General features: G+C 48.8%; 2 protein-coding genes across 4 annotated transcripts; one reads left to right on the forward strand and one right to left on the reverse strand.

Moving 5' to 3' along the window:
• The first annotated feature begins 92757 nt into the window (after positions 1–92757).
• Positions 92758–243586, forward strand: LOC132385373 (serine/threonine-protein phosphatase 2A 65 kDa regulatory subunit A alpha isoform-like). 3 transcript variants are annotated; one of them, XM_059957407.1, is made up of 15 exons: positions 92758–92863; positions 93772–93862; positions 97836–97936; positions 99789–100021; positions 101728–101875; positions 120685–120840; positions 128529–128643; positions 130950–131020; positions 131698–131832; positions 136367–136540; positions 149238–149298; positions 149966–150120; positions 221392–221534; positions 222574–222665; positions 243119–243586. In XM_059957407.1, exons 1-15 carry the CDS (start codon positions 92780–92782, stop codon positions 243133–243135), a joined length of 1776 nt encoding a protein of 591 aa, XP_059813390.1. In that variant the 5' UTR covers positions 92758–92779; the 3' UTR covers positions 243136–243586. The 3 variants fall into 3 exon arrangements, 2 of the variants coding, with proteins under 2 accessions (XP_059813390.1, XP_059813389.1); XR_009509171.1 differs by lacking the exon at positions 221392–221534 and having other exon boundaries at positions 243119–243253; XM_059957406.1 differs by lacking the exon at positions 222574–222665.
• Positions 243587–246772: 3186 nt separating this feature from the next.
• hamp (hepcidin antimicrobial peptide) lies at positions 246773–252242 on the reverse strand. Its single transcript, XM_059957409.1, has 3 exons — positions 252110–252242; positions 250517–250573; positions 246773–248610 (listed from the first exon to the last, which is right to left on the reverse strand). The coding sequence occupies exons 1-3, from the start codon at positions 252197–252199 to the stop codon at positions 248494–248496; spliced, it is 264 nt and encodes an 87-aa protein (XP_059813392.1). The 5' UTR covers positions 252200–252242; the 3' UTR covers positions 246773–248493.
• Positions 252243–261736: the final 9494 nt, after the last annotated feature.

The following is a 261736-nucleotide window of genomic DNA, read 5'->3' on the forward strand; positions in this document are numbered from 1 at the left end:
TAGGGTGGCAGGAACTGTGTTCAGTGACCCGAGGATAGGGTGGCAGGAACTGTGTTCAGTGACCCGGGGATAGGTTGGCAGGAACTGTGTTCATTGTACCCAGTATCAGTGACCCGGGGATAGGGTGGCAGGAACTGTGTTCAGTGTACCCAGTGTCAGAGACCCAGGGATAGGGTGGCAGCAACTGTGTTCAGTGACCCAGGGATAGGGTGGCAGGAAATGTGTTCATTGTACCCAGTGTCAGTGACCCTGGGATAGGGAGGCAGGAACTGTGTTCAGTGACCCGGGTAAAGGGTGGCAGGAACTGTGTTCGGTGACGTAGGGATAGGGTGGCAGGAACTGTGTTCAGTGACCCAGGGATAGGGTGGCATGAACTGTGTTCAGTGACCCGGGTATAGGGTGGCAGGAACTGTGTTCATTGTACCCAGTGTCAGTGACCCAGGGATAGGGTGGCAGGAACTGTGTTCATTGTACCCAGTGTCAGCGACCCAGGGATAGGGTGGCAGGAACTGTGTTCAGTGACCCAGGGATAGGGTGGCAGGAACTGTGTTCATTGTACCCAGTGTCAGTGACCCAGGGATAGCGTGGCAGGAACTGTGTTCATTGTACCCAGTGTCAGTGACCCAGGGATAGCGTGGCAGGAACTGTGTTCATTGTACCCAGCGTCAGTGACCCAGGGATAGGGTGGCAGCAACTGTGTTCATTGTACCCAGGGTCAGTGACCCAGGGATAGGGTGGCAGGGACTGTGTTCATTGTACCCAGTGTCTGTGACCCAGGGATAGGGTGGCAGGAACTGTGTTCAGTGACCCAGGGATAGGGTGGCAGGAACTGTGTTCAGTGACCCAGGGATAGGGTGGCAGGAACTGTGATCAGTGACCCGGGGATAGGGTGGCTGGAACTGTGTTCAGTGACCCAGGGATAGGGTGGCAGGAACTGTGTTCATTGTACCCAGTGTCAGCGACCCAGGGATAGGGTGGCAGGAACTGTGTACAGTGACCCTGGGATAGGGTGGCAGGAACTGTGTTCAGTGACCCCGGGATAGGGTGGCAGGAACTGTGTTCAGTGACCCGGGGATAGGGTGGCAGGAAGTGTGTTCTGTGACCCTGAGATAGGGTGGCAGGAACTGTGTACAGTGACCCAGGGATAGGGTGGCAGGAAGTGTGTTCAGTGACCCTGAGATAGGGTGGCAGGAACTGTGTACAGTGACCCTGGGATAGGGTGGCAGGAACTGTGTTCATTGTACCCAGTGTCAGTGACCCGGGGATAGGGTGGCAGGAACGGTGTTCAGTGACCCAGGGATTGGGTGGCAGGAACTGTGTTCAGTGACCCAGGGATAGGGTGGCAGGAACTGTGTTCAGTGACCCAGGGATAGGGTGGCAGGAACTGTGTTCAGTGACCCAGGGATAGGGTGGCAGGAACTGTGTTCAGTGACCCAGGGATTGGGTGGCAGGAACTGTGTTCAGTGACCCGGGGATAGGGTGGCAGGAACTGTGTTCAGTGACCCGGGGATAGGGTGGCAGGAACTGTGTTCAGTGAGCCTGGGATAGGGTGGCAGGAACTGTGTTCTGTGTACCCAGTATCAGTGACCCAGGGATAGGGTGGCGGGAACTGTGTTCAGTGACCCGGGGATAGGGTGGCAGGAACTGTGTTCAGTGTACCCAGTATCAGTGACCCGGGGATAGTGTGGCAGGAACTGTGTTCTGTGTACCCAGTATCAGTGACCCGGGGATAGGGTGGCAGGAACTGTGTTCAGTGACCCTGGGATAGGGTGGCAGGAACTGTGTTCTGTGTACCCAGTATCAGTGACCCGGGGATAGGGTGGCAGGAACTGTGTTCACTGTACACAGTATCAGTGACCCGGGGATAGGGTGGCAGGAACTGTGTTCAGTGACCCTGGGATAGGGTGGCAGGAACTGTGTTCAGTGACCCGGGGATAGGGTGGCAGGAACTGTGTTCTGTGTACCCAGTGTCAGTGACCCGGGGATAGGGTGGCAGGAACTGTGTTCGGTGACCCAGGGATAGGGTGGCAGGAACTGTGTTCAGTGTACCCAGTATCAGTGACCCGGGGATAGGGTGGCAGGAACTGTGTTCAGTGACCCGGGGATAGGGTGGCAGAAACTGTGTTCAGTGTACCCAGTATCAGTGACCCGGGGATAGGGTGGCAGGAACTGTGTTCAGTGTACCCAGTATCAGTGACCCGGGGATAGGGTGGCAGGAACTGTGTTCATTGTACCCAGTGTCAGCGACCCAGGGATAGGGTTGTAGGAAATGTGTTCAGTGTACCCAGTGTCAGTGACCCGGGGATAGGGTGGCAGGAACTGTGTTCAGTGTACCCAGTATCAGTGACCCGGGGATAGGGTGGCAGGAACTGTGTTCAGTGACCCTGGGATAGGGTGGCAGGAACTGTGTTCAGTGTACCCAGTATCAGTGACCCGGGGATAGGGTGGCAGGAACTGTGTTCAGTGACCCTGGGATAGGGTGGCAGGAACTGTGTTCAGTGACCCGGGGATAGGGTGGCAGGAACTGTGTTCAGTGACCCTGGGATAGGGTGGCAGGAACTGTGTTCAGTGACCCTGGGATAGGGTGGCAGGAACTGTGTTCAGTGACCCTGGGATAGGGTGGCTGGAACTGTGTTCAGTGACCCGGGGATAGGGTGGCAGGAACTGTGTTCAGTGACCCGGGGATAGGGTGGCAGGAACTGTGTTCAGTGACCCAGGGATAGGGTGGCAGGAACTGTGTTCAGTGACCCGGGGATAGGGTGGCAGGAACTGTGTTCAGTGACCCGGGGATAGGGTGGCAGGAACTGTGTTCAGTGACCCGGGGATAGGGTGGCAGGAACTGTGTTCAGTGACCCAGGGATAGGGTGGCTGGAACTGTGTTCAGAGACCCGGGGATAGGGTGGCAGGAACTGTGTTCAGTGACCCTGGGATAGGGTGGCAGGAACTGTGTTCAGTGACCCGGGGATAGGGTGGCAGGAACTGTGTTCAGTGACCCGGGGATAGGGTGGCAGGAACTGTGTTCAGTGACGTAGGGATAGGGTGGCAGGAACTGTGTTCATTGTACCCAGTGTCAGTGACCCAGGGATAGGGTGGCAGGAACTGTGTTCAGTGTACCCAGTGTCAGTGACCCTGGGATAGGGTGGCAGGAACTGTGTTCAGTGACCCGGGGATAGGGTGGCAGGAACTGTGTTCAGTGACCCAGGGATAGGGTGGCAGGAACTGTGTTCAGTGACCCAGGGATAGGGTGGCAGGAACTGTGTTCATTGTACCCAGTATCAGTGACCCGGGGATAGGGTGGCAGGAACTGTGTTCAGTGTACCCAGTGTCAGTGACCCGGGGATAGGGTGGCAGGAACTGTGTTCATTGTACCCAGTGTCAGTGACCCGGGGATAGGGTGGCAGGTACCCAGTATCAGTGACCCGGGGATAGGGTGGCAGGAACTGTGTTCAGTGACCCGGGGATAGGGTGGCAGGAACTGTGTTCAGTGTACCCAGTATCAGTGACCCGGGGATAGGGTGGCAGGTACTGTGTTCAGTGACGTAGGGATAGGGTGGCAGGAACTGTGTTCAGTGACCCAGGGATAGGGTGGCAGGAACTGTGTTCAGTGACCCAGGGATAGGGTGGCAGGAACTGTGTTCAGTGACCCAGGGATAGGGTGGCAGGAACTGTGTTCATTGTACCCAGTGTCAATGACCCAGGGATAGGGTGGCAGGAACTGTGTTCAGTGACCCGGGGATAGGGTGGCAGGAACTGTGTTCATTGTACCCAGTGTCAGCGACCCAGGGATAGGGTGGCAGGAACTGTGTTCAGTGACCCAGGGATTGGGTGTCAGGAACTGTGTTCAGTGACCTAGGGATAGGGTGGCAGGAACTGTGTTCAGTGACCCAGGGATAGGGTGGCAGGAACTGTGATCAGTGACCCGGGGATAGTGTGGCAGGAACTGTGTTCAGTGACCCGGGGATAGGGTGGCAGGAACTGTGTTCAGTGACCCAGGGATAGGGTGGCAGGAACTGTGATCAGTGACCCGGGGATAGGGTGGCAGGAACTGTGTTCTGTGACCCGGGGATAGGGTGGCAGGAACTGTGTTCAGTGACCCAGGGATAGGGTGGCAGGAACTGTGTTCAGTGACCCGGGGATAGGGTGGCAGGAACTGTGTTCAGTGACCCAGGGATAGGGTGGCAGGAACTGTGTTCAGTGACCCGGGGATAGGGTGGCAGGAACTGTGTTCAGTGACCCAGGGATAGGGTGGCAGGAACTGTGTTCAGTGACCCGGGGATAGGGTGGCAGGAACTGTGTTCAGTGACCCTGGTATAGGGTGGCAGGAACTGTGTTCAGTGACCCAGGGATAGGGTGGCAGGAACTGTGTTCATTGTACCCAGAGTCAGTGACCCAGGGATAGGGTGGCAGGAACTGTGTTCAGTGTACCCAGTGTCAGTGACCCAGGGATAGGGTGGCAGGAACTGTGTTCATTGGACCCTGTGTCTGTGACCCAGGGATAGGGTGGCAGGAACTGTGTTCAGTGACCCAGGGATAGGGTGGCAGGAACTGTGTTCAGTGACCCAGGGATAGGGTGGCTGGAACTGTGTTCAGTGACCCGGGGATAGGGTGGCAGGAACTGTGTTCATTGTACCCAGTGTCAGTGACCCAGGGATAGGGTGGCAGGAACTGTGTTCATTGTACCCAGTGTCAGTGACCCAGGGATAGGGTGGCAGGAACTGTGTTCTGTGTACCCAGTATCAGTGACCCAGGGATAGGGTGGCAGGAACTGTGTTCAGTGACCCGGGGATAGGGTGGCAGGAACTGTGTTCAGTGTACCCAGTATCAGTGACCCGGGGATAGGGTGGCAGGAACTGTGTTCAGTGACCCTGGGATAGGGTGGCAGGAACTGTGTTCAGTGACCCAGGGATAGGGTGACAGGAACTGTGTTCAGTGTCCCGGGGATAGGGTGGCTGGAACTGTGTTCTGTGTACCCAGTATCAGTGACCCAGGGATAGGGTGGCAGGAACTGTGTTCAGTGTACCCAGTATCAGTGACCCGGGGATAGGGTGGCAGGAACTGTGTTCAGTGACCCTGGGATAGGGTGGCAGGAACTGTGTTCAGTGACCCAGGGATAGGGTGACAGGAACTGTGTTCAGTGTCCCGGGGATAGGGTGGCTGGAACTGTGTTCTGTGTACCCAGTATCAGTGACCCAGGGATAGGGTGACAGGAACTGTGTTCAGTGTCCCGGGGATAGGGTGGCAGGAACTGTGTTCAGTGACCCGGGGATAGGGTGGCAGGAACTGTGTTCGGTGACCCAGGGATAGGGTGGCAGGAACTGTGTTCAGTGACCCGGGGATAGGGTGGCAGGAACTGTGTTCAGTGACCCAGGGATAGGGTGGCAGCAACTGTGTTCAGTGACCCGGGTATAGGGAGGCAGGAACTGTGTTCAGTGACCCGGGGATAGGGTGGCAGGAACTGTGTTCAGTGACCCAGGGATAGGGTGGCAGGAACTGTGTTCAGTGACCCAGGGATAGGGTGGCAGGAACTGTGTTCAGTGACCCGGGGATAGGGTGGCAGGAACTGTGTTCAGTGACCCGGGGATAGGATGGCAGGAACTGTGTTTAGTGACCCAGGGATAGGGTGGCTGGAACTGTGTTCAGTGACCCGGGGATAGGGTGGCAGGAACTGTGTTCAGTGACCCAGGGATAGGGTGGCAGGAACTGTGTTCAGTGACCCGGGGATAGGGTGGCAGGAACTGTGTTCAGTGACCCGGGGATAGGGTGGCAGGAACTGTGTTCAGTGACCCGGGGATAGGGTGGCAGGAACTGTGTTCAGTGACCCGGGGATAGGGTGGCAGGAACTGTGTTCAGTGACCCGGGGATAGGGTGGCAGGAACTGTGTTCATTGTACCCAGTATCAGTGACCCGGGGATAGGGTGGCAGGAACTGTGTTCAGTGTACCCAGTGTCAGAGACCCAGGGATAGGGTGGCAGGAACTGTGTTCAGTGACCCAGGGATAGGGTGGCAGGAACTGTGTTCATTGTACCCAGTGTCAGTGACCCTGGGATAGGGTGGCAGGAACTGTGTTCAGTGACCCGGGTAAAGGGTGGCAGGAACTGTATTCGGTGACGTAGGGATAGGGTGGCAGGAACTGTGTTCAGTGACCCAGGGATAGGGTGGCATGAACTGTGTTCAGTGACCCGGGTATAGGGTGGCAGGAACTGTGTTCATTGTACCCAGTGTCAGTGACCCAGGGATAGGGTGGCAGGAACTGTGTTCATTGTACCCAGTGTCAGCGACCCAGTGATAGGGTGGCAGGAACTGTTTTCAGTGACCCAGGGATAGGGTGGCAGGAACTGTGTTCATTGTACCCAGTGTCAGTGACCCAGGGATAGCGTGGCAGGAACTGTGTTCATTGTACCCAGTGTCAGTGACCCAGGGATAGCGTGGCAGGAACTGTGTTCATTGTACCCAGTGTCAGTGACCCAGGGATAGGGTGGCAGGAACTGTGTTCATTGTACCCAGTGTCAGTGACCCAGGGATAGGGTGGCAGGGACTGTGTTCATTGTACCCAGTGTCTGTGACCCAGGGATAGGGTGGCAGGAACTGTGTTCAGTGACCCAGGGATAGGGTGGCAGGAACTGTGTTCAGTGACCCAGGGATAGGGTGGCAGGAACTGTGATCAGTGACCCGGGGATAGGGTGGCTGGAATTGTGTTCAGTGACCCAGGGATAGGGTGGCAGGAACTGTGTTCATTGTACCCAGTGTCAGCGACCCAGGGATAGGGTGGCAGGAACTGTGTACAGTGACCCTGGGATAGGGTGGCAGGAACTGTGTTCAGTGACCCCGGGATAGGGTGGCAGGAACTGTGTTCAGTGACCCGGGGATAGGGTGGCAGGAAGTGTGTTCTGTGACCCTGAGATAGGGTGGCAGGAACTGTGTACAGTGACCCAGGGATAGGGTGGCAGGAAGTGTGTTCAGTGACCCTGAGATAGGGTGGCAGGAACTGTGTACAGTGACCCTGGGATAGGGTGGCAGGAACTGTGTTCATTGTACCCAGTGGCAGTGACCCGGGGATAGGGTGGCAGGAACGGTGTTCAGTGACCCAGGGATTGGGTGGCAGGAACTGTGTTCAGTGACCAAGGGATAGGGTGGCAGGAACTGTGTTCAGTGACCCAGGGATAGGGTGGCAGGAACTGTGTTCAGTGACCCAGGGATTGGGTGGCAGGAACTGTGTTCAGTGACCCGGGGATAGGGTGGCAGGAACTGTGTTCAGTGACCCGGGGATAGGGTGGCAGGGACTGTGTTCAGTGAGCCTGGGATAGGGTGGCAGGAACTGTGTTCTGTGTACCCAGTATCAGTGACCCAGGGATAGGGTGGCTGGAACTGTGTTCAGTGACCCGGGGATAGGGTGGCAGGAACTGTGTTCAGTGTACCCAGTATCAGTGACCCGGGGATAGGGTGGCAGGAACTGTGTTCTGTGTACCCAGTATCAGTGACCCGGGGATAGGGTGGCAGGAACTGTGTTCTGTGTACCCAGTATCAGTGACCCGGGGATAGGGTGGCAGGAACTGTGTTCTGTGTACCCAGTATCAGTGACCCGGGGATAGGGTGGCAGGAACTGTGTTCACTGTACACAGTATCAGTGACCCGGGGATAGGGTGGCAGGAACTGTGTTCAGTGACCCTGGGATAGGGTGGCAGGAACTGTGTTCAGTGACCCGGGGATAGGGTGGCAGGAACTGCGTTCTGTGTACCCAGTGTCAGTGACCCGGGGATAGGGTGGCAGGAACTGTGTTCGGTGACCCAGGGATAGGGTGGCAGGAACTGTGTTCAGTGACCCGGGGATAGGGTGGCAGGAACTGTGTTCAGTGACCCTGGGATAGGGTGGCAGGAACTGTGTTCGTTGACCCAGGGATAGGGTGGCAGGAACTGTGTTCAGTGACCCAGGGATAGGGTGACAGGAACTGTGTTCAGTGACCCAGGGATAGGGTGGCAGGAACTGTGTTCAGTGACCCGGGGATAGGGTGGCAGGAACTGTGTTCAGTGACCCGGGGATAGGGTGGCTGGAACTATGTTCATTGTACCCAGTGTCAGTGACCCAGGGATAGGGTGGCAGGAACTGTGTTCATTGTACCCAGTATCAGTGACCCGGGGATAGGGTGGCAGGAACTGTGTTCAGTGACCCAGGGATAGGGTGGCAGGAACTGTGTTCAGTGACCCGGGGATAGGGTGGCAGGAACTGTGTTCAGTGACCCGGGGATAGGATGGCAGGAACTGTGTTTAGTGACCCAGGGATAGGGTGGCTGGAACTGTGTTCAGAGACCCGGGGATAGGGTGGCAGGAACTGTGTTCAGTGACCCTGGGATAGGGTGGCAGGAACTGTGTTTAGTGACCCAGGGATAGGGTGGCTGGAACTGTGTTCAGTGACCCGGGGATAGGGTGGCAGGAACTGTGTTCAGTGACCCGGGGATAGGGTGGCAGGAACTGTGTTCAGTGACCCGGGGATAGGGTGGCAGGAACTGTGTTCAGTGACCCGGGGATAGGGTGGCAGGAACTGTGTTCAGTGACCCAGGGATAGGGTGGCAGGAACTGTGTTCAGTGACCCGGGGATAGGGTGGCAGGAACTGTGTTCAGTGACCCAGGGATAGGGTGGCAGGAACTGTGTTCAGTGACCCGGGGATAGGGTGGCAGGAACTGTGATCAGTGACCCGGGGATAGGGTGGCAGGAACTGTGTTCAGTGACCCGGGGATAGGGTGGCAGGAACTGTGTTCAGTGACCCAGGGATAGGGTGGCAGGAACTGTGTTCAGTGACCCGGGGATAGGGTGGCAGGAACTGTGTTCAGTGACCCGGGGATAGGGTGGCAGGAACTGTGTTCTGTGACCCAGGGATAGGGTGGCAGGAACTGTGTTCAGTGACCCGGGGATAGGGTGGCAGGAACTGTGTTCAGTGACCCAGGGATAGGGTGGCAGGAACTGTGTTCAGTGACCCGGGGATAGGGTGGCAGGAACTGTGTTCAGTGACCCGGGGATAGGGTGGCAGGAACTGTGTTCAGTGACCCGGGGATAGGGTGGCAGGAACTGTGTTCAGTGACCCGGGGATAGGGTGGCAGGAACTGTGTTCATTGTACCCAGTATCAGTGACCCGGGGATAGGGTGGCAGGAACTGTGTTCAGTGTACCCAGTGTCAGAGACCCAGGGATAGGGTGGCAGGAACTGTGTTCAGTGACCCAGGGATAGGGTGGCAGGAACCGTGTTCAGTGACCCAGGGATAGGGTGGCAGGAACTGTGTTCATTGTACCCAGTGTCAGTGTCCCTGGGATAGGGTGGCAGGAACTGTGTTCAGTGACCCGGGTAAAGCGTGGCAGGAACTGTGTTCGGTGACGTAGGGATAGGGTGGCAGGAACTGTGTTCAGTGACCCAGGGATAGGGTGGCATGAACTGTGTTCAGTGACCCGGGTATAGGGTGGCAGGAACTGTGTTCATTGTACCCAGTGTCAGTGAACCAGGGATAGGGTGGCAGGAACTGTGTTCATTGTACCCAGTGTCAGTGACCCAGGGATAGGGTGGCAGGAACTGTGTTCATTGTACCCAGTGTCAGCGACCCAGGGATTGGGTGGCAGGAACTGTGTTCAGTGACCCAGGGATAGTGTGGCAGGAACTGTGTTCAGTGACCCAGGGATAGGGTGGCAGGAACTGTGTTCATTGTACCCAGTGTCAGTGACCCAGGGATAGCGTGGCAGGAACTGTGTTCATTGTACCCAGTGTCAGTGACCCAGGGATAGCGTGGCAGGAACTGTGTTCAGTGACCCGGGGATAGGGTGGCAGGAACTGTGTTCATTGTACCCAGTGTCAGTGACCCAGGGATAGGGTGGCAGGAACTGTGTTCATTGTACCCAGTGTCAGTGACCCAGGGATAGGGTGGCAGGAACTGTGTTCATTGTACCCAGTGTCAGTGACCCAGGGATAGGGTGGCAGGGACTGTGTTCATTGTACCCAGTGTCTGTGACCCAGGGATAGGGTGGCAGGAACTGTGTTCAGTGACCCGGGGATAGGGTGGCAGGAACTGTGTTCAGTGTACCCAGTATCAGTGACCCGGGGATAGGGTGGCAGGAACTGTGTTCTTGTACCCAGTATCAGTGACCCGGGGATAGGGTGGCAGGAACTGTGTTCAGTGTCCCGGGGATAGGGTGGCAGGAACTGTGTTCTGTGTACCCTGTATCAGTGACCCAGGGATAGGGTGGCAGGAACTGTGTTCAGTGTACCCAGTATCAGTGACCCGGGGATAGGGTGGCAGGAACTGTGTTCATTGTACCCAGTGTCAGTGACCCAGGGATAGGGTGGCAGGAACTGTGTTCTGTGTACCCAGTATCAGTGACCCAGGGATAGGGTGGCGGGAACTGTGTTCAGTAACCCGGGGATAGGGTGGCAGGAACTGTGTTCAGTGTACCCAGTATCAGTGACCCGGGGATAGGGTGGCAGGAACTGTGTTCTGTTTACCCAGTATCAGTGACCCGGGGATAGGGTGGCAGGAACTGTGTTCAGTGTCCCGGGGATAGGGTGGCAGGAACTGTTTTCTGTGTACCCAGTATCAGTGACCCAGGGATAGGGTGGCAGGAACTGTGTTCAGTGTACCCAGTATCAGTGACCCGGGGATAGGGTGGCAGGAACTGTGTTCAGTGACCCTGGGATAGGGTGGCAGGAACTGTGTTCAGTGACCCGGGGATAGGGTGGCAGGAACTGTGTTCAGTGACCCAGGGATAGGGTGGCAGGAACTGTGTTCAGTGTCCCGGGGATAGGGTGGCAGGAACTGTGTTCAGTGACCCGGGGATAGGGTGGCAGGAACTGTGTTCGGTGACCCAGGGATAGGGTGGCAGGAACTGTGTTCAGTGACCCAGGGATAGGGTGACAGGAACTGTGTTCAGTGACCCAGGGATAGGGTGGCAGGAACTGTGTTCAGTGACCCGGGGATAGGGTGGCAGGAACTGTGTTCAGTGACCCGGGGATAGGGAGGCAGGAACTGTGTTCAGTGACCCGGGGATAGGGTGGCAGGAACTGTGTTCAGTGACCCAGGGATAGGGTGGCAGGAACTGTGTTCAGTGACCCGGGGATAGGGTGGCAGGAACTGTGTTCAGTGACCCGGGGATAGGGTGGCAGGAACTGTGTTCAGTGACCCTGGGATAGGGTGGCAGGAACTGTGTTTAGTGACCCAGGGATAGGGTGGCTGGAACTGTGTTCAGTGACCCGGGGATAGGGTGGCAGGAACTGTGTTCAGTGACCCAGGGATAGGGTGGCAGGAACTGTGTTCAGTGACCCGGGGATAGGGTGGCAGGAACTGTGTTCAGTGACCCGGGGATAGGGTGGCAGGAACTGTGTTCAGTGACCCAGGGAGTAGGGTGGCAGGAACTGTGTTCAGTGACCCGGGGATAGGGTGGCAGGAACTGTGTTCTGTGACCCAGGGATAGGGTGGCAGGAACTGTGTTCAGTGACCCGGGGATAGGGTGGCAGGAACTGTGTTCAGTGACCCAGGGATAGGGTGGCAGGAACTGTGTTCAGTGACCCGGGGATAGGGTGGCAGGAACTGTGTTCAGTGACCCGGGGATAGGGTGGCAGGAACTGTGTTCAGTGACCCGGGGATAGGGTGGCAGGAACTGTGTTCAGTGACCCGGGGATAGGGTGGCAGGAACTGTGTTCATTGTACCCAGTGTCAGTGACCCGGGGATAGGGTGGCAGGAACTGTGTTCAGTGACCCAGGGATAGGGTGGCAGGAACTGTGTTCATTGTACCCAGTGTCAGTGTCCCTGGGATAGGGTGGCAGGAACTGTGTTCAGTGACCCGGGTAAAGGGTGGCAGGAACTGTGTTCGGTGACGTAGGGATAGGGTGGCAGGAACTGTGTTCAGTGACCCAGGGATAGGGTGGCATGAACTGTGTTCAGTGACCCGGGTATAGGGTGGCAGGAACTGTGTTCATTGTACCCAGTGTCAGTGAACCAGGGATAGGGTGGCAGGAACTGTGTTCATTGTACCCAGTGTCAGTGATCCAGGGATAGGGTGGCAGGAACTGTGTTCATTGTACCCAGTGTCAGCGACCCAGGGATTGGGAGGCAGGAACTGTGTTCAGTGACCCAGGGATAGTGTGGCAGGAACTGTGTTCAGTGACCCAGGGATAGTGTGGCAGGAACTGTGTTCAGTGACCCAGGGATAGGGTGGCAGGAACTGTGTTCATTGTACCCAGTGTCAGTGACCCAGGGATAGCGTGGCAGGAACTGTGTTCATTGTACCCAGTGTCAGTGACCCAGGGATAGCGTGGCAGGAACTGTGTTCAGTGACCCGGGGATAGGGTGGCAGGAACTGTGTTCATTGTACCCAGTGTCAGTGACCCAGGGATAGGGTGGCAGGAACTGTGTTCATTGTACCCTGTGTCAGTGACCCAGGGATAGGGTGGCAGGAACTGTGTTCATTGTACCCAGTGTCAGTGACCCAGGGATAGGGTGGCAGGGACTGTGTTCATTGTACCCAGTGTCTGTGACCCAGGGATAGGGTGGCAGGAACTGTGTTCAGTGACCCAGGGATAGGGTGGCAGGAACTGTGTTCAGTGACCCAGGGATAGGGTGGCAGGAACTGTGATCAGTGACCCGGGGATAGGGTGGCTGGAACTGTGTTCAGTGACCCAGGGATAGGGTGGCAGGAACTGTGTTCATTGTACCCAGTGTCAGCGACCCAGGGATAGGGTGGCAGGAACTGTGTACAGTGACCCTGGGATAGGGTGGCAGGAACTGTGTTCAGTGAACCCGGGATAGGGTGGCAGGAACTGTGTTCAGTGACCCTGGGATAGGGTGGCAGGAAGTGTGTTCAGTGACCCTGAGATAGGGTGGCAGGAACTGTGTACAGTGACCCAGGGATAGGGTGGCAGGAAGTGTGTTCAGTGACCCTGAGATAGGGTGGCAGGAACTGTGTACAGTGACCCTGGGATAGGGTGGCAGGAACTGTGTTCATTGTACCCAGTGTCAGTGACCCGGGGATAGGGTGGCAGGAACTGTGTTCAGTGTACCCAGTGTCAGTGACCCAGAGATAGGGTGGCAGGAACTGTGTTCATTGTACCCAGTGTCAGTGACCCGGGGATAGGGTGGCAGGAACTGTGTTCAGTGTACCCAGTGTCAGTGACCCAGAGATAGGGTGGCAGGAACTGTGTTCAGTGACCCAGGGATAGGGTGGCAGGAACGGTGTTCAGTGACCCAGGGATTGGGTGGCAGGAACTGTGTTCAGTGACCCAGGGATAGGGTGGCAGGAACTGTGTTCAGTGACCCAGGGATTGGGTGGCAGGAACTGTGTTCAGTGACCCGGGGATAGGGTGGCAGGAACTGTGTTCAGTGTCCCGGGGATAGGGTGGCAGGAACTGTGTTCTGTGTACCCTGTATCAGTGACCCAGGGATAGGGTGGCAGGAACTGTGTTCAGTGTACCCAGTATCAGTGACCCGGGGATAGGGTGGCAGGAACTGTGTTCATTGTACCCAGTGTCAGTGACCCAGGGATAGGGTGGCAGGAACTGTGTTCTGTGTACCCAGTATCAGTGACCCAGGGATAGGGTGGCGGGAACTGTGTTCAGTAAACCGGGGATAGGGTGGCAGGAACTGTGTTCAGTGTACCCAGTATCAGTGACCCGGGGATAGGGTGGCAGGAACTGTGTTCTGTTTACCCAGTATCAGTGACCCGGGGATAGGGTGGCAGGAACTGTGTTCAGTGTCCCGGGGATAGGGTGGCAGGAACTGTTTTCTGTGTACCCAGTATCAGTGACCCAGGGATAGGGTGGCAGGAACTGTGTTCAGTGTACCCAGTATCAGTGACCCGGGGATAGGGTGGCAGGAACTGTGTTCAGTGACCCTGGGATAGGGTGGCAGGAACTGTGTTCAGTGACCCGGGGATAGGGTGGCAGGAACTGTGTTCAGTGACCCAGGGATAGGGTGGCAGGAACTGTGTTCAGTGTCCCGGGGATAGGGTGGCAGGAACTGTGTTCAGTGACCCGGGGATAGGGTGGCAGGAACTGTGTTCGGTGACCCAGGGATAGGGTGGCAGGAACTGTGTTCAGTGACCCAGGGATAGGGTGACAGGAACTGTGTTCAGTGACCCAGGGATAGGGTGGCAGGAACTGTGTTCAGTGACCCGGGGATAGGGTGGCAGGAACTGTGTTCAGTGACCCGGGGATAGGGAGGCAGGAACTGTGTTCAGTGACCCGGGGATAGGGTGGCAGGAACTGTGTTCAGTGACCCAGGGATAGGGTGGCAGGAACTGTGTTCAGTGACCCGGGGATAGGGTGGCAGGAACTGTGTTCAGTGACCCGGAGATAGAATGGCAGGAACTGTGTTTAGTGACCCAGGGATAGGGTGGCTGGAACTGTGTTCAGAGACCCGGGGATAGGGTGGCAGGAACTGTGTTCAGTGACCCTGGGATAGGGTGGCAGGAACTGTGTTTAGTGACCCAGGGATAGGGTGGCTGGAACTGTGTTCAGTGACCCGGGGATAGGGTGGCAGGAACTGTGTTCAGTGACCCAGGGATAGGGTGGCAGGAACTGTGTTCAGTGACCCGGGGATAGGGTGGCAGGAACTGTGTTCAGTGACCCGGGGATAGGGTGGCAGGAACTGTGTTCAGTGACCCAGGGATAGGGTGGCAGGAACTGTGTTCAGTGACCCGGGGATAGGGTGGCAGGAACTGTGTTCTGTGACCCAGGGATAGGGTGGCAGGAACTGTGTTCAGTGACCCGGGGATAGGGTGGCAGGAACTGTGTTCAGTGACCCTGGGATAGGGTGGCAGGAACTGTGTTCAGTGACCCGGGGATAGGGTGGCAGGAACTGTGTTCAGTGACCCGGGGATAGGGTGGCAGGAACTGTGTTCAGTGACCCGGGGATAGGGTGGCAGGAACTGTGTTCAGTGACCCGGGGATAGGGTGGCAGGAACTGTGTTCATTGTACCCAGTATCAGTGACCCGGGGATAGGGTGGCAGGAACTGTGTTCAGTGACCCAGGGATAGGGTGGCAGGAACTGTGTTCATTGTACCCAGTGTCAGTGTCCCTGGGATAGGGTGGCAGGAACTGTGTTCAGTGACCCGGGTAAAGGGTGGCAGGAACTGTGTTCGGTGACGTAGGGATAGGGTGGCAGGAACTGTGTTCAGTGACCCAGGGATAGGGTGGCATGAACTGTGTTCAGTGACCCGGGTATAGGGTGGCAGGAACTGTGTTCATTGTACCCAGTGTCAGTGAACCAGGGATAGGGTGGCAGGAACTGTGTTCATTGTACCCAGTGTCAGTGATCCAGGGATAGGGTGGCAGGAACTGTGTTCATTGTACCCAGTGTCAGCGACCCAGGGATTGGGTGGCAGGAACTGTGTTCAGTGACCCAGGGATAGTGTGGCAGGAACTGTGTTCAGTGACCCAGGGATAGTGTGGCAGGAACTGTGTTCAGTGACCCAGGGATAGGGTGGCAGGAACTGTGTTCATTGTACCCAGTGTCAGTGACCCAGGGATAGCGTGGCAGGAACTGTGTTCATTGTACCCAGTGTCAGTGACCCAGGGATAGCGTGGCAGGAACTGTGTTCAGTGACCCGGGGATAGGGTGGCAGGAACTGTGTTCATTGTACCCAGTGTCAGTGACCCAGGGATAGGGTGGCAGGAACTGTGTTCATTGTACCCAGTGTCAGTGACCCAGGGATAGGGTGGCAGGAACTGTGTTCATTGTACCCAGTGTCAGTGACCCAGGGATAGGGTGGCAGGGACTGTGTTCATTGTACCCAGTGTCTGTGACCCAGGGATAGGGTGGCAGGAACTGTTTTCAGTGACCCAGGGATAGGGTGGCAGGAACTGTGTTCAGTGACCCAGGGATAGGGTGGCAGGAACTGTGATCAGTGACCCGGGGATAGGGTGGCTGGAACTGTGTTCAGTGACCCAGGGATAGGGTGGCAGGAACTGTGTTCATTGTACCCAGTGTCAGCGACCCAGGGATAGGGTGGCAGGAACTGTGTACAGTGACCCTGGGATAGGGTGGCAGGAACTGTGATCAGTGAACCCGGGATAGGGTGGCAGGAACTGTGTTCAGTGACCCTGGGATAGGGTGGCAGGAAGTGTGTTCAGTGACCCTGAGATAGGGTGGCAGGAACTGTGTACAGTGACCCAGGGATAGGGTGGCAGGAAGTGTGTTCAGTGACCCTGAGATAGGGTGGCAGGAACTGTGTATAGTGACCCTGGGATAGGGTGGCAGGAACTGTGTTTATTGTACCCAGTGTCAGTGACCCGGGGATAGGGTGGCAGGAACTGTGTTCAGTGTACCCAGTGTCAGTGACCCAGAGATAGGGTGGCAGGAACTGTGTTCATTGTACCCAGTGTCAGTGACCCGGGGATAGGGTGGCAGGAACTGTGTTCAGTGTACCCAGTGTCAGTGACCCAGAGATGGGGTGGCAGGAACTGTGTTCAGTGACCCAGGGATAGGGTGGCAGGAACGGTGTTCAGTGACCCAGGGATTGGGTGGCAGGAACTGTGTTCAGTGACCCAGGGATAGGGTGGCAGGAACTGTGTTCAGTGACCCAGGGATAGGGTGGCAGGAACTGTGTTCAGTGACCCAGGGATTGGGTGGCAGGAACTGTGTTCAGTGACCCGGGGATAGGGTGGCAGGAACTGTGTTCAGTGACCCGGGGATAGGGTGGCAGGAACTGTGTTCAGTGAGCCTGGGATAGGGTGGCAGGAACTGTGTTCTGTGTACCCAGTATCAGTGACCCAGGGATAGGGTGGCGGGAACTGTGTTCAGTGACCCGGGGATAGGGTGGTAGGAACTGTGTTCAGTGTACCCAGTATCAGTGACCCGGGGATAGGGTGGCAGGAACTGTGTTCTGTGTACCCAGTATCAGTGACCCGGGGATAGGGTGGCAGGAACTGTGTTCATTGTACCCAGTGTCAGTGACCCGGGGATAGGGTGGCAGGTACTGTGTTCAGTGACGTAGGGATAGGGTGGCAGGAACTGTGTTCAGTGTACACAGTATCAGTGACCCGGGGATAGGGTGGCAGGAAATGTGTTCAGTGACCCTGGGATAGGGTGGCAGGAACTGTGTTCAGTGACCCGGGGATAGGGTGGCAGGAACTGTGTTCTGTGTACCCAGTGTCAGTGACCCGGGGATAGGGTGGCAGGAACTGTGTTCGGTGACCCAGGGATAGGGTGGCAGGAACTGTGTTCAGTGACCCGGGGATAGGGTGGCAGGAACTGTGTTCAGTGACCCTGGGATAGGGTGGCAGGAACTGTGTTCAGTGACTCAGGGATAGGGTGGCAGGAACTGTGTTCAGTGACCCAGGGATAGGGTGGCTGGAACTGTGTTCAGTGACCCGGGGATAGGGTGGCAGGAACTGTGTTCAGTGACCCGGGGATAGGGTGGCAGGAACTGTGTTCAGTGACCCGGGGATAGGGTGGCAGGAACTGTGTTCAGTGACCCGGGGATAGGGTGGCAGGAACTGTGTTCAGTGACCCGGGGATAGGGTGGCAGGAACTGTGTTCAGTGACCCGGGTATAGGGTGGCAAGAACTGTGTTCAGTGACCCGGGGATAGGGTGGCAGGAACTGTGTTCATTGTACCCAGTATCAGTGACCCGGGGATAGGGTGGCAGGAACTGTGTTCATTGTACCCAGTGTCTGTGACCCAGGGATTGGGTGGCAGGAACTGTGTTCATTGTACCCAGTATCAGTGACCCGGGGATAGGGTGGCAGGAACTGTGTTCAGTGTACCCAGTGTCAGTGACCCAGGGATAGGGTGGCAGGAACTGGGTTCAGTGTACCCAGTATCAGTGACCCGTGGATAGGGTGGCAGGAACTGTGTTCAGTGTACCCAGTGTCAGTGACCCGGGGATAGGGTGGCAGGAACTGGGTTCAGTGTACCCAGTATCAGTGACCCGGGGATAGGGTGGCAGGAACTGTGTTCAGTGACCCGGGGATAGGGTGGCAGGAACTGTGTTCAGTGACCCAGGGATAGGGTGTCAGGAGCTGTGTTCAGTGACCCTGTGATAGGGTGGCAGGAACTGTGTTCATTGTACCCAGTGTCAGTGACCCAGGGATAGGGTGGCAGGAACTGTGTTCATTGTACCCGGGGATAGGGTGGCAGGAACTGTGATCAGTGACCCGGGGATAGGGTGGCAGGAACTGTGTTCATTGTACCCAGTGTCAGTGACCCAGGGATAGGGTGGCAGGAACTGTGTTCATTGTACCCAGTGTCAGTGACCCAGGGATAGGGTGGCAGGAACTGTGTTCAGTGACCCAGGGATAGGGTGGCAGGAACTGTGTTCAGTGTACCCAGTGTCAGAGACCCAGGGATAGGGTGGCAGGAACTGTGTTCAGTGACCCGGGGATAGGGTGGCAGGAACTGTGTTCAGAGACCCAGAGATAGGGTGGCAGGAACTGTGTTCAGTGACCCAGGGATTGGGTGGCAGGAACTGTGTTTATTGTACCCAGTGTCAATGACCCAGGGATAGGGTGGCAGGAACTGTGTTCAGTGACCCAGGGATAGGGTGGCAGGAACTGTGTTCAGTGACCCGGGATAGGGTGGCAGGAACTGTGTTCAGTGATCCAGGGATAGGGTGGCAGGAACTGTGTTCAGTGACCCAGGGATAGGGTGGCAGGAACTGTGTTCATTGTACCCAGTGTCAATGACCCAGGGATAGGGTGGCAGGAACTGTGTTCAGTGACCCGGGGATAGGGTGGCAGGAACTGTGTTCATTGTACCCAGTGTCAGCGACCCAGGGATAAGGTGGCAGGAACTGTGTTCAGTGACCCAGGGATTTGGTGTCAGGAACTGTGTTCAGTGACCCTGGGATAGGGTGGCAGGAACTGTGTTCAGTGACCCGGGGATAGGGTGGCAGGAACTGTGTTCAGTGACCCAGGGATAGGGTGGCAGGAACTGTGTTCAGTGACCCGGGGATAGGGTGGCAGGAACTGTGTTCAGTGACCCAGGGATAGGGTGGCAGGAACTGTGTTCAGTGACCCAGGGATAGGGTGGCAGGAACTGTGTTCAGTGACCCTGGTATAGGGTGGCAGGAACTGTGTTCAGTGACCCAGGGATAGGGTGGCAGGAACTGTGTTCAGTGACCCGGGGATAGGGTGGCAGGAACTGTGTTCAGTGTACCCAGTGTCAGAGACCCAGGGATAGGGTGGCAGGAACTGTGTTCAGTGACCCAGGGATAGGGTGGCAGGAACTGTGTTCAGTGACCTAGGGATAGGGTGGCAGGAACTGTGTTCAGTGACCCAGGGATAGGGTGGCAGGAACTGTGTTCAGTGACCCAGGGATAGGGTGGCAGGAACTGTGTTCAGTGTCCCGTGTATAGGGTGGCAGGAACTGTGTTCATTGTACCCAATGTCAGTGACACAGGGATAGGGTGGCAGGAACTGTGTTCATTGTACCCAGTGTCAGTGACCCAGGGATAGGGTGGCAGGAACTGTGTTCATTGTACCCAGTGTCAGTGACCCAGGGATAGGGTGGCAGGAACTGGGTTCATTGTACCCAGTGTCAGTGACCCAGGGATAGGGTGGCAGGAACTGTGTTCATTGTACCCAGTGTCAGTGACCCAGGGATAGCGTGGCAGGAACTGTGTTCAGTGACCCAGGGATAGGGTGGCAGGAACTGTGTTCAGTGACCCGTGTATAGGGTGGCAGGAACTGTGTTCATTGTACCCAGTGTCAGTGACACAGGGATAGGGTGGCAGGAACTGTGTTCATTGTACCCAGTGTCAGTGACCCAGGGATAGGGTGGCAGGAACTGTGTTCATTGTACCCAGTGTCAGTGACCCAGGGATAGGGTGGCAGGAACTGTGTTCATTGTACCCAGTGTCAGTGACCCAGGGATAGGGTGGCAGGAACTGTGTTCATTGTACCCAGTGTCAGTGACCCAGGGATAGCGTGGCAGGAACTGTGTTCATTGTACCCAGTGTCAGTGACCCAGGGATAGCGTGGCAGGAACAGTGTTCGTTGTACCCAGCGTCATTGACCCAGGGATAGGGTGGCAGGAACTGTGTTCATTGTACCCAGTATCAGTGACCCAGGGATAGTGTGGCAGGAACTGTGTTCATTGTACCCAGTGTCAGTGACCCAGGGATAGGGTGGCAGGAACTGTGTTCAGTCTACCCAGTATCAGTGACCCGGGGATAGGGTGGCAGGAACTGTGTTCTGTGTACCCAGTATCAGTGACCCAGGGATAGGTTGGCGGGAACTGTGTTCCGTGACCCGGGGATAGGGTGGCAGGAACTGTGTTCAGTGTACCCAGTATCAGTGACCCGGGGATCGGGTGGCAGGAACTGTGTTCTGTGTACCCAGTATCAGTGACCCGGGGATAGGGTGGCAGGAACTGTGTTCAGTGACCGTGGGATAGGGTGGCAGGAACTGTGTTCTGTGTACCCAGTATCAGTGACCCGGGGATAGGGTGGCAGGAACTGTGTTCAGTGTACCCAGTATCAGTGACCCGGGGATAGGGTGGCAGGAACTGTGTTCACTGTACACAGTATCAGTGACCCGGGGATAGGGTGGCAGGAACTGTGTTCAGTGACCCTGGGATAGGGTGGCAGGAACTGTGTTCAGTGACCCGGGGATAGGGTGGCAGGAACTGTGTTCGGTGACCCAGGGATAGGGTGGCAGGAACTGTGTTCAGTGACCCGGGGATAGGGTGGCAGGAACTGTGTTCAGTGACCCGGGGATAGGGTGGCAGGAACTGTGTTCAGTGACCCGGGGATAGGGTGGCAGGAACTGTGTTCAGTGACCCGGGGATAGGGTGGCAGGAACTGTGTTCAGTGACCCGGGGATAGGGTGGCAGGAACTGTGTTCAGTGTACCCAGTGTCAGAGACCCAGGGATAGGGTGGCTGGAACTGTGTTCAGTGACCCAGGGATAGGGTGGCAGGAACTGTGTTCAGTGACCCGGGGATAGGGTGGCAGGAACTGTGTTCAGTGACCCGGGGATAGGGTGGCAGGAACTGTGTTCAGTGTACCCTGTGTCAGAGACCCAGGGATAGGGTGGCTGGAACTGTGTTCAGTGACCCAGGGATAGGGTGGCAGGAACTGTGTTCAGTGACCCGGGGATAGGGTGGCAGGAACTGTGTTCATTGTACCCAGTGTCAGTGACCCAGGGATAGGGTGGCAGGAACTGTGTTCATTGTACCCAGTATCAGTGACCCGGGGATAGGGTGGCAGGAACTGTGTTCATTGTACCCAGTGTCTGTGACCCAGGGATTGGGTGGCAGGAACTGTGTTCAGTGTACCCAGTATCAGTGACCCGGGGATAGGGTGGCAGGAACTGTGTTCAGTGTACCCAGTGTCAGTGACCCTGGGATAGGGTGGCAGGAACTGTGTTCAGTGACCCACGGATAGGGTGGCAGGAACTGTGTTCAGTGACCCTGGGATAGGGTGGCAGGAACTGTGTTCAGTGTACCCAGTATCAGTGACCCGGGGATAGGGTGGCAGGAACTGTGTTCAGTGTACCCAGTGTCAGTGACCCGGGGATAGGGTGGCAGGAACTGGGTTCAGTGTACCCAGTATCAGTGACCCGGGGATAGGGTGGCAGGAACTGTGTTCAGTGACCCTTGGATAGGGTGGCAGGAACTGTGTTCAGTGTACCCAGTGTCAGTGACCCGGGGATAGGGTGGCAGGAACTGGGTTCAGTGTACCCAGTATCAGTGACCCGGGGATAGGGTGGCAGGAACTGTGTTCAGTGACCCGGGGATAGGGTGGCAGGAACTGTGTTCAGTGACCCAGGGATAGGGTGGCAGGAGCTGTGTTCAGTGACCCTGTGATAGGGTGGCAGGAACTGTGTTCATTGTACCCAGTGTCAGTGACCCAGGGATAGGGTGGCAGGAACTGTGTTCATTGTACCCGGGGATAGGGTGGCAGGAACTGTGATCAGTGACCCGGGGATAGGGTGGCAGGATCTGTGTTCAGTGACCCAGGGATAGGGAGGCTGGAACTGTGTTCAGTGACCCAGGGATAGGGTGGCAGGAACTGTGTTCAGTGACCCGGGGATAGGGTGGAAGGAACTGTGTTCAGTGACCCGGGGATAGGGTGGCAGGAACTGTGTTCATTGTACCCAGTGTCAGTGACCCAGGGATAGGGTGGCAGGAACTGTGTTCATTGTACCCAGTGTCAGTGACCCAGGGATAGGGTGGCAGGAACTGTGTTCATTGTACCCAGTGTCAGTGACCCAGGGATAGCGTGGCAGGACCCAGTGTCAGTGACCCAGGGATAGGTTGGCAGGAACTGTGTTCATTGTACCCAGTGTCAGTGACCCAGGGATAGCGTGGCAGGAACTGTGTTCATTGTACCCAGTGTCAGTGACCCAGGGATAGGGTGGCAGGAACTGTGTTCATTGTACCCAGTATCAGTGACCCAGGGATAGGGTGGCAGGAACTGTGTTCATTGTACCCAGTGTCAGTGACCCAGGGATAGGGTGGCAGGAACTGTGTTCAGTCTACCCAGTATCAGTGACCCGGGGATAGGGTGGCAGGAACTGTGTTCAGTGACCCTGGGATAGGGTGGCAGGAACTGTGTTCAGTGACCCTGGGATAAGGTGACAGGAACTGTGTTCAGTGACCCGGGGATAGGGTGGCAGGAACTGTGTTCAGTGACCCTGGGATAGGGTGGCAGGAACTGTGTTCAGTGACCCGGGGATAGGGTGGCAGGAACTGTGTTCAGTGACCCGGGGATAGGGTGGCAGGAACTGTGTTCAGTGACCCAGGAATAGGGTGGCAGGAACTGTGTTCAGTGACCCAGGGATAGGGTGGCACGAACTGTGTTCAGTGACCCAGGAATTGGGTGGCAGGAACTGTGATCAGTGACGTAGGGATAGGGTGGCAGGAACTGTGTTCAGTGACCCAGGGATAGGGTGGCAGGAACTGTGTTCAGTGACCCAGGGATAGGGTGGCAGGAACTGTGTTCAGTGACCCGGGTATAGTGTGGCAGGAACTGTGTTCATTGTACCCAGTGTCAGTGACACAGGGATAGGGTGGCAGGAACTGTGTTCATTGTACCCAGCGTCATTGACCCAGGGATAGGGTGGCAGGAACTGTGTTCATTGTACCCAGTGTCAGTGACCCAGGGATAGGGTGGCAGGAACTGTGTTCATTGTACCCAGTCAGTGACCCAGGGATAGGGTGGCAGGAAGACTGTGTTCAGTCTACCCAGTATCAGTGACCCAGGGATAGGGTTGCAGGAACTGTGTTCAGTGACCAGGGGTGTAGGTGGCAGGATCTGTGTTCAGTCACCCAGGTATCAGGACCAGGTTGCGGATGGTTAGGTGCATGGTAGGTGGTCAGGAACTGTGTTCAGTGACCCAGGGATAGGGTGGCTGGAACTGTGTTCAGGTGACCAGGGATAGGTTGGCAGGAACTGTGTTCAGTGACCCAGGGATAGGGTGGCAGGAGCTGTGTTCAGTGACCCTGTGATAGGGTGGCAGGATCTGTGTTCAGTGACCCTGTGATAGGGTGGCAGGAACTGTGTTCATTGTACCCAGTGTCAGGGACCCAGGGATAGGGTGGCAGGAGGAACTGTGTTCATTGTACCCGGGGATAGGGTGGCAGGAACTGTGATCAGTGACCGGGGATAGGGTGGCAGGATCTGTGTTCAGTGACCCGGGGATAGGGTGGCAGGAACTGTGTTCAGTGACCCAGGGATAGGGTGGCAGGAACTGTGTTCAGTGATCGGGGATAGGGTGGCAGGAACTGTGTTCAGTGCACAGGACTGGGCAGGGATAGGGTGGTCAGGAACTGGTGTTCAGGGATAGGGTGGCAGGAATGTGTTCATTGTACACTGTGTCATTGACCCAGGGATAGGGTGGCAGGAACTGTGTTCAGTGACCGGGGATAGGGGGCAGGAACTGTGTTCATTGTACCAGTGTCAGAGGACCCAGGGATAGGGTGGCAGGACTGTGTTCAGTGACCAGGGATTGGGGTGTCAGGAACTGTGTTCAGTGACCCAGGGATTGGGGTGGCAGGAACTGTGTTCAGGTGACCCAGGGATAGGGTGGGGCTGTGTTCAGTGACCCGGGAGGGTGGCAGGAACTGTGTTCAGTGACCCAGGGGGTGCTGAACTGGGTGGTGAACAGGGTCTGAGTGAACAGGGTGGGGGAAGGGTATGTGGGAATGTGTCAGTGACCCGGGGATAGGGTGGCAGGTACTGTGTTCAGTGACCCAGGGGATAGGGTGGCAGGAACTGTGTTCAGTGTACCCAGTGTCAGAGACCCGGGATAGGGTGGCAGGAACTGTGTTCAGTGACCCAGGGATAGGGTGGCAGGAACTGTGTTCAGTGACGTAGGGATAGGGGTGGCAGGAACTGTGTTCAGTGACCCAGGGATAGGGTGGCAGGAACTGTGTTCAGTGACGTAGGGATAGGGGTGGCAGGAACTGTGTTCAGTGACCAGGGATAGGGTGGCAGGAACTGTGTTCAGTGACCCAGGGATAGGGTGGCAGGAACTGTGTTCAGTGACGTAGGGATAGGGGTGGCAGGAACTGTGTTCATTGTACCCAATGTCAGTGACACAGGGATAGGGTGGCAGGAACTGTGTTCATTGTACCCAGTGTCAGTGACCCAGGGATAGGGTGGCAGGAACTGTGTTCATTGTACCCAGTGTCAGTGACCCAGGGATAGGGTGGCAGGAACTGTGTTCAGTGACCCGGGGATAGGGTGGCAGGAACTGTGTTCAGTGACCCAGGGATAGGGTGGCAGGAACTGTGTTCAGTGACCCGTGTATAGGGTGGCAGGAACTGTGTTCATTGTACCCAGTGTCAGTGACACAGGGATAGCGTGGCAGGAACTGTGTTCATTGTACCCAGTGTCAGTGACCCAGGGATAGGGTGGCAGGAACTGTGTTCATTGTACCCAGTGTCAGTGACCCAGGGATAGGGTGGCAGGAACTGTGTTCAGTGACCCGGGGATAGGGTGGCAGGAACTGTGTTCAGTGACCCGGTGATAGGGTGGCAGGAACTGTGTTCAGTGACCCGGGGATAGGGTGGCAGGAACTGTGTTCAGTGACCCGGGGATAGGGTGGCAGGAACTGTGTTCAGTGACCCAGGGAGAGGGTGGCAGGAACTGTGTTCAGTGACCCGGGGATAGGGTGGCAGGAACTGTGTTCAGTGACCCAGGGATAGGGTGGCAGGAACTGTGTTCAGTGACCCAGGGATAGGGTGGCAGGAACTGTGTTCAGTGACCCGGGGATAGGGTGGCAGGAACTGTGTTCAGTGACCCTGGTATAGGGTGGCAGGAACTGTGTTCAGTGACCCAGGGATAGGGTGGCAGGAACTGTGTTCAGTGACCCGGGGATAGGGTGGCAGGAACTGTGTTCAGTGTACCCAGTGTCAGAGACCCAGGGATAGGGTGGCAGGAACTGTGTTCAGTGACCCAGGGATAGGGTGGCAGGATCTGTGTTCAGTGACGTAGGGATAGGGTGGCAGGAACTGTGTTCAGTGACCCGGGGATAGGGTGGCAGGAACTGTGTTCAGTGACCCGGGGATAGGGTGGCAGGAACTGTGTTCAGTGACCCAGGGATAGGGTGGCAGGAACTGTGTTCAGTTACCCAGGGATAGGGTGGCAGGAACTGTGTTCAGTGACCCGGGGATAGGGTGGCAGGAACTGTGTTCAGTGAACCGGGGATAGGGTGGCAGGAACTGTGTTCAGTGACCCAGGGATAGGGTGGCAGGAACTGTGTTCAGTGACCTGGGGATAGGGTGGCAGGAACTGTGTTCAGTGACCCAGGGATAGGGTGGCAGGAACTGTGTTCAGTGACGCAGGGATAGGGTGGCAGGAACTGTGTTCAGTGACCCGTGTATAGGGTGGCAGGAACTGTGTTCATTGTACCCAATGTCAGCGACACAGGGATAGGGTGGCAGGAACTGTGTTCATTGTACCCAGTGTCAGTGACCCAGGGATAGGGTGGCAGGAACTGTGTTCATTGTACCCAGTGTCAGTGACCCAGGGATAGGGTGGCAGGAACTGTGTTCATTGTACCCTGTGTCAGCGACCCAGGGATAGGGAGGCAGGAACTGTGTTCATTGTACCCAGTGTCAGTGACCCTGGGATAGGGTGGCAGGAACTGTGTTCAGTGACCCGGGGATAGGGTGGCAGGAACTGTGTTCAGTGACCCAGGGATAGGGTGGCAGGAACTGTGTTCAGTGACCCAGGGATAGGGTGGCAGGAACTGTGTTCATTGTACCCAGTGTCAGTGACCCAGGGATAGGGTGGCAGGAACTGTGTTCAGTGACCCAGGGATAGGGTGGCAGGAACTGTGTTCATTGAACCCAGTGTCAGTGACCCAGGGATAGGGTGGCAGGAACTGTGTTCATTGTACCCAGTGTCAGTGACCCAGGGATAGGGTGCCAGGAACTGTGTTCATTGTACCCAGTGTCAGTGACCCAGGGATAGGGTGGCAGGAACTGTGTTCATTGTACTCAGTGTCAGCGACCCGGGGATAGGGTGGCAGGAACTGTGTTCATTGTACCCAGTGTCAGTGACCCGGGGATAGGTTGGCAGGAACTGTGTTCAGTGACCCAGGGATAGGGTGGCAGGAACTGTGTTCAGTGACCCAGGGATAGGGTGGCAGGAACTGTGTTCAGTGACCCAGGGATAGGGTGGCAGGAACTGTGTTCAGTGACCCAGGGATAGGGTGGCAGGAACTGTGTTCAGTGACCCGGGGATAGGGTGGCAGGAACTGTGTTCAGTGACCCAGGGATAGGGTGGCAGGAACTGTGTTCAGTGACCCAGGGATAGGGTGGCAGGAACTGTGTTCATTGTACCCAGTGTCAGTGACCCAGGGATAGGGTGGCAGGAACTGTGTTCATTGTACCCAGTGTCAGTGACCCAGGGGTAGGGAGGCAGGAACTGTGTTCATTGTACCCAGTGTCATTGACCCTGGGATAGGGTGGCAGGAACTGTGTTCAGTGACCCGGGGATAGGGTGGCAGGAACTGTGTTCAGTGACCCAGGGATAGGGTGGCAGGAACTGTGTTCAGTGACCCAGGGATAGGGTGGCAGGAACTGTGTTCAGTGTACCCAGTGTCAGTGACCCAGGGATAGGGTGGCAGGAACTGTGTTCATTGTACCCAGTGTCAGTGACCCAGGGATAGGGTGCCAGGAACTGTGTTCATTGTACCCAGTGTCAGTGACCCAGGGATAGGGTGGCAGGAACTGTGTTCATTGTACCCAGTGTCAGTGACCCAGGGATAGGGTGGCAGGAACTGTGTTCATTGTACCCAGTATCAGTGACCCGGGGATAGGGTGGCAGGAACTGTGTTCAGTGACCCAGGGATAGGGTGGCAGAAACTGTGTTCAGTGACCCAGGGATAGGGTGGCAGGAACTGTGTTCAGTGACCCAGGGATAGGGTGGCAGGAACTGTGTTCATTGTACCCAGTGTCAGCGACCCGGGGATAGGGTGTCAGGAACTGTGTTCAGTGACCCGGGGATAGGGTGGCAGGAACTGTGTTCAGTGACCCAGGGATAGGGTGGCAGGAACTGTGTTCAGTGACCTAGGGATAGGGTGGCAGGAACTGTGTTCAGTGACCCGGGGATAGGGTGGCTGGAACTGTGTTCAGTGACCCAGGGATAGGGTGGCAGGAACTGTGTTCATTGTACCCAGTGTCAGTGACCCGGGGATAGGGTGGCAGGAACTGTGTTCAGTGTACCCAGTGTCAGTGACCCAGGGATAGGGTGGCAGGAACTGTGTTCAGTGTACCCAGTGTCAGAGACCCAGGCATAGGGTGGCAGGAACTGTGTTCAGTGATCCGGGGATAGGGTGGCAGGAACTGTGTTCAGTGACCCGGTGTCAGTGACCCAGGGATAGGGTGGTAGTAACTGTGTCAGTGACCCGGGGATAGGGTGACAGGAACTGTGTTCAGTGAACCAGGGATAGGGTGGCAGGAACTGTGTTCAGTGACCCAGGGATAGGGTGGCAGGAACTGTGTTCATTGTACCCAGTGTCAGTGACCCAGGGATAGCGTGGCAGGAACTGTGTTCAGTGACCCAGTGATAGGGTGGCAGGAACTGTGTTCATTGTACCCAGTGTCAGTGACCCAGGGATAGGGTGGCAGGAACTGTGTTCATTGTACCCAGTGTCAGTGACCCAGGGATAAGGTGGCAGGAACTGTGTTCATTGTACCCAGTGTCAGTGACCCAGGGATAGGGTGGCAGGAACTGTGTTCAGTGACCCAGGGATAGGGTGGCAGGAACTGTGTTCAGTGACCCAGGGATAGGGTGGCAGGAACTGTGTTCAGTGACCCGGGGATAGGGTGGCAGGAACTGTGTTCAGTGACCCAGGGATACGGTGTCAGGAACTGTGTTCAGTGTACCCAGTGTCAGTGACCCAGGGATAGGTTGGCAGGAACTGTGTTCAGTGACGCAGGGATAGGGTGGCAGGAACAGTGTTCAGTGACCCAGGGATAGGGTGGCAGGAACTGTGTTCAGTGACCCGGGGATAGGGTGGCAGGAACTGTGTTCAGTGTACCCAGTGTCAGTGACCCAGGGATAGGGTGGCAGGAACTGTGTTCAGTGACCCAGGGATACGGTGTCAGGAACTGTGTTCAGTGTACCCAGAGTCAGTGACCCAGGGATAGGTTGGCAGGAACTGTGTTCAGTGACGCAGGGATAGGGTGGCAGGAACAGTGTTCAGTGACCCAGGGATAGGGTGGCAGGAACTGTGTTCAGTGACCCGGGGATAGGGTGGCAGGAACTGTGTTCAGTGTACCCAGTGTCAGTGACCCAGGGATAGGGTGGCAGGAACTGTGTTCAGTGTACCCAGTGTCAGAGACCCAGGGATAGGGTGGCAGGAACTGGGTTCAGTGATCCGGGGATAGGGTGGCAGGAACTGTGTTCAGTGATACGGGGATAGGGTGGCAGGAACTGTGTTCATTGTACCCAGTGTCAGTGACCCAGGGATAGCGTGGCAGGAACTGTGTTCAGTGACCCAGGGATAGGGTGGCAGGAACTGTGTTCATTGTACCCAGTGTCAGTGACCCAGGGATAGGGTGGCAGGAACTGTGTTCATTGTACCCAGTGTCAGTGACCCAGGGATAAGGTGGCAGGAACTGTGTTCATTGTACCCAGTGTCAGTGACCCAGGGATAGGGTGGCAGGAACTGTGTTCATTGTACCCAGTGTCAGCGACCCGGGGATAGGGTGTCAGGAACTGTGTTCAGTGACCCGGGGATAGGGTGGCAGGAACTGTGTTCAGTGACCCAGGGATAGGGTGGCAGGAACTGTGTTCAGTGACCCGGGGATAGGGTGGCTGGAACTGTGTTCAGTGACCCAGGGATAGGGTGGCAGGAACTGTGTTCAGTGACCCAGGGATACGGTGTCAGGAACTGTGTTCAGTGTACCCAGTGTCAGTAACCCAGGGATAGGTTGGCAGGAACTGTGTTCAGTGACGCAGGGATAGGGTGGCAGGAACAGTGTTCAGTGACCCAGGGATAGGGTGGCAGGAACTGTGTTCAGTGACCCGGGGATAGGGTGGCAGGAACTGTGTTCAGTGTACCCAGTGTCAGTGACCCAGGGATAGGGTGGCAGGAACTGTGTTCAGTGTACCCAGTGTCAGAGACCCAGGGATAGGGTGGCAGGAACTGGGTTCAGTGATCCGGGGATAGGGTGGCAGGAACTGTGTTCAGTGATCCGGGGATAGGGTGGCAGGAACTGTGTTCAGTGACCCGGTGTCAGTGACCCAGGAATAGGGTGGTAGGAACTGTGTCAGTGACCCGGGGATAGGGTGACAGGAACTGTGTTCAGTGACCCAGGTATAGGGTGGCAGAAACTGTATTCAGAGACCCGGGCGTAGGTTGGCAGGAACTGTGTTCAGTGTCCCAGGGATAGGGTGGCAGGAACTGTGTTCAGTGACCCAGGGATAGGGTGGCAGGAACTGTGATCAGAGACCCAGAGATAGGGTGGCAGGAACTGTGTTCATTGTACCCAGTGTCAGTGACCCGGGGATAGGGCGGCAGGAACTGTGTTCAGAGTACCCAGTGTCAGTGACCCAGGGATAGGGTGGCAGGAACTGTGTTCAGTGACAAAGGGATAGGGTGGCAGGAACTGTGTTCTGTGTACCATGTGTCAGTGACCCGGAGATAGGGTGGCAGGAACTGTGTTCAGTGTACCCAGTGTCAGTGACCCAGGGATAGGGTGGCAGGAACTGTGTTCAGTGTACCCAGTGTCAGTGACCCAGGGATAGGGTGGCAGGAACTGTGTTCAGTGACCCGGGGATAGGGTGGCAGGAACTGTGATCATTGTACCCAGTGTAAGTGACCCAGTGATAGCGTGGCCGGAACTGTGTTCAGTGACCCAGGGATAGGGTGGCAGGAAAAGTGTTCAGTGACCCAGAAATAGGGTGGCAGGAACTGTGTTCAGTGACCCGGGGATAGGGTGGCAGGAACTGTGTTCAGTGAACCCAGTGTCAGAGACCTAGGGATAGGGTGGGAGGAACTGTGTTCAGTGTACCCAGTGTCAGTGACCCAGTGATAGCGTGGCCGGAACTGTGTTCAGTGACCCAGGGATAGGGTGGCAGGAACTGTGTTCAGTGACCCAGGGATAGGGTGGCAAGAACTGTGTTCAGTGACCCGGGGATAGGGTGGCAGGAACTGTGTTCAGTGACCGAGGGATAGGGTGGCAGGAGCTGTGTTCAGTGACCCGGAGATAGGGTGGCATGAGCTGTGTTCAGTGACGCGGGGATAGGGTGCCAGGAACTGTGTTCAGTGACCCAGGGATAGGGTGGCAGGAACTGTGTTCAGTGACCCGGGGATAGGGTGGCAGGAACTGTGTTCAGTGACCCGGGGATAGGGTGGCAGGAACTGTGTACAGTGACACTGGGATAGGGTGGCAGGAACTGTGTTCAGTGACCCGTGCATAGGGTGGCAGGAACTGTGTTCAGTGACCCAGGGATAGGGTGGCAGGAACTGTGTTCTGTGACCCGTGCATAGGGTGGCAGGAACTGTGTACAGTGACCCAGGGATAGGGTGGCAGGAACTGTGTACAGTGACCCTGGGATAGGGTGGCAGGAACTGTGTTCAGTGACCCGTGCATAGGGTGGCAGGAACTGTGCACAGTGACCCGGAGATAGGGTGGCAGGAACTGTGTTCATTGTACCCAGTGTCAGAGACCCAGGGATAGGGTGGCAGGAACCGTGTTCATTGTACCCAGTGTCAGTGACCCGGGGATAGGGTGGCAGGAACTGTGTTCATTGTACCCAGTGTCAGTGACTCAGGGATAGGGTGGCAGGAACTGTGTACAGTGACCCTGGGATAGGGTGGCAGGAACTGTGTTCATTGTACCCAGTGTCAGAGACCCGGGGATAGGGTGGCAGGAACTGTGTTCAGTGACCCGGGGATAGGGTGGCAGGAACTGTGTACAGTGACCCAGAGATAGGGTGGCAGGAACTGTGTTCATTGTACCCAGTGTCAGTGACCCAGGGATAGGGTGGCAGGAACTGTGTTCAGTGACCCAGGGATAGGGTGGCAGGAACAGTGTTCAGTGACCCAGGGATAGGGTGGCAGGAACTGTGTTCATTGTACCCAGTGTCAGTGACCCAGGGATAGGGTGGCAGGAACTGTGTTCATTGTACCCAGTGTCAGCGACCCAGGGATAGGGTGGCAGGAACTGTGTTCATTGTACCCAGTGTCAGTGACCCAGGGATAGGGTGACAGGAACTGTGTTCATTGTACCCAGTGTCAGTGACCCAGGGATAGGGTGGCAGGAACTGTGTTCATTGTACCCAGTGTCAGTGACCCAGGGATAGGGTGGCAGGAACTGTGTTCATTGTACCCAGTGTCAGCGACCCAGGGATAGGGTGGCTGGAACTGTGTTCAGTGACCCGGGGATAGGGTGGCAGGAACTGTGTTCAGTGACCCAGTGTCAGTGACCCAGGGATAGGGTGGCTGGAACTGTGTTCAGTGACCTGGGGATAGGGTGGCAGGAACTGTGTTCAGTGACCCAGGGATAGGGTGGCAGGAAATGTGTTCTGCGACCCAGGGATAGGGTGGCAGGAACTGTGTTCAGTGACCCGGGTATAGGGTGGCAGGAACTGTGTTCAGTGACCCGGGGATAGGGTGGCAGGAACTGTGTTCAGTGACCCGGGGATAGGGTGGCAGGAACTGTGTTCGGTGTACCCAGTGTCAGTGACCCAGGGATAGGGTGGCAGGAACTGTGTTCAGTGACCCAGGGATAGGGTGGCAGGAACTGTGTTCAGTGACCCAGGGATAGGGTGGCAGGAACTGTGTTCATTGTACCCAGTGTCAGTGACCCGGGGATAGGTTGGCAGGAACTGTGTTCAGTGACCCAGGGATAGAGTGGCAGGAACTGTGTTCAGTGACCCAGGGATAGGGTGGCAGGAACTGTGTTCAGTGACGCAGGGATAGGGTGGCAGGAACTGTGTTCAGTGACCCGGGGATAGGGTGGCAGGAACTGTGTTCATTGTACCCAGTGTCAGTGACCCAGGGATAGGGAGGCAGGAACTGTGTTCAGTGACCCGGGGATAGGGTGGCAGGAACTGTGTTCACTGACCCGGGGATAGGGTGGCAGGAACTGTGTTCAGTGACCCAGGGATAGGGTGGCAGGAACTGTGTTCAGTGACCCAGGGATAGGGTGGCAGGAACTGTGTTCAGTGACCCGGGGATAGGGAGGCTGGAACTGTGTTCAGTGACCCGGGGATAGGGTGGCAGGAACTGTGTTCAGTGACCCAGTGTCAGTGACCCAGGGATAGGGTGGCAGGAACTGTGTTCTGCGACCCAGGGATAGGGTGGCAGTAACTGTGTTCACTGACCCGGGTATAGGGTGGCAGGAACTGTGTTCAGTGACCCGGGGATAGGGTGGCAGGAACAGTGTTCAGTGACCCAGGGACAGGGTGGCAGGAACTGTGTTCTGCGACCCAGGGATAGGGGGGCAGGAACTGTGTTCAGTGACCCAGTGTCATTGACCCAGGGATAGGGTGGCAGGAACTGTGTTCTGCGACCCAGGGATAGGGTGGCAGTAACTGTGTTCAGTGACCCGGGTATAGGGTGGCAGGAACTGTGTTCAGTGACCCAGGGATAGGGTGGCAGTAACTGTGTTCAGTGACCCAGGGATAGGGTGGCAGGAACTGTGTTCAGTGAACCGGGGATAGGGTGGCAGTAACTGTGTTCATTGTACCCAGTGTCAGTGACCCAGGGATAGGGTGGCAGGAACTGTGTTCAGTGACCCAGGGATAGGGTGGCAGGAACTGTGTTCAGTGACCCAGGGATAGGGTGGCAGGAACTGTGTTCATTGTACCCAGTGTCAGTGACCCGGGGCTAGGTTGGCAGGAACTGTGTTCAGTGACCCAGGGATAGGGTGGCAGGAACTGTGTTCAGTGACCCAGGGATAGGGTGGCAGGAACTGTGTTCAGTGACCCAGGGATAGGGTGGCAGGAACTGTGTTCATTGTACCCAGTGTCAGCGACCCAGGGATAGGGTGGCAGGAACTGTGTTCAGTGACCCAGGGATAGGGTGGCAGGAACTGTGTTCAGTGACCCGGGGATAGGGTGGCTGGAACTGTGTTCAGTGACCCAGGGATAGGGTGGCAGGAACTGTGTTCAGTGACCCGGGGATAGGGTGGCTGGAACTGTGTTCAGTGACCCAGGGATACGGTGTCAGGAACTGTGTTCAGTGACGCAGGGATAGGGTGGCAGGAACAGTGTTCAGTGACCCAGGGATAGGGTGGCAGGAACTGTGTTCATTGTACCCAGAGTCAGTGACCCGGGGATAGGGTGGCAGGAACTGTGTTCAGTGACCCGGGGATAGGGTGGCAGGAACTGTGTTCAGTGTACCCAGTGTCAGTGACCCAGGGATAGGGTGGCAGGAACTGTGTTCAGTGTACCCAGTGTCAGAGACCCAGGGATAAGGTGGCAGGAACTGTGTTCAGTGATCCGGGGATAGGGTGGCAGGAACTGTGTTCAGTGATCCGGGGATAGGGTGGCAGGAACTGTGTTCTGTGACCCGGTGTCAGTGACCCAGGGATAGGGTGGCAGGAACTGTGTTCAGTGACCCAGGTATAGGGTGGCAGGAACTGTGATCAGAGACCCAGAGATAGGGTGGCAGGAACTATGTTCATTGTACCCAGTGTCAGTGACCCGGGGATAGGGCGGCAGGAACTGTGTTCAGAGTACCCAGAGTCAGTGACCCAGGGATAGGGTGGCAGGAACTGTGTTCAGTGACAAAGGGATAGGGTGGCAGGAACTGTGTTCTGTGTACCATGTGTCAGTGACCCGGAGATAGGGCGGCAGGAACTGTGTTCAGAGTACCCAGTGTCAGTGACCCAGGGATAGGGTGGCAGGAACTGTGTTCAGTGACCCAGGGATAGGGTGGCAGGAACTGTGTTCAGTGTACCCAGTGTCAGTGACCCAGGGATAGGGTGGCAGGAACTGTGTTCAGTTACCCAGGGATAGGGTGGCAGGAACTCTGTTCAGTGACCCAGGGATAGGGTGGCAGGAACTGTGTTCTGTGTACCCAGTGTCAGTGACCCGGGGATAGGGCGGCAGGAACTGTGTTCTGTGACCCAGGGAAAAGGTGGCAGGGACTGTGTTCTGTGTACCCAGTGTCAGTGACCCAGGGATAGGGTGGAAGGAACTGTGTTCAGTGTACCCAGTGTCAGTGACCCGGGGATAGGGTGGCAGGAACTGTGTTCAGTGACCCGGGGATAGGGTGGCAGGAACTGTGATCATTGTACCCAGTGTCAGTGACCCAGTGATAGCGTGGCCGGAACTGTGTTCAGTGACCCAGGGATAGGGTGGCAGGAACTGTGTTCAGTGACCCAGAAATAGGGTGGCAGGAACTGTGTTCAGTGACCCGGGGATAGGGTGGCAGGAACTGTGTTCAGTGAACCCAGTGTCAGTGACCCAGGGATAGGGTGGCAGGAACTGTGTTCAGTGACCCGGGGATAGGGTGGCAGGAACTGTGTTCAGTGAACCCAGTGTCAGAGACCCAGGGATAGGGTGGGAGGAACTGTGATCATTGTACCCAGTGTCAGTGACCCAGTGATAGCGTGGCCGGAACTGTGTTCAGTGACCCAGGGATAGGGTGGCAGGAACTGTGTTCAGTGACCCAGGGATAGGGTGGCAGGAACTGTGTTCAGTGACCCGGGGATAGGGTGGCAGGAACTGTGTTCAGTGACCGAGGGATAGGGTGGCAGGAGCTGTGTTCAGTGACCCGGAGATAGGGTGGCATGAGCTGTGTTCAGTGACGCGGGGATAGGGTGGCAGGAACTGTGTTCAGTGACCCAGGGATAGGGTGGCAGGAACTGTGTTCAGTGACCCGGGGATAGGGTGGCAGGAACTGTGTTCAGTGACCCGGGGATAGGGTGGCAGGAACTGTGTACAGTGACACTGGGATAGGGTGGCAGGAACTGTGTTCAGTGACCCGTGCATAGGGTGGCAGGAACTGTGTTCAGTGACCCAGGAATAGGGTGGCAGGAACTGTGTTCTGTGACCCGTGCATAGGGTGGCAGGAACTGTGTACAGTGACCCAGGGATAGGGTGGCAGGAACTGTGTACAGTGACCCTGGGATAGGGTGGCAGGAACTGTGTTCAGTGACCCGTGCATAGGGTGGCAGTAACTGTGCACAGTGACCCGGAGATAGGGTGGCAGGAACTGTGTTCATTGTACCCAGTGTCAGTGACTCAGGGATAGGGTGGCAGGAACTGTGTTCATTGTACCCAGTGTCAGTGACTCAGGGATAGGGTGGCAGGAACTGTGTACAGTGACCCTGGGATAGGGTGGCAGGAACTGTGTTCATTGTACCCAGTGTCAGTGACCCGGGGATAGGGTGGCAGGAACTGTGTTCAGTGACCCAGGGATAGGGTGGCAGGAACTGTGTTCAGTGACCCGGGGATAGGGTGGCAGGAACTGTGTACAGTGACCCAGAGATAGGGTGGCAGGAACTGTGTTCATTGTACCCAGTGTCAGTGACCCAGGGATAGGGTGGCAGGAACTGTGTTCAGTGACCCAGGGATAGGGTGGCAGGAACAGTATTCAGTGACCCAGGGATAGGGTGGCAGGAACTGTGTTCATTGTACCCAGTGTCAGCGACCCAGGGATAGGGTGGCAGGAACTGTGTTCATTGTACCCAGTGTCAGTGACCCAGGGATAGGGTGGCAGGAACTGTGTTCATTGTACCCAGTGTCAGTGACCCAGGGATAGGGTGGCAGGAACTGTGTTCATTGTACCCAGTGTCAGTGACCCAGGGATAGGGTGGCAGGAACTGTGTTCATTGTACCCAGTGTCAGTGACCCAGGGATAGGGTGCCAGGAACTGTGTTCATTGTACCCAGTGTCAGTGACCCAGGGATAGGGTGGCAGGAACTGTGTTCATTGTACCCAGTGTCAGCGACCCGGGGATAGGGTGTCAGGAACTGTGTTCAGTGACCCGGGGATAGGGTGGCAGGAACTGTGTTCAGTGACCCAGGGATAGGGTGGCAGGAACTGTGTTCAGTGACCCGGGGATAGGGTGGCTGGAACTGTGTTCAGTGACCCAGGGATAGGGTGGCAGGAACTGTGTTCAGTGACCCAGGGATACGGTGTCAGGAGCTGTGTTCAGTGACGCAGGGATAGGGTGGCAGGAACAGTGTTCAGTGACCCAGGGATAGGGTGGCAGGAACTGTGTTCATTGTACCCAGTGTCAGTGACCCGGGGATAGGGTGGCAGGAACTGTGTTCAGTGACCCGGGGATAGGGTGGCAGGAACTGTGTTCAGTGTACCCAGTGTCAGTGACCCAGGGATAGGGTGGCAGGAACTGTGTTCAGTGTACCCAGTGTCAGAGACCCAGGGATAGGGTGGCAGGAACTGTGTTCAGTGACCCGGGGATAGGGTGGCAGGAACTGTGTTCAGTGACCCAGTGTCAGTGACCCAGGGATAGGGTGGCTGGAACTGTGTTCAGTGACCTGGGGATAGGGTGGCAGGAACTGTGTTCAGTGACCCAGGGATAGGGTGGCAGGAAATGTGTTCTGCGACCCAGGGATAGGGTGGCAGGAACTGTGTTCAGTGACCCAGGGATAGGGTGGCAGGAACTGTGTTCAGTGACCCGGGTATAGGGTGGCAGGAACTGTGTTCTGTGACCCGGGGATAGGGTGGCAGGAACTGTGTTCAGTGTACCCAGTGTCAGTGACCCAGGGATAGGGTGGCAGGAACTGTGTTCAGTGACCCAGGGATAGGGTAGCAGGAACTGTGTTCAGTGACCCAGGGATAGGGTGGCAGGAACTGTGTTCATTGTACCCAGTGTCAGTGACCCGGGGATAGGTTGGCAGGAACTGTGTTCAGTGACCCAGGGATAGAGTGGCAGGAACTGTGTTCAGTGACCCAGGGATAGGGTGGCAGGAACTGTGTTCAGTGACCCGGGGATAGGGTGGCAGGAACTGTGTTCAGTGACCCGGGGATAGGGTGGCAGGAACTGTGTTCAGTGACCCGGGGATAGGGTGGCAGGAACTGTGTTCATTGTACCCAGTGTCAGTGACCCGGGGATAGGGTGGCAGGAACTGTGTTCAGTGACCCGGGGATAGGGTGGCAGGAACTGTGTTCATTGTACCCAGTGTCAGTGACCCAGGGATAGGGAGGCAGGAACTGTGTTCAGTGACCCAGGGATAGGGTGGCAGGAACTGTGTTCAGTGACCCAGGGATAGGGTGGCAGGAACTGTGTTCTGCGACCCAGGGATAGGGTGGCAGTAACTGTGTTCAGTGACCCGGGTATAGGGTGGCAGGAACTGTGTTCAGTGACCCGGGGATAGGGTGGCAGGAACAGTGTTCAGTGTACCCAGTGTCAGTGACCCAGGGATAGGGTGGCAGGAACTGTGTTCTGTGACCCGGGGATAGGGTGGCTGGAACTGTGTTCAGTGACCCGGGGATAGGGTGGCTGGAACTGTGTTCAGTGACCCAGGGATACGGTGTCAGGAACTGTGTTCAGTGACGCAGGGATAGGGTGGCAGGAACAGTGTTCAGTGACCCAGGGATAGGGTGGCAGGAACTGTGTTCATTGTACCCAGTGTCAGTGACCCGGGGATAGGGTGGCAGGAACTGTGTTCAGTGACCCGGGGATAGGGTGGCAGGAACTGTGTTCAGTGTACCCAGTGTCAGTGACCCAGGGATAGGGTGGCAGGAACTGTGTTCAGTGTACCCAGTGTCAGAGACCCAGGGATAAGGTGGCAGGAACTGTGTTCAGTGATCCGGGGATAGGGTGGCAGGAACTGTGTTCAGTGATCCGGGGATAGGGTGGCAGGAACTGTGTTCTGTGACCCGGTGTCAGTGACCCAGGGATAGGGTGGCAGGAACTGTGTTCAGTGACCCAGGGATAGGGTGGCAGGAAATGTGTTCTGCGACCCAGGGATAGGGTGGCAGGAACTGTGTTCAGTGACCCAGGGATAGGGTGGCAGGAACTGTGTTCAGTGACCCGTGCATAGGGTGGCAGGAACTGTGTTCAGTGACCCAGGGATAGGGTGGCAGGAACTGTGTTCTGTGACCCGTGCATAGGGTGGCAGGAACTGTGTACAGTGACCCAGGGATAGGGTGGCAGGAACTGTGTACAGTGACCCTGGGATAGGGTGGCAGGAACTGTGTTCAGTGACCCGTGCATAGGGTGGCAGTAACTGTGCACAGTGACCCGGAGATAGGGTGGCAGGAACTGTGTTCTGTGACCCGGTGTCAGTGACCCAGGGATAGGGTGGCAGGAACTGTGTTCAGTGACCCAGGGATAGGGTGGCAGGAACTGTGATCAGAGACCCAGAGATAGGGTGGCAGGAACTATGTTCATTGTACCCAGTGTCAGTGACCCGGGCATAGGGCGGCAGGAACTGTGTTCAGAGTACCCAGTGTCAGTGACCCAGGGATAGGGTGGCAGGAACTGTGTTCAGTGACCCAGGGATAGGGTGGCAGGAACTGTGTTCAGTGTACCCAGTGTCAGTGACCCAGGGATAGGGTGGCAGGAACTGTGTTCAGTTACCCAGGGATAGGGTGGCAGGAACTCTGTTCAGTGACCCAGGGATAGGGTGGCAGGAACTGTGTTCTGTGTACCCAGTGTCAGTGACCCGGGGATAGGGCGGCAGGAACTGTGTTCTGTGACCCAGGGAAAGGGTGGCAGGGACTGTGTTCTGTGTACCCAGTGTCAGTGACCCAGGGATAGGGTGGAAGGAACTGTGTTCAGTGTACCCAGTGTCAGTGACCCGGGGATAGGGTGGCAGGAACTGTGTTCAGTGACCCGGGGATAGGGTGGCAGGAACTGTGATCATTGTACCCAGTGTCAGTGACCCAGTGATAGCGTGGCCGGAACTGTGTTCAGTGACCCAGGGATAGGGTGGCAGGAACTGTGTTCAGTGACCCAGAAATAGGGTGGCAGGAACTGTGTTCAGTGACCCGGGGATAGGGTGGCAGGAACAGTGTTCAGTGTACCCAGTGTCAGTGACCCAGGGATAGGGTGGCAGGAACTGTGTTCAGTGACCCAGGGATAGGGTGGCAGGAACTGTGTTCAGTGACCCAGGGATAGGGTGGCAGGAACTGTGTTCATTGTACCCAGTGTCAGTGACCCGGGGATAGGGCGGCAGGAACTGTGTTCAGAGTACCCAGTGTCAGTGACCCAGGGATAGGGTGGCAGGAACTGTGTTCAGTGACCCAGGGATAGGGTGGCAGGAACTGTGTTCAGTGTACCCAGTGTCAGTGACCCAGGGATAGGGTGGCAGGAACTGTGTTCAGTTACCCAGGGATAGGGTGGCAGGAACTCTGTTCAGTGACCCAGGGATAGGGTGGCAGGAACTGTGTTCTGTGTACCCAGTGTCAGTGACCCGGGGATAGGGCGGCAGGAACTGTGTTCTGTGACCCAGGGAAAGGGTGGCAGGGACTGTGTTCTGTGTACCCAGTGTCAGTGACCCAGGGATAGGGTGGAAGGAACTGTGTTCAGTGTACCCAGTGTCAGTGACCCGGGGATAGGGTGGCAGGAACTGTGTTCAGTGACCCGGGGATAGGGTGGCAGGAACTGTGATCATTGTACCCAGTGTCAGTGACCCAGTGATAGCGTGGCCGGAACTGTGTTCAGTGACCCAGGGATAGGGTGGCAGGAACTGTGTTCAGTGACCCAGAAATAGGGTGGCAGGAACTGTGTTCAGTGACCCGGGGATAGGGTGGCAGGAACAGTGTTCAGTGTACCCAGTGTCAGTGACCCAGGGATAGGGTGGCAGGAACTGTGTTCAGTGACCCAGGGATAGGGTGGCAGGAACTGTGTTCAGTGACCCAGGGATAGGGTGGCAGGAACTGTGTTCATTGTACCCAGTGTCAGTGACCCGGGGATAGGTTGGCAGGAACTGTGTTCAGTGACCCAGGGATAGGGTGGCAGGAACTGTGTTCAGTGACCTGGGGATAGGGTGGCAGGAACTGTGTACAGTGACACTGGGATAGGGTGGCAGGAACTGTGTTCAGTGACCCGTGCATAGGGTGGCAGGAACTGTGTTCAGTGACCCAGGGATAGGGTGGCAGGAACTGTGTTCTGTGACCCGTGCATAGGGTGGCAGGAACTGTGTACAGTGACCCAGGGATAGGGTGGCAGGAACTGTGTACAGTGACCCTGGGATAGGGTGGCAGGAACTGTGTTCAGTGACCCGTGCATAGGGTGGCAGTAACTGTGCACAGTGACCCGGAGATAGGGTGGCAGGAACTGTGTTCATTGTACCCAGTGTCAGTGACTCAGGGATAGGGTGGCAGGAACTGTGTTCATTGTACCCAGTGTCAGTGACTCAGGGATAGGGTGGCAGGAACTGTGTACAGTGACCCTGGGATAGGGTGGCAGGAACTGTGTTCATTGTACCCAGTGTCAGTGACCCGGGGATAGGGTGGCAGGAACTGTGTTCAGTGACCCAGGGATAGGGTGGCAGGAACTGTGTTCAGTGACCCGGGGATAGGGTGGCAGGAACTGTGTACAGTGACCCAGAGATAGGGTGGCAGGAACTGTGTTCATTGTACCCAGTGTCAGCGACCCGGGGATAGGGTGTCAGGAACTGTGTTCAGTGACCCGGGGATAGGGTGGCAGGAACTGTGTTCAGTGACCCAGGGATAGGGTGGCAGGAACTGTGTTCAGTGACCCGGGGATAGGGTGGCTGGAACTGTGTTCAGTGACCCAGGGATAGGGTGGCAGGAACTGTGTTCAGTGACCCAGGGATACGGTGTCAGGAGCTGTGTTCAGTGACGCAGGGATAGGGTGGCAGGAACAGTGTTCAGTGACCCAGGGATAGGGTGGCAGGAACTGTGTTCATTGTACCCAGTGTCAGTGACCCGGGGATAGGGTGGCAGGAACTGTGTTCAGTGACCCGGGGATAGGGTGGCAGGAACTGTGTTCAGTGTACCCAGTGTCAGTGACCCAGGGATAGGGTGGCAGGAACTGTGTTCAGTGTACCCAGTGTCAGAGACCCAGGGATAGGGTGGCAGGAACTGTGTTCAGTGACCCGGGGATAGGGTGGCAGGAACTGTGTTCAGTGACCCAGTGTCAGTGACCCAGGGATAGGGTGGCTGGAACTGTGTTCAGTGACCTGGGGATAGGGTGGCAGGAACTGTGTTCAGTGACCCAGGGATAGGGTGGCAGGAAATGTGTTCTGCGACCCAGGGATAGGGTGGCAGGAACTGTGTTCAGTGACCCAGGGATAGGGTGGCAGGAACTGTGTTCAGTGACCCGGGTATAGGGTGGCAGGAACTGTGTTCAGTGACCCGGGGATAGGGTGGCAGGAACTGTGTTCAGTGTACCCAGTGTCAGTGACCCAGGGATAGGGTGGCAGGAACTGTGTTCAGTGACCCAGGGATAGGGTAGCAGGAACTGTGTTCAGTGACCCAGGGATAGGGTGGCAGGAACTGTGTTCATTGTACCCAGTGTCAGTGACCCGGGGATAGGTTGGCAGGAACTGTGTTCAGTGACCCAGGGATAGAGTGGCAGGAACTGTGTTCAGTGACCCAGGGATAGGGTGGCAGGAACTGTGTTCAGTGACCCGGGGATAGGGTGGCAGGAACTGTGTTCAGTGACCCGGGGATAGGGTGGCAGGAACTGTGTTCAGTGACCCGGGGATAGGGTGGCAGGAACTGTGTTCATTGTACCCAGTGTCAGTGACCCGGGGATAGGGTGGCAGGAACTGTGTTCAGTGACCCGGGGATAGGGTGGCAGGAACTGTGTTCATTGTACCCAGTGTCAGTGACCCAGGGATAGGGAGGCAGGAACTGTGTTCAGTGACCCAGGGATAGGGTGGCAGGAACTGTGTTCAGTGACCCAGGGATAGGGTGGCAGGAACTGTGTTCTGCGACCCAGGGATAGGGTGGCAGTAACTGTGTTCAGGGACCCGGGTATAGGGTGGCAGGAACTGTGTTCAGTGACCCGGGGATAGGGTGGCAGGAACAGTGTTCAGTGTACCCAGTGTCAGTGACCCAGGGATAGGGTGGCAGGAACTGTGTTCTGTGACCCGGGGATAGGGTGGCTGGAACTGTGTTCAGTGACCCGGGGATAGGGTGGCTGGAACTGTGTTCAGTGACCCAGGGATACGGTGTCAGGAACTGTGTTCAGTGACGCAGGGATAGGGTGGCAGGAACAGTGTTCAGTGACCCAGGGATAGGGTGGCAGGAACTGTGTTCATTGTACCCAGTGTCAGTGACCCGGGGATAGGGTGGCAGGAACTGTATTCAGTGACCCGGGGATAGGGTGGCAGGAACTGTGTTCAGTGTACCCAGTGTCAGTGACCCAGGGATAGGGTGGCAGGAACTGTGTTCAGTGTACCCAGTGTCAGAGACCCAGGGATAAGGTGGCAGGAACTGTGTTCAGTGATCCGGGGATAGGGTGGCAGGAACTGTGTTCTGTGACCCGGTGTCAGTGACCCAGGGATAGGGTGGCAGGAACTGTGTTCAGTGACCCAGGGATAGGGTGGCAGGAAATGTGTTCTGCGACCCAGGGATAGGGTGGCAGGAACTGTGTTCAGTGACCCAGGGATAGGGTGGCAGGAACTGTGTTCAGTGACCAGTGCATAGGGTGGCAGGAACTGTGTTCAGTGACCCAGGGATAGGGTGGCAGGAACTGTGTTCTGTGACCCGTGCATAGGGTGGCAGGAACTGTGTACAGTGACCCAGGGATAGGGTGGCAGGAACTGTGTACAGTGACCCTGGGATAGGGTGGCAGGAACTGTGTTCAGTGACCCGTGCATAGGGTGGCAGTAACTGTGCACAGTGACCCGGAGATAGGGTGGCAGGAACTGTGTTCTGTGACCCGGTGTCAGTGACCCAGGGATAGGGTGGCAGGAACTGTGTTCAGTGACCCAGGGATAGGGTGGCAGGAACTGTGATCAGAGACCCAGAGATAGGGTGGCAGGAACTATGTTCATTGTACCCAGTGTCAGTGACCCGGGCATAGGGCGGCAGGAACTGTGTTCAGAGTACCCAGTGTCATTGACCCAGGGATAGGGTGGCAGGAACTGTGTTCAGTGACAAAGGGATAGGGTGGCAGGAACTGTGTTCTGTGTACCATGTGTCAGTGACCCGGAGATAGGGCGGCAGGAACTGTGTTCAGAGTACCCAGTGTCAGTGACCCAGGGATAGGGTGGCAGGAACTGTGTTCAGTGACCCAGGGATAGGGTGGCAGGAACTGTGTTCAGTGTACCCAGTGTCAGTGACCCAGGGATAGGGTGGCAGGAACTGTGTTCAGTTACCCAGGGATAGGGTGGCAGGAACTCTGTTCAGTGACCCAGGGATAGGGTGGCAGGAACTGTGTTCTGTGTACCCAGAGTCAGTGACCCGGGGATAGGGCGGCAGGAACTGTGTTCTGTGACCCAGGGAAAGGGTGGCAGGGACTGTGTTCTGTGTACCCAGTGTCAGTGACCCAGGGATAGGGTGGAAGGAACTGTGTTCAGTGTACCCAGTGTCAGTGACCCGGGGATAGGGTGGCAGGAACTGTGTTCAGTGACCCGGGGATAGGGTGGCAGGAACTGTGATCATTGTACCCAGTGTCAGTGACCCAGTGATAGCGTGGCCGGAACTGTGTTCAGTGACCCAGGGATAGGGTGGCAGGAACTGTGTTCAGTGACCCAGAAATAGGGTGGCAGGAACTGTGTTCAGTGACCCGGGGATAGGGTGGCAGGAACAGTGTTCAGTGTACCCAGTGTCAGTGACCCAGGGATAGGGTGGCAGGAACTGTGTTCAGTGACCCAGGGATAGGGTGGCAGGAACTGTGTTCAGTGACCCAGGGATAGGGTGGCAGGAACTGTGTTCATTGTACCCAGTGTCAGTGACCCGGGGATAGGTTGGCAGGAACTGTGTTCAGTGACCCAGGGATAGGGTGGCAGGAACTGTGTTCAGTGACCTGGGGATAGGGTGGCAGGAACTGTGTACAGTGACACTGGGATCGGGTGGCAGGAACTGTGTTCAGTGACCCGTGCATAGGGTGGCAGGAACTGTGTTCAGTGACCCAGGGATAGGGTGGCAGGAACTGTGTTCTGTGACCCGTGCATAGGGTGGCAGGAACTGTGTACAGTGACCCAGGGATAGGGTGGCAGGAACTGTGTACAGTGACCCTGGGATAGGGTGGCAGGAACTGTGTTCAGTGACCCGTGCATAGGGTGGCAGTAACTGTGCACAGTGACCCGGAGATAGGGTGGCAGGAACTGTGTTCATTGTACCCAGTGTCAGTGACTCAGGGATAGGGTGGCAGGAACTGTGTTCATTGTACCCAGTGTCAGTGACTCAGGGATAGGGTGGCAGGAACTGTGTACAGTGACCCTGGGATAGGGTGGCAGGAACTGTGTTCATTGTACCCAGTGTCAGTGACCCGGGGATAGGGTGGCAGGAACTGTGTTCAGTGACCCAGGGATAGGGTGGCAGGAACTGTGTTCAGTGACCCGGGGATAGGGTGGCAGGAACTGTGTACAGTGACCCAGAGATAGGGTGGCAGGAACTGGGTTCATTGTACCCAGTGTCAGTGACCCAGGGATAGGGTGGCAGGAACTGTGTTCAGTGACCCAGGGATAGGGTGGCAGGAACAGTATTCAGTGACCCAGGGATAGGGTGGCAGGAACTGTGTTCATTGTACCCAGTGTCAGTGACCCGGGGATAGGGTGGCAGGAACTGTGTTCAGTGACCCGGGGATAGGGTGGCAGGAACTGTGTTCATTGTACCCAGTGTCAGTGACCCAGGGATAGGGAGGCAGGAACTGTGTTCAGTGACCCAGGGATAGGGTGGCAGGAACTGTATTCAGTGACCCAGGGATAGGGTGGCAGGAACTGTGTTCTGCGACCCAGGGATAGGGTGGCAGTAACTGTGTTCAGTGACCCGGGTATAGGGTGGCAGGAACTGTGTTCAGTGACCCGGGGATAGGGTGGCAGGAACAGTGTTCAGTGTACCCAGTGTCAGTGACCCAGGGATAGGGTGGCAGGAACTGTGTTCTGTGACCCGGGGATAGGGTGGCTGGAACTGTGTTCAGTGACCCGGGGATAATGTGGCTGGAACTGTGTTCAGTGACCCAGGGATACGGTGTCAGGAACTGTGTTCAGTGACGCAGGGATAGGGTGGCAGGAACAGTGTTCAGTGACCCAGGGATAGGGTGGCAGGAACTGTGTTCATTGTACCCAGTGTCAGTGACCCGGGGATAGGGTGGCAGGAACTGTGTTCAGTGACCCGGGGATAGGGTGGCAGGAACTGTGTTCAGTGTACCCAGTGTCAGTGACCCAGGGATAGGGTGGCAGGAACTGTGTTCAGTGTACCCAGTGTCAGAGACCCAGGGATAAGGTGGCAGGAACTGTGTTCAGTGATCCGGGGATAGGGTGGCAGGAACTCTGTTCAGTGATCCGGGGATAGGGTGGCAGGAACTGTGTTCTGTGATCCGGTGTCAGTGACCCAGGGATAGGGTGGCAGGAACTGTGTTCAGTGACCCAGGGATAGGGTGGCAGGAACTGTGATCAGAGACCCAGAGATAGGGTGGCAGGAACTATGTTCATTGTACCCAGTGTCAGTGACCCGGGCATAGGGCGGCAGGAACTGTGTTCAGAGTACCCAGTGTCAGTGACCCAGGGATAGGGTGGCAGGAACTGTGTTCAGTGACAAAGGGATAGGGTGGCAGGAACTGTGTTCTGTGTACCATGTGTCAGTGACCCGGAGATAGGGCGGCAGGAACTGTGTTCAGAGTACCCAGTGTCAGTGACCCAGGGATAGGGTGGCAGGAACTGTGTTCAGTGACCCAGGGATAGGGTGGCAGGAACTGTGTTCAGTGTACCCAGTGTCAGTGACCCAGGGATAGGGTGGCAGGAACTGTGTTCAGTTACCCAGGGATAGGGTGGCAGGAACTCTGTTCAGTGACCCAGGGATAGGGTGGCAGGAACTGTGTTCTGTGTACCCAGTGTCAGTGACCCGGGGATAGGGCGGCAGGAACTGTGTTCTGTGACCCAGGGAAAGGGTGGCAGGGACTGTGTTCTGTGTACCCAGTGTCAGTGACCCAGGGATAGGGTGGAAGGAACTGTGTTCAGTGTACCCAGTGTCAGTGACCCGGGGATAGGGTGGCAGGAACTGTGTTCAGTGACCCGGGGATAGGGTGGCAGGAACTGTGATCATTGTACCCAGTGTCAGTGACCCAGTGATAGCGTTGCCGGAACTGTGTTCAGTGACCCAGGGATAGGGTGGCAGGAACTGTGTTCAGTGACCCAGAAATAGGGTGGCAGGAACTGTGTTCAGTGACCCGGGGATAGGGTGGCAGGAACAGTGTTCAGTGTACCCAGTGTCAGTGACCCAGGGATAGGGTGGCAGGAACTGTGTTCAGTGACCCAGGGATAGGGTGGCAGGAACTGTGTTCAGTGACCCAGGGATAGGGTGGCAGGAACTGTGTTCATTGTACCCAGTGTCAGTGACCCGGGGATAGGTTGGCAGGAACTGTGTTCAGTGACCCAGGGATAGGGTGGCAGGAACTGTGTTCAGTGACCTGGGGATAGGGTGGCAGGAACTGTGTACAGTGACACTGGGATAGGGTGGCAGGAACTGTGTTCAGTGACCCGTGCATAGGGTGGCAGGAACTGTGTTCAGTGACCCAGGGATAGGGTGGCAGGAAATGTGTTCTGTGACCCGTGCATAGGGTGGCAGGAACTGTGTACAGTGACCCAGGGATAGGGTGGCAGGAACTGTGTACAGTGACCCTGGGATAGGGTGGCAGGAACTGTGTTCAGTGACCCGTGCATAGGGTGGCAGTAACTGTGCACAGTGACCCGGAGATAGGGTGGCAGGAACTGTGTTCATTGTACCCAGTGTCAGTGACTCAGGGATAGCGTGGCAGGAACTGTGTTCATTGTACCCAGTGTCAGTGACTCAGGGATAGGGTGGCAGGAACTGTGTACAGTGACCCTGGGATAGGGTGGCAGGAACTGTGTTCATTGTACCCAGTGTCAGTGACCCGGGGATAGGGTGGCAGGAACTGTGTTCAGTGACCCAGGGATAGGGTGGCAGGAACTGTGTTCAGTGACCCGGGGATAGGGTGGCAGGAACTGTGTACAGTGACCCAGAGATAGGGTGGCAGGAACTGTGTTCATTGTACCCAGTGTCAGTGACCCAGGGATAGGGTGGCAGGAACTGTGTTCAGTGACCCAGGGATAGGGTGGCAGGAACAGTATTCAGTGACCCAGGGATAGGGTGGCAGGAACTGTGTTCATTGTACCCAGTGTCAGCGACCCAGGGATAGGGTGGCAGGAACTGTGTTCATTGTACCCAGTGTCAGTGACCCAGGGATAGGGTGGCAGGAACTGTGTTCATTGTACCCAGTGTCAGTGACCCAGGGATAGGGTGGCAGGAACTGTGTTCATTGTACCCAGTGTCAGTGACCCAGGGATAGGGTGGCAGGAACTGTGTTCATTGTACCCAGTGTCAGTGACCCAGGGATAGGGTGCCAGGAACTGTGTTCATTGTACCCAGTGTCAGTGACCCAGGGATAGGGTGGCAGGAACTGTGTTCATTGTACCCAGTGTCAGCGACCCGGGGATAGGGTGTCAGGAACTGTGTTCAGTGACCCGGGGATAGGGTGGCAGGAACTGTGTTCAGTGACCCAGGGATAGGGTGGCAGGAACTGTGTTCAGTGACCCGGGGATAGGGTGGCTGGAACTGTGTTCAGTGACCCAGGGATAGGGTGGCAGGAACTTTGTTCAGTGACCCAGGGATACGGTGTCAGGAGCTGTGTTCAGTGACGCAGGGATAGGGTGGCAGGAACAGTGTTCAGTGACCCAGGGATAGGATGGCAGGAACTGTGTTCATTGTACCCAGTGTCAGTGACCCGGGGATAGGGTGGCAGGAACTGTGTTCAGTGACCCGGGGATAGGGTGGCAGGAACTGTGTTCAGTGTACCCAGTGTCAGTGACCCAGGGATAGGGTGGCAGGAACTGTGTTCAGTGTACCCAGTGTCAGAGACCCAGGGATAGGGTGGCAGGAACTGTGTTCAGTGACCCGGGGATAGGGTGGCAGGAACTGTGTTCAGTGACCCAGTGTCAGTGACCCAGGGATAGGGTGGCTGGAACTGTGTTCAGTGACCTGGGGATAGGGTGGCAGGAACTGTGTTCAGTGACCCAGGGATAGGGTGGCAGGAAATGTGTTCTGCGACCCAGGGATAGGGTGGCAGGAACTGTGTTCAGTGACCCAGGGATAGGGTGGCAGGAACTGTGTTCAGTGACCCGGGTATAGGGTGGCAGGAACTGTGTTCAGTGTACCCAGTGTCAGTGACCCAGGGATAGGGTGGCAGGAACTGTGTTCAGTGACCCAGGGATAGGGTAGCAGGAACTGTGTTCAGTGACCCAGGGATAGGGTGGCAGGAACTGTGTTCATTGTACCCAGTGTCAGTGACCCGGGGATAGGTTGGCAGGAACTGTGTTCAGTGACCCATTGATAGAGTGGCAGGAACTGTGTTCAGTGACCCAGGGATAGGGTGGCAGGAACTGTGTTCAGTGACCCGGGGATAGGGTGGCAGGAACTGTGTTCAGTGACCCGGGGATAGGGTGGCAGGAACTGTGTTCAGTGACCCGGGGATAGGGTGGCAGGAACTGTGTTCATTGTACCCACTGTCAGTGACCCGGGGATAGGGTGGCAGGAACTGTGTTCAGTGACCCGGGGATAGGGTGGCAGGAACTGTGTTCATTGTACCCAGTGTCAGTGACCCAGGGATAGGGAGGCAGGAACTGTGTTCAGTGACCCAGGGATAGGGTGGCAGGAACTGTGTTCAGTGACCCAGGGATAGGGTGGCAGGAACTGTGTTCTGCGACCCAGGGATAGGGTGGCAGTAACTGTGTTCAGTGACCCGGGTATAGGGTGGCAGGAACTGTGTTCAGTGACCCGGGGATAGGGTGGCAGGAACAGTGTTCAGTGTACCCAGTGTCAGTGACCCAGGGATAGGGTGGCAGGAACTGTGTTCAGTGACCCAGGGATAGGGTGGCAGGAACTGTGTTCAGTGACCCAGGGATAGGGTGGCAGGACCTGTGTTCATTGTACCCAGTGTCAGTGACCCGGGGATAGGTTGGCAGGAACTGTGTTCTGTGACCCAGGGATAGGGTGTCAGGAACTGTGTTCAGTGACCCAGGGATAGGGTGGCAGGAACTGTGTTCAGTGGCCCGGGGATAGGGTGGCAGGAACTGTGTTCAGTGTACCCAGTGTCAGAGACCCAGGGATAGGGTGGCAGGAACTGTGTTCAGTGACCCAGGGATAGGGTGGCAGGAACTGTGTTCATTGTACCCAGTGTCAGTGACCCAGGGATAGGGTGGCAGGAACTGTGTTCAGTGACCCAGGGATAGGTTGGCAGGAACTGTGTTCAGTGACCCAGGGATAGGGTGGCAGGAACTGTGTTCAGTGACCCGGGGATAGGGTGGCAGGAACTGTGTTCAGTGACCCGGGGATAGGGTGGCAGGAACTGTGTTCAGTGACCCAGGGATAGGGTGGCAGGAACTGTGTTCAGTGACCCAGGGATAGGGTGGCAGGAACTGTGTTCATTGTACCCAGTGTCAGCGACCCAGGGATAGGGTGGCAGGAACTGTGTTCAGTGACCCAGGGATAGGGTGGCAGGAACTGTGTTCATTGTACCCAGTGTCAGTGACCCAGGGATAGGGTGGCAGGAACTGTGTTCATTGTACCCAGTGTCAGTGACCCAGGGGTAGGGAGGCAGGAACTGTGTTCATTGTACCCAGTGTCAGTGACCCTGGGATAGGGTGGCAGGAACTGTGTTCAGTGACCCGGGGATAGGGTGGCAGGAACTGTTTTCAGTGACCCAGGGATAGGGTGGCAGGAACTGTGTTCAGTGACCCAGGGATAGGGTGGCAGGAACTGTGTTCATTGTACCCAGTGTCAGTGACCCAGGGATAGGGTGGCAGGAACTGTGTTCAGTGACCCAGGGATAGGGTGGCAGGAACTGTGTTCATTGTACCCTGTGTCATTGACCCAGGGATAGGGTGGCAGGAACTGTGTTCATTGTACCCAGTGTCAGTGACCCAGGGATAGGGTGCCAGGAACTGTGTTCATTGTACCCAGTGTCAGTGACCCAGGGATAGGGTGGCAGGAACTGTGTTCATTGTACCCAGTGTCAGCGACCCGGGGATAGGGTGGCAGGAACTGTGTTCAGTGACCCAGGGATAGGATGTCAGGAACTGTGTTCAGTGACCCGGGGATAGGGTGGCAGGAACTGTGTTCAGTGACCCAGGGATAGGGTGGCAGGAACTGTGTTCAGTGACCCGGGGATAGGGTGGCTGGAACTGTGTTCAGTGACCCAGGGATAGGGTGGCAGGAACTGTGTTCAGTGACCCAGGGATACGGTGTCAGGAACTGTGTTCAGTGACGCAGGGATAGGGTGGCAGGAACTGTGTTCAGTGACCCAGGGATAGGGTGGCAGGAACAGTGTTCAGTGACCCAGGGATAGGGTGGCAGGAACTGTGTTCATTGTACCCAGTGTCAGTGACCCGGGGATAGGGTGGCAGGAACTGTGTTCAGTGACCCGGGGATAGGGTGGCAGGAACTGTGTTCAGTGTACCCAGTGTCAGTGACCCAGGGATAGGGTGGCAGGAACTGTGTTCAGTGTACCCAGTGTCAGAGACCCAGGGATAGGGTGGCAGGAACTGTGTTCAGTGATCCGGGGATAGGGTGGCAGGAACTGTGTTCAGTGTACCCAGTGTCAGTGACCCAGGGATAGGGTGGCAGGAACTGTGTTCAGTGACCCGGTGTCAGCTACCCAGGGATAGGGTGGTAGGAACTGTGTCAGTGACCCGGGGATAGGGTGGCAGAAACAGTATTCAGAGACCCGGGCGTAGGTTGGCAGGAACTGTGTTCAGTGTCCCAGGGATAGGGTGGCAGGAACTGTGTTCAGTGACCCAGGGATAGGGTGGCAGGAACTGTGATCAGTGACCCAGAGATAGGGTGGCAGGAACTGTGTTCATTGTACCCAGTGTCAGTGACCCGGGGATAGGGTGACAGGAACTGTGTTCAGTGACCCAGGTATAGGGTGGCAGAAACTGTATTCAGAGACCCGGGCGTAGGTTGGCAGGAACTGTGTTCAGTGTCCCAGGGATAGGGTGGCAGGAACAGTGTTCAGTGACCCAGGGATAGGGTGGCAGGAACTGTGTTCATTGTACCCAGTGTCAGTGACCCAGGGATAGGGTGGCAGGAACTGTGTTCAGTGACCCGGGGATAGGGTGGCAGGAACTGTGTTCAGAGACCCAGAGATAGGGTGGCAGGAACTGTGTTCATTGTACCCAGTGTCAGTGACCCAGGGATAGGGTGGCAGGAACTGTGTTCAGTGACCCAGAGTTAGGGTGGCAGGAACTGTGTTCAGAGACCCAGAGTTAGGGTGGCAGGAACTGTGTTCATTGTAACCAGTGTCGGTGACCCAGGGATAGGGTGGCAGGAACTGTGTTCAGTGACCCAGGGATAGGGTGGCAGGAACTGTGTTCAGTGACCCGGGGGTATGGTGGCAGGAACTGTGTTCAGTGACCCAGGGATAGGGTGGCAGGAACTGTGTTCAGTGACCGGGGATAGGGTGGCAGGAACTGTGTTCAGTGACCCGGGGGTATGGTGGCAGGAACTGTGTTCAGTGACCCAGGGATAGGGTGGCAGGAACTGTGTTCAGTGACCCAGGGATAGGGAGGCTGGAACTGTGTTCAGTGACCCGGGGATAGGGTGGCAGGAACTGTGTTCAGTGACCCAGTGTCAGTGACCCGGGGATAGGGTGGCAGGAACTGTGTTCAGTGACCAAGGGATAGGGTGGCAGGAACTGTGTTCTGCGACCCAGGGATAGGGTGGCAGTAACTGTGTTCAGTGACCCGGGTATAGGGTGGCAGGAACTGTGTTCAGTGACCCGGGGATAGGGTGGCAGGAACAGTGTTCAGTGTACACAGTGTCAGTGACCCAGGGATAGGGTGGCAGGAACTGTGTTCAGTGACCCAGGGATAGGGTGGCAGGAACTGTGTTCAGTGACCCAGGGATAGGGTGGCAGGAACTGTGTTCATTGTACCCAGTGTCAGTGACCCGGGGATAGGTTGGCAGGAACTGTGTTCAGTGACCCAGGGATAGGGTGGCAGGAACTGTGTTCAGTGACCTGGGGATAGGGTGGCAGGAACTGTGTTCACTGTACCCAGTGTCAGAGACCCAGGGATAGGGTGGCAGGAACTGTGTTCAGTGACCCAGGGCTAGGGTGGCAGGAACTGTGTTCAGTGACCTGGGGATAGGGTGGCAGGAACTGTGTTCAGTGACCCAGGGATAGGGTGGCAGGAACTGTGTTCAGTGACCCAGGGATAGGGTGGCAGGAACTGTGTTCATTGTACCCAGTGTCAGCGACCCAGGGATAGGGTGGCAGGAACTGTGTTCAGTGACCCAGGGATAGGGTGGCAGGAACTGTGTTCATTGTACCCAGTGTCAGTGACCCAGGGATAGGGTGGCAAGAACAGTGTTCATTGTACCCAGTGTCAGAGACCCAGGGGTAGGGAGGCAGGAACTGTGTTCATTGTACCCAGGGATAGTGTGGCAGGAACTGTGTTCAGTGACCCGGGGATAGGGTGGCAGGAACTGTGTTCAGTGACCCGGGGATAGGGTGGCAGGAACTGTGTTCAGTGACCCAGGGATAGGGTGGCAGGAACTGTGTTCATTGTACCCAGTGTCAGTGACCCAGGGATAGGGTGGCAGGAACTATGTTCAGTGACCCAGGGATAGGGTGGCAGGAACTGTGTTCAGTGATCCGGGGATAGGGTGGCAGGAACTGTGTTCAGTGACCCAGCGATAGGGTGGCTGGAACTGTGTTCAGTGACCCGTGGATAGGGTGGCAGGAACTCTGTTCAGTGACCCAGGGATAGGGTGGCAGGAACTGTGTTCAGTGACCCGGGGATAGGGTGGCAGGAACTGTGTTCCGTGACCCAGCGATAGGGTGGCTGGAACTGTGTTCAGTGACCCGGGGATAGGGTGGCAGGAACAGTGTTCAGTGTACCTAGTGTCAGTGACCCAGGGATAGGGTGGCAGGAACTGTGTTCTGCGACCCAGGGATAGGGTGGCAGGAACTGTGTTCAGTGACACGGGTATAGGGTGGCAGGAACTGTGTTCAGTGACCCAGGGATAGGGTGGCAGGAACTGTGTTCAGTGACCCAGGGATAGGGTGGCAGAAACTGTGTTCAGTGACCCAGGGATAGGGTGGCAGGAACTGTGTTCAGTGACCCTGGGATAGGGTGGCAGGAACTGTGTTCAGTGACCCAGGGATAGGGTGGCAGGAACTGTGTTCAGTGACCCAGGGATAGGGTGGCAGGAACAGTGTTCAGTGACCCAGGGATAGGGTGGCAGGAACTGTGTTCAGTGACCCAGGGATAGGGTGGCAGGAACTGTGTTCATTGTACCCAGTGTCAGTGACCCAGGGATAGGGTGGCAGGAACTATGTTCAGTGTACCCAGTGTCAGAGACCCAGGGATAGGGTGGCAGGAACTGTTTTCAGTGACCCAGGGATAGGGTGGCAGGAACTGTGTTCAGTGACCCGGGGATAGGGTGTCAGGAACTGTGTTCAGAAACCCGGAGATAGGGGGGCAGGAAATGTGTTCAGTGACCCAGGGATAGGGTGGCAGGAACTGTGTTCAGTGACCCAGGGATAGGGTGGCAGGAAATGTGTTCATTGTACCCAGTGTCAGTGACCCAGGGATAGGGTGGCAGGAACTGTGTTCAGTGACCCAGGGATAGGGTGGCAGGAAATGTGTTCATTGTACCCAGTGTCAGAGACCCAGTGTTAGGGTGGCAGGAACTGTGTTCAGTGACCCGGGATAGGGTGGCAGGAACTGTGTTCAGTGACCTAGGGATAGGGTGGCAGGAACTGTGTTCAGTGACCCAGGGATAGGGTGGCAGGAACTGTGTTCTGTGACCCAGGGATAGGGTGGCAGGAAATGTGTTCAGTGACCCAGGGATAGGGTAGCAGGAACTGTGTTCATTGTACCCAGTGACAGCGACCCAGGGATAGGGTGGCAGGAACTGTGTTCAGTGACCCAGGGATAGGGTGGCAGGAACTGTGTTCAGTGACCCGGGATAGGTTGGCAGGAAATGTGTTCAGTGACCCAGGGATAGGGTGGCAGGAACTGTGTTCAGTGACCCAGGGATAGGGTGGCAGGAACTGAGTTCAGTGACCCGGGGATAGGGTGGCAGGAACTGTGTTCAGTGACCTGGGGATAGGGTGGCAGGAACTGTGTTCAGTGACCCAGGGATAGGGTGGCAGGAACTGTGTTCAGTGACCCGGGGATAGGGTGGCAGGAACTGTGTTCATTGTACCCAGTGTCAGCGACCCAGGGATAGGGAGGCAGGAACTGTGTTCATTGTACCCAGTGTCAGTGACCCAGGGATAGGGTGGCAGGAACTGTGTTCATTGACCCAGGGATAGGGTGGCAGGAACTGTGTTCAGTGACCCGGGGATAGGGTGGCAGGAACTGTGTTCATTGTACCCAGTGTCAGCGACCCAGGGATAGGGTGGCAGGAACTGTGTTCATTGTACCCAGTGTCAGTGACCCAGGGATAGGGGGGAAGGAACTGTGTTCAGTGACCCGGGGATAGGGTGGCAGGAACTGTGTTCAGTGACCCGGGGATTGGGTGGCAGGAACTGTGTTCAGTGACCCAGGTATAGGGTGGCAGGAACTGTGTTCAGTGACCCAGGGATAGGGTGGCAGGAACTGTGTTCAGTGACCCAGGGATAGGGTGGCAGGAACTGTGTTCAGTGACCCGGGGCTAGGGTGGCAGGAACTGTGTTCAGTGACCCATGGATAGGGTGGCAGGAACTGTGTTCATTGTACCCAGTGTCGGTGACCCAGGGATAGGGTGGCAGGAACTGTGTTCAGTGACCCGGGGCTAGGGTGGCAGAAACTGTGTTCAGTGACCCAGGGATAGGCTGGCAGGAACTGTGTTCAGTGACCCAGCGATAGGGTGGCTGGAACTGTGTTCAGTGACCCGTGGATAGGGTGGCAGGAACTGTGTTCAGTGACCCAGGGATAGGGTGGCAGGAACTGTGTTCTGCGACCCAGGGATAGGGTGGCAGGAACTGTGTTCAGTGACACGGGTATAGGGTGGCAGGAACTGTGTTCAGTGACCCAGGGATAGTGTGGCAGGAACTGTGTTCATTGTACCCAGTGTCAGTGACCCAGGGATAGGGTGGCAGGAACTGTGTTCAGTGACCCAGGGATAGGGTGGCAGGAACTGTGTTCAGTGACCCAGGGATAGGGTGGCAGGAACTGTGTTCTGTGACCCAGGGATAGGGTGGCAGGAACTGTGTTCAGTGACCCAGGGATAGGGTGGCAGGAACTGTGTTCAGTGACCCGGGGATAGGGGGGCAGGAAATGTGTTCAGTGACCCAGGGATAGGGTGGCAGGAACTGTGTTCAGTGACCCAGGGATAGGGTGGCAGGAAATGTGTTCATTGTACCCAGTGTCAGTGACCCAGGGATAGGGTGGCAGGAACTGTGTTCAGTGACCCAGGGATAGGGTGGAAGGAACTGTGTTCAGTGACCCAGGGATAGGGTGGCAGGAACTGTGTTCATTGTACCCAGTGTCAGTGACCCAGGGATAGGGTGGCAGGAAATGTGTTCATTGTACCCAGTGTCAGTGACCCAGTGTTAGGGTGGCAGGAACTGTGTTCAGTGACCCGGGATAGGGTGGCAGGAACTGTGTTCAGTGACCCAGGGATACGGTAGCAGGAACTGTGTTCATTGTACCCAGTGTCAGCGACCCAGGGATAGGGTGGCAGGAACTGTGTTCAGTGACACAGGGATAGGGTGGCAGGAACTGTGTTCAGTGACCCAGGGATAGGGTGGCTGGAACTGTGTTCAGTGACCCGGGGATAGGGTGGCAGGAACTGTGTTCAGTGACCCAGGGATAGGGTGGCAGGAACTGTGTTCAGTGACCCGGGGATAGGGTGGCAGGAACTGTGTTCAGTGACCCAGGGATAGGGTGGCAGGAACTGTGTTCAGTGACCCGGGGATATGGTGGCAGGAACTGTGTTCAGTGACCCAGGGATAGGGTGGCAGGAACTGTGTTCAGTGACCCAGGGATAGGGTGGCAGGAACTGTGTTCAGTGACCCGGGGATAGGGTGGTAGGAAATGTGTTCAGTGACCCGGGGATAGGGTGGCAGGAACTGTGTTCAGTGACCCAGGGATAGGGTGGCAGGAACTGTGTTCAGTGACCCAGGGATAGGGTGGCAGGAACTGTGTTCAGTGACCCGGGGATAGGGTGGTAGGAAATGTGTTCAGTGACCCAGGGATAGGGTGGCAGGAACTGTGTTCATTGTACCCAGTGTCAGTGACCCAGGGATAGGGTGGCAGGAACTGTGTTCAGTGACCCGGGGATAGGGTGGTAGGAAATGTGTTCATTGTACCCAGTGTCAGTGACCCAGGGATAGGGTGGCAGGAACTGTGTTCAGTGACCCGGGGATAGGGTGGTAGGAAATGTGTTCATTGTACCCAGTGTCAGTGACCCAGGGATAGGGTGGCAGGAACTGTGTTCAGTGACCCAGGGATAGGGTGGCAGGAACTGTGTTCAGTGACCCAGGGATAGGGTGGCAGGAACTGTGTTCATTGTACCCAGTGTCAGAGACCCAGGGATAGGGTGGCAGGAACTGTGTTCAGTGACCCAGGGATAGGGTGGCAGGAACTGTGTTCAGTGACCCGGGGATAGGGTGTCAGGAACTGTGTTCAGTGACCCGGGGATAGGGGGGCAGGAAATGTGTTCAGTGACCCAGGGATAGGGTGGCAGGAACTGTGTTCAGTGACCCAGGGATAGGGTGGCAGGAAATGTGTTCATTGTACCCAGTGTCAGTGACCCAGGGACAGGGTGGCAGGAACTGTGTTCAGTGACCCAGGGATAGGGTGGCAGGAACTGTGTTCATTGTACCCAGTGTCAGAGACCCAGGGATAGGGTGGCAGGAACTGTGTTCAGTGACCCGGGATAGGGTGGCAGGAACTGTGTTCAGTGACCCAGGGATAGGGTGGCAGGAAATGTGTTCATTGTACCCAGTGTCAGAGACCCAGGGATAGGGTGGCAGGAACTGTGTTCAGTGACCCGGGATAGGGTGGCAGGAACTGTGTTCAGTGACCCAGGGATAGGGTGGCAGGAACTGTGTTCAGTGACCCGGGGATAGGGTGGCAGGAACTGTGTTCAGTGACCTGGGGATAGGGTGGCAGGAACTGTGTTCAGCGACCCAGGGATAGGGTGGCAGGAACTGTGTTCATTGTACCCAGTGTCAGCGACCCAGGGATAGGGAGGCAGGAACTGTGTTCAGTGTACCCAGTGTCAGTGACCCAGGGATAGGGTGGCAGGAACTGTGTTCAGTGTACCCAGTGTCAGTGACCCAGGGATAGTGTGGCAGGAACTGTGTTCATTGTACCCAGTATCAGTGACCCGGGGATAGGGTGGCAGGAACTGTGTTCATTGTACCCAGTGTCAGTGACCCGGGGATAGGGTGGCAGGAACTGTGTTCAGTGACCCGGGGATTGGGTGGCAGGAACTGTGTTCAGTGACCCAGGTATAGGGTGGCAGGAACTGTGTTCAGTGACCCAGGGATAGGGTGGAAGGAACTGTGTTCAGTGACCCAGGGATAGGGTGGCAGGAACTGTGTTCAGTGACCCGGGGCTAGGGTGGCAGAAACTGTGTTCAGTGACCCAGGGATAGGGTGGCAGGAACTGTGTTCAGTGACCCGGGGCTAGGGTGGCAGAAACTGTGTTCAGTGACCCCGGTATAGGGTGGAAGGAACTGTGTTCAGTGACCCAGGGATAGGCTGGCAGGAACTGTGTTCAGTGACCCAGCGATAGGGTGGCTGGAACTGTGTTCAGTGACCCGTGGATAGGGTGGCAGGAACTGTGTTCAGTGACCCAGGGATAGGGTGGCAGGAACTGTGTTCAGTGACCCAGGGATAGGGTGGCAGGAACTGTGTTCAGTGACCCAGGGATAGGGTGGCAGGAACAGTGTTCAGTGACCCGGGGATAGGGTGGCAGGAACTATGTTCAGTGACCGAGGGATAGGGTGGCAGGAACTGTGTTCAGTGACCCAGGGATAGGGTGGCAGGAACTGTGTTCAGTGACCCAGGGATAGGGTGGCAGGAACTGTGTTCAGTGACCCGGGGATAGGGGGGCAGGAAATGTGTTCAGTGACCCAGGGATAGGGTGGCAGGAACTGTGTTCAGTGACCCAGGGATAGGGTGGCAGGAAATGTGTTCATTGTACCCAGTGTCAGTGACCCAGGGATAGGGTGGCAGGAACTGTGTTCAGTGACCCAGGGATAGGGTGGCAGGAAATGTGTTCATTGTACCCAGTGTCAGTGACCCAGGGATAGGGTGGCAGGAACTGTGTTCAGTGACCCAGGGATAGGGTGGAAGGAACTGTGTTCAGTGACCCAGGGATAGGGTGGCAGGAACTGTGTTCATTGTACCCAGTGTCAGTGACCCAGGGATAGGGTGGCAGGAAAAGTGTTCATTGTACCCAGTGTCAGATACCCAGTGTTAGGGTGGCAGGAACTGTGTTCAGTGACCCGGGATAGGGTGGCAGGAACTGTGTTCAGTGACCCAGGGATACGGTAGCAGGAACTGTGTTCATTGTACCCAGTGTCAGTGACCCAGGGATAGGGTGGCAGGAACTGTGTTCAGTGACACAGGGATAGGGTGGCAGGAACTGTGTTCAGTGACCCAGGGATAGGGTGGCTGGAACTGTGTTCAGTGACCCGGGGATAGGGTGGCAGGAACTGTGTTCAGTGACCCAGGGATAGGGTGGCAGGAACTGTGTTCAGTGACCCAGGGATAGGGTGGCAGGAACTGTGTTCAGTGACCCGGGGATAGGGTGGTAGGAAATGTGTTCAGTGACCCAGGGATAGGGTGGCAGGAAATGTGTTCATTGTACCCAGTGTCAGAGACCCAGTGTTAGGGTGGCAGGTACTGTGTTCAGTGACCCGGGATAGGGTGGCAGGAACTGTGTTCAGTGACCCAGGGATAGGGTGGCAGGAACTGTGTTCAGTGACCCAGGGATACGGTAGCAGGAACTGTGTTCATTGTACCCAGTGTCAGTGACCCAGGGATAGGGTGGCAGGAACTGTGTTCAGTGACACAGGGATAGGGTGGCAGGAACTGTGTTCAGTGACACAGGGATAGGGTGGCTGGAACTGTGTTCAGTGACCCGGGGATAGGGTGGCAGGAACTGTGTTCAGTGACCCAGGGATAGGGTGGCTGGAACTGTGTTCAGTGACCCGGGGATAGGGTGGCAGGAACTGTGTTCTGTGACCCAGGGATAGGGTGGCAGGAACTGTGTTCAGTGACCCAGGGATAGGGTGGCAGGAACTGTGTTCAGTGACCCGGGGATAGGGTGGTAGGAAATGTGTTCAGTGACCCAGGGATAGGGTGGCAGGAAATGTGTTCATTGTACCCAGTGTCAGTGACCCAGGGATAGGGTGGCAGGAACTGTGTTCAGTGACCCGGGGATAGGGTGTCAGGAACTGTGTTCAGTGACCCGGGGATAGGGGGGCAGGAAATGTGTTCAGTGACCCAGGGATAGGGTGGCAGGAACTGTGTTCAGTGACCCAGGGATAGGGTGGCAGGAAATGTGTTCATTGTACCCAGTGTCAGTGACCCAGGGATAGGGTGGCACGAACTGTGTTCAGTGACCCAGGGATAGGGTGGCAGGAAATGTGTTCATTGTACCCAGTGTCAGAGACCCAGGGATAGGGTGGCAGGAACTGTGTTCAGTGACCCGGGATAGGGTGGCAGGAACTGTGTTCAGTGACCCAGGGATAGGGTGGCAGGAACTGTGTTCAGTGACCCGGGGATAGGGTGGCAGGAACTGTGTTCAGTGACCTGGGGATAGGGTGGCAGGAACTGTGTTCAGTGACCCGGGGATAGGGTGGCAGGAACTGTGTTCATTGTACCCAGTGTCAGCGACCCAGGGATAGGGAGGCAGGAACTGTGTTCATTGTACCCAGTGTCAGTGACCCAGGGATAGGGTGGCAGGAACTGTGTTCATTGACCCAGGGATAGGGTGGCAGGAACTGTGTTCATTGTACCCAGTGTCAGCGACCCAGGGATAGGGAGGCAGGAACTGTGTTCATTGACCCAGGGATAGGGTGGCAGGAACTGTGTTCAGTGACCCGGGGATAGGGTGGCAGGAACTGTGTTCATTGTACCCAGTGTCAGTGACCCAGGGATAGGGTGGCAGGAACTGTGTTCAGTGTACCCAGTGTCAGTGACCCAGGGATAGTGTGGCAGGAACTGTGTTCAGTGACCCAGGGATAGGGTGGCAGGAACTGTGTTCAGTGACCCAGGGATAGGGTGGCAGGAACAGTGTTCAGTGACCCGGGGATAGGGTGGCAGGAACTATGTTCAGTGACCGAGGGATAGGGTGGCAGGAACTGTGTTCAGTGACCCAGGGATAGGGTGGCAGGAACTGTGTTCAGTGACCCAGGGATAGGGTGGCAGGAACTGTGTTCAGTGACCCGGGGATAGGGGGGCAGGAAATGTGTTCAGTGACCCAGGGATAGGGTGGCAGGAACTGTGTTCAGTGACCCAGGGATAGGGTGGCAGGAAATGTGTTCATTGTACCCAGTGTCAGTGACCCAGGGATAGGGTGGCAGGAACTGTGTTCAGTGACCCAGGGATAGGGTGGCAGGAAATGTGTTCATTGTACCCAGTGTCAGTGACCCAGGGATAGGGTGGCAGGAACTGTGTTCAGTGACCCAGGGATAGGGTGGAAGGAACTGTGTTCAGTGACCCAGGGATAGGGTGGCAGGAACTGTGTTCATTGTACCCAGTGTCAGTGACCCAGGGATAGGGTGGCAGGAAATGTGTTCATTGTACCCAGTGTCAGAGACCCAGTGTTAGGGTGGCAGGAACTGTGTTCAGTGACCCGGGATAGGGTGGCAGGAACTGTGTTCAGTGACCCAGGGATACGGTAGCAGGAACTGTGTTCATTGTACCCAGTGTCAGTGACCCAGGGATAGGGTGGCAGGAACTGTGTTCAGTGACACAGGGATAGGGTGGCAGGAACTGTGTTCAGTGACCCAGGGATAGGGTGGCTGGAACTGTGTTCAGTGACCCGGGGATAGGGTGGCAGGAACTGTGTTCAGTGACCCAGGGATAGGGTGGCAGGAACTGTGTTCAGTGACCCAGGGATAGGGTGGCAGGAACTGTGTTCAGTGACCCGGGGATAGGGTGGTAGGAAATGTGTTCAGTGACCCAGGGATAGGGTGGCAGGAACTGTGTTCAGTGACCCAGGGATAGGGTGGCAGGAACTGTGTTCAGTGACCCGGGGATAGGGTGGTAGGAAATGTGTTAATTGTACCCAGTGTCAGTGACCCAGGGATAGGGTGGCAGGAACTGTGTTCAGTGACCCAGGGATAGGGTGGCAGGAACTGTGTTCAGTGACCCGGGGATAGGGTGGCAGGAACTGTGTTCATTGTACCCAGTGTCAGCGACCCAGGGATAGGGTGGCAGGAACTGTGTTCATTGACCCAGGGATAGGGTGGCAGGAACTGTGTTCAGTGACCCGGGGATAGGGTGGCAGGAACTGTGTTCATTGTACCCAGTGTCAGCGACCCAGGGATAGGGTGGCAGGAACTGTGTTCAGTGACCCGGGGATTGGGTGGCAGGAAATGTGTTCAGTGACCCAGGGATAGGGTGGCAGGAACTGTGTTCATTGTACCCAGTGTCAGCGACCCAGGGATAGGGTGGCAGGATCTGTGTTCAGTGACCCAAGGATAGGGTGGCAGGAACTGTGTTCAGTGATCCAGGAATATGGTGGCAGGAACTGTGTTCAGTGACCCAGGGATAGGGTGGCAGGAACTTTTTTCAGTGACCCAGGGATGGGGTGTCAGGAACTGTGTTCAGTGACCCGTGGATAGGGTGGCAGGAACTGTGTTCATTGTACCCAGTGTCAGCGACCCAGGGATAGGGTGTCAGGAACTGTGTTCAGTGACCCGGGGATAGGGTGGCAGGAACTGTGTTCAGTGACCCGGGGATAGGGGGGCAGGAAATGTGTTCAGTGACCCAGGGATAGGGTGGCAGGAACTGTGTTCAGTGACCCGGGGATAGGGTGGCAGGAACTGTGTTCAGTGACCCAGGGATAGGGTGACAGGAACTGTGTTCAGTGACCCAGGGATAGGGTGGCAGGAACTGTGTTCAGTGACCCGGGGATAGGGTGGCAGGAACTGTGTTCAGTGACCCGGGGATAGGGTGGCAGGAACAGTGTTCAGTGACCCGGGGATAGGGTGGCAGGAACTATGTTCAGTGACCCGGGGATAGGGTGGCATGAACTGTGTTCAGTGACCCAGGGATAGGGTGGCAGGAACTGTGTTCATTGTACCCAGTGTCAGCGACCCAGGGATAGGGTGGCAGGAACTGTGTTCATTGTACCCAGTGTCAGCGACCCAGGGATAGGGTGGCAGGAACTGTGTTCATTGTACCCTGTGTCAGTGACCCAGGGATAGGGTGGCAGGAACTGTGTTCATTGTACCCAGTGTCAGTGACCCAGGGATAGGGTGGCAGGAACTGTGTTCATTGTACCCAGTGTCAGTGACCCAGGGATAGGGTGGCAGGAACTGTGTTCAGTGACCCAGGGATAGGGTGGCAGGAACTGTGTTCAGTGACCCAGGGATAGGGTGGCAGGAACTGTGTTCATTGTACCCAGTGTCAGAGACCCAGGGATAGGGTGGCAGGAACTGTGTTCAGTGACCCAGGGATAGGGTGGCAGGAACTGTGTTCAGTGACCCGGGGATAGGGTGGCAGGAACTGTGTTCAGTGACCCGGGGATAGGGGGGCAGGAAATGTGTTCAGTGACCCAGGGATAGGGTGGCAGGAACTGTGTTCAGTGACCCAGGGATAGGGTGGCAGGAAATGTGTTCATTGTACCCAGTGTCAGTGACCCAGGGATAGGGTGGCAGGAGCTGTGTTCAGTGACCCAGGGATAGGGTGGCAGGAAATGTGTTCATTGTACCCAGTGTCAGAGACCCAGGGATAGGGTGGCAGGAACTGTGTTCAGTGACCCGTGATAGGGTGGCAGTTACTGTGTTCAGTGACCCAGGGATAGGGTGGCAGGAACTGTGTTCAGTGACCCAGGGATAGGGTGGCAGGAAATGTGTTCAGTGACCCGGGGATAGGGTGGCAGGAACTGTGTTCATTGTACCCAGTGTCAGTGACCCAGGGATAGGGTGGCAGGAACTGTGTTCATTGTACCCAGTGTCAGCGATCCAGGGATAGGGTGGCAGGAACTGTGTTCAGTGACCAAGGGATAGGGTGGCAGGAACTGTGTTCATTGTACCCAGTGTCAGCGACCCAGGGATAGGGTGGCAGGAACTGTGTTCATTGTACCCAGTGTCAGCGACCCAGGGATAGGGTGGCAGGAACTGTGTTCATTGACCCAGGGATAGGGTGGCAGGAACTGTGTTCAGTGACCCGGGGATAGGGTGGCAGGAACTGTGTTCATTGTACCCAGTGTCAGCGACCCAGGGATAGGGTGGCAGGAACTGTGTTCATTGTACCCAGTGTCAGTGACCCAAGGGATAGTGTGGCAGGAACTGTGTTCAGTGACCCGGGGATAGGGTGGCAGGAACTGTGTTCAGTGACCCAGGGATAGGGTGGCAGGAACTGTGTTCATTGTACCCAGTGTCAGTGACCCGGGGATAGGGTGGCAGGAACTGTGTTCAGTGACCCAGGGATAGGGTGGCAGGAACTGTGTTCAGTGTCCCAGGGATAGGGTGGCAGGAACTGTGTTCAGTGATCCGGGGATAGGGTGGCAGGAACTGTGTTCAGTGACCCAGGGATAGGGTGGCAGGAACTGTGTTCAGTGACCCAGGGATAGGGTGGCAGGAACTGTGTTCATTGTACCCAGTGTCAGCGACCCAGGGATAGGGTGGCAGGATCTGTGTTCAGTGACCCAGGGATAGGGTGGCAGGAACTGTGTTCAGTGACCCGGGGATAGGGTGGCAGGAACTGTGTTCAGTGACCCAGGGATAGGGTGGCAGGAACTGTGTTCAGTGACCCAGGGATAGGGAGGCAGGAACTGTGTTCATTGTACCCAGTGTCAGTGACCCAGGGATAGGGTGGCAGGAACTGTGTTCAGTGACCCAGGGATAGGATGGCAGGAACTGTGTTCAGTGACCCAGGGATAGGGTGGCAGGAACTGTGTTCAGTGACCCGGGGATAGGGTGGCAGGAACTGTGTTCAGTGACCCAGGGATAGGGTGGCAGGAACTGTGTTCAGTGACCCGGGGATAGGGTGGCAGGAACTGTGTTCAGTGACCAGGGGATAGGGTGTCAGGAACTGTGTTCAGTGACCCGGGGATAGGTTGGCAGGAACTGTGTTCAGCGTACCAGGGATAGGGTGGCAGGAACTGTGTTCATTGTACCCAGTGTCAGTGACCCAGGGATAGGGTGGCAGGAACTGTGTTCAGTTTACCCATTGTCAGTGACCCAGGGATAGGGTGGCAGGAACTGTGTTCATTGTACCCAGTGTCATTGACCCAGGGATAGGGTAGCAGGAACTGTGTTCATTTTACCCAGTGTCAGTGACCCGGGGATAGGGTCGCAGGAACTGTGTTCATTGTACCCAGTGTCAGTGACCCAGGGATAGGGTGGCAGGAACTGTGTTCAGTGACCCAGGGATAGGGTGGCAGGAACTGTGTTCTGTGACCCAGGGATAGGGTGTCAGGAACTGTGTTCAGTGACCCGGGGATAGGTTGGCAGGAACTGTGTTCAGTGACCCAGGGATAGGGTGGCAGGAACTGCGTTCAGTGACCCGGGGATAGGGTGGCAGGAACTGTGTTCAGTGACCCGGGGATAGGGTGGCCGTAACAGTGTTTAGTGACCCGGGGATAGGGTGGCAGGAACTGTGTTCAGTGACCCAGGGATAGGGTGGCAGGAACTGTGTTCATTGTACCCAGTGTCAGTGACCCAGGGATAGCGTGGCAGGAACTGTGTTCATTGTACCCAGTGTCAGTGACCCGGGGATAGGGTGGCAGGAACTGTGTTCAGTGACCCGGGGATAGGGGGGCAGGAAATGTGTTCAGTGACCTGGGGATAGGGTGGCAGGAACTGTGTTCAGTGACCCAGGGATAGGGTGGCAGTAACTGTGTTCAGTGACCCGGGGATAGGGGGGCAGGAAATGTGTTCAGTGACCTGGGGATAGGGTGGCAGGAACTGTGTTCAGTGACCCAGGGATAGGGTGGCAGGAACTGTGTTCAGTGACCCGGGGATAGGGTGTCAGGAACTGTGTTCAGTGACCCGGGGATAGGGGGGCAGGAAATGTGTTCAGTGACCCAGGGATAGGGTGGCAGGAACTGTGTTCAGTGACCCAGGGATAGGGTGGCAGGAAATGTGTTCATTGTACCCAGTGTCAGTGACCCAGGGATAGGGTGGCAGGAACTGTGTTCATTGTACCCAGTGTCAGTGACCCGGGGATAGGGTGGCAGGAAATGTGTTCATTGTACCCAGTGTCAGAGACCCAGGGATAGTGTGGCAGGAACTGTGTTCAGTGACCCTGGATAGGGTGGCAGGAACTGTGTTCAGTGACCCAGGGATAGGGTGGCAGGAACTGTGTTCAGTGACCCAGGGATAGGGTGGCAGGAACTGTGTTCATTGTACCCAGTGTCAGCGACCCAGGGATCGGTTGGCAGGAACTGTGTTCAGTGACCCAGGGATAGGGTGGCAGGAACTGTGTTCATTGTACCCAGTGTCAGTGACCCAGGGATAGGGAGGCAGGAACTGTGTTCATTGTACCCAGTGTCAGTGACCCAGGTATAGGGTGGCAGGAACTGTGTTCATTGACCCAGGGATAGGGTGGCAGGAACTGTGTTCAGTGACCCGGGGATAGGGTGGCAGGAACTGTGTTCATTGTTCCCAGTGTCAGCGACCCAGGGATAGGGTGGCAGGAACTGTGTTCATTGTACCTAGTGTCAGTGACCCGGGGATAGGGTGGCAGGAACTGTGTTCAGTGACCCGGGGATAGGGTGGCAGGAACTGTGTTCATTGTACCCAGTGTCAGCGACCCAGGGATAGGGTGGCAGGAAATGTGTTCAGTGACCCGGGGATAGGGTGGCTGGAACTGTGTTCATTGTACCCAGTGTCAGTGACCCAGGGATAGGGTGGCAGGAAATGTGTTCAGTGACCCGGGGATAGGGTGGCTGGAACTGTGTTCATTGTACCCAGTGTCAGTGACCCAGGGATAGGGTGGCAGGAACTGTGTTCATTGTACCCAGTGTCAGTGACCCAGGGATGGGGTGTCAAGAACTGTGTTCAGTGACCCGGGGATAGGGTGTCAGGAACTGTGTTCAGTGACCCGGGGATAGGGTGGCAGGAACTGTGTTCAGTGAGCAGGGATAGGGTGGCAGGAACTGTGTTCAGTGACCCGGGGATAGGGTGGATGGAACTGTGTTCAGTGACCCAGGGATAGGGTGGCAGGAACTGTGTTCAGTGACCCAGGGATAGGGTGGCAGGAACTGTGTTCAGTGTACCCAGTGTCAGTGACCCAGGGATAGGGTGGCAGGAACTGTGTTCAGTGACCCAGGGATAGGGTGGCAGGAACTGTGTTCAGTGACCCAGGGATAGGGTGGCAGGAACTGTGTTCATTGTACCCAGTGTCAGCGACCCAGGGATCGGGTGGCAGGAACTGTGTTCAGTGACCCAGGGATAGGGTGGCAGGAACTGTGTTCATTGTACCCAGTGTCAGTGACCCAGGGATAGGGAGGCAGGAACTGTGTTCATTGTACCCAGTGTCAGTGACCCAGGGATAGGGTGGCAGGAACTGTGTTCATTGACCCAGGGATAGGGTGGCAGGAACTGTGTTCAGTGACCCGGGGATAGGGTGGCAGGAACTGTGTTCATTGTTCCCAGTGTCAGCGACCCAGGGATAGGGTGGCAGGAACTGTGTTCATTGTACCTAGTGTCAGTGACCCGGGGATAGGGTGGCAGGAACTGTGTTCAGTGACCCGGGGATAGGGTGGGAGGAACTGTGTTCATTGTACCCAGTGTCAGCGACCCAGGGATAGGGTGGCAGGAAATGTGTTCAGTGACCCGGGGATAGGGTGGCTGGAACTGTGTTCATTGTACCCAGTGTCAGTGACCCAGGGATAGGGTGGCAGGAAATGTGTTCAGTGACCCGGGGATAGGGTGGCTGGAACTGTGTTCATTGTACCCAGTGTCAGTGACCCAGGGATAGGGTGGCAGGAACTGTGTTCATTGTACCCAGTGTCAGTGACCCAGGGATGGTGTGTCAAGAACTGTGTTCAGTGACCCGGGGATAGGGTGTCAGGAACTGTGTTCAGTGACCCGGGGATAGGGTGGCAGGAACTGTGTTCAGTGACCCAGGGATAGGGTGGCAGGAACTGTGTTCATTGTACCCAGTGTCAGTGACCCGGGGATAGGGTGGCAGGAACTGTGTTCAGTGACCCAGGGATAGGGTGGCAGGAACTGTGTTCAGTGTCCCAGGGATAGGGTGGCAGGAACTGTGTTCAGTGATCCGGGGATAGGGTGGCAGGAACTGTGTTCAGTGACCCAGGGATAGGGTGGCAGGAACTGTGTTCAGTGACCCAGGGATAGGGTGGCAGGAACTGTGTTCATTGTACCCAGTGTCAGCGACCCAGGGATAGGGTGGCAGGATCTGTGTTCAGTGACCCAGGGATAGGGTGGCAGGAACTGTGTTCAGTGACCCGGGGATAGGGTGGCAGGAACTGTGTTCAGTGACCCAGGGATAGGGTGGCAGGAACTGTGTTCAGTGACCCAGGGATAGGGAGGCAGGAACTGTGTTCATTGTACCCAGTGTCAGTGACCCAGGGATAGGGTGGCAGGAACTGTGTTCAGTGACCCAGGGATAGGATGGCAGGAACTGTGTTCAGTGACCCAGGGATAGGGTGGCAGGAACTGTGTTCAGTGACCCGGGGATAGGGTGGCAGGAACTGTGTTCAGTGACCCAGGGATAGGGTGGCAGGAACTGTGTTCAGTGACCCGGGGATAGGGTGGCAGGAACTGTGTTCAGTGACCAGGGGATAGGGTGTCAGGAACTGTGTTCAGTGACCCGGGGATAGGTTGGCAGGAACTGTGTTCAGCGTACCAGGGATAGGGTGGCAGGAACTGTGTTCATTGTACCCAGTGTCAGTGACCCAGGGATAGGGTGGCAGGAACTGTGTTCAGTGTACCCATTGTCAGTGACCCAGGGATAGGGTGGCAGGAACTGTGTTCATTGTACCCAGTGTCATTGACCCAGGGATAGGGTAGCAGGAACTGTGTTCATTTTACCCAGTGTCAGTGACCCGGGGATAGGGTCGCAGGAACTGTGTTCATTGTACCCAGTGTCAGTGACCCAGGGATAGGGTGGCAGGAACTGTGTTCAGTGACCCAGGGATAGGGTGGCAGGAACTGTGTTCTGTGACCCAGGGATAGGGTGTCAGGAACTGTGTTCAGTGACCCGGGGATAGGTTGGCAGGAACTGTGTTCAGTGACCCAGGGATAGGGTGACAGGAACTGTGTTCAGTGACCCAGGGATAGGGTGGCAGGAACTGCGTTCAGTGACCCGGGGATAGGGTGGCAGGAACTGTGTTCAGTGACCCGGGGATAGGGTGGCAGTAACAGTGTTTAGTGACCCGGGGATAGGGTGGCAGGAACTGTGTTCAGTGACCCAGGGATAGGGTGGCAGGAACTGTGTTCATTGTACCCAGTGTCAGTGACCCAGGGATAGCGTGGCAGGAACTGTGTTCATTGTACCCAGTGTCAGTGACCCGGGGATAGGGTGGCAGGAACTGTGTTCAGTGACCCGGGGATAGGGGGGCAGGAAATGTGTTCAGTGACCTGGGGATAGGGTGGCAGGAACTGTGTTCAGTGACCCAGGGATAGGGTGGCAGTAACTGTGTTCAGTGACCCGGGGATAGGGGGGCAGGAAATGTGTTCAGTGACCTGGGGATAGGGTGGCAGGAACTGTGTTCAGTGACCCAGGGATAGGGTGGCAGGAACTGTGTTCAGTGACCCGGGGATAGGGTGTCAGGAACTGTGTTCAGTGACCCGGGGATAGGGGGGCAGGAAATGTGTTCAGTGACCCAGGGATAGGGTGGCAGGAACTGTGTTCAGTGACCCAGGGATAGGGTGGCAGGAAATGTGTTCATTGTACCCAGTGTCAGTGACCCAGGGATAGGGTGGCAGGAACTGTGTTCATTGTACCCAGTGTCAGTGACCCGGGGATAGGGTGGCAGGAAATGTGTTCATTGTACCCAGTGTCAGAGACCCAGGGATAGTGTGGCAGGAACTGTGTTCAGTGACCCTGGATAGGGTGGCAGGAACTGTGTTCAGTGACCCAGGGATAGGGTGGCAGGAACTGTGTTCAGTGACCCAGGGATAGGGTGGCAGGAACTGTGTTCATTGTACCCAGTGTCAGCGACCCAGGGATCGGGTGGCAGGAACTGTGTTCAGTGACCCAGGGATAGGGTGGCAGGAACTGTGTTCATTGTACCCAGTGTCAGTGACCCAGGGATAGGGAGGCAGGAACTGTGTTCATTGTACCCAGTGTCAGTGACCCAGGTATAGGGTGGCAGGAACTGTGTTCATTGACCCAGGGATAGGGTGGCAGGAACTGTGTTCAGTGACCCGGGGATAGGGTGGCAGGAACTGTGTTCATTGTTCCCAGTGTCAGCGACCCAGGGATAGGGTGGCAGGAACTGTGTTCATTGTACCTAGTGTCAGTGACCCGGGGATAGGGTGGCAGGAACTGTGTTCAGTGACCCGGGGATAGGGTGGCAGGAACTGTGTTCATTGTACCCAGTGTCAGCGACCCAGGGATAGGGTGGCAGGAAATGTGTTCAGTGACCCGGGGATAGGGTGGCTGGAACTGTGTTCATTGTACCCAGTGTCAGTGACCCAGGGATAGGGTGGCAGGAAATGTGTTCAGTGACCCGGGGATAGGGTGGCTGGAACTGTGTTCATTGTACCCAGTGTCAGTGACCCAGGGATAGGGTGGCAGGAACTGTGTTCATTGTACCCAGTGTCAGTGACCCAGGGATGGGGTGTCAAGAACTGTGTTCAGTGACCCGGGGATAGGGTGTCAGGAACTGTGTTCAGTGACCCGGGGATAGGGTGGCAGGAACTGTGTTCAGTGACCCAGGGATAGGGTGGCTGGAACTGTGTTCAGTGACCCGGGGATAGGGTGGATGGAACTGTGTTCAGTGACCCAGGGATAGGGTGGCAGGAACTGTGTTCAGTGACCCAGGGATAGGGTGGCAGGAACTGTGTTCAGTGACCCAGGGATAGGGTGGCAGGAACTGTGTTCAGTGACCCGGGGATAGGGTGGCAGGAACTGTGTTCAGTGACCCAGGGATAGGGTGGCAGGAACTGTGTTCAGTGACCCGGGGATAGGGTGGATGGAACTGTGTTCAGTGACCCAGGGATAGGGTGGCAGGAACTGTGTTCAGTGACCCAGGGATAGGGTGGCAGGAACTGTGTTCATTGTACCCAGTGTCCGTGAACCGGGGATATGGTGGCAGGAACTGTGTTCAGTGACCCGGGGATAGGGTGGCAGGAACTGTGTTCAGTGACCCAGGGATAGGGTGGCAGGAACTGTGTTCATTGTACCCAGTGTCAGCGACCCAGGGATCGGGTGGCAGGAACTGTGTTCAGTGACCCAGGGATAGGGTGGCAGGAACTGTGTTCATTGTACCCAGTGTCAGTGACCCAGGGATAGGGAGGCAGGAACTGTGTTCATTGTACCCAGTGTCAGTGACCCAGGGATAGGGTGGCAGGAACTGTGTTCATTGACCCAGGGATAGGGTGGCAGGAACTGTGTTCAGTGACCCGGGGATAGGGTGGCAGGAACTGTGTTCATTGTTCCCAGTGTCAGCGACCCAGGGATAGGGTGGCAGGAACTGTGTTCATTGTACCTAGTGTCAGTGACCCGGGGATAGGGTGGCAGGAACTGTGTTCAGTGACCCGGGGATAGGGTGGCAGGAACTGTGTTCATTGTACCCAGTGTCAGCGACCCAGGGATAGGGTGGCAGGAAATGTGTTCAGTGACCCGGGGATAGGGTGGCTGGAACTGTGTTCATTGTACCCAGTGTCAGTGACCCAGGGATAGGGTGGCAGGAAATGTGTTCAGTGACCCGGGGATAGGGTGGCTGGAACTGTGTTCATTGTACCCAGTGTCAGTGACCCAGGGTTAGGGTGGCAGGAACTGTGTTCATTGTACCCAGTGTCAGTGACCCAGGGATGGGGTGTCAAGAACTGTGTTCAGTGACCCGGGGATAGGGTGTCAGGAACTGTGTTCAGTGACCCGGGGATAGGGTGGCAGGAACTGTGTTCAGTGACCCAGGGATAGGGTGGCAGGAACTGTGTTCAGTGACCCGGGGATAGGGTGGATGGAACTGTGTTCAGTGACCCAGGGATAGGGTGGCAGGAACTGTGTTCAGTGACCCAGGGATAGGGTGGCAGGAACTGTGTTCAGTGTACCCAGTGTCAGTGACCCAGGGATAGGGTGGCAGGAACTGTGTTCAGTGACCCAGGGATAGGGTGGCAGGAACTGTGTTCAGTGACCCAGGGATAGGGTGGCAGGAACTGTGTTCAGTGACCCAGGGATAGGGTGGCAGGAACTGTGTTCAGTGACCCGGGGATAGGGTGGCAGGAACTGTGTTCAGTGACCCAGGGATAGGGTGGCAGGAACTGTGTTCAGTGACCCGGGGATAGGGTGGATGGAACTGTGTTCAGTGACCCAGGGATAGGGTGGCAGGAACTGTGTTCAGTGACCCAGGGATAGGGTGGCAGGAACTGTGTTCATTGTACCCAGTGTCCGTGAACCGGGGATATGGTGGCAGGAACTGTGTTCAGTGACCCGGGGATAGGGTGGCAGGAACTGTGTTCAGTGATCCGGGGATAGGGTGGCAGGAACTGTGTTCAGTGACCCGGTGTCAGTGACCCAGGGATAGGGTGGTAGGAACTGTGTTCATTGTACCCAGTGTCAGTGACCCAGGGATAGGGTGGCAGGAACTGTGATCAGAGACCCAGAGATAGGGTGGCAGGAACTGTGTTCATTGTACCCAGTGTCAGTGACCCAGGGATAGGGTGGCAGGAACTGTGTTCATTGTACCGAGTGTCAGTGACCCGGGAATAGGGTGGCAGGAACTGTGTTCAGTGACGCAGGGATAGGGTGGCAGGAACTGTGTTCAGTGACCCAGGGATAGGGTGGCAGGAACTGTGTTCATTGTACCCAGTGTCAGTGACCCAGGGATAGGGTGGCAGGAACTGTGTTCAGTGACCTGGGGATAGGGTGGCAGGAACTGTGTTCATTGTACCCAGTGTCAGTGACCCAGGGATAGGGTGGCAGGAATTGTCTTCAGTGACCCGGGGATAGGGTGGCAGGAACTGTGTTCAGTGACCCGGGGATAGGGTGGCAGGAACTGTGTTCAGTGACCCGGGGATAGGGTGGCAGGAACTGTGTTCAGTGACCCAGGGATAGGGTGGCAGGAACTGTGTTCAGTGACCCAGGGATAGCGTGGCAGGAACTGTGTTCATTGTACCCAGTGTCAGTGACCCAGGGATAGGGTGGCAGGAACTGTGTTCATTGTACCCAGTGTCAGTGACCCAGGGATTGGGTGGCAGGAACTGTGTTCATTGTACCCAGTGTCAGTGACCCAGGGATATGGTGGCAGGAACTGTGTTCAGTGTACCCAGTGTCAGTGACCCGGGGATAGGGTGGCAGGAACTGTGTTCAGTGACCCAGGGATAGGGTGGCAGGAACTGTGTTCAGTGACCCAGGGATAGCGTGGCAGGAACTGTGTTCATTGTACCCAGTGTCAGTGACCCAGGGATTGGGTGGCAGGAACTGTGTTCATTGTACCCAGTGTCAGCGAACCAGGGAAAGGGTGGCAGGAACTGTGTTCATTGTACCCAGTGTCAGTGACCCAGGGATAGGGTGGCAGGAACTGTGTTCAGTGACCCGGGGATAGGGTGGCAGGAACTGTGTTCAGTGACCCGGGGATAGGGTGGCAGGAACTGTGTTCAGTGACCCAGGGATAGGGTGGCAGGAACTGTGTTCATTGTACCCAGTGTCAGTGACCCAGGGATAGGGTGGCAGGAACTGTGATCAGAGACCCAGAAATAGGGTGGCAGGAACTGTGTTCATTGTACCCAGTGTCAGTGACCCAGGGATAGGGTGGCAGGAACTGTGATCAGAGACCCAGAAATAGGGTGGCAGGAACTGTGTTCATTGTACCCAGTGTCAGTGACCCGGGGATAGGGTGGCAGGAACTGTGATCAGAGACCCAGAAATAGGGTGGCAGGAACTGTGTTCATTGTACCCAGTGTCAGTGACCCAGGGATAGGGTGGCAGGAACTGTGTACAGTGACCCGGGGATAGGGTGGCAGGAACTGGGTTCAGTGACCCAGGGATAGGGTGGCAGGAACTGTGTTCAGTGACCCAGGGATAGGGTGGCAGGAACTGTGTTCAGTGACCCGGTGTCAGTGACCCAGGGATAGGGTGGTAGGAACTGTGTCAGTGACCCGGGGATAGGGTGGCAGGAACTGTGTTCATTGTACCCAGTGTCAGTGACCCAGGGATAGGGTGGCAGGAACTGTGATCAGAGACCCAGAAATAGGGTGGCAGGAACTGTGTTCATTGTACCCAGTGTCAGTGACCCAGGGATAGGGTGGCAGGAACTGTGTTCATTGTACCGAGTGTCAGTGACCCGGGGATAGGGTGGCAGGAACTGTGTTCAGTGACCCGGGGATAGGGTGGCAGGAACTGTGTTCAGTGTCCCAGGGATAGGGTGGCAGGAACTGTGTTCAGTGACCCGGGGATAGGGTGGCAGGAACTGTGATCATTGTACCCAGTGTCAGTGACACAGGGATAGGGAGGCAGGAACTGTGTTCATTGTACCCATTGTCAGTGACCCAGGGATAGGGTGGCAGGAACTGTGTTCAGTGACCCAGTGTCAGTGACCCGGGGATAGGGTGGCAGGAACTGTGTTCAGTGACCCAGGGATAGGGTGGCAGGAACTGTGTTCAGTGACCCGGGGATAGGGTGGCAGGAACTGTGTTCAGTGACCCGGGGATAGGGTGGCAGGAACTGTGTTCAGTGACCCAGGGATAGGGTGGCAGGAACTGTGTTCAGTGACCCAGGGATAGGGTGGCTGGAACTGTGTTCAGTGACCCGGGGATAGGGTGGCAGGAACTGTGTTCAGTGACCCGGGGATAGGGTGGCAGGAACTGTGTCTGCGACCCAGGGATAGGGTGGCAGGAACTGTGTTCATTGTACCCAGTGTCAGTGACCCAGGGATAGGGAGGCAGGAACTGTGTTCATTGTACCCAGTGTCAGTGACCCAGGGATAGTGTGGCAGGAACTGTGTTCATTGTACCCAGGGTCAGCGACCCAGGGATAGGGTGGCAGGAACTGTGTTCATTGTACCCAGTGTCAGTGACCCAGGGATAGGGTGGCAGGAACTGTGATCAGAGACCCAGAAATAGGGTGGCAGGAACTGTGTTCATTGTACCCAGTGTCAGTGACCCAGGGATAGGGTGGCAGGAACTGTGATCAGAGACCCAGAAATAGGGTGGCAGGAACTGTGTTCATTGTACCCAGTGTCAGTGACCCGGGGATAGGGTGGCAGGAACTGTGATCAGAGACCCAGAAATAGGGTGGCAGGAACTGTGTTCATTGTACCCAGTGTCAGTGACCCAGGGATAGGGTGGCAGGAACTGTGTACAGTGACCCGGGGATAGGGTGGCAGGAACTGGGTTCAGTGACCCAGGGATAGGGTGGCAGGAACTGGGTTCAGTGACCCAGGGATAGGGTGGCAGGAACTGTGTTCAGTGACCCAGGGATAGGGTGGCAGGAACTGTGTACAGTGACCCAGGGATACGGTGGCAGGAACTGTGTTCAGTGACCCAGGGATAGGGTGGCAGGAACTGTGTTCAGTGACCCAGGGATAGGGTGGCAGGAACTGTGTTCAGTGACCCGGTGTCAGTGACCCAGGGATAGGGTGGTAGGAACTGTGTCAGTGACCCGGGGATAGGGTGGCAGGAACTGTGTTCAGTGACCCAGGGATAGGGTGGCAGGAACTGTGTTCATTGTACCCAGTGTCAGTGACCCAGGGATAGGGTGGCAGGAACTGTGATCAGAGACCCAGAAATAGGGTGGCAGGAACTGTGTTCATTGTACCCAGTGTCAGTGACCCAGGGATAGGGTGGCAGGAACTGTGTTCATTGTACCGAGTGTCAGTGACCCGGGGATAGGGTGGCAGGAACTGTGTTCAGTGACCCGGGGATAGGGTGGCAGGAACTGTGTTCAGTGTCCCAGGGATAGGGTGGCAGGAACTGTGTTCAGTGACCCGGGGATAGGGTGGCAGGAACTGTGATCATTGTACCCAGTGTCAGTGACACAGGGATAGGGAGGCAGGAACTGTGTTCATTGTACCCATTGTCAGTGACCCAGGGATAGGGTGGCAGGAACTGTGTTCAGTGACCCAGTGTCAGTGACCCGGGGATAGGGTGGCAGGAACTGTGTTCAGTGACCCAGGGATAGGGTGGCAGGAACTGTGTTCAGTGACCCGGGGATAGGGTGGCAGGAACTGTGTTCAGTGACCCGGGGATAGGGTGGCAGGAACTGTGTTCAGTGACCCAGGGATAGGGTGGCAGGAACTGTGTTCAGTGACCCAGGGATAGGGTGGCTGGAACTGTGTTCAGTGACCCGGGGATAGGGTGGCAGGAACTGTGTTCAGTGACCCGGGGATAGGGTGGCAGGAACTGTGTCTGCGACCCAGGGATAGGGTGGCAGGAACTGTGTTCATTGTACCCAGTGTCAGTGACCCAGGGATAGGGAGGCAGGAACTGTGTTCATTGTACCCAGTGTCAGTGACCCAGGGATAGGGTGGCAGGAACTGTGTTCATTGTACCCAGGGTCAGCGACCCAGGGATAGGGTGGCAGGAACTGTGTTCATTGTACCCAGTGTCAGTGACCCAGGGATAGGGTGGCAGGAACTGTGATCAGAGACCCAGAAATAGGGTGGCAGGAACTGTGTTCATTGTACCCAGTGTCAGTGACCCAGGGATAGGGTGGCAGGAACTGTGATCAGAGACCCAGAAATAGGGTGGCAGGAACTGTGTTCATTGTACCCAGTGTCAGTGACCCGGGGATAGGGTGGCAGGAACTGTGATCAGAGACCCAGAAATAGGGTGGCAGGAACTGTGTTCATTGTACCCAGTGTCAGTGACCCAGGGATAGGGTGGCAGGAACTGTGTACAGTGACCCGGGGATAGGGTGGCAGGAACTGGGTTCAGTGACCCAGGGATAGGGTGGTAGGAACTGGGTTCAGTGACCCAGGGATAGGGTGGCAGGAACTGTGTTCAGTGACCCAGGGATAGGGTGGCAGGAACTGTGTACAGTGACCCAGGGATACGGTGGCAGGAACTGTGTTCAGTGACCCAGGGATAGGGTGGCAGGAACTGTGTTCAGTGACCCAGGGATAGGGTGGCAGGAACTGTGTTCAGTGACCCGGTGTCAGTGACCCAGGGATAGGGTGGTAGGAACTGTGTCAGTGACCCGGGGATAGGGTGGCAGGAACTGTGTTCAGTGACCCAGGGATAGGGTGGCAGGAACTGTGTTCATTGTACCCAGTGTCAGTGACCCAGGGATAGGGTGGCAGGAACTGTGATCAGAGACCCAGAAATAGGGTGGCAGGAACTGTGTTCATTGTACCCAGTGTCAGTGACCCAGGGATAGGGTGGCAGGAACTGTGTTCATTGTACCGAGTGTCAGTGACCCGGGGATAGGGTGGCAGGAACTGTGTTCAGTGACCCGGGGATAGGGTGGCAGGAACTGTGTTCAGTGTCCCAGGGATAGGGTGGCAGGAACTGTGTTCAGTGACACAGGGATAGGGAGGCAGGAACTGTGTTCATTGTACCCATTGTCAGTGACCCAGGGATAGGGTGGCAGGAACTGTGTTCAGTGACCCAGTGTCAGTGACCCGGTGATAGGGTGGCAGGAACTGTGTTCAGTGACCCAGGGATAGGGTGGCAGGAACTGTGTTCAGTGACCCGGGGATAGGGTGGCAGGAACTGTGTTCAGTGACCCGGGGATAGGGTGGCAGGAACTGTGTTCAGTGACCCAGGGATAGGGTGGCAGGAACTGTGTTCAGTGACCCAGGGATAGGGTGGCTGGAACTGTGTTCAGTGACCCGGGGATAGGGTGGCAGGAACTGTGTTCAGTGACCCGGGGATAGGGTGGCAGGAACTGTGTCTGCGACCCAGGGATAGGGTGGCAGGAACTGTGTTCATTGTACCCAGTGTCAGTGACCCAGGGATAGGGAGGCAGGAACTGTGTTCATTGTACCCAGTGTCAGTGACCCAGGGATAGGGTGGCAGGAACTGTGTTCATTGTACCCAGGGTCAGCGACCCAGGGATAGGGTGGCAGGAACTGTGTTCAGTGACCCAGGGATAGGGTGGCAGGAACTGTGTTCATTGTACCCAGTGTCAGTGACCCAGGGATAGGGTGGCAGGAACTGTGTTCAGTGACCCAGGGATAGGGTGGCTGGAACTGTGTTCAGTGACCCGGTGATAGGGTGGCAGGAACTGTGTTCAGTGACCCAGGGATAGGGTGGCAGGAACTGTGTTCATTGTACCCAGTGTCAGTGACCCGGGGATAGGTTGGCAGGAACAGTGTTCAGTGACCCAGGGATAGGGTGGCAGGAACTGTGTTCAGTGTACCTAGTGTCAGAGACCCAGGGATAGGGTGGCAGGAACTGTGTTCAGTGACCCGGGGATAGGGTGGCAGGAACTGTGTTCAGTGTACCCAGTGTCAGAGACCCAGGGATAGGGTGGCAGGAACTGTGTTCAGTGACCCGGGGATAGCGTGGCAGGAACTGTGTTCAGTGTACCCAGTGTCAGAGACCCAGGGATAGGGTGGCAGGAACTGTGTTCAGTGACCCAGGGATAGGGTGGCAGGAACTGTGTTCAGTGACCCAGGGATAGGCTGGCAGGAACCGTGTTCAGTGACCCGGGGATAGGGTGGCAGGAACTGTGTTCAGTGACCTGGGGATAGGGTGGCAGGATCTGTGTTCAGTGACCCGGGTATAGGGTGGCAGGAACTGTGTTCAGTGACCTGGGGATAGGGTGGCAGGAACTGTGTTCAGTGACCCAGGGATAGGGTGGCAGGAAATGTGTTCATTGTACCCAGTGTCAGTGACCCAGGGATAGGGTGGCAGGAACTGTGTTCATTGTACCCAGTGTCAGCGACCCGGGGATTGGGTGGCAGGAACTGTGTTCAGTGACCCAGGGATAGGGTGGCAGGAACTGTGTACAGTGACCCAGGGATAGGGTGGCAGGAACTGTGTTCAGTGACCCAGGGATAGGGTGGCAGGAAATGTGTTCAGTGACCCAGGGATAGGGTGGCAGGAACTGTGTTCAGTGACCCAGGGATAGGGAGGCAGGAGCTGTGTTCATTGTACCCAGTGTCAGCGACCCAGGGATAGGGTGGCAGGAACTGTGTTCATTGTACCCAGTGTCAGCGACCCGGGGATTGGGTGGCAGGAACTGTGTTCAGTGACCCAGGAATAGGGTGGCAGGAACTGTGTTCAGTGACCCAGGGATAGCGTGGCAGGAACTGTGTTCATTGTACCCAGTGTCAGTGACTCAGGGACAGGGTGGCAGGAACTGTGTTCATTGACCCAGGGATAGGGTGGCAGGAAATGTGTTCAGTGACCCAGGGATAGGGTGGCAGGAACAGTGTTCAGTGACCTGGGGATAGGGTGGCAGGAACTGTGTTCAGTGACCCAGGGATAGGATGGCAGGAAATGTGTTCAGTGACCCAGGGATAGGGTGGCAGGAACTGTGTTCAGTGACCCAGGGATAGGGAGGCAGGAGCTGTGTTCATTGTACCCAGTGTCAGCGACCCAGGGATAGGGTGGCAGGAACTGTGTTCATTGTACCCAGTGTCAGTGACCCAGGGATAGGGTGGCAGGAACTGTGTTCATTGTACCCAGTGTCAGTGACCCAGGGATGGGGTGTCAGGAACTGTGTTCAGTGACCCGGGGATAGGGTGGCAGGAACTGTGTTCATTGTAAGCAGTGTCAGTGACCCGGGGATAGGGTCGCAGGAACTGTGTTCATTGTACCCAGTGTCAGTGACCCAGGGATGGGGTGTCAGGAACTGTGTTCAGTGACCACAGGGAGGGTGAGGAGCCAGAGGTCGTAGTACATGTAGGTACCAATGACATAGACAGGAAAAGGGAAGAGGTCCTGAAAGGAGAGTATAGGGAGTTAGGAAGGAAGTTGAAAAGAAGGACCTTAATCTCGGGATTACCGCCTGTGCCACACGACAGTGAGAGTAGGAATGGAATGAGGTGGAGATTAAATGCAAGGCTGAAGGATTGGAGCAGGAAGCAGTGATTTAAGTTCCTGGATCATTGGGACCTCTTTTGGGGCAGGTGTGACCTGTACAAAAAGGACAGATTACACTTGAGTCCCGGGGGGACCAATATCCTGGCAGGGAGATTTGCTAAAGCTACTGGGGAGACTTTAAACTAGAATGGTAGGGGGGGTGGGAATCAAGTTAAAGAGACTAGGGGAGAAGAGGTTAGTTCACAAGTAGAGAAAGCTAGTAGACAGTGTGTGAGGGAGGATAGGCAGGTGATAGAGAAGGGGAGCGCTCAGACCGAAGATGTAGGGGAGAAGGAAGAAAAAGATAATAAAGTTGATTGCATCGTTAGGGATAAACAGAGAGGAAGAAGTGGAAAGATTCTTAAATGCATCTATTTTAATGCTAGGAGCATTGTAAGAAAGGTGGATGATCAGAGCATGGATTGATACCTAGAAATATGACGTTGTAGCTATTAGTGAAACATGCCTGCAGGAGGGGTGTGATTGGCAACTAAATATTCTCGGATTTTGTTGCTTCAGGTGTGATAGAATCAGAGGGACAAGAGGGGGAGGTGTTGTGTTGCTTGTCCGAGAAAATATTACAGCAGTGCTCTGGCAGGATAGATTAGAGGGCTCATCTAGGAAGGATATTTGGGTGGAATTGAGGAATGGGAAAGGTGTAGTAACACTTACAGGGGTGTATTATAAACCAACTAATGGGGAGTGAGAATTGGAGGAGCAAATTTCTAAGGAGATAGCAGATATTTGTAGTAAGCGCAGGGTTGTGATTGTGGGAGATTTTAATTTTCCACACATAGATTGGGAAGCCCATACTGTAAAAGGGCTGGATGGTTCGGAGTTTGTAACATGTGTGCAGGGTAGATTTTTGCAGCAATACATAGAGGTACCGACTAGAGAAAGGGCAGTGTTGGATCTTCTGTTAGAGAATGAAATAGGTCGGGTGACGGAGGTATGTGTTGGGGAGCACTTCGGGTCCAGTGATCACAATACCATTAGATTCAATATAATTATGGAGAAGGATAGGACTGGACCCAGGGTTGAGATTTTTGATTGGAGAAAGGCTAACTTTGAGGAGATGCGAAAGGACTTAGCAGGAGTGGATGGGGACAATTTGTTTTATGGGAAGGATGTAATAGAGAAATGGAGGTCATTTAAAGGTGAAATTTTGAGGGTACAGAATCTTTTTGTTCCTGTTAGGTTGAAAGGAAAGGTTAAAAGTTTGAGAGAGCCATGGTTTTCAAGGGATATTGGAAACTTGGTTCAGAAAAAGAGAGAGATCTACAATAAATATAGGCAGCATGGAGTAAATGAGGTACTCGAGAAACATAAAGAATGTAAAAAGAATCTTAAGAAAGAAATTTGAAAAGCTAAAAGATACAAGGTTGCTTCGGCAAGTAAGGTGAAAATAAATCCGAAGGGTTTCTACAGTTATATTAATAGCAAAAGGATAGTGAGGGATAAAATTGGTCCCTTAGAGAATCAGAGTGGACAGCTATGTGTGGAGCCAAAAGAGATGGGGGAGATTTTGAACAATTTCTTTTCTTCGGTATTCACTAAGGAGAAGGATATAGAATTGTATAAGGTAAGGGAAACTATGACGATTAAAGAGGAGGAAGTACTGGCACTTTTAAGGAATATAAGAGTGGATAAATCTCCGGGTCCTGACAGAATACTCCCTAGGACCTTAAGGGAAATAGCAGGGGCTCTGACAGAAATATTTCAAATGTCATTAGAAACGGGGATGGTGCTGGAGGATTGGCCTATTGCTCATGTGGTTCCATTGTTTAAAAAGGGTTCTAAGAGTAAACCTAGCAATTATAGGCCTGTCTGTTTGACGTCAGTGGTGGGTAAATTAATGGAAAGTATTCTTAGAGATGGTGTATATATAATTATCTGGATAGACAGGGTCTGATTAGGAATAGTCAACATGGATTTGTGCATGGAAAGTCATGTTTGACAAATCTTTTTGAGTTTTTGAAGAGGTTACGAGGAAAGTTGACAAGGGTAAAGCAGTGTATGTTGTCTATATGGACTTCAGTAAGGCCTTTGACAAGATTCCACACAGAAGGTTAGTTAGGAAGGTTCAATCATTAGGTATTAATATTGAAGTAGTAAAATGGATTCAACAGTGGCTGGATGGGAGATGCCAGAGAGTAGTGGTGGATAACTGTTTGTCAGGTTGGAGGCCGGTGACTAGTGGTGTGCCTCAGGGATCTGTACTTGGTCCAATGTTGTTTGTCATATACATTAATGATCTGGATGATGGGGTGGTAAATTGGATTAGTACGTATGCAGATGATACTAAGGTAGGTGGCATTGTGGATAATGAAGTAGGTTTTCAAAGCTTGCAGAGAGATTTAGGCCAGTTAGAAGAGTGGGCTGAACGATGGCAGATGGAGTTTAATGCTGATAAGTGTGAGTTGCTACATTTATTGGTAGGAATAATCCAAATAGGACATACATGGTAAATGGTAGGGCATTGAAAAATGCAGTAGAACAGAGTGATCTAGGAATAATGGTGCATAGTTCCCTGAAGGTGGAATCTCATGTGGATAGGGTGGTGAAGAAAGCTTTTGGTATGTTGGCCTTTATAAATCAGAGCATTGAGTATAGGAGTTGGGATGTAATGTTAAAATTGTACAAGGTATTGGTAAGGCTGAACTTGGAGTATTATGTACAATTCTGGTTACAGAATTAAAGGAAAGATGTCAACAAAATAGAGAGAGTACAGAGAAGATTTAGCCCAATGTTACCTGGGTTTCAGCACCTAAGTTACAGGGAAAGGCTGAACAAGTTAGGTCTTTATTCTTTGGAGCGTAGAAGGTTGAGGGGGGGACTTGATAGAAGTACTTAAAGTTATGAGGGGGATAGATAGAGTTGATGTGGATAGGCTTTTTCCATTGAGAGTAGGGGAGATTCAAACCAGAGGACATGATTTGAGAGTTAGGGGGCAAAAGTTTAAGGGTAACACGAGGGGGAATTTCTTTACTCAGAGAGTGGTAGCTGAGTGGAACGAGCTTCCAGTAGAAGTGGTAGAGGCAAGTTTGGTATTGTCATTTAAAGTAAAATTGGATAGGTATATGGACAGGAAAGGAATGGAGGGTTATGGGCTGAGTGCGGGTCAGTGGGACTAGGTGAGAGTAAGCATTCGGCACGGACTAGAAGGGCCGAGATGGTCTGTTTCCGTGCTGTAATTGTTATTTGGTTAATAACTCCTCTATGATTAAGTGATGGAGCAGATCAGATAGACCAAATGGCGTAATTGTGCTCCAGTGCCTTGTGGTTTTATGGTAATACTGATTCATCTGATTTTATCTTCTCCCTCTCAAACTGCAGGGTGAATTCTATCATACTATGCTCACTGACACATACGTGTCACCTCTTTCTAATGATTTGATTTCATTTTTCACCAACTGACCACACCACAGCCTCTGTCTGTCTGCCTGCCCTTTCGTACCATACCAGCTGGGTTTCTCTATCACATCTACAGAATCTCGGGCCTACTCTTCTAACTATGGAATTCCCCATCACTGCTGTAGTCCTCTTCTCCCCCCTTCCCTGCTGACCAATGGCATCAGGGACCTGATTGCTGTTGCTTACCCCTATTAGGTCATCTCCCTCAACAGGATCCAAAATGGTATATTTATTAGCGAGGGGAAAGCCACAAGTGTATTCTGTACTGACTGCCCTTTCCTTTCAATCTCCTGACCATCATCCAGGTACTTGCCTCCTTCAACTTAGGGGTGCCTGCATTGCTGTAGCTCCTGTCTATCACCTCAGTTTCCAGTATGAGCCAAGAGGAGGTCATGGACCACGTCAAAATGGGAATGAGAATCGGAATTAAAATGTTTGGCCACTGGTAAGTTCTGTTTTTGACAGATATGGCAAAGGTGCTCAATGAAGTGGTCCCCTAATTTATGACCGGTCTGACTAATGTAGAGAAGGCCACACAGGGCACAGCGGACACAAAGGTGAAGAGTTGCCTCACCTGGATGACTGTTTGGGGCCCTGAATGGAGGTGAGGGAGGAGGTGAATGGGCAGGTGCAGCACTTGGGCTGTTCGCAGGGATTAGTGCCTGGAGAGGGATTAGCGGAGAGGGATGAATGGACGAGGAAATCTTGGAGGGAGCTGTACCTGTGGAAAGCATGGGGGAGGCGAAGACATGTTTGGTTGTAAGATCATTTGGAGATGACGGAAGCTGCGAAAAATGATGTGATTGATGCGGAGACTCATGGGGAGGTAGATAAGGACAAGAGGAGCTGTAAAGCTGGCGGGAAGGTGTGGTGAGCATGAATGTTCAGGGAGTGGAGAGATGTGGGTGAGGGCAGCAGCAGGGGTGGAGGAAGAAGGAACTGAGAAAAGGAAATAGCATTGATACAGAAAAAAGGAGACAGGGTGGGAAGAGCTGTAGTCGAGGTAACTGTGGGAATAAGTAGGTTTATAAAAGATGTCATTGACAGTTTGTCTCCAGAGATGGAGAAGGGTGAGGGAGGTGTCAGGACGACTGTGAATTTAAGGGCAGGGCGGTAGTTGGAGACAAAATTGGTGAAATTAACAAGCTCAGCATGGGTGCATGAAACAGCGCCAATGCAGTCGTTAATGTCATGGATGAAGAGTTATGGAGCACTACTGTGAAAGTCTTGGTCCATGGACTGTTCTGTGTAGCCAATGATTGCAGGCATAGCTGGGGCCTATGGCTACCCCTCGAGGCTGGACAAAGTGGGAGGAGTCAAAGGAAAAATTGAGGATGAGGACCAGTCCTGCCAAATGGAGGAGTGTGGTACTACAGCGAAACTGGTTGGCTCTTTTATTGAGAAAGAAGCAACGAGCTTTAAGGGCTTCTTGATGGAGGATCAAGGTGAACATGGACTGGGCATCCATGGTGAAAATAAGGCAGTTCGGGCTAGGGAATTGATCTCCTCACTAACTGTGAGGAATAGGAACAGGAAGTATGTCTGTGAGGCCTGTGTTCTGAACTGGGTGTCAGATGTGGGATGTCTGGGAGACTCCCAGCCTCCCAGACGGCCACATCTACACAGGATGTGTTGAGCTGCAGCTCTTTAGGGAACTGGACAGATAAATGGGTCACAGTCAGGAGAAGGAAGAGCATGAGTCAGATACTAGAGATACCACCCCTGTGGCTGGCCTCTTAACAATGAGTACTCCTGTTTCAGTACTGTTGGGGGCGGACGACCTACCTGGGGGAAGCGACAGTGGCTGTGTCTCTGGCACAGAGTCCGGCCCTGTGGCTCAGAAGGGTAGGGAAAGGAAGAGGAAGGCAGTTGTGATAGGGGACTCTATAGTCAGGGGGTCTGACAGGTGATTCTGTGGACGCAGGAAAGAAACACGGATGGTAGTTTGCCTCCCAGGTGCCAGTGTTCGGAATGTTTCTGATTGCGTCCACGATATCCTGAAATGGGAAGGAGGACAGCCAGAGGTCGTGGTACATATTGGTACCAACAACATAGGTAGGAAAAGGGAGGAGGTCCTGAAAAAAGACTACAGGGAGTTAGGAAGGAAATTGAGAAGCAGGACCTCAAAGGTAGTAATCTCGGGATTACTGCCTGTGCCACGCGACAGTGAGTATAGGAATAGAATGAGGTGGAGGATAAATGCGTGGCTGAGGGATTGGAGCAGGGGGCAGGAATTCGGATTTCTGGATCATTGGGGCAGGAGTGATCTGTACAAAAAGGACGGGTTGCATTTGAATCTGAGGGGGACCAAAATCCTGGCGGGGAGGCTCTTGGGGAGAGTTTAAACTATAATTGCTTGGGAGGTGGGGGGGAACTGAACTGAAGAGATGGAGGAAGAGGGGGTTGGCTCACAAATAGAGAAAGCTTGGAGACAGTGCGAGAGGGAGGATAGGCAGGTGATAGAGAAGGGATGAGCTCAGACCGATGGTTTGAGATGTGTCTATTTTAATGCAAGAAACATCATGAACAAAGCAGATGAGCTTAGAGCGTGGATCAGCACTTGGGACTTTGATGTTGTGGCCATTACAGAGACTTGGATGGCTCAGGGGCAGGAATGGTTACTTCGAGTGCCAGGCTTTAGATGTTTCTGAAAGGACAGGGATGGAGGAAAAAGAGGTGGGGGCATGGCACTGCTGATCAGAGATAGTGTCACGGCTGCAGAAAAGCAGGAAGACATGAAGGGATTGTCTACGGAGTCTCTGTGGGTGGAGGCTAGGAAGGTGTCAATAACTCTACTGGGTGTTTTTTATAGACCACCCAATAGTAACAGGGATACCAAGGAACAGATAGGGAGACAGATTCTGGAAAGGTGTAATAACAGGGTTATCGTGGTAGGAGAGTTTAATTTCCCAAATACTGATTGGCATCTCCCAAGAGCAAAGGGTTTAAATGGGGTGGAGTTTGATAGGTGTGTTCAAGAAGGATTTAGGGATGCTGTGGATAGTGTGGAGGGCTGACAGAGGTTACAGCCGGACATCAATAGGATGCAAAATTGGGCAGAGAATTGGCAGATGGGGTTCAACCCAATAGGTTCAGTTGTTTTGGTCGGTCAAATATGACGGCAGAATATAGTATCTTGGTGGTGGAGGAGGAGCGCCACCAAGAAGAAGCGGCCAAATGTGCCAAAGCAATATTCCAAGCCAAGCAAGGCTGCTGGACGAGGTGGGAGGGTGTTGAGAGGAAATTCACATGGAGTGAGCTGTGGAGCATGGAGTCAAGCAGATTGAGCTTCATCATCGAGGCAGATACACCTGGCAGCACAACAAAGTGCTGAGGTGTAGAGATCGTTAAGAGCACCAAACTTCTTGGAGTTCACGTGGTCCCTCAACACCAGCTCCATAGCAAGGAAAGCCCAGCAGCATCTCTACTTTTTGCGAAGGCTGAGGAAAGTCCATCTCCCACCCCCCATCCTCATCACATTCTACAGGGGTTGTATTGAGAGCATCCTGAGCAGCTGCATCACTGCCTGGTTCGGGAATTGCACCATCTCGGATCGCAAGACCCTGCAGCGGATAGTGAGGTCAGCTGAGAAGATTATCGGGGTCTCTCTTCCCACCATTACAAACATTTACACTACACGCTGCATCCGCAAAGCAAACAGCATTATGAAGGACTCCACGCAACCCTCATACAAACTCTTCTCCCTCCTGCCGTCTGGGAAAAGGCACCAAAGCATTTGGGTCTCACGACCAGACTATGTAACAGTTTCTTCCCCCAAGCCATCAGACTCCTTAATACACAGAGCTTGGGCTGACACCAACTTACTGCCCTCTACTGTGACTATTGTCCTGCTATTATTTATTGTAATGCCTGCACTGTTTTGTGCACTTTATGCAGTCCTCGGTAGGTCTGTGGTCTAGTGTAGTTTTTTTCTGTATTGTTTTCATGTAGTTCAGTGTAGTTTTTGTACTGTTTGATATAGCACCATGGTCCTGAAAAACGTTGTCTCGTTTTTACTGTGCCCTGTACCAGCAGTTATGGTCAAAATGACAATAAAAAGTGACTTGACTTCGCTTGGTTTGGCAGCTGAACTTGAGGGTAAGCGAGTAACCACCAACGCCAGGCCTCTCAATACCCACAACTACCAACCTTCACCCGGGAAGGAGAGAATCCGGGGGCTAACCCCTTGCCTCATGACTCATGCCCACTGAGTAGAGCCAGGGTCTGGGAAATGTGTGTCGATTTAGGCCAGAAACTTACCTTTCCATCTGAAATTGCAACAACCAACCTGAGGCCTGACCCGGTCCTTTGGTCCATCTCCTGTCTTTATCATTGAGCCGACAGTCCCCTGGGAGGATGCTGTGGAGGAGGCTTGCGAACGGAAAAGGCTGCGATATGCCAGCCTTGCAGTTGAAGCAGAGGAGTGAGGCTGGAAGGTAAAAATGCGCCCGGTTGAGGTGGGGTGCAGGGGCTTTGTAGCCAGTTTCTCCGTAAGGCTGCTGAGGGCAGGCCCATAGGAGGGCAATCAAAGCACTTGCTAATGCCGCCAAAATGAGTTGTGGCTGAAAAGAAGGGATGCTGTCTGGGCATCTAGAGACTAATCATGTGACACACACCCAGGTTTGATCAGCCTGTGGTGGGGCTGCCTCGGCTGAGGGTGTCTTGTGATGAAAGGCCGAAACACCCAGTGATGTCCAGGTTCACAACTGAAGACGTGTCAGAATGGTAGTAGCACCATCCTGTGGTCATCTTTAGGAACTACTCCCACTCAACCTGTAACATCCAGTCCTATTAATCAAAAAATTAATGGTAGGACTCTCGGCAGTGTGCAGGAGCTGAAGGATTTGGGGTCCGAGTCCATAGGACACTCAAAGCTGCTACGCAGGTTGACTCCGTGGTTAAGAAGGCATCGGGTGCATTAGTCTTCATCAACCATGGGATTGAGTTTAGGAGTTGAGAGGTAATGTTGCAGCTATATAGGACCCTGATCAGACCCCACTTGGAGTACTGTGCTCAGTTCTGGTCACCTCACTACAGGAAGGATGTGGAAACCATAGAAAGGGTACAGAGGAGATTTACAAGGATGTTGCCCAGATTGAGGAGTATGCTTTATGAGAATAGGTTGAGTGAGCTCTGCTTTTTCTCCTTGGAGTGACGGAGGATGAGAGGTGACCTGATAGAGGTGTATAAGATGATGAGAGGCACTGTTCATGTGGATAGTCAGAGGCTTTTTCCCAGGGCTGAAATGGCTAGCATGAGAGGCCACAATTTTAAGGTGCTTGGAAGTAGGTACAGAGGAGATGTCGGGGGTAATTTTTTTTTTTTTTTTGCAGAGAGTGGTGAGTGCGTGGAATGGGCTGCCAGTGACGGTGGTGGAGGCGGATACAATAGGATCGTTTAAGTGACTCCTGGACAGGTACATGGGGCTTAGAAAAATAGAGAGCTAGGGTAATCCTAGGTAATTTCTAAAATAAGTACATGTTCATCACAGCTTGTGGGCTGAAGGGCCTGTATTGTGCTGTAGGTTTTCTATGGTTCCATGGCCATGACTACCACATTTTTGCCTTGGATGTTTAGTGCCTATACATTTCTATTCCCCCATCAAGAAGGCCTTAAAGCTCTTCACCTCTTTCTAAATAAAGGGACCAACCTGCTTCCCCCTACTGCCAACCTTCTGCATTTGACAGAACAATTTCTCCTTTGGCTTCTCCCATTTTTTCCATAATCAAGGTTCAAAGTAAATTGATTATCAAAGTACATATTTTAGCATATACAACCCTGACATTCAATTTCTTGCAGGCAAGCTGAATAAATCCATAATAGAATCAATGAAAGACTGCATCCGTTTGGGCATCGGGCAAGTGTGCAAAGACAACAAACTGTGAAAATACCAGATGACGAGGTCTTGAAAGTGAGTCTGTAGATTATGGGAACAGCTCAGTGATGGGGCAAGTGAAGCTATCCCTTCTGGTTCAAGAAGCTGATGGTTGAGGAGTAATAGCTGCTCCTAAACCTGGTGGTGTGAGTCCTGAGGCCTTCATCCTGATGGTGGCAGTGAGAAGAGAGCATGTGCTTGGGGTGTGGGAGGGTCTCTGATGTTGGATGCTGCTTTCTTGTGGCAGCGTTTCATGTAGATGTGTGCTCAGGGGTGGGAAGGGCTAAACCTGTTATGGACTGATTTCACCACATTTGTAGGATTTTCTGTTCCAGAGTATTAGTGTTCCCATACCAGGCTGTGATGCTATGCACCACAAATCTATAGAAGATAGTCAAAGCTTTGGACACCATGCCAAATCTTCACAAACTCCTTAGGGTGTAGAGGTACTGCTATGCTTTCTTTGTAACTGCACTTACCTGCTGGGCACAGGACAGGTCCTCAGAGATAATGACACCCAGGAATTTGCTGACCATCTCGATCTCTGATCCTACATTGAGGACTGGCTAATGGACCCCTGGTTTCCTCTTCCTGAAGTCAGTAATCAGCTCCTTGGTCTTGCTGACGTTGAGTAAGAGGTTTTTGTTATGCTGCCACTCAGCCAGATTTCAATCTCCCTCCTACATGCTGATTCATCACCCCCTTTGATTCAGCCCATGACAGTGGTGTCATCAGCAAACTTGAATATCACATTGAGGTTCTGCTTAGCCACACAGTCATACGTGTGAAGTGAGTAGAGCAGGGAGCTAAGCACACACCCTTGTGCTCCACCTGTGCTGATGGAAAAAGTGGAGGAGATGTTGCCAATCTGAACTGACTGTGGTCTGCAAGTGAAGAAATCAAGGATCCAATTGCACAAGAATGTAATGAGGCCAAGGTCCTGAAGCTTATTGATTACCTTTGAGGGGATGATAGCATTGAATGCCGAACGGTAGTCAATAAAGCGCATCTCGATGTATGCATCTCTGGCTGTCCAGATGCTCAGAATCAGAATCAGGTTTATCATCACCGGCACGTGACGTGAAATGTGTTAACTTAGCAGTTCAATGCAATGCGTAATATAGAAGAGAAAAATAATAAATGAAATAAAAATAATAATAATAAACAAGTAAATCGATTACAGTATACATATATTGAATAAATTGAACAACGTGCAAAAATCAGAAATACTGTATATTCAATGTCCATTTCAGAATCATATGGCAGAGGGGAAGGAGCTGTTCCTGAATCACTGAATGAGTGCCTTCAGGCTTCTGTATCTCCTTCCTGATGGCCCCCTAGGCCTGAGTCGACATAGTAGTAGTACTAGTACCTGATGGTAACAGTGAGAAAAGGACACGCCCTGGGAGCTGGAGGTAGTTGAAGTTGTCCTGGGTACTTTGTAGGCTAGTACCCAAGATGGAATTGACTACACTAACAACCCTCTGCAGCTTCTTTCAGTCCTGTGCAGTAACCCCTCCCCCATACCTGATGGTGATGCAGCCTGTCAGAATGCTCTCCATGGTACATCTATAGAAGTTTCTGAATGTATTTGTTGACATGCCAAATCTCATCAAACTCCTAATGAAGTACAGCCGCTGAACATTGTGCTCATTTGGAAGCTAAGCCCCGTTGACAGCAATGTTGCTCGATTTAATTTTATGATAGTATTCAAACCTTGCCACAACTGCCAAGCATTCTTCATTGATTCACCTGTGAGATGGCTTTTCAGAGATTGTAACTTTCTGATTACTCGACATGAACGACTCTGACCGGGTCCTCAGCGGATTGTGGATCTCCAGGTTCATCCAGGGCTTCTGGTTGGGGAAGACTGAATGATTTTGTGGGGACACACTTGTCTGTAACTGTTTTAATAAAGACCATGATGGCATTGGTGCATTCACTCAGATAGAAGGATGAGTCCTTGAACACACACCAGTTCACCAACTCAAAAGCAATCCCATAACCGTACCTCCTTGCTGTCCTAATCCGTGGAGCTTTGCTCTTAGCTTCTGCCTGTATGCAGGTCGGAGGACAGCCAAGTGATCCAACTTCCCATAATACAGAATGGTCGGCATTCCTTATCTTAATATAACAGTGGTCAAGTGTGTTGGGACATCTGGTGATACAGGCTGACAGTATTTGGGCAGGGTTTTCTCCAAACAAACCTGGTTGAAATCCCTGAATATGATTTGAAATGCATCAGGATGGACTGTTTCTTGTTTGGAGACAGCATCATACAGTATCTCAAGCACTTGATTATAATTGGCCGCAGATGATATGTAAAATATGGTCAGGATTATGGAGGAGAACTCACTAGGAAAATGGAACAGACAGCATTTGATCATTCGGTGTTCAAGGTCGGGGGATCATGAATTCAACTATCACATCGGAGCACCAGCAAGAGTTTATCCTGAAACACACACCTCTGTCTTCTGCCTTTTTTGAAACAGCAGTTCATCCATTCTGTGAATGGAGAAACCTTTGTGTCTGATCACTGTACCTGGCGTGCTGGAAATAAGCAAATCTCATTCAAACATCTCTCAACTCCCTCTAATACAGCAATTACATCCTCAGTTGTGTTCTCCAGTGACTGCACATTTGCTAACAAGATGGTGGGTAGAGGTGGCCTCAGCCCTCTGTGTCTCAGCCTGGCTTTGATTCCCCCTCCCCCCACCTGCCTCTCTCCCAGCGATGGCAACAAACTTTCAGGTACAAACAAGCTGGAGGAACTCAGCAGGTCGGGCAGCATCTGTTGAAATGAACAGTCAACTTTTCGGGCCGAGACCCTTCGCCAGGACCTGCTGAGTTCATCCAGCTTGTTTGTACGCGTTGATCTGACCACAGCATCTGCAGGGTACTTTGTGAATGAACTTTCATCTGCTTAAAGATGCGTACCTTCTTGCTTAAGGTGCTTAAGGTGCTTAAGTGCTTAAGTACCTTCATAAGACCATGAAACCTGTAGACCATTAAGTTGGTTTGGAAGTACAGTACATTACTTAAAAGGAAATTACATGCTCCAGGTTGCAGTGCGAGTAATTCAAAGGAGGTATTGTCTGTGCACTGCAGAAAGTTGCCATGGTTCCCTAGCACCATCTCGGATCATACTAAACTGTACATCTTTGGGATCGGGAGGAAACTGGAACCCCTGGAGGAAACCACACTTTTACTGGAAGAGCATACAGACCCAATTTCCCTCGGGATCAATAAAGTATGGCTGTCTGTCTGACTTCTTACAGACAGTGGTGGGAATTATGCGACCTTGCTGCCTCCGATTTTCAATGGTATCTTGTACTATGCCAAGCATTGATTGTAATTCCATAGTTATGACCATTTAGAAAATATTCTATTGTCTTTCCTGAAATGCCCAGCGTCTCATTGCCACATACTAAACTGTGTCTGCCCTTTTTCATTTCACTCTTTCTCCCAGAAGTAAAGGATGATTTTGCACTCTCCGGTCAATGCTGCAGAAGGCAGCATATAGACATCTTTAACATCCTGGAGTTGGTCACTCAGCGACAGCACAATGCGCATGCGGCTCTCGCCGGACCACCGTTGGCCGGCAGTGACGGCTTCCGGCGAGGTGCGCGTGCGCGGGTTCTGCGGGCGGCCGGTACCCAGCGCGAGGTGCGCGTGCGCGGTGGGGAGATGGCGGCGACGTCTGGGGACGGGGACGATTCTCTGTACCCGATCGCGGTGCTGATCGACGAGCTGAGGAATGAGGACGTGCAGGTGGGGGAGGCAGGAGAGGGAGAGGGAAAGAAGGTCTGAGGGGAGGGAGGGACAGAGGGAAGGGAGGAGAGGGAAAGAAGGTCTGAGGGGAGGGAGAGGGAATGGAGGGACAGAGGGATGGGAGGAGAGGGAAAGAAGGTTTGAGGGGAGGGAGGAGGGAGAGAGAATGGAGGGACAGAGGGAAGGGAGGAGAGGGAAAGGTCTGAGGGGAGGGAGGAGGGAGAGGGAATGGAGGGACAGAGGGATGGGAGGAGAGGGAAAGAAGGTTTGAGGGGAGGGAGGAGGGAGAGGGAATGGAGGGACAGAGGGATGGGAGGAGAGGGAAAGAAGGTTTGAGGGGAGGGAGGAGGGAGAGAGAATGGAGGGACAGAGGGAAGGGAGAGAAAGTGAAGGAAGATCTGAGGTGGAAAGTGAGGTGGAGGGTCTAAGGGTTGAGGGAGGAGGAGTGTCTGATGTAGTGTGGAGATGCCCGAGGTGAGGGTAGGAGGTGTGGAGGGAGAAGGGGGTGGGGAGCCTGGTGTGAGGGTCCAAGGGGGGAGGAGGAAGGAGGTCTAAGAGGGATCCTGAGGTGAGGGTCGAGATTGCCCATCCTGATTGGGTTAGCTGCAGGGACCAACTCACTAGGAACAGTCTGGTCTGACCTGGTGCTGGACTGTGGCATCAGGCTGATTTCCAGCTTGCTCAGACACGGTGAGCCAAATAACCCTTAAAACCATGTTCAGTTGAAGTCCTTCATTCTCTAGGACCAGCTGCATGGGCCAAGAGATAATTCCTGTTATCTTCACTGTGTCGCCTTCCCTTGATACCAAATCCAGTTTAACATAACACTGGATTTGTTCACATTTGGAATCAGGCAGATCCATTGCAGCAAACGTTCAGTTCCATCACGCTACTCTCCTCTCTTCCAGCTCCGTCTCAATAGCATCAAAAAGCTGTCCACCATTGCGCTGGCTCTAGGTGTGGAGAGAACGCGAAATGAACTGCTGCCATTTTTAACAGGTGAGAGTGAAGGCAGACAGGGAGTTTGGCCTGAGGCGTCCTTTAGCCCAGCAGTTTCCCACCATTGGTACATTAGGCCACAGGGAAACAGAGGCAGAATATAATGAGCAGCAGCTCATATTCAGGTTAGTTTATAAATCACATGAACATGGAAACCCACAGTGAAATGTGTCATTTGCATCAAGTGGCAAACAAGGATGTGCTGGAGGACAGCCTGCAGGTGTCACCACACATTCTGGCACCAAAATAGCATACCACACTGTTCAGCAAAACAGCACAAGCAACAATGGGGGGGGGGGGTAACCAGCCCTTGTCCATGGGGCCCGTTGACTCGGCATTTGTCCACGGGAATTACTGGCAAAACACTTTGACCTAGATTCCAGCTCCAGTCCCTGATTTGGTTCAACTCCACTCATCACTCTTCTTAAACTCTACCCAGTTCTCTAACATCCTTCACTGCTCCCAAAACCATCTCTACAAACGGATACAGAACCATAGAACATTACATTACAGCACAGAAATAGGCCTTTTGGCCCTTCTTGGCTGTGCTGAACCATTTTTCTGTCTAGTCCCACTGACCTGCACCTAGGCCAAATCCCTCCAAACCCCTCTCATCTTCTCACCTGTCCAAGTTTTTCTTAAATGTCAAAAGTTCACCACTTCATCTGGCAGCTCATTCCACACTCCCACCACTCTCCATGTGAAGAAACCCCCCCCCCATGTTCCCTTTAAACTTTTCCCCCTTCGCCCTTAACCCATGACCTCTGTTTTTTTTTTCCTCCCCTAGCCTCAGTGGAAAAAGCCTGCTTGCATTCACTCATCATAATTTTATATACCTCAATCAAATCACCCCTCATTCTCCTGCGCTCCAGGGAATAAAGTCCTAAGCTATTCAACCTTTCTCTGTAACTCAGTTTCTCAAGTCACTGCAACATCCTTGTAAACCTTCTCTGCACTCTTTCAACCTTATTAATATCCTTCCTGTAAATAGGTGACCAAAACTGCACACAATACTCCAAATTCAGTCTCACCAATGTCTTTTACAACCTCACCATAACATTCCAACTCTTATACTCAATATTTTGATTTATAAAGGCCCGAGACTGGAACTGTGCACAGTGCTCCCGGTGTGGGTCTGACCCAGGGACACGGAGACTGGAACTGTGCACGGTGCTCCCGGTGTGGGCCTGACCCAGGGACACGGAGACTGGAACTGTGCACGGTGCTCCCGGTGTGGGTCTGACCCACTGTTATGGACACTGGAACTGTGCACGGTGCTCCCGGTGTGGGTCTGACCCAGGGACATGGAGACTGGAACTGTGCACGGTGCTCCCGGTGTGGGTCTGACCCAGGGGTACAGAGACTGGAACTGTGCATGGTGCTCCCAGTGTGGGTCTGACCCACTGTTATGGACACTGGAACTGTGCACGGTGCTCCCGGTGTGGGTCTGACCCAGGGATACGGAGACTGGAACTGTGCATGGTGCTCCCAGTGTGGGTCTGATCCAGGGACACGGAGACTGGAACTGTGTACGGTGCTCCCAGTGTGGGTCTGACCCACTGTTATGGACACTGGAACTGTGCATGGTGCTCCCGGTGTGGGTCTGACCCAGGGACACGGAGACTGGAACTGTGAACGGTGCTCCCGGTGTGGGTCTGACCCAGGGACATGGAGACTGGAACTGTGCACGGTGTTCCCGGTGTGGGTCTGACCCAGGGATACAGAGACTTGAACTGTGCATGGTGCTCCCGGTGTGGGTCTGACCCAGGGACACAGAGACTGGAACTGTGCACGGTGCTCCCAGTGTGGGTCTGACCCAGGGATACGGAGACTTGAGCTGTGTACGGTGCTCCTGGTGTGGGTCTGACCCAGGGACACGGAGACTGGAACTGTGCACGGTGCTCCCGGTGTGGGTCTGACCCAGGGACACAGAGACTGGAACTGTGTACAGTGCTCCCAGTGTGGGTCTGACCCAGGGACACAGAGACTGGAACTGTGTACAGTGCTCCCAGTGTGGGTCTGACCCAGGGACACGGAGACTGGAACTGTGTACGGTGCTCCCGGTGTGGGTCTGACCCAGGGATAAGGAGACTGGAACTGTGCACGGTGCTCCCGGTGTGGGTCTGACCCAGAGACGTGGAGACTGGAACTGTGTACAGTGCTCCCAGTGTGGGTCTGACCCAGGGAAACGGAGACTGGAACTGTGCACGGTGCTCCCAGTGTGGGTCTGACCCAGGGATACGGAGACTGGAACTGTGCACGGTGCTCCCGGTGTGGGTCTGACCCAGGGATACGGAGACTGGAACTGTGCACGGTGCTCTCAGTGTGGGTCTGACCCAGGGACACGGAGACTGGAACTGTGTACGGTGCTCCCGGTGTGGGTCTGACCCAGGGATACAGAGACTGAAACTGTGTACGGTGCTCCCAGTGTGGGTCTGACCCACTGTTATGGACACTGGAACTGTGCACGGTGCTCCCGGTGTGGGTCTGACCCAGGGGTACAGAGACTGGAACTGTGCACAGTGCTCCCAGTGTGGGTCTGACCCACTGTTATGGACACTAGAACTGTGCACGGTGCTCCCAGTGTGGGTCTGATCCAGGGACACGGAGACTGGAACTGTGTACGGTGCTCCTGGTGTGGGTCTGACCCAGGGACACGGAGACTGGAACTGTGCACGGTGCTCCCGGTGTGGGTCTGACCCAGGGATACGGAGACTGGAACTGTGCACGGTGCTCTCAGTGTGGGTCTGACCCAGGGACACGGTGACTGGAACTGTGTACGGTGCTCCCGGTGTGGGTCTGACCCAGGGATACAGAGACTGAAACTGTGTACGGTGCTCCCAGTGTGGGTCTGACCCACTGTTATGGACACTGGAACTGTGCACGGTGCTCCCGGTGTGGGTCTGACCCAGGGACATGGAGACTGGAACTGTGCACGGTGCTCCCGGTGTGGGTCTGACCCAGGGGTACAGAGACTGGAACTGTGCACAGTGCTCCCAGTGTGGGTCTGACCCACTGTTATGGACACTGGAACTGTGCACGGTGCTCCCGGTGTGGGTCTGACCCAGGGATACGAAGACTGGAACTGTGCATGGTGCTCCCAGTGTGGGTCTGATCCAGGGACACGGAGACTGGAACTGTGTACGGTGCTCCTGGTGTGGGTCTGACCCAGGGACACGGAGACTGGAACTGTGCACGGTGCTCCCGGTGTGGGTCTGACCCAGGGATACGGAGACTGGAACTGTGCACGGTGCTCCCGGTGTGGGTCTGACCCAGGGATACAGAGACTGGAACTGTGCACGGTGCTCTCAGTGTGGGTCTGACCCAGGGACACGGAGACTGGAACTGTGTACGGTGCTCCCGGTGTGGGTCTGACCCAGGGATACAGAGACTGAAACTGTGTACGGTGCTCCCAGTGTGGGTCTGACCCAGGGATACAGAGACTGGAACTGTGCACGGTGCTCCCAGTGTGGGTCTGACCCAGGGATACAGAGACTGGAACTGTGCACGGTGCTCCCGGTGTGGGTCTGACACAGGGACACGGAGACTGGAACTGTGCACGGTGCTCCCGGTGTGGGTCTGACACAGGGACACGGACACTGGAACTGTGCACGGTGCTCCCGGTGTGGGTCTGACCCAGGGACACGGAGACTGGAACTGTGTACGGTGCTCCCAGTGTGGGTCTGACCCACTGTTATGGACACTGGAACTGTGCATGGTGCTTCCTGTGTGCTTTTTAAACTGTGATTTTGTACATGTTTGCTCTTATTCCCTTGAATTCCTCTGGAAACAAATGCATTCTATTTATTGTTTATTTATTTTATCTTGTTTTATAGCATTGAGTACGAGAGTTGCAAATTCATTTTTGCTGTATTGGTGCATGACAAATTGTACTATGCAATGATAATAAAGATATTTCAATTTCGATTTCATTACAAATAACAAACAAAAACTAACTTCTGTTGTGTTTCAGATACGATTTATGATGAGGATGAAGTACTGCTTGCTTTAGCTGAGCAGCTGGGATCATTCACTGCCCTGGTGGGAGGCCCAGCACATGTCCATTGCCTGCTGGTATGTGCTATTGAGCTGCATTTCCATGGGATCCACTCTCATGTACGCACTCAGCCGAGCTTCTGTAACCTCAGGCATCATTATTCAAAGTTTGTATATAACCCTGGGATTCATTTTCTTGTGGACATACTCAATAAATCTACAGAATAATAATCATTTAACTGAATCAATGAAAGACTGCCCAACTATGGCATTCAGACAGTGCAAAAGACAACAGACAGCAAATAGAATAAGCAATAATTATTAAATAAGTAATAAATATCAAGAACATGAGATGAGGAGTCCTTGAGAGTGAGTCCGTTGGTTGTGGGAATATTTCAATAATGTGGTGAATGAAGTTATCCCCTTTGATTCAAAAGCCTGATGGTTGAGGGGCAATAGCTATTCCTGAACTTAGTGACGTGAGTTCTGATGCTCCTGTACCTTCTCCCTGATGGCAGCAGTGATGAAAGCATGTCTTGGTTGTGTGTGACCTAGGTGATGGATGCTGCTTTTCTGTGACAGCATTTCATGTAGATATGCTCAATGGTTGGGAGGGTTTTACCCTTGATGGACTGGGCGAATTCCTCTACTTTTTGTAGGATTTTCTGTTTGGGGGCGTTGGTGTTGAGCAGGCTGTGATACAGACAGACAATACACTCAGCACTAGACATCTAAGAACTCTGCCCTCTGGTCCTAATTCTTCGACTATAGGAAACATCCTCTCCATATCCACTCCAGATAGAAGGATGTCTCTTTAGAACAGAGATGAGGAATTTCTTTAGCCAGAGTGTGGAATTCATTGCCATAAATTGCTGTAGAGGCCAAGCTGTTGGGTATATTTAAAGCAGAGGTTGATAAGTTGTTGATTAGTCAGGGTGTCAAAGGTTATGGGGAGAAGGAAGTATGGGGTGGGATAATAAATCAGCCATGATGGAATGGAGGAATACATTTGATGCACCAAATGGCCTAATTCTGCTCCTATGTCTTGTGGCTTCTGGTCTTACGCCAGACGTAATTAAGAGGCTCTTAGATAAACACACAACAATAGCAGGATATCAACCATGTACAGATTGGATGTTACATTAGCTATGCTTAGATCAGTTCAATACAAACATGAAGGTCTGAAACACCTGTTCCAGTGCTGTGCTTTTTTCAATTCTGTGACTGACATGAGAGAGTTCCCAGTTCAGAGGGGTGTGAATCTTTGGAATGCTTATGCCCTGAATGGCTAAGGTGAGAAACTTGAGATGAGGATCATCAGATTTATAGATCCTGAGGGATCAGAGGAGAAAAGAAGTGGACAAAGATCAGCTTCGTCATAATCACAGAAGATTCTGCAGATGCTGGACATCTTGAACAGCACACACAATGCTGGAGAAACTCAAAGTCAGGCAGCATTAATGGAGGGGGATAAACGGTCGATGTTATGTGCCGAGACTCTTCATCAGGACTGCCAACTGTCATCAGAGATGAGGAAGAATTTGTTTAACCAGAGGATGATGAATCTGTGGACAGACATCTTTCTCCCTCTCTTCACCCTCCTCCCCATCAGCCCCTGCTGGAGAGCCTGGCCGCAGTGGAGGATATGGTAGTGCGGAAAGAGGCTGTGGAATCACTGTGCACCATCTCCAATGAATATCACGTCATTAGGTATATTTAAAACAGAGATTAATGGATTATTGATTAGTCAGGCTTCAAAGCTCCTCTGTTTTATGGGGTGATCATAGCAACAACCTAAGTAATCTCCATACCATATTAGCTCATTAACTCATGCACCATGTTTTAACATATTATTTGCAGATGTTACGAAGTTTTAAGAAGCTTCCAATTTATGACATCTTTTTCCCTCTCTCCTCCCCCTCCCTGTCAGCCCCCGCTAGAGAGCCTGGCCACAGTGGAGGAGACGGTGGTGCGGGAAAAGGCCGTGGAATCGCTGCGCACCATCTCCAAGGAGCACTCTCCCTCGGACCTGGAGCGCCACTTTGTACCCCTTGTCAAGCGTCTCTCTAGCGGCGACTGGTTCACATCCCGCACGTCAGCCTGTGGCCTCTTCAGTGTTTGCTATCCTCGTGTCTCCAGCACTGTCAAGTCGGATCTCCGGCAGTAAGTATCGTCAGAACCCCCGGGGAGCAGAGGGTACGTGAAGCATATTTGTGACTCTGGAGTCACCAAGGCATAAGGATCCATGAGGTCAGAGTCCCACAGCATGCAGAGCAGTCACATGACTTAATGGGTCTTTGAACAAGCTCTTACCACGCTCCCATTTCCATAGGAGTATAGTACATGGGAGCAGAATTAGGTCATTTGGCCCATCAACTCGGCCATTATGGCTGATTTATTTTTCCTCTCCAGCCCATTCTGCCTTCTTCATGTAACTGTGACACTCATACTTATTAAGTACTTATCAACCTATGCTTTAAATATGGTAGGTTGTTCATTGTATCCATTAATGACAGAAGACCTGTGCAGGAGAGCTTGTAAACTGGAAAAGCTGTTCACTGGGGCAGTTACACTCTCTGGACCTCGGAGGTCTAGGTCCAGTAGCCGTCAGACCAAGTAGCCTTGGTTGCAGCAGATGACTCACTTTTTTAGTGCCTTGTCGTGCCCTTCGCACTCCGCAAAGTGTTGCAGAGCCACCTTCTTGGCCATTGGATCTCATTGGCCCAGTCTGTCGGTGAGTGAGCTCCCCAGAATGGATGAGACAAGCCCCTTCACAGAGATGCTATTGGAAACCCCATACATCCCGCTTGAAATATACAGTACCCAATGCTTTAAAAGCAATGGACTAAGTGTAAAAGATTCACTGGTTACAAGGTGCTGATACTATCAAGGAGTTTAATCAGACTCTCCTCTTTTTCCAGGAAGGAAAAGGTTGAGTGAGTGAATAGTTAGAAATCTCTGAAATGAGGAAATAGTTTGTTGGAGAAAATAATTCCATTTGTGGGTGGTATAAGAGCTTGGGTCTAATGATAGGAGAGAGTCTTTGGTAAATCCAATCAGGGTTTCATGAGAAACTTTTTTTATACCCAGGAAGCAGAAAGACTGTGGAATTAGCTCCCACAGCAAGTAATCAAGTGAGGAGAGGTGTCAGGGAACCTGTAGCAGAGAGTGTAATCAGAAGTGTTGTTGGGAGGCTGGTGTGGGGTAGGAACTTTGGCATGGACGAGGAGCTCAGTGACTTTTCACTTGCAACAAATGACTCTCATTAGGTATACTTGAAGCAGAGGTTGAAAGGTGCTTGATTAGTAAGGGTGTCAGTGGTTATGGGGAGAAGACAGGAGAATGGGGTTGATAGGGATAATAAATCAGCCATGAGCTGAAAAGATATAATACATCACATACTGTTCTGTGTTCCCTCTCAATCTTGCACTAATGTTATTTTTTTTAATTTGGAGATGCATCTTGGTTACATGCTCTTCCAGCTCAGTGTGCCTGTGCTCCCCGATTACACCCACATGACCAATTAACCTACTGATCCATACATGTTTGGAATGTGGATGGACCCACAGCACCCAGAGGAGGGCCATGCAGTCACAAGGAAAATGTACAAACTCTTTACAGACAGCAACAGAATCAGCAGACTTGATGGGCCAAATGGCCTAATTCTGGTCCTAATCCAATGGTCTTACAGCTTGTTACTGTGCTATTAACAATTTAATTCAGGTTAACTGTTTGTTAGTTCTGCATTTACAAAGTTTTATTTCCTCGTTTACCCCACCCCCCTCCCGGTTTTACATTTCTGTTCTGAAACATCTGTTGGTGGCCTACCCCTGTCCTGCTTCCCTTCCCCTTCACTCCTCCACCCACAGGTACTTCAAGCAGCTCTGCACAGATGATACCCCCATGGTGAGGCGAGCAGCCGCTTCCAAACTAGGTGAGCTTGCAAAAGTTCTTGAGCCGGAGAACATCAAGTCTGAGATCCTGCCCATGTTCACCAACCTGGCCACAGACGAACAGGTACAGTAGCATATCATTGCTTAATCTTCCAGCATGTCTGTGTCCGAGACTTGCAATGTTAGCACTACAGCCACCTGTAGAACCAGGCTAGGTGAAGGACAGCAAGAGGCTACAGGAAATCGTAGGATTCAGTGTAATGCTGAAGCAGTTTCACAGGTTTGGTATATGAGACAGAAAACACTAACTGTGGATAAGTATATAATCATTTACTTACAAACAGTAAAATTTTGACCAAACATTAAGTTTTCCCAAGTTACGCAAACTACAACTAAATATTCAGCAATCAGATACTTAGTTAAAAGTGTGTGCAGAACATACCTTCTAAATGGTTTTATGCAGCATGCCTTAGGCAAACGGGAGAGTGAGCTAGCCTCCTGCATGTGCTATTTTATACCCCTCAAGGCACCCAGAAATAGAAATAGGCATTGTGGCACAAAAACCAACTAATGGGAAAAGAGCATCACAACTTTAAATGAACCAATCACTATCAACACGATGGAAGCAGCTTTTGACGGAAATAAAACACTCCCCCACAGGACACTCCACCCTTGAAAGTCTTTCTTTTCAAATCTTATTATTATTATTCAAAAATAGCACAAGTACATCGAGGTGACAACACTTACAAAGCCTCAAAAAAGAGAAATTATCTTAAGGATTGAAAATTTTTGTGAATAAAAGAAACCCTACTAAGCAAGAAGACAGACAGACATACTTTATTGATCCCAAGGGAAACTGGGTTTTGTTACAGCTGCACCAACCAAGAATAGTGTAGAAATATAGCAATATAAAACCATAAATAATTAAATAATAATAAGTTCATCATGCCAAGTGGAAATAAGTCCAGGACCAGCCTATTGGCTCAGGGTGTCTGACACTCTGAGGGAGAAGTTGTAAAGTTTGATGGTCACAGGCAGGAATGACTTCCTGTGACGCTCAGTGTTACATCTCGGTGGAATGAGTCTCTGGCTGAATGTACTCCTGTGCCTAACCAGTACATTATGGAGTGGATGGGAGTCATTGTCCAAGATGGCATGCAACTTGGACAGCATCCTCTTTTCAGACACCACCATCAGAGAGTCCAGTTCCACCCCCACAACAGCACTGGCCTTACGAATGAGTTTGTTGATTCTGTTGGTGTCATTTTTCATTTTTCAATTTTTTTTATTGTTGTCCAAATAAAGAATATACAAATTGGAAGAGGAGTTTAACAAATAGATAATATAAAAGACTTATAAACAGCAATAGTAAAAATAATAAGTATATAATATCAAAATCAAATAAGTAAATATTATGCTGTTATATATACAATGGTCAAAAAAAACTACAACTCCTCATAACAATCATAAAAAAAAGATCGGAAATTTTATTGATAAGGAAAAATACCCACTAACTAAACTGAAACAAAAAACAAAAAAAAGAGAAAAAAAGGAAAGAAAAAGAAAGATTGGGCAGTCCAATTGAGGATAAAATTAGAAAAGAAAGAGAGAGAGAGAAAAAACACATCCTTCCAGTCATCTCTGAACCTTCATGGATAAGGATTTTCCCCAAAGAGAATAAAGAAAAATAAATAAATAAAAATAAATTAAATCATGTGAAAATACTGAATAAAAGGTCACCAGACTTGTTCAAAATTAAAGGATGTATCAAATGTCTGGCTTTTAATTTTCTCCAAGCTTAGACATGACATGATGGAGGAGAGCCAATAGAAAACAGTAGGCGAGTTTGATTCTTTCCAATGTAGCAAAATAGCTCCCCTAGCTAGTAAAGTTGAAAAAACTATTACATGTTGGGTGGAAGCAGACACTTTGCTTGCTTCCTCTGGAATAATCCCAAAAATTGCTGTAAGTGGATTAGGTTGAACATCCATATCTATAACTTCAGATAATATTCCAAACACATCCCTCCAAAAATTATTTAAACTTACACATGACCAAAACGTATGAGTTAGAGTAGCCATTTCTGCGTTACATCTTTCACAAATAGGGCTTATATTCGGAAAAATATGTGCCAATTTATCTTTGGACCTATGGGCCCTCTGTACTATCTTAAACTGAATTAAGATATGGCGCAGATAGATGAATTATTGACTAAATAATAAATTTTACTCCATTGATTATCTGAAAGTGAATGTTGAAGTTCCACTTCGCAGGTACGTTGAACCCTATCATTAGGCGATATGCGAGCATTCATTAACTGTTTATAAATGATAGCTATTAATCGTTTTTGAAGAGCAGATCAAGGGGTAATTCGGTAAAAAATCACGTAAGAAATTCCTAACCTGTAAATACCTGAAAAAATGTGTATTAGTGATATCATATTTATCCATTAACTGTGAAAAAGACATTAAACAGTCTTGTAAAAACAAGTCTAAAAAAGTTTTTATTCCTTTAATTTCCAGTGTTAAAAAAAGCCTTATCCAAAGTTGATGGTTTAAAAAAGAAATTAGAATAAATATTACTAGAAAGTAAAAAATCATTTAATTCAAAAAATCTACGAAATTGAAACCAAATTTTTAAAGTATGTTTAACAATAGGGTTAAGAGCTTGTCTACCTATTCTGGAGAGCGAAAATGGAAGAGAAGCTCCTAATAAAAAAGCTAACGAAAACCCCTTTACTGAATTTTCCTCTTGGTCATCTATATCATAAATCCAAAAAGTAATATAATAAATATTAATTGCCCAATAATAAAATCTAAAGTTTGGTAAAGCCAGTCCTCCATCTTTTTTGGATTTTTGCAATAAAAATTTATTCACTCTAGAACTTTTATTATTCCAAACATAAGGTAAAATCAAAGAAGCTATTTTATCAAAAAATGTTTTTGGGACAAAAGAGGGAACTGCTTGACACATATATAAAAATTTCAGTAGAATAACCATTTTTATAGCATTTATTCAACCTATCAATGACATCGACATAGGTGACCATTTAGAAAGCGCCTGTTGAGTATATTCAACTAAAGGGAAGAAATTATATAGGTCTTTAACATTTTTTGTAATTTTGATACCAAGGTAAATAAAATGTTTTTTGGCAATATTAAAAGGTATTTGATCATAATAATCAGAATAATTATTAATAGGAAATAATTCACTTTAATGTAAATTAAGTTTATATCCAGAAAAAGTACCAAATTCCATAAATATAGATAACATAGAAGGAATAGATTTCTTAGGATTTGAAATGTAAACTAATAAATCGTCCGCGTATAACGAAACCTTATGTAATTTATCCCCTCTCCTAATACCCTGCATAGAATTAGAATCCCTAAGAGCAGTAGCAAGTGGTTCTAAAGCCAAATTAAATAATAAAGGACTAAGGGGACAACCCTGATGGGTACCTCTATATAATCTAAAGTAAGGAGACTTTTGATTATTAGTTAAAACTGCAGCTACCGGGGCATGATGAATCAATTTAATCCAGGAAATAAATCTTGGACCAAAATTGAACCATTTCAAAACCTGAAATAGATAAGGCCACTCCACCCTATCAAAGGCTTTCTCTGCATCCAAAGATACAATACATTCCGATTCTTTGTCTGAAGGGGAATAAATGATATTTAACAATCTTCAAATATTAAAATGTGAGTACCTATTTTTAATAAATCCTGTTTGATCGTTTGAGATAACATTAGGCAAGATAGTCTCAAGCCTATTTGCTAGAATTTTAGAGAGAATTTTAATATCTATAGGATACACATTCCAATGGGTCTTTTCCTTTTTTTGGAATCAATGAAATTAGTGCTTCATAAAAAGTTTTAGGAAGGTTCCCAGAGGATGTAGAATTGGTGAAGATGTGGTATAAGCATTTCATGAAAGGTCTTATAAAATTCTACCGTATAACCATCAGGTCCCGGAGCGTTACCTAATTGCATAGAGGATATAACCTTGGCTATTTCCTCTTGTTTAATAGGTGCATCTAACATATCGGCATCTTGAATCGAAATTTGGGGTATGTTTAACCTTTGCAAAAATTTATTCATAGTCATAGTACTATTAGAGAATTCAGATTAATAAAGATTAGAATAAAAGTCCATAAATATCTTATTAATTTCATAAGGATCTAAAGTTTCTGTTCTATCTGGTCAGCAAATTTTTAAAATCTGTCTTCTGACCATCTCAGCCTTTAACTGACCCGCTAAAAGTTTAGCAGATTTTTCCCCATGTATATAAAATAAACTTTTAGATTTAAAAATTTGCTGTTCAATGGGAAAGGTCAGAAGTAAATCATATTGTGATTGAAGTTCGACCCTTTCTTTATATAGGTCTTTAGTAAGTTTAACTGAATATGCTTTATCTGTTTAATTTTATTAGTAATCTCTTACAATTCCGCTTGAGTTTTCTTTCTCAAGGCTGCTGAATATGAGATTATCTGTCCCCTAAGAAAAGATTTCAAGGTGTCCCATGTAACCAGATTTGACATTCCTTTAGTTGTGTTAAATTCAAAAAATATAGAAATTTGCTCCTTAATAAAATTAACAAAAGCTGGATCCTGTAACAATACGGGGTTCAATCTCCACTGTGAGATTTTCAAAAATCTATCCGAAAGCTTAAGGGTTAACTTTAAAGGCGCGTGATCTGAGAGCGCAATGATGTCATACGCACATTCAACAACGGAGTTTAACAGATGTGTATCTTTAAAAAAAGTAATCAATTGGAGAATATTTATGATGGACGTGTGAGAAAAAAGAGAAATCTTTATCATTGGGGTGTTTATACAAATATCGACAAGGCCATATTCTAATAAAAAAAGAGTTAATACAAGCTGGCGCTTTATTTGGAAGTGACGGATTGGTTGATGACCTGTCAATCGCCGGATTTAAACAACAATTAAAGTCACCACCCATGATCAGCTTATATTCATTGAGATTCGGTAACTCTGAAAAAAGTTTCTTAAAAAAATCAGAATTATCTACATTAGGTGCGTATACACACACCAGAGCTACCTTTTGCTCGCATAATAAACCTGTATCAATTAAATATCTTACGATCAAATCAGTAATAGTATTAAGGTGTACAAAAGGGATTTTGGGACTAAAAAATATAGAAACACCTCTAGTTTTACTATCCAACAGTAAGTGAAATAAAGGCCCTTTCCAAAAGTGGAAAAACCTGTCCTCATCCTGTTTTCGTATATGATTTTCTTACGCAAAAATAATATCAGCATTAAGTGTTTTTAATTTCTTAAAAATCTTTTTACGCTTAATGGGATGATTGACACCGTTCCAATTCCAAGATATTATATTGATTTTATTAACATCCATGTTTAAAATTGAGTTTAATATTATATAAAAGAAATGTTACGCAAGTACAGATTAAACCAAAAGGCGCGGGTACAACCAGAAGGAGTGACGCGTTTACGAAAGAGAAATCCATCAAAAGAACTGCCCAATCAAGAAAAGAACCTACTCCCCCTCCCCCCACCCAATAGATAGAAATGAAGGAACCGATAGGCTGGTCCCATGCTAACTAATAACCTTTGACCCTGTTCTCCAACTTGCAGCTCCGTATAATAAAAAAAGCAAAAATCCCATGGAAAATAGCCATAATAAAAGACACAAACAGAATTCAACTACTATAATGTTGTGTCTAACATTAATAAAAACATAATCAACAACGGCCATCTTAGAATCAGCTGAAGTAGCTTAAACATATATTCAAAAGAAGGAATAAATCCGGGCAAATAATGTTATAAACAATATTCTTTCTCTCGAAAAAGGAAAATAAATGAGTGTGTGTGTGTATAGATATATATATATAAAACAGACCAAAAACTATAAGTGTTGAAGCAAATAAAAGAAATAAGAAGATTAATACACAACAGGTCCTACACGGACCACTAAAGTACAAAGTACTAAATGTTCCCTACAAGACAGTTATATATGTACTAATTATTAATAAGATAAAAAAATTAAATCGACCATGTCCCATACCAGAGAATGAAAAGGTATAACATGTACTTAAAAGCTCCATAAACAACTCATACAGTAGATACTTCAAAATTGCCTATTGAGTAATCAGAGTAACTTTAATATTTTATTCAGTAGGCTTAACTTTAAAGTTTTTGATATACTCCCATCCGTCCTGAGGAGAGTACATTCTCAATGATTGAGATTTTTCAGGAAAAATTATCTGCTTTGCTGGAAAGCAAAGGGAGTGATTTAAATTTAATTTATACATTTCACTCATAACCTCGATATTTCTTCCTTTCGGCAAAGATTTCGGGTGGATAATCTTCGACTATACGAATTTGTGTTGAATTGAAGAATAATTTCCGTTTCTTTCTGGCTTCTCGAATAATAGCTTCTTTAGTCGTATAATAATGCAAAGAAAGAACAACTGCTTGAGGACGTAATTCGGCTGAACGCCGAAAAAATGGAATTCTGTGAGCTCTGTCAATTAAGGGGCTAGTTTCGAGGGTCTCATTGAAAAGTGAGTACTGCATATCTGAAAAGAATTTTAACAGATTGCTAGCTTCAGTATTTTGAGGCAGTCCCAGAAAATGCAGATTCCTCCAAAGCCCTCTACTATCTAAATCAACCATTCTTTTCTTCGTTTTAGATAGTTCTGAGGTAATTTCACTGATTTTCTTTTCCATTGAAGATATCTTCATTCCTTGATCTTTAATAGTTTGCTTGAATCGATCATGCTCACCCTCGATTCGGGTTGTAGTCTGCTGAAGTGTTTGAACTTGAGAGTCCAAGTTTTCCAGAGAGTCTTGAATCGTAGAAATAGCTTTCTCAAGCTTCGCGTTTGAACCGGCCAGCTTATTAATTTTAATATTAAGCAATCCAAATTCCGATTTCATGTCTTGTATTGAAGAAAATATTCCCGTTAGTGTAACAGGTTCCTCTGTTTTCTTGGTTTGTTCCGTTTGCTCCATTTCAGGGAGAGTCTTGCCGCTATGCAATTCAATACCAGAACGACTTTTTCCGGCCATTGTAATTAAGTCGTAATTCCTTCAGTAGAAGTAGTAAATCATCAAAACTAAAGGGGATCTGTTAATGGGATATAAGATATATTAAAAGAGAGTGAGCCGCTAGGAATGCGACCTATTCCATGTGCTACAAGGTGGAGAATCCCTCTGTTGGTGTCTGCTACGCTCAGCCTGCTGCCCCAGCACACAACAGCAAACATGACAGCACAGACCACCACAGACTTGTAGAACGTCCTCAGCATCGTCCGGCAGATGTTAAAGGACCTCAGTCTCCTCAGGGAATAGAGATGGCTCTGACCCTTCTTGTAGACAGCCTTAGTGTTCTTTGACCAGTCCAGTTTATTGTCCATTTGTATCCCCAGGTATTTGTAATCCTCCAGCATGTCCACACTGACCCTTGGATGGAAACGGGTCACCGGTGCCTTAGTCCTCCTCAGGTCCACCACCAGCTCCTTAGTCTTTTTCACATTAAGCTGCAGATGATTCTGCTCGCACCATGTGACAAAGTTGCCCACTGTAGCCCTGTACTCAGCCTCATCTCCCTTGCTGATGCATCCAACTATGGCAGAGTCATCAGAAAACTTCTGAAGATGGCAAGACTGTGCAGTAGTTGAAGTCTGAGGTGTAGATGGTGAAGAGAAAGGGAGACAGGACAGTCCCCTGTGGAGACCCAGTGCTGCTGACCACTCTGTCTGACACACAGTGTTGCAAGTGCATGTACTGTGGTCTGCCAGTCAGGTAATCAATAATCCATGACACCAGCATCGACCTGCATCACTGTCAGCTTCTCACCCAGCAGAGCAGGGCAGATGGTGTTGAACGCACTGGAGAAGTCAAAAAACATGACCTCACAGTGCTCATCGGCTTGTCCAGGTGGGCGTAGACACGGTTCAGCAGGTAGACGATGGTATCCTCAACTCCTAGTCGGGGCTGATAGGCGAACTGGAGGGGGTCTAAGTGTGGCCTAACCATAGGCCAGAGCTGCTCTAGAACAAGTCTCCCCAGGGTCTTCATGATGTGGGAGGTCAATGCCACCGTTCTGTAGTCATTGGAGCCACTGGGGCACGGCGTCTTCGGTACAGGAATGAGGCAGGACGTCTTCCACAGCACAGGAACCCTCTGGAGACATGCTCAGGTTGAAGACATGGTAAAGTACTCCACATTGCTGGGGGGCACAGGCTTTGAGCACCCTGGGGCTGACACCATCCAGGCCTGCAGCCTTGCTTGGGTGGAGATGTTTCAGCTGTCTTCTCACCTGTTCAGCTGTGAAGCCCACTGTGGTGGTTTTAGGTGTGGGAGGGGTGTAGTCACGAGAGCAGGGTGGGGGGCTGTGAGGAGGGGTAAGAGGGGAGAGTGGAGTATGTGTTGGTTGGGGGCCGACAACAGATGAATCATGTGGGGGATGGCCACAGTGTCAAATCTGTTGAAGAACAGGTTAAGTTGGTTGGCCCTGTCCACACTGCCTTCAGCTCCTCTGTTGCTAGTTTGCCGGAACCCGGTGATGGTCCTCATCCCACTCCAGACCTCTCTCATGTTGTTCTGCTGGAGTTTCCACTCAAGCTTCCTCCTAGCCTCCCTGATCTTGGTTTTCAGGTCCCTCTGTATTGTCCTCAGGTCATCCCTATTTCCATCTCTAAACGCCCTCTTTTTAGCGTTCAGGATGTCCTTAATGTCCTTTGTTACCCATGGCTTGTTATTTGAATAACAAAAGATAGTTCATGCCGGAACATTGCAGTCCACACAGAAGTTGATGTAACCAGTGATGCACTCTGTGAGCCCATCAATGTCCTCTCCATGTGGCTCACAGAGGGCCTGCCAGTCTGTGGCCTCAAAACAATCCTGGAGTGCCTCATAAGCCGCCCCCGACCATTTTCTCACTGACCTCGAGGTTGCAGGTTTACTCTTCACCAGAGCAGGGTTTGAAAAGCACCAGGTTGTGATCTGACCTTCCCAGTGGGGGGAAGGGGGAGGAGCTGTAAGCATCTTTAACGTTAGCATACATCAAGTCCAGGGTCCTCTCCCCTCTCATACTGCGTGAAGTTGGGCAGCCACGGTAACATGGTTGAAGTCACCCGAGATGGTACTGAGGGCACTCAGGTCATGGGTTTGTAGTCTGGCTATGACGGTGTGAATGAAGTTACACGCCGACGTCGGGTTGGCAGAGGGAGGGATGTACACAGCAACCACAATTGCATGTGAGATTTCCCTTGGCAAATAATATGGCAGTTTTTTTCAGCTATCACAGGGGACAAGATAAAGTTGTCCATTCAGTCCTTTGTTATTTAACTTAATATTAGAACCCCTTGCTATTGCTCTTCGTGAAGCCAAAAATATTCATGGGATTTTTGTGAATGAGACCATGCACAAGATCTCTCTTTACACTGATGATTTATTGGTTTACATATCTAAACCTGAAGAATCTATTCCTGCTTTGCTAAAATTATTTGACAAATTTGGAGACTTTTCAGGATACAAAATAAATTTTAGTAAAAGTGAATTACTTCCTTTAAATGAATCTTTCTCTATATATGATAATATTCCTTTTAAAGTTAGATTCTTTTAGATATTTAGGTGTTATAATTACTAAAAAATATAAAGCCAATTTTCCTCCTTTAGTGGACTCTATGAAGTATTCATTTAGTAGATGGAGCCCACTTACATTTTCACTTGTTGGTCGTATTCATGTAGTTAAAATGATGATTTTACCAAAATTTTTATATTTATTTCAGAATATTCCTGTTTTTTTGACTAAGAAGTTTTTTGATCGGATTGATTCTATTATTCTATCTTTTATTTGGGATAATAAAAGACCAAGAATTGGTAAATGTCATTTGCAAAAGTTGAAAAAGGACTGAGGTCTCGCTTTGCCTAATCCACTTACAGTTATTAGTGACAACAGTAGCAATAGGAGCTTTATATATCATTTTAATCCAATTATTAAAATTAATACCAAAACCAATTTTTCTAAAACATTAAATATAATATTTCCTTTTGACTCGATCAAATGCTTTTTCAGCATCCAAAGATATAACGTATTGTGGAGCTTAAGAAGGTGAATATGTAATGTTAAATAATCTCCGAACATTTGAAAAAGAATAACGACCCTTTATAAAGCCTGTTTGATCTTTAAAAATGATTTCACCCAAAATACTCTCCAACCGATTGGCCATTATCTTTGAGAGAATCTTAGCATCAACATTCAATAATAACCATATAACCATATAACAATCACAGCACGGAAACAGGCCATCTCGGCCCTCCTAGTCCGTGCCGAACTCTTAATCTCACCTAGTCCCACCTACCCGCACTCAGCCCATAACCCTCCTCTTTGGCTAAGTGGGCTTCGGTAAGCTTGTGTGATTGCTCGCTGAGGGGAAGAAGGTAAGGTCGCTAGGTGCTTTTTAGACTTATTCTATTAATCCAGTTCAGGTATGGGGGAGACAGTCAGAGCAGTGGTGTGCTCCGTATGCAGTATGTATGAGGTCAGGGTCAACACAGTTGTCCCTGATGACCACACCTGCAAAAGGTGCGTCCAGTTGCAGCTCCTATCAGACCGAGTTAGGGAGTTGGAGCAGGAGCTGGATGAACTACGGATCATTCGGGAGGTGGAGGCAGAGATAGATAGGAGTTATCAGGAGGTAGTCACACCAAAAAACCAAGAAGTAGGCAGATGGGTGACGGTCCAGAGAGGCAGGGGGAGCAGGCAGAGAGAGCAGAGCACCCCTGCGGCCATTCCCATTAACAATATGTATACCGTACTGGATACTGTTGATGGGGATGACCTACCAGGAATGAGTTGTAGTGGTCCTGCCTCTGGCACAGAGGTTGAACCCTCAACTAGAAAGGGGAGGAGGGAAGAGAAGAGAGCGATAGTTTTAGGGGACTCTATAGTTAGGGGGGCAGATAGGAGATTTTGTGGGGCAGATCGGGAGTCTCGGATGGTATGTTGCCTCCCTGGTGCCAGGGTCCGGGACATCTCAGATCGGGTGCAGGCTATTCTTGAGAGTGAGGGCATGAACCCAGATGTAGTGGTCCATGTAGGGACCAATGATGTAGGTAAGGTGAGTGAGGGGGTCCTGCTTAGAGAGTTCAGGGAGTTAGGAGTGAAGCTGAAAGGCAGGACCTCCAGGGTGACAATCTTGGGATTGCTACCTGTGCCACGTGCGAGTGAGGCGAAGAATAAAATGATTATGCACATTAATACGAGGCTGAGAGCATGGTGCAGGAAGGAAGGGTTCAGGTTTTTGGATAATTGGTCTTTGTTCCAGGGACATTGGGATCTGTTTCGAAGGGATGGTCTACATCTGAACCGGAGGGGTACTAACATTCTTGCAGGAGTATTTGCCAGTGCTGCTCGGGGGGGGTGTAACGTTCTCCTTCGCGTGTCACGAACGTCGAATTTAACGTCGAGATAAACCACAGTTAATAAGAACCAGATCGCAGCAAGATTAACCATTTACTGTTCACTCTTCACATTAACATATGGTGAAAACTGTTGATAAAACAATACAAGATTGATACAGGATTTGTTCCTTCCTTAATATCACATTTCAAGTGTAAATACTTGCAAAGGTGACTATAACTACATTACACTAAGGTGCAGTATACAGGGAGAGTTTACCTGCTCCATTGACTACTTTAAATACACTTCCATGCAAACTATCCGCGACTCTTTAACTAACGAAAGCATAAACATTATCTACCGTCGTTACTTCTAACAGGATCGGCATTAACATCTTAGTTCAATATATCGATTATCTATTAACTTACAGCGTTGCTCTCACTGTGATTTCTCATGCCTGCAAAACAACTTCTGCTCAGGTGAGCCTCGTGGTGAGCCCCCACCCTCGCGCTAATTTCAAACCGGTATTTTCCCACAAGACGCGGCGAAACCGGATGTGGCGTCATCGCATGCCGATATATTTTACATGCAATGAATATACTTTAAACACTTCTAATTCTAACTAGAAAATACTATTGAATGAATTACTAAGCGAAAATATTATAAACTAAATAGCTGTCGTAAAGACAGCACAGGGGGGTTTAAACTAGATGTGCAGGGGGCAGGGATCCAGATCCAGAGGGTTGGTCAGAAGGTGCATGGGGTTAAATGTGTACAAGGTTTGGGTGATCTTGAGAAGGTCATCAAAATTCAGGGTGCAATTTGCCCAATAGAAGTTCAAGGAGCTGGGTTAGGTACAGAAAAACAGTGTTTTAAGCAAAGAGAGGAGGAATGGGCTAAGAATTCTATACTTGAATGTGCGTAGTGTCAGAAATAAGACAGATGAGCTTGAAGCTCAGATGAAAATAGGGAACTACGATATTGTTGGGATAACGGAGACATGGCTGCAAGGGGATCAGGCCTGGGAATTGAGTGTACCAGGGTATACGTGCTATCGTAGAGACAGAAATATGGGAAGAGGGGGTGGGGTGGCCCTGTTGGTGAGGAATGAGATTCAGTCCTTAGCAAGAGGTGACTTGGGAACAGGGGAAGTAGAGTCTGTGTGGATTGAGCTGAGGAACAGTAAGGGTAAAAAGACCCTAATGGGTGTTGTGTACAGGCCCCCAAACAGTAGCGTGGATATTGGGTACAAGTTGATTAGGGAGTTAACATTGGCATGTGCTAAAGGTAATGCAGTCGTTATGGGAGATTTCAACATGCAGGTGGACTGGGAGAATCAGGTAGGTGCTGGACCCCAGGATAGGGAGTTTGTGGAGTGTCTAAGGGATGTATTTTTGGAACAGCTTGTGCTTGAGCCAACCAGGAACGAGGCTATTTTGGACCTGGTGATGTGTAATGAACAGGAATTGATAAGTGATCTTGAAGTAAAGGAGCCATTAGGAAGTAGTGATCATAACATGATGTTTTTATCTACAATTTGAGAGGGATAGGGGCAGATCAGAGGTGTCAGTGTTGCAATTAAATAAAGGAGACTACGGAGCCATGAGGGATGAGCTGGCCAAAGTTAAATGGGCAGATGCCCTGGCAGGAAAGACAGTGGATCAGCAGTGGCAGATATTCTTGGGCATAATACAAAAGATGCAAATGCAGTTCATTCCAATGAGAAGGAAAGATTCAAAGAGGGGGAAGGGGCCACAGTGGTTGACAAAGGAAGTCAGAGATTGTATAGCATTAAAGAAAAAGAAGTATGACAGGGCTAAGATGAGTGGGAATACAGATGATTGGGAAAGTTTTAAGGAACAGCAGATCTTAACTAAAAAAGCAATACGGAGAGAAAAAATCAGGTATGAGCTCAGTCTAGCCAGGAATATAAAAGGGGATAGCAAAAGCTTTTTTAGCTATGTGAAGAGAAAGAAGATAGTTAAGAACAATGTTGGCCCTTTGAAGAATGAATTGGGAGAAATTGTTATGGGAAACCGGGAAATGGCAACAGAATTTAATGCATACTTTAGATCTGTCTTCACCAGGGAGGACACAAGCAATCTCCCAGATGTATGGATGGGCCAGGGTCATAAGATATCAGAGGAATTGAGACAGATTGACATTAGGAAAGAAACTGTGATGAGTAGACTGGTAGGACTGAAGGCTAATAAATCCCCGGGTCCAGATGGTCTGCATCCGAGGGTTCTAAAAGAGGTGGCTCAGGAAATTGCAGATGCATTGGTAATCATTTTCCAATGTTCCTTAGATTCAGGATCAGTTCCTGAAGATTGGAGAGTGGCTAATGTTGTCCCACTTTTCAAGAAGGGAGGGAAGGAGAAAACGGAGAACTATCGCCCTGTTAGCCTAACGTCAGTCATGGGGAAGATGCTTGAGTCCATTATTAAGGACGAAATAGTGGCACATCTAGATGGCAGAAATAGGATTAGGCCGAGCCAGCATGGATTTACCAAGGGCAAATCATGCTTGACTAATCTGTTGGAGTTTTTTGAGGGTGTAACAAGGATGTTAGATGAGGGTAAGCCAGTAGATGTTGTGTACCTAGATTTTCAGAAGGCATTCGATAAGGTGCCACATAGGAGATTGGTGAGTAAAATCAGAGCTCATGGCATTGGGGGCAGGGTTTCAACATGGATAGAAAACTGGTTGGCAGATAGAAAGCAAAGGGTAGCAGTGAATGGGTGTTTCTCAGACTGGCTGGAGGTGACTAGTGGGGTACCACAGGGCTCTGTATTGGGACCACAGCTCTTTACGATTTATGTCAATGATTTAGATGAGGGCATTGAAAACTATATCAGCAAGTTTGCTGACGATACTAAACTGGGTGGCAGTGTGACATGCGAAGAGGACGTTAGGAGAATACAGAGAGACTTGGATAGGCTGAGTGAGTGGGCAGATACTTGGCAGATGTCATTCAATGTGAATAAATGTGAAGTTATCCACTTTGGAAGCTGGAACAAGAGGGCAGGGTATTGTCTGAACGGTGTCGAGTTAGGTAAGGGAGAAATGCAAAGAGACCTAGGAGTCCTAGTTCACCAGTCAATGAAGGTGAATGAGCAAGTGCAACAGGCAGTGAAGAGGGCAAATGGAATGTTGGCCTTTGTTACAAGGGGAATTGAATACAAGAGCAAGGATGTTCTTTTGCATTTGTACAGGGCCCTGGTGAGACCACACCTGGAATATTGTGTACAGTTTTGGTCTCCAGGTTTAAGGAAGGACATTCTGGCAATTGAGGAAGTGCAGCGTAGATTCACTAGGTTGATTCCTGGGATGGCAGGGCTGTCTTACGCAGAGAGATTGGAGAGATTGGGCTTGTACATGCTGGAATTGAGGAGATTGAGAGGGGATCTGATTGAAACGTTTAAGATAATTAAATGATTTGATAGGATTGAGGCAGGAAATATGTTCCAGATGTTGGGAGAGTCCAGTACCAGAGGGCATGGATTGAGAATAAGAGGTCAGTTATTTAAAACAGAGTTGTGGAAAAGCTTCTTCTCCCAGAGAGTTGTGGAGGTGTTGAATGCACTGCCTCAGAAGACGGTGGAGGCCAATTCTCTGGAAGCTTTCAAGAAGGAGCTGGATAGATATCTGATGGATAGGGGAATCAAGGGATATGGGGACAAGGCAGGGACTGGGTATTGATAGTGAATGATCAGTCATGATCTCAGAATGGCGGTGCAGACTCGAGGGGCCGAATGGTCTACTTCTGCACCTATTGTCTATTGTCTATTAACTCCTTTCCTGTCCATATACCTATCCAATTTTACCTTAAATGACACAACTGAACTGGCCTCTACTACTTCTATAGGAAGCTCATTCCACACAGCTATCACTCTCTGAGTAAAGAAATACCCCCTCGCGTTTTCCTTAAACTTCTGCCCTCTCAAATCATGTCCTCTCATTTGAATCTCCCCTACTCTCAATGGAAACAGCCTATTCACGTCAACTCTATCTATCCCTCTCAAAATTTTAAATACCTCGATCAAATCTCCCCTCAACCTTCTACGCTCCAATGAATAGAGACCTAACTTATTCAACCTTTCTCTGTAACTTAAGTGCTGAAACCCAGGTAACATCCTAGTAAATCGTCTCTGCACTCTCTCTAATTTATTGATATCTTTCCTATTATTCGGTGACCAGAACTGCACACAATATTCCAAATTTGGCCTCACCAATGCCTTGTACAATTTTAACATTACATCCCAACTTCTGTACTCAATGCTTTGACTTATAAAGGCCAGCGTTCCAAAAGCCTTCTTCACCACCCTATCCACATGAGATTCCACCTTAAGGGAACTATGCACTGTTATTCCTAGATCTCTCTGTTCCTCTGCATTCCTCAATGCCCTACCATTTATCCTGTATGTTCTATTTGGATTATTCCTGCCAAAATGTAGAACCTCACACTTCTCAGCATTAAACTCCATCTGCCAACATTCAGCCCATTCTTCTAACCGGCATAAATCTCCCTGCAAGCTTTGAAAACCCACCTCATTATCCACAACACCTCCTACCTTAGTATCATCGGCATACTTACTAATCCAATTTACCACCCCATCATCCAGATCATTTATGTATATTACAAACAACATCGGGCCCAAAACAGATCCCTGAGGCACCCTGCTAGTCACTGGCCTCCATCCCGATAAACAATTATCCACCACTACTCTCTGGCATCTCCCATCTAGCCACTGTTGAATCCATTTTATTACTTCAGCATTAATACCTAACGACTGAACCTTCTTAACTAACCTTCCATGTGGAAGGTAATGAAATAGGTCTGTATGAGGCACAATCAGTAGGATCTTTATCCTTTTTGAGAATTAAAGAAATAGAAGCTTCATAAAAAGTAGAGGGTAAATCACTTTTCACAAAAGAATCTTAAACATCTCCAACATATATGGAGAAAGTAATTTTCCAAATTTTTTATAAAATTCTACGGGATAACCATCAAGTCCCGGGGCCTTACCAGATTGCATTGAAAAAATAGCTTTATGAATTTCGTTTCTTTCTTTTTCAATCTTTTTATTAATATCAACATAGTAAGATTGATACATAGTTATTGGGATTTCAAAATTGCAAAATTAAAATGAGCATAAAAGGGTACATAAGCAAATAAGAACAATATAGTTAAGTCTTCCCAAATCATACGTGATACAAATATAATATAGACAAGACAAAAAAAAACTAGGTATATCCATATGAAAAAAAGAACAAAAAAAGAAGAAAAAGAGAAAAAAAACCCAAAAAACAAGAACTAATCTAACAATCAGCTTTATGAATTTCGGATTCAGTAATTTGGGCATCAAGAATTTTTTGATCCTCAGCAGAAATTATAGGAAAAGCAATTTTTCGTAAAAAAAAATTCATTTCAGAAGAGTCTACTGGACATTGAGATTTATAAAGCTCAGTATAAAAATCTTGAAAAATCTTATTAATTTCTTCATATTCCCGAGCCAGGGTACCATCTTTTCTACAAAGTTTCAAAATTTCCTCTTGGCTCCGGCTGATTTTAATTGAGATGCAAGTAGTTTATTATTTTTATCTCCAAACATATAAAATTGTCTCTTTAACTTAAGCAGATAACCTTCAATTGGATGAGTTAATAATAGGTTATATTATGATTGAAGTTCCACCCTTTTTTTAAATAAGTCAATATTAGGGAAAGTCGCATAGATATTATCTAAATCTTTAATTTGTTTTGAAATTTTATCTAATTCTGTTTTAGTCTGTTCTTTAAGTTTAGCTGAATAAGAAATAATCTGACCACGTAAAAATGCTTTGAATGTATCCCATATAATTAATTTAGACATACGTCCTATATCATTAAAAAGAAAAGAATTCGATAAAAATGATGAAGTCTGAGACATGCCATGGTGGATGGCCAAAAACGACATCATCAAATTCAAAGGACAAACTCAAAGGCGCATGATCAGATATAGCAATAGCGTCATATTCACCTTGATAGTGTCAAAAAACATTAGGCAAAAGGCGGGGATCAACTATAATATAATCAATCCTTGAATATTTTTTATAAACATGTGAAAAAAAGGAATATTCTCTATTATTAAGGTGTAAATTCCTCCATAATTCGATCAGCCCAAAATCGGTCAAAACTGACGCAGAATAATTTGGAAGTTGCTGATTAGTTGAGCTCTTGTCATTCATGGGATTTAAACAACAGTTAAAATCTCCACCCATTATCAATATATACTCATTTAAATCTGGCAGTAAAGCAAATTTTTTTTTTAAAAAAGGATTGTCTAAATTAGGACCATACAAATTAACCAAAACAACCTATCTATTACAAATCACTCCTTTAACAATTAAAAATCTACCATTAGAATCTGATTCGATATCCTCTTGAGTAAATATATTGGATTTATATAAAGATAGACACGCCCTTAGTTTTGCTCTGAGAAGTAGCATGGAGCTGTATTCTATTCCACCAGCGAAAAAATTTATTTTGATCTCCCGCCCTGATATGCGTCTCCTGAGCAAAAATTATATCAGGTTGGAATCGATTAATAATTTTAAAAGTCCTTTTTCGTTTAATAGGATGATTCCAACCATGTACATTCCAACTTATTACATTAATCCGTTTAGCTGCCATACTATAATTTTATTCCAATTTACTTTATACATGCGCAGAACACATTCATTTCCTCCCACGTTCCAACCACATGCAGGATCAGTGAGTTCATCAGCTGTGCTGTAAATTTTCTTCCTGATGTGTGTGGGTGAGAGATAAAATCAGGGTATGTGGGAGCATTTGTGTAAATGGGTTGGCATTAGCTAGTTGGGTTGAAGAACCAACTAGGAATTGGCTAGTTAGTGTGACATTATTACAGCTCGGGCCGTCAGAGGTTGGAGTTCAATCCCAATGTCACCTGTAGAGTGTCTGTATGTCTTACCCCTGGATTGCATGGGTTCTCTCCAGGTGCTCCAGTTTCTTCCCACAGTCCAAAGAACATACTGGTTAGTAAGTTAATTGGATATTGTATATTGTCCCATGATTAGGTTAGGGTTAAATTGAGTTTGCTGGATGGTATGGTTTAAAGGGCCAGAAGGGCCTATCTGCACTGTGTTATTTATATAAATAGGTAGATTTCTACTTCTACTTGTGACAAGGTGCTAATAAATCCAGGGGTGTATGTAGGAGGAATTTATTTAGAGAGTAACAGGCTCTTCTGACCCAATGAGCCTGCATTGCCCAATTGCACCCAAGTGAACAATAACCTCCTAACCTGTATGTCTTTGAAGTGTGGGAGGAATCCAGAGCACATGGAGGAAACCCACGCGGTCATGGGGAGAACGTAGAAACTCCTTACAGATAGGGAATTGAATCTACATTGCTAACAATGTAATAGCTGCTACACGACCAATCAAAAAACAGGTGAGTGTAAGATGGACTGAATGATGTCGGTAAGCCAGAATTTGTCTGCTCCTCGCTGACTATTCTGCACTGTCCTTGTAGGATTCTGTACGGCTGCTGGCGGTTGAGGCCTGCGTCTGCATTGCACAGCTGCTGAAGCACGAGGAGCTGGAGAAGATGGTGATGCCCACGCTTCGCCAGGCCATGGAGGACAAATCGTGGCGTGTACGCTACATGGTGGCAGACAAGTTCACTGTGGTATGCTGGTGGAGGGAGCCATGCTTCAATGGGAGGGAAGGGAAAAAGTGACCTGTGATTAATGGGAGTAAATCTTACTCAACAGGCTGCATCTACAGCTGTTAAGACTGTGACATCCCTTAAGGACAGAGGTTGAGAGATGCTGGAGATCCAGAGTATCACGCTCAAAATGCTTGAGGACCTCAGCTGGTCAGGCAGCATCTACGGAGGAGTATAAAGTTGACATTACAGGCTAAGACCTTTCATCAGACTGCTTATTCCCCTCCATAGGTGCTGCCATACTTGCTGACTTCTTCCACTGGCAGATCTCATCCCTCTCTCCTCTCCCCAGTCCACTTCTCTTTCTCTCCCTAGCATTCAGAATCAGGTTTATTATCAAAGACATATATTATGAAATTTGTTATTTTGTGGCAACTGCAGTGCAATACAAAAATTACATTAAGTTACAATATAGAAATCCAATAAATAAAAGTTATTTCTCACCATTCCACAAAAGATCAATAGAGAGGAATAACATTCAGACAACACATCCTCCCTTAGGTGTTACAGAGTTCACAAATTGCAACCCTGGAATGTGGGATATAGAATAGAATACACTTTCAATGAACTTATCCAGAAATCTATGTGCCTTCATTGTTCAATCATCCTTCCCCATTGATCACCCGCCTGGCTTTTATCCCTGCAAACAGGACAAGTGCTACACCTGCCCATTCACATCCTCCCTCACCACCATTCAGGGCCATTTCTAGGTGTGGATCAATTGCCCTGTGATTATATCCAGTGCTCTGAATGTTCTTCCTCGATATCGGTGAGACCAAAGGCAGATTGGGGGACTGCTTTGTTGAACACCTTCTCTCCATCCACTACAAAAGGCCTGAGTTTCGTTTCAGTTCTGTTTCCCATTTCCTTTCTGACTTGTCTGTCCTTGGCTGTCTCTACTGCCATGATGATGCCAAACTCAGGCTGGAGGAGCAACACTTCACTCTATCTGGGTAGCCTCCAACCTGACAGTATGAACGTTGATTCTCCAACTTCCAGTAGTTTCTGTACCCTCCCCCCATGTCCTACCTTCTCATTCTGGCTTCTGCCCTCTTCCTTTTCAGTCTTCATAAATAGAAACATAGAAAATCTACAGCACAATACAGGCCCTTCAGTCCACAAAGCTGTGCCGAACATGTCCTTACCTTAGAAATTGCCTAAGGTTACCTATAGTCCTCTATTTTTCTAAGCTCCATGTACCTATCCAAGTGACTCTTAAAAGACCCTATTGTATCTGCCTCCATCACCGTTATCAGCAGCCCATTCCATGCTCTCACCACTCTGTGTTAAAATCTTGCCCCTGACATCTCCTCTGTACCCGCTTCCAAGTGCCTTAAAACTATGCCATCTTGTGCTAGCCATTTCAGCCCTGACCAAAAGCCTCTGACTATCCACATGATCAATGCCTCTCATCATCTTGTACACCTCTATCAGGTCACCTCTCATCCTCTGTCACTCTAAGGAGAAAAGGCCGAGTTCACTCAGCCTATTCTCATAAGGCCTGCTCCCCAAACCAGGCAACATAGAACAATACAGCACAGTACAGGCCCTTCTGCCCAGTGTTGTGCCAACCCTTAAACCCTGCCTCCCATATAACCCTCCACCTTAAATTCTTCCATATACCTTGTAAATTACATCCTTGTAAATCTCCTCTGCAGCCTTCCTATGGTTTCCACATCCTTCCTGTAGTAAGGTGACCAGAACTGAGCACGATATTCCAAGTGGGGTGTGACATGGGTCCTATATAGCTGCAACATTACCTCTCAGCTCTTAAACTCAATCCCACGATTGATGAAGGCCAATGCACTGTATGCCTTCTTAACCACAGAGTCAACCTGTGCAGCAGCTTTGAGTGTCCTATGGATTCGGACCCCAGGATCCCTCTGATCCGCCACACTGTCAAGTGTCTTACCATTAATACTATATTCTGCCATCATATTTAACCAACCAAAATGAACCACCTCACACTTCTTTGGATTGAACTTCATCTGCCACTTCTCAGCCCAGTTTTGCATCCTATCAATGTCCTGCTGTAACCTCTGACATCCCTCCACACTATCTACAAAACCCCCGACCTTTATGTCATCAGCAAACTTACTAACCCATCCCTCCACTTCCTCATCCAGGTCATTTATAAAAATCACAAAGAGTAGGGGTCCCAGAGCACATCCCTGAGGCACCCCACTGGTGACTGACCTTCATGCAGAATATGACCCATCTACAACGACTCTTTGCCTTCAAGCCAGTTGTGGACCCACAAAACAATGTCCCCTTGGATCCCATGCCTCCTTACTTTCTCAATAAGCCTCGCAAAGGGTAACTTCTCAAATGCCTTGCTGAAATCCATATATACTACATCTACTGCTCTACCTTCATCAGTGTGTTTATTCACATCCTCATGAAGTTCAGACAAGCTCGTAAGGCATGACCTGCATTTGACAAAGCCATGCTGACTATTCCTAAAGATATGCCTCTCCAAATGTTCATAAATTCTGCCTCTCAGGATCTTCTCCATCAACTTACTAACCATTGAAGTAAGACTCACTTGTGTATAATTTCCTGGACTATCTCTACACCTTTTCTTGAATAAGGGAACAACATCCACAACCCTCCAATCATCCGGAACTTCTCCCGTCCCTATTGATATGCAGAGATCATTGCCAGAGGCTCAGCAATCTCCTCCCTCACCTCCCACTGAAGCCTGGGGTACATCTCATCCGGTCCCGGTGACTTATCCAACTTGATGTGTTCCAAAAGCTCTTCTTCTTGACTAGATTTACGGCAGCCTTTGTACCCCACAGTTCCTGTACCCTACCATCCTTTCGGTCTCATCGGAACATACCTATGCAGAACCCCACACAAATACCCCTGATCATTTGCCACATTTCTTCAGTACCTTCCCTGAGAACATCTGTTTCCAATTTGTGCTTCCAAGTTCCTGCCTGATAGCCTCATATTTCCCCTTACTCTAATTAAACACTTTCCTAACTTGTCTGTTCCTATCCCTCTCCAATGCAATTGTAAAGGAAATAGAATTGTGATCACTGTATCCAAAATGCTCTCCCACTGAGAGATCTGACACCTGACCAGATTCGTTTCCTAATACAAGATCAACTATAGCCTCTCGTAGGCTTATCTACATATTGTGTCAAGCAACCTTCTTGAACACACCTATCTAAACCCCTCCCTCTAGGGAGATGCCAATTGATATTTGGGAAATTAAAATCTCCCACCACAGCAACCCTGTTATTATTGCACCTTTCTGGAACCTGTCTTCCTATTTGCTCCTCAATGTCCCTGTTACTATTGGGTGGTCTTTAAAAAATACCCAGTAGAGTTATTGACCCCTTCCTGTTCCTAACTTCCACCCAGAGAGATTCCGTAGACACCCCTCCACAACTTGCTCCTTTTCTGCAGCCATGACACTATCTCTGATCAACAGTGCCACACCCCCACCTCTTTTACCTCCCTCCCTGTCCTTTTTGAAACATCTAAAGCCTGGTACTCGAAGTAACCATTCCTGTCCCTGAGCCATCCAAGTCTCTGTAATGGTCACAACATCATAGTTCCAAGTACTGATCCACACTCTAAGCTCATCCGCTTTGTTCATGATACTCCTTGCGTTAAAATACACATCTCAAACCATCGGTCTGAGCGTGTCCCTTCTGTATCAGCTGCTTATCCTCCCTCTCACACTGTCTCCAAGCTTTCTCTATTTGTGAGCCAACCCCCTCTTCCTCCATCCCTTCAATTTTGTTCCCACACCCCAGCAATTCTAGCTTAAACTGTACCCAGTAGCCTTAGCAAATGTCCCCGCCAGGATATTGGTGTTCCTGGGATTCAATTGCAACCCATCCTTTTTGTACAGGTCACACCTGCCCCAAAAGAGGTCCTAATGATCTAGAAATCTGAATATTTGCTGTCTGCTCCAATCCCTCAGCCACACATTTATTCTCCACCTCATTCTATTCCTATTCTCACTATCACGTGGCACAGGCAGTAATCCCAAGATTACTGCTTCTCAACTTCTTTCCTAACTCCCTGTAGTCTGCTTTCAGGACCTTCTCCCTTTTCCTACCTATGTCATTGGTACCAATATGTACCACGACCTTTGGCTGTTCTCCTTCCCATTTCAGGATATCATGGACGCGATCAGAAACATCCTGGACCCTGGCACCTGGGAGGCAAACTCCCATCTGTGTTTCTTTTCTGCATCCACAGAATCGCCTGTGTGACCCCCTAACTATAGAGTCCCCTATCATCTTCATCTTCCTTTCCCTACCCTTCTGAACCACAGAGCCAGACTCTGTGCCAGAGGCACGAGCACTGTCACTTCCCCCAGTAGGCCATCTCCCTCAACAGTACTCAAACAGGAGTGCTTATTGTTAAAGGGGACAAACACTGGAGTACTCTCCAGTACCTGACGCCTGCCCTTCCCTGTCCTGACTTACTGTCTCCCGAGGCCCCGATGTAACTACCTGCCTGTATCTCCTCTCTATCACCTCCTCACTATCCCTGACCAGAGGAAGGTCATTGAGCTGCATCTCCAGTTCTTTAACACGGTCCCGAAGGAGCTGCAGCTCGACCAGAAACTTTGTTTATTCCCCTCCATGAATGCTGCAGAATCTGCTCAGTTCCTCCAGCATTTTGTGTATGTTGTTCTAAGTTTCCAACATCTGCAGAATCTCTTGATTTTATGAGCATGATTTACTATATAAATCATGTTGGGGCATCACAGAAGACAGAAAATCTTGATACATCTGCTTTCATAAACTGCAAACCCCTGCAATGTGAGGGTCACCTGTGTCACAAAGAAGAGATGATTTATAGATGTTGGAATCCACCCAAAATGCTGGACGAACTCAAAGGGCAGGCAGCATCTATGGAAAGGAGCCAACTGTTGTAGTTTCAGGCCAAGACCTTTCATCAGAACGAGAGAAAAAAGATGAGAAGTCAGAGTAAGAGAGTGGGGAAGGGGAGGAAGCAATACAAGATAGTAGGTGTTAGGTGAAGGCTGAGGGGGGATGGGGTGAAGTAAAGAGCTGGGAAGTCAATTAGTGAAAGTGATAAAGGGCTGGAGAAGGGGGAATCTGATAGAGGACAGAAGGCCATGGTTGGAAGGAAAAGAAGAGAGGTGACGGACAGGTAAGGAGATAAGGTGAGAGAGGTAGATGGGAGTGGGAATGATCAGTAATTTCTGCCATCTCCAATGGGGTCCCACCAAGCTCGTCTTTCCCTCCCATCCCCCCTACGTTCTGCTTTCTACAGGGATCGCTCCCTGCATGCCTTGTCCATTCGTCCCTCCCCACTCATTTCCCTCCTGGCACTTATCCTTGCAAGCGGAACAAGTGCTACACCTGCCCCTACATCTCCTCCCTCACTAACATTCAGGGCCCCAAACAGTCCTTCCAGGTGAGGCGACACTTCACCTATGAGACTATCGGGTCATCTACTGTATCCGGTGCTCCTGGTGTGGCCTCCTGGTTATCAGTGAGACCCGACGTAGATTGGGAGACCACTTAGCCGAGCACCTACATTCTGTATGCCAGAAAAAGCGGGATCGTCCAGTGGCCATCCATTTTATTTCCACTTCCCATTCCCATTCTGACATGTCTATTCATAGCCTCCTCTACTGCCGCGATAAGGCCACCCTCAAGTAGGAGGAACAGCACCTTACATTCCTTATAGATAGCCTCCAACCCAATGGCATGAACGTGGATTTCTTGAACTTCCGGCACTGCCCCCACCCCCCCCCCCCCCCCGACCATTTTCCTCTCACTTTATCTTCTTACCTGGCCATCAGTGCTCTCTGCTGCTGCTCCTCCATTTTTCCATGGCCTTCTGTCCTCTCCTCTTCTCTAGCCCTTTAGCTCTTTCACCATTCAATTTCCCAGCTCTTTACTTCAGCTCTCCCCCATCCCAGTTTCACCTATCACCTGCTACCTTGTATTTCTTCCTGCCCTCCCTCCCACTCACGAGCAGATCCCCCATTACCTCTGGGTGCCCTGTCCAGTTCTCAGCACTGCGCTCATCCAAAACACACCTCGCTGTACTTCTCCTGCTATGACTTGCTCTCCTTTTACGTATTGCACAGATGTTACTTCAAGGCCAGCCCTTCCTTCCCAACCACTGCAGCCTCCTTCAGACTTACTCAGTCTCTGCATGCCTCCAGTCTAACCCACCCTCACCTCCTCCCACCACTCAAGCCTTTTCGAGCCATGCTGCCAGCAACCTACAATTTAACATCAGCTTAATCACGGGACAATTTACAGTGACCAATTAACCTACTAACCAGTACATCTTTGGAATGTGGGTGGAAATCGGAGCATCCAGGGAAAGCCTACATGTTCATGAACGCCTTACAGTGAACTCCAATGCCCCAAGCTGTAATAGCATCGCTCTAAGCACTACACTACTCTGTCTGTGTCGGCTGGTTTCCTCACATCAGAGACACCTGCCAAGCCACAGCTTTGCAGCCTTTGATCATGGGGCTTGCTATCTCTTTGTGGTATCTGATCTTGGTTTGATAGAAGCCAAAGCTGCTTGTCATGTTAGAGATGCTATACGATGGATGTTGTTTATTGTCATCGCTTGTGGGTAAACTCATTAATTTTATTCTTTCAACAGTCAACTCATTTGAGCAGCTCGCTTGGCAACATTCAACTGTTGCTGGGTAATACAAACAGCACAAACTTCCAAGTGAGGCTAACAGTCCTCGATTTAGCTCAAAGATTGCAGCTCTGTGTGCCACACTCTCTGCTCCCCACCACACACTTCCAAATTCTCATTCATTCTCTCTCTCTCTCTCTCTCTCTCTCTCTCTCTCTCTCTCTCTCGCTCTCTCGCTCTCTCTCGCTCTCTCTCTCTCTCTCTCGCTCTCTCTCTCTCTCTCTCTCTCTCTCTCTCTCTCTCTCTCTCTCGCTCTCTCGCTCTCTCTCGCTCTCTCTCTCTCTCTCTCTCTCTCTCTCTCTCTCGCTCTCTCGCTCTCTCGCTCTCTCTCTCGCTCTCTCTCTCTCTCTCTCTCTCGCTCTCTCGCTCTCTCTCTCTCTCTCTCTCTCTCTCTCTCTCTCTCTCTCTCTCTCTCTCTCTCTCTCTCTCTCTCTCTCTCTCTCTCCTCCTTTTGCCTCTTCCTCACACTTGGTTTGCCACTCCAACCCCCAAGCTTTCCGTTTTTTTGGGCACCTTTGCTGCCTGGTGACCACTCCTCCCTCTCGTCAGTGCTGTGCCGTTGCCCTCAGTCGCAGTGTTTGTGCTCACTATGGATGGAGTCTGGTGAGGGACTGTGGGTCTTATTAATGGCATAATTTGATGCTCAGAGCTCTGCTAATGATGATAAGTGATGCTTCACTGTTTAAAGTGCTCTATTTCTCTTGTCTCCCCACACTATCTGATCCAAACCCTTCTTCCCCCCACCTCCTTATCCTTCTTCTACTCTCTCTTCCCCCTCCTTCCTCTACCGACCTCCTCTTCCCTCCCACATATCCCTTCCTTTTCTGATGTGAATTCCCTCTCATCCCTCCTATCCCACCCACCCATTCTGCTCATTGCTTCTCCCCCATGGCCTCTTCTCCTTGGTTGGCTTCACCTCCCTCCCTGTTTCCCAACCCTCCCCACCAACCTCCATCTCTCCCTGGTGTTGTGCTGGACAGCTGCAGAAAGCCGTAGGCCCTGAGATCACCAAGAAAGACCTGTTGCCAGTCTTCCAGAACCTCCTGAAGGACTGTGAAGCTGAAGTCCGTACTGCCGCTGCCCAGAAGCTCAAAGGTCAGGGTCTACATTGTCACTCCCCCTACCACACATACACACACGGCCAGTGGTGCTGCTAAAGGGTAATTGTTGGAAAGCACAGCATGATGCCACATGCGGTACCCTGGTGTGAGTTCTCAGAGAACTGTGCTGCCCCTCTGCATGTAGGTGTGAGGGGTTGAGGCTTGGCTTAATACCCAGCCTGAGAGGGGACATTCAGACTGAGAGTCTTGCCTTAGTGCTGCCCTCCAATGGTCCAATCAGTCATCTTTACTCTGCATGAATGTGCAGCACTCCCTCAGAAAACCACCTAAATGCAGCTTCACGCTAAAGCTTGTTCATAAATGCTGCACTTCTCTCATTACTACCCCTTCAGCAGTTCAGCTGCCCTACACTCCTGGGCCCTTGGTACTGCCCCTTCAACAAACTACTGCACCAACTCTGTCCTGACAAAAGGTCTCAGCCTGTAACATCAACTCTATTCTTTTCCATACAAGTTGCCTGACCTGCTGAGTTCCTCCAGCATTTTGTGTGTATTACTGTGGATTTTCAGCATCTGCAGAATCTCTTGTGTTTCAGATTTGCTGCCGAACTCTCCTGTGTCTCTGCAACACTCCCTCAGTACACCTCTTCCTCTTGTACACTCAGTCAATGCTGTATTAGGTAGTTCCTGTATCTAATAAAGTAGTCACTGAGTGTATGTTCGTCGTCTTCTGCTGCTACATCCACTTAAAAGTTCGATGTTTTATGTGTTCAGAGAGTTCTCCTGCACAGCACTGTTGTAATGTGTGGTTATTTGAGTTACCAGCACTCTCCTGTCAGCTTGAATCAGTCTGGCCATTCTCCTCTGACCTCTCTCATTAACAAGGTGTTTTTTCCTACGGAACAACCAGCTTACTCACTGGATTTTTAAATTTCTCGTGCCATCCTCTGTAAACTCTAGAGACTGCTGTGCATAAAAAATCTCAGGAAATCAGTGGTTTCTGAGATACTGAAACCATCCTGTCTGGCACCAGCAATCATTTCACAGTCAAAGTCACTTGGATCACATTTTTTCCCTATTCTACTGTTTGGTCTGAACAATCATGAGCATAACTGAATGCTTTTACACATTGAGTTACTGCCACATGATTGTCTAAATAAACATTTGCATTACAAGCAGGTGCATCTAATAACATGCCCATTGAGTGTACAATGCCCCCTCAGTGCTGCTCCTCACAGTGAAACTGCTCGCTGTATGTCGGACTGCCATTGGCCCTCTCCCGAGCTGTCAATTTGCACCGCTCCTTTCTGCTCTTTGCAGTCCAGAGTCTCACTATGAGGAACCAGGTACGTCAGGCACAGCACCTGAAAACCTGACCTTGTTCTATCTCTTCACCTCAGTTACTGTGGGTGGCAGGGACTGTGTCTCAGTGTCCAACACCAGCTGCCTCTAAGCATAATGCAAGTGTCCTGCAATGATAATCATTTATCTGGTGAGGCCCACTGCACAGAATTTAGATAAGCCCACCTTCCCCTTACAAATACCCTCTTTCCTCCCAGAGTCCCCCCCCCCTTTGGATAGCCTCCCACCCCTTCCCTCTCCCATGTTGTATAGCCTCAGCTAGTTTTCATTGCAATTGGAGGAAGTCATTTGCCACCTCCCCCGCCCCCCCGCCATTCTCACTTATGTCGGTTAATTTTTAAGCTTGCCACACTTGGGAAGATGCACCTCCAGCATTCAGCACTTTAATGATAATTTATTTACAAAAATCATTATAAATTCCAACAACTACAGTGCTCTTGTACAATCACATCACAAACATAAACTAGACAAATCATGACTAACGTAGACTAAACTAACACATTCCCATTCTCATCAAGGATGACATTCCCCCACTGTGCCTGAAGGTCCAGAAACACCTCTGATACTCGTGAATGGCACGTGTTCTTTTTCCACAGCTATACTGTCACAATGCTTTCCTCCTCTGTGACAGTGCAGAGATATCTCATTGCTGCAAGTAGTGAAGCTCTTATCCTTCAGTACCACAATCAAGAGTGCCTTGCTTCCTGTATGCTCTCATAAATGTGCTATTCTCTCAGTTTTGATTCAGCATCGTCCCTCCGGCACCCCGGTGTCCCCTTGTCACTGTCCCTGCACTCCACCACCTCTGTTCTGTAGTTTTACTTATTGGGCTTTGGTTCATGGCTTTTTCTGGTTCATTTCACTAGTCATGTAAAGCAATTTCATGCAATCTCCTTAAGTTCTTGTTCTTGTCTGTGATTGGATTAAAGTGTCCACAGGATAATCGGTGAACCTGTATATCCATTTGCTGTCTCCACAGAGTTCTGTGAGAACCTGCCCAAGGATGTTCGGCAACAGATCATTCTGAACCAGGTCCTGCCCTGTGTCAAAGTAAGCTTTCTTCTGTTGCAGCTTATTTATTTAGAGATACAGAGTGGAATAGGCTTTTCCAGCCTTTCAACCTGTGCTGCCCAGCAACCCTAAATAACACTGATTTAACCCTAATTTAATCATGGGACAATTAACCTATCCATCTTTGGACTGTGGGAGGAGACCAGAGGACCCAGAGAAAACCCACACATTTTACAGGGAGACATCTCACAGAGGACACCACAATTGAACCCCAAACTGTAACAGCATCATGCTAACCGTTAGCGACCATGGTGGCCTAGTTGTGTATAACCCGCACTGCCATGCTCTTCGAAGTTTGACATTATAGTGTAAATGGAGCTTCACTCTGTCTGACCCTGATGGTGTGTGACGGGATGGTGTGGATGGAGCTTTACTCAGACTCCAGGAGTGTGTGGAGGGAACGTCACTCTGTCTCTGATCCTAGGGGTGTATGATGGGACAGTGTGGAGGGAGCTTCACTCTGTGTCTGACTTTAGGAGTGTGATGGGACGGTGTGGAGGGAGATTCACTCTGTGTCTGACCCCGGGAGTGTGCGATGGGACGTGGGACAAGGGCTTTACTCTTTTGCTTGCCAAGTGCAATCACCAATGTGAAGTTGAAGTTTTGTACTGTGTAGGAAGTTTTTGTTCCTGACTTTTCCCTTGGTCCTTGTCCAGGAGCTGGTCTCAGATGGTAATGAACACGTGAAATCAGCAATAGCTTCGGTCATCATGGGCCTCTCCCCCATCTTGGGGATGGACAGCACCGTGGAACATCTCTTGCCTCTCTTTTTGGTGCAGCTGAAAGATGAGGTGAGTGGGTCCCAGGAACCCCCTCCCCTTGCAAACCATCTGAGCCTGTGATGGAGGAACTCTGCTGGAGAAACTCGGAGGGTCAAACAGCATCTTTTGCTTTGATATGGGGAAAGGAAATTATTTTATTCATTTTCAGATACAGCACATTAACAAACCCTACTGACCCAACAAGCCTGTGCCACTAAATTACACCCTTGTGACCAATTAACCTACTAACCTGTACGTCTTTGGAATGTGAGAGGAAAGCAGCACACCCAGACGAGATCCACAGGCTCATGGGGAGAATGAACACAGGTCACTAATGCTGTAATCGCAGTGCTTCTGCAGCACCCATTGAAATGTTGATGTTTTGAGTTGAAACCCTGCATCAGATAGAACCCTGAAGGTTCAAGGGCCAGTGCGGAGGCCTGACTCTGACGAGGCAAGGGACAGATGTGTCAGTGTCAGAAGCCAATCCTAGAGGTGACACAAGGATGATTACTGAAAAGAAAATGTGCAAATATCAAGGAAGGAAGAATAGGCTGGACTTCAGGGGGAAGAATGAGGATGAACTCAGATAATGTTATAAAGGATTGATACAGCAGACGCCATTGGATGTTTCAACTTGAGTCTGTGAATATTAGATGGTCTTTAAGGGATATAGGTAGGCTGAATGCTTGTAGGGGTTTTTCCCTTGGGGTGGCTGAGACTAGAACTAGAAGTCACAGGTTAAGGGTGAAAGGTTAAATATTAAAAAGGAATCTAGGGGAAGAGTGGTGCAAGTGTTGAATAAACTGGCAGTGGAAATGGTAGATGCAGGTTCAATTGCAACATTTAAGAACTTGGATGGGAGGTCCATGCTCTGAATGCAGGTAGTTGGGACTAGGCAGAAAACCAGCCCAGCACAGACTAAATGGTTCAAGGGGCCTGTTTCAGTGATGTTGTCCTTTGTGACTCAATCCTGGATCAAACTGTGAGGAAGAGCAGCAGGCAGGTGTCACTATGGTGGGACTGTGTGGAACACAAGTTTCTTATTTCCCCACAATCTGCTGATGACTGAGTTGGTTGAAACCCAAGGACGTCAGGCCGACCTCATCCTTGCAGCCTTGGGACATGAGGAAGCAGATGAGATCTTGGTTTCACATCTCATCTATAAAGCTTGTGGTATGCTAGCAAAATCTAACAAGGTTATCTCTCTCATGTTCCTCCAGCTGCTGTTTTTTTTTCCACTGTTACATAAGTTTCAAACAGACCTCATGTTTGATAAAGAGCTCTGATCTCTTGTCTACCTTGTGGTGGCAGTTTCACCTTATTCATCTTGCTGCACTGCACTTTCTCTGTAACTGTAATAGTATATTCTGCACTCTGTGTTCTTTATTGCTGCCTCAATGTACTCAAGTATGGATTGATCAGTCTGGACAGTACACAAAAATTTTCACTGTATCTGGGTACATGTGGCAATTATAAACTGATTGGGACTTCAGTGATTAGCATGTTACCAAGTGATATGCTGAACCCATGTCAGCACTTGAGAAAGGCTCAGAATTAGAATCAGGTTTATTAACACTGACAAATGTCATGAAATTTCTTGTTTTATGGCAAAAGTATAGTGCACAACATAAAATGTACTATAAATTACTACACTCACTCACTCACTCACTCTGGTTTATTAGGACACACGGGGATGAGTACATTTTGGCCTAATTAGCCGAAGTTTCATGGGAATAGTCAAAAAGGAATAAAAAAGATCAATGAATAACAAATTAAATGTTAAATACAGAATAAATTAGAACACTACCGATAGTACTACAGCACTGTAAAACTATGTATTAGTTCCTAATTTTTATCAAAGGAGGAAATGTATGTTCCTAATTGTTATCAAAGGATGCACATCAACTTTGGCAGGGTTTTTCAATCCATTACTTCTACTACTACTACTTATACTTTACTACTTCAAGGCAGAACCCAACCTCATGGATGGCAGTGATGCTTCACTCTCAGACAAGCTTAATGACTTTTATGCTCACTGAGAAAGAGAGAATAAAACTCTAGCTATGAGGATCCCTGCAACACTTGCTGACCCTGTGATCTCTGTCTTGGAGACTGATGTCAGGCTGTCTTTCAGGAGGGTGAACCCTCACAAGATGGCAGGCCCCAAAGAAGTAACTGATAAGGCTCTAAGAACTTGTGCCAACCAGCTGGCAGGGGTGTTCAAAGACATTTTCAATCTCTCATTGCTACAGTCAGAAGTTCCCATCTGCTTCAAAAGGGCATCAATTATACCAGTGCCCAAGAAGAGCAGTGGAGCTGCCTTAACAACTATCATATAGTAGCACTCATATCTACAATGATGAATTGTTTTGAAAGGATGGTTATGGCTAGAGTCAACTCTTGCCCAAACAAGGACCTGGACCCACTGCAATTTGCCTATCGCCACTATAGATCTACGGCAGACACGATTTCATTGGCTGTCCTCGTGGCCTTGGATCACCTGGACATTTCAAAGACCTATGTCAGGATGGTGTTTATTGACTATAATTCAGTGTTTAACACATCATTCCTACAGTCATGATTGAAAAGCTACAGAAGCTGGGCCTCTGTATATCCATCTGTAACCGGATCCTCAACTTTGTAACAGGAAAACCACGATCTGTGCGGATTGGTGATAACATCTTCAACTTGCTGACAATTAACATTGGCACACCTTGGGGACGTGGACTTTGCCCACTGCTCTACTCTATCTACACTCTCTATGACTGTGACTAGGCATAGCTCAAATGCCATCTATAAATTTGCTGACGATACAGCCATTGTTGGCAGAATCTCAGATGGTAACAAGAGGGCATACAGGAGTAAGATATACCAACTAGTTGAATGATGTCACACACACAACAATTTTACCTGTGTGCTGTGGAAGAGCATTCTGACTGGCTGTATCACTGTCTGATATGGTGGTGGTGGGGGTTATGGGGACTACTGCACAGGATTGAAGCAAGCTGCAGGGTTGCAAAATTAGTCAGCTCCATCATGGGTACTAGCCTCTGTAGTATCCAAAACATCTTCAGGGAGCGATACCTCAAAAAGGCATCACCTAGTCATGCCTTGTTCTCATTGCTACCATCAGGAAAGAGGTACAGAAGCCTGAAGGCATGTGCTCAGTGATTCAGGAACAGCTTCTTCCCCTCTGCCATCCAATTTCTGAATGGACATTGAACCCATGAACCCTACCTCACTACTGTTTTTGTACTACTTAATTAATTTAACTATTTAATATACATATACTTACTGTAATTTAGTTTTTTCTTTATTGTCATGTACTGCTGCTGCAAAGAACAAATTTTACAACATATGCTGATGATGTTAAACCTGATCTGATTGAGAGACAGACAGAAAGACACACACACTCTCACACTCACACTATATATATATAGGTTCTCTTTTTGCACTACTTTATATATGTAGTCCCCTCACCAAGCTCGTATGCAAACTGGCTCATTAGCTGGCTCTGCCAACAGCCAGGTGACTCAGTGGTGAGAAGGCCAGCTTTCATAAACAAAATGCGTCTAGGTAGGGTCGGTATGATCTGGGCTTCAACCAAACATGAGACCTCATGATTTTCGGATTAGAGAAACCTTGATTTGTGCAAACGCTGAGCAAATACAGCCCATACACAATTGTCGGTCGGCAAGAAATTACAGATTGTACACAGCATAAAATTAAAGAAAATATACTTATAAATTTCAGCTTAGTAGGACAAAGAAAAAGGAAAGTAAAGGGCTCATTACAGTTAAACCAGTCCAAATGTGCACATACAGTTGGAGCTCATGTTGGAGTTGTTGTTTTACCCACAGTCTATGTGAAAGCACGTACCACATTCTGAACTTCACTGGAAATAAACAAATGGGTTCTCTCTCGCTCAGGAGTAATGGCCCTTTCTCCTTGGAGCCATTCATCTGCACAAAGCATTTCTGACAACAGGACTCTCCTTCCCTCTGCATTCTCAGCCATTTTCCTTCCTGTCCTCTCTGCAACTCCTGTCAAAAAAAAATTCTCTGAACCAGACTACTGTCTGTCACAAATCTCTCAAAAAGAGAGTGAACATAGTGGAATAGTGTTCATGGGTTCATTGTCTGTTCAGGATAATGGTAGAGGGGAAGAGCTGCTCATAAAACATTGAGTATGTGTGTACTCAGTCAACTCTTCCCCCCACCCCCATTCCTGCTCATGTTTATTCTTCAAGTTACTTGTCAGATTTTTCCTACTGAATCCTGTTTCGCTGCAAGGAGTGTCGTGTTTATGCTGGGTTGTGATGGGTGGTTTCAGTGTCCCATTTGTGCACACAAAGTAATCTCTATGTCTCACCTCCCCCCACCTCAACCCTGTCCCTTCCTCTCCTCAACCTATCCTACCCAAACCACCCATTAAATCCCCTCATCATACCTTTGTTCCTCTCTCTTCATTTCTTTTGCACCTTTTTTCATTCTTCTCCCTCCATCCCCTTCTTCTCCTTCACCTCTTGCCCACATCCCATTCCCACTACCCCCTCCTGCAGTGCCCAGAGGTCCGTCTGAACATCATTTCCAACCTGGAGTGTGTGAACGAGGTGATTGGTATCAAACAGTTGTCGCAATCACTGCTGCCTGCAATCGTGGAGTTGGCAGAAGATGCCAAGTGGAGGGTGCGCCTCGCCATCATCGAGTATATGCCCCTGTTGGCAGGGCAACTGGTGAGAATTCGACTTGCCTCCACTGAAATGTATTAAATATTGACAGGTCTGAAAAGAGTGGACATATAACCATATAACAATTACAGAACGAAAACAGGCCATCTCGGCCCTTCTAGTCCGTGCCGAATGCTTACTCTCACCTAGTCCCACTGACCCGCACTCAGCCCATAACCCTCCATTCCTTTCCTGTCCATATACCTATCCAATTTTGCTCTAAATAACAATACCAAACCTGCCTGTACCACTTCTATTGGAAGCTCATTCCACACAGTTACCACTCTCTGAGTAAAGAAATTCCCCCTCATGTTACCCTTAAACTTTTGCCCCCTAAGTTCCAACTCATGTCCTCTTGTTTGAATCTCCCCTACTCTCAATGGAAAAAGCCTATCCACGTCAACTCTATCTATCCTCCTCATAATTTTAAATACCTCTATCAAGCCCCCCTCAACCTTCTACGCTCCAAAGAATAAAGACCTAACTTGTTCAATCTTTCCCTGTAACTTAGGTGCTGAAACCCAGGTAACATTCTAGTAAATCTTCTCTGTACTCTCTCTATTTTGTTGACATCTTTCCTATAATTCGGTGACCAGAACTGTACACAATACTCCAAATTTGGCCTTACCAATGCCTTGTACAATTTTAACATTACATCCCAACTCCTATACTCAATGCTCTGATTTATAAAGGCCAGCAGACCAAAAGCTTTCTTCACCACCCTATCCACATGAGATTCCACCTTCCGAGAACGATACACCATTATTCCTAGATCACTCTGTTCTACTGCATTCCTCAATGCCCTACCATTTACCATGTATGTCCTATTTGGATTATTCCTACCAATAAATGTAGCACATCACACTTATCAGCATTAAACTCCATCTGCCATCTTTCAGCCCACTCTTCTAACTGGCCTAAATCTCTCTGCAAGCTTTGAAAACCTACTTCATCATCCACAATGCCACCTACCTTAGTATCATCTGCATACTTACTAATCCAATTTATCACCCCATCATCCAGATCATTAATGTATATGACAAACAACATTGGACCCAGTACAGATCCCTGAGGTACGCCACTAGTCACCGGCCTCCAACCTGACAAGTAGTTATCCACCAATACTCTCTGGTATCTCCCATCCAGCCACTGTTGAATCCATTTTACTACTTCAATATTAATACCTTACAATTGAACCTTCCTAACTAACTTTCTGTGCGGAACCTTGTCAAAGGCCTTACTGAAGTCCATATAGACAACATCCACTGCTTTACCCTCATCAACTTTCCTCGTAGCCTCTTCAAAAAATTCAATAAAATTTGTCAAACATGACTTTCCACACACACATCCATGTTGACTGTTCTTAATCCAGATAATTATATATACCATTTCTAAGAATACTTTCTATTAATTTACCCACCACTGATGTCAAACTGACAGGCCTATAATCCCTGCTGTGTTCTACCAGCATTTTGTGTGTGTTGTTGTTTGAATTTCCAGCATCTGCATATTTCCTCGTGTAGGCCTATAATTGCTAGATTTACTCTTAGAACCCTTTTTAAACAATGGAACCACATGAGCAATACGCCAATCCTCCAACACCATCCCCGTTTCTAATGACATTTGAAATATTTCTGTCAGATCCCCTGCTATTTCTACACTTAACTTCCTTCGAGGTCCTAGGGAAGATCCTGTCAGGACTTGGAGATTTATCCACTTTTATATTCCTTAAAAGTGACAGTACTTCCTCCTCATTAATCGTCATAGTTTCCATAACTTCCCTACTTGTTTCCCTTACCTTACACAATTCAATATCCTTCTCCTTAGTGAATACCGAAGAAAAGAAATTGTTCAAAATCTCCCTGATCTCTTTTGGCTCCATACATAGCTGTCCACTCTGATTCTCTAAGGGACCAATTTTATCCCTCACTACCCTTTTGCTATTAATATAACTGTAGAAACCCTTTGGATTTATTTTCACCTTACTTGCCAAAGCAACCTTGTATCTTCTTTTAGCTTTTCTAATTTCTTTCTTAAGATTCTTCTTACATTCTTTATATTCCTCGAGCTCCTCATTTACTCCATGCTGCCTATATTTATTGTAGATCTCCCTCTTTTTCCTAACCAAGTTTCCAATATTCCTTGAAAACCATGGCTCTCTCAAACTTTTAACCTTTCTTTTCAACCTAACAGGAACATAAAGATTCTGTACCCTCAAAATTTCACCTTTAAATGATCTCCATTTCTCTATTACATCCTTCCCATAAAACAAATTGTCCCAATTCACTCCTTCTAAATCCTTTCCCATCTTCTCAAAGTTAGCCTTTCTCCAATCAAAAATCTCAACCCTGGGTCCAGTCCTATCCTTCTCCATAATTATATTGAAACTAATGGCATTGTGATCACTGGACCCGAAGTGCTCCCCAACACATACCTCCGTCACCTGACCTATCTCATTCCCTAACAGAAGATCCAACACTGCCCCTTCTCCAGTCGGTACCCCTAAGTATTGCTGCAAAAAACTATCCTGCACACATTTTACAAACTCCAAACAGTATGGGCTTCCCAGTCTATGTGTGGAAAATTAAAATCTCCCACAATCACAACCCTGTGCTTACTACAAATATCTGCTATCTCCTGACAAATTTGCTCTTCCAATTCTTGCTCACCATTAGGTGGTCTATAATACACCGATATAAGTGTTACTACACCTTTCCCATTCCTCAATTCCACCCAAATATCCTTCCTAGATGAGCCCTCTAATCTATCCTGCCAGAGCACCGCTGTAATATTTTCTCTGACAAGCAACGCAACACCTCCCACCTTGGCTCTCCGATTCTATCACACCTGAAGCAACGAAATCCATGAATATTTATCACACCCCTCCTGCAACCATGTTTCACTAATAGCTACAACATCACATTTCCAGGTATGAATCCATGCTCTAAGCTCATCCACATTTCTTTCCACCTCTTCCTCTCTATTTATCTCTAACAGTACAAAGAACTTTACTGTCTTCTTTTTCTTCCTTCTCCCATACATCTGTTCCTACATTCTGGTTCCCCTCCCCCCCGTATCTAGTTTAAATCCACTGGAGCCTCTCTAGCAAGCCTACTTGCAAGAATATTTGTCCTCCTCCAGTTCAGATGTAAACTGTCCCGCTGGAACAGGTCCCCCCTTCCCTGGAAAACTGCCCAATTATCTATAAATCTGAAGCCCTCCCTCCTGCACCATGTCTTCAGCCACGTGTTCATCTGCACTATCTTACTATTTCTAAACCCACCCGCACGTGGCACTGGTAGCAATCCTGAGATTGCTATCCTGGATGTCCTGTCCTTTAACTTAGCACCTAGCTCCCTAAACTCACCTTTCATGACCTCCTCACTCTTCCTACCCATGTCATTGGTCCCGACATGGTCCATGACATCTGGCTGCTCATCCTCCCTCTTAAGAATACTGAGAACTCGATCTGAGATATCACGGACCCTGGCACCAGGGAGGCAACAGACCATCTGGGATTCTTGATCTCTTCCACAGAACCTCCTATCTGTCCTCCTAACTATCGAATCCCCTCTCACTACTGCTCTACACTTTTCCCTCCTTCCCTTCTGAACTGAGAGGCCAGTTTCGGTGCCAGAGACGCAACCACTACAACTTGTCCCTGGTAGGTCATCTTCATCAACAGTATCCAAAACGGTATGCTTATTGTTGATGGGAACAGCCACAGGGGTGCTCTGCTCTTCCTGTCTATTCCCCTTCCCTCTCCTGACAGCCACCCAACTACTTGTCTCTTGACGCCTAGGGGTGACTGTCTCCCTGAAACTCCTGTCTATTTCTGCCTCTGCCTCCGGAATGATCCGAAGTTCATCCAGCTTTTGCTCCAGTTCCCTAACATGATTTGTCAGGAGCTGCAGCTGGATGCAACTTTTGCAGGTGTAGTCATCAGGACCAGCTGTGCTCGCCTTGACTTCCCACATAAGAGAGAATGTTTCAAGTAGTGGGAATGTTTCCAGTAGTGGGAGAGTCCAGGACCAGAGGCCACAGTCTCAGAATAGAAGGTTAATGGGGGTGGCATGGAAGTGTAGCAGCTAACGTAACGCTTTATAGTGCCAGCAATCAGGGTTTAATTCCCACCACTGTCTACAGAGTTTGTACATTCTCCCTGTAACCATGAGGGTTTCCTCCGTGTCTCTGGTTTCCTGCTACGTAGCAAAGATGTACAGTATAGTAAGTTGTGGGCATGCTGTGTTGACATGAGAAACATTGCAACATTTGTGGCCTGCCTCCAGCACGTCTTCAGACTGTGCTCATTGACACAGATGATACATTTTACTGTCTGCTTCAATGCACGTGACAAATAAAGCTAATCTTAAAAAAAAAATTTCAGAACAGAGATGCAGCGGAATTTCTTAACCCAGAGGGTGGTAAATCTGGAATTCATTGGCATAGGCAGCTGTGGATGCCAAGTATTTTTTATTTACCCTGTGCTAGATCCCTGCTTGACATCATTTTCACCATAAGATTTGCCTACAGATTTTAGAACTGGTTCATTTATAACATTTTTATTAATGAAATTATTCAGTGCGCACACGTTGTCACTGGGCAAAAAAGTTGCACAGCACAGGATTTTTGTGCACACAAATTAGAGGGAACATTTCTTCCTGAGATAGATGCATAAAGGACATCAGACCCTGGGGTTATCTCCCTACTGGACATTTCCCTGGGCAGGATCCTACCGGACACTAGACACTGGGGTATCTCCCTGGGGCAGATCCCTATTGGATGTCAGATTTCATAAGACCATAAGATGTAGGCACATCGAGGCTGCTCTGCCATTTCATCAAGGCTAATCCAATTCTCCTCTCGGCCCGATTCTCCTACCTTCTCCTTGAAAGTCTTCATGCTCCAACTGATCAAGAATCTATCGACCTCTGCCTTAAATATGCATAAGATTTGGTTCCACAGTTGTCTGTGGCAAAAAATTCCACCAATCTCTGGCTAAAAATTTGTCCTCAACTCCACTCTAAAAGGATGCCCCTCTATTCTGAGGCCGTGTCCTCTGGTCTTAGATTCTCCCACCATAAGAAGCATCCTCTCCACATCCATTCTATCAAGGCCTTTTACCATTCAATAGGCTTCAGTGATGTCACCCCTCATTGTTCTGAACTCCAGTGAGTATAGGCCCAGAGCCACCAAACGTTCATATGACAAGCCATTCAATCATTTTTGTGAACTTCCTTTGAACCCTCTCTAGTTTCAGCACATCCTTTCTAAGATAAGGAGCCCAAAACTGCTCAGTGCTCCAAGTGAGGCCTCACCAGTGCTTCATAGTCTCAACATTACATCAGTGCATTGCATTTGCGCTCCTCACCACAGACTCAGCTTGCAAAGTAACCTGTAGGGAATCCTGCACAAGGATTCCCAAGTTCCTTTGTACCTCAGATTTTTTAATTTTCTCTCCATTTAGAAAATAGTCTACCCTTTCATTTCTTCTACCAAAGTGCATGACCATACACTTCCCAACACTGTATTCCATCTGCCATTTCTTTGCCCGTTCTCCTAATCTGTCTAAATCCTTCTGTAGTCTTTCATGACCTCCTCACTCTTCCTACCCACATCATTGGTCCCGACATGGTCCATGACATCTGGCTGCTCATCCTCCCTCTTAAGAATACTGAGAACTCGATCTGAGATATCGCGGACCCTGGCACCAGGGAGGCAACAGACCATCCGGGATTCTTGATCTCTTCCACAGAACCTCCTATCTGTCCCCCTAACTATCGAATCACCTCTCACTACTGCTCTACACTTTTCCCTCCTTCCCTTCTGAGCTGAGAGGCCAGTTTCGGTGCCAGAGACGCAACCACTACAACTTGTCCCTGGTAGGTCGTCTCCATCAACAGTATCCAAAACGGTATACTTATTGTTGATGGGAACAGCCACAGGGGTGCTCTGCTCTTCCTGTCTATTCCCCTTCCCTCTCCTGACAGTCTCCTTTGTCTATCCTCCTTGTTATTTCTTAAAATTCCAACAGATTTGCCAGGCAAGGTTTTCCCTTGCGGAAACCATACTGACTTGGGCCTATTTTATGATGTGCCTCCAAGTACCCTGAGACTTCGTCCTTAATAATTGACTCCAACATCTTCCCAACCACTGAGGCCAGGCTAACTGGCCTATAGTTTCCTTTCTTCTGCCTCTGTCCCTTCTTGAATGGTGTGAGTTTCTGGGAAAAATGAGGAAGATCCGGGATAGATGTATTCCAGAAATGAAGAAATACTCAAATGGCACAATAGTACAACTGTGACTGACAAGGCCAGTCAAAGCTCATGTAAAGGCAAAAGAGAGGGCATACAACAGAGCAAAAATTAGTGGGAAGACAGAGGATTGGGAAGCTTTTAAAAACCTCCAGAGAGCAACTAAAAGAATCTTTAGGATGGAAAAGATGAAATATGAAAGCAAACTAGCTAACAATAGCAAAGTGGATAGTAAAAAGCCTTTTCATGTAAGTGAAAAAAAAAAAGGAGAAGTGAGTGGATATAGGATCATTGGAAATGTGGCCAGAGAAATAATAACGGGGAACAAGGAGATAGCCAATGACCTGAATGAGTATTTTGCGTTAGTCTTCACTGTAGAGGACACTAGCAACGTGCCAGAGTTAAAGGGTGTGAGGTAAGGGAAGTGAGTGCAGTTACTATTACAAGGGAGAAGGTGCTCAAAAAGTTGAAAGACCTAAGGGTCCATAATCACCAGGACCAGATGAACTGTACCCTAGGGTTCTGAAAGAGGCGGTGGTAGAGATTGTAGAGGCATTAGAAATGATATTTCAAAAACCATTGGACTCTGGCATGGTGGCAGAGGATTGGAAAATTGCAGATGTTACTCCACTCTTTAAGAAAGGAGGAAGGCAGCAGAAAGAAAATTATCGACCAGTTAGCTTGACCTCAGTGGTTCAGAAGATATTGGAGTCAGTTGTTAAGGATGAGGTTATGAAGTACTTAGTGACACAAGACAAGATAGGACAAAGTCAGCATGGTTTCCTTAAGGGAAAATCTTGCCTAATGAACCTGTTGGATTCTCTGAGGAGATTACACATACGTTAGATAAAAGAGATGCAGTAGATGTTGTATATTTGGACTTTCAGAAGGCCTTTGACAAAGTGCCACATGTGAGGCTGCTTATCAAGTTAAGAGCCCATAGTATGATAGGAAAGTTACTGGCATAGTTAGAGCATTGGCTGATTGGTAGGAGGCAGCGAGTGAGAATAAAAGGATCCTTTTCTGGTTGGCTGTCAGTGACTGGTGGTGTTCCGCAGGGGTCGAAGTTGGGACTACTTTTTATATTCTATATCAATGATTTAGATAATGGAATAGATGGCTTTGTTGCCACTTTTGCAGATGAAGTGAAGTTTGGCAGAAGGGCAGGTAAAAAAGCTATAAGAAGATATGAGGTTACTTTGGCAAATAAGGTGAAAGTAAATCCAAAGGGTTTCTGCAGTGATATTAATATCAAAAGGATAGTGAGGGATAAAATTGGTCCCTTAGAGAATCAAAGTGGACAGCGATGTGTGGAGCCAAAAGAGATGGGGGAGATTTTGAACAATTTCTTTTCTTCAGTATTCACTAAGGAGAAGGATACTGAATTGTGTAAAGTAAGGGAAACAAGTAGGGTAGTTATGGAAACCATGATGATTAAAGAAGAGGAAGTACCGGTGGTTTTAAAGAATATAAAAGTGGATAAACCTCCGAGTCCTGACAGGATATTCCCTAGGACCTTGAGGGAGGTGAGTGTAGAAATAGCAGGGGCTCTGACAGAAATATTTCAAATGTCATTAGAAACGGGGATGGTGCCGGAGGATTGACGTATTACTCATGTGGTTCCGTTGTTTAAAAAGGGTTCTAAGTAAGTCTAGCAATTATAGGCCTGTCAGTTTGACGTCAGTGGTGGGTAAATTAATGGAAAGTATTCTTAGAAATGGTATATATGATTATCTGGATTAGGAACAGTCAACATGGATTTGTGCGTGGAAGGTCATGTTTGACAAACCTTATTGAATTTTTTGAAGAAGTTACAAGGAAAGTTGACGAGGGTAAAGCAGTGGATGTTTTCTATAAGGACTTCAGAAAGGCCTTTGACAAGGTTCCACACAGAAGGTTAGTTAGGAAGGTTCAATCGTTAGGTATTAATATTGAAGTTGTGAAATGGATTCAACAGTGGCTGGATGTGAAATGCCAGAGAGTAGTGGTGGATAACTGTTTGTCAGGTTGGAGGCCGGTGACTAGTGGTGTGCCTCAGGGATCTGCACTGGGTCCAATGCTGTTTGTCATGTACATTAATGATCTGTATGATGGGGTGGTAAATTGGATTAGTAATTATGCAGATGATACTAAGATAGGTGGCGTTGTGGAAAATGAAGTAGGTTTTCAGAGCTTGCAGAGAGATTTAGGCCAGTTAGAAGAGTGGGCTGAAAGATGGCAGATGGAGTTAAATGCTGTAAGTTTGAAGTGCTTCATTTTGGTAGGACTAATTAAAATAGGATATACATGGTAAATGGTAGGGCATTGAGGAATGCAGTAGAACAGAGTGATCTAGGAATAATGGTGCATAGTTCCCTGAAGGTGGAATCTCATGTGTATAGGGCAGGGGTCAGCAACCTTTACCACTGAAAGAGCCACTTGGACCCGTTTCCCACAGAAAAGAAAACATTGGGAGCCGCAAAACCCGTTTGACATTTAAAATGAAATAACACTGCATACAACGTTTTGTTTTGCCTTTATGCTATGTATAAACAAACTATAATGTGTTGCATTTATGAAATTGATGAACTCCTGCAGAGAAAACGAAATTACATTTCTGCATGCAACAAAAACATTTTGAACTCCGAAAAAAAGATGTTGGGTTGAAGGTTACTTTTAAGTAAAATACTCAACGTCTATTTGAGTCCTTCTTGTATTTATGAAAAACGCCAAACTTAAATTTGCCGCCAGCAGCAAACCAAAAATAACGTCAGCCAGCTGTCAACCTGAAAAATAAAAGGACTATTTCACTGAACAATGAAAACATATGAATATACGTAAAATAATAGGCAATTAAAATATTTATCATACTTGGTCAGGTTGACTCACACCTGACAATGCAGTCGTATTCAGTAGGGATGGATCGATGCTTAGGGGAGTGACCGGGAAGGATAATGTGTTTTTTTCCTCTCTGAACTCACAGAAGCGTTTCCCAAACGATGTTTGCATTGCGATGATTGCAGAATGTAAATACTCCGAATTTATCATGTCGTGACCTTGTTTGAATTCTCTCAAATTGGGGAAGTGAGACAATGTCCCTTTCTGTAAATCTCTGGCAAGCACTGTCAACTTGCGCTCGAATGCCAAAACATCCTCCAACGTGCAGGGCTGTACGTCCTTACCCCTGAAGAGCTGTGTTCAGGTGCGCTGTCATGTCTACCATGAAGTGTAGCTTTTCCAGCCACTCTGGCTGTTCCAGCTCAGGAAAGGTGAGCCCTTTGCTGCCCAGGAAAGTTTTCACTTCTTCCAGACACGCGACAAAGCGTTTCAGCACCTCCCCTCTGGACAGCCAGCGATAAAAACACGTTGTAGCAGTGTGCTACACGCAGTCAGTAAACTGCAGTCAAAGATAGCTTTATTCGAACTAAACAGCCTTGCTTTTAAGCCTCCCTCAACCCGCCCCCCCATGGGCGCGGATGCTGCAAAAGACACGTACTCACAAACCCCCGTAGGCTATCTACCTTAGCCTGAACGCTGGCTAATTGTGAGCCGGTTCGGATGTGTCAGGAAATGGGCCGCCACAACATCTTATTTAGATTGTACAAGATCACCATAATCTTCAAATTTAGAATTACATTTCAAAAACTAACAAACTAACATAAAATACATTTTAATTAAATACTGACCAATTATTTCCCAAAGCAACAGGGAGCCGCAGCACAGACGTAAAAGAGCCACATGTGGCTCCAGAGCCGCTGGTTGCCGACCCCCGGTATAGGGTGGTGAAGAAGGCTTTTGGTATGCTGGCCTTTATAAATCAGAGCATTGAGTATAGGAGTTGGGATGTAATGTTAAAATTGTACAAGGCATTGGTAAGGCCAAATTTGGAGAATTGTGTACAGTTCTGGTCACCGAATTATAGGAAAGATGTCAACAAAATAGAGAGAGTACAGAGAAGATTTACTAGAATGTTACCTGGGTTTCAGCACCTAAGTTACAGGGAAAGATTGAACAAGTTAGGTCTTTATTCTTTGGAGCATAGAAGGTTGAGGGGGGACTTGATAAAGGTATTTAAAATAATGAGGGGGATAGATAGAGTTGATGTGGACAGGCTTTTTCCATTGAGAGTAGGGGAGATTCAAACAAGAGGACATGAGTTGAGAGTTAAGGGGCAAAAGTTCAGCGATAACACGAGAGGAGAACTTCTCTACTCAGAGAGTGGTAGCTGTGTGGAACGAGCTTCCAGTAGAAGTGGTCGAGGCAGGTTTGATCTTGTCATTTAAAAAAAATTGGATAGCTTTTTGGAATACCGGAAGCCTGGACTGACATCTTGCCCTACTGTCCTTTTTATTATTTATTGTAATGCCTGCACTGTTTTTGTGCACTTTATGCAGTCCAGTGTAGGTCTGTAGTCTAGTGTAGCTTTCTCTGTGTTGTTTTTTTTTATTACATAGTTCAGTGTAGTTTTTTGTACTGTGTCGTAACACCATGGTCCTGAAAAATGTTGTCTCATTTTTACTATGCACTGTACCAGCAGTTATGGTCGAAATGACAATAAAAGTTGACTTGACTTGACAGGAAAGGAATGGAGGGTTGTGGGCTGAGTGCAGGTCAGTAGGACTAGGTGAGAGTAAGCATTTGGCATGGACTAGAAGGGAAGAGATGGTCTGTTTCCATCCTGTAATTGTTACATGGTTATATGTTATATGGTTATAATGTTGAGGAAACAGGTAGGCTGCAGAAGGACTTAGACAGATTAAGAGAATGGGCAAGGAAGTGGCAAATGAAATACAATGTTGGAAAATGCATGGTCATTGCATTTTGGTAGTAAAAATAAATGTGCAGACTTTTTTCTAAATGGGGAGAAAATCCAGAAATCTGAGATGCAAAGGGACTTAGGTGTCCTTGTGCAGAACACCTTAAAGGTTAACTTGTAGGTAGCGTTGGTGGTAAGGAAAGCAAATGCAATGTTAGCATTCTTTTCAAGAGGTCTAGAATACAAGAGCAGAGATGTGTTGCTGAGGCTTCATAATGCAGTGATGAGGCCTCACCTTGTGTATCATGAACTGTTTTGGGCTGAGAACAGTTCTGAGAAAAGAAGTGCTGGCATTGGAGAGAGTACAGAGGATATTCACAGAACATCTGTTAGCTCTGGATATGTACTCGCTGGAATGTAGAAGGATGAGGGTGATCTCATTGAAAACGTTTGAATGTTGAAAGGCCTGGGAGTATATATGGAAAGGATGTTTCCCATGTTGGGGGAATCTAGGACAAGAGGGCACAGCCTCAAGATAGAGGGGTGTCCATTTAGAATAGAGATGTAGGGAAATTTCTTTAGCCAGAGGGTGGTGAATTTGTGGAATGTATTACCACAGCCGGATGTGGAGGCCAGGTCATTGGTGTATTTAAGGCAGAGCTTGATAGGCTCTTGATTGGACATCAGTGGTTATGGGGAGAAGGTTGCTAGTGAGGCTGAGGAAGAGTAGAAAAGGATCAGCCATGATTGAATGGTGGAACAAAACTGGTGGGCCAAATGGCCTAATTCTCATGGTCTTGAAGATTGGAGTGACATTTGCAATTTTCCAGTCTTCTGGAACCTTTGCAGAATCTAGTGATTTTTGAAAGATCATTAAAAGATTATTACTAATTACTAATTTCCAATTAATACTGGCTAACTCCTCTGTCATGTCTCTGTAATTCCCTTTATCCCACTCTGGAGACATCTTCCCAGGATAGGTCTTTACTGGACATCAGACACTGGGAACATCTCCCTGCGGTAGATCCCAAATGAACAGCAGACTCCTGGGCAGGTTCCTAATGGACAACAGACCTCAGGAATATCTCCTTGGGATAGATCTTTACTGGACATCAGACCCTGGAGACGTCTCTCTGGGCAGGTACCTACTGGACATCAGACCCTGGAGACGTCTCTCTGGGCAGGTACCTACTGGACATCAGACCCTGGAGACGTCTCTCTGGGCAGGTACCTACTGGACATCAGACCCTGGAATGTCTCTTAGGGTAGATCCTTACTGAACATCAGATCCTGGAGACATCTCCCTGCATAGATCCCAACTGGACATCAGACCCTAGAACATCTCCCTGGGGTAGATTCATAATGAACATTAACCCCAGTGTATTTCCGTAGCTTAGATCTCTACTCCCTAGAGACATTCTCCCTAGGCAGGTTCCTACTGGTCATCAGATCCCTGGGTAGAACCCTACTGGACATCATTTTCTGGAGATATCACCTTGGGATATCCCTACTTGGACTTCAGACCCTGGGAACATTTCCCAGGCCTTGACACGATGCCAGACTGTGGAATCTGACACAGGCAGAGTGCTGTGGCTTGGGGGACGTGGTACTAGTGACCCTCCGTCACTATTCTGACTGTGGTATGTCTGTCGAAAGGCTTATGTGGTAGGCAGCCAATGTCCACCTTAAACACGCTCTCCATTTATCTCTGCAGGGTATGGAGTTCTTCAACGAGAAGCTGAACTCTCTCTGTATGGCCTGGCTAGTGGATCACGGTGAGGATCACAGCTCATATCTTTACTTGTCATTGTGCAGACACCGTACGTTGGGAAGCACAATGGCTCAGAGGGTAAACTCACAGACTCCCAGTCCCTGAGTCAGGTTCAGTCCTAGTCTCTGGCACTCACTGTAGAGTTTGCCATGTTCTCTCTGTGACTGTTTGGGTTTCCCATGGATACTGTATTTCCCTCCCACCTCGTAATGAGCTGTGGGTTTGTGGTTTAATTAGTCACTGTTAACAAACACTGGTGTGTGAGTGAGTGTTAGAATCAGGGGGCAGCTGATGGAGATGTGTAGAGCATAAAAATACTGTAAATGGAGGGCAATGGTCAGCATGGAGTTGAAGAGCCGAAAGGCCTGTTGGCACTCCGTCTCTCCGCCTCACTCTCTCACACACACACGTGGAGTGGGTGGGTCAGGAGGGTGTTCATTCCTGTCCCCACCATCTCGGGAGGAGGAAGGCGAGACTTGATCATGGGACGGGTGAAGGAGGTAGGAGGCCACACGCAGGGTTGCTGTCCCTGTTGACGATCAGTGTAATAGATGCACCCACCTCTGGTGCACAGGGCTCCATTGGCAAGTAGATTTCAGAGCAGGAGAATATGAATAATGTGAGGAATAGTTGCCTGGATCTGAGACTGAGACACATGGCTTCTCTTTCAGTTTATGCCATCCGAGAAGCAGCCACCAACAACCTGAAGAAGCTGACCCAGAAATTCGGAAAGGCCTGGGCCCAGAACATCATTATCCCTAAAGTGTTGGCCATGTCTAACGACCCCAACTACCTTCACAGGATGACCACCCTGTTCTGTGTCAATGTAAGTGCCTTGGTGACTTCAACTTCCCTGCATTGCACTGTCATGTCTTCAAAGCCTAGCTCCAGCCACCCAGTCTGGGATTTCTGAACAGACTGGCAACTTGTACCTTAGCGACTCACCAGGAAGTGTGCCCAGTGCTGTAATGCAGAAAACCAGGCAAGTGTTTCAGTATATGGCTCCCAGAAACCATAATGCTGAAAACACAAAATGGTTTAACATTGAACAGGGAACTTTATGCCTATCTACAGAAGATTAAATAAAATTCCGAATATCGAAAGGCCTAGATAGAGTGAATGTGGAGAGCAACATTCACAAAATGCTGGAGGAACTCAGCAGGTCAGGCGGCATCTATGAAGAGGAATAAACAGTCATTTTGGGCCAAGACCCTTCATCAGGACTGGATGTGGAGAGGATGTTTTCTTTAGTGGGAGAGTTGAGGACCATAGGGTATGTCCTTGGGATACAGGAAAGTCAATTGGAAGTCAATTTAGCAGTGAATCTGTGGAATTCATTGTCACAGATGGATGTAGAAGCAAAGTTATTGAGAATATTTAAAGCGAATGTTGATAGGTTCTTGATCAGAATCAGATCTATTATCACCGGCGTGTGACATGAAATTTGTTAACTTTGCAGCAGTTCAAGGCAATACATAATGTAGATGAGGAAAAAAATAATAAAATAATAATAAATAAACAAGTGAATCAATTACAGTATATGTGTATTGAATAGATTTCTTAAAAGTGCAAAAAACAGAAATACTGTATATTAAAAAAGTGAGGTAGTGTCCAAGGATTCATTTAGGAATTGGATGATAGGGGGAAGCAGCTGTTCCTGAATCACTGAGTGTGTGCCTTCAGGCTTCTGTACCTCCTACCTAATGGTAACAGTGAGAAAAGGGTATGTACTAGGTGATGGAGGCCCTTAATAATGGATGCTGCCTTTCTGAGACACTGCTCCCTGAAGGTGTCCTGAGTACTCTGTAGGCTAGTACCCAAGATGGAGCTGACTAGATGTACAACCCTCTGCAGCTTCTTTTGGTCCTGTGCAGTAGCTCCCCTCCCCCATACCATGCAGTGATGCAGCCTGTCAGAATGCTCTCCACGGTACAACTAAAGAAGTTTTTGAGTGTATTTGTTGACATGCCAGATCTCTTCAAACTCCTAATGAAGTATAGCCACTATCTTGCCTTCTTTATAACTATATCAATATGTTGGGACCAGGTTAGATCCTCAGAGATCTTGACACCCAGGAACTTGAAACTGCTCATTCTCTCCACTTCTGATCCCTCTATGAGGATTGGTATGTGTTCCCTCATCTTACCCTACCTGAAGTCCTCTTACTGATGTTGGGTGCATGGTTATTGCTGCGGCACCATTCTAGTAGTTAGCATATCTCACTCCTGTACGCCCTGTCATCACCACCTGAGATTCTGTCAACAGTTGTATAGATAGCAAATTTATAGATGGTATTTGATCTATGCCTAGCCACACAGTCGTGTATATAGAGTAGAGCAATGGGCTAAGCACACACCCCTGAGGTTCTCCAGTATTGATAGTCAGCGAGGAGGAGATGTTATAAATAACAAATAAATAGAGGGTTACCTCAAGCGGAGTGGCCTGTAGAAAGCCGCCAGTGAGTGAGTGGGCCAGTGAAGGAGTGGAGATTTGAGGCTTCGACGAGAAAAGGCGGAGGACGAGCTTGTTCCCAGTTAGTCTTTACAATGCCTCCTGAGACGGTGATGTGCCTCTCCTGTGAGATGTGGCAGTCTTGGGGGAGCTCCCCTCTCCCGCAGAGTCACATCTGCCAGAAGTGCTTGCGGCTGGGCGATCTGGAAGACTGTGTGAGGAATCTGGAGCAGCAGCTGGATGACCTTCGACTCATAAGGGAGAATGAAGCAGTCAGAGATGAGAGCTACAAGGAGGTAGTCACACCTAGGCTGCCGGAAGCAGGTCACTGGGTGACAGTCCGAGGGGGGAAAGCGAAGGAGAGTAGACAGGTAGTGCAGAGCACCCCTGTAGCCATTCCCCTGGATAATAAGTTTACCGTCCTGGATGCTGTTGGTGAGGACGACCGACCAGGTGTGAGCCACGGTGGCAGAGCCTCTGGCCCTGAGTCTGACCCTGTGGTGCAGAAGGATGGAATGGAGAAGAGGAGAGCTGTCGTCATTGGAGACTCTATAGTCAGAGGAGCAGTCAGTGGACGTGAGAAGGAAACCCACATGGTTTGTTGCCTCCCGGGTGCCAGGGTCCAGGGTGTCTCTGACAAGGTGCATGACATCCTGGTTTGAGAGGGAAAGCAACCAGAAGTCCTGATACATGTTGGGACCAACGACATAGGCAGGAAGAGGGATGAGGTCCTGAAGTGTGAGTTTCGGGAACTAGGCAGAAGGCTGAAGAACAGGACCTCAAGGGTGGCGTTCTCAGGATTGCTGCCAGTGCTATGTGATAGTGATGGTAAGAATTGGAGGAGATGGCAGTTGAATGCGTGGCTGAGGAGTTGGTGCAGGGGGCTGGGTTTTAGATTTTTGGACCATTGGGATCTCTTCTGGGGAAGGTGGAACCTGTACAGATTGGATGGGTTGCACCTGAACTCAAGGGGGAACAATATCCTTGCTGGTAGGTTTGCTAGCATGGTTCAGAAAGGTTTAAACTAATTTCCAAGGGGGATGGGACCCGGAGCGATAGAACAGTGAAAGAAGTGCATGGAGTAAAACCAGATCTAACATATAGAGAGGCTTTGAGGAAAGAGCAGCAGAATAAAGGGTATAAAGGTAGTAAGGCAGAAGGGCTAAAGTGTGTGTACTTCAATGCAAGAAGCATCAGGAACAAAGGTGATGAGCTGAGAACTTGGATACATCCATGGAATTATGATGTAGTGGCCATTCCTGTACTAAGGCAGGAATGGATTCTCAATATTCCTGGATTTCAGTGCTTTAAAAGGGATAGAGAGGGGGGAAAAAGGGAGGAGGGGTGGCATTACTGGTCAGGAATACTATTACAGCTGCAGAAAGGGTGGGTAACGTAGCAAGATCCTCTTTTGAGTCAGTATGGGTGGAAGTCAGGAACAGGAAGGGAGCAGTTACTCTACTGGGGGTATTCTATAGGCCCCCTGGTAGTAGCAGAGATACGAGGAGCAGATTGGGAGGCAAATTTTGGAAAGGTGAAAAAATAACAGGGTTGTTACCATGGGTGACTTTAACTTCCGTAATATTGATTGGCACTTAATTAGTTCCAAGGGTTTAGATGGGGCAGAGTTTGTTAAGTGTGTCCAGGATGGATTCCTGTCACAGTACGTTGACAGGTCGACTAGGGGGAATGCCATACTAGATCTAGTATTAGGTAACGAACCGGGTCAGGTCACAGATTTGTCAGTGAGTGAGCATCTGGGGGACAGTGATCACCGCTCCCTGACCTTTAGCATTATCATGGAAAAGGATAGAATCAGAGAGGACAGGAAATTTTTTAATTGGGGAAGGGCAAATTATGAGGCTATAAGGCTAAAACTAGCGGGTGTGAATTGGGATGATGTTTTTGCAGGGAAATGTACTACGGACATGTGGTCGATGTTTAAGGATCTCTTGCAGGATGTTGGGGATAAATTTGTCCCGGTGAGGAAGATAAAGAATGGTAGGGTGAAGGAACCATGGGTGACAAGTGAAGTGGAAAATCTAGTCAGGTGGAAGAAGGCAGCATACATGAGGTTTAGGAAGCAAGGATCAGATGGGTCTATTGAGGAATATAGGGTAGCAAGGAAGGAGCTTAAGAAGGGGCTGAGAAGAGCAAGAAGGGGGCATGAGAAGGCCTTGGTGAGTAGGGTAAAGGAAAACCCCAAGGCATTCTTCAATTATGTGAAGAACAGAAGGATGACAGGATTGAAGGTAGGACCAATTAGAGATAAAAGTGGGAAGATGTGCCTGGAGGCTGTGGAAGTGAGCGAGGTCCTCAATGAATACTTCTCTTCGGTATTCACCACTGAGAGGGAACTTGATGACGGTGAGGACAATATGAGTGAGGTTGATGTTCTGGAGCATGTTGATATTAAGGGAGAGGAGGTGTTGGAGTTGTTAAAATACATTAGAACGGATAAGTCCCCGGGGCCTGACGGAATATTCCCCAGGCTGCTCCACGAGGAGAGAGAAGAGATTGCTGAGTCTCTGGCTAGGATCTTTATGTCCTCGTTGTCCACGGGAATGGTACCGGAGGATTGGAGGGAGGCAAGTGTTGTCCCCTTCTTCAAAAAAGGTAGTAGGGATAGTCCAGGTAATTATAGACCAGTGAGCCTTACGTCCGTGGTGGGAAAGCTGTTGGAAAAGATTCTTAGAGATAGGATCTATGAGCATTTAGAGAATCATGGTCTGATCAGGGACAGTGAGCATGGCTTTGTGAAGGGCAGATCGTGCCTAACAAGCCTGATTTATTAACGACCTGGATGTGGGGATAGAAGGGTGGGTTGGCAAGTTTGCGGACGACACAAAGGTTGGTGGTGTTGTAGGTAGTGTAGAGGATTGTCGAAGATTGCAGAGAGACATTGATAGGATGCAGAAGTGGGCTGAGAAGTGGCAGATGGAGTTCAGCCCGGAGAAGTGTGAGATGGTACACTTTGGAAGGATAAACTCCAAGGCAGAGTACAAAGTAAATGGCAGGATACTTGGTAGTGTGGAGGAGCAGAGGGATCTGGGGTACATGGCCACAGATCCCTGAAAGTTGCCTCACAGGTAGATAGGGTAGTTAAGAAAGCTTATGGGGTGTTAGCTTTAATAAGTCGAGGGATAGAGTTTAAGAGACGTGATGTAATGATGCAGCTCTATAAAACTCTAGTTAGGCCACACTTGGAGTACTGTGTCCAGTTCTGGTCGCCTCACTATAGGAAGGATGTGGAAGCATTGGAAAGGGTACAGAGGAGATTTACCAGGATGCTGCCTGGTTTAGAGAGTATGGATTATGATCAGAGATTAAGGGAACCAGAGCTTTACTCTTTGGAGAGAAGGAGGATGAGAGGAGACATGATAGAGGTGTACAAGATATTAAGAGGAATAGACAGAGTGGACGGCCAGCGCCTCTTCCCCAGGGCACCACTGCTCAATACAAGAGGACATGACTTTAAGGTAAGGGGAGGGAAGTTCAAGGGGGATATTAGAGGGAGAATTTTTACTCAGAGAGTGGTTGGTGCGTGGAATGCACTGTCTGAGTCTATGGTGGAGGCAGATACACTAGTGAAGTTTAAGAGACTACTAGACAGGTATATGGAGGAATTTAAGATGGGGGGTTATATGGGAGGCAGGGTTTGAGGATCGGCACAACATTGTGGGCCGAAGGGCCTGTAATGTGCTGTACTATTCTATGTTCTATGTTATCAATCCACACAGATTGTGCTCTTCCAGTGAGGAAGTTGAGGCAAAGTAGGTTTAGGTTTCAGTTTTTCCTGTTATAGACAATAGACAGTAGTCAGGTACTAGAGAGTACTCCTGTGGCTATACTCCTTGACAGTAAGTACTCCTGTTTGAGTACTGTTGGGGGGAACAGCTGACCTGGGGGAAGCAACAATGGCCGTGCCTCCGGCACAGAGTCCGGTCCTGTAGCTCAGAAGGGTAGGGAAAGGAAGAGGAAGGCAGCAGTAATAGGGAGCTTGATAGTTAGGGGGTCAGAGAGGCGATTCTGCGATGGGATCAGGAGACCCGGATGGTAGTTTGCCTCCCTGGTGCCAGGGTTCCGGATGTTTCTGATCGCATCCAAGATATCCTGAAGTGGGAGGGTGAGGAGCCAGATGTCGTGGTACATATAGGTACCAATGACATAGACAGGAAAAGGGAAAAGGGCCTGAAAGGAGAATATAGGGAGTTAGGAAGGAAGTTGAGAAGAAGGACCGCAAAGGTAGTAATCTCGGGATTACTGCCTATGCCACGTGACAGTGAGTATAGGAATAGAATGAGGTGGAGGATAAATGCATGGCTGAAGGATTGGAGCAGGGGGCAGGGATTCAAGTTTCTGGATCATTGGGACCTCTTTTGGGGCAGGTGTGACCTGTACAAAAAGGACGGGTTACACTTGAATCCCGGGGGGACCAATATCCTGGCAGGGAGATTTGCTAAGGCTACTGGGGAGACTTTAAACTACAATTGTTGGGTGGGAATCAATTTGAAGAGGCCAGGGGAGAGGAGGTTAGCTCACAAATAGAGACAGTGAGGTAGGGGAGTCTAGTACGAGAGGACATGACTTGAGGATTGCAGGGCGCCCATTCAGAACTGAGATGCTAAAAAAAATATATGCCAGAGGGTGGTGAATCTATGGAATTTGTTGCCACAAGCAGCAGCAGATTCCAGGTCATTGGGTGCAGAGATTGATAGGTATCTGAGTAGTCAGGGCATCAAAGGCTATGGTGAGAAGGCCGGGGAATGGGACTAAAGGGGAGATTGGATCAGCTCCTGATGAAATGGCGGAGCAGACTTGATGGGCCGAATGGCTGTCTTTTGCTTCTTTGGCTTATGGTCTTATGGATAGGCAGGTGATAGAGAAGGGGAGCGCTCAGACCGAAGATGTAGGGGAGAAGGTAGAAAAAGATAATAAAGTTGTTTGCACCGTTAGGGATAAACAGAGGAAGAGGTGGAGAGTTTCTTAAGTGCATCTGTTTTAATGCTAGGAGCATTGTAAGAAAAGTGGATGAGCTTAGAGCATGGATTGATACCTGGAAATATGATGTTGTAGCTATTAGTGAAACATGGTTGCAGGAGGGGTGTGATTGGCAACCAAATATTCCTGGATTTCGTTGCTTCAGGTGTGATAGAATCAGAGGGACAAGAGGAGGAGGTGTTGCATTGCTTGTCCGAGAAAATATTACAGCGGTGCTCTGGCACGATAGATTAGCGGGCTCGTCTCGGGAGACTATTTGGGTGAAATTGAGGAATAGGAAAGGTGTAGTAACACTTATAAGGGTGTATTATAGACCATCTAATGGGGCGTGAGAATTGGAGGAGCAAATTTGTCAGGAGATAGCAGATACTTGTAGTAAGCACAGGGTTGTGATTGTGGGAGATTTTAATTGTCCACACATAGACTGGGAAGCCCATACTGTAAAAGGGATGGATGGTTTGGAGTTTGTAAAATGTGTGCAGGATAGTTTTTTGCAGCTATACATAGAGGTACCAACGAGAGAAGGGGCAGTGTTGGATCTTCTGTTAGGGAATGAGACAGGTCAGGTGACGGAGGTATGTGTTGGGGAGCACTTCGGGTCCAGTGATCACAATGCCATTAGTTTCAATATAATTACAGAGAAGGATAGGACTGGACCCAGGGTTGAGATTTTTGATTGGACAAAGGCTAACTTTGAGGAGATGCGAAAGCATTTAGAAGGAGTGAATTGGGACAATTTTATGGGAAGGATGTAATAGAGAAATGGAGGTCATTTAAAGGTGAAATTTTGAAGGTACAGAATTGTTATGTTTCTGTTAGGTTGAAAAGAAAGGTTAAAAGTTTGAGAGAGCCATGGTTTTCAAGGGATATTGGAAACTTGGTTCAGAAAAAGAGAGAGATCTACGATAAATATAGGCAGCATGGAGTAAATGAGGTGCTCGAGGAATATAAAGAATGTAAGAAGAATCTTAAGAAAGAAATTAGAAAAGCTAAAAGAAGATATGAGGTTGCTTTGGCAAGTAAGGTGAAAATAAATCCAAAAGGTTTCTACAGTTATATTAATAGCAAAAGGATAGTGAGGGATAAAATTGGTCCCTTAGAGAATCAGAGTGGACAGCTATGTGTGGAGCCAAAAGAGATGGGGGAGATTTTGAACAATTTCTTTTCTTCAGTATTCACTAAGGAGAAGGATATTGAATTGTGTAAGGTAAGGGAAACAAGTAGGGTAGTTATGGAAACTATGATGATTAAAGAAGAGGAAGTACTGGCGCTTTTAAGGAATATAAAAGTGGATAAGTCTCCAGGTCCTGACAGGATTTCCCTAGGACCTTGAGGGAGGTTAGTGTAGAAATAGCAGGGGCTCTGACAGAAATATTTCAAAAGTCATTAGAAATGGGGATGGTGTTGGAGGATTGGCGTATTGCTCATGTGGTTCCATTGTTTAAAAAGAGTTCTAAGAGTAAACCTAGCAATTACCAGCCTGTAAGTTTGATGTCAGTGGTGGGTAAATTAATGACAAGTATTCTTAGAGATGGTATATACAATTATCTGGATAGACAGGGTCTGATTAGGAGTAGTCAACATGGATTTGTGCGTGGAAGGTCATGTTTGACAAATCTTATTGAATTTTTTGAAGAGGTTACAAGGAAAGTTGACGAGGGTAAAGCAGTGGATGTTATCTATAAGGACTTCAGTAAGGCCTTTGACAAGGTTCCACACGGAAGGTTAGTTCAATCGTTAGGTAGTAAAATGGATTCAACAGTGGCTGGATGTGAAATGCCAGAGAGTAGTGGTGGATAACTGTTTGTCAGATTGGAGGCTGGTGACTAGTGGTGTGCCTCAGGGATCTGTACTGGGTCCAATGTTGTTTGTCATGTACATAAATGATCTGGATGATGGGATGGTAAATTGGATTAGTAAGTATGCAGATGATACTAAGGTAGATGGCATTGTGGATAATGAAGTAGGTTTTCAAAGCTTGCAGAGAGATTTAGGCCAGTTAGAAGAGTGGGCTGAACGATGGCAGATGGAGTTTAATGCTGATAAGTGTGAGGTGCTACATTTTGGTAGGAATAATCCAAATAAGACATACATGGTAAATGGTAGGGCATTGAGGAATGCAGTAGAACAGAGTGATCTAGGAATAATGGTGCATAGTTCCCTGAAGGTGGAATCTCATGTGGATAGGGTGGTGAAGAAAGCTCTTGGTTTGTTGGCCTTTATAAATCAGAGCAGTATAGGGGTTGCGATGTAATGTTAAAATTGTACAAAGCATTGGTAAGGCCAAATTTGGAGTATTGTGTACAGTTCTGGTCACCGAATTATAGGAAAGATGTCAACAAAATAGAGAGAGTACAGAGAAGATTTATTAGAATGTCACCTGGGTTTCGGCACCTAAGTTACAGGGAAAGGTTGAACAAGTTAGGTCTTTATTCTTTGGAGCGTAGAAGGTTGAGGAGGGATTTGATCGAGGTATTTAAAATTATGAGGGGGATAGATAGAGTTGACGTGGATAGGCTTTTTCCTTTGAGAGTAGGGGAGATTCAAACAAGAGGACATGAGTTGAGAGTTAGGGGTCAAAAGTTTAGTAATATAAGGGGAAACTTCTTTACTCAGAGAGTGATAGCTGTGTGGAACGAGCTTCCAGTAGAAGTGGTAGAGCCAGGTTCGATTTTGTCATTTTAAAAAACAACTGGATAGCTATATGGACAGGAATGGACTGGAGGGTTATGGGCTGAGAGCAGGTTGGTGGGACTAGGTGAGAGTAAGTGTTCGGCACGGACTAGAAGGGCTGAGATGGCCTGTTTCCATCCTGTAATTGTTATATGGTTTATATGGTTAAATCAGCCATGATGGAATGGCAGAGCAGACTTGATGGGCTGAATGGCCTGATTCTGCGCTTATGTTTTCTGATGTTATGGTCTATAGATTAATTTATTAATCACATATACATTAAAGCTTATAGTGAAATGCATTGTTTGCATTGACCAGCAACACAACCTCGGGATATGCTGAGTGCAGCTGGCAAGCGTCACCACACATTCCTATACAACATTCGCGTGTCGAATTATGGAGCAGATTCGATGTGCCAAATTGTCTAATTCTGCATTATAATCTTAAACCACCATTCTCTGTGGAAATACCTACACCTCAGATTTCCTCCCACGGACTTAAATCTGTGTTTTCTCATCTCAACTCTCCTGTCCCAGAGGGGAAAAAAATATCTATGCTTCTGCAACACACACAAAATGCTGGAGGAACTCAACAAGCTAGGCTATGGAAGAAAGTATAGTCGACATTTCGAGCCGAGACGCTTCATCAGGACTGGAGAAAATGTTCTCATCATCTTATGCCCTTCAAAACTTTATAAACTTCTGTCAAGTCATCCCTCAGCCTAACATTCCAATAACAATAACCACAGCCTCTCCTTATAACAACAGGTAATATGCTGGTGAATGTTTCCTGCCCTCTCTACTCCCAGTTACTCCTTCCTGCAGTGTGGGGCCAGAACTATACAACAATGCTCTAAGTATGGTTTAACCAGTGTTTTGTACTGTTGGATCCTGGTGTTTTTGCAATCCAGTGATTCAGAAGACAAACATGATACTTGTTACTTGTGTCTGTTACAAGAACAAAGAGTGAACAAAAAGAAGAGCAGTGAACTAAAGTAATTGTGGTTGCCTCATATAGTAAACTAGTTCAGACTGAAAAGATTACAGCATTCCAGTAATAACAATTAAACTATCAAACAGATTCAGGTGGCATGACATCTGCTGCAGAAAAACTAAGAAAAATGCAGAAGTAGTGGTGCTAAAGTTACTGGAAAATTGACTGAACAATTCCACCTAGATAAGTGATTATAAAAAAAAGTACAAGCAAACTTGGGCAAGTTAAACTGCAAGAAAAATAACACTGCTCTAAACCAGAAGGACTGAACCACTTCTGCTTAGTTTTAAAGTGATGTTAGTTGACTAAACAAACACCTTAGTTTAAAAAATCCCATTCCAGACGAACAAAGGTGAGTGGCTAGAGGAACTCGAAAGGTAAAATGGACAGCCAGAGTTTCGGGTTGAGGCACCTCATCTAGACCAAAGTCTGAATTCCTCCATTAGATTGTTTCTTGCTCCAGATTTCAGCATCAATAGTCCCTTGTGTGCCGTGTCCCAAACTTCTCTTAACAGCTGTTGCAGAAATACAGGCCTGTTCTTCCCTTTTTCTCAACTGTCTCCTCTAATGAGGTCAATGGTTGCCCTTTTTGAGGAATCGTTCCAGTTGGAAACCCTTCAGCCCATTGAGCCACAGCTGTCCTATGGCCAGCACAGTGTCTACTCTCCATTCCCTGCAGACCTCTATTCCATGTCATTTTCCAGGACGGGCTTGGGTTTCTCTGTTGTTTTACATTGCATTGGGTGCTGAGGAGATTTACCAGAATGTTGGTGGGTCCAGAGAGTATGTCTTATCAGGATTGGCTTTTCTCTTTGGACCAAAGAAGGATTAGTGGTGTCTTGATAGAGGTGCACAAGATCATAAGAGGCAGAGATCAAATGGGCAGCCAGAAACTTTTTCCCAGGTGGAAATACCAGGGGACATAACTTGAAGTCAATTGGAGGAAAGTACATGGGGATGTCAAAGGTAAACACTTTACATAGTGAGTGGTGAGTGCATGGAACACGCTGCCAGGATGTGGTGGTAGAGACAGATATGTTAGGGACATTTAAGTGACCTTTATGTAAGAATATGGATGAAAAAAAAATGGAGAGCTATGTGGGAGTGAAGGAATGGTTGGATCTTGGAGTAGATTAAAGGGTTGGCACAATATTGTGGGCCAAAGGGTCTGTACATGCTACACTGTTCTGTGATTCCTCTGAATAAGGATGTGTTTCCTCACCTCTTTACTGCACTTACAGCCATTCACCTTGGATATGGCTCTCCGTCCTTCTGCCTTTGGGAACCTCTATCTGGACCCTATGTAGTAAGAACACATTTTTTCACATTTTACACAAGCTTTGTCAGTTTCCCTCTTGCCAACTTCATGATCAATCTGCTCCTATCACCCACTGTGTTCTAGATCATAGAAATGGAGTATATTAGGACTTGTCCTCCTCCTGCCTCCCTCTCCCCCACCACAAAAAAAACTGTTAGGTCTTCTGCTATTTGCATTCAATCACTGTTCTTCCTGCAACCAGCCCTCCACGTCTAAAGTCAGTGTGCCACAATGCATAACTCAGTCTATGTCGCTTTAACCTGCACAATCCATAACTCAGTCTATGTCCCTTTAACCTGCACAATGCACAACTCAGTCTGTGTCCCTTTAACCTGCACAATGCACAACTCAGTCTGTCCCTTTAACCTGCACAGTGCACAACTCAGTCTGTGTCCCTTTAACCAACACAATGCACAACTCAATGTCCCTTTAACCTGCACAGTGCACAACTCATGCTATGTTCTTTTAACCTGCACATTGCACAAATCAGTCTGTCAGTCTATGTCCCTTTAACCTGCACAATGCACAACTCAGTCTATGTCCCTTTAACCTGCACAATGCACAACTCAGTCTATGTCCCTTTAACCTGCACAATGCAGAACTCAGTCTATGTTCCTTTAACCTGCAGAATGCACAACTCAGTCTATGTCCCTTTAACCAGCACAATGCATAACTCAGTCTGTCAGGCTATGTCCCTTTAACTTGCACAATGCACAACTCAGTGTATGTCCCTTTAACCTGCACATTGCACTACTCAGTCTGTGTCCCTTTAACCAACACAATGCACAACTCAATGTCCCTTTAACCAACACAGTGCACAACTCATGCTATGTTCTTTTAACCTGCACATTGCACAAATCAGTCTGACAGTCTATGTCCCTTTAACCTGCACAATGCACAACTCAGTCTGTGTTCCTTTCACTTGCGCAGTGCACAACTCAGTCTATGTCCCTTTAACCTGCACAATGCACAACTCAGTCTGTGTCTTTTTAACCTGCACAGTGCACAACTCAGTCTATGTCCCTTTAACCTGCACAGTGCATAACTCAGTCTATGTCCCTTTAACCTGCACAGTGCACAACTCAGTCTGTCAGTCTATGTCCCTTTAACCTGCACAGTGCACAACTCAGTCTATGTCCCTTTAACCTGCACAATGCAGAACTCAGTCTAGGTCCCTTTAACCTGCACAGTGCACAACTCAGTCTACGTCCCTTTAACCTGCACAATGCACAACTCAGTCTATGTCCCTTTAACCTGCACAATGCAGAACTCAGTCTAAGTCCCTTTAACCTGCACAATGCACAACTCAGTCTATGTCCCTTTAACCTGCATAGTGCACAACTCAGTCTACGTCCCTTTAACCTGCACAGTGCACAACTCAGTCTACGTCCCTTTAACCTGCACACTGCACAACTCAGTCTACGTCCCTTTAACCTGCACACTGCACAACTCAGTCTACGTCCCTTTAACCTGCACATTGCACAACTCAGTCTACGTCCCTTTAACCTGCACACTGCACAACTCGGTCTATGTCCCTTTAACCTGCACAATGCACAACTCAGTCTATGTCCCTTTAACCTGCACAGTGCACAACTCAGTCAATGTCCCTTTAACCTACACAGTGCACAACTCAGTCTATGTTCTTTTAACCTGCACAATGCACAAATCAGTCTGTCAGTCTATGTCCCTTTAACCTGCACAGTGCACAACTCAGTCTGTCCCTTTAACCTACACAGTGCATAACTCAGTCCATGTCCCTTTAACCTGCAGAATGCACAACTCAGTCTGTGTCCCTTTAACCTGCACAATGCACAACTCAGTCTATGTCCCTTCAACCTGCACAATACACAACTCAGTCTATGTCCCTTTAACCTGCACAATGCAGAACTCAGTCTGTGTCCCTTTAACCTGCACAATGCACAACTCACTCTGTGTCCCTTTAACCTGCACAATGCACAACTCAGTCTATGTCTCTTTAACCTGCACAATGCACAACACAGTCTATGTCCCTTTAACCTGCACAATGCACAACTCAGTCTATGTCCCTTTAACCTGCACAATGCACAACTCAGTCTATGTCCCTTTAACCTGCACAATGCATAACTCAGTCTGTCAGTCTATGTCCCTTTAACTTGCACACTGCACAACTCAGTCTATGTCCCTTTAACCTGCACAATGCACAACTCAGTCTATGTCCCTTTAACCTGCACAATGCACAACTCAGTCTATGTCCCTTTAACCTGCACAATGCACAACTCAGTCTATGTCCCTTTAACCAGCACAATGCATAACTCAGTCTGTCAGTCTATGTTCCTTTAACCTGCACAATACACAACTCAGTCTGTGTCCCTTTAACCTGCACATTGCACTACTCAATCTGTGTCCCTTTAACCTGCTCAATGCACAACTCAGTCTATGTCCGTTTAACCTGCACAATGCATAACTCAGTCTGTCAGGCTATGTCCCTTTAACTTGCACAATGCACAACTCAGTCTACGTCCCTTTAACCTGCACAGTGCACAACTCAGTCTACGTCCCTTTAACCTGCACACTGCACAACTCAGTCTACGTCCCTTTAACCTGCACACTGCACAACTCAGTCTACGTCCCTTTAACCTGCACATTGCACAACTCAGTCTACGTCCCTTTAACCTGCACACTGCACAACTCGGTCTATGTCCCTTTAACCTGCACAATGCACAACTCAGTCTATGTCCCTTTAACCTGCACAGTGCACAACTCAGTCAATGTCCCTTTAACCTACACAGTGCACAACTCAGTCTATGTTCTTTTAACCTGCACAATGCACAAATCAGTCTGTCAGTCTATGTCCCTTTAACCTGCACAGTGCACAACTCAGTCTGTCCCTTTAACCTACACAGTGCATAACTCAGTCCATGTCCCTTTAACCTGCAGAATGCACAACTCAGTCTGTGTCCCTTTAACCTGCACAATGCACAACTCAGTCTATGTCCCTTCAACCTGCACAATACACAACTCAGTCTATGTCCCTTTAACCTGCACAATGCAGAACTCAGTCTGTGTCCCTTTAACCTGCACAATGCACAACTCACTCTGTGTCCCTTTAACCTGCACAATGCACAACTCAGTCTATGTCTCTTTAACCTGCACAATGCACAACCCAGTCTATGTCCCTTTAACCTGCACAATGCACAACTCAGTCTATGTCCCTTTAACCTGCACAATGCACAACTCAGTCTATGTCCCTTTAACCTGCACAATGCATAACTCAGTCTGTCAGTCTATGTCCCTTTAACTTGCACACTGCACAACTCAGTCTATGTCCCTTTAACCTGCACAATGCACAACTCAGTCTATGTCCCTTTAACCTGCACAATGCACAACTCAGTCTATGTCCCTTTAACCAGCACAATGCATAACTCAGTCTGTCAGTCTATGTTCCTTTAACCTGCACAATACACAACTCAGTCTGTGTCCCTTTAACCTGCACAGTGCACAACTCAGTCTATGTCCGTTTAACCTGCACAATGCATAACTCAGTCTGTCAGGCTATGTCCCTTTAACTTGCACAATGCACAACTCAGTGTATGTCCCTTTAACCTGCACATTGCACTACTCAGTCTGTGTCCCTTTAACCAACACAATGCACAACTCAATGTCCCTTTAACCTGCACAGTGCACAACTCATGCTATGTTCTTTTAACCTGCACATTGCACAAATCAGTCTGTCAGTCTATGTCCCTTTAACCTGCACAGTGCACAACTCAGTCTATGTCCCTTTAACCTGCACAATGCACAACTCAGTCTATGTCCCTTTAACCTGCACAGTGCACAACTCAGTCTATGTCCCTTTAACCTGCACAATGCACAACTCAGTCTATGTCCCTTTAACCTGCACAATGCAGAACTCAGTCTAGGTCCCTTTAACCTGCACAGTGCACAACTCAGTCTACGTCCCTTTAACCTGCACAATGCACAACTCAGTCTATGTCCCTTTAACCTGCACAATGCAGAACTCAGTCTAAGTCCCTTTAACCTGCACAATGCACAACTCAGTCTATGTCCCTTTAACCTGCATAGTGCACAACTCAGTCTACGTCCCTTTAACCTGCACAGTGCACAACTCAGTCTACGTCCCTTTAACCTGCACACTGCACAACTCAGTCTACGTCCCTTTAACGTGCACACTGCACAACTCAGTCTACGTCCCTTTAACCTGCACATTGCACAACTCAGTCTACGTCCCTTTAACCTGCACACTGCACAACTCGGTCTATGTCCCTTTAACCTGCACAATGCACAACTCAGTCTATGTCCCTTTAACCTGCACAGTGCACAACTCAGTCAATGTCCCTTTAACCTACACAGTGCACAACTCAGTCTATGTTCTTTTAACCTGCACAATGCACAAATCAGTCTGTCAGTCTATGTCCCTTTAACCTGCACAGTGCACAACTCAGTCTGTCCCTTTAACCTACACAGTGCATAACTCAGTCCATGTCCCTTTAACCTGCAGAATGCACAACTCAGTCTGTGTCCCTTTAACCTGCACAATGCACAACTCAGTCTATGTCCCTTCAACCTGCACAATACACAACTCAGTCTATGTCCCTTTAACCTGCACAATGCAGAACTCAGTCTGTGTCCCTTTAACCTGCACAATGCACAACTCACTCTGTGTCCCTTTAACCTGCACAATGCACAACTCAGTCTATGTCTCTTTAACCTGCACAATGCACAACCCAGTCTATGTCCCTTTAACCTGCACAATGCACAACTCAGTCTATGTCCCTTTAACCTGCACAATGCACAACTCAGTCTATGTCCCTTTAACCTGCACAATGCACAACTCAGTCTATGTCCCTTTAACCTGCACAATGCACAACTCAGTCTATGTCCCTTTAACCTGCACAATGCACAACTCAGTCTATGTCCCTTTAACCAGCACAATGCATAACTCAGTCTGTCAGTCTATGTTCCTTTAACCTGCACAATACACAACTCAGTCTGTGTCCCTTTAACCTGCACATTGCACTACTCAATCTGTGTCCCTTTAACCTGCTCAATGCACAACTCAGTCTATGTCCGTTTAACCTGCACAATGCATAACTCAGTCTGTCAGGCTATGTCCCTTTAACTTGCACAATGCACAACTCAGTCTACGTCCCTTTAACCTGCACAGTGCACAACTCAGTCTACGTCCCTTTAACCTGCACACTGCACAACTCAGTCTACGTCCCTTTAACCTGCACACTGCACAACTCAGTCTACGTCTCCTTAACCTGCACATTGCACAACTCAGTCTACGTCCCTTTAACCTGCACACTGCACAACTCGGTCTATGTCCCTTTAACCTGCACAATGCACAACTCAGTCTATGTCCCTTTAAACTGCACAGTGCACAACTCAGTCAATGTCCCTTTAACCTACACAGTGCACAACTCAGTCTATGTTCTTTTAACCTGCACAATGCACAAATCAGTCTGTCAGTCTATGTCCCTTTAACCTGCACAGTGCACAACTCAGTCTGTCCCTTTAACCTACACAGTGCATAACTCAGTCCATGTCCCTTTAACCTGCAGAATGCACAACTCAGTCTGTGTCCCTTTAACCTGCACAATGCACAACTCAGTCTATGTCCCTTCAACCTGCACAATACACAACTCAGTCTATGTCCCTTTAACCTGCACAATGCAGAACTCAGTCTGTGTCCCTTTAACCTGCACAATGCACAACTCACTCTGTGTCCCTTTAACCTGCACAATGCACAACTCAGTCTATGTCTCTTTAACCTGCACAATGCACAACCCAGTCTATGTCCCTTTAACCTGCACAATGCACAACTCAGTCTATGTCCCTTTAACCTGCACAATGCACAACTCAGTCTATGTCCCTTTAACCTGCACAATGCATAACTCAGTCTGTCAGTCTATGTCCCTTTAACTTGCACACTGCACAACTCAGTCTATGTCCCTTTAACCTGCACAATGCACATCTCAGTCTATGTCCCTTTAACCTGCACAATGCACAACTCAGTCTATGTCCCTTTAACCTGCACAATGCACAACTCAGTCTATGTCCCTTTAACCAGCACAATGCATAACTCAGTCTGTCAGTCTATGTTCCTTTAACCTGCACAATGCACAACTCAGTCTACGTCCCTTTAACCTGCACAATGCACAACTCAGTCTATGTCCGTTTAACCTGCACATTGCACAAATCAGTCTGTCAGTCTATGTCCCTTTAACCTGCACAATGCACAACTCAGTCTGTGTCTTTTTTAACCTGCACAATGCACAACTCAGTCTATGTCCCTTTAACCTGCACAATGCACAACTCAGTCTATGTCCCTTTAACCTGCACAATGCACAACTCAGTCTGTGTCTTTTTAACCTGCACAGTGCACAACTCAGTCTATGTCCCTTTAACCTGCACAGTGCACAACTCAGTCTTTGTCCCTTTAACCTGCACAGTGCACAACTCAGTCTGTCCCTTTAACCTGCACAATGCACAACTCAGTCTATGTCCCTTTAACTTGCACAATGCACAACTCAGTCTGTGTTCCTTTAACCTGCACATTGCACTACTCAGTCTGTGTCCCTTTAACCTGCACAATGCACAACTCAATGTCCCTTTAACCTGGACAGTGCACAACTCAGTCTATGTTCTTTTAACCTGCACATTGCACAAATCAGTCTGTCAGTCTATGTCCCTTTAACCTGCACAGTGCACAACTCAGTCTATGTCCCTTTAACCTGCACAATGCACAACTCAGTCTATGTCCGTTTAACCTGCGCAGTGCACAACTCAGTCTATGTCCCTTTAACCTGCACAATGCACAACTCAGTCTATGTCCCTTTAACCTGCACAATGCAGAACTCAGTCTAGGTCCCTTTAACCTGCACAGTGCACAACTCAGTCTACGTCCCTTTAACCTGCACAATGCACAACTCAGTCTATGTCCCTTTAACCTGCACAATGCAGAACTCAGTCTAAGTCCCTTTAACCTGCACAATGCACAACTCAGTCTATGTCCCTTTAACCTGCATAGTGCACAACTCAGTCTACGTCCCTTTAACCTGCACAGTGCACAACTCAGTCTACGTCCCTTTAACCTGCACACTGCTCAACTCAGTCTACGTCCCTTTAACCTGCACACTGCACAACTCAGTCTACGTCCCTTTAACCTGCACATTGCACAACTCAGTCTACGTCCCTTTAACCTGCACACTGCACAACTCGGTCTATGTCCCTTTAACCTGCACAATGCACAACTCAGTCTATGTCCCTTTAACCTGCACAGTGCACAACTCAGTCAATGTCCCTTTAACCTACACAGTGCACAACTCAGTCTATGTTCTTTTAACCTGCACAATGCACAAATCAGTCTGTCAGTCTATGTCCCTTTAACCTGCACAGTGCACAACTCAGTCTGTCCCTTTAACCTACAATGTGCATAACTCAGTCTATGTCCCTTTAACCTGCAGAATGCACAACTCAGTCTGTGTCCCTTTAACCTGCACAATGCACAACTCAGTCTATGTCCCTTCAACCTGCACAATGCAGAACTCAGTCTATGTTCCTTTAACCTGCAGAATGCACAACTCAGTCTGTGTCCCTTTAACCTGCACAATGCACAACTCACTCTATGTCCCTTTAACCTGCACAATGCACAACTCAGTCTATGTCTCTTTAACCTGCACAATGCACAACCCAGTCTATGTCCCTTTAACCTGCACAATGCACAACTCAATGTCCCTTTAACCTGGACAGTGCACAACTCAGTCTATGTTCTTTTAACCTGCACATTGCACAAATCAGTCTGTCAGTCTATGTCCCTTTAACCTGCACAGTGCACAACTCAGTCTATGTCCCTTTAACCTGCACAATGCACAACTCAGTCTATGTCCGTTTAACCTGCGCAGTGCACAACTCAGTCTATGTCCCTTTAACCTGCACAATGCACAACTCAGTCTATGTCCCTTTAACCTGCACAATGCAGAACTCAGTCTAGGTCCCTTTAACCTGCACAGTGCACAACTCAGTCTACGTCCCTTTAACCTGCACAATGCACAACTCAGTCTATGTCCCTTTAACCTGCACAATGCAGAACTCAGTCTAAGTCCCTTTAACCTGCACAATGCACAACTCAGTCTATGTCCCTTTAACCTGCATAGTGCACAACTCAGTCTACGTCCCTTTAACCTGCACAGTGCACAACTCAGTCTACGTCCCTTTAACCTGCACACTGCACAACTCAGTCTACGTCCCTTTAACCTGCACACTGCACAACTCAGTCTACGTCCCTTTAACCTGCACATTGCACAACTCAGTCTACGTCCCTTTAACCTGCACACTGCACAACTCGGTCTATGTCCCTTTAACCTGCACAATGCACAACTCAGTCTATGTCCCTTTAACCTGCACAGTGCACAACTCAGTCAATGTCCCTTTAACCTACACAGTGCACAACTCAGTCTATGTTCTTTTAACCTGCTCAATGCACAAATCAGTCTGTCAGTCTATGTCCCTTTAACCTGCAGAATGCACAACTCAGTCTGTGTCCCTTTAACCTGCACAATGCACAACTCAGTCTATGTCCCTTCAACCTGCACAATGCAGAACTCAGTCTATGTTCCTTTAACCTGCAGAATGCACAACTCAGTCTGTGTCCCTTTAACCTGCACAATGCACAACTCACTCTATGTCCCTTTAACCTGCACAATGCACAACTCAGTCTATGTCCCTTTAACCTGCACAATGCATAACTCAGTCTGTCAGGCTATGTCCCTTTTACCTGCACAATGCACAACTCAGTCAATGTCCCTTTAACCTACACAGTGCACAACTCAGTCTATGTTCTTTTAACCTGCACAATGCACAAATCAGTCTGTCAGTCTATGTCCCTTTAACCTGCACAGTGCACAACTCAGTCTGTCCCTTTAACCTACACAGTGCATACCTCAGTCTATGTCCCTTTAACCTGCAGAATGCACAACTCAGTCTGTGTCCCTTTAACCTGCACAATGCACAACTCAGTCTATGTCCCTTCAACCTGCACAATACACAACTCAGTCTATGTCCCTTTAACCTGCACAATGCAGAACTCAGTCTGTGTCCCTTTAACCTGCACAATGCACAACTCACTCTATGTCCCTTTAACCTGCACAATGCACAACTCAGTCTATGTCTCTTTAACCTGCACAATGCACAACTCAGTCTATGTCCCTTTAACCTGCACAATGCACAACTCAGTCTATGTCCCTTTAACCTGCACAATGCATAACTCAGTCTGTCAGTCTATGTCCCTTTAACTTGCACACTGCACAACTCAGTCTATGTCCCTTTAACCTGCACAATGCACAACTCAGTCTATGTCCCTTTAACCTGCACAATGCACAACTCAGTCTATGTCCCTTTAACCTGCACAATGCACAACTCAGTCTATGTCCCTTTAACCAGCACAATGCATAACTCAGTCTGTCAGTCTATGTTCCTTTAACCTGCACAATACACAACTCAGTCTGTGTCCCTTTAACCTGCACATTGCACTACTCAATCTGTGTCCCTTTAACCTGCTCAATGCACAACTCAGTCTATGTCCGTTTAACCTGCACAATGCATAACTCAGTCTGTCAGGCTATGTCCCTTTAACTTGCACAATGCACAACTCAGTGTATGTCCCTTTAACCTGCACATTGCACTACGCAGTCTGTGTCCCTTTAACCAACACAATGCACAACTCAATGTCCCTTTAACCTGCACAGTGCACAACTCATGCTATGTTCTTTTAACCTGCACATTGCACAAATCAGTCTGTCAGTCTATGTCCCTTTAACCTGCACAATGCACAACTCAGTCTATGTCCCTTTAACCTGCACAATGCACAACTCAGTCTATGTCCCTTTAACCTGCACAATGCACAACTCAGTCTATGTCCGTTTAACCTGCGCAGTGCACAACTCAGTCTATGTCCCTTTAACCTGCACATTGCACAACTCAGTCTATGTCCCTTTAACCTGCACAATGCAGAACTCAGTCTAGGTCCCTTTAACCTGCACAGTGCACAACTCAGTCTACGTCCCTTTAACCTGCACAGTGCACAACTCAGTCTATGACCCTTTAACCTGCACAATGCACAACTCAGTCTACGTCCCTTTAACCTGCACAATGCACAACTCACTCTATGTCCCTTTAACCTGCACAATGCACAACTCAGTCTATGTTCCTTTAACCTGCAGTATGCACAACTCAGTCTGTGTCCCTTTAACCTGCACAATGCACAACTCACTCTATGTCCCTTTAACCTCCACAATGCACAACTCAGTCTATGTCCGTTTAACCTGCACATTGCACAAATCAGTCTGTCAGTCTATGTCCCTTTAACCTGCACAGTGCACAACTCAGTCTATGTCCCTTTAACCTGCACAATGCACAACTCAGTCTGTGTCTTTTTAACCTGCACAGTGCACAACTCAGTCTATGTCCCTTTAACCTGCACAGTGCATAACTCAGTCTATGTCCCTTTAACCTGCACAGTGCACAACTCAGTCTATGTCCCTTTAACCTGCACAGTGCACAACTCAGTCTTTGTCCCTTTAACCTGCACAGTGCACAACTCAGTCTGTCCCTTTAACCTGTACAATGCACAACTCAGTCTATGTCCCTTTAACCTGCACAATGCATAACTCAGTCTGTCAGTCTATGTCCCTTTAACTTGCACAATGCACAACTCAGTCTGTGTTCCTTTAACCTGCACAATGCATAACTCAGTCTGTCAGTCTGTGTCCCTTTAACCTGCACAATGCACAACTCAATGTCCCTTTAACCTGGACAGTGCACAACTCAGTCTATGTTCTTTTAACCTGCACATTGCACAAATCAGTCTGTCAGACTATGTCCCTTTAACCTGCACAGTGCACAACTCAGTCTATGTCCCTTTAACCTGCACAATGCACAACTCAGTCTATGTCCGTTTAACCTGCGCAGTGCACAACTCAGTCTATGTCCCTTTAACCTGCACAATGCACAACTCAGTCTATGTCCCTTTAACCTGCACAATGCAGAACTCAGTCTAGGTCCCTTTAACCTGCACAGTGCACAACTCAGTCTACGTCCCTTTAACCTGCACAATGCACAACTCAGTCTATGTCCCTTTAACCTGCACAATGCAGAACTCAGTCTAAGTCCCTTTAACCTGCACAATGCACAACTCAGTCTATGTCCCTTTAACCTACATAGTGCACAACTCAGTCTACGTCCCTTTAACCTGCACAGTGCACAACTCAGTCTACGTCCCTTTAACCTGCACACTGCACAACTCAGTCTACGTCCCTTTAACCTGCACACTGCACAACTCGGTCTATGTCCCTTTAACCTGCACAGTGCACAACTCAGTCAATGTCCCTTTAACCTACACAGTGCACAACTCAGTCTATGTTCTTTTAACGTGCACAATGCATAACTCAGTCTGTCAGTCTATGTCCCTTTAACTTGCACACTGCACAACTCAGTCTATGTCCCTTTAACCTGCACAATGCACAACTCAGTCTATGTCCCTTTAACCTGCACAATGCACAACTCAGTCTATGTCCCTTTAACCTGCACAATGCACAACTCAGTCTATGTCCCTTTAACCAGCACAATGCATAACTCAGTCTGTCAGTCTATGTTCCTTTAACCTGCACAATACACAACTCAGTCTGTGTCCCTTTAACCTGCACATTGCACTACTCAGTCTGTGTCCCTTTAACCTGCTCAATGCACAACTCAGTCTATGTCCGTTTAACCTGCACAATGCATAACTCAGTCTGTCAGGCTATGTCCCTTTAACTTGCACAATGCACAACTCAGTGTATGTCCCTTTAACCTGCACATTGCACTACTCAGTCTGTGTCCCTTTAACCAACACAATGCACAACTCAATGTCCCTTTAACCTGCACAGTGCACAAATCAATCTGTCAGTCTATGTCCCTTTAACCTGCACAATGCACAACTCAGTCTATGTCCCTTTAACCTGCACAATGCAGAACTCAGTCTATGTTCCTTTAACCTGCAGAATGCACAACTCAGTCTGTGTCCCTTTAACCTGCACAATGCACAACTCAGTCTATGTCCCTTTAACCTACACAGTGCATAACTCAGTCTATGTCCCTTTAACCTGCAGAATGCACAACTCAGTCTGTGTCCCTTTAACCTGCACAATGCACAACTCAGTCTATGTCCCTTTAACCTGCACAGTGCACAACTCAGTCTATGTCCCTTTAACCTGCACAATGCACAACTCAGTCTATGTCCGTTTAACCTGCGCAGTGCACAACTCAGTCTATCTCCCTTTAACCTGCACATTGCACAACTCAGTCTATGTCCCTTTAACCTGCACAATGCACAACTCAGTCTATGTCCCTTTAACCTGCACAATGCAGAACTCAGTCTAGGTCCCTTTAACCTGCACAGTGCACAACTCAGTCTACGTCCCTTTAACCTGCACAATGCACAACTCAGTCTACGTCCCTTTAACCTGCACAGTGCTCAACTCAGTCTACGTCCCTTTAACCTGCACACTGCACAACTCAGTCTACTTCCCTTTAACCTGCACACTGCACAACTCAGTCTATGTCCCTTTAACCTGCACAATGCACAACTCAGTCTATGTCCCTTTAACCTGCACAATGCACAACTCAGTCTGTGTCCCTTTAACCTGCACATTGCACTACTCAGTCTGTGTCCCTTTAACCTGCTCAATGCACAACTCAGTCTATGTCCGTTTAACCTGCACAATGCATAACTCAGTCTGTCAGGCTATGTCCCTTTAACTTGCACAATGCACAACTCAGTGTATGTCCCTTTAACCTGCACATTGCACTACTCAGTCTGTGTCCCTTTAACCAACACAATGCACAACTCAATGTCCCTTTAACCTGCACAGTGCACAAATCAATCTGTCAGTCTATGTCCCTTTAACCTGCACAATGCACAACTCAGTCTGTGTCCCTTTAACCTGCACAATGCACAACTCAGTCTATGTCCCTTTAACCTACACAGTGCATAACTCAGTCTATGTCCCTTTAACCTGCAGAATGCACAACTCAGTCTGTGTCCCTTTAACCTGCACAATGCACAACTCAGTCTATGTCCCTTTAACCTGCACAGTGCACAACTCAGTCTATGTCCCTTTAACCTGCACAATGCACAACTCAGTCTATGTCCGTTTAACCTGCGCAGTGCACAACTCAGTCTATCTCCCTTTAACCTGCACATTGCACAACTCAGTCTATGTCCCTTTAACCTGCACAATGCACAACTCAGTCTATGTCCCTTTAACCTGCACAATGCAGAACTCAGTCTAGGTCCCTTTAACCTGCACAGTGCACAACTCAGTCTACGTCCCTTTAACCTGCACAATGCACAACTCAGTCTACGTCCCTTTAACCTGCACAGTGCTCAACTCAGTCTACGTCCCTTTAACCTGCACACTGCACAACTCAGTCTACTTCCCTTTAACCTGCACACTGCACAACTCAGTCTATGTCCCTTTAACCTGCACAATGCACAACTCAGTCTATGTCCCTTTAACCTGCACAATGCACAACTCAGTCTACTTCCCTTTAACCTGCACAATGCACAACTCAGTCTATGTCCCTTTAACCTGCACAATGCACAACTCAGTCTACTTCCCTTTAACCTGCACAATGCACAACTCAGTCTACGTCCCTTTAACCTGCACAATGCACAACTCGGTCTATGTCCCTTTAACCTGCACAATGCACAACTCACTCTATGTCCCTTTAACCTGCACAATGCACAACTCAGTCTATGTTCCTTTAACCTGCAGTATGCACAACTCAGTGTGTGTCCCTTTAACCTGCACAATGCACAACTCACTCTATGTCCCTTTAACCTGCACAATGCACAACTCACTCTATGTCCCTTTAACCTGCGCAGTGCACAACTCAGTCTATGTCCCTTTAACCTGCACAATGCACAACTCAGTCTATGTCCCTTTAACCTGCACAATGCAGAACTCAGTCTAGGTCCCTTTAACCTGCACAGTGCACAACTCAGTCTACGTCCCTTTAACCTGCACACTGCACAACTCGGTCTATGTCCCTTTAACCTGCACAATGCACAACTCAGTCTATGTCCCTTTAACCTGCACAGTGCACAACTCAGTCAATGTCCCTTTAACCTACACAGTGCACAACTCAGTCTATGTTCTTTTAACCTGCACAATGCACAAATCAGTCTGTCAGTCTATGTCCCTTTAACCTGCAGAATGCACAACTCAGTCTGTGTCCCTTTAACCTGCACAATGCACAACTCAGTCTATGTCCCTTCAACCTGCACAATGCAGAACTCAGTCTATGTTCCTTTAACCTGCAGAATGCACAACTCAGTCTGTGTCCCTTTAACCTGCACAATGCACAACTCACTCTATGTCCCTTTAACCTGCACAATGCACAACTCAGTCTATGTCCCTTTAACCTGCACAATGCATAACTCAGTCTGTCAGGCTATGTCCCTTTTACCTGCACAATGCACAACTCAGTCAATGTCCCTTTAACCTACACAGTGCACAACTCAGTCTATGTTCTTTTAACCTGCACAATGCACAAATCAGTCTGTCAGTCTATGTCCCTTTAACCTGCACAGTGCACAACTCAGTCTGTCCCTTTAACCTACACAGTGCATAACTCAGTCTATGTCCCTTTAACCTGCAGAATGCACAACTCAGTCTGTGTCCCTTTAACCTGCACAATGCACAACTCAGTCTATGTCCCTTCAACCTGCACAATACACAACTCAGTCTATGTCCCTTTAACCTGCACAATGCAGAACTCAGTCTGTGTCCCTTTAACCTGCACAATGCACAACTCACTCTATGTCCCGTTAACCTGCACAATGCACAACTCAGTCTATGTCTCTTTAACCTGCACAATGCACAACTCAGTCTATGTCCCTTTAACCTGCACAATGCACAACTCAGTCTATGTCCCTTTAACCTGCACAATGCATAACTCAGTCTGTCAGTCTATGTCCCTTTAACTTGCACACTGCACAACTCAGTCTATGTCCCTTTAACCTGCACAATGCACAACTCAGTCTATGTCCCTTTAACCTGCACAATGCACAACTCAGTCTATGTCCCTTTAACCTGCACAATGCACAACTCAGTCTATGTCCCTTTAACCAGCACAATGCATAACTCAGTCTGTCAGTCTATGTTCCTTTAACCTGCACAATACACAACTCAGTCTGTGTCCCTTTAACCTGCACATTGCACTACTCAATCTGTGTCCCTTTAACCTGCTCAATGCACAACTCAGTCTATGTCCGTTTAACCTGCACAATGCATAACTCAGTCTGTCAGGCTATGTCCCTTTAACTTGCACAATGCACAACTCAGTGTATGTCCCTTTAACCTGCACATTGCACTACTCAGTCTGTGTCCCTTTAACCAACACAATGCACAACTCAATGTCCCTTTAACCTGCACAGTGCACAACTCATGCTATGTTCTTTTAACCTGCACATTGCACAAATCAGTCTGTCAGTCTATGTCCCTTTAACCTGCACAATGCACAACTCAGTCTATGTCCCTTTAACCTGCACAATGCACAACTCAGTCTATGTCCCTTTAACCTGCACAATGCACAACTCAGTCTATGTCCGTTTAACCTGCGCAGTGCACAACTCAGTCTATGTCCCTTTAACCTGCACATTGCACAACTCAGTCTATGTCCCTTTAACCTGCACAATGCAGAACTCAGTCTAGGTCCCTTTAACCTGCACAGTGCACAACTCAGTCTACGTCCCTTTAACCTGCACAGTGCACAACTCAGTCTATGACCCTTTAACCTGCACAATGCACAACTCAGTCTACGTCCCTTTAACCTGCACAATGCACAACTCACTCTATGTCCCTTTAACCTGCACAATGCACAACTCAGTCTATGTTCCTTTAACCTGCAGTATGCACAACTCAGTCTGTGTCCCTTTAACCTGCACAATGCACAACTCACTCTATGTCCCTTTAACCTCCACAATGCACAACTCAGTCTATGTCCGTTTAACCTGCACATTGCACAAATCAGTCTGTCAGTCTATGTCCCTTTAACCTGCACAGTGCACAACTCAGTCTATGTCCCTTTAACCTGCACAATGCACAACTCAGTCTGTGTCTTTTTAACCTGCACAGTGCACAACTCAGTCTATGTCCCTTTAACCTGCACAGTGCATAACTCAGTCTATGTCCCTTTAACCTGCACAGTGCACAACTCAGTCTATGTCCCTTTAACCTGCACAGTGCACAACTCAGTCTTTGTCCCTTTAACCTGCACAGTGCACAACTCAGTCTGTCCCTTTAACCTGCACAATGCACAACTCAGTCTATGTCCCTTTAACCTGCACAATGCATAACTCAGTCTGTCAGTCTATGTCCCTTTAACTTGCACAATGCACAACTCAGTCTGTGTTCCTTTAACCTGCACAATGCATAACTCAGTCTGTCAGTCTGTTTCCCTTTAACCTGCACAATGCACAACTCAATGTCCCTTTAACCTGGACAGTGCACAACTCAGTCTATGTTCTTTTAACCTGCACATTGCACAAATCAGTCTGTCAGACTATGTCCCTTTAACCTGCACAGTGCACAACTCAGTCTATGTCCCTTTAACCTGCACAATGCACAACTCAGTCTATGTCCGTTTAACCTGCGCAGTGCACAACTCAGTCTATGTCCCTTTAACCTGCACAATGCACAACTCAGTCTATGTCCCTTTAACCTGCACAATGCATAACTCAGTCTAGGTCCCTTTAACCTGCAGAATGCACAACTCAGTCTGTGTCCCTTTAACCTGCACAATGCACAACTCAGTCTATGTCCCTTCAACCTGCACAATACACAACTCAGTCTATGTCCCTTTAACCTGCACAATGCAGAACTCAGTCTGTGTCCCTTTAACCTGCACAATGCACAACTCACTCTGTGTCCCTTTAACCTGCACAATGCACAACTCAGTCTATGTCTCTTTAACCTGCACAATGCACAACCCAGTCTATGTCCCTTTAACCTGCACAATGCACAACTCAGTCTATGTCCCTTTAACCTGCACAATGCACAACTCAGTCTATGTCCCTTTAACCTGCACAATGCACAACTCAGTCTATGTCCCTTTAACCTGCACAATGCACAACTCAGTCTATGTCCCTTTAACCTGCACAATGCACAACTCAGTCTATGTCCCTTTAACCAGCACAATGCATAACTCAGTCTGTCAGTCTATGTTCCTTTAACCTGCACAATACACAACTCAGTCTGTGTCCCTTTAACCTGCACATTGCACTACTCAATCTGTGTCCCTTTAACCTGCTCAATGCACAACTCAGTCTATGTCCGTTTAACCTGCACAATGCATAACTCAGTCTGTCAGGCTATGTCCCTTTAACTTGCACAATGCACAACTCAGTCTACGTCCCTTTAACCTGCACAGTGCACAACTCAGTCTACGTCCCTTTAACCTGCACACTGCACAACTCAGTCTACGTCCCTTTAACCTGCACACTGCACAACTCAGTCTACGTCTCCTTAACCTGCACATTGCACAACTCAGTCTACGTCCCTTTAACCTGCACACTGCACAACTCGGTCTATGTCCCTTTAACCTGCACAATGCACAACTCAGTCTATGTCCCTTTAACCTGCACAGTGCACAACTCAGTCAATGTCCCTTTAACCTACACAGTGCACAACTCAGTCTATGTTCTTTTAACCTGCACAATGCACAAATCAGTCTGTCAGTCTATGTCCCTTTAACCTGCACAGTGCACAACTCAGTCTGTCCCTTTAACCTACACAGTGCATAACTCAGTCCATGTCCCTTTAACCTGCAGAATGCACAACTCAGTCTATGTCCCTTCAACCTGCACAATACACAACTCAGTCTGTGTCCCTTTAACCTGCACAATGCACAACTCAGTCTATGTCCCTTCAACCTGCACAATACACAACTCAGTCTATGTCCCTTTAACCTGCACAATGCAGAACTCAGTCTGTGTCCCTTTAACCTGCACAATGCACAACTCACTCTGTGTCCCTTTAACCTGCACAATGCACAACTCAGTCTATGTCTCTTTAACCTGCACAATGCACAACCCAGTCTATGTCCCTTTAACCTGCACAATGCATAACTCAGTCTAGGTCCCTTTAACCTGCAGAATGCACAACTCAGTCTGTGTCCCTTTAACCTGCACAATGCACAACTCAGTCTATGTCCCTTCAACCTGCACAATACACAACTCAGTCTATGTCCCTTTAACCTGCACAATGCAGAACTCAGTCTGTGTCCCTTTAACCTGCACAATGCACAACTCACTCTGTGTCCCTTTAACCTGCACAATGCATAACTCAGTCTGTCAGGCTATGTCCCTTTAACTTGCACAATGCACAACTCAGTGTATGTCCCTTTAACCTGCACATTGCACTACTCAGTCTGTGTCCCTTTAACCAACACAATGCACAACTCAATGTCCCTTTAACCTGCACAGTGCACAACTCATGCTATGTTCTTTTAACCTGCACATTGCACAAATCAGTCTGTCAGTCTATGTCCCTTTAACCTGCACAATGCACAACTCAGTCTATGTCCCTTTAACCTGCACAATGCACAACTCAGTCTATGTCCCTTTAACCTGCACAATGCACAACTCAGTCTATGTCCGTTTAACCTGCGCAGTGCACAACTCAGTCTATGTCCCTTTAACCTGCACATTGCACAACTCAGTCTATGTCCCTTTAACCTGCAGAATGCACAACTCAGTCTGTGTCCCTTTAACCTGCACAATGCACAACTCAGTCTATGTCCCTTCAACCTGCACAATACACAACTCAGTCTATGTCCCTTTAACCTGCACAATGCAGAACTCAGTCTACTTCCCTTTAACCTGCACAATGCACAACTCAGTCTATGTCCCTTTAACCTGCACAATGCACAACTCAGTCTACTTCCCTTTAACCTGCACAATGCACAACTCAGTCTACGTCCCTTTAACCTGCACAATGCACAACTCACTCTGTGTCCCTTTAACCTGCACAATGCACAACTCAGTCTATGTCTCTTTAACCTGCACAATGCACAACTCAGTCTATGTTCCTTTAACCTGCAGTATGCACAACTCAGTGTGTGTCCCTTTAACCTGCACAGTGCACAACTCATGCTATGTTCTTTTAACCTGCACATTGCACAAATCAGTCTGTCAGTCTATGTCCCTTTAACCTGCACAATGCACAACTCAGTCTATGTCCCTTTAACCTGCACAATGCACAACTCAGTCTATGTCCCTTTAACCTGCACAATGCACAACTCAGTCTATGTCCCTTTAACCTGCACAATGCACAACTCAGTCTATGTCCCTTCAACCTGCACAATACACAACTCAGTCTATGTCCCTTTAACCTGCACAATGCAGAACTCAGTCTATGTTCTTTTAACCTGCACAATGCACAAATCAGTCTGTCAGTCTATGTCCCTTTAACCTGCAGAATGCACAACTCAGTCTGTGTCCCTTTAACCTGCACAATGCACAACTCAGTCTATGTCCCTTCAACCTGCACAATGCAGAACTCAGTCTATGTTCCTTTAACCTGCAGAATGCACAACTCAGTCTGTGTCCCTTTAACCTGCACAATGCACAACTCACTCTATGTCCCTTTAACCTGCACAATGCACAACTCAGTCTATGTTCTTTTAACCTGCACAATGCACAAATCAGTCTGTCAGTCTATGTCCCTTTAACCTGCACAGTGCACAACTCAGTCTATGTCCCTTTAACCTGCACAATGCACAACTCAGTCTATGTCCGTTTAACCTGCGCAGTGCACAACTCAGTCTATGTCCCTTTAACCTGCACAATGCACAACTCAGTCTATGTCCCTTTAACCTGCACAATGCATAACTCAGTCTAGGTCCCTTTAACCTGCAGAATGCACAACTCAGTCTGTGTCCCTTTAACCTGCACAATGCACAACTCAGTCTATGTCCCTTCAACCTGCACAATACACAACTCAGTCTATGTCCCTTTAACCTGCACAATGCAGAACTCAGTCTGTGTCCCTTTAACCTGCACAATGCACAACTCACTCTGTGTCCCTTTAACCTGCACAATGCACAACTCAGTCTATGTCTCTTTAACCTGCACAATGCACAACCCAGTCTATGTCCCTTTAACCTGCACAATGCACAACTCAGTCTATGTCCCTTTAACCTGCACAATGCACAACTCAGTCTATGTCCCTTTAACCTGCACAATGCACAACTCAGTCTATGTCCCTTTAACCTGCACAATGCACAACTCAGTCTATGTCCCTTTAACCTGCACAATGCACAACTCAGTCTATGTCCCTTTAACCAGCACAATGCATAACTCAGTCTGTCAGTCTATGTTCCTTTAACCTGCACAATACACAACTCAGTCTGTGTCCCTTTAACCTGCACATTGCACTACTCAATCTGTGTCCCTTTAACCTGCTCAATGCACAACTCAGTCTATGTCCGTTTAACCTGCACAATGCATAACTCAGTCTGTCAGGCTATGTCCCTTTAACTTGCACAATGCACAACTCAGTCTACGTCCCTTTAACCTGCACAGTGCACAACTCAGTCTACGTCCCTTTAACCTGCACACTGCACAACTCAGTCTACGTCCCTTTAACCTGCACACTGCACAACTCAGTCTACGTCTCCTTAACCTGCACATTGCACAACTCAGTCTACGTCCCTTTAACCTGCACACTGCACAACTCGGTCTATGTCCCTTTAACCTGCACAATGCACAACTCAGTCTATGTCCCTTTAACCTGCACAGTGCACAACTCAGTCAATGTCCCTTTAACCTACACAGTGCACAACTCAGTCTATGTTCTTTTAACCTGCACAATGCACAAATCAGTCTGTCAGTCTATGTCCCTTTAACCTGCACAGTGCACAACTCAGTCTGTCCCTTTAACCTACACAGTGCATAACTCAGTCCATGTCCCTTTAACCTGCAGAATGCACAACTCAGTCTATGTCCCTTCAACCTGCACAATACACAACTCAGTCTGTGTCCCTTTAACCTGCACAATGCACAACTCAGTCTATGTCCCTTCAACCTGCACAATACACAACTCAGTCTATGTCCCTTCAACCTGCACAATGCATAACTCAGTCTAGGTCCCTTTAACCTGCACAATGCAGAACTCAGTCTGTGTCCCTTTAACCTGCACAATGCACAACTCAGTCTATGTCCCTTCAACCTGCACAATACACAACTCAGTCTATGTCCCTTTAACCTGCACAATGCAGAACTCAGTCTGTGTCCCTTTAACCTGCACAATGCACAACTCACTCTGTGTCCCTTTAACCTGCACAATGCATAACTCAGTCTGTCAGGCTATGTCCCTTTAACTTGCACAATGCACAACTCAGTGTATGTCCCTTTAACCTGCACATTGCACTACTCAGTCTGTGTCCCTTTAACCAACACAATGCACAACTCAATGTCCCTTTAACCTGCACAGTGCACAACTCATGCTATGTTCTTTTAACCTGCACATTGCACAAATCAGTCTGTCAGTCTATGTCCCTTTAACCTGCACAATGCACAACTCAGTCTATGTCCCTTTAACCTGCACAATGCACAACTCAGTCTATGTCCCTTTAACCTGCACAATGCACAACTCAGTCTATGTCCGTTTAACCTGCGCAGTGCACAACTCAGTCTATGTCCCTTTAACCTGCACATTGCACAACTCAGTCTATGTCCCTTTAACCTGCAGAATGCACAACTCAGTCTGTGTCCCTTTAACCTGCACAATGCACAACTCAGTCTATGTCCCTTCAACCTGCACAATACACAACTCAGTCTATGTCCCTTTAACCTGCACAATGCAGAACTCAGTCTACTTCCCTTTAACCTGCACAATGCACAACTCAGTCTATGTCCCTTTAACCTGCACAGTGCACAACTCAGTCTGTGTCCCTTTAACCTGCACAATGCACAACTCAGTCTATGTCCCTTTAACCTGCACAGTGCACAACTCAGTCTATGTCCCTTTAACCTGCACATTGCACAACTCAGTCTATGTCCCTTTAACCTGCACAATGCACAACTCAGTCTATGTCCCTTTAACCTGCACAATGCAGAACTCAGTCTAGGTCCCTTTAACCTGCACAGTGCACAACTCAGTCTACGTCCCTTTAACCTGCACAATGCACAACTCAGTCTACGTCCCTTTAACCTGCACAGTGCACAACTCAGTCTATGATCCTTTAACCTGCACAATGCACAACTCAGTCTACGTCCCTTTAACCTGCACAATGCACAACTCAGTCTATGTCCGTTTAACCTGCACATTGCACAAATCAGTCTGTCAGTCTATGTCCCTTTAACCTGCACAATGCACAACTCAGTCTGTGTCTTTTTTAACCTGCACAATGCACAACTCAGTCTATGTCCCTTTAACCTGCACAATGCACAACTCAGTCTATGTCCCTTTAACCTGCACAATGCACAACTCAGTCTGTGTCTTTTTAACCTGCACAGTGCACAACTCAGTCTATGTCCCTTTAACCTGCACAGTGCACAACTCAGTCTTTGTCCCTTTAACCTGCACAGTGCACAACTCAGTCTGTCCCTTTAACCTGCACAATGCACAACTCAGTCTATGTCCCTTTAACTTGCACAATGCACAACTCAGTCTGTGTTCCTTTAACCTGCACATTGCACTACTCAGTCTGTGTCCCTTTAACCTGCACAATGCACAACTCAATGTCCCTTTAACCTGGACAGTGCACAACTCAGTCTATGTTCTTTTAACCTGCACATTGCACAAATCAGTCTGTCAGTCTATGTCCCTTTAACCTGCACAGTGCACAACTCAGTCTATGTCCCTTTAACCTGCACAATGCACAACTCAGTCTATGTCCGTTTAACCTGCGCAGTGCACAACTCAGTCTAGGTCCCTTTAACCTGCAGAATGCACAACTCAGTCTGTGTCCCTTTAACCTGCACAATGCACAACTCAGTCTATGTCCCTTCAACCTGCACAATACACAACTCAGTCTATGTCCCTTTAACCTGCACAATGCAGAACTCAGTCTGTGTCCCTTTAACCTGCACAATGCACAACTCACTCTGTGTCCCTTTAACCTGCACAATGCACAACTCAGTCTATGTCTCTTTAACCTGCACAATGCACAACCCAGTCTATGTCCCTTTAACCTGCACAATGCACAACTCAGTCTATGTCCCTTTAACCTGCACAATGCACAACTCAGTCTATGTCCCTTTAACCTGCACAATGCACAACTCAGTCTATGTCCCTTTAACCTGCACAATGCACAACTCAGTCTATGTCCCTTTAACCTGCACAATGCACAACTCAGTCTATGTCCCTTTAACCAGCACAATGCATAACTCAGTCTGTCAGTCTATGTTCCTTTAACCTGCACAATACACAACTCAGTCTGTGTCCCTTTAACCTGCACATTGCACTACTCAATCTGTGTCCCTTTAACCTGCTCAATGCACAACTCAGTCTATGTCCGTTTAACCTGCACAATGCATAACTCAGTCTGTCAGGCTATGTCCCTTTAACTTGCACAATGCACAACTCAGTCTACGTCCCTTTAACCTGCACAGTGCACAACTCAGTCTACGTCCCTTTAACCTGCACACTGCACAACTCAGTCTACGTCCCTTTAACCTGCACACTGCACAACTCAGTCTACGTCTCCTTAACCTGCACATTGCACAACTCAGTCTACGTCCCTTTAACCTGCACACTGCACAACTCGGTCTATGTCCCTTTAACCTGCACAATGCACAACTCAGTCTATGTCCCTTTAACCTGCACAGTGCACAACTCAGTCAATGTCCCTTTAACCTACACAGTGCACAACTCAGTCTATGTTCTTTTAACCTGCACAATGCACAAATCAGTCTGTCAGTCTATGTCCCTTTAACCTGCACAGTGCACAACTCAGTCTGTCCCTTTAACCTACACAGTGCATAACTCAGTCCATGTCCCTTTAACCTGCAGAATGCACAACTCAGTCTATGTCCCTTCAACCTGCACAATACACAACTCAGTCTGTGTCCCTTTAACCTGCACAATGCACAACTCAGTCTATGTCCCTTCAACCTGCACAATACACAACTCAGTCTATGTCCCTTTAACCTGCACAATGCAGAACTCAGTCTGTGTCCCTTTAACCTGCACAATGCACAACTCACTCTGTGTCCCTTTAACCTGCACAATGCACAACTCAGTCTATGTCTCTTTAACCTGCACAATGCACAACCCAGTCTATGTCCCTTTAACCTGCACAATGCATAACTCAGTCTAGGTCCCTTTAACCTGCAGAATGCACAACTCAGTCTGTGTCCCTTTAACCTGCACAATGCACAACTCAGTCTATGTCCCTTCAACCTGCACAATACACAACTCAGTCTATGTCCCTTTAACCTGCACAATGCAGAACTCAGTCTGTGTCCCTTTAACCTGCACAATGCACAACTCACTCTGTGTCCCTTTAACCTGCACAATGCATAACTCAGTCTGTCAGGCTATGTCCCTTTAACTTGCACAATGCACAACTCAGTGTATGTCCCTTTAACCTGCACATTGCACTACTCAGTCTGTGTCCCTTTAACCAACACAATGCACAACTCAATGTCCCTTTAACCTGCACAGTGCACAACTCATGCTATGTTCTTTTAACCTGCACATTGCACAAATCAGTCTGTCAGTCTATGTCCCTTTAACCTGCACAATGCACAACTCAGTCTATGTCCCTTTAACCTGCACAATGCACAACTCAGTCTATGTCCCTTTAACCTGCACAATGCACAACTCAGTCTATGTCCGTTTAACCTGCGCAGTGCACAACTCAGTCTATGTCCCTTTAACCTGCACATTGCACAACTCAGTCTATGTCCCTTTAACCTGCAGAATGCACAACTCAGTCTGTGTCCCTTTAACCTGCACAATGCACAACTCAGTCTATGTCCCTTCAACCTGCACAATACACAACTCAGTCTATGTCCCTTTAACCTGCACAATGCAGAACTCAGTCTACTTCCCTTTAACCTGCACAATGCACAACTCAGTCTATGTCCCTTTAACCTGCACAATGCACAACTCAGTCTACTTCCCTTTAACCTGCACAATGCACAACTCAGTCTACGTCCCTTTAACCTGCACAATGCACAACTCACTCTGTGTCCCTTTAACCTGCACAATGCACAACTCAGTCTATGTCTCTTTAACCTGCACAATGCACAACTCAGTCTATGTTCCTTTAACCTGCAGTATGCACAACTCAGTGTGTGTCCCTTTAACCTGCACAGTGCACAACTCATGCTATGTTCTTTTAACCTGCACATTGCACAAATCAGTCTGTCAGTCTATGTCCCTTTAACCTGCACAATGCACAACTCAGTCTATGTCCCTTTAACCTGCACAATGCACAACTCAGTCTATGTCCCTTTAACCTGCACAATGCACAACTCAGTCTATGTCCCTTTAACCTGCACAATGCACAACTCAGTCTATGTCCCTTCAACCTGCACAATACACAACTCAGTCTATGTCCCTTTAACCTGCACAATGCAGAACTCAGTCTATGTTCTTTTAACCTGCACAATGCACAAATCAGTCTGTCAGTCTATGTCCCTTTAACCTGCAGAATGCACAACTCAGTCTGTGTCCCTTTAACCTGCACAATGCACAACTCAGTCTATGTCCCTTCAACCTGCACAATGCAGAACTCAGTCTATGTTCCTTTAACCTGCAGAATGCACAACTCAGTCTGTGTCCCTTTAACCTGCACAATGCACAACTCACTCTATGTCCCTTTAACCTGCACAATGCACAACTCAGTCTATGTTCTTTTAACCTGCACAATGCACAAATCAGTCTGTCAGTCTATGTCCCTTTAACCTGCACAGTGCACAACTCAGTCTATGTCCCTTTAACCTGCACAATGCACAACTCAGTCTATGTCCGTTTAACCTGCGCAGTGCACAACTCAGTCTATGTCCCTTTAACCTGCACAATGCACAACTCAGTCTATGTCCCTTTAACCTGCACAATGCATAACTCAGTCTAGGTCCCTTTAACCTGCAGAATGCACAACTCAGTCTGTGTCCCTTTAACCTGCACAATGCACAACTCAGTCTATGTCCCTTCAACCTGCACAATACACAACTCAGTCTATGTCCCTTTAACCTGCACAATGCAGAACTCAGTCTGTGTCCCTTTAACCTGCACAATGCACAACTCACTCTGTGTCCCTTTAACCTGCACAATGCACAACTCAGTCTATGTCTCTTTAACCTGCACAATGCACAACCCAGTCTATGTCCCTTTAACCTGCACAATGCACAACTCAGTCTATGTCCCTTTAACCTGCACAATGCACAACTCAGTCTATGTCCCTTTAACCTGCACAATGCACAACTCAGTCTATGTCCCTTTAACCTGCACAATGCACAACTCAGTCTATGTCCCTTTAACCTGCACAATGCACAACTCAGTCTATGTCCCTTTAACCAGCACAATGCATAACTCAGTCTGTCAGTCTATGTTCCTTTAACCTGCACAATACACAACTCAGTCTGTGTCCCTTTAACCTGCACATTGCACTACTCAATCTGTGTCCCTTTAACCTGCTCAATGCACAACTCAGTCTATGTCCGTTTAACCTGCACAATGCATAACTCAGTCTGTCAGGCTATGTCCCTTTAACTTGCACAATGCACAACTCAGTCTACGTCCCTTTAACCTGCACAGTGCACAACTCAGTCTACGTCCCTTTAACCTGCACACTGCACAACTCAGTCTACGTCCCTTTAACCTGCACACTGCACAACTCAGTCTACGTCTCCTTAACCTGCACATTGCACAACTCAGTCTACGTCCCTTTAACCTGCACACTGCACAACTCGGTCTATGTCCCTTTAACCTGCACAATGCACAACTCAGTCTATGTCCCTTTAACCTGCACAGTGCACAACTCAGTCAATGTCCCTTTAACCTACACAGTGCACAACTCAGTCTATGTTCTTTTAACCTGCACAATGCACAAATCAGTCTGTCAGTCTATGTCCCTTTAACCTGCACAGTGCACAACTCAGTCTGTCCCTTTAACCTACACAGTGCATAACTCAGTCCATGTCCCTTTAACCTGCAGAATGCACAACTCAGTCTATGTCCCTTCAACCTGCACAATACACAACTCAGTCTGTGTCCCTTTAACCTGCACAATGCACAACTCAGTCTATGTCCCTTCAACCTGCACAATACACAACTCAGTCTATGTCCCTTCAACCTGCACAATGCATAACTCAGTCTAGGTCCCTTTAACCTGCACAATGCAGAACTCAGTCTGTGTCCCTTTAACCTGCACAATGCACAACTCAGTCTATGTCCCTTCAACCTGCACAATACACAACTCAGTCTATGTCCCTTTAACCTGCACAATGCAGAACTCAGTCTGTGTCCCTTTAACCTGCACAATGCACAACTCACTCTGTGTCCCTTTAACCTGCACAATGCATAACTCAGTCTGTCAGGCTATGTCCCTTTAACTTGCACAATGCACAACTCAGTGTATGTCCCTTTAACCTGCACATTGCACTACTCAGTCTGTGTCCCTTTAACCAACACAATGCACAACTCAATGTCCCTTTAACCTGCACAGTGCACAACTCATGCTATGTTCTTTTAACCTGCACATTGCACAAATCAGTCTGTCAGTCTATGTCCCTTTAACCTGCACAATGCACAACTCAGTCTATGTCCCTTTAACCTGCACAATGCACAACTCAGTCTATGTCCCTTTAACCTGCACAATGCACAACTCAGTCTATGTCCGTTTAACCTGCGCAGTGCACAACTCAGTCTATGTCCCTTTAACCTGCACATTGCACAACTCAGTCTATGTCCCTTTAACCTGCAGAATGCACAACTCAGTCTGTGTCCCTTTAACCTGCACAATGCACAACTCAGTCTATGTCCCTTCAACCTGCACAATACACAACTCAGTCTATGTCCCTTTAACCTGCACAATGCAGAACTCAGTCTACTTCCCTTTAACCTGCACAATGCACAACTCAGTCTATGTCCCTTTAACCTGCACAGTGCACAACTCAGTCTGTGTCCCTTTAACCTGCACAATGCACAACTCAGTCTATGTCCCTTTAACCTGCACAGTGCACAACTCAGTCTATGTCCCTTTAACCTGCACATTGCACAACTCAGTCTATGTCCCTTTAACCTGCACAATGCACAACTCAGTCTATGTCCCTTTAACCTGCACAATGCAGAACTCAGTCTAGGTCCCTTTAACCTGCACAGTGCACAACTCAGTCTACGTCCCTTTAACCTGCACAATGCACAACTCAGTCTACGTCCCTTTAACCTGCACAGTGCACAACTCAGTCTATGATCCTTTAACCTGCACAATGCACAACTCAGTCTACGTCCCTTTAACCTGCACAATGCACAACTCAGTCTATGTCCGTTTAACCTGCACATTGCACAAATCAGTCTGTCAGTCTATGTCCCTTTAACCTGCACAATGCACAACTCAGTCTGTGTCTTTTTTAACCTGCACAATGCACAACTCAGTCTATGTCCCTTTAACCTGCACAATGCACAACTCAGTCTATGTCCCTTTAACCTGCACAATGCACAACTCAGTCTGTGTCTTTTTAACCTGCACAGTGCACAACTCAGTCTATGTCCCTTTAACCTGCACAGTGCACAACTCAGTCTTTGTCCCTTTAACCTGCACAGTGCACAACTCAGTCTGTCCCTTTAACCTGCACAATGCACAACTCAGTCTATGTCCCTTTAACTTGCACAATGCACAACTCAGTCTGTGTTCCTTTAACCTGCACATTGCACTACTCAGTCTGTGTCCCTTTAACCTGCACAATGCACAACTCAATGTCCCTTTAACCTGGACAGTGCACAACTCAGTCTATGTTCTTTTAACCTGCACATTGCACAAATCAGTCTGTCAGTCTATGTCCCTTTAACCTGCACAGTGCACAACTCAGTCTATGTCCCTTTAACCTGCACAATGCACAACTCAGTCTATGTCCGTTTAACCTGCGCAGTGCACAACTCAGTCTATGTCCCTTTAACCTGCACAATGCACAACTCAGTCTATGTCCCTTTAACCTGCACAATGCAGAACTCAGTCTAGGTCCCTTTAACCTGCACAGTGCACAACTCAGTCTACGTCCCTTTAACCTGCACAATGCACAACTCAGTCTATGTCCCTTTAACCTGCACAATGCAGAACTCAGTCTAAGTCCCTTTAACCTGCACAATGCACAACTCAGTCTATGTCCCTTTAACCTGCATAGTGCACAACTCAGTCTACGTCCCTTTAACCTGCACAGTGCACAACTCAGTCTACGTCCCTTTAACCTGCACACTGCTCAACTCAGTCTACGTCCCTTTAACCTGCACACTGCACAACTCAGTCTACGTCCCTTTAACCTGCACATTGCACAACTCAGTCTACGTCCCTTTAACCTGCACACTGCACAACTCGGTCTATGTCCCTTTAACCTGCACAATGCACAACTCAGTCTATGTCCCTTTAACCTGCACAGTGCACAACTCAGTCAATGTCCCTTTAACCTACACAGTGCACAACTCAGTCTATGTTCTTTTAACCTGCACAATGCACAAATCAGTCTGTCAGTCTATGTCCCTTTAACCTGCACAGTGCACAACTCAGTCTGTCCCTTTAACCTACAATGTGCATAACTCAGTCTATGTCCCTTTAACCTGCAGAATGCACAACTCAGTCTGTGTCCCTTTAACCTGCACAATGCACAACTCAGTCTATGTCCCTTCAACCTGCACAATGCAGAACTCAGTCTATGTTCCTTTAACCTGCAGAATGCACAACTCAGTCTGTGTCCCTTTAACCTGCACAATGCACAACTCACTCTATGTCCCTTTAACCTGCACAATGCACAACTCAGTCTATGTCTCTTTAACCTGCACAATGCACAACCCAGTCTATGTCCCTTTAACCTGCACAATGCACAACTCAATGTCCCTTTAACCTGGACAGTGCACAACTCAGTCTATGTTCTTTTAACCTGCACATTGCACAAATCAGTCTGTCAGTCTATGTCCCTTTAACCTGCACAATGCAGAACTCAGTCTAAGTCCCTTTAACCTGCACAATGCACAACTCAGTCTATGTCCCTTTAACCTGCATAGTGCACAACTCAGTCTACGTCCCTTTAACCTGCACAGTGCACAACTCAGTCTACGTCCCTTTAACCTGCACACTGCTCAACTCAGTCTACGTCCCTTTAACCTGCACACTGCACAACTCAGTCTACGTCCCTTTAACCTGCACATTGCACAACTCAGTCTACGTCCCTTTAACCTGCACACTGCACAACTCGGTCTATGTCCCTTTAACCTGCACAATGCACAACTCAGTCTATGTCCCTTTAACCTGCACAGTGCACAACTCAGTCAATGTCCCTTTAACCTACACAGTGCACAACTCAGTCTATGTTCTTTTAACCTGCACAATGCACAAATCAGTCTGTCAGTCTATGTCCCTTTAACCTGCACAGTGCACAACTCAGTCTGTCCCTTTAACCTACAATGTGCATAACTCAGTCTATGTCCCTTTAACCTGCAGAATGCACAACTCAGTCTGTGTCCCTTTAACCTGCACAATGCACAACTCAGTCTATGTCCCTTCAACCTGCACAATGCAGAACTCAGTCTATGTTCCTTTAACCTGCAGAATGCACAACTCAGTCTGTGTCCCTTTAACCTGCACAATGCACAACTCACTCTATGTCCCTTTAACCTGCACAATGCACAACTCAGTCTATGTCTCTTTAACCTGCACAATGCACAACCCAGTCTATGTCCCTTTAACCTGCACAATGCACAACTCAATGTCCCTTTAACCTGGACAGTGCACAACTCAGTCTATGTTCTTTTAACCTGCACATTGCACAAATCAGTCTGTCAGTCTATGTCCCTTTAACCTGCACAGTGCACAACTCAGTCTATGTCCCTTTAACCTGCACAATGCACAACTCAGTCTATGTCCGTTTAACCTGCGCAGTGCACAACTCAGTCTATGTCCCTTTAACCTGCACAATGCACAACTCAGTCTATGTCCCTTTAACCTGCACAATGCAGAACTCAGTCTAGGTCCCTTTAACCTGCACAGTGCACAACTCAGTCTACGTCCCTTTAACCTGCACAATGCACAACTCAGTCTATGTCCCTTTAACCTGCACAATGCAGAACTCAGTCTAAGTCCCTTTAACCTGCACAATGCACAACTCAGTCTATGTCCCTTTAACCTGCATAGTGCACAACTCAGTCTACGTCCCTTTAACCTGCACAGTGCACAACTCAGTCTACGTCCCTTTAACCTGCACACTGCACAACTCAGTCTACGTCCCTTTAACCTGCACACTGCACAACTCAGTCTACGTCCCTTTAACCTGCACATTGCACAACTCAGTCTACGTCCCTTTAACCTGCACACTGCACAACTCGGTCTATGTCCCTTTAACCTGCACAATGCACAACTCAGTCTATGTCCCTTTAACCTGCACAGTGCACAACTCAGTCAATGTCCCTTTAACCTACACAGTGCACAACTCAGTCTATGTTCTTTTAACCTGCACAATGCACAAATCAGTCTGTCAGTCTATGTCCCTTTAACCTGCAGAATGCACAACTCAGTCTGTGTCCCTTTAACCTGCACAATGCACAACTCAGTCTATGTCCCTTCAACCTGCACAATGCAGAACTCAGTCTATGTTCCTTTAACCTGCAGAATGCACAACTCAGTCTGTGTCCCTTTAACCTGCACAATGCACAACTCACTCTATGTCCCTTTAACCTGCACAATGCACAACTCAGTCTATGTCCCTTTAACCTGCACAATGCATAACTCAGTCTGTCAGGCTATGTCCCTTTTACCTGCACAATGCACAACTCAGTCTATGTTCTTTTAACCTGCACAATGCACAAATCAGTCTGTCAGTCTATGTCCCTTTAACCTGCACAATGCACAAATCAGTCTGTCAGTCTATGTCCCTTTAACCTGCACAGTGCACAACTCAGTCTGTCCCTTTAACCTACACAGTGCATAACTCAGTCTATGTCCCTTTAACCTGCAGAATGCACAACTCAGTCTGTGTCCCTTTAACCTGCACAATGCACAACTCAGTCTATGTCCCTTCAACCTGCACAATACACAACTCAGTCTATGTCCCTTTAACCTGCACAATGCAGAACTCAGTCTGTGTCCCTTTAACCTGCACAATGCACAACTCACTCTATGTCCCTTTAACCTGCACAATGCACAACTCAGTCTATGTCTCTTTAACCTGCACAATGCACAACTCAGTCTATGTCCCTTTAACCTGCACAATGCACAACTCAGTCTATGTCCCTTTAACCTGCACAATGCATAACTCAGTCTGTCAGTCTATGTCCCTTTAACTTGCACACTGCACAACTCAGTCTATGTCCCTTTAACCTGCACAATGCACAACTCAGTCTATGTCCCTTTAACCTGCACAATGCACAACTCAGTCTATGTCCCTTTAACCTGCACAATGCACAACTCAGTCTATGTCCCTTTAACCAGCACAATGCATAACTCAGTCTGTCAGTCTATGTTCCTTTAACCTGCACAATACACAACTCAGTCTGTGTCCCTTTAACCTGCACATTGCACTACTCAATCTGTGTCCCTTTAACCTGCTCAATGCACAACTCAGTCTATGTCCTTTTAACCTGCACAATGCATAACTCAGTCTGTCAGGCTATGTCCCTTTAACTTGCACAATGCACAACTCAGTGTATGTCCCTTTAACCTGCACATTGCACTACTCAGTCTGTGTCCCTTTAACCAACACAATGCACAACTCAATGTCCCTTTAACCTGCACAGTGCACAACTCATGCTATGTTCTTTTAACCTGCACATTGCACAAATCAGTCTGTCAGTCTATGTCCCTTTAACCTGCACAATGCACAACTCAGTCTATGTCCCTTTAACCTGCACAATGCACAACTCAGTCTATGTCCCTTTAACCTGCACAATGCACAACTCAGTCTATGTCCGTTTAACCTGCGCAGTGCACAACTCAGTCTATGTCCCTTTAACCTGCACATTGCACAACTCAGTCTATGTCCCTTTAACCTGCACAATGCAGAACTCAGTCTAGGTCCCTTTAACCTGCACAGTGCACAACTCAGTCTACGTCCCTTTAACCTGCACAGTGCACAACTCAGTCTATGACCCTTTAACCTGCACAATGCACAACTCAGTCTACGTCCCTTTAACCTGCACAATGCACAACTCACTCTATGTCCCTTTAACCTGCACAATGCACAACTCAGTCTATGTTCCTTTAACCTGCAGTATGCACAACTCAGTCTGTGTCCCTTTAACCTGCACAATGCACAACTCACTCTATGTCCCTTTAACCTCCACAATGCACAACTCAGTCTATGTCCGTTTAACCTGCACATTGCACAAATCAGTCTGTCAGTCTATGTCCCTTTAACCTGCACAGTGCACAACTCAGTCTATGTCCCTTTAACCTGCACAATGCACAACTCAGTCTGTGTCTTTTTAACCTGCACAGTGCACAACTCAGTCTATGTCCCTTTAACCTGCACAGTGCATAACTCAGTCTATGTCCCTTTAACCTGCACAGTGCACAACTCAGTCTATGTCCCTTTAACCTGCACAGTGCACAACTCAGTCTTTGTCCCTTTAACCTGCACAGTGCACAACTCAGTCTGTCCCTTTAACCTGCACAATGCACAACTCAGTCTATGTCCCTTTAACCTGCACAATGCATAACTCAGTCTGTCAGTCTATGTCCCTTTAACTTGCACAATGCACAACTCAGTCTGTGTTCCTTTAACCTGCACAATGCATAACTCAGTCTGTCAGTCTGTGTCCCTTTAACCTGCACAATGCACAACTCAATGTCCCTTTAACCTGGACAGTGCACAACTCAGTCTATGTTCTTTTAACCTGCACATTGCACAAATCAGTCTGTCAGACTATGTCCCTTTAACCTGCACAGTGCACAACTCAGTCTATGTCCCTTTAACCTGCACAATGCACAACTCAGTCTATGTCCGTTTAACCTGCGCAGTGCACAACTCAGTCTATGTCCCTTTAACCTGCACAATGCACAACTCAGTCTATGTCCCTTTAACCTGCACAATGCAGAACTCAGTCTAGGTCCCTTTAACCTGCACAGTGCACAACTCAGTCTACGTCCCTTTAACCTGCACAATGCACAACTCAGTCTAAGTCCCTTTAACCTGCACAATGCACAACTCAGTCTATGTCCCTTTAACCTGCATAGTGCACAACTCAGTCTACGTCCCTTTAACCTGCACAGTGCACAACTCAGTCTACGTCCCTTTAACCTGCACACTGCACAACTCAGTCTACGTCCCTTTAACCTGCACACTGCACAACTCGGTCTATGTCCCTTTAACCTGCACAGTGCACAACTCAGTCAATGTCCCTTTAACCTACACAGTGCACAACTCAGTCTATGTTCTTTTAACCTGCACAATGCATAACTCAGTCTGTCAGTCTATGTCCCTTTAACTTGCACACTGCACAACTCAGTCTATGTCCCTTTAACCTGCACAATGCACAACTCAGTCTATGTCCCTTTAACCTGCACAATGCACAACTCAGTCTATGTCCCTTTAACCTGCACAATGCACAACTCAGTCTATGTCCCTTTAACCAGCACAATGCATAACTCAGTCTGTCAGTCTATGTTCCTTTAACCTGCACAATACACAACTCAGTCTGTGTCCCTTTAACCTGCACATTGCACTACTCAGTCTGTGTCCCTTTAACCTGCTCAATGCACAACTCAGTCTATGTCCGTTTAACCTGCACAATGCATAACTCAGTCTGTCAGGCTATGTCCCTTTAACTTGCACAATGCACAACTCAGTCTGTGTCCCTTTAACCTGCACATTGCACTACTCAGTCTGTGTCCCTTTAACCAACACAATGCACAACTCAATGTCCCTTTAACCTGCACAGTGCACAAATCAACCTGTCAGTCTATGTCCCTTTAACCTGCACAATGCACAACTCAGTCTATGTCCCTTTAACCTGCACAATGCAGAACTCAGTCTATGTTCCTTTAACCTGCAGAATGCACAACTCAGTCTGTGTCCCTTTAACCTGCACAATGCACAACTCAGTCTATGTCCCTTTAACCTACACAGTGCATAACTCAGTCTATGTCCCTTTAACCTGCAGAATGCACAACTCAGTCTGTGTCCCTTTAACCTGCACAATGCACAACTCAGTCTATGTCCCTTTAACCTGCACAGTGCACAACTCAGTCTATGTCCCTTTAACCTGCACAATGCACAACTCAGTCTATGTCCGTTTAACCTGCGCAGTGCACAACTCAGTCTATCTCCCTTTAACCTGCACATTGCACAACTCAGTCTATGTCCCTTTAACCTGCACAATGCACAACTCAGTCTATGTCCCTTTAACCTGCACAATGCAGAACTCAGTCTAGGTCCCTTTAACCTGCACAGTGCACAACTCAGTCTACGTCCCTTTAACCTGCACAATGCACAACTCAGTCTACGTCCCTTTAACCTGCACAGTGCTCAACTCAGTCTACGTCCCTTTAACCTGCACACTGCACAACTCAGTCTACTTCCCTTTAACCTGCACACTGCACAACTCAGTCTATGTCCCTTTAACCTGCACAATGCACAACTCAGTCTATGTCCCTTTAACCTGCACAATGCACAACTCAGTCTACTTCCCTTTAACCTGCACAATGCACAACTCAGTCTATGTCCCTTTAACCTGCACAATGCACAACTCAGTCTACTTCCCTTTAACCTGCACAATGCACAACTCAGTCTACGTCCCTTTAACCTGCACAATGCACAACTCGGTCTATGTCCCTTTAACCTGCACAATGCACAACTCACTCTATGTCCCTTTAACCTGCACAATGCACAACTCAGTCTATGTTCCTTTAACCTGCAGTATGCACAACTCAGTGTGTGTCCCTTTAACCTGCACAATGCACAACTCACTCTATGTCCCTTTAACCTGCACAATGCACAACTCACTCTATGTCCCTTTAACCTGCGCAGTGCACAACTCAGTCTATGTCCCTTTAACCTGCACAATGCACAACTCAGTCTATGTCCCTTTAACCTGCACAATGCAGAACTCAGTCTAGGTCCCTTTAACCTGCACAGTGCACAACTCAGTCTACGTCCCTTTAACCTGCACACTGCACAACTCGGTCTATGTCCCTTTAACCTGCACAATGCACAACTCAGTCTATGTCCCTTTAACCTGCACAGTGCACAACTCAGTCAATGTCCCTTTAACCTACACAGTGCACAACTCAGTCTATGTTCTTTTAACCTGCACAATGCACAAATCAGTCTGTCAGTCTATGTCCCTTTAACCTGCAGAATGCACAACTCAGTCTGTGTCCCTTTAACCTGCACAATGCACAACTCAGTCTATGTCCCTTCAACCTGCACAATGCAGAACTCAGTCTATGTTCCTTTAACCTGCAGAATGCACAACTCAGTCTGTGTCCCTTTAACCTGCACAATGCACAACTCACTCTATGTCCCTTTAACCTGCACAATGCACAACTCAGTCTATGTCCCTTTAACCTGCACAATGCATAACTCAGTCTGTCAGGCTATGTCCCTTTTACCTGCACAATGCACAACTCAGTCAATGTCCCTTTAACCTACACAGTGCACAACTCAGTCTATGTTCTTTTAACCTGCACAATGCACAAATCAGTCTGTCAGTCTATGTCCCTTTAACCTGCACAGTGCACAACTCAGTCTGTCCCTTTAACCTACACAGTGCATAACTCAGTCTATGTCCCTTTAACCTGCAGAATGCACAACTCAGTCTGTGTCCCTTTAACCTGCACAATGCACAACTCAGTCTATGTCCCTTCAACCTGCACAATACACAACTCAGTCTATGTCCCTTTAACCTGCACAATGCAGAACTCAGTCTGTGTCCCTTTAACCTGCACAATGCACAACTCACTCTATGTCCCTTTAACCTGCACAATGCACAACTCAGTCTATGTCTCTTTAACCTGCACAATGCACAACTCAGTCTATGTCCCTTTAACCTGCACAATGCACAACTCAGTCTATGTCCCTTTAACCTGCACAATGCATAACTCAGTCTGTCAGTCTATGTCCCTTTAACTTGCACACTGCACAACTCAGTCTATGTCCCTTTAACCTGCACAATGCACAACTCAGTCTATGTCCCTTTAACCTGCACAATGCACAACTCAGTCTATGTCCCTTTAACCTGCACAATGCACAACTCAGTCTATGTCCCTTTAACCAGCACAATGCATAACTCAGTCTGTCAGTCTATGTTCCTTTAACCTGCACAATACACAACTCAGTCTGTGTCCCTTTAACCTGCACATTGCACTACTCAATCTGTGTCCCTTTAACCTGCTCAATGCACAACTCAGTCTATGTCCGTTTAACCTGCACAATGCATAACTCAGTCTGTCAGGCTATGTCCCTTTAACTTGCACAATGCACAACTCAGTGTATGTCCCTTTAACCTGCACATTGCACTACTCAGTCTGTGTCCCTTTAACCAACACAATGCACAACTCAATGTCCCTTTAACCTGCACAGTGCACAACTCATGCTATGTTCTTTTAACCTGCACATTGCACAAATCAGTCTGTCAGTCTATGTCCCTTTAACCTGCACAATGCACAACTCAGTCTATGTCCCTTTAACCTGCACAATGCACAACTCAGTCTATGTCCCTTTAACCTGCACAATGCACAACTCAGTCTATGTCCGTTTAACCTGCGCAGTGCACAACTCAGTCTATGTCCCTTTAACCTGCACATTGCACAACTCAGTCTATGTCCCTTTAACCTGCACAATGCAGAACTCAGTCTAGGTCCCTTTAACCTGCACAGTGCACAACTCAGTCTACGTCCCTTTAACCTGCACAGTGCACAACTCAGTCTATGACCCTTTAACCTGCACAATGCACAACTCAGTCTACGTCCCTTTAACCTGCACAATGCACAACTCACTCTATGTCCCTTTAACCTGCACAATGCACAACTCAGTCTATGTTCCTTTAACCTGCAGTATGCACAACTCAGTCTGTGTCCCTTTAACCTGCACAATGCACAACTCACTCTATGTCCCTTTAACCTCCACAATGCACAACTCAGTCTATGTCCGTTTAACCTGCACATTGCACAAATCAGTCTGTCAGTCTATGTCCCTTTAACCGGCACAGTGCACAACTCAGTCTATGTCCCTTTAACCTGCACAATGCACAACTCAGTCTGTGTCTTTTTAACCTGCACAGTGCACAACTCAGTCTATGTCCCTTTAACCTGCACAGTGCATAACTCAGTCTATGTCCCTTTAACCTGCACAGTGCACAACTCAGTCTATGTCCCTTTAACCTGCACAGTGCACAACTCAGTCTTTGTCCCTTTAACCTGCACAGTGCACAACTCAGTCTGTCCCTTTAACCTGCACAATGCACAACTCAGTCTATGTCCCTTTAACCTGCACAATGCAGAACTCAGTCTAGGTCCCTTTAACCTGCACAGTGCACAACTCAGTCTACGTCCCTTTAACCTGCACAATGCACAACTCAGTCTATGTCCCTTTAACCTGCACAATGCAGAACTCAGTCTAAGTCCCTTTAACCTGCACAATGCACAACTCAGTCTATGTCCCTTTAACCTGCATAGTGCACAACTCAGTCTACGTCCCTTTAACCTGCACAGTGCACAACTCAGTCTACGTCCCTTTAACCTGCACACTGCTCAACTCAGTCTACGTCCCTTTAACCTGCACACTGCACAACTCAGTCTACGTCCCTTTAACCTGCACATTGCACAACTCAGTCTACGTCCCTTTAACCTGCACACTGCACAACTCGGTCTATGTCCCTTTAACCTGCACAATGCACAACTCAGTCTATGTCCCTTTAACCTGCACAGTGCACAACTCAGTCAATGTCCCTTTAACCTACACAGTGCACAACTCAGTCTATGTTCTTTTAACCTGCACAATGCACAAATCAGTCTGTCAGTCTATGTCCCTTTAACCTGCACAGTGCACAACTCAGTCTGTCCCTTTAACCTACAATGTGCATAACTCAGTCTATGTCCCTTTAACCTGCAGAATGCACAACTCAGTCTGTGTCCCTTTAACCTGCACAATGCACAACTCAGTCTATGTCCCTTCAACCTGCACAATGCAGAACTCAGTCTATGTTCCTTTAACCTGCAGAATGCACAACTCAGTCTGTGTCCCTTTAACCTGCACAATGCACAACTCACTCTATGTCCCTTTAACCTGCACAATGCACAACTCAGTCTATGTCTCTTTAACCTGCACAATGCACAACCCAGTCTATGTCCCTTTAACCTGCACAATGCACAACTCAATGTCCCTTTAACCTGGACAGTGCACAACTCAGTCTATGTTCTTTTAACCTGCACATTGCACAAATCAGTCTGTCAGTCTATGTCCCTTTAACCTGCACAGTGCACAACTCAGTCTATGTCCCTTTAACCTGCACAATGCACAACTCAGTCTATGTCCGTTTAACCTGCGCAGTGCACAACTCAGTCTATGTCCCTTTAACCTGCACAATGCACAACTCAGTCTATGTCCCTTTAACCTGCACAATGCAGAACTCAGTCTAGGTCCCTTTAACCTGCACAGTGCACAACTCAGTCTACGTCCCTTTAACCTGCACAATGCACAACTCAGTCTATGTCCCTTTAACCTGCACAATGCAGAACTCAGTCTAAGTCCCTTTAACCTGCACAATGCACAACTCAGTCTATGTCCCTTTAACCTGCATAGTGCACAACTCAGTCTACGTCCCTTTAACCTGCACAGTGCACAACTCAGTCTACGTCCCTTTAACCTGCACACTGCACAACTCAGTCTACGTCCCTTTAACCTGCACACTGCACAACTCAGTCTACGTCCCTTTAACCTGCACATTGCACAACTCAGTCTACGTCCCTTTAACCTGCACACTGCACAACTCGGTCTATGTCCCTTTAACCTGCACAATGCACAACTCAGTCTATGTCCCTTTAACCTGCACAGTGCACAACTCAGTCAATGTCCCTTTAACCTACACAGTGCACAACTCAGTCTATGTTCTTTTAACCTGCACAATGCACAAATCAGTCTGTCAGTCTATGTCCCTTTAACCTGCAGAATGCACAACTCAGTCTGTGTCCCTTTAACCTGCACAATACACAACTCAGTCTATGTCCCTTTAACCTGCACAATGCAGAACTCAGTCTAGGTCCCTTTAACCTGCACAGTGCACAACTCAGTCTATGTTCTTTTAACCTGCACAATGCACAAATCAGTCTGTCAGTCTATGTCCCTTTAACCTGCACAATGCAGAACTCAGTCTAAGTCCCTTTAACCTGCACAATGCACAACTCAGTCTATGTCCCTTTAACCTGCATAGTGCACAACTCAGTCTACGTCCCTTTAACCTGCACAGTGCACAACTCAGTCTACGTCCCTTTAACCTGCACACTGCACAACTCAGTCTACGTCCCTTTAACCTGCACACTGCACAACTCAGTCTACGTCCCTTTAACCTGCACATTGCACAACTCAGTCTTTGTCCCTTTAACCTGCACAGTGCACAACTCAGTCTGTCCCTTTAACCTGCACAATGCACAACTCAGTCTATGTCCCTTTAACCTGCACAATGCAGAACTCAGTCTAGGTCCCTTTAACCTGCACAGTGCACAACTCAGTCTACGTCCCTTTAACCTGCACAATGCACAACTCAGTCTATGTCCCTTCAACCTGCACAATACACAACTCAGTCTATGTCCCTTTAACCTGCACAATGCAGAACTCAGTCTGTGTCCCTTTAACCTGCACAATGCACAACTCACTCTATGTCCCTTTAACCTGCACAATGCACAACTCAGTCTATGTCTCTTTAACCTGCACAATGCACAACTCAGTCTATGTCCCTTTAACCTGCACAATGCACAACTCAGTCTATGTCCCTTTAACCTGCACAATGCATAACTCAGTCTGTCAGTCTATGTCCCTTTAACTTGCACACTGCACAACTCAGTCTATGTCCCTTTAACCTGCACAATGCACAACTCAGTCTATGTCCCTTTAACCTGCACAATGCACAACTCAGTCTATGTCCCTTTAACCTGCACAATGCACAACTCAGTCTATGTCCCTTTAACCAGCACAATGCATAACTCAGTCTGTCAGTCTATGTTCCTTTAACCTGCACAATACACAACTCAGTCTGTGTCCCTTTAACCTGCACATTGCACTACTCAATCTGTGTCCCTTTAACCTGCTCAATGCACAACTCAGTCTATGTCCGTTTAACCTGCACAATGCATAACTCAGTCTGTCAGGCTATGTCCCTTTAACTTGCACAATGCACAACTCAGTGTATGTCCCTTTAACCTGCACATTGCACTACTCAGTCTGTGTCCCTTTAACCAACACAATGCACAACTCAATGTCCCTTTAACCTGCACAGTGCACAACTCATGCTATGTTCTTTTAACCTGCACATTGCACAAATCAGTCTGTCAGTCTATGTCCCTTTAACCTGCACAATGCACAACTCAGTCTATGTCCCTTTAACCTGCACAATGCACAACTCAGTCTATGTCCCTTTAACCTGCACAATGCACAACTCAGTCTATGTCCGTTTAACCTGCGCAGTGCACAACTCAGTCTATGTCCCTTTAACCTGCACATTGCACAACTCAGTCTATGTCCCTTTAACCTGCACAATGCAGAACTCAGTCTAGGTCCCTTTAACCTGCACAGTGCACAACTCAGTCTACGTCCCTTTAACCTGCACAGTGCACAACTCAGTCTATGACCCTTTAACCTGCACAATGCACAACTCAGTCTACGTCCCTTTAACCTGCACAATGCACAACTCACTCTATGTCCCTTTAACCTGCACAATGCACAACTCAGTCTATGTTCCTTTAACCTGCAGTATGCACAACTCAGTCTGTGTCCCTTTAACCTGCACAATGCACAACTCACTCTATGTCCCTTTAACCTCCACAATGCACAACTCAGTCTATGTCCGTTTAACCTGCACATTGCACAAATCAGTCTGTCAGTCTATGTCCCTTTAACCTGCACAGTGCACAACTCAGTCTATGTCCCTTTAACCTGCACAATGCACAACTCAGTCTGTGTCTTTTTAACCTGCACAGTGCACAACTCAGTCTATGTCCCTTTAACCTGCACAGTGCATAACTCAGTCTATGTCCCTTTAACCTGCACAGTGCACAACTCAGTCTATGTCCCTTTAACCTGCACAGTGCACAACTCAGTCTTTGTCCCTTTAACCTGCACAGTGCACAACTCAGTCTGTCCCTTTAACCTGCACAATGCACAACTCAGTCTATGTCCCTTTAACCTGCACAATGCAGAACTCAGTCTAGGTCCCTTTAACCTGCACAGTGCACAACTCAGTCTACGTCCCTTTAACCTGCACAATGCACAACTCAGTCTATGTCCCTTTAACCTGCACAATGCAGAACTCAGTCTAAGTCCCTTTAACCTGCACAATGCACAACTCAGTCTATGTCCCTTTAACCTGCATAGTGCACAACTCAGTCTACGTCCCTTTAACCTGCACAGTGCACAACTCAGTCTACGTCCCTTTAACCTGCACACTGCTCAACTCAGTCTACGTCCCTTTAACCTGCACACTGCACAACTCAGTCTACGTCCCTTTAACCTGCACATTGCACAACTCAGTCTACGTCCCTTTAACCTGCACACTGCACAACTCGGTCTATGTCCCTTTAACCTGCACAATGCACAACTCAGTCTATGTCCCTTTAACCTGCACAGTGCACAACTCAGTCAATGTCCCTTTAACCTACACAGTGCACAACTCAGTCTATGTTCTTTTAACCTGCACAATGCACAAATCAGTCTGTCAGTCTATGTCCCTTTAACCTGCACAGTGCACAACTCAGTCTGTCCCTTTAACCTACAATGTGCATAACTCAGTCTATGTCCCTTTAACCTGCAGAATGCACAACTCAGTCTGTGTCCCTTTAACCTGCACAATGCACAACTCAGTCTATGTCCCTTCAACCTGCACAATGCAGAACTCAGTCTATGTTCCTTTAACCTGCAGAATGCACAACTCAGTCTGTGTCCCTTTAACCTGCACAATGCACAACTCACTCTATGTCCCTTTAACCTGCACAATGCACAACTCAGTCTATGTCTCTTTAACCTGCACAATGCACAACCCAGTCTATGTCCCTTTAACCTGCACAATGCACAACTCAATGTCCCTTTAACCTGGACAGTGCACAACTCAGTCTATGTTCTTTTAACCTGCACATTGCACAAATCAGTCTGTCAGTCTATGTCCCTTTAACCTGCACAGTGCACAACTCAGTCTATGTCCCTTTAACCTGCACAATGCACAACTCAGTCTATGTCCGTTTAACCTGCGCAGTGCACAACTCAGTCTATGTCCCTTTAACCTGCACAATGCACAACTCAGTCTATGTCCCTTTAACCTGCACAATGCAGAACTCAGTCTAGGTCCCTTTAACCTGCACAGTGCACAACTCAGTCTACGTCCCTTTAACCTGCACAATGCACAACTCAGTCTATGTCCCTTTAACCTGCACAATGCAGAACTCAGTCTAAGTCCCTTTAACCTGCACAATGCACAACTCAGTCTATGTCCCTTTAACCTGCATAGTGCACAACTCAGTCTACGTCCCTTTAACCTGCACAGTGCACAACTCAGTCTACGTCCCTTTAACCTGCACACTGCACAACTCAGTCTACGTCCCTTTAACCTGCACACTGCACAACTCAGTCTACGTCCCTTTAACCTGCACATTGCACAACTCAGTCTACGTCCCTTTAACCTGCACACTGCACAACTCGGTCTATGTCCCTTTAACCTGCACAATGCACAACTCAGTCTATGTCCCTTTAACCTGCACAGTGCACAACTCAGTCAATGTCCCTTTAACCTACACAGTGCACAACTCAGTCTATGTTCTTTTAACCTGCACAATGCACAAATCAGTCTGTCAGTCTATGTCCCTTTAACCTGCAGAATGCACAACTCAGTCTGTGTCCCTTTAACCTGCACAATGCACAACTCAGTCTATGTCCCTTCAACCTGCACAATGCAGAACTCAGTCTATGTTCCTTTAACCTGCAGAATGCACAACTCAGTCTGTGTCCCTTTAACCTGCACAATGCACAACTCACTCTATGTCCCTTTAACCTGCACAATGCACAACTCAGTCTATGTCCCTTTAACCTGCACAATGCATAACTCAGTCTGTCAGGCTATGTCCCTTTTACCTGCACAATGCACAACTCAGTCAATGTCCCTTTAACCTACACAGTGCACAACTCAGTCTATGTTCTTTTAACCTGCACAATGCACAAATCAGTCTGTCAGTCTATGTCCCTTTAACCTGCACAGTGCACAACTCAGTCTGTCCCTTTAACCTACACAGTGCATAACTCAGTCTATGTCCCTTTAACCTGCAGAATGCACAACTCAGTCTGTGTCCCTTTAACCTGCACAATGCACAACTCAGTCTATGTCCCTTCAACCTGCACAATACACAACTCAGTCTATGTCCCTTTAACCTGCACAATGCAGAACTCAGTCTGTGTCCCTTTAACCTGCACAATGCACAACTCACTCTATGTCCCTTTAACCTGCACAATGCACAACTCAGTCTATGTCTCTTTAACCTGCACAATGCACAACTCAGTCTATGTCCCTTTAACCTGCACAATGCACAACTCAGTCTATGTCCCTTTAACCTGCACAATGCATAACTCAGTCTGTCAGTCTATGTCCCTTTAACTTGCACACTGCACAACTCAGTCTATGTCCCTTTAACCTGCACAATGCACAACTCAGTCTATGTCCCTTTAACCTGCACAATGCACAACTCAGTCTATGTCCCTTTAACCTGCACAATGCACAACTCAGTCTATGTCCCTTTAACCAGCACAATGCATAACTCAGTCTGTCAGTCTATGTTCCTTTAACCTGCACAATACACAACTCAGTCTGTGTCCCTTTAACCTGCACATTGCACTACTCAATCTGTGTCCCTTTAACCTGCTCAATGCACAACTCAGTCTATGTCCGTTTAACCTGCACAATGCATAACTCAGTCTGTCAGGCTATGTCCCTTTAACTTGCACAATGCACAACTCAGTGTATGTCCCTTTAACCTGCACATTGCACTACTCAGTCTGTGTCCCTTTAACCAACACAATGCACAACTCAATGTCCCTTTAACCTGCACAGTGCACAACTCATGCTATGTTCTTTTAACCTGCACATTGCACAAATCAGTCTGTCAGTCTATGTCCCTTTAACCTGCACAATGCACAACTCAGTCTATGTCCCTTTAACCTGCACAATGCACAACTCAGTCTATGTCCCTTTAACCTGCACAATGCACAACTCAGTCTATGTCCGTTTAACCTGCGCAGTGCACAACTCAGTCTATGTCCCTTTAACCTGCACATTGCACAACTCAGTCTATGTCCCTTTAACCTGCACAATGCAGAACTCAGTCTAGGTCCCTTTAACCTGCACAGTGCACAACTCAGTCTACGTCCCTTTAACCTGCACAGTGCACAACTCAGTCTATGACCCTTTAACCTGCACAATGCACAACTCAGTCTACGTCCCTTTAACCTGCACAATGCACAACTCACTCTATGTCCCTTTAACCTGCACAATGCACAACTCAGTCTATGTTCCTTTAACCTGCAGTATGCACAACTCAGTCTGTGTCCCTTTAACCTGCACAATGCACAACTCACTCTATGTCCCTTTAACCTCCACAATGCACAACTCAGTCTATGTCCGTTTAACCTGCACATTGCACAAATCAGTCTGTCAGTCTATGTCCCTTTAACCTGCACAGTGCACAACTCAGTCTGTCCCTTTAACCTGCACAATGCACAACTCAGTCTATGTCCCTTTAACCTGCACAATGCATAACTCAGTCTGTCAGTCTATGTCCCTTTAACTTGCACAATGCACAACTCAGTCTGTGTTCCTTTAACCTGCACAATGCATAACTCAGTCTGTCAGTCTGTGTCCCTTTAACCTGCACAATGCACAACTCAATGTCCCTTTAACCTGGACAGTGCACAACTCAGTCTATGTTCTTTTAACCTGCACATTGCACAAATCAGTCTGTCAGACTATGTCCCTTTAACCTGCACAGTGCACAACTCAGTCTATGTCCCTTTAACCTGCACAATGCACAACTCAGTCTATGTCCGTTTAACCTGCGCAGTGCACAACTCAGTCTATGTCCCTTTAACCTGCACAATGCACAACTCAGTCTATGTCCCTTTAACCTGCACAATGCAGAACTCAGTCTAGGTCCCTTTAACCTGCACAGTGCACAACTCAGTCTACGTCCCTTTAACCTGCACAATGCACAACTCAGTCTATGTCCCTTTAACCTGCACAATGCAGAACTCAGTCTAAGTCCCTTTAACCTGCACAATGCACAACTCAGTCTATGTCCCTTTAACCTGCATAGTGCACAACTCAGTCTACGTCCCTTTAACCTGCACAGTGCACAACTCAGTCTACGTCCCTTTAACCTGCACACTGCACAACTCAGTCTACGTCCCTTTAACCTGCACACTGCACAACTCGGTCTATGTCCCTTTAACCTGCACAGTGCACAACTCAGTCAATGTCCCTTTAACCTACACAGTGCACAACTCAGTCTATGTTCTTTTAACCTGCACAATGCATAACTCAGTCTGTCAGTCTATGTCCCTTTAACTTGCACACTGCACAACTCAGTCTATGTCCCTTTAACCTGCACAATGCACAACTCAGTCTATGTCCCTTTAACCTGCACAATGCACAACTCAGTCTATGTCCCTTTAACCTGCACAATGCACAACTCAGTCTATGTCCCTTTAACCAGCACAATGCATAACTCAGTCTGTCAGTCTATGTTCCTTTAACCTGCACAATACACAACTCAGTCTGTGTCCCTTTAACCTGCACATTGCACTACTCAGTCTGTGTCCCTTTAACCTGCTCAATGCACAACTCAGTCTATGTCCGTTTAACCTGCACAATGCATAACTCAGTCTGTCAGGCTATGTCCCTTTAACTTGCACAATGCACAACTCAGTGTATGTCCCTTTAACCTGCACATTGCACTACTCAGTCTGTGTCCCTTTAACCAACACAATGCACAACTCAATGTCCCTTTAACCTGCACAGTGCACAAATCAACCTGTCAGTCTATGTCCCTTTAACCTGCACAATGCACAACTCAGTCTATGTCCCTTTAACCTGCACAATGCAGAACTCAGTCTATGTTCCTTTAACCTGCAGAATGCACAACTCAGTCTGTGTCCCTTTAACCTGCACAATGCACAACTCAGTCTATGTCCCTTTAACCTACACAGTGCATAACTCAGTCTATGTCCCTTTAACCTGCAGAATGCACAACTCAGTCTGTGTCCCTTTAACCTGCACAATGCACAACTCAGTCTATGTCCCTTTAACCTGCACAGTGCACAACTCAGTCTATGTCCCTTTAACCTGCACAATGCACAACTCAGTCTATGTCCGTTTAACCTGCGCAGTGCACAACTCAGTCTATCTCCCTTTAACCTGCACATTGCACAACTCAGTCTATGTCCCTTTAACCTGCACAATGCACAACTCAGTCTATGTCCCTTTAACCTGCACAATGCAGAACTCAGTCTAGGTCCCTTTAACCTGCACAGTGCACAACTCAGTCTACGTCCCTTTAACCTGCACAATGCACAACTCAGTCTACGTCCCTTTAACCTGCACAGTGCTCAACTCAGTCTACGTCCCTTTAACCTGCACACTGCACAACTCAGTCTACTTCCCTTTAACCTGCACACTGCACAACTCAGTCTATGTCCCTTTAACCTGCACAATGCACAACTCAGTCTATGTCCCTTTAACCTGCACAATGCACAACTCAGTCTACTTCCCTTTAACCTGCACAATGCACAACTCAGTCTATGTCCCTTTAACCTGCACAATGCACAACTCAGTCTACTTCCCTTTAACCTGCACAATGCACAACTCAGTCTACGTCCCTTTAACCTGCACAATGCACAACTCGGTCTATGTCCCTTTAACCTGCACAATGCACAACTCACTCTATGTCCCTTTAACCTGCACAATGCACAACTCAGTCTATGTTCCTTTAACCTGCAGTATGCACAACTCAGTGTGTGTCCCTTTAACCTGCACAATGCACAACTCACTCTATGTCCCTTTAACCTGCACAATGCACAACTCACTCTATGTCCCTTTAACCTGCGCAGTGCACAACTCAGTCTATGTCCCTTTAACCTGCACAATGCACAACTCAGTCTATGTCCCTTTAACCTGCACAATGCAGAACTCAGTCTAGGTCCCTTTAACCTGCACAGTGCACAACTCAGTCTACGTCCCTTTAACCTGCACACTGCACAACTCGGTCTATGTCCCTTTAACCTGCACAATGCACAACTCAGTCTATGTCCCTTTAACCTGCACAGTGCACAACTCAGTCAATGTCCCTTTAACCTACACAGTGCACAACTCAGTCTATGTTCTTTTAACCTGCACAATGCACAAATCAGTCTGTCAGTCTATGTCCCTTTAACCTGCAGAATGCACAACTCAGTCTGTGTCCCTTTAACCTGCACAATGCACAACTCAGTCTATGTCCCTTCAACCTGCACAATGCAGAACTCAGTCTATGTTCCTTTAACCTGCAGAATGCACAACTCAGTCTGTGTCCCTTTAACCTGCACAATGCACAACTCACTCTATGTCCCTTTAACCTGCACAATGCACAACTCAGTCTATGTCCCTTTAACCTGCACAATGCATAACTCAGTCTGTCAGGCTATGTCCCTTTTACCTGCACAATGCACAACTCAGTCAATGTCCCTTTAACCTACACAGTGCACAACTCAGTCTATGTTCTTTTAACCTGCACAATGCACAAATCAGTCTGTCAGTCTATGTCCCTTTAACCTGCACAGTGCACAACTCAGTCTGTCCCTTTAACCTACACAGTGCATAACTCAGTCTATGTCCCTTTAACCTGCAGAATGCACAACTCAGTCTGTGTCCCTTTAACCTGCACAATGCACAACTCAGTCTATGTCCCTTCAACCTGCACAATACACAACTCAGTCTATGTCCCTTTAACCTGCACAATGCAGAACTCAGTCTGTGTCCCTTTAACCTGCACAATGCACAACTCACTCTATGTCCCTTTAACCTGCACAATGCACAACTCAGTCTATGTCTCTTTAACCTGCACAATGCACAACTCAGTCTATGTCCCTTTAACCTGCACAATGCACAACTCAGTCTATGTCCCTTTAACCTGCACAATGCATAACTCAGTCTGTCAGTCTATGTCCCTTTAACTTGCACACTGCACAACTCAGTCTATGTCCCTTTAACCTGCACAATGCACAACTCAGTCTATGTCCCTTTAACCTGCACAATGCACAACTCAGTCTATGTCCCTTTAACCTGCACAATGCACAACTCAGTCTATGTCCCTTTAACCAGCACAATGCATAACTCAGTCTGTCAGTCTATGTTCCTTTAACCTGCACAATACACAACTCAGTCTGTGTCCCTTTAACCTGCACATTGCACTACTCAATCTGTGTCCCTTTAACCTGCTCAATGCACAACTCAGTCTATGTCCGTTTAACCTGCACAATGCATAACTCAGTCTGTCAGGCTATGTCCCTTTAACTTGCACAATGCACAACTCAGTGTATGTCCCTTTAACCTGCACATTGCACTACTCAGTCTGTGTCCCTTTAACCAACACAATGCACAACTCAATGTCCCTTTAACCTGCACAGTGCACAACTCATGCTATGTTCTTTTAACCTGCACATTGCACAAATCAGTCTGTCAGTCTATGTCCCTTTAACCTGCACAATGCACAACTCAGTCTATGTCCCTTTAACCTGCACAATGCACAACTCAGTCTATGTCCCTTTAACCTGCACAATGCACAACTCAGTCTATGTCCGTTTAACCTGCGCAGTGCACAACTCAGTCTATGTCCCTTTAACCTGCACATTGCACAACTCAGTCTATGTCCCTTTAACCTGCACAATGCAGAACTCAGTCTAGGTCCCTTTAACCTGCACAGTGCACAACTCAGTCTACGTCCCTTTAACCTGCACAGTGCACAACTCAGTCTATGACCCTTTAACCTGCACAATGCACAACTCAGTCTACGTCCCTTTAACCTGCACAATGCACAACTCACTCTATGTCCCTTTAACCTGCACAATGCACAACTCAGTCTATGTTCCTTTAACCTGCAGTATGCACAACTCAGTCTGTGTCCCTTTAACCTGCACAATGCACAACTCACTCTATGTCCCTTTAACCTCCACAATGCACAACTCAGTCTATGTCCGTTTAACCTGCACATTGCACAAATCAGTCTGTCAGTCTATGTCCCTTTAACCTGCACAGTGCACAACTCAGTCTATGTCCCTTTAACCTGCACAATGCACAACTCAGTCTGTGTCTTTTTAACCTGCACAGTGCACAACTCAGTCTATGTCCCTTTAACCTGCACAGTGCATAACTCAGTCTATGTCCCTTTAACCTGCACAGTGCACAACTCAGTCTATGTCCCTTTAACCTGCACAGTGCACAACTCAGTCTTTGTCCCTTTAACCTGCACAGTGCACAACTCAGTCTGTCCCTTTAACCTGCACAATGCACAACTCAGTCTATGTCCCTTTAACCTGCACAATGCATAACTCAGTCTGTCAGTCTATGTCCCTTTAACTTGCACAATGCACAACTCAGTCTGTGTTCCTTTAACCTGCACAATGCATAACTCAGTCTGTCAGTCTGTGTCCCTTTAACCTGCACAATGCACAACTCAATGTCCCTTTAACCTGGACAGTGCACAACTCAGTCTATGTTCTTTTAACCTGCACATTGCACAAATCAGTCTGTCAGACTATGTCCCTTTAACCTGCACAGTGCACAACTCAGTCTATGTCCCTTTAACCTGCACAATGCACAACTCAGTCTATGTCCGTTTAACCTGCGCAGTGCACAACTCAGTCTATGTCCCTTTAACCTGCACAATGCACAACTCAGTCTATGTCCCTTTAACCTGCACAATGCAGAACTCAGTCTAGGTCCCTTTAACCTGCACAGTGCACAACTCAGTCTACGTCCCTTTAACCTGCACAATGCACAACTCAGTCTATGTCCCTTTAACCTGCACAATGCAGAACTCAGTCTAAGTCCCTTTAACCTGCACAATGCACAACTCAGTCTATGTCCCTTTAACCTGCATAGTGCACAACTCAGTCTACGTCCCTTTAACCTGCACAGTGCACAACTCAGTCTACGTCCCTTTAACCTGCACACTGCACAACTCAGTCTACGTCCCTTTAACCTGCACACTGCACAACTCGGTCTATGTCCCTTTAACCTGCACAGTGCACAACTCAGTCAATGTCCCTTTAACCTACACAGTGCACAACTCAGTCTATGTTCTTTTAACCTGCACAATGCATAACTCAGTCTGTCAGTCTATGTCCCTTTAACTTGCACACTGCACAACTCAGTCTATGTCCCTTTAACCTGCACAATGCACAACTCAGTCTATGTCCCTTTAACCTGCACAATGCACAACTCAGTCTATGTCCCTTTAACCTGCACAATGCACAACTCAGTCTATGTCCCTTTAACCAGCACAATGCATAACTCAGTCTGTCAGTCTATGTTCCTTTAACCTGCACAATACACAACTCAGTCTGTGTCCCTTTAACCTGCACATTGCACTACTCAGTCTGTGTCCCTTTAACCTGCTCAATGCACAACTCAGTCTATGTCCGTTTAACCTGCACAATGCATAACTCAGTCTGTCAGGCTATGTCCCTTTAACTTGCACAATGCACAACTCAGTGTATGTCCCTTTAACCTGCACATTGCACTACTCAGTCTGTGTCCCTTTAACCAACACAATGCACAACTCAATGTCCCTTTAACCTGCACAGTGCAGAAATCAATCTGTCAGTCTATGTCCCTTTAACCTGCACAATGCACAACTCAGTCTATGTCCCTTTAACCTGCACAATGCAGAACTCAGTCTATGTTCCTTTAACCTGCAGAATGCACAACTCAGTCTGTGTCCCTTTAACCTGCACAATGCACAACTCAGTCTATGTCCCTTCAACCTGCACAATACACAACTCAGTCTATGTCCCTTTAACCTGCACAATGCAGAACTCAGTCTGTGTCCCTTTAACCTGCACAATGCACAACTCACTCTATGTCCCTTTAACCTGCACAATGCACAACTCAGTCTATGTCTCTTTAACCTGCACAATGCACAACTCAGTCTATGTCCCTTTAACCTGCACAATGCACAACTCAGTCTATGTCCCTTTAACCTGCACAATGCATAACTCAGTCTGTCAGTCTATGTCCCTTTAACTTGCACACTGCACAACTCAGTCTATGTCCCTTTAACCTGCACAATGCACAACTCAGTCTATGTCCCTTTAACCTGCACAATGCACAACTCAGTCTATGTCCCTTTAACCTGCACAATGCACAACTCAGTCTATGTCCCTTTAACCAGCACAATGCATAACTCAGTCTGTCAGTCTATGTTCCTTTAACCTGCACAATACACAACTCAGTCTGTGTCCCTTTAACCTGCACATTGCACTACTCAATCTGTGTCCCTTTAACCTGCTCAATGCACAACTCAGTCTATGTCCGTTTAACCTGCACAATGCATAACTCAGTCTGTCAGGCTATGTCCCTTTAACTTGCACAATGCACAACTCAGTGTATGTCCCTTTAACCTGCACATTGCACTACTCAGTCTGTGTCCCTTTAACCAACACAATGCACAACTCAATGTCCCTTTAACCTGCACAGTGCACAACTCATGCTATGTTCTTTTAACCTGCACATTGCACAAATCAGTCTGTCAGTCTATGTCCCTTTAACCTGCACAATGCACAACTCAGTCTATGTCCCTTTAACCTGCACAATGCACAACTCAGTCTATGTCCCTTTAACCTGCACAATGCACAACTCAGTCTATGTCCGTTTAACCTGCGCAGTGCACAACTCAGTCTATGTCCCTTTAACCTGCACATTGCACAACTCAGTCTATGTCCCTTTAACCTGCACAATGCAGAACTCAGTCTAGGTCCCTTTAACCTGCACAGTGCACAACTCAGTCTACGTCCCTTTAACCTGCACAGTGCACAACTCAGTCTATGACCCTTTAACCTGCACAATGCACAACTCAGTCTACGTCCCTTTAACCTGCACAATGCACAACTCACTCTATGTCCCTTTAACCTGCACAATGCACAACTCAGTCTATGTTCCTTTAACCTGCAGTATGCACAACTCAGTCTGTGTCCCTTTAACCTGCACAATGCACAACTCACTCTATGTCCCTTTAACCTCCACAATGCACAACTCAGTCTATGTCCGTTTAACCTGCACATTGCACAAATCAGTCTGTCAGTCTATGTCCCTTTAACCTGCACAGTGCACAACTCAGTCTATGTCCCTTTAACCTGCACAATGCACAACTCAGTCTGTGTCTTTTTAACCTGCACAGTGCACAACTCAGTCTATGTCCCTTTAACCTGCACAGTGCATAACTCAGTCTATGTCCCTTTAACCTGCACAGTGCACAACTCAGTCTATGTCCCTTTAACCTGCACAGTGCACAACTCAGTCTTTGTCCCTTTAACCTGCACAGTGCACAACTCAGTCTGTCCCTTTAACCTGCACAATGCACAACTCAGTCTATGTCCCTTTAACCTGCACAATGCATAACTCAGTCTGTCAGTCTATGTCCCTTTAACTTGCACAATGCACAACTCAGTCTGTGTTCCTTTAACCTGCACAATGCATAACTCAGTCTGTCAGTCTGTGTCCCTTTAACCTGCACAATGCACAACTCAATGTCCCTTTAACCTGGACAGTGCACAACTCAGTCTATGTTCTTTTAACCTGCACATTGCACAAATCAGTCTGTCAGACTATGTCCCTTTAACCTGCACAGTGCACAACTCAGTCTATGTCCCTTTAACCTGCACAATGCACAACTCAGTCTATGTCCGTTTAACCTGCGCAGTGCACAACTCAGTCTATGTCCCTTTAACCTGCACAATGCACAACTCAGTCTATGTCCCTTTAACCTGCACAATGCAGAACTCAGTCTAGGTCCCTTTAACCTGCACAGTGCACAACTCAGTCTACGTCCCTTTAACCTGCACAATGCACAACTCAGTCTATGTCCCTTTAACCTGCACAATGCAGAACTCAGTCTAAGTCCCTTTAACCTGCACAATGCACAACTCAGTCTATGTCCCTTTAACCTGCATAGTGCACAACTCAGTCTACGTCCCTTTAACCTGCACAGTGCACAACTCAGTCTACGTCCCTTTAACCTGCACACTGCACAACTCAGTCTACGTCCCTTTAACCTGCACACTGCACAACTCGGTCTATGTCCCTTTAACCTGCACAGTGCACAACTCAGTCAATGTCCCTTTAACCTACACAGTGCACAACTCAGTCTATGTTCTTTTAACCTGCACAATGCATAACTCAGTCTGTCAGTCTATGTCCCTTTAACTTGCACACTGCACAACTCAGTCTATGTCCCTTTAACCTGCACAATGCACAACTCAGTCTATGTCCCTTTAACCTGCACAATGCACAACTCAGTCTATGTCCCTTTAACCTGCACAATGCACAACTCAGTCTATGTCCCTTTAACCAGCACAATGCATAACTCAGTCTGTCAGTCTATGTTCCTTTAACCTGCACAATACACAACTCAGTCTGTGTCCCTTTAACCTGCACATTGCACTACTCAGTCTGTGTCCCTTTAACCTGCTCAATGCACAACTCAGTCTATGTCCGTTTAACCTGCACAATGCATAACTCAGTCTGTCAGGCTATGTCCCTTTAACTTGCACAATGCACAACTCAGTGTATGTCCCTTTAACCTGCACATTGCACTACTCAGTCTGTGTCCCTTTAACCAACACAATGCACAACTCAATGTCCCTTTAACCTGCACAGTGCACAAATCAATCTGTCAGTCTATGTCCCTTTAACCTGCACAATGCACAACTCAGTCTATGTCCCTTTAACCTGCACAATGCAGAACTCAGTCTATGTTCCTTTAACCTGCAGAATGCACAACTCAGTCTGTGTCCCTTTAACCTGCACAATGCACAACTCAGTCTATGTCCCTTTAACCTACACAGTGCATAACTCAGTCTATGTCCCTTTAACCTGCAGAATGCACAACTCAGTCTGTGTCCCTTTAACCTGCACAATGCACAACTCAGTCTATGTCCCTTTAACCTGCACAGTGCACAACTCAGTCTATGTCCCTTTAACCTGCACAATGCACAACTCAGTCTATGTCCGTTTAACCTGCGCAGTGCACAACTCAGTCTATCTCCCTTTAACCTGCACATTGCACAACTCAGTCTATGTCCCTTTAACCTGCACAATGCACAACTCAGTCTATGTCCCTTTAACCTGCACAATGCAGAACTCAGTCTAGGTCCCTTTAACCTGCACAGTGCACAACTCAGTCTACGTCCCTTTAACCTGCACAATGCACAACTCAGTCTACGTCCCTTTAACCTGCACAGTGCTCAACTCAGTCTACGTCCCTTTAACCTGCACACTGCACAACTCAGTCTACTTCCCTTTAACCTGCACACTGCACAACTCAGTCTATGTCCCTTTAACCTGCACAATGCACAACTCAGTCTATGTCCCTTTAACCTGCACAATGCACAACTCAGTCTACTTCCCTTTAACCTGCACAATGCACAACTCAGTCTATGTCCCTTTAACCTGCACAATGCACAACTCAGTCTACTTCCCTTTAACCTGCACAATGCACAACTCAGTCTACGTCCCTTTAACCTGCACAATGCACAACTCGGTCTATGTCCCTTTAACCTGCACAATGCACAACTCACTCTATGTCCCTTTAACCTGCACAATGCACAACTCAGTCTATGTTCCTTTAACCTGCAGTATGCACAACTCAGTGTGTGTCCCTTTAACCTGCACAATGCACAACTCACTCTATGTCCCTTTAACCTGCACAATGCACAACTCACTCTATGTCCCTTTAACCTGCACAATGCACAACTCAGTCTATGTCCCTTTAACCTGCACAATGCACAACCCAGTCTATGTCCCTTTAACCTGCACAATGCACAACTCAGTCTATGTCCCTTTAACCTGCACAATGCACAACTCAGTCTATGTCCCTTTAACCTGCACAATGCATAACTCAGTCTGTCAGTCTATGTCCCTTTAACTTACACAATGCACAACTCAGTCTATGTCCCTTTAACCTGCACAATGCACAACTCAGTCTATGTCCCTTTAACCTGCACAATGCACAACTCAGTCTATGTCCCTTTAACCTGCACAATGCACAACTCAGTCTATGTCCGTTTAACCTGCACAATGCATAACTCAGTCTGTCAGGCTATGTCCCTTTAACCTGCACAATACACAACTCAGTCTGTGTCCCTTTAACCTGCACAATGCACAACTCAGTCTATGTCCCTTTAACCTGCACAATGCACAACTCAGTCTGTCAGGCTATGTCCCTTTAACCTGCACAATACACAACTCAGTCTGTGTCCCTTTAACCTGCACAATACACAACTCAGTCTATGTCCCTTTAACCTGCACAATGCACAACTCAGTCTATGTCCCTTTAACCTGCACAATGCAGAACTCAGTCTATGTTCCTTTAACCTGCAGAATGCACAACTCAGTCTGTGTCCCTTTAACCTGCACAATGCACAACTCAGTCTATGTCCCTTTAACCTGCACAATGCACAACTCAGTCTATGTCCCTTTAACCTGCACAATGCACAACTCAGTCTATGTCCCTTTAACCTGCACAATGCAGAACTCAGTCTATGTTCCTTTAACCTGCAGAATGCACAACTCAGTCTGTGTCCCTTTAACCTGCACAATGCACAACTCACTCTATGTCCCTTTAACCTGCACAATGCACAACTCAGTCTATGTCCCTTTAACCTGCACAATGCACAACCCAGTCTATGTCCCTTTAACCTGCACAATGCACAACTCAGTCTGTCAGTCTATGTCCCTTTAACCTGCACAGTGCACAACTCAGTCTGTCCCTTTAACCTGCACAGTGCACAACTCAGTCTGTCCCTTTAACCTGCACAATGCACAACTCAGTCTATGACCCTTTTACCTGGCCAGCCCTTTGACCCACCCACAGCAATTCTAGGATCTCCACAGTGCTGGAGTTCTTTACCCCTGGTAACGTCTGGAAAAAAGGATAATCCATGGAAGGCATCATTAACGTTTCCGGTCAGAACGCTGCATTATTTATCTCTGGTATCTTTGGAAATCTCCTGCATCCCCTCAAGCCCTTGATGTCTCTGATGATGACTGTACCTCTGATCATTCCCCAAGGTAGGGTAGCCTAAATCTAGAGGGTTAAGGTAAACTTCAACAGAGCAATTTTATTATGCACGCAGTAGTATACAAAAATTATAAGGGGCACAGATAAGGTGGATGGTCACAGTCTTTTCCCTTGGTAAAGAGGTAGTAGGAGTGAGATCTAAAGGGAATCTGAGGAGCAATTTTATCATCCAGTGGATGGTGGGTATGTGGCACAATCTGCCAGAGGAAGTAGTGGTGATGGGGACAATTGCATCAGTGAAAAGCTATGAACAGGTACATAGGAAAGGTTTAGAGGGATATATGACAACTTCAGGTAAATAGGAGGCAGCTTGGTTATCGTGAACGAGTGTGCGGAAGGTCATGATACTGTGCCTTAGAAATCTGTTTCTAATTCCTCTGTTAAGTTCCCTCTGCTCGAACAAAGAGCAACCCCAGGTTCTGTAATGTACCCACATCATTAAAGTCCCTCATCACTGCAGTCATTGCAGTCAGTCTCTTCTCAATGCCTACTCAGCTCGCCAGAAGTGTGGTCCCCAGTTCGGGCCATATGCTGCAGTTGTAGATGAAGCACAATTTAGAAAAAAAATCTTCATTGTTTTCCTGTTCTCTGCCTATACAAAGCTCAGGATCCTGAAGCTGTCTCAACCATTTTAAGTGAACCACGCACAGAGGTGCCAGAATCTATCCTATTAGAATGATGTTCTCCACTTTCCTGCCCTTCACCCTTTCACCAGTATTCACCTATCACCTGCCAGATCCTTCTCCTCCCTTACCCTTCTGTTTTGGCTTCTGCCCCCATCTTTTCTGGTGCTGATGGAGCACAGCATGATAATGAAATGGTCAAACTTACAAATTAATTCAACCAAGAAAACACTGTAACTAGCATGTCAAACAGGCCATAGTTTCATTATTTAATTTTATTTCAACACAAAAAATAAATGAATAAAAATTAATTGCTGCGCTCAGTGTGATGACTGGGGCTGAATACTTTCTGCTAGTTTCCTGAAATTTGGCTCATAACTACAGACAGCCAGTCTGAGACAGTCTGTGAGATTTCTGTCAGTAAGATAGCTCCTGTACTTAGATTTAATCATTTTCATTTGTAAAAATGCGATTTCACGCAGATAAGTTGACCGAAGTAGGCACTGACTTTTAGTGCACCTGTGGTGAGATGAGGAGACTCCTCCCTGCTGCCAAGCCCCCAAAAGTCACCGTCCCTTCATCTTGCTTTAAGCTCGATGTCATTTTGCAAATCAGTTATTTCCATTTCAGTATCACTTGGCACACCAAATACTTGCTGGAATTTAGCTGCTATCTGTTCTATATCGATCGGCAGAAATGGGTTTGAAATAAATGGCGCAATATCTTTCATGACGATTAACTGCCCAAAACGCCAATCAAACTCTATTGCCAGTTTGTCTAGGTAAGCACAGTACTGCTCAGGGCGAAAAGTAATTTTTTTCCTTGATAGCCTGTAACATTTTCTCCAAGTTGGGAAAGTGTGTCAGCCTCCCATTTTTTAAATTTGAAATCCGAACACCGAGCTTGGCCTTAAGCTCATTTACTGCTCTTATCATGTGGGGCAGGTGTCGGTCTTTTCCCATGAGCTTGTTGTTAAGTGCTTTTAATTTAGCCATTCAATCTGTCAGAAAACCTAAATCCACTAGCCACGCACCATCTGAGAGTTCTTCATGCTCCTCGTTTCTTGTCGACAGAAGATTCTTTATCTCAGGCAGCAAGCCTCCTTTCACACTTCGTACCAAAGCATAATACTTCACAATCATAAGTACTGAACTAGCTTTGTGCCCTTCCTGACCCCTCGGTACTATCTCCTCTGTCACATGATCACACTCGGATCCCTCACCTGGAAAGGGTTAGTCAATCTCTTCTGCCTCCTGTCCAGGTTCTGTACGACGTGTGTGGGAAGGACATCACCACCAAGCTGATGCTGCCTACCGTCCTGCGAATGTCCAGCGATGCTGTAGCCAATGTCCGCTTCAACGTGGCCAAGACGCTCCAGATGATTGGGCCTACCCTTGACAAAAAGCAAGTAGAGCCCTGCTCCTCCCCTCCACCTCCACCTCCGTCCCTCGTGCATGGCGAGTCGAGGCCCAGCCAGAAGATTAGAAAAGTGCTCCTTCCCTTGGCTCTGGCTCTCTCTGCAGATCATCAGCCCAGTCCCCCTACTGGATCCCAGCCATCCGTTAGACACCGGCCCTGCGAGAGATCCCACACACCAGGGGCTGCCACCTGCTCTCTCCTAGCCGCCTCTTGCGGTAAACCTTTGTATTCAGGCTGTACTTAGTATAGCCTCCAGAGTGTGATTGAATTTTGTGACAAGACATATTCATGAAGGTAGAAGAGTGGAAGTGTTGTATATGGATTTTAGTAAGGCGTTACCTTACAGCAGGTAGTAGATGGAGTATACAGTATTTGGTGACCAGTGGTATTTCGCAGGGATGTTCTAGGACCTTTCTCTTCTTGATTTTTGTAAATGACTTTGATAAGGAAGTGGAAGAGTGGATGACTTGAAGGCTGTTGGAGTTGAGTATAGTATAGAGGGTCATCGTAGGTTACAGTGGGACACACACACTCCGTTCTGTACATTGCGTATATCGATTTGCGATCACATTGATGTGCATGCTGTACACACATAGCATATTGTGTGCACTCATAATAAAGTAGTTGTATTTTCAGGAGTGTTTGTGATAGCAATATGTCTCACCAATGTTGCAACAGCTGCAATACTTGGTCATGTTTGTTGCGAGTGTATAAGAAGGGTGACAGTTAAAAGAGATCAAGAGGGAACATCTTTATTCATCGTACCTCAAATGAACTGCCAGCAAAAGTGCTGAAGGAGTATACAATTGCAACATTTAAGAGGTATTTGGATAGGTACATTTAGGGCAGGAGTTTGAAGTGTTATGGGCTGAATGCAGGCAGCTGGGGCCAGGAGGGAATGCTGTGGTCCACATGAACCAGTTAGGCTAACGGGCCTGTTTCTGTGCTGTATGTCTCTAAATGATATGAGAACTTGTTACAAGAAGCTGCTTTAAGCCCTGATTATTTTTCTTTGATGACACAGCACACTACAAAATGATGTTAAGATGGTGCTGGACAAGTTATGGCGAGACCAGGATATAGACGTGAAATACTTTGCTCAGGAAGCACTGATTGGTGAGTGTGTGGTGGCTGGGAGTGGGCAGGGTGCTGGTGGGGACAAGCCCAGAAAGCAGAAGGGGGAATATGAGGGCGAGTGGAGGTGACCACATGTATGCTTGCTGGTTAGGGGAGATATAGGATGTTGGAGTTGGAACGGGAAGGGGCAGGTGATCAGGTGGTTCATGTCTGGGCAGAAGATGAGTGATTGGATGGGGGTGGGTGATCAGTGGGGTAAAATGTGGTTCAGGGAGGGAAGGCTGGGAAAATGATCGAATGTGGGGAAGGTAGGAAATGGAGTGAGATGGTAATGTGAGGAACATAGTACAATACAGGCCTTTCATCACGTGATGTTGTGCCAACACTCAAAGCTACTCCAAGATCAATCTAACTCTTCTTCCCCCCCCCCCACATGGAGAACACCTTTAATTCATCTGCCTTTCTTAGAGTCTCTCGAATATCTCTGTCATTGAAGCCTGTCACCACCCTGTCAGTGCATTCCCTACACCTACCAGTCTGGAAATTAAAAAACCACAACCTCTGACATCCCCCACTATATTTGCAGACAAAAATATTTTGCTCTCTTCTATTAGCCAGTTCAGCTTTGGGGGGATAAAGACACAGACTGGTCACTATCGATGAATCTGATCATTGTGTGCACCTACATCTTTTCTCATCCTCCTTTGCTCCAAACACAAAAGCCTGAGCTTGCCCAACACCCTGACATAGGGATTCAGGGCAGCGTCCTGCAGTGGGTGGAAGGTCACATGGGGTTAGTCAGCCGAGGCAGAGGGGGATGACAAAGTCGAATGTGTGCAATAAGGACATGATCAGGTGTGGGGAACAGTACTGTTGGGAGGGAGCAGGATGATTGGATGTGGGAAGTGAACAGTACTGTGGCGAGGGGAGGTGGTAATTGGATGTGGGTGGGTAATGCGGGAACTGTGGGGAGGGAGAAGGGGTGAATAGTTGTGGGTGGGGAACGGGGAACTGGGGAGGGGAGGTGGTAATTGGGTGTGGGTGACTTTTGACTTTTGATGACCAGTGACATCCCCTGTGGGCAAGGGAAGGAGTGATTGGATGTGGTGGGGTGATGGTACTGGGGGAGGAGTGATTGGATGTGGTGGGGTGATGGTACTGGGGGAGGGAGTGATTGGATGTGGTGGGGTGATGGTACTGGGAGAGGAGTGATTGGATGTGGTGGGGTGATGGTACTGGGAGAGGAGTGATTGGATGTGGTGGGGTGATGGTACTGGGGGAGGAGTGATTGGATGTGGTGGGGTGATGGTACTGGGAGAGGAGTGATTGGATGTGGTGGGGTGATGGTACTGGGGGAGGAGTGATTGGATGTGGTGGGGTGATGGTACTGGGGAGGGAGTGATTGGATGTGGTGGGGTGATGGTACTGGGGAAGGAGTGATTGGATGTGGTGGGGTGATGGTACTGGGGAAGGAGTGATTGGATGTGGTGGGGTGATGGTACTGGGGGAGGAGTGATTGGATGTGGTGGGGTGATGATACTGGGGGAAGGAGTGATTGGATGTGGTGGGGTGATGGTACTGGGGGAGGAGTGATTGGATGTGGTGGGGTGATGGTACTGGGGAGGGAGTGATTGGATGTGGTGGGGCGATGGTACTGGGGGAGGAGTGATTGGATGTGGTGGGGTGATGGTACTGGGAGAGGACTGATTGGATGTGGTGGGGTGATGGTACTGGGGGAGGAGTGATTGGATGTGGTGGGGTGATGGTACTGGGGGAGGGAGTGATTGGATGTGGTGGGGCGATGGTACTGGGGGAGGAGTGATTGGATGTGATGGGGTGATGGTACTGGGGAAGGAGTGATTGGATGTGGTGGGGTGATGGTACTGGGGGAGGAGTGATTGGATGTGGTGGGGTGATGGTACTGGGGAAGGAGTGATTGGATGTGGTGGGGTGATGGTACTGGGGAAGGAGTGATTGGATGTGGTGGGGTGATGGTACTGGGGGTGGAGTGATTGGATGTGGTGGGGTGATGGTACTGGGGAAGGAGTGATTGGATGTGGTGGGGTGATGGTACTGGGAGAGGAGTGATTGGATGTGGTGGGGTGATGGTACTGGGGAGGGAGTGATTGGATGTGGTGGGGTGATGGTACTGGGAGAGGAGTGATTGGATGTGGTGGGGCGATGGTACTGGGGGAGGGAGTGATTGGATGTGGTGGGGTGATGGTACTGGGGGAGGGAGTGATTGGATGTGGTGGGGTGATGGTACTGGGGGAGGAGTGATTGGATGTGGTGGGGTGATGGTACTGGGGGAGGAGTGATTGGATGTGGTGGGGTGATGGTACTGGGAGAGGAGTGATTGGATGTGGTGGGGTGATGGTACTGGGGGAGGAGTGATTGGATGTGGTGGGGTGATGGTACTGGGGAGGGAGTGATTGGATGTGGTGGGGTGATGGTACTGGGGGAGGAGTGATTGGATGTGGTGGGGTGATGGTACTGGGGGAGGAGTGATTGGATGTGGTGGGGTGATGGTACTGGGGGTGGAGTGATTGGATGTGGTGGGGTGATGGTACTGGGGGAGGAGTGATTGGATGTGGTGGGGTGATGGTACTGGGAGAGGAGTGATTGGATGTGGTGGGGTGATGGTACTGGGAGAGGAGTGATTGGATGTGGTGGGGTGATGGTACTGGGGGAGGAGTGATTGGATGTGGTGGGGTGATGGTACTGGGAGAGGAGTGATTGGATGTGGTGGGGTGATGGTACTGGGGGAGGGAGTGATTGGATGTGGTGGGGTGATGGTACTGGGGGAGGGAGTGATTGGATGTGGTGGGGCGATAGTACTGGGAGAGGAGTGATTGGATGTGGTGGGGTGATGGTACTGGGGGAGGAGTGATTGGATGTGGTGGGGTGATGGTACTGGGGAAGGGAGTGATTGGATGTGGTGGGGTGATGGTACTGGGAGAGGAGTGATTGGATGTGGTGGGGTGATGGTACTGGGGGAGGGAGTGATTGGATGTGGTGGGGTGATGGTACTGGGGGTGGAGTGATTGGATGTGGTGGGGTGATGGTACTGGGGAGGAGTGATTGGATGTGGTGGGGTGATGGTACTGGGAGAGGAGTGATTGGATGTGGTGGGGTGATGGTACTGGGGGAGGGAGTGATTGGATGTGGTGGGGTGATGGTACTGGGGGTGGGAGTGATTGGATGTGGTGGGGTGATGGTACTGGGGGTGGGAGTGATTGGATGTGGTGGGGTGATGGTACTGGGGGAGGGAGTGATTGGATGTGGTGGGGTGATGGTACTGGGGGAGGGAGTGATTGGATGTGGTGGGGTGATGGTACTGGGGGAGGGAGTGATTGGATGTGGTGGGGTGATGGTACTGGGGAGGGAGTGATTGGATGTGGTGGGGTGATGGTACTGGGAGAGGAGTGATTGGATGTGGTGGGGTGATGGTACTGGGGGAGGGAGTGATTGGATGTGGTGGGGTGATGGTACTGGGGGAGGAGTGATTGGATGTGGTGGGGTGATGGTACTGGGGAAGGAGTGATTGGATGTGGTGGGGTGATGGTACTGGGGGAGGAGTGATTGGATGTGGTGGGGTGATGGTACTGGGGGAGGAGTGATTGGATGTGGTGGGGTGATGGTACTGGGGGAGGGAGTGATTGGATGTGGTGGGGTGATGGTACTGGGGAGGGAGTGATTGGATGTGGTGGGGTGATGGTACTGGGGGAGGAGTGATTGGATGTGGTGGGGTGATGGTACTGGGAGAGGAGTGATTGGATGTGGTGGGGTGATGGTACTGGGAGAGGAGTGATTGGATGTGGTGGGGTGATGGTACTGGGGAGGGAGTGATTGGATGTGGTGGGGTGATGGTACTGGGGAGGGAGTGATTGGATGTGGTGGGGTGATGGTACTGGGGGAGGAGTGATTGGATGTGGTGGGGTGATGGTACTGGGGGAGGAGTGATTGGATGTGGTGGGGTGATGGTACTGGGAGAGGAGTGATTGGATGTGGTGGGGTGATGGTACTGGGGGAGGAGTGATTGGATGTGGTGGGGTGATGGTACTGGGAGAGGAGTGATTGGATGTGGTGGGGTGATGGTACTGGGGGAGGAGTGATTGGATGTGGTGGGGTGATGGTACTGGGGGAGGAGTGATTGGATGTGGTGGGGTGATGGTACTGGGGGAGGGAGTGATTGGATGTGGTGGGGTGATGGTACTGGGAGAGGAGTGATTGGATGTGGTGGGGTGATGGTACTGGGAGAGGAGTGATTGGATGTGGTGGGGTGATGGTACTGGTGGAGGAGTGATTGGATGTGGTGGGGTGATGGTACTGGGAGAGGAGTGATTGGATGTGGTGGGGTGATGGTACTGGTGGAGGAGTGATTGGATGTGGTGGGGTGATGGTACAGGGGGAGGGAGTGATTGGATGTGGTGGGGCGATGGTACTGGGGGAGGGAGTGATTGGATGTGGTGGGGTGATGGTACTGGGAGAGGAGTGATTGGATGTGGTGGGGTGATGGTACTGGGGGAGGGAGTGATTGGATGTGGTGGGGTGATGGTACTGGGGGAGGAGTGATTGGATGTGGTGGGGTGATGGTACTGGGGGAGGAGTGATTGGATGTGGTGGGGTGATGGTACTGGGGGAGGGAGTGATTGGATGTGGTGGGGTGATGGTACTGGGAGGGAGTGATTGGATGTGGTGGGGTGATGGTACTGGGGGAGGGAGTGATTGGATGTGGTGGGGTGATGGTACTGGGGGAGGGAGTGATTGGATGTGGTGGGGTGATGGTACTGGGGGAGGAGTGATTGGATGTGGTGGGATGATGGTACTGGGAGAGGAGTGATTGGATGTGGTGGGGTGATGGTACTGGGGGAGGAGTGATTGGATGTGGTGGGGCGATGGTACTGGGGGAGGGAGTGATTGGATGTGGTGGGGCGATGGTACTGGGGGAGGGAGTGATTGGATGTGGTGGGGTGATGGTACTGGGGGAGGGAGTGATTGGATGTGGTGGGGTGATGGTACTGTGGGAGGAGTGATTGGATGTGGTGGGGTGATGGTACTGGGGGAGGGAGTGATTGGATGTGGTGGGGTGATGGTACTGTGGGAGGAGTGATTGGATGTGGTGGGGTGATGGTACTGGGGGAGGGAGTGATTGGATGTGGTGGGGTGATGGTACTGGGAGAGGAGTGATTGGATGTGGTGGGGTGATGGTACTGGGGGAGGGAGTGATTGGATGTGGTGGGGTGATGGTACTGTGGGAGGAGTGATTGGATGTGGTGGGGCGATAGTACTGGGAGAGGAGTGATTGGATGTGGTGGGGTGATGGTACTGGGGGAGGAGTGATTGGATGTGGTGGGGTGATGGTACTGGGGGAGGAGTGATTGGATGTGGTGGGGTGATGGTACTGGGGGAGGAGTGATTGGATGTGGTGGGGTGATGGTACTGGGAGAGGAGTGATTGGATGTGGTGGGGTGATGGTACTGGGGGAGGAGTGATTGGATGTGGTGGGGTGATGGTACTGGGGGAGGGAGTGATTGGATGTGGTGGGGTGATGGTACTGGGAGAGGAGTGATTGGATGTGGTGGGGTGATGGTACTGGGAGAGGAGTGATTGGATGTGGTGGGGTGATGGTACTGGGGAAGGAGTGATTGGATGTGGTGGGGTGATGGTACTGGGGAAGGAGTGATTGGATGTGGTGGGGTGATGGTACTGGGGGAGGAGTGATTGGATGTGGTGGGGTGATGGTACTGGGGAAGGAGTGATTGGATGTGGTGGGGTGATGGTACTGGGGAGGGAATGATTGGATGTGGTGGGGTGATGGTACTGTGGGAGGGAGTGATTGGATGTGGTGGGGTGATGGTACTGGGAGAGGAGTGATTGGATGTGGTGGGGTGATGGTACTGGGAGAGGAGTGATTGGATGTGGTGGGGTGATGGTACTGGGGGAGGAGTGATTGGATGTGGTGGGGTGATGGTACTGGGGGAGGGAGTGATTGGATGTGGTGGGGTGATGGTACTGGGGGAGGAGTGATTGGATGTGGTGGGGTGATGGTACTGGGAGAGGAGTGATTGGATGTGGTGGGGTGATGGTACTGGGGGAGGGAGTGATTGGATGTGGTGGGGTGATGGTACTGGGGGAGGAGTGATTGGATGTGGTGGGGTGATGGTACTGGGAGAGGAGTGATTGGATGTGGTGGGGTGATGGTACTGGGAGAGGAGTGATTGGATGTGGTGGGGTGATGGTACTGGGAGAGGAGTGATTGGATGTGGTGGGGTGATGGTACTGGGGGAGGAGTGATTGGATGTGGTGGGGTGATGATACTGGGGAGGGAGTGATTGGATGTGGTGGGGTGATGGTACTGGGGGAGGAGTGATTGGATGTGGTGGGGTGATGGTACTGGGGGATGGAGTGATTGGATGTGGTGGGGTGATGGTACTGGGGGAGGAGTGATTGGATGTGGTGGGGTGATGGTACTGGGAGAGGAGTGATTGGATGTGGTGGGGTGATGGTACTGGGGGATGGAGTGATTGGATGTGGTGGGGTGATGGTACTGGGGGAGGAGTGATTGGATGTGGTGGGGTGATGGTACTGGGGGAGGAGTGATTGGATGTGGTGGGGTGATGGTACTGGGAGAGGAGTGATTGGATGTGGTGGGGTGATGGTACTGGGGGAGGAGTGATTGGATGTGGTGGGGTGATGGTACTGGGGGAGGGAGTGATTGGATGTGGTGGGGCGATGGTACTGGGGGAGGAGTGATTGGATGTGGTGGGGTGATGGTACTGGGGGAGGAGTGATTGGATGTGGTGGGGTGATGGTACTGGGAGAGGAGTGATTGGATGTGGTGGGGTGATGGTACTGGGGGAGGAGTGATTGGATGTGGTGGGGTGATGGTACTGGGGAGGGAGTGATTGGATGTGGTGGGGTGATGGTACTGGGGGAAGGAGTGATTGGATGTGGTGGGGTGATGGTACTGGGGGAGGAGTGATTGGATGTGGTGGGGTGATGGTACTGGGGGAGGGAGTGATTGGATGTGGTGGGGTGATGGTACTGGGAGAGGAGTGATTGGATGTGGTGGGGTGATGGTACTGGGAGAGGAGTGATTGGATGTGGTGGGGTGATGGTACTGGGGGAGGGAGTGATTGGATGTGGTGGGGTGATGGTACTGGGGGAGGAGTGATTGGATGTGGTGGGGTGATGGTACTGGGGGAGGAGTGATTGGATGTGAGGCGATGGTACTGGGGGAGGAGTGATTGGATGTGGTGGGGTGATGGTACTGGGGGAGGAGTGATTGGATGTGGTGGGGTGATGGTACTGGGGGAGGAGTGATTGGATGTGGTGGGGTGATGGTACTGGGAGAGGAGTGATTGGATGTGGTGGGGTGATGGTACTGGGGGAGGGAGTGATTGGATGTGGTGGGGTGATGGTACTGGGAGAGGAGTGATTGGATGTGGTGGGGTGATGGTACTGGGGGAGGAGTGATTGGATGTGGTGGGGTGATGGTACTGGGGGAGGGAGTGATTGGATGTGGTGGGGTGATGGTACTGGGGGAGGGAGTGATTGGATGTGGTGGGGTGATGGTACTGGGGGAGGAGTGATTGGATGTGGTGGGGTGATGGTACTGGGGGAGGAGTGATTGGATGTGGTGGGGTGATGGTACTGGGGGAGGAGTGATTGGATGTGGTGGGGTGATGGTACTGGGGGAGGGAGTGATTGGATGTGGTGGGGTGATGGTACTGGGGGAGGAGTGATTGGATGTGGTGGGGTGATGGTACTGGGCAGGGAGTGATTGGATGTGGTGGGGTGATGGTACTGGGGGAGGGAGTGATTGGATGTGGTGGGGTGATGGTACTGGGAGAGGAGTGATTGGATGTGGTGGGGTGATGGTACTGGGAGAGGAGTGATTGGATGTGGTGGGGTGATGGTACTGGGAGAGGAGTGATTGGATGTGGTGGGGTGATGGTACTGGGGGAGGAGTGATTGGATGTGGTGGGGTGATGGTACTGGGCAGGGAGTGATTGGATGTGGTGGGGTGATGGTACTGGGGGAGGGAGTGATTGGATGTGGTGGGGTGATGGTACTGGGAGAGGAGTGATTGGATGTGGTGGGGTGATGGTACTGGGGGAGGAGTGATTGGATGTGGTGGGGTGATGGTACTGGGGGAGGGAGTGATTGGATGTGGTGGGGTGATGGTACTGGGGGAGGGAGTGATTGGATGTGGTGGGGTGATGGTACTGGGGGAGGGAGTGATTGGATGTGGTGGGGTGATGGTACTGGGGGAGGAGTGATTGGATGTGGGGCGATGGTACTGGGGGAGGGAGTGATTGGATGTGGTGGGGTGATGGTACTGGGGGAGGGAGTGATTGGATGTGGTGGGGTGATGGTACTGGGGAGAGGAGTGATTGGATGTGGGGCGATGGTACTGGGGGAGGGAGTGATTGGATGTGGTGGGGTGATGGTACTGGGGGAGGGAGTGATTGGATGTGGTGGGGTGATGGTACTGGGGGAGGGAGTGATTGGATGTGGTGGGGTGATGGTACTGGGAGAGGAGTGATTGGATGTGGTGGGGTGATGGTACTGGGGGAGGAGTGATTGGATGTGGTGGGGTGATGGTACTGGGGGAGGGAGTGATTGGATGTGGTGGGGTGATGGTACTGGGAGAGGAGTGATTGGATGTGGTGGGGTGATGGTACTGGGGGAGGGAGTGATTGGATGTGGTGGGGTGATGGTACTGGGGGAGGAGTGATTGGATGTGGTGGGGTGATGGTACTGGGGAAGGAGTGATTGGATGTGGTGGGGTGATGGTACTGGGGGAGGGAGTGATTGGATGTGGTGGGGTGATGGTACTGGGGGAGGGAGTGATTGGATGTGGTGGGGTGATGGTACTGGGGGAGGAGTGATTGGATGTGGTGGGGTGATGGTACTGGGGAAGGAGTGATTGGATGTGGTGGGGTGATGGTACTGGGGGAGGAGTGATTGGATGTGGTGGGGTGATGGTACTGGGGGAGGAGTGATTGGATGTGGTGGGGTGATGGTACTGGGCAGGGAGTGATTGGATGTGGTGGGGTGATGGTACTGGGGGAGGGAGTGATTGGATGTGGTGGGGTGATGGTACTGGGAGAGGAGTGATTGGATGTGGTGGGGTGATGGTACTGGGGGAGGAGTGATTGGATGTGGTGGGGTGATGGTACTGGGGGAGGGAGTGATTGGATGTGGTGGGGTGATGGTACTGGGGGAGGGAGTGATTGGATGTGGTGGGGTGATGGTACTGGGGGAGGGAGTGATTGGATGTGGTGGGGTGATGGTACTGGGGGAGGAGTGATTGGATGTGGGGCGATGGTACTGGGGGAGGGAGTGATTGGATGTGGTGGGGTGATGGTACTGGGGGAGGGAGTGATTGGATGTGGTGGGGTGATGGTACTGGGGAGAGGAGTGATTGGATGTGGGGCGATGGTACTGGGGGAGGGAGTGATTGGATGTGGTGGGGTGATGGTACTGGGGGAGGGAGTGATTGGATGTGGTGGGGTGATGGTACTGGGGGAGGGAGTGATTGGATGTGGTGGGGTGATGGTACTGGGAGAGGAGTGATTGGATGTGGTGGGGTGATGGTACTGGGGGAGGAGTGATTGGATGTGGTGGGGTGATGGTACTGGGGGAGGGAGTGATTGGATGTGGTGGGGTGATGGTACTGGGAGAGGAGTGATTGGATGTGGTGGGGTGATGGTACTGGGGGAGGGAGTGATTGGATGTGGTGGGGTGATGGTACTGGGGGAGGAGTGATTGGATGTGGTGGGGTGATGGTACTGGGGAAGGAGTGATTGGATGTGGTGGGGTGATGGTACTGGGGGAGGGAGTGATTGGATGTGGTGGGGTGATGGTACTGGGGGAGGGAGTGATTGGATGTGGTGGGGTGATGGTACTGGGGGAGGAGTGATTGGATGTGGTGGGGTGATGGTACTGGGGAAGGAGTGATTGGATGTGGTGGGGTGATGGTACTGGGAGAGGAGTGATTGGATGTGGTGGGGTGATGGTACTGGGGGAGGAGTGATTGGATGTGGTGGGGTGATGGTACTGGGGGAGGAGTGATTGGATGTGGTGGGGTGATGGTACTGGGGAAGGAGTGATTGGATGTGGTGGGGTGATGGTACTGGGGGAGGAGTGATTGGATGTGGTGGGGTGATGGTACTGGGAGAGGAGTGATTGGATGTGGTGGGGTGATGGTACTGGGGGAGGAGTGATTGGATGTGGTGGGGTGATGGTACTGGGGGAGGAGTGATTGGATGCGGGTGGGTAATGGGGACAACGGTGGGGAGGGAGAGGGGTGATTGGATATGGGTGGGGAATAAAGTGGATGAGCTTAAGGCTCAGTTGGAAATTGGCAAGTATGATGTTGTAGGAATAATAGAGACATGGCTGCAAGAGGACCAGGGCTGGGAAATGAATATTCAAGGATATACATCCTATTGAAAGGACAGACAGGTGGGCAGAGGGGGTGGGGTGGCTCTGCTGGTGAGAAATGAAATTCAGTCCCTTGCGAGGGGTGACGTAGAATCAGGAGATGTAGAGTCAGTATGGATAGATCTGAGAAATTGTAAGGGCAAAAAGACCCTAATGGGAGTTATCTACAGGCCCCCAAATAGTAGCCTGGATATAGGGTGCGTTGAATCAAGAGCTAAAATTAGCATGTCGCAAAGGTAATGCTACGGTTGTAATAGGGGATTTCAACATGCAGGTAGACTGGGAAAATCAGGTTGGTACTGGACCCCAAGAAAGGGAGTTTGTGGAGTGCTTCCGAGATGGATTCTTAGAACAGCTTGTACTGGAGCCTACCAGGGAGAAGGCAATTCTGGATCTAGTGTTGTATAATGAACCAGATTTGATAAGGGAACTCGAGATAAAGGAGCCATTAGGTGGTAGTGACCATAATATGATGTTTTAATCTACAATTTGAGAGGGAGAAGGGAAATCGGAAGTGTCAGTATTACAGTTGAACAAAGGGGACTATGGAGCCATGAGGGAGGAACTGGCCAAAGTTGACTGGAAGAATACGCTAGCAGGGATGACAGTGGAACAACAATGGCAGGTATTTCTGCGAATAATACAGAAGGTGCAGGATCAGTTCATTCCAAAGAGGAAGAAAGATTGTAAAGGGAGTAGGGGGCGTCCGTGGCTGACAAGGGAAGTCAAGGACAATATAAAAATAAATAGAAGAAGTATAACATAGTGAAGATTAGTGGGAAGCCAGAGGATTGGGAAACGTTTAAAGAGCAACAGAAGATAAAAAGGCAATTCGGGGGTGTACTTTGAGCACCCTGACTGGCACATGTTCAGGGAGGCTGCAACCGATGGCGACTCTACCAACTTGAGTACACAGCATCAGTGACCAGCTACATCAGAAAGTGCATTGATGATGTTACTCTGTCCAAGACCATCACTATGCGTGCCAACCGGAAGCCATGGATGACCGCAGAGGTGCGTGTACTGCTGAGGTCCCGCGACTCAGCCTTCAGAGCTCTAGCCACAGCAAGGGCCGAACTGTCCCGAGCCATCAGAGGGGCAAAGGGTGCACATGCCCAGCTAATCCACAGTCACTTCCAGGACAGCGGCGACTCACGGCGCATGTGGAAGGGCATCCAGGACATCACCAATTACAGGAAAATATCACCTGACTATGCAGGTAATGCCTCCCTCCCAGATGTGCTGAATAACTTCTACGCCCGGTTTGAGGCGGAAAATGACGTGGCAGCGAGGAAGTCCACCCCTCCTGCGAATGACCAGGTGCTGTGTCTCACCATGGCCGACGTGAGAAGAACCCTGTGCAGGGTCAACCCAGGGAAGGCTGCTGGACCAGACAATATCCCGGGTAGAGTGCTCAGAGGATGTGCAGACCAGCTAGCAGATGTTCTCACTGACACCTTCAACATCTCCCTGAGCAGTGCCACCATTCCAACGTGCTTCAAGGCCGCCACCATCGTCCCCATGCCGAAGAAGTCTTCTGTGTCCTGCCTCAATGACTACTGTCCCGTTGCACTTACGTCCATCATCATGAAGTGTTTCGAGAGGCTCATCATGAGGCATATCAAGACCCTGCTGCCCCCTCACTGGACCCCCTGCAGTTTGCATACCGTCCCAACCGCTCAACAGATGACGCCATTGCCACCACCCTCCACCTGGCCCGAACCCACCTGGACAAAAAAGACACATACATTCGGATGCTGTATATAGACTTCAGTTCAGCATTCAACACAATCATCCCTCAGAAACTGATTGGAAAGCTGAGCCTACTGGGCCTGAACACCTCCCTCTGCAACTGGATCCTAGACTTCCTGACTGGGAGACCTCAGTCCGTCCGGATCGGGAGCAGCATCTCCTACACTGAGCACGGGGGCCCCAGGGCTGTGTGCTCAGTCCACTGCTGTTCACTCTGCTGACCCACAACTGTGCTGCAACACACAGCTCGAACCATGTCATCAAGTTCACCGATGACACGACCGTGATGGGTCTCATCAGCAAGAACGACGAATCAGCTTACAGAGAGGAGGTGTAGCGGCTAACGGACTGGTGCAGAGCCAACAACCTGTCTCTTAATGTGAACAAAACAAAAGAGATCGTTGTTGACTTCAGGAGGGCACTGAGTGACCACTCCCCGCTGAACATTGACGGCTCCTCAGTAGAGATCATTAAGAACACCAAATTTCTTGGTGTTCACCTGATGGAGAATCTCACCTGGTCCCTCAACACCAGCTCCATAGCAAAGAAAGCCCAGCAGCGTCTCTACTTTTTGCGAAGGCTGAGGAAAGTCCATCTCCCCCTTCCCCCCCATCCTCATCACATTCTACAGGGGTTGTACTGAGAGCATCCTGAGCAGCTGTATCACTGCCTGGTTCGGAAATTGCACCATCTCGGATCACAAGACGCTGCAGCGGATAGTGAGGTCAGCTGAGAAGATCATCGGGGTCTCTCTTCCCGCCATCACGGACATTTACACTACACGCTGCATCTAGAAAGGAAACAGCATTATGAAGGACCCCACGCACCCCTCATACAATCTCTTCTCCCTCCTGCCGTCTGGGAAAAGGCTCCGAAGCGTTTGGGCTCTCACAACCAGACTTTGTAACAGTTTCTTCCCCCAAGCTATCAGACTCCTCAATACCCGAAGCCTGGACTGACACCTTGCCCTACTGTCCTGTTTATTATTTATTGTGATGCCTGCACTGTTTTTGTGCACTTTATGCAGTCCAGTGTAGGTCTGTAGTCTAGTGTAGCTTTCTCTGTGTTTTTTTATTATGTAGTTCAGTCTAGTTTTTTGTACTGTGTCATGTAACACCATGGTCCTGAAAAACATTGTCTTGTTTTTACTATGCACTGTACTAGCAGTTATGGTCGAAATGACAATAAAAGTTGACTTGACTTGACTTGAAAAGATGAGGTACAAAGGAAAGCTAGCCAAGAATATAAAGGAGGATATTAAAAGCTTCTTTAGGTATCTGAAGAAGAAAAAAATAGTTAAGACCAAAGTTGGGCCCTTGAAGGCAGAAACGGGTGAATTTATTATGGAGAACAAGGAAATGGCAGACAAGTTGAACAGGTACTTTGGATCTGTCTTCACTAGGGAAGACACAGACAATCTCCCAGATGTAAAAGTGGCCAGAGGACCTAGGGTAATGGAGGAACTGAAGGAAATTCACATTAGGCAGAAAATGGTGTTGGGTAGACTAAAGGGACTGAAGGCTGATAAATCTCCAGGGCCTGATGGTCTGCATCCCAGGGTACTTAAGGAGGTGACTCTAGAAATCATGGACGCATTAATAATCATTTTCCAATGTTCTATAGATTCAGGATCAGTACCTGAGGATTGGAGGTTATTGTTATCCCACTTTTTAAGAAAGGAGGGAGAGAGAACAGGGAATTATAGACCAGTTAGCTTGATATCAGTGGTAGGGAAGATGCTGGAGTCAATTATAAAAGATGAAATAGCGGCACATTTGGATAGCAGTAACAGGATCAGTCAAAGTCAGCATGGATTTACGAAGGGGAAATCATACTTGACTAATCTTCTAGAATTTTTTGAGGATGTAACTATGAAAATGAACAAGGGAGAGCCAGTGGATGTAGCGTACCTAGACTTTCAGGAAGCCTTTGATAAGGTCCCACATAGATTAGTGGGCAAAATTAGAGCACATGGTATTAGGGGTAGGGTACATTCGGCCCTCCTCATCCGTGGGGGATTGGTTCCGGGACCCCCCCCCCCCCCCCCCGCTGATACCAAAAAATGCGGATGCTCGTCCCTTATTTAACCTGTCTCAATCCAGTAGACCTTAGGACCCAGCGAAACCCCAGACCTTATTTAACCCGTCTCAGTGCGGTGGTCTTTAGGACCCGGCGCAGCTCTGAATTCGCAGTGTTTCTGTTCATGAAAATAATCACGATCAGATTGAAAATAAAGTGGAAATAATAAAGTGATTGGTAAGAGGTGAAACGCCATCAGTCATTGGAAAAGCGCTAGGCTACAGTTGGTCTATGATCGGAACAATTTTAAAGGATAAAGGGAGAAAGGATCTGCCCTGATGAAAGCTACAATTATTACTAAGCAACGCAGTGGTTTAATTATCGAAATATATATGTTTCTTAAGTGTTTTATATGCATAGAAAGGTAAAATATATACTAAGACAAATGTTTGACTAACTGACGCTAAATAAACCGGATGTACCTGTTCCGACTTCAAATCCGTTTAAAAACAGACTCAGGAACAGAACTCCTTCATAACCCGGACACTGCCTGTACTTTTAAATCATCTCTAGATTACTTATAATACCTAATACAATGTAAATACTATGTAAATAGTTGGTATACTGTATGTTTAGGGAATAATTACAAGAAAAAATAGACTGTACTTGCTCAAACAACGAGTGCTAGAGGGAGAACTTCCGTGTGTTCCCAGTCCGCGGTTGGTTGAATCCAATCCGCATGCAGAACCCACGGATAAGGAGGGCCGACTGTACTAACATGGATAGAAAATTGGTTAGCAGACAGGAAACGAAGAGTAGGGATTAACGGGTCCTTTTCAGAATGGCAGGCAGTGACTAGTGGGGTACCGCAAGGCTCGGTGCTGGGACCGCAGCTATTTACAATATACATTAATGATTTAGATGAAAGGATTAAAAGTAACATCAGCAAATTTGCAGATGACACAAAGCTGGGTGGCAGAGTGAAAAATGAGGAGGCTGTTAGGAGAATGCAGGGTGACTTGGACAGGTTGGGTGAGTGGGCAGATGCAGTTTAATGTGGATAAATGTGAGGTTATCCACTTTGGTAGCAAGAACAGGAAGGCAGATTACTATGTGAATGGCGTCAAGTTAGGAAAAGGGGAAGTACAACAAGATCTAGGTGTCCTTGTTCATCAGTCAGTGAAAGTAAGCATGCAGGTACAACAGGCAGTGAAGAAAGCTAATAGCACGTTGGCCTTCATAACAAGGGGAGTTGAGTATAGGAGCAAAGAGGTCCTTCTGCAGTTGTACAGGGCCCTGGTGAGACCACACTTGGAGTACTGTATTCAGTTTTGGTCTCCAAATTTGAGGAAGGACATTTTTGCTATTGAGGGAGTGCAGCGTAGGTTCACGAGGTTAATTCCCAGGATGACGGAACTGTCATATGTTGAAAGATTGGAGCAATCTGGCTTGTATACACTGGAATTTAGAAGGATGAGAGGGATTCTGATTGGAACATATAAGATTATTAAGGGATTGGACACGCTAGGGGCAGGAAACATGTTCCCGATGTTGGGGGTAGGCCATTTAGAACAGAGTTCAGGAAAAACTTTTTCACCCAGAGAATTGTGGATCTATGGAATGCTCTGCCTCAGAAGGCAGTGGAGGCCAATTCTCTGGATGCTTTCAAGAAAGAGTTAGATAGAGCTCTTAAAGATGGCGGAGTCAAGGGATATGGGGAGAAGGCAGGAATGGGGTACTGATTGTGGATGATCAGTCATGATCATATTAAATAGTGGTGCTGGCTCGAAGGGCCAAATGACCTACTGCACCTATTGTCTATTGAATGGGGGGAGAGTGGGGAGGGAGACGGTTGATCAGATGTGGGTAACAGGAACTGTGGGGAGAGGGAGGGGTGATCAGATATGGGTGGTAACGGTTGGGATTGGAGGGGTTTGATCTGATGCGGGTGGGTAATGGATGGAACTTGGGATGGGTTGATTGGATGTGAGATGCAGTACATTGTCCTATGTGTTGCAGGTACGTCCTGCACTTTTATGAGTTCTTGGGGCTGGGAATGGGGCGAATGGGAGGCAAAGCACAATATTGGATTGTGTAGCACTGCTGCCGTCCTGAGTCAGACACCCAAGTTCAATCCCAACATCCGGATTCTTTTTATGGAGCATTTGCATTCTCCCTGTCACCCCATAGGTTTTCCTGGAATTCTATTTTCATCTTACTTATGTCCTGAGTCAGTGAGTTAATGAGCCAGTGTTACACCCCACCCCCCCACTGTAGGTTGGTTGCTGGAGATCATGTTTCATTTGTTGTTGGGCATACAGTAAGTGAAAAAGTGGGATTAATTTTGTTGGTGTGTAATGGTTGACGCAGGCAGTGTGCCAAAGACTCTGTATCTGCTATATAAAGAACAGGACCTTCATCTCATGATATCTATGTCAAGCACAATGCCTAACCAAGTGGAATCCCTTCACATGATCCATATTATTTCCATTCATATGCCTGTATAACAGCCCCTTAATTGCTTTCACCATCACCTTTGGCAGTACATTCCTGCCTCCTACCACTCTGTATAACTAAGATCTTGCCTTGCACATCTCCTTTAAACTTTCCCTGACTCTCCTTAAAATTCTACCTTTTAGTGTTTCTGGTTTCCCCCCCATGTAATAAAAACTCTGATATCTGCCCTGTCTGTGTCTTTCATACTTTTGTACATTTCTGTTCCCCTCTCACCTTAAATGCTTGTCCTCCAGTATTAGATTATTCAACCCTTGGAGAAAAGGATATTGGCTGTCTGTGCCTCTTTCAGATCTCCCATCAGCCTCAACTGCTTCAGAGAAAACAATCCAAGTTTGTCCAGCCTCTCCTTGTGGCTCATGCCTTCTAATCCAGACACAACACAAACAAAATGCTGGTGGAACGCAGCAGGCCAGACACCATCTTAGTACAACAACACACACAAAGTGCTGGTGGAACGCAGCAGGCCAGGCAGCATCTTCGTCAGGACTAACCAAAAGGAAGATAGTCTTTCCTTTCAGTTAGTCCTGACGAAGGGTCTCAGCCCGAAACGTCGACAGCGCTTCTCCCTATAGATGCTGCCTAGCCTGCTGTGTTCCACTGGCATTTTGTGTGTGTTGTTGTTTGAATTTCCAGCATCTGCAGATTTCCTCGTGTTTACCATCTTAGTACACTTTTTCTGCACCCTCTCCAAAGCCTGCACATCCTTCCTGTAATGAATCACACGCAGAAGTCCAAATGCAACAGCTTTATACAGGTACAACATTGATTTCTTACCCTTATATTCACTGCCCTGACCAATGAAGGCAAGCCTTCTATGTGCTCCATATAATACTGTAATCAGCTCCTATGTCCTGGCCCAGACTCTCTCTTCACCTGCAGAAGTGGAAAATGGTGAAAATATTTGAACCAAGAGGGAGGTGGATTAGGAGAGTGAGGTTCTTGACAAGCACTGGGTGGCACAGTAGTGTAGAGGTCAGTGTTTACAACTTTACAACGCCAGTGTTCAGAGTTCAGGTCACCATTGTTTGTACCTTCTACCTGTGACTACATCAGTTTCCTCTATATTCCAAAGGCGTACAGTACAGGTTAAGATTAGTAAGTTGTGGCCATGTTATGTTGGCACTGGAAGTATAGCAACTCTTCCAGGTTGCCCAGAGCACATCCAAGGACTGTATTGGTCATTGATGCAAAAGACACATTTCATTATATGTTTCAATGTACATGTGACATAATGTCTTTTTGATTCATTCAACCTGATTGTCAGCAAAGAGGGAGCAGAGTTTGGTGAGGGTGCTGGCTGAATTTGAGAACTCCAGTCACAGTAATTTGGCTGAGGGTATTTCTTTGGAGCAGACGTATGTGGTAAGGGAGTATAAAGTTTTAATACATAGATCCAGACAAGAGGGACCTAGTAACACACACAAAATGCTGGAGGAATCCTGCCGAAGGGTTTCAGCACAAAACATCGACTGTACTCTTCCTAGATGCTGTCTGGCCTGCTGAGTTCCTTCAGTATTTTGTGTGTATTGCTTGGATTTCCAGCATCTGCAGATTTTCTCTTGTTTGTAGGAGAGACCTGGTTTCCACTCCAGGTAGATGAGCAACTAAGGATCTCTCCCCAAAGGATTACAGAGAAGCTGAGAGCTCATCCTCTGGAACTCCCTTGCTCTACATGATCCTCACCAAATGGGATTTGTACGGCTCTCAATGAGCCATGATCTGCAGTGGGGTTAACTGTAGTTACTCCTCCTTCTGTCTGGTATTGTCACAATCTGTACTGTTGTGATTCACTTTAAAGGGTTTAGCAGGACAGGTGTGGAGATGGTGTGTTGAAAAACACAAGAGAAACACCTTCAGGTGACATAGAGTGCCTATAAAAAGTATTCAGTCCCTTGGAAGTTGTCAATTTTTATTGTTTTACAACATTGAATCACTGTGGATTTAATTCGGCTTTTTTTTGACACTGATCAACCAAAGAGGCTCTTTTGTGTCAAAGTGAAAACAGATCACTACAAGGTGATCTGTGTAAAGCTGAAAGAGACTTATTCACACAGGCTCAAGGCTAAAGGTGCATCTCCTAAATACTGACTTGAATTGGGTGAATACTTTTGCAATCAATTATTTTGTGTTTTATATTTGTAATTAATTAAATTACTTTGCAGAGAACTGTTTTCACTTTGACATGAAAGTCTTTTTGTTGATTAGTGTCAAAAAAAAGCAAAGTAAACCTTCTGTGATTCAGTGTAGTAAAACAATAAAACATGATAACTTCCAAAGGGGGTGAATACTTTTTATAGACACTGTATTTGTGACAGGAGGGGACAAAGTTAGTGATTCAGCTCGGGGTTTTGTCATCCTAATCTGTTATAATTGGATGCGTAAATTTTATCACTGTAAAGGGGTAACAGAGACAGGGATGGATACACAGGTTCATGGAGAAGGAGGGGAACGCGTAGACCACAGAGCTATTGGAATCAAGGACAATGTTTTTAAACTGAATTGTTGCCACCACAGGCTAGACAGTGGTGAATCAACCAAAAAGTATTCAAAAGGAGCAGGGATAAAATACAAATTGCTGGAGGAATTCAGCAGGTCAGACACCTGTAAAGGGAAATGAACAGTTGAAAGGTCTTGATGTGAAAAGTCGAGTGTCTTCCCCCTCTCTCTCCTCCTTCCCGGCATCAAAGGTTATGGAGAGAAGGCTGGGAACTGGGGTCGAGGAGGATCAGCCATGATTGAATGGTAGAGCAGACTCGATGGGCCAGATGGCCTAATTCTGCTCTTACGCCTTATGGTCTTCCCCCCTCCCTCCCCCATGGATGTCACTCGACCTGCTGAGTTCCTCTAACAACTTGTTCTAGCCTCTGCAGGAAGGGACTGTTCTTTGCCGCCTGTGACTATTGTTCATCAGCCCATCCCGGAGCCAGGTGCTTGGCTGCCAACACATATTGATCTTCTTCATTACAAGGCAGTCACTAGTAAGTCCACAGGGAGATCAAGACTCCAGGTTTCTCCTGGAAGGGGGGATCAATTTACATGGAAGCTGGATAAACACATGTAGGGGGAGGAATGGAGGGCTACTGAGATGGGGTAGAGGGGTGGCAGAAGGCTGCATGCATGCATAGAGCAGAGGGACAAATAGCTTTGCCTCTGTTCTGAGCTGATTGAACCTCCAAGCCTTAAGGTAATATTGTACCTCTGGTTAGATCACAGTTGGAGTATTGTGTTCAGTTCTGGTTGCATCATTATAAGAAGAATGTGGAAGCTTTAGAGAGGGTGCAGAAGGAATTTACCAGGATGCTGCCTGGAATAGAGAGCACATTTTATGAAGATAGGTTGAGTGAGCTAGGCTTTTCTCTTTGGAGTGAAGGATGATGAGGGGTGACTTATTAGAGGCATACAAGATGATAAGAGACTGATATCAAGTGGACAGTCAGAGACTTTCCCAGGGCAGAAATGGCCAGTACAAAGAGGCATAGATAGGAAGAAAGTATAGGAGAGTCAGAGATAATGGTTAAGTGGGCGGAATGTGCTGCCAGGGCTGTTGGTAGAGGCAGATACATTAGAGGCTTTTAGATGAGCACATGGATGATGGAAAAATAGAGGGCTATGTAGAGGGAAGGATTAGATTGATCTTAAGAACCTTCCATGTTCTTTGTGTTCTTAACACAAACAATGCATTCCTCTGTATGTTTCAATATACATGATGAATCAATGACTCTGAATCTGAATTTCTTTCCCTCCTCCAGTGCTGTGCCTGAACTGACACCAGCCAGGGTACTGGAGCTAAGCCAGGTACCACAGTTCAAGTTTTGTGTTTCTAAGTTACGTCGACAGTCAGTGGGTGATCTGGGACATTCCTGAAGACAGGTGACCGATCCTCCTCAGTACCAGTGCACACACTGGGAAGGAAGAGTGAGAGGTGGAGGTGGTTGTGTCCGTCGATGGGAAGCTGCTAGTCACACATGGTGCATTCCTTAGCCACGTAGTAGGTGGTTTACAATTTGTGCCTGGTGATGACCTTGCCATCTGGCTTTCTGCTCTCTTCCCTCTTTCTCATGCCTTGTTTCCCCTCCCCTCGCTATCTCTTGTTCTTTGCCTCAAGTTGTAACCTTGCATTTGACAAGTGATCTGTTTCCTTGAAAGTTTACTGTTCCAAAGAGAAAATAAACTGAGGTTCGGTTGTTTAATAAAGATAGATGCGAATGTTTTCTTCAGATTGTTGTGCCTCTTTCCCTCTCTTGTGCGAAGCAGACATTGACTGAGTAATGCACGGGTTTCTCTGAGGAAGGTTTTGAGGGGATGACCAGAGAGGTGAAATGGGGCAATTTGGGAAGTCTGGCTGAAGCTAAAGACACTGCCGTCAGTAATGGAATTAGAGCTGTACCACATAAAAATGGGCTCTTCAGTCCACTTGGTACATGCTGACCAAGATACCTTCCTTTCATAGCCAAAGTGTGGTGAATCTGTGGAATTCATGGCCTCGAATAGCTGTGGAGGCTAAGTCATTGAGTATATTTAAAGCAGAAGTTGAGACATTTTTTGATTAATCAGGATATCAAAGGTTACTGGCACTGGTTACTAATTCTTTTCCATGTCTTATGGTCTTAACTCCACACAGCTAAGCAACTGGAGGAGAACAGGATGTTTGCTGACCATAGAGTTGTGGAGTCAAACAGCACAGAAATGGGCCTTCATCCCATGCTGAAAGTTTCCTATCTGAGCTAGTCCCATTTGGCCCATATCCTCTAACCTTTTCTTCTCATGTACCTTTAAACTTTGTAATTATACCTGTCTCATACACCTTGGTGTAAAAACCTGCCCCTCAGGTCCCTTGTGATCCCTTTCCCTTTCACCTAGACTCCACTACCCAGGGGAAAAGGCTGTGATCACCCACCTTATCCATGCTCCTTCTGGTTTCGTAAGCCTCGGTAAGGTCAGCAGGCACCTTTCCATATCAATCTCATCTCTGTAGACATGGATATGTGGGAGATAAATAGCTTATCCAGATACTTCTTCAGTACTGTCAGTGTTCCACTGGCTTCTCTGGCCATGTGCTACAGGTATTCACCATTCTCTGGGTGAAGAAGCTCCCCCATAGGGTTTGATCTACCTCTGATATGGGGGAGGGGGAAGTTTCCATGAGTTTCCTATCTATACCCATCAGATTTTATCTACCTCAATCATGTTCTATCTTATTCTCTGCTCTGGAGGGAACATAAGAAATAGGAGCAGGAGTAGGCCATCTGGCCTATTGAGCCTGCCCCGCCATTCAATAAGATCATTGCTGATCTGTCTGTAAACTCAGCTCCACCTCCCTGCCTTTTTCCCAAAACCCTTAATTCCCCTACTATGTAAAAATCTATCTAAATGCATCTTAAATATATTTAGTGAAGAAGCCTCAACTCCTTCCCTGGGCAGAGAATTCCACAGATTCACCACTCTCTGGGAAAAACAGTTTCTCCTCATCTCCGTACTAAATCTTCTTCCCTGAATCTTGAGGCAATGTCCCCAGTTCTAGTCTCACCTACCAATGGAAACAACTTTCCTACTTCTGTCGTATCTATCCCTTTCAGAATTTTGTATGTTTCTATAAGATTTCCTCTCATTCTTCTGAATTCCAGAGAGTGTAGTCCCAGGCGACTCAGTCTCTCCTCATAGGTTAACCCCTTCATCTCTGGAATCCACCTGGTGAACCTCCTCTGCACTGCCTCCAGAGCCAGTATAACCTTCCTCAAGTATGGAGACAGGAACTGCATGCAGTACTCCAGGTGCGGTCTCACCAGTACCCTGTATAGTTGCAGCATGACCTCCCTATTATTGAATTCAATCCCTCTGGCAATGAAGGCCAACATTCCGTTTGCCCTCTTAATGACCTGTTGTACCTGCCAGCCAACTTTTTGCGATTCATGAAGAAGCACTCCCAAGTCCCTCTGCACAACAGCATGCTGCAATCTTTCACCATTTAAATAATAATTTGCTCTTCTATTATTCCTTCCAAAGTGGATGATCTCGCATTTACCAATATTGTATTCCATCTGCCAGACTTTGGTCCACTCACTTAACCTATCTATATCCCTCTGCAGACTCTCCACATCCTCTGTACAATTTGATTTTATCCACTCAGTTTAGTGTCATCAGCAAATTTTGCTACGCTACACTCAGTCCCGTCTTCCAAGTCATCAATGTAAATGGTAGACCTGCAGGCCCAGCACCAAATCTTGTGGCACCTCACTCACCATAGACTGCCAACTGGAGAAACACACATTTATACCAACTCTCTGCCTTCTATTAGTTAACCAATCCACTATCTATGCCAAAACACTTCCTCGGACTCCATGCATCCGTATCTTATTTATAAGTGTCTTGTGTGGCTTAGTGAACCCCATCTGGAAACCTGTCTACGACATCCACCTGTTCCCCTCTATGAACTGCACTCATTATGTCCTCAAAGAACTCCAGTCTTTCCCGTCATTCGATTGCAACGTCCTGAGAAATCTACACGCTCTGCAGTGCAGTGACCAGAACTAAATGTATCCCAGCTGGCATCTGACCAAGCTGTAGTCCTCTCAATGGGCCATAGGATCTGGAGGGCTTTGGGTCTGGCAGTGCATAGGAGACAGGCGGAGGTGTAGGGGCTGGTAGATTACAGGAACTGAGAAGAATCAAAGAGTATCCCAGAGATGCAGAGGGGTATAGAAGCTGAAGAGGGTTACAGGGATAAGGAGGGGTGTAGGGGCCAGAGAGAATTACAAAGGGGCTGGATAGGGTTATAGAGATAAGGAAGGGTATAGGTGTCAGAAGGGGGTCACAGATGAGGGAGGGGTTTAACGACCAGAAATGGTCACAAAGTTGGGGAGGTGTGTAGGTGCTGTTGAGGTCTCTGAGATGATGAAAGTGTAGGGGCTGGAGGGGGTTACAGAGATGGGCAGGGGTCTAGAGGCAGGAGAGGTGTACATGCCAGAGAGGTTTCACACGGAATGGGGAGGGGTGTATGGGTCATTGTGTGTTACCGTGGTGAGGAGATACCACATAGATGGGGAAGGGCAGAAGGATCAAAGGGTGTAATGGCACCTTTCCCACACAGACTGCAGTGTTCACCTCCACCGTCTCTGGGGGCTGTTAGGGATGGGCAGTAAATGTTGGCATCCAGAAGGGAATTTTCCATTGGAAGGTGAGACTCGAACTGGACATTGCCTCAAAAGCTAATCATTCCTAAAGAGAATTGGGAAAACACATTGCAGATCGGGGGGGGGGGGAGTGAATGATGAGCAAGCAAGTTATTTTGAATATGTCGCTCGCTGTGTTTGGTAGATGTGTGGCTGCAGGTCTGGTCCAGAGTGGGGGGTGGAGGGTAGTTGATCCTCCTATGCAGGAAGGGGAGGGAACAAAACCACAAGAGCAATGCACACAAAGCATTTGAGGAACACAGTATTCATTCCTAATCAGTACTGGGAAGGGTCTCAGCCCAAAACTGTTTACGCCATCAACTGTGCCTGACCTGCTGAGCTCCTCCTGCATTTTGTGTGAGTTGGTCTGGATTTCCAGCATCTGCAGAATCTCTTGTGTTAAGAACTTCTAAAGAATGGGGTAGAGGACAAGATACAGGAACAGAATCAGGCCATTTGGCCCATTGAGTCTATTCTGCCATTCCATCATGACTGATTTATTTTCCTCCTTAACCCCATTCTCCTGCCTTTTCGTGTAACCTTTGACCCTATCAAGAACCTATCAAACTCCATTTTATAATCTACCTAATGACTTGGCCTCCACAGCCATTTGTGTCTATGAATTCAACAGATTCACCACCCTCTGGCTAAAGAAATTCTTCCTCATCTTTGGTCTAAAGGGACGTTCCTCTACTCTGAGACTGCGTTACATTACAGGGAATACCCTCTCCGTCCACTCTATCCAGGATTTTCAATATTCAATGTTTCAATAAGATCCCCTCTCATTCTCCTAAACTCCATTGAGTACCCACTACCATCAAGTGCTCCTCATACATTAACCCTTTCAATCTTGGGCTCATTGGACCTTCTCCAATGTCAACAGATCTTTTCTGAAATAAGGGGCTCAAAACTGCTCGCAGCACTCTAAGCTGGTCTGACCATTGCATTTGCCTTCCTCACCACTGACTAAACCTGCAAGTTAACCTTGAGAGAATCCTGCACAAGATCCCTTTGCATCTCTGGTTTCTGAATTCACTTCCCAGTGCAGGATTAAGGACAGAGTCAGAGACATTGTAAAGATGAAAGTGGGTTTTATTTATATACATTTAAAAAACACAATATTTACATATTGTCCCTGGAGAAAACTGGTGCAACTTTCTGATATAGGTTTAATGACATGGTATGAATCAAACTGTGGGCAGAGAGTGATCTGGAACTCAGCCGACATTTGTTTTAGTGACATTAGTCTTAGATTACATCCATACAGAATCCTGAGTGTGTGTAGATGCAAGTGATGCATGCAATCACAGACACACGATGACTGCATACACAGCCAGACAAGGGTCTTGATGTTCATGTATACATACGTGTTTGGTCAAGGCATTGCTGGCGTGTCACTGGTGTACACAGCCACTTGTAGGCAGTGCAAACTGCCAGCTGCCTGATCGCTGGTGTGGGTCAGATTGCTGCAGCCCCTTCTCCAAAAGTGTTTCCAGGGATGTTGGAGAGCATGGGGGAGTAGCTGTTAGCATAACGCTATTACAGTGCCAGCAATCAGGGTTCAATTCCTGCCACTGTCTTTAAGGAGTTTGTATGTTCTCCTCGTGACTAACTGTGTGGGTTTCCTCCAGGTGCTCCGGTTTCCTCCCACAAGCCAAAAATGTGTGAGTTAGTAGGTCACATGGGTGTAATTGGGCAGTGGGCTCATTGGGCTAGGAGAGCCTGTTACCATACTGCATCTCTAAATAAAACAAAGACAGAGATAAGGGTGTTGGAGAGGAGGCTGGTGTGGAGCCATTACTCGGAGGAAAGGACTATGTGGACTGTTCTGTGCACAACGTGGACCCTTTACCCTCAGCAGCCGAGGTGGGTGTGCAATGTTCAGCAGCTGGAAAACTATAAATAAGGATGGCCAAGGTTGCAGTTAGTGGCCTGGGCATCCCCCAGGGCTGTGACTACAGTCGGCAGCAAACACCGCAGGTTTTCTTTGTTCTCCTCGTTTTACAGCAGTTACAGCAGTAGACGCAGACGGAAAGGTGTGACATCCTCTTCTGCCTCAGCAGCACTGTGTCCTGCCACAGAGAGAGAGAGAGAGTGAGCATGAAATCCTGGTAGCTGAGGGCTGTGCCTTGCATTACAGCTGCCGTAGTTACTGCCACACTGTTGGTTGGGAATCTTTGGAGTTCATTGCCACAGACGACTGTGGAAGCCAGGTCATTGGACATACTCAAGACCAGAAGATGTAGGAGCAGAACTAGGCCATTTGGCCCATCGTCTGCTCCGTCATTCCATACTGATTTATTATGCCTCTCAAAACCATTCTTCTGCCTTTTCCCCTTAATCTTGGATGCCCATGCTAAGTATGTACCTATCTCGGCTTTAAATATACCCGATCTCCTCCCATACTCACCCTCACCCATCACCTGCCAGAGGGTACTCTGTCCAATCCCCACATCTTCTTATTCTGACACCGGCCTCTTTCCTTTCCAGTCGTGAAGAAGGGTCTTGGTCTCCCCTCCATACTGCCTGACTTGATGAGTTTCTCCAGCATTACTCTGTCGTTTAGTGGGTATGAATTCTTTGTGCTAACCTGAGTCCAAGGTGTTGGGGGGTGTTAAGTTGTTGATTCTCACCCCTAACCTTGTGCTTAACCCATGATCCCCTTCCTGTCTCTGCTGTGGGAGCTGATGTGAATCAGCTTTGTAAGTTATGACTTGGTATCTTCGGGTCTTTGGCTAATGTTCAAATCAATAATTCAGTCGAGAGGATTAGTTAAGTTCTGTTCACAGTAATTTGGCACCAACTGCACTTTGATACCATCTCTTTGCAAGCCGACTACATTTGTCTGGCGCCTTTAAGCTTCTAATGCATCCAAAAGAGCCATAGGAGAGCAAATGTCAAACAAAACAAAATCTCCCTGCTCTCCTTCAAGAACATCTTTTGACAGTCTATCCCCAGTCAGCAATGGGGAGATAGGTGTTGTGAAAGAGAGAGGGAGGGGTTAATGAGGGGATTCTGGAGCTTGGGGTTCAGTCAGGTGAAGGCAAGTCAGCCAAGAGTGAAGCAAAAGGGACTGGGGACTGTAGGGGGTGTAAGAGTAGGAGGGGGTTACAGAGACAGGAAGGGGTGTAGGGCCAGAGGAGACGCAGAGATAGGGGAGGGGTGAGTGGCTGGAGGTGGAAAAAGGTGTAGGGGCTGGAGAGGATCACAACAATGGGAAGGGGTATTGGGGTCAGAGGGGATCATAGAGATAGGGAGGTGTGTAGGATCTGGAGGGGTGGGGTGAGGTTACAGCGATTGTGAGGACTGAAGAGATTATGGAGGGATACAGATGTGAAAATCCCTGTGAGCGTTGAGGGTTAGTGTTCCCTGGGGCGTGAGGAACACTTGGTGTTTCCAGCAATGTTGAACGTGGTACTCTCCTGGTTTTCTGTGGTCAACGTTACTTCTTCAGCTGACCCTGGGCTTTGTGGTCCAGAAGCTGCTGTCTGCTCTGCGTCCATGAGTTGCTTATTTCCAGCATGATAGAGGACTTATCCTGGTGTGACGTTTTAGCAGAGCTTAAGGATGGTGTTGGTACTGGCAGAAAACTCACATTGAAGCTTCTCCCACACCTTTTCCAGCTCACTCCCTTATTCCATCTTCTTTCCTCTGCACCCTTTCACACCATCTTAATCTGGAATCCCTTCTCTGTACTGAGAGTTCTTCCTTCCTCCTTCCTGGCTCTCCCTCCTTCCTAACACATCCCTTCCAACCACCACCTTCCTTTTCCATCCCCACACCTTCCATCTCTCCCTGCTCTCCTCTCCCTCAATCACTTGAAACAGACTACCACTTGGCTGTGGAAAGTTGCATTCCTAGAGAGCTGGAACCCAGCCTGTCATCTGTGTCAAACGACTCATTGTAACTGAGACACTGATTACAAATGTTCAGAGAGAGTGGGACGTACAAGAATGAAATAAAATAAATATCACCTACCACGCTGTCTGCATCCATATCATTTTCGGCTGTGAGGGAGGTGTGCTGTTGATCAACCTGTAATGAGAATGAGAGATGTCAATGAACTCTGGCAAGAAAGGAATGTACATCAAGATTTATGGTCACACCTTCCAGATGCAAGATGTCTTCAACCTTACCAAGTTAAATTCTCCTCTGCATCTTGTCAGGATGGATGAGGAACGGAGGAGTGGAGGAGAATCTGAAAGGAGTGGACAGGGAGGTGGAGAGGAGTGGAGTATCAAGAGCTCAAGCAAGAGAAGCTAAGGGGACCGTGGTAGAGTGACAGTGATCACTGGGATGTGGGAAACGGAGTGTATGAGGGATATACCTCAAACGAAGCTATGGAAATAGAGAAGGATGATTAGGGTTGAGTGGGTCACAGAGACAAGGAGGGGTATAGGGAATGGAGGGGTCACAGAGACGAGGGGTATCGGGAATGGAGGGGGTTACAGAGACCGAGGGGTGTAGAGAATGGAGAAGGTTACAGAGACAGGGATGGGTGTAGAGAATGGAGGGGGTTACAGAGACAAGGAGGGGTATAGAGAATGGAGAGGATTACAGAGACAAGGAGGGGTATAGAGAATGGAGGGGATTACAGAGACAAGGAGGGGTATAGGGAATGGAGGGGGTCACAGAGACAGGGACGGGTGTAGAGAATGGAGGGGGTTACAGAGACGAGGAGGGGTGTAGAGAATGGAGGGGATTACAGAGACAAGGAGGGGTATAGGGAATGGAGGGGGTCACAGAGACAGGGACGGGTGTAGAGAATAGAGGGGATTACAGAGACATGGAGGGGTGTAGAGAATAGAGGGGATTACAGAGACATGGAGGGGTGTAGAGAATGGAGGGGGTTACAGAGACATGGAGGGGTGTAGAGAATGGAGGGGGTTACAGAGACAGGGACGGGTGTAGAGAATGGAGGGGGTTACAGAGACAAGGAGGGGTATAGAGAATGGAGGGGGTTACAGAGACAGGGACGGGTGTGGAGAATGGAGGGGGTTACAGAGACAGGGACGGGTATAGGGAATGGAGGGGGTTACAGAGACAGGGACGGGTGTAGAGAATGGAGGGGGTTACAGAGACAAGGAGGGGTATAGAGAATGGAGGGGGTTACAGAGACAGGGACGGGTGTGGAGAATGGAGGGGGTTACAGAGACAGGGACGGGTATAGGGAATGGAGGGGGTTACAGAGACAGGGACGGGTGTGGAGAATGGAGGGGGTTACAGAGACAGGGACGGGTGTAGAGAATGGAGGGGGTTACAGAGACAGGGACGGGTGTAGAGAATGGAGGGGGTTACAGAGACAAGGAGGGGTATAGAGAATGGAGGGGGTTACAGAGACAGGGACGGGTGTAGGGGTCACAGAGATGGAGGAGGAGCTGGTGGTGACAAAGCGGGCGGTTAGGGCGAGGGGGGGTTTCAGAGACGGAGGAGATCACAAACATAGGTGACCATTTTGAAAAGCAAACTTCAGTTGAAGAGTCCAGGCTCGTGACTGCAGGGATCAATGCTACACTGGCTAATACAAGGAGCATGAACAAATTGTCCAGAACAGTGGAACTCTTCACTCACCGTCAGCAGGGAGCGACACTCGCTCAGGCAGACAATGGTCATTAGAACCAAGCTGACCAAGAGCAGTTTCGACTGGAAGCTCTTCATCATTGCGTCTCTGTCTCTGTCTTCTTTGTATCTTCAGCCTCTGCTTTGTCTCTCTGCTCTGGTCAAGGCAGCACACTTCAATTTATACTCCCAGTGGTAGTATTGACCTGAAGAGGTTCTGTTGTGTGGTCACTGACCCAGGGAGTCTTTCCTGGAACTGTGTTTTCCAAACACTCTGCCGATGTTGACATTCGAGCGAGTGCCGGAACTAGCTGGCGAGGACAAGTGGTGGGAGAGGCTAAGGGAGATGGAGTCAGCCTGGTGCTGAGGAACTGGCATGATCTGCAAATACTGGCACCATCCCAAACCCTGCAGCTCTTTTCTGTAAAATGAACCCCCCTTCCCCACCCCTGCCACTCCTTGACCCTCCACAATACTCCAAGTTAATAGCGTCACTATCCAAACTTCTGTTATTCCTGGCAGGTCATAGAATCTGCGCCCACTGGAGGTCATCAACTTCATCATTGTTATCAGATGTTCAAATTCGCTTTCCCCTCAGCTTCTACATCCCTCCCTGTGTCTCTAACACCTTCCTTTCCGTGCAACCCTCCCAGGCTCTGTGACCCCTCCAGCATCTGTACCCCTCCTATCTCTGTGGTCTCACCTCAATCCCCTACATCTTGCCCTGTCTCAGTGAACATCTCTGACCTCCAACCCCTCCCCATCACTGACCCCTACAATACTCACTGTCATTGTGACCTCCCTCTGGCCCCTACACCCCTCCCCATCTCTGACCCCTACAATACTCACTGTCATTGTGACCTCCCTCTGGCCCCTACACCCCTCCCCATCTCAGTGACCCCTACAATACTTACTGTCATTGTGACCTCCCTCTGGCCCCTACGTCCCTCCCCATCTCTGACCCCTACAATACTCACTGTCATTGTGACCTCCCTCTGGCCCCTACGTCCCTCCCCATCTCTGACCCCTACAATACTCACTGTCATTGTGACCTCCCTCTGGCCCCTACGTCCCTCCCCATCTCAGTGACCCCTTCCAGCCCTTGCACCTATGTAGCTGCTCAACTGTTAGTCAATTCAGAAAGAAGGGCAGAGTTAATGTTTCCATTATGAGAGCTGTGACAACCTCAGAAGCCTTCTGACCAATCCAAAACATTTTCTTGAGTTATTTGTGAGGAATGTTGGTTTTGTCATATCGAATTGCTCAGATGGTGAGCTGTGATGGAAGTTGCAGTGGCGAGATTGATGTTGATTTTCTCCAGGTCTGCTGGTCTTTCTGTCCCTTGTATCTCACCCCCTTCATCTCCATGTACTGTCCCCTCCCCAACCTGTCCATCCAACTCTCTGCTCTTCCCTGTGGTCAGTGCCGCTGGTCTCCCAGTCCAACGGACTGCAGTTCGATCCCAACCTCCGGCGCTGTCTATCTGCTGTTTGGTTTGGATATTGGTTTATGTACTGAGATCCAGTGGAAAGTTTGTTTGTATACTGTTCATATGGCTCAGATCATTACACAGTACAATGAGGTAAAACAAGGTAAAAGAACAGAAGGCAGAATAAAGTGTAACAGCTACAGAGAGGGTGCAGTGCAGGTAAACAATAAAATGTAAGATCGTCTTGATGTAGATTGTCTACGTCAAGAGACCATCATATCATACAAGAGATCCATTCACTTGTCTGCTACCAGCGGGGTAGAAGCTGTCCTTGATCCTGGTGTAGTGTCGTTTCAGGCTTTTGCATCTTCTGCAGAGAGAATGTCTGGGTTGAGTGGTGTGTTTGATTATGCTGGTTGCTTTAATGTTGCAGCAAGAGGTGTCGAATCATGGAGGCTGCTTTCGACTTGAGCTGTGTCCATAACTCCGCAGTTTCTTGTGGTCACAGGCAGAGCAGTTGCTGTGCCAAGCTATGGTGGATCTAGAAAGAATGCTTTCTATGGTGCGTCAATAAAAATTGGTACATTCACCCTGTGTGTTTTCCCAGCTCCCTCCCACATCTCAATGATGTACTAAGTAGATGGTTTAATTGGCCACTGTAATCACCTCACTGCGATTGTAAGGATGACTTGCAGTGGACTGAAAAGCCTGAGAATATAGATATTAAGGAAGAGGATGCGCTGGAGCTTTTGGAAAGCATCAAGTTGGATAAGTCACCAGGACTGGATGGGATGCAGCCCAGGCTACTGTGGGAGGCGAGGGAGGAGATTGCTGAGCCTCTGGTGATGATCTTTGCATCATCAATGTGGACAGGAGAGGTTCTGGAGGATTGGAGGGCTGTGGATGTTGTTCCCTTATTCAAGAAAGGGAGTAGAGATAGCCCAGGAATTATAGACCAGTGAGTCTTACCTCAGTGATTGGTAAGTTGATGGAGAAGATCCTGAGAGGCAGGATTTATGAACATTTGGAGAGGTATAATATGATTAGGAGTAGTCAGCAGGGCTTTGTCAAAGGCAGGTCGTGCTTTACGAGCCTGATTGAATTTTTTGAGGATATGACTAAGCACATTGATGAAGGTAGAGCCGTAGATGTAGTGTATATGGATTTCAGCAAGGCATTTGATAAGGTACCCCATGCGAGGCTTATTGAGAAAGTAAGGAGGCATGGGATCCAAGGGGACATTGCTTTGTGGATGCAAAACTGGGCTGAGAAGTGGCAGATGGGATTCAACCCAGATAAGTTCATTTGTTTTGATAGGTCAAATATGATGACAGAATATAGCATTAATGGCAAGACTCTTGGTAGTGTGGAAGATCAGAGGGGTCGGGGTCGGAATCCATAGGATACTCAAAGTTGCAGCACAGGTTGCATCTGTGGTTAAGAAAGCAGATGGTGCATTGGCCTTCATCAGCCGGGGATTGATTTAAAGAGCTGAGACATAATGTTACAGCTATATAGGACCCTGGTCAGACCACACTTGGAGTACTGTGCTCAGTTCTAGTCGCCTCACTACAGGAAGAACGTGGAAACCATAGAAAAGGTGCAGAGAAGGCTTATAAGGATTTTGACTGGATTGGGGAACATGCCTTATAAAAATAGGTTTAGTGAACTCGGCCTTTTCTCCTTGGAGCAACAGAGGATGAGAGGTGACCTGATAGAGGTGTATAAGATAATGAGAGGCATTGATCTTGTGGATAGTCAGAGGCTTTTTCCCAGGCTGAAATGGCTATTGTGAGAGTGCATAGTTTTAAGGTGCCTGGAAGCAAGTACAGAGGAGATGTCAGGGGTAAGTTTTTTACTCAGAGAGTGGTGAGTACGTGGAATGGGCTGCCGGTGACGGTGGTGAAGGCGGAAACGATAGGGTCTTTTAAGAGACTCCTGGATGGATACACGTAGCTTAGAAAAATAGAGCTACATGTAAGCCTAGATAGTTCTAAGGTGAGGACATTTTTGGCACAGCTTTGTGGGCCGAAGAGCCTGTATTGTGCTATAGGTTTTTTGTTTCTCTGTGGGTGGGGTGGTAGAATCTGAGAGGAATTGGGAATGCAATCAGATGGGTGTGAATGGTTAGTACAGACATGGTGGGCTGAAGGGTCCGTTTCCGTTCTGATTGACTCCACGATGTGATATACGATTTTTCAGGGGGAATGAAGTTTCTTCTGAACATCCCATGAGATCTGTCAGGGATTCTGTGGTCTTGGCCTGATTCCATCTTCATCTTTGTCCTGTTCAAACCTTCTCATCGCTCTAAAGTCCCTGAACCCAGACCAGTGCCTCCAAGTCACAGATTCTCACAGCATGACAGCAGGACGTACGGCCCAACTACGCCATGCTAACCACAGATTCTCACAGCATGACAGCAGGGCGTACGGCCCAACTACGCCATGCTAACCACAGATTCTCACAGCATGACAGCAGGACGTACGGCCCAACTACGCCATGCTAACCACAGATTCTCACAGCATGACAGCAGGACGTACGGCCCAACTACGCCATGCTAACCACAGATTCTCACAGCATGACAGCAGGACGTACGGCCCAACTACGCCATGCTAACCACAGATTCTCACAGCATGACAACAGGATGTACGGTCCAACTCCTCTTGCAGTTCATTCCATCTACCAACCTCCCTCTCACCTTGAAGTTGTGTCCTTTGGTTCATGATACCCCAAATTTGTGCATATTCACTCTCTATGCTCATTTACACCTCTATAAAGTTGCCTATGCTGCTAGCAATAAATTTCCAACCTGACCAAGCTCTCCCAAAAGGTCAGTCCACCTAGAAAATGGCAACATCCTCTTAAATCTTTCTTCCTGCCTAACTTACAAAGTAAAGCAAGGCCAAATTTATTTTGGCTTACATTTACCCTCTCTGTTCTTTCTAGCCTGCCCATTAACCTCCTCCACTCCCCACTAATACTCCTCTCACCCAACTGCACGTAGGGTAACTTACGGCCACTCACCAGTACATTACTGGGACTACACTTGCTGGGATTCAGAAGAATAAGAGGGAATCTTGTATAAAATTATACAGGGGTTAGATAAGGGGTCAGGAAAGTTGATTATACTGGTAGGTGAATCTAGAACTAGGGGATAAAGACTCAAGATTCAGGGAGATAGATTTAGGAAAGAGATGAGGAGGAACTGATTTTCCCAGAGCATAGTGAATTTCTGTCCAGGAAAACTGTAAAGGTTATGTCCTTGAGTATATTTAAGACACAGATAGATTTTTGCCTCACAGGTGAAAGAGTTTTGGAGAAAAGGCAGGCATCTGGAGTTGAGTCCAAGGCCAAATTAGCCATGATCTGTTGTTGGCAGAATCTCAGATAGTAATAAGCAGGTATGTCGGAGTCAGATAGATTGGTTGGTTGAGTGGTGTCATAACAACAACCTTGCACTCAACATTAGTAAGACCAAGGAATTGATTGTGGACCAGGAAGGGAACGTTAAGGGAACACACACCAGCTCTCATCAAGGAATTAGCAATGGAAAGGGTGAGTGGTTTCAAGTCCCAGTGTCAACATCTCAGAGGATCTATCCTGGGTCCAACATATTGATGCAGATATGAAAAAGGCATACTTCATTAAGAGTTTGGGGAGATTTGGTTTGTCACCAAAGGTTCTGCAGATATATGGTAGAGAGCATTCTGTCTGGTTGAATCACCAGCTGGTGTGGAGCCTCCATGCACACGATTGCAAGAGGCTGCAGAAGGGTTGTAGACTCTGCCAGCTCCATCACTGACATCTTCAAAACAAGAATTCGGCATCCATTATTAAAGACCCTCACATTCCGAGACATGCCCTCTTCTCAATACTGCCATTGAGGAAGAGGTACAGTATACCCTAAAGATGCACACTCATTTTAGAAACAGCTTCCCCTCTGCCAGCGATTTCTGAACAGTCCATAAATCCATGAACAGTACCTTACCATTTTGATCTCTTTGCACTATTTATTTTTGATATGCTTATTTAAATTTATAGATTTTTTATGTATTGCACTATACTGCTGCCACAAAACAACACATTTTACAACATATGTCGCTGATAAACCTGATTCTCTTTTTGATCTTCGCGAATGGAAGAGTAGACTTGATGGGCCAGATGGCCGACTCCTGCTCCTAGTTCTTACGATGTGGGAGGAACCTGGAGTTGTGAGGGGAGTATCTGGCAGTGGCCTTCATTGATGCCATAGTTTAAATTTAGTTCTTTTTCAGGTTTATAGGGACAGGGAAGGAGGTTAGGGGTGCAGGGTCAGGGATGGGGGGAAGGTAGGCTAGAGTCTAGGCCTTTGTTTCATGCTCAGAAGCTAGTGACGTAGATGTGGTTGGATGTTACACTGGCAGACCAGCGAGGACAATGGCAGCAGGCAAGAGGGCCAGTAACCCCCAAGTACATGTCAGCAAGATCAGATTTCAAAGCCTATTGTTATGGATCCTGTCATCAGAGTATCCAGAGTTTGAGGTCTGGAATTCAAGGTGCTCATCTAGGAGCCTCTTTCGTTATCATCAGTGAAGATCAGTTCCCAATCAATCGGAAGCCAAGGCCCAATGGCCGAAGCCCCAGGTCTGTAAGCCCAATGTCTGCAAGGCCACTGGAGGCCAAGGAGAATGGGAACCTGTGTGTGTCAGGTTGGGTGAATAGGAAGGAGCTGTTGTTACTTTAGTCTGTAAACATGATTGGCATACTAACCCCCCCCCCCCACCACCACTATTTGATTTCCTCTCAGACATTCCAGTACTTAGTGTTGCTTTATGGACTTTATTATCAATCTAACTTACATATCGATATTTATTGTGTTTTCATTGCTATTTTGTGTTACTTTATCTTGTCTTTTTGTGCTGTGTGGATCCAGAGTAACAATTATGTCATATTCCTTTATATTTGAATCTTCAAATGTTTTGTCTTCCTGGAAGTCAAGATCTCTGAGGATCCAGCCTGGTCGCAACATATTAATGCAGCAATAAAGAAGGCAAAATAGTGGCCCTATTTCATTAGGAGTTTGAAGAGATTTAGTTTGTCAACTAAAACACTCAAAAACTTAGATAGATTGTACCTTGGAGAGCATTATGACAGCTGTATCACTGTCTGGTATGGAGAGTGGGGGGGGGAGGTGCTTACTGCACAGGATGTAAGTTGTAAAATTAGTCAACTCCACCTTGGGTAATAGCCTCCGTAGTACCAAAGACGTCTTCATGGAGTGGTGCCTCAGAAAGTTCACGTCCATTATTAAAGGACTCCCAGCACCCAGGACATGGCCTTTTCTCACTGTTACCATCAGGTAGGAGATACAGAAGCCTGAAGGCACACACTCAGTGATTCAGGAACAGCTTCTTCCCCTCTGCCATCCAATTCCTAAATGGACATTAAATCCATGAACACTACCTTAATGTTTTTAAATATTATATCTGTTTTGCACTACTTTCAATCTATTTAATATGCATATATATGCTTACTGTAATTGATTTACTTAACTATTTTTTTCTGTGTTATCATTGAGCTGCTGCTGCTAAGTCACAAACTTCGCGACACATGCCGGTGATAATAAACCTGGTTCTGGATTCAAATTCTGTTGGTGGCAGGTTGTGTGGTGACACAGTTGCGGGCTGCCCCCACCACATCCTTGTTAACAAACAACACATTTCATTGTTGTACACATGATAAGTAAATGAATTTCAATCTAAGCTCATTGGGACAAGACTTGTCACTGATCTGTTATGTGAAAATATCAATCAGTTTTAATATCATCAGCATATGTTGTGAAATTTGTTGTTTTGCAGTAGCAGTAAATAATACTAAATAAATTATAAATTACAATAATAAGTATATATGAAATTATAAATAAGTAATGCAAAAAGAGAAGGGGAAAAAACTGAGGTCATATTCATGGGTTCATTGTTCATTCGGAAATCTGATGTTTGGAAAGAAGCTGTTTCTGAGAAGTTCAGTTTGTGACTTCAGGCTCCTGTACCATCTCCTTGACGGCAGCAGCAGATGAGAGCATGCCCTGGGTGATGGGGGCCCTTAACAATGGATTCTGTCTTTTTGAAGCATTTCCTTTTGAAGGTGTAGGCTAGTGCCCTTGTTGGAGCTGGCTGAGTTTACAACTTTCTGCAGCTTTTTCTCATCTGTGCAGTGGCCCCTCCGTACCACACGGTGATGCATCTAGAAAGATGGCTCACCATCACCTTTACACAGGGAAAATGCTGTTTCAGAGAATGTGTACTTTGTGACGTCAAGGGTGCTGCTGACAGACCTTTCCTTCTCAAAGCAGTGTCATCTGCTTTGCTGAGAGCTTAATTGCATCATTATCAATCGCATGAGGAATCGACCCAATAAAACATTAGTGGTTCTGTTGTGATGCACTGGGAATTTCAACAAGCTTCTAATCCATTGTGCAAGAAATTTATTTGGTTTGTAATTGATGATATGAAGATTTTCAATGGGCAGGTAATCACACATGAGGAATGTGTCACCAGTAACACAGAAATGTTTTGTTACTTGTGTTCCTTCTTCTGTGGAATTCAAAATGTGTTTTAAACATTGCAGCAGGAGTTTCAGAGGGTGAGCAGTGCATTGCAGGAATTTCAAAAGGCTGTAATCTGTGCAATGGGAATTTAGTTGGGTGGAAGACCAACAGTATGTAGTCACATAAAACTGGAAATTCCATCTCTGCATAACTAGTAAAACCAGGGATTTCCAGGTTAGTGCACCACATAAACTAGGATTTACACTAGGGAACTACCCACGTGACCCACTTCTAAAAACTAAAGATTGGCATTATTTGTCACATGTACATTGAAACGTAAAAAGATACAGTGAAGAATGTCAATTGCGTTGATGATCAACAGATTACAAAGATGTGCTAGGGAGTAGCCTACAAGTGTTCCCACGCTCCAACATTGCATCCTGCAGATTACTGGCCCTAACCCCATGTGTCTTTGGAATGTGGGTGGAAACCAGAGGACCCGTATGGTCACGGGAGAAGGTACAAACTACTTACAGAGAGCGGGAATGGAACACACTGCAGGAGCTGTGAAATTTCGCACTAACCACTACAACACCATTTCAAATCTCTTACTATCTTTCCTTTCAGTTAGTCCTAATGAAGGGTCTCGGCCCGAAACATCGACAGTGCTTCTCTCTATAGATGCTGCCTGGCCTGCTGTGTTCCACCACATTTTGTATATTTTGCTTAAATTTCCAGCATCTGCAGATTTCCTCATGTTTACCCAGACATTGTACTCACTCTGGAGTTTCTGTGTGTGTGTGTGTGTGACAGAGAGACTGTGACACCATTTCCCTGTACTTACTCTAAGCACCTCCATGCTTGTGTGAGAGAGAGAGAGAGACACGACAGCCTTACACTGTACTCAGTCTGGGGATGTGTGTGTGTGTGTGTGTGTGTGTGTGTGTGTGTGTGTGTGTGTGTGTGTGTGTGTGTGTGTGTGTGTGTGTGTGTGAGAGAGAGAGAGAGAGAGAGAGAGAGAGACATGACACCCTTACACTGTACTCAGTCTGGGGATCTCCGTGTGTGTGAGAGAGAGAGAGACATGACACCCTTACTCTGTACTCAGTCTGGAGATCTGTGTGTGTGTGTGAGAGAGAGAGAGAGAGAGAGAGACATGACACCCTTACACTGTACTCAGTCTGGAGATCTCTGTGTGTGTGAGAGAGAGAGAGAGACATGACACCCTTACACTGTACTCAGTCTGGGGATCTGTGTGTGTGTGAGAGACAGAGAGAGACATGACACCCTTACACTGTACTCAGTCTGGGGATCTCCGTGTGTGAGAGAGAGAGAGAGACATGACACCCTTACACTGTACTCAGTCTGGGGAAATCTGTGTGTGTGAGAGACAGAGAGAGACATGACACCCTTACACTGGACTTAGTCTTGGGATCTCCGTGTGTGTGAGAGAGAGAGAGAGAGAGAGAGAGAGACATGACACCCTTACACTGGACTTAGTCTTGGGATCTCCGTGTGTGTGTGAGAGACAGAGAGAGACATGACACCCTTACACTGTACTCAGTCTTGGGATCTCCGTGTGTGTGAGAGAGAGAGAGAGGGACATGACACACTTACACTGGACTCAGTCTGGAGTTCTCTGTGTGTGAGAGAGAGAGAGAGACATAACACCCTGACACTGTAC

Source organism: Hypanus sabinus (assembly GCF_030144855.1).
Source record: "Hypanus sabinus isolate sHypSab1 chromosome 1 unlocalized genomic scaffold, sHypSab1.hap1 SUPER_1_unloc_10, whole genome shotgun sequence".
NCBI classification, from domain to species: Eukaryota; Metazoa; Chordata; class Chondrichthyes; order Myliobatiformes; family Dasyatidae; genus Hypanus; species Hypanus sabinus.

Bases quoted from the DNA above. Each gene is read 5' to 3' on its own strand.
- LOC132385373 (XM_059957406.1), top strand. From the start codon at position 92,780: ATGGCGGCGACGTCTGGGGACGGGGACGATTCTCTGTACCCGATCGCG. The intron at 100,022-101,727 runs GTAAGTATCGTC...CTCCACCCACAG, and splicing joins GTCAAGTCGGATCTCCGGCA to GTACTTCAAGCAGCTCTGCA. The intron at 149,299-149,965 runs GTGAGGATCACA...CTTCTCTTTCAG, and splicing joins GGCCTGGCTAGTGGATCACG to TTTATGCCATCCGAGAAGCA.
- hamp (XM_059957409.1), bottom strand. From the start codon at position 252,199: ATGATGAAGAGCTTCCAGTCGAAACTGCTCTTGGTCAGCTTGGTTCTA. The intron at 250,574-252,109 runs GTGAGTGAAGAG...TTCTCATTACAG, and splicing joins AGTGTCGCTCCCTGCTGACG to GTTGATCAACAGCACACCTC. The intron at 248,611-250,516 runs GTAGGTGATATT...TCTCTGTGGCAG, and splicing joins ATATGGATGCAGACAGCGTG to GACACAGTGCTGCTGAGGCA.